General features: G+C 39.8%; 11 protein-coding genes across 20 annotated transcripts; 5 read left to right on the top strand and 6 right to left on the bottom strand.

The window, feature by feature from the left end:
* Positions 1-18986: 18986 nt before the first annotated feature.
* Positions 18987-24811, top strand: LOC102792526 (tumor necrosis factor receptor superfamily member 6-like). Of its 2 annotated transcripts, none has more exons than XM_035904818.2 (9): positions 18987-19096; positions 19438-19532; positions 21058-21195; positions 21632-21743; positions 22159-22229; positions 22323-22403; positions 22555-22592; positions 22787-22808; positions 23130-24811. In XM_035904818.2, the coding sequence occupies exons 1-9, from the start codon at positions 19041-19043 to the stop codon at positions 23435-23437; spliced, it is 921 nt and encodes a 306-aa protein (XP_035760711.2). In that variant the 5' UTR covers positions 18987-19040; the 3' UTR covers positions 23438-24811. The 2 variants fall into 2 exon arrangements, with proteins under 2 accessions (XP_035760711.2, XP_006783823.2); XM_006783760.3 differs by having other exon boundaries at positions 19405-19532.
* Positions 24812-26728: 1917 nt separating this feature from the next.
* On the top strand, positions 26729-33111 carry itprip (inositol 1,4,5-trisphosphate receptor interacting protein). The gene is made up of 2 exons (XM_006783759.3): positions 26729-26858; positions 30438-33111. Exon 2 carries the CDS (start codon positions 30475-30477, stop codon positions 32086-32088), a length of 1614 nt encoding a protein of 537 aa, XP_006783822.2. The 5' UTR covers positions 26729-26858; positions 30438-30474; the 3' UTR covers positions 32089-33111.
* On the bottom strand, positions 33004-35776 carry LOC102782782 (glutathione S-transferase omega-1-like). Its single transcript, XM_006783995.3, has 6 exons — positions 35660-35776; positions 34813-34921; positions 34460-34682; positions 34173-34274; positions 33959-34065; positions 33004-33264 (listed from the first exon to the last, which is right to left on the bottom strand). The coding sequence occupies exons 1-6, from the start codon at positions 35685-35687 to the stop codon at positions 33114-33116; spliced, it is 720 nt and encodes a 239-aa protein (XP_006784058.2). The 5' UTR covers positions 35688-35776; the 3' UTR covers positions 33004-33113.
* Positions 33103-58914, top strand: cfap43 (cilia and flagella associated protein 43). 5 transcript variants are annotated; one of them, XM_087850185.1, is made up of 38 exons: positions 33103-33247; positions 34203-34325; positions 43116-43212; positions 43316-43483; positions 43622-43700; positions 43804-43954; positions 44055-44137; positions 44221-44349; positions 44461-44577; positions 44673-44750; positions 44851-44999; positions 45163-45266; positions 45427-45576; positions 47483-47643; positions 47804-47968; positions 48061-48191; positions 49509-49665; positions 50441-50548; positions 51925-52002; positions 52353-52457; positions 52560-52664; positions 52759-52875; positions 53370-53555; positions 53741-53947; positions 54118-54204; positions 54353-54433; positions 55215-55343; positions 55434-55553; positions 55634-55741; positions 55959-56045; positions 56135-56223; positions 56319-56535; positions 56706-56818; positions 56956-57121; positions 57236-57406; positions 58164-58244; positions 58360-58513; positions 58604-58914. In XM_087850185.1, the coding sequence occupies exons 2-38, from the start codon at positions 34310-34312 to the stop codon at positions 58774-58776; spliced, it is 4617 nt and encodes a 1538-aa protein (XP_087706311.1). In that variant the 5' UTR covers positions 33103-33247; positions 34203-34309; the 3' UTR covers positions 58777-58914. The 5 variants fall into 5 exon arrangements, with proteins under 5 accessions (XP_087706311.1, XP_087706312.1, XP_006783819.2 ...); XM_087850186.1 differs by lacking the exon at positions 33103-33247 and adding an exon at positions 33679-33759; XM_006783756.3 differs by lacking the exons at positions 33103-33247; positions 34203-34325 and adding exons at positions 42554-42696; positions 42764-43017 and having other exon boundaries at positions 43622-43685.
* On the bottom strand, positions 38529-42534 carry LOC102790806 (glutathione S-transferase omega-1-like). Of its 2 annotated transcripts, none has more exons than XM_087850187.1 (6): positions 42350-42534; positions 41745-41853; positions 41438-41660; positions 41242-41343; positions 41044-41150; positions 38529-38835 (listed from the first exon to the last, which is right to left on the bottom strand). In XM_087850187.1, exons 1-6 carry the CDS (start codon positions 42375-42377, stop codon positions 38685-38687), a joined length of 720 nt encoding a protein of 239 aa, XP_087706313.1. In that variant the 5' UTR covers positions 42378-42534; the 3' UTR covers positions 38529-38684. The 2 variants fall into 2 exon arrangements, with proteins under 2 accessions (XP_087706313.1, XP_087706314.1); XM_087850188.1 differs by having other exon boundaries at positions 41745-41849.
* On the bottom strand, positions 58753-60078 carry sfr1 (SWI5-dependent homologous recombination repair protein 1). Its single transcript, XM_006783758.3, has 3 exons — positions 59711-60078; positions 59226-59570; positions 58753-59123 (listed from the first exon to the last, which is right to left on the bottom strand). Exons 1-3 carry the CDS (start codon positions 59801-59803, stop codon positions 58935-58937), a joined length of 627 nt encoding a protein of 208 aa, XP_006783821.2. The 5' UTR covers positions 59804-60078; the 3' UTR covers positions 58753-58934.
* A 3642-nt stretch (positions 60079-63720) lies between these two features.
* Positions 63721-89700, top strand: col17a1b (collagen, type XVII, alpha 1b). Its single transcript, XM_087850184.1, has 55 exons — positions 63721-64253; positions 65444-65497; positions 67529-67579; positions 67725-67835; positions 68878-69174; positions 69282-69338; positions 69423-69458; positions 69589-69639; positions 70690-70836; positions 71374-72066; positions 72647-72730; positions 72812-72874; positions 72966-73121; positions 73364-73456; positions 73552-73596; positions 73685-73828; positions 75239-75751; positions 75838-75888; positions 76135-76161; positions 76627-76689; positions 76785-76889; positions 76983-77045; positions 77628-77663; positions 77798-77851; positions 77947-77982; positions 78058-78093; positions 78197-78259; positions 78526-78561; positions 78738-78809; positions 78895-78921; positions 79030-79065; positions 79155-79190; positions 79274-79357; positions 79466-79501; positions 79585-79680; positions 80112-80183; positions 80455-80505; positions 80590-80652; positions 80756-80815; positions 80895-80921; positions 81050-81109; positions 81274-81351; positions 81451-81489; positions 81645-81761; positions 81830-81949; positions 82046-82156; positions 82313-82447; positions 84414-84533; positions 84686-84865; positions 85823-85963; positions 86056-86265; positions 86854-87018; positions 87126-87206; positions 87295-87378; positions 88557-89700. Exons 2-55 carry the CDS (start codon positions 65455-65457, stop codon positions 88610-88612), a joined length of 5511 nt encoding a protein of 1836 aa, XP_087706310.1. The 5' UTR covers positions 63721-64253; positions 65444-65454; the 3' UTR covers positions 88613-89700.
* Positions 88976-110560, bottom strand: slka (STE20-like kinase a). Of its 3 annotated transcripts, none has more exons than XM_087850183.1 (20): positions 109931-110560; positions 106826-106990; positions 104363-104411; positions 103729-103878; positions 102695-102767; positions 102175-102369; positions 101877-101958; positions 101608-101739; positions 100277-101449; positions 100050-100180; positions 99442-99565; positions 98960-99139; positions 97410-97502; positions 95736-95807; positions 94606-94735; positions 93841-93965; positions 93557-93751; positions 92899-93024; positions 91525-91638; positions 88976-91378 (listed from the first exon to the last, which is right to left on the bottom strand). In XM_087850183.1, the coding sequence occupies exons 1-20, from the start codon at positions 110078-110080 to the stop codon at positions 91232-91234; spliced, it is 3606 nt and encodes a 1201-aa protein (XP_087706309.1). In that variant the 5' UTR covers positions 110081-110560; the 3' UTR covers positions 88976-91231. The 3 variants fall into 3 exon arrangements, with proteins under 3 accessions (XP_087706309.1, XP_006783814.1, XP_006783815.1); XM_006783751.3 differs by lacking the exon at positions 97410-97502 and having other exon boundaries at positions 109931-110319; positions 110425-110560; XM_006783752.3 differs by lacking the exons at positions 95736-95807; positions 97410-97502.
* Positions 110561-112892: 2332 nt separating this feature from the next.
* On the top strand, positions 112893-172129 carry LOC102789660 (SH3 and PX domain-containing protein 2A-like). 2 transcript variants are annotated; one of them, XM_035904707.2, is made up of 14 exons: positions 112893-113244; positions 123158-123238; positions 130212-130287; positions 131376-131452; positions 132198-132289; positions 139764-139795; positions 148008-148136; positions 162005-162118; positions 164532-164615; positions 167234-167351; positions 167435-167763; positions 167913-167962; positions 168909-169028; positions 169186-172129. In XM_035904707.2, exons 1-14 carry the CDS (start codon positions 113173-113175, stop codon positions 171112-171114), a joined length of 3303 nt encoding a protein of 1100 aa, XP_035760600.1. In that variant the 5' UTR covers positions 112893-113172; the 3' UTR covers positions 171115-172129. The 2 variants fall into 2 exon arrangements, with proteins under 2 accessions (XP_035760600.1, XP_006783811.1); XM_006783748.3 differs by lacking the exon at positions 164532-164615.
* LOC102784309 (N-acetyllactosaminide beta-1,3-N-acetylglucosaminyltransferase 3-like) lies at positions 114496-118395 on the bottom strand. Its single transcript, XM_006783919.3, has 2 exons — positions 118289-118395; positions 114496-116333 (listed from the first exon to the last, which is right to left on the bottom strand). Exons 1-2 carry the CDS (start codon positions 118294-118296, stop codon positions 115217-115219), a joined length of 1125 nt encoding a protein of 374 aa, XP_006783982.1. The 5' UTR covers positions 118297-118395; the 3' UTR covers positions 114496-115216.
* Positions 172130-175733: 3604 nt separating the features above from the next.
* LOC102789358 (E3 ubiquitin-protein ligase NEURL1-like) lies at positions 175734-212410 on the bottom strand. Its single transcript, XM_006783747.2, has 6 exons — positions 212154-212410; positions 206293-206534; positions 203617-203938; positions 185512-186231; positions 179657-179836; positions 175734-179041 (listed from the first exon to the last, which is right to left on the bottom strand). The coding sequence occupies exons 1-6, from the start codon at positions 212185-212187 to the stop codon at positions 178797-178799; spliced, it is 1743 nt and encodes a 580-aa protein (XP_006783810.2). The 5' UTR covers positions 212188-212410; the 3' UTR covers positions 175734-178796.
* Between the last annotated feature and the right edge of the window lie 6441 nt (positions 212411-218851).

Here is a 218851-nt window from a genome sequence, read left to right as displayed (position 1 = left end):
CTTCCAGAGACAACACACATAGTACATACTGAGGGCTGTGCACAATGATAAATAAACACACAGGCTTATGCCAGTTCCACTTGCATTCATTTCAGGCTATTAAGCAAGACAGGAAACTGTTGCATATCTATAAGGTCGAGGTAAAAATGACACAACTGCTGGTATGAAGAGAAAGACACACAATGTGGCTTTTCCGTAGACCACAAACACTACCTAAAGTAAGAATGGCACCACTGTGACATTATGCATGCATGTGCAAACTGAGTAGGTCATTTTGGACGTTTGTTACATGCTGACACACACGATTTCTTACTCAATTTCTTTTCAACTTGAGCACCAACCACACAATTAGCTCCCTGGAAGTTAATGACTGGTCTTCTCCATTGCTTTTAAAAACACCAGAAGGCCAAGAAATCAAATTTTCCCTGCATATTTGTCCAAATATTGAACTATTTCAGCTCACAAGATTGGCATGCTCTGTATAATTTACAATATTTTTTCTTCTTAAAAAGCCACCTCATTCATGTTTAATGGGAAATATGCATTATTGAAGTCGTATCTACACTGAACTGGAGGTTAACCTTTGCTAACGAGAGACAGATGCAGCGCAAGTGGGAATGGAGAGAGGGAGAGAGCGAGATACGAGAGAGGAAAAGGACATAAAAGTGGAGTAAATTTGACGGCGGTTCACCACAATACACTGGAGACCTGAGGGATGAGTCAGAGAGAAGATGGCCGTGTCAAAGAAAATTACAAAAACAGAAGAAACAAAGGGGGGATTTTAATGCACAAGTAGCATTCTGTTTGAACTTGGCCCTTGATTTTGAACCCGGAGAACAAAGTTATGACGATGTAATCGTATCTGAGTCAGAGACAGCTTTTTTTCTTTTGCTCAGCGCTTCAGTGGGGCTTAAACTAATTGGTTTGAACCTCTTCCTCTTGTATTTAGTCCATCTGTGTCTTCATGTACACCAGACCTACCAGATTTTTTTTTCACACTTTACAATTGCAAAGCAACCGCTGAAACCACATGATCAAGAATGTCCCCACGCCCTTAAATAACGGTTACATGCCCGTGTATGTGTGTGTGTGTACGTGTGTGTGTGTGAAAGAAAGAGAGAAAGAGGTAAAGAGAGAAAGAGAGTGAGAGCACGCCCTGATGTTTCCTGTCTCCAAATAAAGCTTACACGTTCACATGCATGCATGCATGCAGCAGTATAATGCATGTGTGTGCACAAGCGAACCTATCAGAAAGAGCCTTTTTTTCCACGAGCAAAACAGGCGATATGAAAATCAGCTGCAAGCTGCTGTGCTCATTGTGTTAAACCACCAACATGTTTAATAAATGTCAGTACAATGAAATAGATCAAGGCCGCAGAGTCACCGAGACCATGTATGACACTGCCAATTCCAGGTGGGTGGGTTTAAATCAAGATAAGATGACACATCGTGCAGCCATTTGTTCTGCAACGCGGAAACTTTTTCTCTCTTGTTTCCAAGTTTAATGGAACACACGACACTAGCGATGGCTTACATGACCTGACGCAATGGCGGAGATGTAAACACACAATTTCGGTGTCACAATAAACGCTATACCACGTGCTGGATGAGTTCAACCGTGACAAGAGACTTCCATCAGATAGAAAACTGACAAATTGCTGAGGTTTCATGTCTGTTCACTTCCTCTGTGATTTCTCGAGAGAAAGAGAGAGAGAGAGAGAGAGAAAGATGGTGCGGGGTGGGGTAGGGTGGGAGGGACGGAGGCAAAGAGAAAGTGTGAGTGTTTGTGTGCATGTATGAGTGGGGCCCTATCTGTAGTCGAACACTCACCACTACCACAAATAAGTGAGCGTGATTCATCACTTCCTTCCTATTAAGCATGAATAGTGTGAGAGCAGAGGGTATAAACCAAAAACTACAGTTCAGAGCACTGGTCTCTCCACCTTTTCGCATGCATGCATGCTTGTAAGCGTTGAGCACAGCGCTCTGTGGACAACTGGACTTGTTGTGTTACTGCACGCCTCCACCCACTGCATCACACCTGACTTTTACTCACACTTAAATCCAATCTGAGAACCTGCAGCAAGGCGGCTCTTCTGATCATCAAGTTTAGTTTCTTTCTATGATAAAGTGTGAAGCTTTATGTGTTTGCACGTGTGTGTGTGTGTATCTGTGCGCAGTGTGTGCTGTGTTTGAGATGGCCTCCAAAAAAAGCTCTGCTCTCGACCTCTGGTGCCATCTGCCAGTGACAGGGCAGAAATGCAAATCAGATACAGTCAGATAATACACCAGGCTCACTCCTTCCATTAGAGCAGCCTACAGAAATAAACTAGGTCAGACATACCAGCAGCCAGCTGTGTGTGTGTGTGTGTAATAAGGCACATGCGCCTCTCTTTGTGTGGGGAGACAGCTAAGTGTGTGTGTGTGTGTGTGTGTGTGTGTGTGTGTGTGTGTGTGTGTGTGTGTGTGTGTGTGTGTGTTGGGGGGATGGGTTTTTTTTAGCATTGAGGGTGCATGATATTCTTACTTATGATATTGCACACTTAACAGTCAAACGTAACATACAGACATACAGCATGTCATCCAGTCAGCACTCCTTTTTAAGATTTCAGACTGAGGAGCACTTCTAGGCTGTGTGACAGGGCAAAGGAGCTGGGTGACAAATACAGGCTCTTATCTGAGGCTGAAATTAGACCACAGCCAGAGCGCAACTGATAGGGAGCGTATCAAACTCTCGAAAACGAACCTCCCGGGAGGGTGATGCAACGCAGTGGCAACGCTGGCGTAATGCAGACAGATGCGTCCTCCTCTCTCCTATCGCTGCGACGCCTCTGAATTATGAATGAGGCCCCATGCACCTCTTCGGTGCAAAAGGCTTCGTGTCTTCGTGCTCACAGTTTACTGTTTGTTTTTTCTAATGCCTTATGCTCATGCGCACCGTGTTAGCTGTGCTAAAAAATCTTAAATAAAGGTTAACGCAGTGTTTGAGAGGCGTGTGTTTTTTTAATCCCCTTTGTCTGAGTGTAGTCACACTGTGCACAAAGCAGATGGCTTATATGTGCTGAGCTAAGACAATTAGATTGTCTGGTATTGCATTCGAGGAGCTGAACTGATATATGCTTTAGAAGGATACAGCAATTTTCTTTCCTTCTTTCTTTTTCTTGAAAATACACATTTGTAGCATGAGAAATCCATTTGCTAATAAGGCCAGTTACATGTAAATCTTAGTTTAATTACCCCAAATAGTCGCTTGCTGTAGACGTCTATAAATGCAGCCGATCACAAGTTTTAGATCTGCTACAGTCGAGTTTCTTTTCCTCTTTCTAATATGATAAACATGGAGCAATATGAGCTGAATAATAAATGACTGCATGCCTTTCAGAATCATTTCAAACACGGGCCTTCTATTTATAGATGCTCAAACATTTCCTTCTCCAGCTAACTTTCTCTGTTTTCTTTCTTCCTTCAACTGATTTCAAGCACAGATTGTAAGTTCGGTCACAAGGGAGGGTCAATGATTCTCATTTCCTGCAGTTTGGTCCTCTTTAACAAAATGACTCTCCACTCCCTGAATTCTCTGAAGTTCCTCTGAGATATCTGCAGCTGCCTTTGTGTGTCTCTGTGTTTGTGTACACGAGTCTGCAACTGCTTCCCCTGTAGTTCACAATGTGGATGTGTCAGGGGTCTGTAGGCATGTGAGCGTGGTGCTTGCAAAGGACAAAAAAGGTGACATGAGATGAGGAAGGTTAATATTTTCCAGGATATAGGGTGGGAGGTGATAGACTGGTGTGTTCATGCAGTGTGGGCAGTGTGTGTTTCATAACACATTTATCTGTACTTTCTGCGTGGGTGAAGAAGAAAAGTTTCATGTATGAATATGTTCTCAGAAAGTGGATTATTTTCTCTGAAGTGAATGAGATACATGAGGTTTGTTCGCTGTTTGTATTTATTAAACTATCTGAAAGGGTTGTGAAAGAGCGCACACGTGGGAGAACATCAGGTGAAAGGCCGGGGTCAAAAATGGCTTGGTTGCTGCAATCAATAAAAGATGTCTTATCAGTATAAGAAAAAAACAACAACAACAAAAAACCGATCTCTGTTGCTGTATACAGATTTGATGCATGAACACGACAGGTCACAAAGTTATTTACATCTCCATTTTTTCAGTTACTTGAATGCATGTTCTGTAATGTCTCTGTGTCTGTATTAGGTATACCTCAACCACTCATTAGACAGCCATGAGTATTTCAGAAACTGCTCATCTGCTGGGACTTTCTCACAACCATCTCTGAGGTTTACAGAAAATGGTCCGAAAAATGAATCTGATGCAGAAGCGCTCCAAAGCTGCATTCTATCTGAGGACCACCAGATGGCGATAACTATGATTGCAAAAAGACTTCCGGTCCTGTAAATGTCTGTGGGAAAACAGCTTTCTGACTTGACCTTTGCAAACCCTTTCCTGTTGATCCTATGAGCTTAGTCACTCATTTTGAGTCATACTGAATACAGTGAATAAGTTTTGCAAATCTTGGTCATGTCATCATACTATCATGTTCGTATGTTGCTTATACTCTCCAAGACATGTGGACCAGTCTTCATGAAACATTGCACAAACATTGCCTGTATGGCATAGACGAATATTTTATACAAATCACACAATTGTATATATATTTGTACATTTGGCACTTCAATATAGCCCCAAATGGAATTTCAGATTAGAATGGTGTGTTACAATATCTCGTAGAATTGTACTAGAATGATTATACTATATGTATGTATGTATTTTTGTATGTTCCTTGGAGGTTTGTTGGTGTTTCAAAACAGACGACAAAATCACACATTGGCTAATGAGCAGTCATTAGCTAGTGGGTCTGCGGTTTCACAGTCAGACCCACCCTTCCTCGTCAGATTTTTTTTTCTCTTTTGCACTGTTTATAGCTACAACCAAGGTATGCAGAAGAGCATCTATCAATGCTCAACACACTGAACCTATGTGTCACTCCTGTCAGCTGAGAAGAGAAAAAAAGTATAGATAAAGTATAGATACATCAGGACTTGCAGTTCAGACTATGGGGTTTTCTATGGAGTATTATTAGCGACCATTTCCATCCCTTTATAGTTGTTTCCAACAAGAAGACATACCACGTCACAAAGCTCATCTCAAACTGGTTTCTTGAACGCTGAAACCGAATATGAGCCAAAACCTACACGAATCCTAAATCATAAAGAAGGTCAAAGGGATCCAACGTGGTACTAGTAAGGTGTATGTAGTAATGTGGCCGGTGAGTGCCAGTGTGAGTACAAAACACTTGGTTGAAACATTTGTCCAAACAGTGTTGCAGAAACGTGTGGCACTTTGGTTACTTTGCTTTCTCTCTGCTATCCACTTCATCTCAAAGCATCTCAGTGAGATTTAAGTCTGGAAACTTCCATTATTTGAAGCCAACCACCTAGTTCTCTCCTTCTAATGCTTTTGGTCATTATCTTATAGCTATAGGAGGAAATAAGTTAACCTGGCATTGTTATATTGTTACTCACCTTCCCTCACCTTTCTGAGAATACTACTCCCTGACTTCTTCTCTCAATAATACTTTAAAGGTTCTGGTAACAAGATGTCGCTTTTGCACAAACATTAGGTTTGTAAGTTGAGGCATCTGTATCGATCGTTTGCATTAAATTTCAACGCTTGTTTCTGTTGCCGTGGGAAACCTGTATATTTCTTTTTTTCCCCCTTGGTCTATTACTTACTTTTATGACCTCAACTAAAGATTCTTATATTTTATTGAAGAAATAAAAAAGGAGTCCTTGGTGTGTAGTAAAACATTTGACTGGTTATGCATCCTGTAATTCGATACATACCACTGACTTCTGATTGAAATGCATAAACATCCATGTATTAAAATAATAAAATGAAATGATTGTGCAGCCAGCAGCCGGGATTCTGTTAATGAAAGTCAAATTGTGTAGCTAAACCTCCTAAGACCCAAACTCTTTCACGGCATGCATTTTTAATTTCTCTTTGCAATTTGGGCTGATTGGGACGAGATGAACGTAAAAACAAAGAATTACCAGATTGTTGGGGGTTTTTTAACCTTATTTTTGTTTCTGAGAAAAATGAGATCCACATATGAGGATCTCTTTGATAGAACAGTGGCAGTATAATGTCCTCATAAGGGGATATAAGGCCCTTGTAGAGCAAAATTAAGTATTTTGGTCTAGACGGCCCAAAATGTGATGTCCACACATGTGGACGCCAGGTCCTAGGAGGTTAATATTTCTTCATCTATTTTGTTGTGTACCCAAAGAACCATTAAATAAATGAACTTAAAAACTTCACTTACACCGCCTTCATGTGCCAAATAAGCTTAAACTGAACATCATTGGACACTGTTGTATAGTTTTATTGTGTTTGTGCCTTACATTTGATGTATTATATCCATATTCTATGTGTTCTGTTTTATTCCTGATTAGTTATTAAGTAACTCTTGAGGTCTAGGTATCCTTGATTTGGAGTTTCACAGCAACACTCTGCACACAGACAGAAAAATGTTCGTATATTCTGCATGAGGTCACACGCAGAAATGAGGGAGGGCTTATCCTTGAGGACAGGAAGGGAGGACGCCCTTTCATATAATGGCTCAGACAAAGGATAAATGAGTGGAGTGGACCCACTCTGAGGACAGAGAGGACAGGTAAAGGACAGGATATGCAGGGCTGGCTTCAGTTTGGCCTGGCCTACAGGCTGCTAAGTCCCTAACCGGATTTTTCCAATACCAGCACTCCCAATAAATCCATCTCTATGGGATATTCAACCGGCATTATTCTTGTCTTTCCTCTGGAAACAAGAAATCCAATCTGCAGCCCTCACCATTGTCTTCCCACCAGACAGCCGAGTGAATGAATGCTCCCGGCCAAATCCCCTTTACATTTGCAGATACAGACTCCGTTGCCCACAGATACACTCGGCTCTAATTAGGCAGACCGCTGGACGTGTTGCTGGGGGAAATCTCGCTGCTCAGACTTATCATCTAGTGGCAGCTTTACAGATTTACGTCCTTTCATCTAGTTTGCGTGCATGTGTGTAAGCTGGTGCTGAGGGAGAGAAAGGCAGATCCTGTAGTTGTTTGACAACTAAGTCAAACTTAATTGTATGCCATAGTTTTAACATACAGCACAAGATAGAACTTAAAGAAATAATGCATCTCAATGCGTGAATGTTTGTGTGTGTGTGTGTGTGTGTGTGTGTGTCCATGCTGCAATATGTTGCACAGCTTTGCACAGGCAGCCTTGCACTTACACAGTTTACAGTTTGCTTCACATCTACAGAATTTGCTGAGCTTTCCCCTGAGACCTGCGTCATCGGCACAGAGGGTATTTCCTGTAGTTGAAGAGCAGCATGAATCTCTTCCTGTTCTGTGTGTGAAGAAGCATCAGGGTTGTCCTCCCAGTCCTGATTACTGCTACACTGGGCAAAGTCAAAAGCACATTTTATCTCCACATTGTAGCATCTGAAATCCATTTTCTAATAAGACCAGTTACATGTGAATCTTAGCTTAATTACCCAAAATACTCTAAATACTTGCTGTGGACTTCTCATTCAAAATATGTCCAAACAGCATATTCATACCTGGTTTTACCCCCTAAATATAACTTTAAATTTGTGCATTCCTTCCCCAAAGTTTAAAATAATGTCTCTTTGAGACACAAAAGGAGAAAACTAGCATGGCAGTTATACTTAAATGTCAAAGCTGCTGCAGTATAGCTTCTCTGAATTTAAAAAGCAAAGGATATGGATTTGGTATTCACTCCCAGTGCATTTGTGGATTATGATTATGACACCTGTAGGCCTAAAAGCGCCGGCTCTATAAACAAAAAAGATGCTCTGCAGCTAAATTTAAAGAAGTTCAACTTGAAGGAAGTAAAAAAGAAATAGGAAGCGCTCTGCCACAACATTGCATGAAAATTGAAATGAACAAATGCATAGTGCACTTAAAAGGAGACGTGTCAGCTTCAGAGCAGATTGCAGCACTGACATGCATGCAAACAATTTCTGGAAAAAAAACAACAACAAAAAACCACAAAACAAAACTTGTTGCTTTGCTTGTTATTCTGAGTTTACATTGATGTGACCCAGTTTCTAAAAAAAGACCCAGGGCATTGTGACTAAAGTTAGCTAAATCTATGACATGCACAACATTAATGAACTTCAGCATACGTGAAGCTGCATGAGTGGGAGACGAACTGTTACCTGCTGCCTCCCCTGATTCATCTCCTTACCGTTTCTTCTGTGTCCCTAGGGATGCTTTGCAACACGGCCCCTTCCAGCAGCCTCTTTCAAACAACAAAAACATTGTCTTACTTTATTTTATTTTTGTTCCTTTCATCCATCTCAGTGGAGCTACTACATTGCCTTATTCTGCATATGACCCGGGGGCGATAGGAGGCGGAACACATTGGCTGCGGATGATAATGCTGCTCCACGGAGCAGAAATGTACGAGCAGCAGCTCTCTGGTGGCGGTTTTGCAGCTATTTGGTTTTGTTGTAGTAAAGCAGAACGCAGCAGAGCAATGCTCACAATGTGGCCTGTTGGTAACGGCTTTGTGTGCTATTATTGCATTAAGCATTAAGCCCACACAAGACACAGGACGAAGCACCAAAATTATATGCATCTGTGCCAAGAAGACCGCAACCAGCTCATCCACTTACTTATCCTCCAGGCTCGCAGCCTAGGAAGCCGATTGTTTTCAAATCTAACTTGTGTGACGTCCATATCCTGTCACAGCCCTTCAAGAGTCCCTTTTTAAGGTTTGACTATGCAGCACACATTGCACTGGGTCTGTGTGTGTATATATTTATCACATCTGCAAACAAAGCAAACAAAAAAAGGACTTTTTTGTGCACTTAAATAACAGACATTAACTATGAATTCACAGAAAACAGTTGTTTTTTCTATATAAAAGAAAAAACTGAAAATTAAGTTGTAAATAGTAAAACAAATATAATTTTCTGTTATTAAACTGAATTCTAACAATTGTTAAGACCTATAATGTTTAGCAGGCTGCCTGAAAGTATTTTGTTGTTTTAGCTATAAAAGTGTCCTAAAATCTCCTGTGAGTATGTGCTTGTGTCATTTATTTTCAGGACCACTACTTCTTTCAACATCTGCTAGTAAATTTGCTTTATTGTATGTTATAAGTGTGTAATAAGGGATTAATAACAGAAAACCCATTCATCCTTTCAACTGATGCTTCCATGGACGGCTGGGCGCTGTCTTATCCCAGGTGCCAGCTGCTGAAGAGAGAGTAAGACCTATATCCTTTGCTAGTAAGTATCTCAGCCGCAGCCAGGCCAAATACCCAGCACACAGACTCGAACTTTTGGCTCTGAAGTAGGCTGTGTGCAATAAGTTCAGCCACTGGCTTAAGGGTCATTAGTTCATTGTCTGGACTGATAACAGCCCTCTCACATAAATTCTGACTAAGCCACATCTGGATGCCTGTGAGCAGCTTGTGCCATATTTCTTAGAGATCAAATATGTTCCTGAAAAGCTGAACATTGTGGCAGACACCCTGAGCAGAAAACCATTTGTGAGACCTTTAGCCCAGTGCAACATCCCTCGACAAGAAAAGGTCAAAGAGATCAGGTTCTCAGTTTAGAAAAATAAGAGCAAAAGAAGAGGAGAAACGAGCAAAAGATACAGGCAAGCAGATAATGACAGGTATTATGTATCCTGAAACAAGATAACATTCGTTAGTAGGGAAAACTTCTGTTTACCTTTGTTAGCCACTTGGCTACTATCATAGCCAAGTGGCTAAACATTTGTTCTGCTCGACTGACCTGATATCTTAAATGATTAGATTGAACTTTATTTAATACAAAGAAATATCGTTTCAATTAAGATTTTCCTTTAATTTATAATCATAGTAAGTGTAATATGTTTCTTTATAAATAAATGCACAAACACTTTGTGGGATGCACTTTACCCACGTACACACATGCACAGACACACACAGTACGTTATTGCAGATGTAATGTTTATTAGTTTTGACAGTCCGTCGTCTGGACAGCTCCCGTCTCAGCTGATCCCAGCTTCCCCTCCGCTCCTCTCCCATCTCACTAAAAAGGGGAAGGAAAGACGTCATCAGCCCAAACTCCATCAGCTGTGTTCTCACCTGCCTCTCCAGCACCGCCCCATTGAGCTCACTGCAGCACTCCTCCCCTGCAGCCGCGCCTGGGACCACACCTCCGCCACACACTTACTGTAAAAAAGTATGGCCACTAAATACAGTGTTGGCTCTAAGTTAAAAAATGTCCCAAAACATTTTTTTATTAGTAATCTCAATATGAATTAAAACAAGCTGTTGTATTTTTTTCAGTATATTGCTTGTAATATGAATTTTACTCACATAAATGTACATATTATAGTCCTAAATATATCTTCACTTAAATGTTATTGAAGTTGCAATGTAATATCTATAATTAAATTAAATTAAATTAAATGCAACACAAAGTGCATAGTGCAGTCTAAATCATTCAGATATTAGTTACTATACAAGATACATAATGGTCTTTATACAATGTGTGCCTGAATATTTTGTGTAACTGTACCACTTTTTGGCAATAACTTCAAAAGATACAGAATTACAATAAGAAATGTGCTGTAGTTGCAACTGTTTCCACTTATAAAAGCTCTATAAATTCTCTGTTGATTAACCAACATGTAAAATGTGCCTCTTTTTGTTTTAATTTCCACTGCTTTCATCTAATTTAGAGATGTACTTACAGCATTAAAGTACACTTAAACAGTTTTATCAATTAAATAAACACATCATAGCTATGAAAAAAATATAAGTTCTCAACTGTGCTACAAAATACTACAATTTTTAAAAATTCATGAACATTAATAGTAGACTACAGTATCATATCATATATCATATCATATCAAAATCATATTTACTACATTCCTTTCTTCCTTATGCTGAAGAAGTGGTGTGCGTCAATCAGACTGTATATTTTCTGTTATTTATCCTGTTTATTCTTTGCTGCAGACATTATCCTCACGTGTTTAAATCCTTGGTGTACACTTTGTTTGCCGAATGTTAGAGGGTTAGCCTGTCCAATAAATGAGTGAACGACAAATACATGAGTGGAAGTGGATTCTTTAGATAAGCCATCTGTTCTTATCAGAGAACCCTGTTGAGATTGTGGATGTATAGAGTCAGCATCTTATCATCCTGTCATGCATAGTTCTGGAGGTGAAGTTGATCTCTCTTAAAGATGCTGCAGCCGCATTCTGCCACTAGATGTCGCCATAACACAAGTGTTGGGGGCACACAGAGCAGGCGAGACACAAGAGGCTGCTTCTTCTCTACCCTGGAGGACAGAGAGATGGGCAGAGCCTGCAAATCCTGGATGGGGATTTGCAGGCTCTGAACAGAATTCTCAGAAAATACAAATACGATAGCACCGCTGAGGCAGTGGGGCATTCGTCTGGCTACATATTTAGATCACTGCCTGCTTCCACCATGGTCGGAAGAGGAGGCTTCCACCAAACATCTGTTGTCATGAAACATCTGGCCAACCTGGGCTTCAATATAAACACAGAGAACATTCCTCGGACAGTCCTCTGGACTCGATCTCATTTGCAGCTCGTTTGTCAGTCATCTTTTGATACACTGTCAAGGTGAGTGAGGTCACATCAAAATTGATCAACTGACCTGGTTTCCAAACTGTGGCACACTGAACCTCAGAGTTTTTTAGGACAAGTTTTAAGACAGAGTTTTTTTGTTTTTTTCTTTTCTGCAAGAGTTCTGATCTTGCACCTGAGGAGGTTTTGCCTCACTCAAACCTACAGGCTTCAGAAGCTGTATGACCCCGTCAGGCTGCAGAGAGACTTGGTTGTGTCATCCAAACAGGTAAAAACAGACTGCAGAACATCTCAGAGAATTAGCCTAATTATCGCACTGATGTGATTCTTTATAAAACTAACACTCTTTGGCTTTGTACCTTCTCAGGTTGGAGGCTGTTACAGTATTGTAAGCTTCATTCGTAATTATGGAAGCACAGAGTCAGGTAAAAAAAAAAAAAACTTGTTACAAACAGAGAAGGATTTAATAGAATGTGTTACTTTTCATTGTCAAAATCATTGTATGCTTAAATCAGTGGACCTTCAGAAGTTGGATTCATTTGTCCTACTATGATTTCAGGGCACTACAATGGTAATTCTGTCCATCCTGAGGAGAGTCGAGACTCTACAACAGATCACTGGCTCACCTACAAACAGGTGTTCCACACAACTGGGTCTGTAGTTTGTTTGAAACAACAGTACTTGGCCTAAATCCTGTTTTACAAGAAAAACGTAAGAAGACACAGCATCTCATCCTGAAGTGAGAGAATTTTTAAATGTGCCATCACTTTGTTAATCAGTTTTTTCTTCATCCTCAGTTCTAAAACTGGATGTTGAAGGAGATCATCATGCCGAGAAAGAACAGCAATTGTCCTAGCCCACCATCGCCAACTGGAGGACAAATATTGGTAATTACTGCCTCCTCCCAGAGAGCCTGATTCCTCCTAAGATTTCTTCCTCGAAGAAGGAGTTTTTTTTTTTCTTGCCACTGTCGCCCCACATTCATCTCATCAACAGAGACATTGTTAAAACCCAGGTAGAGTCCATGTCCTGCTGAAGAGACTAGGGGTGCACCGATTTACAGTTCAAAGAGTTTGTGTTACATTGCTACAAAAAGAGAAATTACAACCAACAAAAGACAAAGAGACAGTTCTCCAGCCAAAAACAGGCCATTTTAAAGTAAAACTTACATGAATTAGAGCATGTATTTGACTAGGAAATTGGAAATTCTAAATGTAAAACAATGAAAAATATTTATAGCTATATAATTTATGTCTGATTAGTCTGCATTCAACTTAAAGTAAAACAGCACGCAGCACATTTACAAAGAACTAGAGAACTTATTGATGAAAGAAATTAGTAATATCTGAATCTGTGCACCACTAGTAGAGATGGTCCTTTTCTGGACCAGTGTTTGGTTTGCTCTCTGGGAACATCAAAAAATAAATAAATTTATATTTATAATATTTACCATTTTTCTAGCAGAATGTAATGATATGAAGTAGTGTAAGACTTTTGCACAGTACTGTATTTCTAAAGATACTGGTGTGTGGAAGGTATAATAATCAATTGATAATATATATCAGAAAAGAATATAGCCCATATGGTTTTCACTGCCCTATGCATCGCCAAGAAAACAGTCCTCATGAACTGGAAAAATAAAAACAATCTTAATTCTAACCAATATAGAAATTATCTATTAGATTACATTAGTCTTGATACAGCCTCTGCCACCACATCAGATCAATCGCTCTGGGCTCCTCTGATCAGCTCCATCACCTAGTGGGGGTGGGGGGTCATATTTTGGTCTCGCCTTCACTGTTGTGATTGGTGTGGGGGTAGGGTCAGGCTTAGGGCGTCGGGGGGTTCCTCGGGAGCATCTTCCTTGGGGGGCTCAACCCGGGGTAGCGGTCATGGCCAATTAGGGGCTCTGTTGGCTCTTGGGTGACGGTTTCCTCGTAGCTACGTGCAGCGGGGCTAGGGGAGGGTCTGTGCTGACGGACGGGGGTTACTGACCTGGTAGCCTGGCTGCCCCTGGGTGGGTCCGGGACGGGCGTGAGGTTCTGGGGGCGCTCCGGCTCTGGCCTGGGGCCCTGGCCGGGCCTCGGGGGCCTGGGTCCTGGTTGGTGTGTTGCCGGGGTTGTGGGCCGGTGGGTATATGGGGGCCCGCCACTGGCGCGGGGTGCCGCCAGTGCGCCGAGCCACCTGGGGGGCTCTTCAACTGGTGGGGGGGGGGGGGGGGGGGGGGGGGGGTTGTCACATCTTGCAGGAGCTTTCCTCTCTCAGGAACTCTCTCTGCAAGAGGGGGAGATACAGGAGAGGTGGAGGAAGATCTCAGCCTGGGCGTCTATTGTCTTATGTAGTCTGGAAGATGAGTGGATGATGGGGTGGGTGCAGTTTTCTCTGTGGTGGGGTTGGGTGGACTGCCCCGGGCTCTGTGGGGCCGGGCGGCGCCGCTGCGCTGGGCCCCGGTTCGGATGGGCCTGGGCCCCCCTTCCCTGGCGGGTCGCGGAGTATGGGGGTGCCTACTGGGGTCAGCGGGGGAGCTGGCCCCAGGGAGGGGTCAATTGCCCCTCCCTTCCTTCCCTCCCCATCTCCAGCTGCCTCCCTCTTCCCGCTCCACCACAACCACCCACACATGCAGGGCCTTGGAGTGGGGGTGTGTCACCAGGGTGCAGAGGGGGTAACCCCCCCCTCTGTCCCCTTCTGGCTGCCTCTGCCTCAATTTTATCCCGCAACTTAGACATTCACATTACTCACACTCTCATTACACATACATATAGGATCTTGGGGGTGGGCACGCTACACGGAATCTCAATTACCATCAGGGTGTACACCTCACCCCTGGCGTCGTTGCCCACCTCTCAATTTTAAATACACGTAGACATTGAGGGCTAGCAGGAGGGACTATGCGCTTACCTGCTGCTCTCTGGCAGGTAGCTCCATGCCCTCCTGGGTTTTAAATGCACCTTAGAACACACATACATCAACACTACAATGAGCGGGTGGAGGGAGGTTAGGAGTCTTCTCTCACCCTCGTTCTCTGCGGTCTGCTGGAGCAGGGGGGCTAGGAGGAGGAGTTGGCCGTCCGACTGGGGTCCGGAATGTGGGGCCACCCTGCTGCTGCGGAGTCGGGGCGGTCTGCTTCTCCCCACCGCAGGGAAAAAGGGTAACACAACCTGGGTCTGGGTGCAGTTCCCCCCCCCCAGGGGCAAGGGTACCTAGACCCGGTTTGTAGAGTACGCTTGGGGAGTGTGATTGTGTGTACAGCGTCTCTTTATGTCTGTCTCCACGTTGGTTAAGTGTGGAGTAAGTGCATATGAGAGCATGAGGGTGGGAATGGATGTTTGTATCTGTGTGTGCCTGTATGTCTGTGTCCATATGTCAGGTTGGGTATCAGACGCCACCTCTCTGAGGACAGCTCAGGCCCTCCAAGGTTTGGAGGCCTATCTCCCCCCACCACTTCCCCTGCCGGGGGCGGACTCCCTCAGACATCGGTGCGTTGGTGGTTCTTTGTGTCCGGGGGTGGGCGTCCGGGTGCACACCGGCTCACTCCTTGGCGGCTGCTTATCGGGGCCTGGAGCCTGGGGCTCGCTTGGGCCACTTCGGAGGTGGGGTGCCCCCGGCCTCTCGGCCTGGGGCTCGGTCACTCAGGCACAGCTGGCTGCCGGCGGAGCTCACGGGCACGTCGCTGCAACCCCCCCTGGCTTCTGCTCCGTGGCTGCTGGGTGACCCCTCATCTGGGACTCTCCTCAGCTCTTTCTGGGACAGTGGCACGGCTGCCCCTCTGTTGGTCTTCCTTGGTCTCTTGTGTTCTGGGGGCCTCTGGATGTCTGGGGTTTTGATCTCCTCCATACCTGCTTCATGCCCTGGAGGACGGGGCAGTGGCCCCCCACACCCTCTAGCAGATCATTACATGAGGGAACCTTTTAAGAAAACAAGCGCGTCCATGCTCACAGGTGTACACACGGGTGATCACACACACAAACTACACCCTTTTTGGCTCCTACCTCAATGCACACTGTGCTGTCGATCTTACGTGCTGCACAATAATGTTTAATATTTAGTATTTACTGTCATATTCCCATATATCATTGTGATGTTGTTTATTGTATTACTCTCGTTTTCTTCTGCTTGTTTTCTTTTTTCTTTCTCAACAGGTGATCCAGGTGATCGATACATGTATTTTTTTTTCTTTTTTTTTTTTTTTTTGCTTATTCTGTTTTTTGCCCTTCTCCCCCGTCCCTCTTCTCAACTGTTTTTCTTTCCCTCTTTCTTTCTCCCTTTTCTTTCCCCCAGTCAAGTCTGTCCCGTATTCAGCAAGTGAAAATAAAATAAAGAATAAAAGGTGAATCAAATGGACCATTACGGCAAAGCTGGGATGGTCAATTTGGTAAAGAAAATCCGTTGGGCATCTTTCTTCGCCTTTAGACAATAATTCTGTTGGCAAAAGAGCCAAACGGGACAGGCAAAAAAAACAAAAAAAACAAAAAAACAAAAAACATAAACAAAGTACAGTTTAGACTAATTGGTGATATCATTAAATTTACAGACATTTTATTTATACATTATCTATATAGCAGAAATGATACATGAGAAAAACTCAAATTTATGCCAGGTTAGTGGTTAGAGGGGAAACAGGGAAGGAAGCACATCAGAGCCTTCCTGAAGATTACTGCAGTCATCTGTGGGCATAACGGTACACTAGACACCACCTAATGTAGATCTGGGGCATCAGTGTGGCTAAAAGTAGGTGTGGCTGTGGTTCGGGATCCATCTACCTATTGGAAGTGTGTGTGTGTGTGTGTGTGTGTGTTTGTGTGTGTGTGTGTGTGTGTGTGTGTGAGTGTGTGAGACAAGGAGTTAGGGTATAGAAAAAAGCACTTTTATGAATATGTGTGTGTTTGGTTGACCGAGGCTTGTAGAAAAAAGTGCTTAAAATAGAAAAGTGCTATGCACCATTTAAAAATATTAATTCATGACTGTCCTGCGACACCTATTTGTATGTGTGTTCATTTTGATCTAAAAAATGGGCCATGTGAGCATGCAGTAGACTGGTACAAATCCGACACAGGGACTGAGTGTGACAACAAAGAGCTGAAATTTGATACAGATGAAAAAAAAACAAAAAACAAATCCCACAGGAGTTCTCTTTCAAGTTAAGTTTTTTTTTCTTCTTTTATTCCCTAGTCCAGGGGTCTGCAACCTTTTACACCCAAAGAGCCATTTGGACTCGGTTTCCACGCAAAAGAAAACACTGGGAGCCGCAAATACTTTTTGACATCTAAAATGAAGATAACACTGTATATATTGTTTTTTACCTTTATGCTTTGTGTGAACAACTAAGGTGTGTTGCTTATGAAATCCATGAAGTGCTACAGAGAAAATTACATTTTATTTATGTAATCAACACATTTTGAACTCTTAAAGAAATATAACAAAAGGAAAGACACCCAGCTGAACTAAAATGATCCATGTAGCAAACAAAAACTGTTGTCAGCCACCACCCTTATATTGCCTTTGGGCTGTTGGAGCCTTGACCTGACTTTTAAAAAATAATTGGTAAAAAAAACACTATGCTGCTGAAAAATTAAAAATAGATATTTGCAAAATTCTGCCTAAATATGTATTTTACCAGGTTAATGCGTGCGGCGGGACGTGGTCTGCAGCGCCGCTGCAGGGGAGGCGGACGCACCTGAGCTACACCCGCAATCATGCCTCGCTGCCTTTACGTCTGCGCTATCTGTGCTGTTGTGTTGGTGGTGGTGTATGTCGGGCTGTGAGGTGAAAAGCTACAGCCGGCTGTATGCGTACAGCAACCGTGTGTGAAAAGTGGTCAATAAAGAGATGCTGAAAAGCGTGTTCATGCAAACATCGTCGGTCTGCTGTGATATGTTTACAATGGGACTTCTGCTCCTGAACATCTGCGCACAGCGTCTGCTAATCGGGGCTGTACGAAGTCAGTTTACGCAGGACTGTAAGCTGTCATCTGTCAGGCGTGAGCGGTGTTTGTCTTTAACATAGTTCACGGTGGAGAATAGCTGCTGACATAATGTGGATCCGAAGATCCATAATTGGCCTACCTGGGATTGAAAGTCTCGATAAATGCACGGCGTTTCGGCGGGTATACCGGCTTCCGCGAGTGTGACTCTTATTTTGAGCGATGAAAAAATAATAGAATGTAATTTTATTTTTATATTTCAATATCACAATAATCTTCCAATTTAGAACTACAAGTTAAAAAGAACTAACATAAATAAAATACACTTCAACTAAATACTAACTTATTTTCCCAAACCACGCGGAGCCGCAGTATAAGGACTAAAGAGCCGCAGGTTGCCGACCCCTGCCCTAGTCAAACCCCTTTTTCTAGTTTTGTTCAAAGATACAATTGCTGTTAACTACAGTTGGCAGAGATCAAACAGCATTTTATGGGGGGATGTGGGGTGAAGCATTCATTTCCTACATGAGTGGCACTAGCAGGAAGGATTTCCTGCTACAGAAGTGGCACTGGGAGCTTAATAAGTTCACTCTAAAAGAGACGTCTTCAAATCAAAGACTGTATTTTTTACTTCCTTTAAAACTTTAGTATAACATAGGCGTGAACAAATCTGACTTCCTGCAGAGCTTTCTTTTAGCTTTGATCATCTGCGTAATTTTATTTTTAGGCGGCAAATTTTCTTTTAAGAAACAACAACAAAATGGAGAGAAGTCAATCAGTAACTGGTTGTGAACGTATTGTTTCACATATTTAACTCATTCCATATTTTAACACCCATGTTAAAATATAAGTCGTGCCAGTTGTTTAGAACATTCTGATAAATCAAGTCAGAATCGATAACATATCTTGTTAAATGTTATAAAGAAAATCATTTTGTTAGGTCGAATTAATGGATGTGGTAGGCTCCACCTCAGAAAAGGGTGCAGAGGGAGCAAGAAACAGAGCAATAGCACCACCTAGTGGCAGAAGTTAAAATACGAAACTTTCTTTTTTGTCATGTTCTTCTTTTTCTTTTTATCTGAAATAGATAACAAACAAAAGAATGTCATAATAGCTCAATTTGTATCTTTTGTTTTTGAAAAGAAGAACAACACAGACTAAAGCGATAAAAGATGATGATGATCTGGTATGTGTAACTTTCCTGTTGTACTATTAACGTAATTTTGTTTTTGGTTATAATTGTGTTTGCTTTTGCAACATAGCTCTAGAGATATATGTGATTTTCTGTCATTGCTGACTGCTTGACTAAGCGGTGGTTTCTGGGACTTTCCGTGGGGATTACAGTAGCTTCTCATGAAGACCCGGTGAGAGAAAGCGCAACTAAACCAAACAGGAAACCGCGCCCCATCGTGTTGCAAGCGCGCCTACAAATTTTAGCCTCGACACATTTCAGGCTCTGGACTCACTGCGTGATGGCGACGAAGTTTTCATTGTGGTTTAGTTCCTGTGTTTGGCTCGCTGTGTCACTGTAAGTAATCAGATGTAGACTAGATAGTCCTCTATTATCTGTCTCTACTAGCTTTACTAACTGCTCGGCTCGGTGTAAGGTGGTTACCACAGGGGTGGTTGGGAACGAAGGGTGATACAACTTACCGTAACACCTGAGTTCAGAAGTGTGCGGTAAATGTAATCTTTAATAAAGCAATTAATTCGTCTGTTTGGCGTCTTAACACCACCTATAAACTGCTATTTAACCTAAACGAACGTAATATTCTAAAAGGAAACCAAGCTGCTGCACTTTCAGTTTCGTTTTGCTTCTGTTGTTTTTTTTTATAGATGCGTTTGCTTTGCCTCGTCCCAGCGCCACAGGTCAGTTAATGGGGCATCCCGCATCAGAAGAGAGCCGGCATGTTTGGATGGCACCTACAACTTTACAACATGGAGCTGTTGTAACTGCCCTGTTGGTAAGTGTCAGTGGTTATGTGAACTTAAAGAGCTCAAGCAATGTAGTTTGTAATTTTTAGTCTTTGTAATCTGTAGTGTTTTTGTTCTTCATTTAATCAAAACCAGGGATGTCCAAACTTTTTTCGAGAGTGTCATAAATTGACAATCACCCAGGGGCCAACAATTCTTCTTGCCTTTTTTGAAGCATAAAAAAAAATTCTTTAAATATATATATATATTCAATAATACAATATAATAAGTTATCATCACAGTGATCAGGTTAACAAAATAAAGCAATTGATCATTCACATGTTGCGAGAATATAAGAAAGATCAAGCTGTCTGGAATACCTGAAGCTTCAATAAAGCTGCTGAGTATCAGTGTCTCAGGTTCATTTTGAACAAGACTTACTACTTTGTGAGTGTACAAAACTTTTATACATTCATTGGTTGCACAGCACAGTGCTGCCACCATGTTGTGAAAAGAGAAATTACACTATATTAATTCTGTTTGTGGCCATAAATAATATATTTACAGTAGGAGTGAGGGGCCTGCAAAGGAGAATGACCTGGACTTGCTGGACATGCCTGATCAAAACATTTACTTTTGCCAGCCTGCATGCCAGCAACTCTGCAAGTCGTATGCTTTACGAGGGCTTTCCAGATTATGTTTGCTAGAAATTTTCCGTTCATATTTCCAGTTATTCTGACACCTCATGAGTCACCAATCTTATGACTGAACTTCTCCCTGAATTTCTGTAACAGAGTGAGATAGCACAACCTGTTGAGCCAGAACAGCCAAATAACTGGGAAAATAAGCCTTAATTAAAGATTAAAATAACAACAACAACAACAAAACATCACTAACCTGTCTTCTCTTTTTTTTTCTCCCATTAACTTATGACCCCCTTGCTTATCTCTGGTGGTGCTGTGGAGCAGTCAACTCTTAGGATAGGACCCAATAGAAAGGTCTATGTAGCTTTAAAGGGGCAAAAAAGTTCAAACTTCACCTTTTAATTGTTGCTGTATCTATAGTACCAATTACATAATTAATATATTAGTCACATTCAGCTGTGTAGCTGGGTGATGTTTTTTGATAAACAGTAGTGCTGTGCTGGGTTTTTCCATTATTTTTCATTTCAAAAGTAAGGGTGTTATTCTTTAATTTAAATACAGATCTACTAGTGTTTGTTATTATCAGGGGTGCAATTAAGTGATCCGCAGGTGCGCATTCGCTGTCAAAATAAAAGACGCGCACCAGATTATTAAGTCAAAAGACACGACGTCGTAGTCTCACACCAAGCGCTTTATTGGTTACGCCATGTTCTCCCCCTTTCCGCTCACACACCATAACAACGACTTTTCGCGGGCAACAGTACTCTCGCGATATAACAGAAAACAACAAGTTAACAGAGATAAGAAGTTGCAACGAATGCGCACCTGCGGACCACTTACTTGCACCCCTGGTTATTGTATTCTATTCATGTTTAAACAGTGTAATACCATTAACAGACTTTCTTCTGCATCATCTCTCTCCACTCTGTAGGACAGCGAGTAATACAGCATTGCAGTAATGGCAATAAAAAGGATGGAAAATGTGAAATCTGCGAGAATGGCAAATACAACAGTGAGCCTAGTAACCGGAAGACCTGTCACCCCTGCACCTCCTGCGCACAGGCAAATGGTACAATTATGATAGGACATGGCTGTTCCTTTTATTCACAGCTAAACTAAAGACAAAATATTAGAGAAAAGTTCACCTTTTGCTGCAGAATGTTTGACTCGTCACAGCTCTAACGATGCTTAAGTCCAGTATGAGGACCCTGAAATCAAATCAGCTATCATTAACCATTATCTACTGGATTATACATGTGCTATATTGATTAGCAGTTTCTTAGATGTCATATTTTAATATTTTATTTTTAAATATATAAGGTTAGCAGATAATTAAAATGCAGTACCAGAATTATCCAAGCATTATTTCAATTTATATATGAAAGTTCACATCCCATCTTTTTATACGAAAAAGTAAAGGAAAACCGTCCTTGGTCTATTTCACAATTAAAACAATGCAAGTTTCTTCTCAATAATAACTTGTGTGACTTTTCTCAACTTTTCAGCTAATTTAGAAGTAGAAGAAGAGTGCACTATTGGTAGGGACACCAAGTGTCGATGCAAGACAGATCACTTCTGCAGCAGTGAAAGTTGCACAATCTGCCATCCATGTAAAAAGTAAGTTTGATTTGACTTTGAAATTACATTCAGCATGTAAATCTGTGCATATTCCCTAGCGCTAATGTACTAGACCTGAGTACAGTATTCATATTAATACATTGTACAAAATAATAGGAACACCTATTAATGTAATGTAGCTCAATACATCGCCATCTTAGTAATACACTTAAATAATTGGAACATTTCCAGCATTGTTTGCTGAAACTCATTCATTTTGTAAAAGCAGAAGTGATGGCAGAGCTATTGTAATGGTTTTCATTAGATTGCAAACATGTTTCTAACAAAGAGTTTGTGACATGTGTGTGTAGCTCCTTTAAAAAATCTATTGTCTCTTGACTTGCCCTTTAAGGCTGTCCGCTCCCTTTGTAGTTATTTTTGATTCATTCGTGGTTGTTTGTTGTTTTGGTTCAAGATGTGGATTTGGTGGTGTTAAAGAAGCCTGTACAGCCAACAGTGATGCAGTCTGCAATGAAAATGGTGGAGGTAAGGTGTTCTTAAGTATTATTGGATTTTAATAAATCATTTTGGACACATTTAGCATTGCAAAATATTAATGGTCATATCCTCTCATTTCAGTTATTGCTGGAATTATTATTGCTGTAATTATTATTCTAGTACTTATTCCTGGAGCCGTTGTTGGAATAATCTGGATAGCGAGTGAGTATTTCTGCTAATATATGAGTAAAGCACCACCAGACGACATTGTGTGTTTCCTTGCTCAACACTGAAGGCTTTATTTATATTCAGTTCAATATTTAGTTGTATCTTGATCAATTTTTCTGTGTAATTTCTATTCGTGTTTCATTAGGGAGAAAACAAAAGAAAGAGGATGAAAAGAGCAAAGAAGTAAGTTATTTTCTTTGGACACCTATGACGTGATATTTACTCTTTGATCTCTGGTTCATCCAATTGCCTTTCTGCACACATTCGCACACACGCACGCACGCACACACACACACACATGGACATGAGCAGTTTGTTACTTCACCGCAAACAAAACTGAAAAGAATTAAAACTTTTATTTTGTTTCTGCTTCACAGAAGCTCATCCGCCGTCTTTCAGGTAACAAACATGACTTTATTCAAGCCAATATAAGAGCTTTAATTATTCTCTGTCTTTTGACCTAACCAGTCAGAATCAGATTTTAGAACAAGTTATTGTGCATATCATGCATTTGCATTTTTTCATACGGTTATTTTCTGTAAACTTTTAATTTCTTTGGAACAAAAGTGCATTACCCTCTTTTCTTTCTGATCATGACTTTAACGTTTTCATCCATTAATCAAAAAACATTGCATATTGCATGCTCAGTAAATTATAATATTGTGATTTGTGGTCTTAATACCCATCTTTTAATATTTTTTCTTTTTACATTATTTTCAGATGTTGACATTGATCCTCACCTGTCTGATATTGCAAGGGAGCTTGGATGGAAAAATGCAAGAAACCTAGCTCTCCGCACTGGGATAAGTATGACTACTGCTGAATCTTATGAAATGGAGTATCGAAATGATGCTGAGGAGCGAACGCTGCAGCTGCTACTGACGTGGGTGGAGAAGGAAGGCAGACAGGCCTCAAAGAAACTTATAGAAAACCTTGTGGATATGAAACAAAAGAAAAAAGCGGAACAGATCAGAGACATATTGTTAAAACATAGTTCACCATCAAACAATCCTGCAAGTAACTGCTGACATGTATACACAATGAAATTGAATGACTTTGAATTCTAAAGAAACAATCTTGCAAAGTTACCTCTTGATTTTCAATTCAGGTTGTGAAAGCTGATTTCGAGTTGCAATATATCTAAATTTGATTGTTTTTATTTTTCAGTGTTTTTAATTTCATGATCATAATAATAATAATGCTCATTTTAAAAAAATCCACGTGTCATAAGGGACAGATGAATGTCTTGCTACAGCTTCTATATTATCTGATAATATTTGATGAAACTGGAGTTTGTAAAAGTTTTGTTTCGGTTTTGGTTCCTTCCTTGCTTTTCATGGCTTATTTTTAGGTCTATTACGTAGCTGTTATCTAATGCTAATAAACATTTTTCAAACTTCAAAAGAAAAAACACTTAAAATAAAAACAACTAATAAAAATGTCCTCTTTCATTGGCCCTTTGGCTGGGTTTTGCAAAACAAGATCTTTGTTTAAAGGAAATATATTAAAAACTATCACCACTTCCTAGCTTTTTAACATTATTAAACCCATCCATCCAGTAATTTTTCCTGCCTGAGAAGAACTGGGGTGTTCCCACATGAGATATATAATCTCTCCAGTGACTTCTCGACCAAAGCTATTGCTGTTTACCAAAAACAAACTAAAATCTAAAACTGGAAATGAAAAAAAAGTTAACTAAAAATAAAAACTAGGCTTTTGAAAAATGTACTAAACATAATTTTGCGAACATGGAAAACTAACTAAGATGTTTTTTAGTTTGATTGGATATTTTTTTTCCAAACTTTTATCCTTATGAGACTTTGTTGGGATGTTAACAAGACAGGGAGTCAACTGTTTTCAAAACACTGTAATACCTGTACTGATTTTCCTAAATCTTGCCCTTCATACAATAATGTCACAGTTCTGGGTCTTTCTGACCCAGCTTTTTGTGTTTTTATATTATGGTTTATGTTTTGAGTCCTTTGTTGTACTATGTTTGTTATTTCCCTAGGTTTCAGTTATGGTTATCATAGGTTTAGTTCTTCACTGTGTTCCATGTTGTGTCTACTGTGCCTTTCTGTACCATGTTTCAGGTTACTATGTTCTGTCTCCACATATGCTGTTAAGTTTACATGTCTAGAGTTCAGTCAGTGTGTTTCCTGTTTTACTTTGAAGGTCCATGTCTCATTTCAGTGTTTCTAGTTTGCTTCCCTTGTCTCATCCAGCCTGATTACTCCCAGCTGTGACAAATAATAATTAATAGAGACTAACTAATACAAAAACGGAGTAAAAATACCACCAACAGCTGACTGTGGAATATTTAGAAGTAAGGACATTTCACAACTGGACATGTTGCACAGGTAGCATCCTATCACGGGTATTTACTTGAAACAATTAATATACAGCAGTATTTTGTTTATAATAAAATGGAATGGTTGTATCTTTGTATTTCAGTTATTGCAAAAAAATTGTTGTGGTTGGTGTTGTTGTTATTGGTGTCATCTCTCCAGTGGGTTATGTTGCAATCTGGAGAACGAGCCAAAGTATTTCTGCTAATATATGAATAAAGGACCACCAGAGGGCACAAGACCTATGAAGAGTTCCTCAGTGCAGCACTGAAGGCTATGCAGCACCATATGCAACAAGCTGTGATGTGCTGTGTATTCTGATGCCTCTCTGTCAGAACCAGTTGCAGTAACTTCTCTCTTGGATCTTAACACATAGGACCACTGGGCATCAGAGAAAAGCTTGACAAATGTAAGGCGCTCAGCAGCTGAGGTAAACGTGAAGAGAAAATAAAACTGGGACAAAAATTAACTCTATGATCTCTTAGTCGGTCCCCCAGAACCGGGAGAACTTGCCTCTCTGTGTTTCTCTCCGAGTTTGCTGTTGCTGACAAAGCAAAATGTAATTGCGCTGAGAGTTTTCTGAAAAGATTGCATGATGATGAATCATTACATGACAAACAAAGCATTTCCTGCTTTTTCATATCAAACAGCTTCCAGACTTTGACCGCACTCATTGAACAGAACAATACTCAGAGCAATGGTGAAGTCTAAGGAACTCTGAGGAGGTCTAAGAAGGAGAACTGAAGATTTACACAAGTGGGGAAGATCTCTTGGAGCCATTTCCAAATAATTGCACCTCACCCCCAATCAGTGAGTGGCAGGTGGCTTCCCCTACCAAAGACTCGATCTGCTGGAGATTTCCTCCTGTTAAAAGAGGTTTCCTCAAGTGGTTTCCCTCCCCACTATAACATTCATGCCATGATGTAAGTAAACATCTGACCACAACTTTCAACAAGCTCGGTGCACTTTCCTTTAAAAAAAAAAAGGGTCATATACAGCTTTAATCTATGCTAACTGTAAAGAATAATGGTTTTACTGGGCGAAAACTTCCCAATAATAAAAAACAGAATAGAGAGACAATTTTGGTATCTAATCAGTACTTAAAGTAAATCTGCTTTAAAATGTAATAATTGATCTTGTGCGCCTGTGTGTGATAATAGTTTTTGTCTGTTTCCATTATGAGCTCGATGTAGAAACATTGTAACTATAAATGTCATTTGATGCTACTAAGTAACTATTCATTTACACAGAAGCACGTCACAACTTCCACTAGTGGCCCAATCCAGGAATTCGCTGCCGTTACGTAATGCAATGCTGCTTTCACTTGCATTCGGAAAAAACAGTTGCATTCACTGGAACTGGAACTTCACAGCTTCGGTGAACAACTGCCTATCAGATTCGGGGTGTTCACGTCTGTACCACAGGATTACTACTAATAGGCTTATTACTGTGTATTTTTGTGCCGTTTCCAAGGTAGACTGAGATTTTTATCCACGAACATGAAGCGCAGTTCACTTATTATTTTTTCAAATTGCCCATTATTATGTCTTATGTATTATTATTATTATTATAGATCTTGTTAGTGTGCTCAATGACTGCACACACACCCTTTCACATTTTAAGACTAAATATAATGGACTTAGTATTTGCAACTGTATAACACTTTGTAGCAAAAGCAGAAGAAGCACTAAATAGGAAAAAATAATCAGATTCCTTTACACTAGAGCTGAATTTCACAATATAGCAGTATCTTGCAATGTAACATTGCTACGATTAAATGTTGTGAAGTTGATTTAAATTGCAATATTTGCCCGGTTAGCTGAATATAAAATTTATTTAAGATGTATTTAAAATTCTGGATGACATTAAGAATTGTTGCACGTAATTTATGCTCCTCACATTTCATAAAAGTCCCTGCTGTTCTGGGTGATGAGAGGAAGCAGGGCGGTCCCTCTGTCTATGCATGGGTGGAGCGCGCAGTGAGGAAATGTCAGAAGGAAGCTGAGAAACGGTCCCCGCGCCACTCGCATGAGGCTGCTCTCACCGGATGACCCGAAAGATGAACTTTATCACCATGAACTCACCCAGAAACACCACACGGGTAGGCCTGCTAACTTTTTTACAATCGCATTCGTCTTTACGCGCACGTCTCCAAACTTGTTGATGGGACGACAGGAGCTCCAGGCTGCTAAGCGTGCAGTTATTTTACCAGATTACGCGAGGCACGTTTAAGCTGCTCTTTGTTGCTTTATGAAGCTCCACGCAGGATGAAACGCAGCAGCGTGTGGTAAACGACCGGCCTGTGAAGTGAGTGATGAGTGTGGAATAATATTTTTTTGGTCTGTTTCCCTTTTTTAGTCCCTCTCTATTTTCTTGCTAAGACAACAGAGGAGGTGACCGCTCGTAGGGCTATTAACCACGTCACTGTGTCAGCACGCAGCTACGTCAGCGTGGGAGAGTCGCTGTTTAGTATTTTCCCCCAAAAAACGCCAGGATATAATTGGATGTAGGGTGGTGCAGCAACAGTGGTGGAAACATTTTTCATTCATTCCTGTGCGTATGAATCATTTTAAAGTAGGTTTCGTTTGAACACAGGATATTTCATGTTGCTCCTAAATCAGAATATTTGCAAAAAAACAAAACATATGTATATACGGTTATGTCTTTGCGTCATCATTTATACGCTTCTGTGTCGTATCTATATTTAGATGCTTTGGCATTTCATCTGCTGTTTTTAAAACCACTAAGTTGCCAAAGATAAAAAACAAAACAAAACATGAAGCCTGGGTGATTAAACCTTGCATAAAGTCATGCCTTTGAAAAACTACACCCTTACTCCTCCACAGGAATTAGGAGGGTAAGTAGCAGCCAGCTACTGTTATTCAAATAGGCTTTATTAGTGGATAGTCTGTCAAGTGTCACCACCTTTATAACAGCACAAGTTTGGCAGTTTGCTGGTCTGGAGTGTGTTAACAAAATGTCACAATCTGCCCAGCAGTGGACGTCCCAGCAAATTGAGGCCTCAGTTAGCATGTTAGATGTTAAAAAGAAATAACAGTACAATTTGAAAAAGATGGAAAAATTATGGCTGGGTTTCCAGGAGAAAGCCTTGTCTCTCTTAAAAGAATATGGCGGTATGGCTTTGCAAAGTTACATTTGAACAAGCCAGTTCTGGAACAATATCCTTTGGACAGATGAGACCAAAGTGGAGCTGTTTGGATATAATGTATAGCACCACAGTGTAAGAAAAAGCAAACACAGTATATCAACACAAAAACCCTATCCTAATCTTTCAAGCACGGTGGTGAAGTGGTGATGATTTGGGTCGTTTGGCAGCCACAGAACTCCTCTGGCCTCAAATTAAATCAAATTTGAGGCCATCGGTCTGACAGCTCAAGCTTGGGCCAACCTGGGAGGTGCAATAGGACAATGATCCCAAGTACAGCAGCAACTCTATAACAGAATTGCTGAAAAAGAAAACCTTAACCTGATCAAAACACCATGGTGGGAACTTTAGAGAGCTATGCATAAACAAATGCTCACAAGTGTCATTACACCACATGCTGCTAAAGATGGTTCTACAAGCTACTGAGTCATAGGGTGTACTTAGTTTTTATAGGACTGCATAGAGTCCAATTTGTCTTCCACATGATTTTACATGATGGAAATAACTGCTCATGACCTTTTAAATAAATTAAGCATAAACATAAACTGGGACAAGCTTCCTGTTGCCAGGATGACTAATAAAGGTGCTTAACTTCAGCTATGTCTGTAGAATTTCTTCTTAAATGCATGCGTGGCAGAGAAATATTTTTATAAAGCTGCACTGAGCTCTGATCATTAGTGCAATTATTATTATTATTATTATTATTATTATTATTATTATTATTATTATGAATAATAATAATAATAATAATAATAATAATAATAATAATAATAATAATGGATTGCATTTATATAGCACTTTTCGGGACCCTCAAAGCGCTTTACAATTCCACTATTCATTCACTCTCACATTCACACACTGGTGGAGGCAAGCTACAGCTGTAGCCACAGCTGCCCTGGGGCAGACTGACAGAAGTGAGGCTGCCATATTGCGCGATCGGCCCCTCTGGCCATCACCAGTAGGCGGCAGGTGATGTGTCTTGCCCAAGGACACAACGACCGAGACTTAAGTGCAGGTACTTTGTGAAATCTAATTGTTTGTGAAATCTGTTCCTTTGCTATTTTTTACCAACTTGAACTTGAACTAGAAATCTGAAATAAAGGGAATTAAAACCTTTCTTTTACCCTTCCTAAGATGAAAAAAAACCCCACACACTTAACACTGCTTTGATATTTTCACATGATGGTGTTTCATTGAAGAGTATGGGTACTTGATCCATCTCTCAGTCTGTTCTTCTCTGACTTTCCGTAAACCCTCAGTTGCAAATACTTGAAAAGAGTCAGTCTCCTGTTATGTTTCTGTTATGTAGCAATCGCTACTCCTAAATGATTGAGAAGAGCTACGTCTCGAGGCTCTTGGCTGTCGCAGTGTTTGTTTGGGTGGTCTCATTAATGTAAGTCTTGGAAATCTTCCCAGTGAGTAAGTCATGGGAAGTTTCCCCGGCTCTTTGGCCTCACATACTTCATGACCGCTATCTTTTTAAAATCTTGAGTCTTGCAGAGAACAGTTCATCATCTCACGATGTTACAGTGAGATCACGATGCATGTGTACTTCCCTGTTCTTGTTTCACTTGTGTGCTAGAGGAAACCTCATTTTTGGCACCTTATATGACAAGATTTTATTCATGTCAGAGTTGACAATTTCCGTTTTTCAGTCCGGCCAGCCGAGCACGGATGCTTCTTAAGCTCCTACCCTTTAAACATCTGTAACACAATACTAAATAGTGAGTATAAGCATCACACAGGGGCAAATTCTGGTTTAAACTTGAAGCTTAAGAAAGACATTTATGTAATATCCTCTTTCTCCTTGTATATTGCATGTTGGTTATCTGTTGAAATCTAGGAAAGTAGATATGAAATCAATGGAAACTGTTTTCTGTATTGTTTTACACTGATGCTGAATTGCACAGTGTACAAACTTGGATTTTCTTTCTTTTAAGAAATCCGTATTGTTTTGCTATATCTTCAATAAAAGGATATAAATGTCAACAGGCACAATGTGTGGTAACTAAATATGTTTATCGGAGGAGGGCAAAGTTATTCTCATGGGCTCGGTCTTCCTTCCTCCTGTGTTGCAAAGCCTGATACTGGACAAGTGCGTCACTCAGCGCACTTCTTCTATATTTAGAGGTACAGTCTGTGCTTCCCCTGGTGGGTGGAGAACCTAACCAAAAATAACTAGATTTTGTATACAAATATGTCATGATTTTATATATCACCCCTACACCAGCGGTCCCCAACTTTTTTGTGCCACGGACCAGCCTTTAAGGTGTCACGGATAAATACAACAAAATAAAACCCGCACAGGTACCAAAAAAAGAACATTTATTCATAATACACAGGAAAAGACCCAGGGAAACCGAGTTAATGATAAAAACAATAACAAAATAACGATAAAAACCCTGAAAACCACAAATGTCACACCCGAGACTCAACTCCCGTGGCCCGCAGGTTGGGGACCACTACCCTAAACCATTTGTATCTGCTCTGACTGTATTTATGTTTCTATTTCAGGATCTGCTTGAATGTGCACATTAGAAACGAGCTGAAGATGCAGGGGGCCATTGCACGGCTGTGCGTGGTGGTGGCTGCTGCCATATTAAACCATCCCTTGCTCTTTCCGCATGAAAACACCACACTCCCGGATCAGGATGAGGAGTTGATCGCTCGAATGCGGGAGCATGAGGCAAGACTGGAAATGGAGAAGGCCAAGTTGGAGAAAGAGCTTTCACAGATGGACTCAAAGCAGGAAGAGACCAGCTTGCAGGAAGGTTATAGTTGGTACTTTTGGAGCACGGTGTCTTTTATAATATTCTTCACTATCGAGATGTGCAGGGTGGATCTGGCTGATGGAGAAGTCCGGCAAGTTGAGGAGGAAGAGGTTTTTTCAGAGAGTGGATCCATCAACCCCAGGATGATGGTACTGGATAAGGACACCCTAAGTAACTTCTGTGATAAATGCACCTACACTTCAGCACATGAAAACTGGAGGGTGAGGGAGTTTGTCGAGGGTTTTGCAGATGACTTGCTCGAGTCACTCAGGAGCGTGTGCAACAGGGACACAGACATGGAAGTCGGGGACTTTGTTGGCATTGGAAGCATGTTTGAGTCCTGGAAGGTTTGCAAACCGCTCACATGTGACCTCATCGTGCCTTTCTCACCTCCAGATCCGCACTCCTTTCAGTACCACCTGTGGTGCAGCTCCTCCAGTGACATACCTCCTGATATGCAGGGCTGTGGGAAGATAAAGGTGACCACACCTGGGGAGAATAGTGGGGGCTGTCTCTGTGGCTCTGCTAACCTCGGAGAGGACATGCTTTGTCTGCTGCATGGCAGAAATGACACACCCAAAGTCAGTCTCAGTCCTGATGAACTGCTGTGCTCCAGAGACACAAACTGCTTGGCGAAAGACCAAGTCATGAAGTGGTTTCAGATCTCTGTAACCAAAGCGTGGGGACGCATCTCTCACAAATATGACTTTGATGTTACCTTTCGCAGCCTGGATGCTGCCGGTGCTCTGAAGATCCGATTCCCATCAGGGAAAATCATCGTAATGAACATCATTCCGGTGGTCCAGCTTGAGGATGCAGATGCTTATTTTGTCTCGCACTTTCCATCGGATGTTGACAGCTTCCCAGACCCATACTGGCCCCTATCTGTTGCTGTCTACGAGAGGAATTTGCTGAAACATTTTTCTAAACGCCTACCAAAACATTCCTGTCATTTACACTGCCTCCAGATTGTTACTTTCTTACACAAAAAGCAATCAGGGCTAACTGGAAAAAGTGCCCTTACAAACTATCACTTAAAGACTGCTCTTTTGCACTTGTTGCTGAGTAAAAAGACCATCACGTGGAGCATTGAGAGTATGCAGCACAGGGTCCAGGACTTGCTCAGCTTTGTGCAGAGGAGCCTGCAGGAGAAAAGACTTAACCATGTCATGTTTGGCAACACTAAAGTGCCAGAAGAGGTCCAGGTTCCTGAGATGATTCGCAGAGCACAGCCCATCAACCTGTTCAGGACACTGGTGCTGCAGAGGGAGCTTTATGCAGCAACAGTCAGGCATTTTCAGGAGATGCTGAGAAATGCACCTGTGCTTATACAGGAGTATACACCGTACTTATCAAACGGAGGTTTACATCACAGCCTGGATGAAAGTTTATAGGCACTCAGCAACTGAACTATTTTAGACACATATATCAGACATATCGTTCAGTGATACTATAAGTAATGTTACTAACAAAAGATGCACGCGCATCAGCTGATTTAGCTCTTGCTGGTAACTAAATTTGTAGTGGTTTTGCCGTAGCTGCTACTTTTAAAACCTTTTTAAATAAAATATGGTCTACTGCTAACACCGATGCTAAAGGAGGAACTGGAAAATTTAGTGGAGAAACCCAGAAATATTATTTACAATCTTATTGTAATAAATGTTTAGATTGAAATAAAAACAAAAAACAGCACAGTCATGCTAACACGATTCAGTACCATTAAAAACAGCAGCATCACTGCTCCACCTAGTGGTTGCAGATTGTATTAACCAAAGTAAAGTAGTCACAAATAGAAGGTGCACTACAGTTATTTCAGCTGTGGCTGATATGTAGACTTGTAATGGTTTTATTGCAGCTGCTTTCTTTTAACGTTTTCTTGAGAATACAGCTTACTGCTATCAGACGCTGAGGGAAAAACCTCAACATCTTAGTGGAGATGCCAGCAATACACACACTGTGACACTGGTGTCCCTCGGCTCCTGGATGCTACATTTTAGCAGGAGATCTTAACATAAATACCTCTCATATTATACGGAGCCACACAGGAATCTTTAACAAACCAGTGCACTGTCTGCTTTGTATAACTGTGTTTTATGTATCATTGTTACTGTTGCAGATCTGATGGCAGCTATTAAGGATTGTTATTCTTTACGTATCTTTTATTGCTTGTTAGAGCTTATTTTCTGAATTTTGCTTGTTATATTTTTACTGTGTGTGTCTCTAGGTTATTAAATGAGACTATAAAAGGGAAACAATGTATTGTTTTTATGTGTCTTAAAGCACAAAAAGAAAAATCAAATTTGCTGTCATTTCATTGACAGTATTTTTTATTTTTTATTGAAAAATCAGTCATAGTCACTAATGCAGTAACATTAAATGATGGCTGAAGGTTTTGTTCAGTACTCTAAGTAATAACTTCCTACAGGCCGTAGTCAAAGTCTGGGTTTCCATCAAGGAAGGTCTTGAAGAAGGCCTTGTGGGCGTCTGGGCTGAACATGAGGGCTTTGACAGCCGAGTCCTGCAACATGAGTTCTGTCCACTTCTTCAGCTCAGGTGTGCCATCCAGAAACCTAATAAGACAAAGGGTAGAGCCATTTAAATACAAGTAAATTTGAACACCCTTTTGTTTGCAATAGTTTCAGTAACGGAGTGAAATGTAAATACTTCAGCACACAGGTAATAAATATAGATATATACAGATAGTCAGTGTTAAAAGGGAGGATGTTAAACTGTTACTTTACGTTAATGAAGTTTTAAAAGTCTTAGAATTTTCTTCATACATTAGACCTGAAATTATTTTTTATTTTAATTTAAGTAAAAACAGCCAAACTGAAACGGAATCTGAAAAATCTTTCTGAGGTTGTAAAAACACATATCTGTTTTCCACTACTGTAGAACCAGCTCTGTCTTTTTGCCTTGAAAATCAGTCGACATTTCCATAGTCTTGAGAACCAAAGATAATTTATGTAGCAAATGTTTATGTAGATTATGTAGAAAGCAGCAGACAGAGTCTGCAGGCTGCTTCTGTGAATTGCTGTGTCTTGCATTAGCATCTGCTAAAGCCAGTAAGTACAGTGATCCCAACGTTGCACAGTTATTTTTTGCCTCTTTTGTTTTCTGAGGTGAAAATAGTTAAAGCCTAATCTAGATTGGTTACTGGCACATCTCTAGTTGAGTTAAGGTCCACACAAAAAAGTTAAACTTTCACTGTTTGTCTGTAAGAAACAGCAACATTTGGAAAAGCTATTATTTATTCTAACTTACTGTTTGAACTGATACGCCTCTGCCCTCTCAAACCACGGCCACATCATGTAGTCGATCATTGTTATAGAATCACCACCAAAGAACTTGGTCTTCTTGTTAATGAGGCACTAAAAATTAAATGTTATATTCATTAGAGTTGTATTTAACACTCTGAACCAGGCACAGTAATGAAAGATAATCATCCTAATACTGAATACTCAAAGGTGTGGCCTACCTCATTTAACTTGGCGAACTTTTCTTTCAGATCAGCTTCCAGTCCAGAGACATCCTCTCCATTCTTTCTACCTGTTGGGATCTTGTAGAAGTATGGTATCACCTGTAGAAAACAGCGATGTTAATATTCCTTGATGCATGCTCAATCATTCAGGTAAGTAAATCTCCAAAAGTTGATGCTGTTCATCTGGACGTAGCGTAGATGGAGATGTCAATATTATTATTTGGTGATGGTTGATAAACCCCCCCAAAGCTCAAGATTTACATGCAAGTCTTTGTGTGACCTACTTTGGAAAAGTTCTCCAGCATCATTTTTTGCTGAGCCTTAGCAAAGGGAGAGGAAGGAAGCAGCTTCTTTTCAGGGTAAACTTCATCCAGGTATTCACAGGTGATGGGTGACTCGTATATCACCTCACCAGCAGGTGTCTCAAGCGTTGGGACAAGACCTAATGGATTCTTTTTAAGGTACCACTCTGGTTTTTCTTTCAGGTGGATGTTTATGGTTTCGTACCTGAAACAAACAAACAACAACAACAAAAAACAGAAGGTTATGTGTGCATGTTGAAGTAGACATCTGATAGATTGAAGTACTATCATAATTTTTCATCTGTACAGTAAACTAGAATAAAGAGTAGCCTTACTTGATTCCTTTGGCTTTGAGCACAAGTCTGGCCCTTTGGGCAAAAGGGCAGAACCTCATGCTGTAAACCCTGATGTAGTCTTTAGGGACTGGGCCAGGGGCAGTGCTACCTAAGAGATACGAAAAAGATTCATCCATTAAAAAAAGTAACAAGGAGAGCAGGTGGCAGTATTTAAATGTATGCATTGTGCTTCCCATTGAAAATTAAAGTCATATATGGTTGTAATAATGCATTAAGCATTGCATTAAAATTACTTACAGAATCTACATAAATCACAGGTTGGTAGCGGATTGTGTAAAAACTTTTACCAATTAACCTTCAAGTAGAACAACCGTGGCAGAAAATACTCCACTATTACTGTAAAGCACAGTGAATTTAAAGTAATTTTATACTTGCAAGTTTGGATCAGGTTGTTGTATTGTCAATTCAAGGGTTTGATTGTGTTTGTCTTATTTACACTTTACTTAACATCCTAAACTTTATGGAACCGATCTTAAACCAGCATCACAAATATCTTTGTTTGAATACAGTGAACTTTGCAGTTTTATTTATGCCTGCACTTTAGTGCGAATATTTTTGTGACAATTGTTTGTTTTCAGAGAAGCCACATAAGTCAATGTTTATTAACGTTCATAGAGTTTAGTATTTAGATGTTAATGAAGCAATAATTACAAGGACCATTTGCAGTTACCTGCTTTAAAATCGTAAGGAATAGGTTACTTAGGTCTAAAGAATGACTTGCTCTCGGTATAATAACTCTTCACCATGCGAGCAGAAGGAAACAGCTTTTTGCATTTGAGCTTTATAAGCAGCCTTCAGTTCCTCGAGTAATATTTTAGAGTCTTACCTTTAGCGAGACACTTTTCAGCAGACATGTTGGCACTTGAAGTAATGTGTGAATCAAAAGGCTTGAAACGGACCGAGCTCAGAGTGGTGTCAGTGAACAGCGCTGCTCAACTTTTCATTTATACACTTGTGGGCGTGTCCAATCAGTCCGCCATGTTATTGTTGGAGATAAGAGGCGTTTTCCTGGAAACCAGTCATAACCAGTTCTAACAAACAATGCTTATTCGTTTTTTTCCCTAACTGTACTGTCACGAACTTTAATTCTTTCACTCGAATGTAGCTTATTATCATTACTATGTTGGTTTTTGTCGGTGTAATTTTTATACCCCTTTTTAATATATTTTAGGTCATTTCCTGCAGTACAAAATGTTTGCAAAACTCAATGTTGTGTGTAACACATGTGGGGAAAACGTGTCTCGTGAACCTCCTGAACTTGGAAATTAAGTGTGTTTGTACTAGCTAAGATAACAATCTTGAAGGAATTCCTTGAGTAATCTATTTGAACACAGGACTTTAAATCTCGCGAGTATTTTTATTTATTTATTTTACATTTGATTTATAAAAAAAAAAAAACATTGGTAAGTGAAGCTGCTTAGTAGGCTACTTTCTTAAAAGCATTTCTCATCGTATCTCTTATTAATTTGCAGTAAAGACAAACCGCATCAACTGTCTCCTATCGTCGGAGCATCCACTGTGAGAGGCGGTACCCGCCTGATTCAGGCACATAAAAGTCACTATTTATATGATAAATTGGACTTGTGTTAATAGTTGACTAGCTGGGCTACTTTTACCTTTAAAACCGCCAGGATAGACGTTTGTGTAACGCATATTCACAGTGACTTTGCAGATACTCCACTCCCCGTTTTTGTTTTGTTTTTACATAACCCAGAAAAAAGTAAGACTTGTTATGACTTTGCGAGATTACCGCCCCCTTTGTCTCCTTCTGATATTGTTGCTGTTAGACATGTTTTCACAGAAATGTTGCTCTCGTTATTCTCAGAAGCCAATTCTGGAAGCCATTTCTAAATCCTGGCTTTTACTGAGTCGCAGTGAATAAAGGCTGTGATGACAAATGATGGATCTCCTGCAGGTTAACATGTCATCTTTTGCTTTCTCAGACAGCTATTTGGAATCAACTCAAGATCTTTTGATCTGCTTATTTTGTCATGTTTTAAAGAGGTTACAGGTTTCACCTGCCACAAAACTGCCTCTCAGCAAATCTTACCCCCCCCCCAGAAAAACCCCCCAAACACGTGTGTAGATTCAAATGGCTGTAATTTCTTTAGTTAAAGCAACATGTTTGTTAAAGCCCTTTAATTAAAGCTGAAAGTCTTCCGTTTCAATCACATCTTGACTTTTTAGAATTTAAAATCTACTGTTGTGTAAAGAGGCAAGACTACAAAAAAGTGTCATTATCTAAAAACTGATTGGCTCATTTGTATATAAATGCTTTTTCAAAGATTCCAGGTGGTTAACATCTCTTACCACAGTGGAGGAAATTGTTATTTGACTCCCTGCAGAATTTGTAAGTTGAAATTTATAAGTTGGAAAAATACCACACAAAGAAGGACCCAGCAGAAACATCTGTTTGTCTGTTTTGGTTGATATTCTGTCTCTCACCAATAAAATGAAACTACCATAAAAAAAATTAGAGACTGCTCCTTTTGTTGTAAATGAGCAAACGTAAAAATTTATCAGGGGATCAAATCATTATTTCACCGAATGTAAATTTTTGTCTGGAGCCTTTGGTTAAGTAGACTGCTTTAGCTTTCAGACACAGAGCAAAAAAGCTCTAATAAATGGAGAATTGCAGAGGATCCTCATCAAAAACAGGAATCTCTCTTTGCTGATTATACAGGTGCAAGTTTTTGACCATTGGGATCTGAATCTGACTTTTGTCCTTTTGTTTCACCGGATGTTTCCCATTTTAAATCTCATGTGAGTCTGTTTCCTTTACTCTCTCCACTACTGACCGAGTGTCCGCCCAGAGGGAATATTTCTGCTGGTTCCTTTTGTGGTTTTTGACGAAATGCCGTCCCTTTTTGAAATATGATTAATTCATAGACTGTTATTCAAACTGTAATGTTTGAATAGTTACTCCTACACAGCGCATTGGATTTTAAGTGCAAAGCTTTGTGTGCACCTTCAACAACAACAGCCACACCTGTGCACACATGTACTGACTAACTCTGTCCTCCTTTGTTGACCCGCAGCACCTGCAGCTCCACTGCAATCCAGGAATCCTGGTCATAAATAAGCACAGTTTTCACTATACATAGTTTTCATTGCATTTTCCTTGAGAAATTAAAAGTTCAAACAATGTCTTTTTTCCCTTGCAAATATATAAACAAAAATAATACAGACCAACGTGAATCAGCACTGTTAAAAGCCTGAGCAACACCCATGTCAGTTACATAACACCAGGCTGACTACCTAAGTGCTCCACCTAGTGGTGGCAGATTTTAATCACCAAAACTACACTGGTCAGAGTAATTACTGAAGAGTGGTCACACATTTCAGATGGGACTGATCTCTACATTTTAAAACATTTCAGAAGGCCATTTTAGAGAAATATCTAATACCAATCCACCCTAGAGCCTTTGTCATAACAGTGTATGGTTAAGCATCAAATATTTATGCCAGTAAGACTCCTTCACTTTGTCTGATATTTTTGTTGTACTGTTTTGGTGGAGCTCCAGTTTATCAAATGACCACACCCTGTGGCCTGGAGAAAAGCATGAAATTGTTGTTGGTTTTTTTTGTTGTTGTTTTAAACACAACCCCCCCCCCCCCCCCCCCCCCCCCCCAAAAAAAAAAAAAAAAAAAAAAACAACCAAAACAAAACAAAACAAAAACAAAAAACAAGGATGATCATTTCATGGATATTTAATTGAAAAATTATTCACATTTGTTCTTCAGATGTTTCCCTTTACACGTGCCACATCAGTATTTTGATACAGACCTGACTCATCGGACATATAAAAGGACGGCTGAGGGTTTTGTTCAGTGGTCTCACTGCTAATTTTCTACAGGCCATAGTCATAGTCAGGTTTCCCATCAACATAGGTCTTGTAGAAGGCCTTGTAGGTGTCTGTGCTGTACATGGTGGCTTTAACAGCTGGATCCTCCCACATGTGCTCTGTCCACTTCTTCAGCTCAGGTGTACCATCCAGACAGCTAGAAGACAAAATAAGTCATTTAAAGAAAACTGAATGACAGAACATGAATACACAGATAAATGAAAACGTTAGGCAAATGAGACGTTCTGTTTCAGTAATATAAATATTCAGTTTGATTTAAATAGCACCAAATCACAACAGCAATTGCATCAAGGCACTTTATATTGTAAGGTAAAGACCCTACAATAATCCAATAAAACAATAAGAGCAGGTTCCATTAATAAAGATGAACTGAGATTTAATTTTAACCAATTCAATTCAATTCAATTCAATTTTATTTATATAGCGCCAAATCACAACAAATGTCGCCTCAAGGCGCTTCATAGATACAGAGAAAAGCCCAACAATCATATGACCCCCTATGAGCAAGCACTTTGGCGACAGTGGGAAGGAAAAACTCCCTTTTAACAGGAAGAAACCTCCGGCAGAACCAGGCTCAGGGAGGGGCGGCCATCTGCTGCGACCGGTTGGGGTGTGAGAAGGAAGACAGGATAAAAGACATGCTGTGGAAGAGAGACAGAGGTTAATAACAGATATGATTCAATACAGAGAGGTCTATTAACACATAGTGAGTGAGAAAGGTGACTGGAAAGGAAAAACTCAATGCATCATGGGAATCCCCCGGCAGCCTACATCTATTGCAGCATAACTAAGGGAGGATTCAGGGTCACCTGGTCCAGCCCTAACTATATGCTTTAGCAAAAAGGAAAGTTTTAAGCCTAATCTTAAAAGTAGAGATAGTGTCTGTCTCCCGAATCCAAACTGGAAGCTGGTTCCACAGAAGAGGGGCCTGAAAACTGAAGGCTCTCCCTCCCATTCTACTTTTAAATACTCTAGGAACAACAAGTAGGCCTGCAGAGTGGGAGCGAAGTGCTCTAATAGGGTAATATGGTACTACAAGGTCATTAAGATAAGATGGGGCCTGATTATTTAAGACCTTGTATGTGAGGAGCAGGATTTTGAATTCAATTCTGGATTTAACAGGAAGCCAATGAAGGGAAGCCAAAACAGGAGAAATATGCTCTCTCTTTCTAGTCCCTGTCAGTACTCTTGCTGCAGCATTTTGGATTAACTGAAGGCTTTTCAGTGAGTTTTTTGGACATCCTGATAATAATGAATTGCAGTAGTCCAGCCTGGAAGTAATAAATGCATGAACTAGTTTTTCAGCATCACTCTGAGACAGGATATTTCTAATTTTAGAGATGTTGCGCAAATGGAAGAACGCAGTCTTACATATTTGTTTAATATGTGCGTTGAAGGACATATCCTGGTCAAAAATGACTCCAAGGTTCCTCACAGTGTTACTGGAGGCCAAGGTAATGCCATCCAGAGTAAGAATCTGGTTAGATACCATATTTCTAAGCTACCAACACCACTCTTACTTAAAAAACACAGGCTGAAGCTGTTGGACTCAAACTCAGTGACTCAAATGCTGTTGCGAACATGCTATGTGAACAAGGCAGCTTTCAATGTAAGCACACTCGTCAACTCGTAACTATTATCAAGTGATAATGCATCAGCAAAGTGTGCTAAGCACAAAGTTAGAGTTTTTACTGTCAAGGAGCCCACTCTTCTTTTACCTTATTTGATCAATGTTTGCAAATTATGCTTAACACCATCAACATCTGTAAAGTTCACTTTGCACTTTCAATTTTAAAGAGGCAAAATAAATATAACTTAGGAGTTCTTAAGATCTGCTTTTCCCTGCAGCATTGCTTTACTTGGAGCTCCTTTTGCCATTATATGGATTTTATAGTGATTCTTTATGGATCCCTATCAGCTGTGATAATGTCTATGACTAAAAGGAGGCCGCATTCGATTGATCCACATTGTGTGGTGAAAGAGCGAAATTATGTCATGTGTCCCCCTTTGTGCATTGAGTGCAATGCAGAAAATCTGTCTTTAATCCAACACTGTGAGGCGTGTAGTGTCTCACTGGGTTCTCAAGTTTTGACAAGCCAACAAACACAAAGAAAGCCTGGAAGTATACCACTTGCTTCATAGCATACCCTTCTGATCTCACAAAAGGAACAATGACAAATAGCACTGATCAATGTGCTCCGTCACTGTGGGAATCCCTCTTTTTTCTCTTGTCTAAACCTTTGTATAGTTAGTTTCCCTTCAGATGACCTCAAGTTTCTTTAAATTATTGTATGAGTTAAACATTCATTTTAAACACCCTTTAAACTTAAAGACTGCTACTTACTGTTGCAACTCAAAGGTCTCCAGCCTCTCAAACCAAGGCCACATCATGTAGTCAATCATTGTTATGGAATCACCGCCAAAGAACTTGGTCTTCTTGTTAGCAAGGTCCTATGATTGAACATTTTTGCCTTTACAAGCTGTAATATTACATTTTGAGTTAATGTACAAAGAAAATACGGGATTCAAATACATTACCTACCTTACTTAATTTGGCAAATTTTTCTTTCAGTTCAGCTTCCAGTCCAGAGACATCCTCTCCATTCCTTTTACCCATTGGGATCTTGTAGAAGTATGGTGTCACCTGTAGAAAATAGTGACATTACAATTATTTGGTGATGGTTGAAAAACAAAAACCAAACCCTTAACATTTTTATTAAAGTTTTCATGCAACATACTTTGGAAAAGTGCTCCAGCATCATCTTTTGCTGAGCCTTAGCAAAGGGAGAGGAGGGAAGCAGCTTCTTTTCAAGGTAAACTTCATCCAGGTATTCACAGGTGATGGGTGACTCGTATATCACCTCACCAGCAGGTGTCTCAAGCGTTGGGACAAGACCAAGAGGATTCTTCTCAAGAAACCAGTCTGGTTTGTCTTTCAGGTGGATGTTGACGGTGTCATATCTGAAACAGAAAAGTACCAATGTTATTTTCAGTGAGTTACGGAAGAGATTTGTAAAAATCAATTTTAATAAAATGCAAGTTTACGTGATTCCTTTGGCATTCAACACTAATCTGGTCCTCTGGGCAAAAGGGCAGAACCTCATGCTGTACAGTCTAATGTGGCCTTTGGGCACTGGACCAGGTGCGGCACTACCTGAGAGAAACAAGAAAAGCTTAAAAACTAGAATAAAAAAATACTGAGTTGGAAAGACTTCTGAGGGTCATTCATCAAGTTATTTTTTGATTTCATTAACCACTCCGAGAAGAAACTGTCAAGTATTACTGCTTTAAGTTTTTAGTTTGGGCTATTTTTCTGTTATTTCTGCACAGTTATTTTTCACTAGGGTTAGACCTAGGACACAGCAAATTTATGTTTTAGCATTTCGTCATAGCTGAGACAGAAAATGTGATGCAGTTGTAGACTGGCAGCTGTATGTTCTTAATTTAGTCTTTATTTCACAACACGTTTGATAACACATACTAAAAATGAGTCCATTAAATAGGCTGTTTGCAACTACAGTGTATCTGCGTTTAGCTTTAGTGTTGTATCCCGTTACCTCCTAAATTCTCCCCACTAATCAGTTCAGGGCAGAGGAAAATTCATCAATAGAAAGCCTCCAGTTTTAGCCGAGTAACAGCGTAGGTCTTACCGTTAGCGAAACATTTTTCAGTGGACATGTTGGCACTTGAAGTGGTAGACGAAGAGCCGAAACAGTGACCGACTACACCTGACCGAGGAAGAAAGTCAGAGAGCAAGCAGTATCACCCCCCAGTAGCAGTATGGCTAGTATGGTAGCAGTATGGCTGATTATTAATTTTATATGCTATTTCCGTGGTGGGCGTGTCAAACAGCGCCTCAGCCAATAGTGTGAAAGGCGGGTTACTATGGTTACATAACGCTCTCCCGGTTGAAAATACTTATAAACACTGCGTAGTTTGGGTTTTTTTTTTCCCTTTTTAATCTTAAAATGAACGAGTTTGGAAGTTTAGAGCTCAGGTATGTTGTCGCTGCAATTATGACATTGGTTATTTGTTAACAATTAACTGATATTGGATTGTTACAGGTGGATACAAGGTTTCGCAAACAAAAATACCGAGTTTGTTGACAATAAAACAGTATGCTACACATGTGGGAATCATATATGTTTCCTGAACTTGGAGACAAGGACGCAAAACGCGTTTCCGAGTCCTGGCAGAGGCATTGGTGCATTGACAGCCAACGGAAACAGTGGGATTTTTGCTTTTTCCGAGGAAAAGCTATCCCCGTCGATATATGTGTACAGTTTCCCTAAGCTTCATTTGAAGAATGAACTTAAGGGTAAGGCAGACGTACTTTAACCTGTTAAACTGCCACGTTTTTACTGTAATCCTGCCAAAGATTTGGACTTTTGCTCATTCATTTCTTTCTTTCTTTAGGAGGAGCACAACTGGACTACACATCTCTGGCATTAAGCCACGGTGGTCCATATTTGGGCTCCCTCTCCTCTCTTCCTGACCACATCATTACTGTGTGGTAAGCCACTCAAAGCAGAACACTGCCCTATACTGTGTACCATGTGTTTTCAGTTACTCGGGCTGAGCGGCAGTGTAATAGTAATCATAACCTTCTGATGCAGGAACTGGGAAAATGCTGAGCCACTTTGTTCTCAACCACAAGCTGGACAGGATGTCGTTTCCTTGGCATTCAACCCCATGAATTGGCTTCAGCTTTGTTCCTTGGGCACTGCTTCACTCACTGTCTGGAATATTGCAAAGAGTGACAGCCTTCATGTCCTGCAACCGAGGTAAATGCAATACAGCAAATGCATGTGTTTAAGTTTCTTTCAGCCTTGCTGCAAATGCATGGAAGGTTGAAAGAAAGTGGGGAAACTAAAGAGTCAAATAAGAACATATATGTGCATATCATATTTGTCATATTGCAGTACAATTAAGCTTCCAGCACCTGGTGGGACCTTTAGTGAGAGCCAGGCACCATCCTCTCAAAATGTCAGCAACATTATGGTAACTTTCTAGTTTGTGTGATGTAACTGCAGTTTTTAGAGCTTTAATTTATCCATAAAACAATTATGTTTTCCATGACCCAGCTCTACATGTGTTTGCACAGGCCAAACTCCACCAGAGCACCAGAGCCAGGCTGACTCCTTCTGCCATCTGCTGGACAGCCACTTCAAAGCTCTATGTGGGCTGTGCTGAAGGATTCCTGCTTCTTGTTGACCCAGAGAGCCACTCTTTCTCTGTCCTTTTCAATCCTACAAGTAAACAAACCCACACTTGGATGCGGAAGATATTTTTTACCCAATTCAGAGACTAGAAAATACATTGGACATATTATTTGTTTTTTTTATTTTTGTTCAGGCGCTGAATCTATCCCTGAACTCAGAAGAAACAGCTTTCAGCGTTTAACTCCTAACAACAATGGTTTGATTGCTGTAGGAAAGGTACAAGCCCACTCAATGGTTACTGTATTAATGTATACAAGCACATCAAACATCAGGCAATTTAATATGGTTCTGTGTTGCAGGAGAGCGTGGTACACCTGCAAATCAAAGGGACTCAGATAAACATTGCACAAACATGGCAGTTAGAAAGACCTGTCACAACTGTGATGTACTCTCCTGACTATAAAACATTACTTTTTTCCTCTAATACAGTAAGTACTTAAGCATGCAGGAGCATAAAAACATGATATAGCCTAAAATTTCCAAATAATAATATGTTACATGACAGAAAAGAACAAACTCTGACACCTGCTGCTTTTCAGGGGCAGATATATGTGTTGAACCCAGCCCAGTCAGACAGGATTGTGAAGATCTTTGATGTTCTCAGCGGCAACTTTGTGACAGCAACTCTCTTGCACAATGACAAGAGCATTTGTGTGGTAAAGCATCTGTGTTGCTCAAGAACTGCGGCGTCTTGTAATTTGGCTCTGTGTCTCTTAATGAGCAGTGATGTTTGTGTTTACATTGGTTGCAGTCCTCGAAGGAGTCTGGAGAATTGCAGCTGTGGTCCTCAGATGGCATCTGCATCAGTTCTCTCTCACTCCAAGTGGAGGTCAGATTGCCACCAGGAGAACTTACAGGACAGAGCACTTTAATATAAAATGTGTAAAATTGACATTTTTAAGAAAAAACACAAGTCTTTTTGTCTTTAGGTGACATGTCTGGCCTGCTGTCCTGTTGCACACTATGCAGCTGTAGGAACAACTACAGGAAAAGTTCTCTTCATTGACCTAAACCAGGAGCAGAGGCCTCGCCTGGTGCACGAGGTTCTCCTTTACCACAGTGCTCTTGATCACTTAGTGCAAGTATCTTCCATTTTTGTGATGCTTTCACGGACATTTCAGTTAAAAACTGCACACAAAATTATTCTGTCTTATATTTGTGACATGGAAGCATGAATTAGAGGGTAACTTCTTCTCCACTTCTGCTCAGAAAAGCAAATAAAATTGTGTTTACTTTTACAGTTTTGATCATGACGGGCACTACCTTTTCACCAGTGGCTCAGATTCACATATTTATGTCTTAGAAGCTAGGCCGTCCAAGATGTTTTCAGTCATAGGGTACACAGGTAAATGCTTTTATTCTTACTCCTTTCAAAATATTATAAATCAACATTAAATTACAGCACACATCAGTGTAAATAGATAAGAACTGTCACACACTGTAGCGTTGCAGAAATGTGTGGTCCTACTACTGTAACCAATGCAATGTGTGGGTTTCTTTTCCAGTTCTTCCTGGATGCATTTTGTCTCTTTCCGCTCAGTGCAACAGGGACAAGAACGAGGTGAAAGTTCTTGCACTGTGTGCTGGTGAAGAGGACAGAAAAAAGGACGGTAGCCTGCTTACATTGCTCTCTCTGCCTACCCAGAACCTTGGAGGTACAAAACTAAAGGGGTTGATGAATTCTCTACTTAGACTCTAGATGTTTAAATCATTTTAAAACAGTTTTATGATAGGACAGAGTTGTTCTTTAAAAAAAGAATCTGTAGAACATAAATTACTGTGGTACATTTTTAAGAGTGTGAATCCCTCTTGAAAAAGAGTAGGATTTTTTGGCAGTGTCTCAGAGGCAATGTGAGAATCTCAAGTCTAATAAATGAATCATTAAATCATGGGGTATTAAACTAAGGCAGTTCAAAAAATTGTAAACATTTAGCCAAGGAGGGGCACTGCATACATGAGAGGAGTGAGGTTTGAGAATCTGCAAAAAGTAAAAATTCATTTTGAAACCAAAAGTTGAATCATCTCCTGTGGGCGAGGAGAGGTTTGGAAGGTGATTAATGGAAATAAAGTACAAGCAAAACTTAAGGATCATGTCCTGGTTCCCGTGGTTTCCTTTATATTCCATTTACAGTACTGTGAAAAGTCTTGAGTCACCTATCCATTCTTTATGATTTGTTTCCAGGGAGCAGGGCTTTCTTGTCTTTTCTTAAAGTGGTCTTTAGCAGTAGTTCTCCTGGCTTTCTGAAGGTCTTTTGAGTATTGTGTTGACATATAACAAAAAACTTAGCAACTTCTCACTCTTATTGCTTGTTTATGCCCTGCCCTTATCTTCAACGTCATGCTGCTCTGTTGTATCTTAATTGCCCCTTGGGGATAAATAAAGTCGTTCTGATTCTGAAAGAATCAGTTTTAAATTGTATCTTTAGGACTTTGTTATTAGCAGCTCGTTGCAAAGGCATGAATTTTGCTTCCATTTCTTTAGTCAGATTTTAAAAAGTCCCAAAAAATGCATTTTGAAAGGCATACAATTTTATTTTTTCTTCAACAAGATGATTCCCAAAAGTGATCCCTTTTAGCTAAAAAATTTGGATATCTTGTACAGTGTGTCCTTAAAAAAAAATTGAGGAAACTTGAAAAATGAAGACAAAAGAAGTGGGAGGACTAAAAAAACACACATTGGGACACTATGAGCCATAGATCATCCTCCCCAGAACCCAAACCTAAACATTATGGAAACCACGTGGAATCTTCTTGACAAAAACAAAAAAAGCAGCCAACATCCAGAGAAGAGCTTTAAATTTCCTTCAAAAAACCTGGAAAATTACTCGTGATGATTACTTAATGAAATGACAAGAAGGCTGCCTAAAAGAGTTCATGCTATATTGAAAAATGAAGGTGGGCATACCAAATATTGACTTTAAAGATTTGATAGAACTGTGGAAACTGTTCTTGCCTCATGTACTATATTTCCATTTATGTTTGCACGTTTCACTGCACCTATCTCCCATTGTAGGAGCAAAATATAAAGAACTGGGAGACAGCCTGAGATTTTAAACAGTACTTTACACAGGTTTAATAAACGATGAATGATAGGCTTCTACTTGTCTTCTGTTCTTATTGTTTTAAGCCTGAAAAAATGCATTATTTATCCATTATGTTTTATTTATCCAAGGAAATATCTTGGCAGTGTTCAAAACAAGGAACCGACACTAGACCACATTCCCATAATGGATTAATAGTACTTAACGTGATGTTTCACACAGAAATGTTTAGACATGTTGTTACTGACACAGTTAAAATGAATACAGCGAGTGAACAGTTTACAAAATCACACCCTTTATTTATACAGCAGACTGGAAAACTATGTTGGACAACACACACAAAGACACAAAAAAGAAGCAAACACCAAATTGAGAGTTCTAATACTAACGCTGAGATGCTAGTTTGCTTTAAGGGGCCATCTTTGAGATTAAAGCGCCAGGAAAAAACATGCTTGGCAGTTTGTAATTATCAATTTATCTGTTCTTCATTGCATATTACAACATGTCTGCTGTCCTGCAGGTCCAGATAGTACAGACCGACATGGTTGCCTGTCTTCTCACGTCCTCAAAGTGTTCACATTCACCGTGCCTCGTCCACTTAAAAGCTGTGTTCTGGGATTAAGAGAGATCTTTGCTTACTGCCACAGGAGTAAAACACTTCAGCGATTTGTACTTCCTGAGGTTTGCTGCTGTCTTTTTTGGCTTTTTTCTTCTCAAATCATCTGTTTAACTAAGTTACAGCATAGCATCACTCTGATTTGTTTTTGTAGTTTTACATACGTAATGGTCTCAGGTGTGCATTTTGAATCGTATTATTCTACTCTCTGATCTGTGCTCTCAGGACAAAGGGGATCTCTCCGATCAACAGGGAGTCGAGCTGAAACCAGTGCAGGAAGTAAGGGGTCATCCACTGGGCCCTGCCTCTCTTGCTCTCTCCCCTCACCGCTTATGGTTGGCTTCTGTGGGCCGAGATGGCTTACTACGGATTAGAGAAACTGCGTCCATGGTTAGATCTCATTTAATGTCCTGTTTTTCATTTTTACTGTGAATGTTTTTGAATCCTGCTTTTCATTCCCTGTGGCGCTGCCACACCTCTAGGAGCGGTACATTGAACTGCAGTGTCACTCGTGCCGTCTCGGTGGAGTCCGGAACGTGTCCTTTTCCACAGATGGTTGCACACTCCTCACTGTAGGCCTCAAAGATGGCTCTCTTGTGTGCACTAATATCAGGTAAAACAAGTTGCACCTCACGCTTACATAATGCACAGATGTGAACAGCAGAGGGAACCGTTGCTCACAGTCACCAATAGGCTGATGAGGGTTATGTAAGGCAGGGCTTTTCCTCTATTATAACTGGCAATGAAGGACAAAAGTAAGTAAATATAACTTAGTGTCCAGGGGAATATCAGCAGGAAAACAAAGATCTAATAAAATTCACAGCACAATCTTTCCTCAGAATAACATCCCACTCACATTCCACATCTGACTACAGCGACTCTTCCTGCATGCTTCTGTTTTCAAGTCATTTTTATCTTAAAGGTTTTAGTACTTCAGATATATTTTGTTTTGCATGCACCATTTGCAGGATGAACTTTATTAAAACATGGCAGTATCATTTTATTGGCGAACATAGATCAATGCTTTCGTTTAAAGCAAAAGCTAAGAAAACATCTTTCCTCTCGATTCTGTTGTGTTTTAAATGTTTTCTGACGTTGAGCTGTTTTCATTGTCACTTTGGAATCTGCCTCAGGGTGTTGTAGCGGAAAAATGTCACTACTGTAAGTCTGTTAGCCGTGGTTCGCTGCAAGCAGACCTACTCATAAATTTCCATCTTCTCATCACTGATTTAGAAGTTGGAAATTTACAATAAAATCAAAGCCAGTGATGTTAAAAACGGGTGTGCGTGCATGTTTCTGGGATCACAGATGATGCCACATAACAATCCATCATATTTTCAGTAGGATACTTTCTGTGAGAAACAATAAAAAGTTTAATTGATTCAAATTTTGATTCAAAACCTTTTCATTATGATCCATATAAATATACAGCCTGGGCCATAAACAGACCTCTGAGGTGATAACCCTATTCTAACCCTGTATTTTAGAGAAGGAAAAGAACTAATTTTTTTAAAATACTTTTTTCTTTTGTGCTTCAAGTAAAATTATTATTATTTCTGTTCCCTGACTTACAAAACTTTATAGAACAGTTTAATTGCACAGTCCGATCGCCTAGGGTTAAAGTTACATGCTTAGGCTCTACAAAGATTCATTGCACCGTTAAACCTGAGGGGGTTAAAGGACATGCTTGATGATAACATATATTTTTATTATTAGCAACAAATTCCATGAAAAGATCAAATATTATCTGTGCAACCAATCTGTGTAGTCTGTTCTCAGAGATTCTTTTGTCTAGAAACTCTTAAATGGATTTGTATGCGCTGTTACTTGTGCCTTCATTATGATTAATTCACCGTTGACTGCGGTCTTCTCTTAAAATGACAGCTGATAAATACCATATTTTTGTGTATTTTTGCTTGGGTTCACACAGAGTTAAAGGTGGGGATGTCAGTAAGATGAAAGAAGCTACTCAGTACAGCAAGTCTACGGCTTATTTCTTGAAGAATATCTTTGATACTGAAAATCCCATCCTGATTAACTTCCCTGTGTGGGGTCAAGTGTCTCCGGTTGGCACGGAAACTCCAGAGGTAAGTAAGGTTAAATTGATCCATTGCGTTCTGTTTTACTGTAAAAACATGCTCTATTTGTTCAGGACAATGGGCTAAAACTATTAACTAACTGCAGTCCAGTGCTGTAAAGTTTTTTGTGAACACTGCCCTGCTTCCATGGCCTCCAGTAACTCAGTGCTGTTTCTTAACTTCAGCTGTTAATGATTTTAATGTGGTAGGAAAAAAGTAAATGTTTTTCAATGCCTCACAACTCAGTTCCCAAACTACAGGCTCCAAATCTGAAGGAACGCCTCCCCGACAGAGCTTTAACATAAACAGATTTAAGTTATAATGTTTTGTTATGCACGTGACAAACTTATTTTAAGCATAATGATAATAAATTAAACCTAACTTTTTCCTCTTAAGAAAGGGCCTGATGTTTTTTCGTTACTCCGTTTAATACACTATTTAAATTTTCTTATATTTTTGTTTTTAAAATATGTTTGTTTGGATTTTTCATGTAGGTTTTTTGTTTTTAGCTCATTTCTTTTGTTAATTGTCATATATGTCTTTAATTTTTTTTTAAATCTTTTTTTGCCATATTGTACTTTATTACTAAACTATTCAGCTTTTTAAGCTGGTTTGTTAGAGGCTGTAGTTAAAGTTTTGGCTGTTGTAACATAGGAATTTTCCAGCTCTTATGCTAAATAAAGTATATCTTATCAGTTGTAATAGATATAAACTGCTACTTACTGCTTGTGTGCTATTTACTGTTTACTTATCTAAATCTTTGAGTTATTTTTATGTGTCATAGGTCAGTGGTGGACCATCTGTCGATGTGACAGAGCGAGATGGGGACGATAACAACCTCCTACGTGCTCCACCTTCACAGCCCACCTGGCTGGAAAGCAGGCGAGAGGGGGTCAGTGACTAATATGCTGTGATATTTGTGGTGGTGGAATGACATCTGGATGTTGTCTACTATTTTTAGATACTTATTCTGCTGGGGTTTTTTCTACGCGCTTGCAGATTGGAAGGTTACAAAAGTCCCCTTTGCACCAGTGTGTGGTATCTAGCTGGAAAAACAGCTGTGTGGTTTTTGGCATGCAGTCACTCTGTGCAACAGCTTGATTTATAATTTTTATGGAGTAAGAAAACCACTTAGCTAGAGGTATAGCGCAGTAAAAAACATAAACATGTGTAAGAGCATGTTAGGTACTTTGTCACCTGACAAAGAGTTTTGATAACAATAAATTGATGTTGAAGGTGTGGCAGGTTTTTAAATTTTAGGTTTAGCAAACCTCACTGATTATCACACATCGGAAAGAGGCACTTTCTAGTCTGATTTATGCTACATCTACCATGGCGTTGTGGGTGGGCCTAAGGGGCCTGAACCCACCCACTCCACTAACGGGCCCAACGTGATAAGTGGAGTAAGTGTCTTAGTATTTATTTTCAGTTAATACAAAGTAAATATTTAAATAAATAAAAACTAAATGTGTTTTCCTTTATATATGAGTAAAAGGTGATATTTATGAAGTTATCAAAGGCAAATTCTGACCAGTCACAACAACCCATTTCACATGAACCATTACCTGATAAATCTAAGGGAGCACATCACAGTTCAGAGGTTGTTCAGCAGAGGATGAAGAAACTTCTCTGAATTTTTCTGATACAATCATGAGGTTTTACTCAGTTTGATTCTGGGATTTTGGTCATACTGAACCTTCACGGCTTCTTTGTTTCAAAATATTAGACGAGTCTTAGTGGGGACAAAATAAAATTTGTCCTGAGAACTGTTAAAAAACAGGTGGTCTGTCTGTTTTATATTCTCTTTCAATGTAGAGGCAGTTTCTTTTGGGTTGGTGAATATACAGGGCAGTGCTGTTTTCTCACTGTTGTTATAAGTCAGTGTAGCTCACCCTCTCATCCATAAGAGGATTTATTTGTTTCTTTGATTACACTTTGGATCTCTGTGTTTAAGGGGATGAACATATTGGTCTTCACAATCCACAGCAAGAATAGTAATGATAGATCGAGTATTGTTTTCTTCATTTGCACATGCTTGTGGGTATGCGCATGCACCCACTTGTAATAAATATAAGCGTCAGGATTAAAATCAACTTCTATAATTACTTCGTCCACAATCGGGATCCTGGCACTGCCTCTGTGCTACAGACTGAAGTGTTGGCTAACATTTTCTTTTCTTGTCGGTAATTATTATTTCTAATTTGAATTTTTACATCTTTGAGAGATTCTCGATTCTTGTGAATCTGACAGTCTACATGTTGTCAACAGCTTCTAAAGGAAGATCAAGAGCAATACTCTGAGGTGAAGAAAAACCTGATGGAAACCATCAAAGAGTTACGCGACAGTGTAAGTGAAGTTTATTACAAATGCTGGTATTAAAAAGATTAGGAGAAAATTATAATGCCCATGCATAAAACCTGAAAGAATTTAACACAATTACTGTGTCAATAAACGTTTTTCAATCCACTGAGAATTCTCCGTACTTACAACTATACTTAATACCCGCACAAAACCTACATACACGTAATTAGACTGATCCAAAAACAGATTTCATGTAGCCAAAATACTCCATATCTAAAAGCTAAAAACTTTATGGTAAATACTATACAGCAGATAAAGCATAACATGATATTTGAAAAAATGATAACAGCTCCACAAAGTGTGTGATCCCTGCACTGTATTTCCTGTGATGTTAGATCCAGGAGATGATACGTGACAGTGAGAACCAGCCTGAACACTTTAACCTGGATGTTGAGGAGGAGAGGAGACTCGAGGCCATGGTGGAGCAGGAGGTCACAAGGGTACTGCTGCACACGCGCACACACACACACACACACACACACATACAAACATAATTGGGATGACACTTTAATTCTGATTGTGAATTTGTTTCCCTGTTGTAGGTGAGGACGGAAATTGAATGGGACATTGTAGAAAAATGTTACCTCCGTGATGTCCTAAAGAGAGAATGCTGGGATACCATGAAGGTCATCAGCAGAACCATAAAGGTGAGAAGGGTCAGAAAAAAACAGCGAAACATCACACTGATGACTTTTAACATTTTTTAATCATCACAGTTTCTTTTTCTCTTGTCTGCCGCAGGCCTTTCACTCTGACCTTGAAGTGCTGAACTACCCTCTGAAAGAGCAAACAGCAAAAGAACTTGAGGACCTTTGCAGGGTTCAAAATATGAGGAAGTTAGAAAAAGCTGCCTGCAGCGTAAGAAAAACAGATCCAGAAGCTCAAACAGTTTAGATTCTGAGTAGCACTGCAAAGAAAGGCACATGTGATGAATTTGAACCAGTTAAATCGTGTTGCTGTTTTGAAATGTGACACAGAAATGCAGTAATGCAGCGCTAAGTGGAAGCTGCGACAACGCAGCCTCCTCAGTGTTTTGGGTTTTCCTCTCTGGAAATACATTTTATGGCTGAAGCGTTCAAGTCAAAACAAGTTTACAGCTACAAAATGATTGGATGCCATGAATCTCAGTCCTTCATCTGACCTTTCACTGCAGTAACATTTTGAAATGCTTGAACACATGCCAGTCCACCAGTGTTGAAACTTTTTTAGATTTATAGCTGTGTGGCTAAAAGTGAGTTGTTTCGATAGTTTTATCTTAGTGCAATGTCCTGTGGATGAAGTTTATAATCACATGGCCACAGATTCAGTCCTCACTGTTTATCTCAGCCCTTGTGTCCACCTTTAACCCTTAGCTAGGCAACCTAAAGAAAGATATCAGTGCACAAGAGGAAGAGGAGGAGAAGAAAGTCCAGGACGTAGAGACTGCCACTGTGACGGGGAGTATCTCGGCTCAGTTAGGATATTCAAATCCTTATGTCTACGATCAGTTCAGCCTGAAAACCATAGAGCAGAGGATCAACCAGATTATTTTGTTACAGGTGGGAACCTGTTTCAAAAAGGTGCAATAATTATGTCTTTATATTCAGGGAATATCCAGAACTGTAATCAAAACACTTTCTTAAAAATAATAATTATGGAAATAAAAAGCAACTTCATCATATTGTCATGCTGATCATTAATAGCAGGTTTCCTTTGCTCAATTTCACTAATCTGCACATTGCAGGATGTGATTTATCGCGTCAAGACGGCTTTCAACGCTGACTTTGAGGCATTACACAAGCAGAAGATGAAGGAGCTCAAACGTGTGAGAGACAGGAACAAGCACATCAGAGAAATCATGCTCCAGCTGGACATGCACGAGGAGCTGTGGGAGCCCAGCCTGACCAACAGCGAGTGGCCAGAGAGGCTGCTCACAGTGGAAGACTCTGAGGTTACTGTCCTCTTGAAACATCTAATCAGTTCACAGAGGGTTCAGAGAAAGTTCAGGGGACAAAGCATCTGTACAAGTTGAACTGCTCATTTGTTTGTTTGTTCTTTTACCAAAGTGTGAAATGGTGTGTGGTTTTTGTCTTATGAAATGTCAACTTTGTCCAACTCCAGATAAGAGCTGAACGGTACCTCACAGCGGAGCAGAAAGAGGAGGAGGAGAGGAGAAAGCTGGAGGAGGAACGTCGTTTGGCTGCCCAAGTATGCTGCCGCAAAACAAAAAAAATATGTTTTTGTTTTTTCGGTTTTTACGTGTTAAAATACTTCCATAAAGGATGATTGCTTTGATGGTGAGGATAGCTCAGTTCTGCCATGTTAATGGGTTTGTTGTTTTATTGTTCAATTGCAGGCTGATGATTCTAGAGAAAGGGCTCTTGATGACATGATGGATGGAGTACTTGAAGTGAAAAAAGAGGAAATCTTGAAAATGGTGACCATTAAAACATTTTTTTTAAGACATTAATGTTGAAGTAGACCGGTAGACAGCAGAACACAGTATGAAATATTATCTACTCGCTTCTTTGATCAATCTGTTAATTTTGAGATTGTCTCCAAATGCAGAATACAATTAAATATAAAATAGAGTTTTATGGTAAATGAACTGGTACTTATGAAGTGCCCTTCTCCTCTTAAGCCCGATTCAATCGTTCACACACACACATTCATATAGCACTTTATTCTGTGCCTTCGAAAATCATGTTTCAGCACCTTGACTATTGCCGCTTTGACATGCAGACTAGAAGAGCCAGGAATTGAAACACTGACTTTTTAATTGTTAGATGATCTTCTCTCAAGTGGGAAGATGGGGGTATGGGGGTATATGGTTGAATGAGACATTTGAATGCTGTTGTAGAATTAATTTTAAAAAACAAAAAACCAAACCAAAACAGTCTTTTAAGTGAGAAGATAATATAAATAAATACAGCATGATGTATGATCTATTTATAACTATACTGTTTTTTAATTACTGGTAGTTATAGATAATAATGTATTCCATAATTAGATAATATAACATATTAGAAAGCTGTTCCATATCTCATGTCTTTGTTTCATATTACATACACTCTAGCCAGATGAACCACGTGTGTGTGTTAATGATGTCGCAGGTTTTTTTGTTTTTTTTTAAACTTGAATTCTTTTCTAAGCAGCGTCAGTTAAATTAGACAAATCAGCAAGACAGGCACATAGTTTCTATTGAATTTACTCCACAGGAAATACCTCTGCCTGAGTTTGTTTTGACCAAACCTGACATTCAGTGGAGTGAGGAGGAGAAAAAAGTTTTCAAAGAGTATGAAAAGAAAGCCAAGGAGCTCAGCGAGGAGAAGGAGAAGTACAAAAAGGTATTACATAAGATGCTCTTTTTGCACTGATCTGAATTATAATTCACTCCTGATGTGAATGGTAACCGTCTGTGGCCTGTGTTGTTGCAGCTACTGGAAATTGAAATAAAAAAGCTTCACCAGTCCACCAAGGAAGCGACCGATAGGTTTGATGAAAATCTGGCAAAGCTGTTAGAGAAGAAAGTGAACTGCACAGTAGCTATATACCAGGTAAGCCCTCTCTTCTCATTTGCCCCTTGCGATGTCTTTTATAACATCCTGCTTAAAATTGGTTTCGGTGTATCTTACAGGAAGAGCTCAAGATCACATATCTCGTTGAGTCAGTCCTCAGAGAAGAAGAGATGAGAAGCCAGGAGCTGGAGCTCAAGCTCAAACTTGAAAAAATGTTGGCATACAAGGTCAGAAAACTGGTGCACAGTAATGCTGTAGGAATTTATGAGTGCCAGCTTCACACTCTTTGTGAGAAATGGCAGCAACATCATCCAAAACTGTAGAACAAAACCTTCCCTTCGTTCAGACATGTTTTTTTAAGAGCTAACCTGTGTGGCACACTCATTTTGTAGGCTTCAAGACTGCTTATTACTAATATCCATACATGCTCGTCTCCTCTGACAGGATGAAACTGGGGAGAGGTTGAAGAAGCTGGAAGACGAAGTAGAGTTGTTACAGGAGACGTATGACAATGTTGTCCTTGAAGACAAAGTAAGCCAGCTGATTAAATACTAAAATCATGGCTGAGAGAGATGGCGAACATAACACAATATAGTAACCTAACGTCTGTGTCTCTGAAGTCGCTGGATAAAGACTTCAGGAGGGCATTTTCAGACCTCTCGAGCCATATGGTCGATTGCCTCTATAAGATGTTCAAACGCAGACCCAGGTTTGTTTCCTGATTGATGGCTACACATGAAGAAAATTACATAATTTGAGTTGTAAAATGTTTATCGTTTTTGTGGGCAAATTTTCACCCCACAGGGCTCAGAAGATGAGGGCCCAGATGGACAACAGCAGCAATTCTGACCCGTTTAAAGAGCATCGTCTGTGTGGTTCTCAGGCCCCTGATGCATTCAGCCAAATGCTCAGAGCCATGGACGAACTGGACGCTCCAGCGAACATGCCAGAGGGCTTGAGCACAGTAGCCTGGGAGAAATTCTGTCACGTTCGCAGAGCTAAAGTAGAGAGCGAGCAAAAGGTATGACGACGAGGAGAGGTTAAATATGGAGGAGAGTTGCTGTTCCATTCGGATACGCATAAATGTGCACAATATCTTACTCCGGCTCAGCTTATGAATAGATGTAAAAAACAACTATTTCCATTCTGTGCTTGCAGTTATGCACTCACTGCTGGACACGTCTTTTTCAGGTAAAAACAAAAGCTTTGACTCTCGCTGAGATGCAGGCGTTCCTGCAGAAGAAGAGAAATGAGGATAAAGCTGCTCAAGAGGAAATTGAAAATCTTTCTAAAGCACTTGAAAGGTATAAATCAGATTTTTCACTCTGATTTCAAGCAGTTGTAAAACAAGCCTTAAACTTAATGACTAGTGTAAGTGCATTAAATCTATTTTTTAATGGAAGAATGACCCGTGAGTGCTTTTTCCCCCCTTCTGCTGTAGTCTGCACCGGAATAGGACTGATCTCCTGATGGACACCATGGTCCAGATCATACTTAAACAGGGACAGGTGGAGGTGACTACCACAGACCCAACTGCTGACAACGCAGACACCGACTTCATTCTTTACCACAGGAGCGTCGTGGACAACCTGAGAAATGTCATCAGGGTCAGCCTTTTCCTACTCTCATCACAAAGAATTTGATTTGATTCAAACCAAATTGGTCAAATTCAGGTGGTTATGGTGCCGTTGCCTGCTACTGATTATTATCGCTATGCTCAGACACTTGCAGAGCAGAAAATAGCATCCATGGTGGCGTGCAAAGACGTGCGTAAGGGCATGATCCAGCTGGAATGGGAGAACAAGGTGATGAGGAAGCAAATAGAAGACCTCCACGACAAGGAGAAGAATATCAAGATGCTACGACTCTCAGAGGAGCAGCAGAAAATGACAGTAATGTAGATTCTAAAATATGCTAACACTGCCTCTTTTTAAATGTTTTATTCTAAACTAAACTAGGACAGTGAATAGGCATTACCCTGTATAATTCCAACTTGTGAAAACGTTCAACATCTGCTTAAAATAATAACAAAATGTCTGCGTTTAGGGTTAAACATTAATCCCATTTGCATTTCTGGCCAAACCTCAGGCGGTGATATGAAGGCAGGTATTTGGCAGCATCACATGTTTTGCGGGCAGCAAATTGTTACCATCCTCCAGCACAGATGGATGATCTTTTATTGAAGACACACACCCTATTCACGCCAGCTCCCCACCCTGTTTTTTTCCCCCTTTTTCAGCTCTTAAAACTCTTACTCAATAGGTGGAGACTGGTTGGAAGATTATCCTGTCCTTCCGTTCTTTTTTTAAAAAATACGTTTTACTTTGTTTACAACCTAATTCGCATAGAACACGAGTAATATCACGTGTTAGAGCGCTGCAGTTGAGAAATAAAAAATACAGATCAAATGAGTCATCCGTCATCTTATTTTTAACAAGTCAATGAGCATCACATGTGTTTCCAGGCCTGAATGCCAGCTTCCGTTGGAAAAAAAAACTTCAGGTAGATCTTTGGTGGCCATTTCCTGCCATTGTTCAAGCCCATGAAACCAACCAACTAAATCCAAAGTTTTATGATGAAGGCGTTTTACTTCAACTGTTGTTGGATGCTGATTTTCTGTTCTTTCACTGCACACTCTTTTCTTTTCAGCATCGCAGCAAGTCAGATCAAGAAAGTCACACATCCAAGCAGATTTCCAGTTTGGAGAAAAGTATTGCCTTGATGGAAACGGTAATAAAACAGTAGCTACATGTGTGTAATTTGTGCAGCTGACTGTTCAGATAAAATGTGCATTTTTTTTTTCAATTTTATGCAATTATGCAAATGCAATTATTTTCAATTTCAGACTCATAAAAAGAGTGTGCAGCAACGCTTAAGAAAGATTGAACAGTTAAATAAGCGGGCAGCAGCAAAAACTAAAAAGAGCGCTGATTTAGAACAGCAGCTCCCTGAAATGCAGGTCACCGTGTCAGAGTTGAGACACATCTGCGAAGCAGCAGGTAATGAAAACAGCCATTTCAGCTCTAATTAAACACAATGCAAATGGGAGTTTTCTTCATCTTCTAGTATGTGTCTTGTTTGGTATTTAGCTATGGCAGAAAATGAGGCTGCTGCACAAGAAGAGCGCTACCAGGAAATTGTTAAGAGGAGCAAGTTGAAGGAACTCGCCAGAGCTCAGGCAGAGAACCTGGCTTTCCTTGGGGCAGAAGTTGAGCGTCTCACCATGAAGAACTTTCCTTCGCTTGATCAACTGAAACACTAATGAGCAAAGCTTTCTTCTTCAACAGATTTTTTATGGTTTTATTTAAGCTTCTCTCAGCAGATAAATTGAAAATAAAGTGTACAACTTGAACTGTAGCAGCAACAAATTAAACAATAAACAGGACATCTGAAATGTGATTGTTCCCCTGTAACATTTTATTAGGTAGTGAAGTCGTCCTCTGTGCGGTCAAAGTGCAGAATGCTGTCATCCAGATTGAACAGGTCAATCAGCTCGGACAGGCTGGCTTTTCGTCCTTCAATAGGGACTTCTGATTGCAGTTCATACAGCGCAGCTTGAGTACAATGCCGCCACTTATCAATCAATGTTTGGAGATGAGTCAAATCATTCTGTGGGAGAAAGATGGGAGAACCTGTCGTGAGAAATTGTCAGCTTTGGTTTAAGTAACCAAAAACATATCCCATTATGTTCCATTTAAATGTCGCCAATACCTTGCTTCTGTACATTTTAACCATCTTGAGTCTACGTAGAGTCTCTGTTTTGTCTTTCACCTCCTTCCTGAGACGTTGTGCAAAGTCTCCTGAAGGATATTGTGTTGATTTGGGAGCAGGCCCAGACAACGTTTTACTCCCTTCTCTCTCCCCATTTCTGTTTACATCAACACTGCTTAAAACCACTGGAGGATTATTAATGGGCTGCTGGGAATCTGCTGAAACTTGTTGGCCATTCTCCTCATCATCAACACAAAGGCGTTTGGCCACAGAGAGGGGAGAGATGAATGAGCGCCTGGATCTCTTCAGCCTCTCCCTCAGTGAGGCACTCAGCTTCGGTTGATGCTGTGGGGGTGACAGAAAAGAAAATGACTCACAGGGAAAGTGCATGGGCAAGTTTTGATAGTTAATTACTATAAAGTCAACCATCATGCCAGGTTATATTATGTAAGACAAATGGTGCTTAAGCCCTTCTAGCACCTTACCTTCTCTTTGTAGTCACAGGGGCTTGACTCTACTGAACTACATGGTGAACAGCAGTCCCTCTGTAATTTAGCTGCTTTAGGTGTGATCTCCATCGGTGAAACTTGCTTTGAATCATGTAAACTTCATAGTTTTGAAGGGTAGTTTAAGTTAGCCAAGTGGATATCGTTAGCTAGGCACTTATCCATTTATCACATTTTAACAGACGCCGCTGAAAAAACAAAACTACTTTCAGCACTTACAGTAAATGAAGGGTTTTTAAATGCTGCCACAATAACCACTGAGCAGCCAACAACTTTCACTAAACGCAAACTGAACCAGAAAGCTAGGACCGACGCGAGACTTTTTCCGTATTTTGCGGCTCAAAACCTTCGCAGTCTGTGATTGGATAGAACGTAATGACGTATTACAGAAACGCATCATGGGAGCTGTAGTTAGTAGAACATGTAAGGCACAAAATGTTCTTTGTGCGTTAAATCCGGTGTTTTCATGATATTTCTCAAACTTACAATAAATCCGTATGATTATATTGACTCGCTCTTCTGCTTTGAGAAAATTATACATGCAAAATTAGTTAAGTGTTCCTAAAAATAATTTTTTTGAACTTGAAAATACCTGCTGGAAATACAGGTTACTTACAGTAAAACTAAATAAAGTCAGGTAATTATAAGAAGAAAATTATAAGAAGAATATTAGAGTAAATTATATTTCTCATTAGATTTTAAAGTATAAAGCATAACATTCAAGAAGTAAGGACATCCAGTGAAATTAAACTCAACTATGCTGCTTTACAAAATAAAGTGCTACAGGAAACACAAAGTAAAACTGATTTGTGTGGGCTGTTGACAGGTTTAGTGCTGCTTGTCACCCTTGTTGCTAGGGTTGAGTCACATTGTGATTCAGCTCTTCTCATCAGTTGATTCATCTCCTTTAATGGGCTTTTTTTAAACTCCTCCAGACCGATCCATTCATGGTTTGTTTGGGATGGCGTTCAGATGTTCGCGATCACCTGCTTTTTTTTCTGCTGCCTTGAGGATAAAAAGTGGGAATTAAAACGTGAGGCTGCCTGGACTTGAACTTCAGCACTTGGCAGTCTGATATTACACACCCTAGGGAACTGGGGATTTTTGTCATATTATATGGATGAATGTTGCAGGGCTGAAAGCTGCAGTTAATTACTATGTGTGAGTCAGGAGACAGTTTTTGGTGTTTTTTTTTTTTAACTTTTGAAAACTTGACAAAAACTCTGTGCTCAGTCCGCAGCAATATGGGTAGCAACAGAGCCAATATGAGACAGCGAACGCAGGTGCCATGTCTTTCATCAAATACAGGTGTGCAGGCTGGGCACTCTTAAATATAGACTCTAGCCATGTTTTTGCTATTAAGTCCTGTCCCCCTTACTTAAATTATAAGATATGGTCAGCCTTTTGCTTCCCCTTTTCCAGTGGATCAGACGCTACTGGGCTGTGCACAGACTGTCACTTGACTTTGGCTGAAAGGGTGTTTTGTATTTTGGGTTAGCGGGTTATTTTGATTTCACAATCCGCTGTGTGCTGGTTTCCCTTTAATGTGTTGCCAGTGAGCCTCATCTGTAAAACACTTCCTTATCTCCCCTCCAAGGTTTACATAAACAGCACATAAAGACCAGTAAACTACAGTCTGACACAGGGGTCACAATATGGGGACACACAGGTGATATAAATCACCTGGCTAGCAGCAAACTTGAGGCCTCCTGACATTTGGTGTCACATTTTCCACTCACTTTCCATATTTATCCAAAGAAGGAAAAGGACAGGTGTTATTAATGGCAGCTCCTTTCTGTTTAAGTGTCCCAGTCAGAGTCACAGTGTCTGCAACACTCTCACTGTCACACTGAACGGTATCAGTGCCCTGAAACCCAAGACCTATCAGGACCACAGCCATCAGTAACTTTGATTTACACTTGTTCTTTTCTCCTGCGAGACGGTAAAGTGTCTGCTTGTGAAAAAGGATGCAAAAATAACGTGGTTTCAAAACGTCAATTTGACCTTTAACCTGCAGTAGCTCAGTGATGGCTGTACGAGTTGGATGACTGTGGTTGTTACGAATCCTTCCTGATTATCCCCCTTGAAATAGCGACGTGTCATCTTTCACTGTCAAAGACTGAAGCAATTATGTTGACCACATAGATCAAAACCCACATTCCTTTAAAGAAATAATAGTCTTTTCATTTTGGAAAACAAAATAGTCCCAAGTGTGTCTCCCTGTGTTAAGGTTATGTTCTTTGTGTTGCTTCTTTTATACAATGAGTTTATTGTTCTGTTTTTCTAATGGTGCATATGATTATAGCCTTCATTTAATGTTCAAATATCCATCCATCCATTTTCTCAACCACTTATCCGGTTCAGGAGGACTGGATCCTGCGGTACTTTCAAGTCATCTACGGATTATATTCTCATTTAACTGCCAAATTATTAGGTCTTGGAAAAGAACTAATCAAAGTTTCCTGCAAGCAAATATCAAATCACTTATTTAGTTCAGCAAACTCTCCCAAAACCAAAGAACGGTGCAGGGTATAATCAGAGATGGCACTAGCTGTAGCTGTAGAATATTTGGTGCTTGAAGTATTAATTATAAAAATAAATGGCGGTTATTTTTCTGTAAGTCCGCAGAATCAAAATGTTTACGGCTCAGGAGTTTTACAAGTGAGAAGAAAACCAATAAAAATCAGGAGGTTTATAAATAAACTATTACATGCTCTGTCTCTCTCTCTCTTAAATTTGCATGCACTTTCTCTGAGCCAAGTATCGTCAGACGTTCCCTCTTGGTATTTATTTATTATACTGGAGAGGTTTACTAGCTCAACTTAGAGCAAAGCCTGATGTCTGTACAAAGTTGAACCTCAGCTTTATCTCTTCAAACACCTCAAAATGCCAAGCCAGTCTGTTGAGGTTTCCCTTAAATCATCTTCTATAGTTAAATACAAATTATTCCATCTTTCAGCTCTGTAAGTGCTGACTCCTTTACAAAGAGAACCAATAATACTCCTTCAGAAAACCTAATTTGTACTATTTTGCTGTCAAGAACATTTAATCATTTATGTGTACATGCCCGGTTATCCTAATAAACCCTGAACAAGATTTTTTTCTTTTAATTTTTTTGCTGTGTAAGCATTTTTGAACTCCCTGTCAAATCTTTTGAAGCTGTTTCCCCCTCTCTCCGAAAGAATAATGAGAGCTTATCTGGAACAGCTGTTATCCTCAACACAAACAGGAGTGTGTTTCATAAAAGGCTGCACAGGCCAGTCTGCTGCAGCTCCCCCCCACCATCCTGGAATCTGTTGCTTTCCCTTAAGATTTGGCATTATTCAAACTTGCACATAGATGTGAGCGGAGCAGCAGCTCCTCCTCCATTACACTGTCCTTGGGGCCTTTTCTTTTCCATCCTTTGAGCAGATTAAAGTCATACTCGCTGTGAGTCATGCAGGGTGGGTGGATGTCTGCACAGGGTGTGGTGGGTGAGGGAACCTACTGGCGCTTGCGGCTGCCAGTGTAGAAATAAAACATCTATAATTTAGCTGCAAAATTGCATAAATGTAAATGAATGGATGAAGAACTTTTATTATTATCATGCAGTTAAAAACAGCTCGCGTGTCCTCTCATTTGGTGACTGCACGTGGTGGAAGCTGTTGATTTCTTCTGAAGTCTATCAGCAGTGTCACATGAAAACTATCAGAACTCCTAATCTGAGCAGTAAACAGGAAAGGCACAAACTGATGCTGAAACAGCTGGATTTAAAAAAAAGAAGAAGCTGAGGAGCCTTTTACGCAAACATTGCAGTCGGTTAAAGTCACACCGACTCCAGCCTTGTGCTTTTAATTTTAAAACGTTGTAAAAATACTGCTTGGTTATGTAATAACAGTTGCTGAAGCCATAGGCTATAGATTAAATGCTCTGTTTCTTCTTCCAAAATATGCGCACCAGATGCGTTCCAGATGCAGCAGGATTGATTTGTAGCCCACACTAGATCAGCAGACCCCGAAATGGCTGCACTGCTATCCAACAGCAGGAAAGAGAAGGTGGTGGTGGGAAAAAAAAAATCCTACCTCCCATATCAACCCCTTCCCACCTCCTCTCAAAACTTTACCAGTTTCGAAAAGTAAGACTAAAGCGCTGAGCAGTAGCAGCAGCAGCAGGAGGAGGAGTTCATCACTTTTCCTTTTCACTGTCGAGTATCTGTGCCTGTTAGGCTGAGTCTGACAACTTAATTGGTTCCCTCGGGCGCTCTTTTCTTCTTCTTCTTCTTCTTCTTCAAATTCAGCTTTTCGTGCCGTCTGCCACACCTGCCTGCCAAACTGATGGGCGCGGCTGGGACCGGTGCCAAAATCTCTGTTTTTACTTGCCTGGGAAAGTTGAGCGAAAAGACACAATAGGATCGAGGACTTTAAGAACATCCCCGCACGACGCGTCAGCTTCACATAAACACATTGTTCCTCCGGTGGTGGATCCGTCGCTCTATCCTGCGAGGAATCCGTATTTGATCGGTACTTGTTGGAAGTGGCTGAAGGTATGGATTTTTGTTTTGTTTTGTTACAATGCAGTGCTCTGAAATAACTTGGAGACTTTAAAGGGGGGTGAGGGGAGAAGGGGAAAGTTGTTTAAGGTGGATGTTGCGGATGTTTCTTCCCACCTGGCTGCTGCATCTCTGCACTAACTGCGCTCTGGGAGTTTGCTGATGGGCTGTCAATCTTTTTTTGGGTGTTTATAGGTTGGAATTGTTATAGTCTTCAAAGTTCTCCCCACATACTTCTTGGCTTGTATGTACAATCCATTGGGGGGTTTTGGGGGATCATTTTTTGGTTATAGTCATCTCAGGATAGTTTTACACATTCTCCTTTTGTGCTATTTAGATCCGTCTAAATATACCAGAGGCTCCGGCCTTTCTGGAGCATCACGCTTTAACTGACATGAGCCTATATTTGCTGCTCAGATCAGTTACAGCCTATAATAAGTAACTGTTTTTTTCTTTTTTTTACAAGCTTCAAGCTAAAAGGATAACAAGGAGTGGATTTATTGGGAGAAATATCGTCACTATTAACTTTTCTCACAGCAGTAAAAACAGCACAAATGTGTTACTGGGCACAGGTAGAAGCTGTGGTTTCAGCACCACGTGGTACAGGAGAAAAGTAACAAAAATGGCATATTATGAAGTTTCTCTGCATTGCTGTTTCTAAATAACCTGAGTGTAGATGAAGCACATGCAGTTAAATGCCCTTAGTTGGCTGGCAGGGTGTGGTGAGAGGATGATCTTTCAGAGCTGAGCGGTGATCCACCAGACTCCTTTGTTCCTTTGTGAGTTTGCTCATCACAGAAACAAAAGTAAATAGAAAGTCTGCTGAAATCTATAGATGATGCTTTTCTGTGGTGTCCTCTGTTCACATGAGAGGTAAATGTGTGCTCTTGTTGCATATGTTCTGCCTGTCTGCTGTTAGTGGAAGGGGAAACCATATGGTGGTTTTAAAAAATACAATCAGGAAGACTGGTGTGATGACATTTTGTGTTTCAGCTGGGATGAAGTATCAAATAAATGCAGTAAACAAGCAGCCTGATCTTTAACCCAGATCATTCCTGGGAGAACAATTTTGTGTTTTTTTTCATTAAATGTTAGCTAAAATACCATCTAACCACAGTTAAGAAATAAGCAGACGGCTCTGAATATACATGACTGTGGTCAACATTTTATCATCATCTCACCAGATTAAAATGGGATGGACGAGTTAACAAGGCAGATGGACTTCTCAGAAGAAAAGGGTGAGATTTCTGGATTTCCTCCGAAGTTTTTGGAATGGCAGTACAGATAGACAAAGCCACCATTAAATCCCAAAATAAAGGCTTGATTCACCCAAAATAGACACACATTAAACAAAAACTAACTGCCACAGACAGTTTTTGTTTTATTTGAATTGGATTTCATTCAGAATCTCAGCGTCCTATTTTCACAGACCTCATCAAGTGATTTCTTATTTGAGGGTTTAAAGACAGATTGGTGTAGAGGCTCAAAAATACTTTGTTGCTACACGGTTTTAAATAGCGTCCTCCTTTCCTTGGTGGTGGTTTTGTCTCTCTCTCTCTCTGGGGGGTCTTATTATCACTAACATCACTGCATGCCTTCACTGGTCTCACTTTCCATTGCTCATCACGGTGTAAGTCATCCTCTGGGTTTCCCTTCAGCTAAATGTTAAAGCAGAGCTCATCGCGGCCTAACAGCTTCTGACACAGGACGGAGAGGTCAAGCAGCCCCGGATCATAAGTTTGACCATTGCCGAGAGAATCAGACACGCTGTCCTCTTGTTATATTGATCACTTTTAAAGCAAATCTGCTGAACTTTATTAATTTAACACATTTCATAACCAGTGGTTAGAATGTGTTCGAGGCTTTGCCAGAGTCGAGGAGCATCGGCAGCAGGAGCATAACAGGCCTAAAACAGACATAAACCCCTAAAAGGGAAGGAAAGCAGGAGTGAAGAGGAGGAGATGAAAGGAGGAAGACACGAACGAGAAGCCGGCATGAAATTAAAGGAATTTTTATAATCTATAGCTGATGCCAGCAAAACTCAACAGGCTGCTGCAGGAGAACAACTTGCCTCCTGCTGGAACAGGGGTGTTATTAACATCAAATTTATCTGCATCCATAATTTATGCAATCTTTATTTAATGTTCTTGTAATTCATGCCTACATATATGATGAACATGAAGGCTCGGGCTGACCTGAGGACAGAGTCTTTGATTACAGTCAGAACTTGTCGGAAAGTGTAAATCCAAGTTGGGACTGAAAATTCATAAAGAAAAAGCAGTCACAGGGCGTAGGGTCTGGCTCGTTCCTGGAGGTGATTCAGTTGTTATTCTCCTGTTAAGCGTTGTGATAGCAATCACAGGGTCAGCAATCCGCAAATTAAGACCTCAAGATGCTTGTGAAATTTTTGGTAGGGGCGTTTTTGTCAGTAAGAATCAAAACACCCTGAGAATAAAAACTTGACATGTCAGATGTCCTCTTTTGATACTTTAGCTTTATTTAAATGCAAGACTTGAGTTTGATTTGATTTTACGGGAAACCACCCAACCCGATGACATTAACTTGGCACTTGGTTGTTTTAGAACCAGGTAATTGCAAGTCACCTGTTATTAAAGGCTTCAAGGTTGCAACTAGAACTTTAATAGTGTTTAATAGATCAGTTAATACTCTATTAAAAAACTATGAGGCACTATTAAGACTAGCATTTTGCATTTTTAGATGGTTGTCAAAATCATTAATAGTCAGAGCGAAGTTTTCGTTTGTGTGCCTGTTAATGTTCGTAAGCAATCACATAAAATTCACTATGGTTAGAAATTATTCATTTCATTTCATTTAATAAAATTTAAAAAACAGTTGTAGGAGGACATCGGCCAACCTTGCTCTCCAAAAATTGTTATTAATGTGCTATAACAGTTTTGTAATCCTCTTTCACCCATTAGTCTTTAGCTATAGTATAAAAACTCCTTTAACAATAAGTGTCAAGATGAGTCTACACACAATAACATGTTATTTCTGTTTATTTGTTTACTCTTTTCATATTTATTTTCATTCTGATAATTTATGTTATTTTTCTGTTGTTATGTGATCTGTTTTCTGTTATTCCATTATGTCAGCCTGTCTATTACATAAAAAACAGATAATGTACTGGCAATTCAGTTTTTTAACAGTTAAAAAAAATTGTGTAGTTTGCTGTAATAACTCTCAGTGCTATACCTATATGGACACAAATACAGCGCACACAGTGGTAATTATTGTTTCCTTTTCATCAGTTGTCACAGAAACCATAACCTCCAAAACCAGACTGACATCTCTCCCACCAAGTGAGTCTATTTGGTCTAGCCATGTTTGCCTTAATTGTTGTCAGCAAACTAAAAACAAAAAAAGAAATAAGAGTAATTATAGTTCTAAAGGAAGTTCCCGATGAGTAACTGCTTCTTGTGTTTTGCTGTGTGTCTTCGTTGCTAGAGGGAACCAGCGGATCAAATCACAGGAATATGTCCAGCAGTGCTGGAGGGCTGGGCTTGGAGAAGAATGTCTTAACCCAGAACAGCAGCAGTGGAACTTACTTTTCTTCATGTGAGAGCAACTTTCCACTCAAAATGAGGAAGCTGCAGTTTTGTTTTGAGATGCTGAATGTCACATTTTTAACCCGAATTACAAAAGACAGATTCTAGGTTTTTGCATCCAGGCAGCGGCATTACTATTAAAGGAGGCTGAGGTGGAACTGGTTTACTGAAATGTTATTTTACGAGTGCCATAGGGAAACGGTTACGGTATTTAACTTTTAGCTCCAAACTCAGTAAAGATACTTAGTTAGGTGTTATGGTTTCATGCTACTATATACTTCTGCTCCACAACATGGCATAGGGAAATACTTTACTTCTTTTAGTTTAGCAGGTTTTTAATTGGAAATGACTATTTTTGTGCAATATTGATGGGGAACTTTTTTTATTGATTTGAATGAATAAGTTAAACCAGGATTTAATGTAAAAATGCCAGATCTTTCACACACTAAAACAGGATTTCCTCTTGTTGTAAAGTAACTATCAGTACTCTAATTTAGTTTCTGTACAGTTTGTGGACTATACAGAAAAACCAAATTAAATAACTGAGCCTGTTTCAAGTGTTTCAAGTTTTGCACAACTGGTCAGCTGGACGTGTGGCAATGCGAGTGTTATCTGCAGAATAGGTATAACATTAATCATATTCTGCAGGTAAACATGTTCAGGAGTTTCAGTGGATCTGTTTTAGCTGCTAATGTACACTTGCCACAGGAAAATCATTTACTTTTCTTTTTAGAAACAACAGGTTTTATTAAATAAAAACGATTATCTTATGTAGCATCTTCTGTGGAAGTTTCTCAGGAATATTTTCCAGTAAGTGGGACTTTAAAATGGATCATCACTATATATTTTCTGTGTGCTATGTAGTATTTCCAGTATGTTCAGTTTTTCTGAGATGTGGCGGAGCAGAAGCTGGAAATACTCGTGTAAAATGGCACTATCTTAAATTTACAGCTGAGAAAAGGGATTTAGTTACTACTTCCTGGTCATATTAGTCCAATCATGACTGAAGAGTTCTGTGAAATCATAAATAATTTTGGAAATCATCCTTCCAGCTTCTGTAGGTGTGAACACCGGGAGCTATAGCTCCTCCTCGGGAATCTACCTCGGTGGAGACTCCTCAGGAGGGGGTGAGGGAGGTGGGACCTACATAGATGGAGAAAGCTTTGGAATTGCCACAGGAGGAGGAGGAGGAGGCAGCGGGGGCAGTTATCTCGTGAGCTCCGCGTCCAAGGTCCGGTCCAGCTCGTCGGGCGGTGCCAGGAGGACGCAGACTGCTGGCTCATCAGGAGGCCTGTCGCCAGCTTTCCGGGAGAGGAAGCTCATATCCAGCCGCTCAGGAGGCTATGATGGTGAGATCCTGTTAATAAAACAGTTGGCATCAGAGTGAAGTGAAGGAAACTGGCACAACTCAAGGTTGCTGTTTATACTTCTGCTCAACCATTGTGTTTTCTTCTAGGGAGTTCCAGTGCTAATTCCTCTCCAGAATTTACTCGCAAAGATTATGGAAACTATTGTAAGTGAAAAGGCTTATCAATGTTCTCATTGCACAATATCTCTCCTGTTTTACCCTAAACATGTGTCTCTGTTTTTCTTTCAGGCTCTGGTGCCACAAGAGGGAGAAGCGAAAGCAGAGGTATTTAATAATAGCTTCTCCCCTCATTATTTCTGCACCATCTGACTCTGAATTGTCCCGGGTTATTTATTTATTTTTTTTATTAAATGAGGATTCCATTGTCCATTGTGTGTTGTGATTTTTTTTCCAGAAAGCGAGATCAGAGTCAGATTGCAAAGTGCCTCCCCCACTCCCTGCAGATGTAAGACCTCTCAATACATTTGCTGCTGTTATGCAAGTTCTCAGAACTTTTTCTCATTTTGTCCTGTTCCTGAGTACATTCATTCAAAGAACCACTTGCATAGTGAAAGATTTTTTACTGTGGGGCGTCTCTTTTGAATCATGTGGATCAGATTTATATTACGTTCCACTTCTCACATGCGAGTCTATAAAATTCTAATTTGTAACACATGTTGCAGTTAGTTCCCCAAAACAGAACATATACATCAGCAAAAAGAGACAAGGGGAGGTTTAAACAGTGGGGACTGTGCCTTTGTTTGCACTGTAGCCATGTGGAGAAAAGGTTATGGGGCAGAGTTTTGGTGGTAGCAACGGCACACATGACTCACTGTTTGCACTAAGTCCCATTTTAGACCAAAACGGTGCAGAGTTAGAGCTGAACAGATGATCATCGCTCCCCCTGCTGATTGAAGTCCATAAGTGCTGTTATTTAATCCACATTTTTTAAGAGTTAGTCACTCTGTGCCACCTTTGGCCCCCTCAGCCTGCCACGGTACATTGTGTGTAGTGGTGGAAAAAGCACTTTTACTAAATATAATAAAACAAAAACAACACCGTAACTCTCAGAAGTGGAGTGTAAGTCTCTTCTTTTGTAGGTTTTGCAGCTATTATCACTCCAAGAAATATTACAAATAAAAATACTTTCAAAACACTAAATCATGGCCACTTTTACACTGTGAGATTATTGCATAAGTACTTGTTAGATATTTATATTATTGATTATACCTGTTTTATGACAAAAAGAGATTAACTAATATTTTCAGAGGACACATACCCCCAACTAACCAAACTAAATGAAGAGTAAATATTAAGAAAAAATGTTTAATTTTCTTTAAAAAGTGTTTTTTTGTGTTTGCCTCTTGCAAAATTACAGTCTTCTGTTTTTAGGATTCCTTTTAGCCATAAACTTCTAACAGTTTCTGCTGCTGAGTTTCTAGTTCAAATTCAAGATGAAACAGTATCTGAGATGCGCTGCATTGTTGCATTTGTTTGTGCGTTTGTGGCTCTGCAGGGACAGAGTTGGATGACGTGAAGAAACTGCTGAAGGGACGCTCTAGCAGTGTCAGCCCCACTCGCTCCTCCAGTGCCTCCATCACCCTGCCTGTCCCTAAAAAGGCCAGCGTGGAGCCCAAGACCATCTCAGTGGCCTCTCAGTCAGGTATACTACAGTGCTAAACCCTTTAGCGTTGGAGATTCACGTAGAAGAACATCTTGTCAAAATAGTCAGGGTTTATTAAAAAGTCATTATATATTAGAGAGGTGTCACAGGAAATCTTAATATGGAATAAAGAGGGGAAAATAACATTAATAAAAATGTATATTAATGTATATTAATGTGCATTAAAGTTAGTTGTCAAGTTGTGTCCAATTTATAGATTTAGTCTGACTGTGGAAACAGGTTATAAGGGGTTAAACTGTTTAATAGACTCTTATATATTGGTTTTACTTTTTCTCATGCACATTCATACTATGTCTTTAAGCTCTTTATAAATGTCACACGCACACTCACACTCTGATGGATGCATCGGAGGCCAATTATGGTTCGGTATAACACAGACAGTGGGGGGCTACCGACCTACAAACTACAGGACAACGCACTGCCGCCTGAGCCGCACATCACAGACACAAAATGGAGAAAAGTGAAAACTAGAGACACATTTAAAATGTTTGTCTTTGTGTCTTTTCTCTCCTGCAGTTTCAAGTTCTTTTGGCTCTGGTGTGAGATCACCTGGGTTCAACACCATTGATTTATCAGGACTGTATGATACCGGCTTGACAAATGGAAAGCTTGATAAATCAAGCCAGTATGATATCACAGACAAGTATGATACTGGTGTCAAATCAATTCAGTATGATGGTAGTCTGAAATCAGGACAGTATGATACTGGTGTGAGATCAGGACAGTATGATACTGGTGTGAGATCAGGACAGTATGATACTGGTGTGAGATCAGGACAGTATGATACTGGTGTGAGATCAGGACAGTATGAAATCAGTGTGAAATCAGGACAGTATGATACTGGTGTGAGATCAGGACAGTATGATACTGGTGTGAGATCAGGACAGTATGATACTGGTGTGAGATCAGGACAGTATGATACTGGTGTCAAATCAACTCAGTATGATGGTAGTCTGAAATCGGGGCAATATGATACTGGTGTGAGATCAGTGCAGTATGACACCACTGTAAGATCAGGTCAATATGACACTCTGGACTCCACGGTGTTCCCCGCTTTCTCCTGGTCCACCTCCACTCTGCCGTCCTCCTCCACCGCAGTCATTGCTGGCAACACCAGCAGCTACACATACCAAAGTGGGCAGGTCAGCGCCAACAACATGGCTGCAGGCTTGGCACCAGTCACCCCCACCTCTCCATCATCCCTGTCAGGTGAGACCAAATGTTCCTGGATATACATGGATACGTTGTCACTACACATGCATTTATTATGCTCCATATCTACACATGCTTACATATAAATGGACATATGAACAAGAAAACAGGTACACTATGATAAGTCTTATATTAGAAATCAGCAGATGTCATCATGCCCATCCTGATGGTCCATAGTGTTGAATTTGAATTTTCTATATTCTCTGAAAAACCTTGTTAGTATTTTGCATATTTGATGCATGAGTTTTTGTAAGCTTTTGATACTTTTCCATAGTCAGTGTAATTCTTTTTCTTGAAAAAACAAAATAAATTGCAAAAAATATTTTCAGGTAATACATTGCAAATAAATAAATAAATAAAACATACCAGATGTAGTTTTTAATTTTGTCAGAAGGTCCAGTTAAGAGTCCAGTTAAGTCTTTCTTCCCTATACTGGCTGGTTAGCATAGTCAAATTGTAAAACTACTCTGGGGCCATAAATGGAAATGAAGGATGCTTCCCTTCTCCACTGTGACTTTCCTCCAGTGTGAAATAATTGGTAGTTACTTAATCAAATCTCTGCATCTATATTTTCTAGTTTACGGCTTTCAGAATAACCTGGCACCCACCTCGGCCAGTGTGCTCACCACCAGTGGAGCCAACGTAAATGCTAACCTGGGAGGTAAGAAAACCTTTTTTCTATCCTCTTTTTGCCCAAAATAGTGTCTTTCTTACTTATTCATCTATGCGTTTGTATTTACAGGATATGGTGTTCAGAAGAACGTGACCAACGGTGGCAGCGCCATCAGCACTGGAGTCTCTACGAGTAAGTCTGCAACAGTTTAAATCCCCCTGAATCTGAAAAAAAAAATCAAAGGCTGAACAAAATTAATTCCTGATGGTTTGTCTTTTATCAGCCACTAGATCCCAAACTGATGACGCCTATAAGAAAGACTATAAGTTCGTGGTCTCTGAAAAAGAAAACGTTCCAGCCAAAAGGGAGACAGATATGCTCATTTTGGCAAAAGACACCGGCAAGCAGTTTACCAGCAGCGGCATTCATGTAGGAGGAGGTGAGCCTCACACTCAGCGCCACCTACTGGGCATACAAGTTCCTCAACTTTCCTTAGAGTTTTAATCGGGAATTGGCCTGACATGTATTTAATTGCACTGTTTTTTATTCGTTTTTTGGCTATAATTTAAACTCCTTTAGAAACTGATTGTCTGTTACAGTTTGTCATTGTATGTTTTCAGTTTAGTTCCTTAAGAAAAAAAAAAAAAATACATAAAATGAGTGTTTTTTCTGTTTTCACAGGGTCACTGTCAGGAGACTCGATAAAGAAGGAGAAGCTTATTTCGAGCTACGGTGAAACGGCCCAACTGAAGGCAGAGACTGGCAACTCTTACTGTGAGAGCATCTTAAAAGCATCTCCAATGTGACTGATTTACAAAAAAAAAACAACAATAACAAAAATTGGTGATGTTGGTTTATTTCTTGCACAGATGGTTCATCTGGAGTTGTAATGAAAGACAAAGCCACCTATGCAGGTAAGTTTCATCGACATAAATATTGAGGAGCTAATTGACAGTGTACTGAAAATTTAATGTTGGATTGAACTCGTCACTCTTTCTGCAGAGATTCACAGGGACAGCGGCATCTTCGGAGGTGGAGGACTATGCTGTTGTTCGGACTCCTGTTGCTCCTGGTGGAAGTGGCTGCTGGGCCTTCTCCTTCTCTCCCTGCTCTTGCTGGGACTCCTGTTTGGCCTCATTGCTCTGGGTAAGATTGAACTGTGCAGCCTTATGAGAGTCCCACACCCCAAATGCCACAGATAAGACACCTCAGGAGTCTGAAGGGCCAGTTTCTAAAGCTGCTGTGCTGTGAAGGATCAGAGAGTGACTGTTTTTTAACCAATAAAAAGTGTTTCAGCCTTTACAGACTAGTCTCCATTATTGAGCTGAGAAACAATAAATGTAATTCTCTCGCTGGAAATATGATCTCTTAGTGCCGTCCCACCCCCATAAAGTCTGGCATTCATTCATTGTCTACAGACCAGCTCTGGAAATCGTTGCTGGATGACATCAGAGACTCGAGTTTGCTTTGCCTGTAGCACGAGAGTTGTTCTTGTGGATTTACCCTGATAAAAATGTGATGTCAAGAACCTGAAAATACATTTGCAACTTACACTGAAGCATCCACAGCCTGCTCAGAGTCTGTGAACTGATAAATGTCTGTTTTTCATCATTCAGTTCAATACGTTATATATATATATGTTATAACTTATAGCTTGGTTATATGTTAAGTTAAATATGTTCCGAGGGGAACACAAATGAATTTCCGAGTCTTCACTCTCAGTCTTAGACTGTGAAGCAACAGCAGAGTTTGAGAGGATATACACTTCATTTTTATGTCCATCAACATCAGTCCCTTGAAAACACAGGAAAAATAAAAATCTGACTCTGTATGTCTGGATAAATAATAGCTGTTTTATTGCTTTTAATTGTGCTAGTATTCCATAGTTCATTCATTTCTTTCTAAAAATCTGCATTTCCTCCTTCATCCTGGTATGAAGTTGGAGGGCTAAATAATCAGTTAAATTGTACAAATCATCATAACTGAAGCACAAACTTCTGGGATGGTCTGTACCACCCAGAAAGCCACGTTGAAGATCATACAGCTCCACTAAAACACTTCAAATAGCACCAACACCACAAACATTGTCTAAGACCTCAGTACAGGTAGTATGGAACGGGAAACCGCCAACAGTTACCAAAAATGCTTTTTCTACCAGGCTGTAAACATACTTTAAATGTCGTATAGTTCAACGTTTTAACAGCATCTTAACATGGAAGTCAAAGAGCACTCACATGCGTTTGGAGGCAGCCTCAAGTGGCCTCTAGGGGAACTGCAGTTTTGGGCTCTTATCCACTGGATTTTTTTTCCTCGGGCTTGGAGGCTCCCACAAAGGGAAGCTGCAAGAATCCCGTTCTGTACTTGTGCTCACATTTACTACAAATATGAGCAAGTAAATATGCTACATTTTAGATTTTTAGACCACAGCTAAAACATCATCGTACTTTCATCACGGAGTCATCTGATGTTAAGTGTTTAGTCTACAGAAGAGAAAAAGAAAGATGTAAATATGAATTTTTTACTTACGGTGGAAGCATCTGCTTGTCTTTTTCTCAGCTGAGGATGTGAGAAAGCTGAAGAGTCGAGTGGCGACCCTGGAAGCTGAGTCATCGGTCGCTGGCGCCCACACCAGTCGACTGTCTTCCAATGATATCAACACCTATGTGGATGGTGGAGGTACGGGCACTGACAACACCATAGGCGTGGGTGGAGGAGGTGGAAGTTCAGGATCCAGGACACAAGTTCAGATTTCCACAAGTGATGTCAGCGCAGGTGGTAATGGCATTGGAGGGTCTGCTGGTACTTCTGGTGTTGGAGCTGGTGCCAGTTCCAGTGGGAGCTCCAGCAGCAGTGGAAGCAGCAGCGTCGGGAGTGCTGGTACAAGTCAAAGTGGTAGAGTTGATGTTGCTGGTACCAGTCAACAAGTTGGGGTTACCGGTTCTGCTGGTGGTGCCGGTACTGGCACTGACCTCAGGATCAGCGTGAGTGGAGGACACATAGATTCTGCTGCTCTTCAGCTGGCCATCCAGCACATGTTAAGGGCTGAAATGCGGTCGCAGGCATTCAAAGGTACTACACACACACACACACACACACATACACATACATATCTACATATCATGCACTACATTCATGTAATTGTTTTCCTTTTTCAGCTACTTTAGCATCCTCAGTACAGGGAGAGAGAGGATTGCCTGGGCCTAAAGGTAAAATATAACAAAGTTTATTTAATTACATCTAAAACTATAAAGTTCTTGAGGTAATCAAAATCAGCTGCATGTCATTTTAAATTTTAAAAATGTTTATTTTCCTACTCTTTTTATGCGACCCTGGAACTAAAGGTTTGACAGCAGTATCTCTTACTGACCAAAATATTTTCTTTTTGGAGTATTTAGGGTGAAGTCCTGCTCCATTTTTCTGCTCTTATTTCTCTTGTGTTTTATTTTTTATAGGAGATTCCGGTTTCCCTGGCATCCCAGGTGAGTAATGATGACTTACATTTTCATTTAGTAATCACTACAGCCCACCCAATTTATTTTCAGACCAATATTATCTGTTTGCTGATCTATCAGTATCAGCATTTATAACAGCAGTTAAAACACACTTCAACCATGTTAGGACCGTTAATAGTTTGTCCACCAGAGGGCAGGTTACAATTTTCCTGTTGTCAGCGTGTTTGGCACACAACACAAGCTGATCTGAGTAGATTTGGGCAGGGTGAAAATGGCTCGACAAGTGTTACAGAGATCTGTTTGTGTTTCGTGTGTCTGAAACAAAAAAATATCAGCCGAAACACTGGAAATGTGGATTTAAAATACCTCCAAATGTCAGTGTCAGTATCAGCATTGGTATCGGATGCTAGTCATCACATTATTTTATATTTTTCTTAGAATTACTGTGTGGTATTGTTACGCCATTTTTACTCACTGTGACTGTGACTTCAGGTCCTCCAGGTGCGATGGGACATTCAGGCCCCGAAGGTCCCAAAGGACAAAAAGGAACCCAAGGTACACAAAACATTTCAAGTTAAAATTGAATTCATGATGTAGCTGCTCAGCTGAGTTAGAGCCACTGATCATCTCTGTGCTATATGTGCGATCAGGTGAACATGGAGCCGAGGGGCCACCGGGTCTTAGAGGTCGTGAGGGCCCAGTTGGCCCAAGAGGTGAGCCAGGACCTCCAGGCTTTGGAATTAAAGGCGACAGAGGTATGGTTCATACTCAGAGTAATCAAAGACCTTGTCTAGCTTGACTCGCAAACAGTTTGTCACTACAAGATCTTTTATGTTTGGCTTGTGCAGGTGCTCATGGAGATCCTGGGGTTCCTGGGTCTGTAGGACCTATCGGGCCCCCTGGACCAAAAGGTGAGATCAGTAAAGATGGAGCTTTCAAGTTTAAGTAAACAAACTAACAAAAACATCTATGAATGCCTCGTTATTGAGCCATTTATGAGATGACAAGCATTTAATCCCTCGTGGTGTCTGTGCCGCTTGCAGCAGCAGGTGGCAGTATAGAGTCAGTTTATGAATACAGCCTCAAGATGCAATTTGCAGCTGACATTACTTATCAAAACAAAACAAACAAAGAATGGCCTATCATTGCTTTATTTGTATTCATACTCTCCAGAAATATGTTTTATTTGAGACTTCATGCATAATTAAACTCATATGTCTTTCCTGTTTTTCCAAATAGTGTTACCAAAACGCTTAGAAAGCTTCGGTTTAGAAAACACTGGAAAAAAAGTTGTTTTTTTTCACTACAGTTATTTATTTACTTATTCATTTATTTTACATCTGTGTCACTTTAGAACAATTTTGATTTCTCAGTGTAATGAAAGAAAGAAAGCTCAAGCTTTCCTAAAGTGCTAATGTGAATCAAAACAGTTTTTAAATTCTTATTTTTGTCCAAATGCTGCTATAATTATTAATTACTAATGATTCTTTCAGGTGCACAGGGGCTGTCTGGAAGTTCTGGGCCACCAGGTTAGTGCATTAAATCGAATTCATCTACTTGCTTAGCAGAATTTACCACAAAATGTATTTAGCACCAGCTGAAAATAGCATCATTAGCATTTTAACTTCATTCCTGGCCTTTAACATGAGCTGCTTTGTGATAGGTCAACCAGGTCCTCAAGGTTTCCGTGGCGAATCAGGGCCTCCTGGGGCTAAAGGTGGGTTTCACACTACTCACCTGCTAAATAGTGTGAAATTCATAGTTAAATTATTTATTTTTGATATATTATAACGTCTTTTTCGTACTCTGCAGGTGATAGAGGGCTTGCTGGATTCCAGGGACTTAAAGGTTTGTTGTACATCCTGTCAGGATTTTAAAGGACCCTGTGTTGTTGATCAGAGTTTAATTCATTGTTTATTTCAGGTGACACTGGTGACAAAGGTCCCAGAGGTGCACAAGGTCAGCACAGCTTTGTAATTGAAACTGGATTTGTAGATGCAAAATTAGCATGTTTTAAACGTTCAGTCTCTTAATTTTCTGATCGAGTTGTCTGACTTCTCAGGTGAATCCGGTTTACCAGGTCCGCCCGGGCCAGCTGGAGAAAAAGGCTCCAAAGGATCAGTGGGTGAGTCAGAGGACATCTAACGTTGGATAGTAGATTCTAATAGATTCTCAGACACTCGGATTGTGGTACTGTGCTGGACTGCCTCCCGCTGTTTCATGTGGTTGTTTAGAACCTGCAGGAGCATGAAACAACATTCTCTGTCAAAGAAGAGTCTGCTCATAAGGCTTCCTCTGTCTATAGCTAAGACTTGTTATTAAGTCAGCAGCATATGCGTTTATGTTTTAGATAAATTAAATATAAAATATTTTCTGCTTTTTGCCCATCAGGACTTTCTGGACAAGATGGCGCAAAAGGATCAAGAGGTGAATAACTCATCATATAAGCACTGCATTTGCACTCATTTACATATTATTTAAATAAGAATATAGAACAGATATAGGTAAAATTAATACATTTATTTCACACAAGTTTAAAATAGTATAATTAAAATAAAAATACATGAAAATAAATAAATCCTAATGCTATTCCTTGGGCCCAGGTGACCAAGGAGCAGCTGGTCCTCCTGGACTCAGAGGTTCTGCTGGGTCTCCTGGGGATAATGGACTTCCAGGTAGGGTTGCTGCTCTAACACATTAGCAGATAATAAATCTGCTACATATATTCAGAAATATATTCATAATATTTCCCTTCTGTAGGAACACCTGGACTTCAAGGACCACCAGGTACGACTGTGCCATTAATACCTCTCCTGTTGTAGCATATTATTAATTCTCTGGGAGTGACACTTTGAATGCTGTCCACACTGATGATGTACTTAAATTGTATTTTAGGGATACCAGGAAATCCAGGACAACCCGGCACCAAAGGTACAGCTGCGTATGTCTGCCTGCAAGTTTTTTTGTGCTGTTGATTATGACTTTAATACCTTAACGTGAGATGTGCATGTCTGTTTAAGGTGACACTGGTGCACCAGGACGCATCATCAATGCAGGTAACAGAACATCATGAAACGTATATTTTAACAGACTCCTGATAAAGACTGGAATTTGACATCTGATAATCACATACATTTAGCAGCTGGCTCCACTGCTGTTGGCATCCCAGGAGCACCTGGGCCTGCCGGTCCTCCTGGTCCCCCTGGGGCTCCAGGATTATCAGGTCTGACGCTTGATAGCCCAAAAAAATAGTTGGACATCCATTTCATCGCTGAATTATAGTACCAGCATTAATGTTTTGGTTTTTTTAATCTTTAATTTACCTCCTCAGGTCCCATCGGCCCTGCTGGTCTGCCTGGCCAACCTGGTACGTCATTGTGGTTTTTCTTGTTCTCAACTTGAATTTTCCTTTCAGATTCAGATTAAAACCCTAAATGTTTGCCTTTTCAGGTCCTAAAGGTGACAGAGGAGAAAAGGGAGACCTGGGAGAATCAGAACTATCCTTGAGGAAGAGGAGTGAGACGGTTTCTTCAAGCAGAACAGACAGTGAGTACTTTTGAATGAATTTATTGAGGCGTGCTGTATTCAAGGGCCTGGACTTCTATACATGTATCTATATATATCTACATCTATAGCTACGTCTATCTATCTATGTATATCTATATCTATATCTATCTATCTATCTATCTATCTATATATCTATATCTATATATCTATATCTATATCTATATAGATATAGATATAGATATATAGATATATAGATAGATAGATAGATAGATAGATATAGATGTATTGTATCAGAGTTTGGTGGCCAATGCTAACTTTAGATACAATAGGTTCCATTGTTTTACTACCACTACAGAATCCCATTTTTTACTTTAACCTGTCCCCCACTTGAGTTAGCATTACTTTGATAGTAGCCATTATTCAGTACTTGCCACTTCTCTTTAATAAACTTGTTTTTGTTTGTGCTTCAGGGCTGTATCGTGAAAATGGAGGTTTCGCACAGTCTGGCCCACCGGGTCCACCTGGGCCTCCAGGACGTCCAGGTAGATAACACATTTTATATTTAGTAGAAGTTTCCAGCACATCTTCACATTGTTCTAAGGCGCACAGAGGAGAGGATAAAGTCTAAAGAGCCCAAAGCCCCAGGAACACTTACTGTAGTCTACAGCAACTTTCTTGTCAGACTAGTCAATCAATACAGTTGTTCTATAACATTATAGACATAATAACAGGTAACATCTTTAAAAGTTGTGTGGGATTTGTTTGACACAATGAAAAATACCTACTGAGTCATTTGAAAATGTTATTTATTAGGAGATTCCAGACAAGGACCTCCAGGACCACCTGGGCCCCCAGGCCAGCCAGGCAAGTTTCTGTCTCAGCGCTGTTGTTGCTGCGTGTGAATCTGATCCATTCTTCATGTAAAAACTCTTATTTTGTTCTTTCTAGGTTATGGAAGACCAGGACCTAAAGGAGACAAAGGGGACTCCAGCTTTGTATCCAGCGCTGGTGGTATGATCCACAGTCATAATTCTGTTATATCTAGATTTGGGTTTTACATGTAATTAGTAGTAACAGAGCAATGCCACTGACTTCAGCACTGTTCTTCTTACAGCAGCCTTATATCCAGGACCACCAGGACCTCCTGGGCCTCCCGGGGCTAAAGGATCAACAGGTGATTAGTCTTTGTGAAGTGGTCTGATCTCTGCCTCTCTATTAGCTCTTTATCATACAATTTTTTATCTTTGTTTTAGGTCTTCAAGGGCCCAGGGGATACCAAGGTATGATTTTTATCTTTAATTTTTGTCTATATTTTTGGCTTTTTTTAAAAATCATGCATCCATTTATACCAAGCCTCTCTGCTTGTGATGCTTATATTACTCTTAAATAATTGACATTTGTGTCTCAGGTGAAACCGGTCAGCCAGGTGTGCCCGGCACCCCGGGAACACCAGGAATCAACGAGAGAGGTCAGGACTTCTAAATAATCATATTACAGTTAAATGAAGCCATGTTTACACATGAACTTCAGAGGGGGCAATTGCACAAGCTGACACAACACAATAAAAAAAAAAAAATACATTATGCTCTATCATGTTACTTCAGATGTTTATGTATCAATTCTGACTTACAGTGTCAACATATGGTGGAGGACGTGGGCTCCCAGGACCACCGGGTCCACCAGGGCCTCCAGGGCCTCAAGGATTCAAAGGTAAAGCTAACAGCACTCTTAAATCAGTGGATGAGATGCATTATATTAGCTGTATGAGTTTGTCACACAACAACAATACATTTGTTGTTTATCTTCCAGGGGACACTGGAGCTCCTGGGAGTCCAGGCGCTTCAAGAGGTAGATAAAATCACGAACCGTGTCCTCATTTCTGTTTACACTTATAGACAAAGTCATGAGTGTCTTCTTCTTAAAAACAGAAATAGTTCACAGTGGCTTTAAAGTCCACTTGTACTCCACAGGATTTTAACTGTCAGGTTTTTTTTCTTTCCCAGGCTCAATCTCAGTCACGTCAGGTCCTCCTGGTCCTCCAGGTCCTCCTGGCCCTCAAGGCTTGCCGGGCTCCTTTGCTTCTTCTACTGAGATGCGGCAGTACATCAGTGACTATTTAAGTATGAGACTTTCTAAAGGGAGATCACTTTCAGAGGGCAGAACATGGTATTGACTTGTTCCATTTCAGGTAGAGCCAGGCATTTTGCCATTCCTGGACCTCCAGGTCCACCTGGACCACCAGGACCCCCTGGAACCTACTCAGGCTCTATAGATGACATCTCTCTTCGTGTCATTGCATACCTACGACGTAAGCATTTTTTAATTACGTGAGAGAGATGAATACTTATTTCAGAGACACAGTCAGTAAACTAGAACCACCTCTAAATGTTTTGTGTAATTTCAGGTTCAGACTCAGGATTCAGCTTGGGTGTTCAGGGTCCTCCAGGACCACCTGGTCCTCCTGGACCTGCCTCTGGATCCCTGACAGTCAGCGGTCTCATAGCTATGCTTCAGAGTGAGTACAATATATAGATTTTAGCTGTATCATACCCAGCTTGCGTTCAGCACAGCACCTCTACAGTCTTTTCATCATCATCTATCATGCTTCCTTTTTTGTTTTTTAAGCTTGGATGCACCAAGTTAAACTGTGTCTTTGCTCTGATCTGTCCAGGAGATGACGTGAGGAGATATTTGACAGGACCACCAGGGCCACAAGGGCCACCAGGACCTCCAGGGACATCAGTAGGACTTTCCGACAGTTATAGAGTAGAGGAGATAGCTACATATGTCTTCAATTTCATGACCGGTTAGCAAAGATTCTTTCCTAAAAACTAGGGGTGCAACGATACACAAAATTCACGGTTCGGTTCGGTTCGATACTTTGGTGTCACGGTTCGATATTTTTTCGATACAAAAAAAATGTTCATGCCTTTTTATTAATTTGTCATTTATTAAATTTTCACGGCACATTCTGCACCACATCTCTGTGCGTTCATCATTTGTTTGAAGCCAGCTCACCTCCTGCAACCACTTTTCCGAGAATACGCGCTTCTTTTGTGGTTCGGACTCCTTCTGACATTTCTTTGGAGGTGGAGGAACATCACAGTAATTGCTTAAAGGAGCTTCTTCGACATCTTTAAGAGTTCTAAACAAATGTCTGTCCTCCTCCTGAAAATCGTATGTACGCAAACACGCGTTGCAACTTCTTATCTTGTGCGGGTTTTTATTTTGACAGCGAATGCGCACCTGCGGAACACTCATGTGCAGCCCTGGTTATTTAGCTCGTCATATTGCAGCCACAGAAATTCTTTTGTCCATGAAACCATAAAGCTGCACTTTCTTTTTGCCTTATAGTCTGATTTGTCATAACCTTTCCGTTTTGTGGTAAGCTTTTCTTTGGCTGTCACTTCTTCACCCTGACCTGTCTTATTTGGCTCAGCAGAACTAAAATATACATCCTGCTGCTTTTACACACGCACTCACATAACGCTCAGCGATTCTCTGCGCGATCAACCTCTCACATGTTTAAGCTGCGGGAGATTTCACTTGTCATGTTTGCATAGTAAGCTAACGATTGATAAGACGATGTCAGAGGAATTGGTGCGCAAATTATCATCACTCACCAATCAGTACTGTCGCTCTCTATACACAGTTCACGCGATTGCAAAGTGAAAGCAAAAAACAAGCGCAAATTCAAACGCGATTTCAGTATGTCACATATTGACAGTGGCCGATGCCAATGACATAATTACCCAGCTACATTTCCGAAAGAATGCAAAAGCATTGACATATATTTTTCCTTCCTACGATAGGCCGACGGGCAGGGCAGAGATAGATTTTGGTAGCCCGACTGGAAAAAAGCCCCAGGACGTCGGGCTAGCGATTTTGCGAGCCCTGTATCTGATTGAGGAATCACTCATCTTTGGAAAAGAGAGTTTATTATGGAGAAATGTCTCTTTCCAAAATAAAAGCTATACTATACGCTTCTTCTGGGCTATATTCTCAGCAGCATATTAAACATATCAGGTCCCCATAAGGAGAATCATGTGCTAACGGCTGTCTAAATGACTCGGGTAAAGTTTGTAGCATGCGTGCTTGTTTTTGTCTGCTTCCACTTGTCTTTGCACTAGGATGATGTCGGAGTAAATGTGCAGTCATATTGGTTGTGTTCCCACTAGTGCTGTCAGCCTTAATCTGAAATGACATTAACGTCACAACACGGCAAATCTCCGTTAACGAGCTACCGCGGATCACCTCATGAGTGGGGCTGGAAGACGTCAACACATTAACGAGCTAACTGCGCTAACACACTAGTTCCCACCAATTGAGCATTGCTGGCACATCCAACATACTGTTTTACTTTTGTCCATGACGCGCTTACCTTCAGGGTCATACATCACATGAAAACCAAAATAGTTCCAAACGCCAGATCTGAATGAGGGTGGGGGAGGTTCAATTTGCCATGTTGCAACTAGCCTAGCTTCTGTCTCGCTAGCTTGCCCTGCGCTCAGTGAATCTGTGTTCGACTACTCCGCCTAGGCTGCACTGTCGAGCGCAGATCCACTGAGCGCTCAACACAGACAGCATCGTCAGAAGGAAAGTTGATAAAATAAATTAAAAATGTTGTATCGTTCGATACATATGCGTACCGAACCCAAAGCACTGTATCGAACGGTTCGATATCGATACGAGTATCGTTGCACCCCTACTAAAAACACTAAACATGGATACAGCAACTGGGCTTAAACTAATGGGTTTTATGTTATTTATAGAGAGAGGGCTTGCAAGTGGTGCACCTGGGCCACGTGGTCCTCCTGGGGTTCCAGGGCCTCCTGGTCCAGCAGGGTCTGGCTTCACTACCGCTACTATTGACTATTCTGCACTAATAAAGAGTAAGAGCATTTAATTAGTGTCTGTCTCTCTTTATTAACAGACACTATCATGTTTTATCTGGATAACCAAAATAACCTGCATACAGAATGATCTGGATTCAAAGTTTCTATAAAGTTACTCATCTTCTTCCTCATATCTTCAACTTCTTTAGATTCAGATTTCCGTTCATGGATCGCATCTGCTGTGCAACAAGGCCCTCCTGGTCCTCCGGGTGTTCCAGGGCTACCTGGCCCTACTGGCCCTCAGGGCCCGCCAGGAGTCTCCACTGCTACTGTGTATGGGGCAGGAGGTCGTGGCTACAGCTTGGAAGAAATCCAGCGTTACTTGCAGGGTATGTCTAACAGAGAGAGTGACAATAGTCTTGTGTTTACGAAGCGACGTCTAACCATGAAAAATTACTTGGATACTAACTGTTTAAGGGTCGACTAAATAATTTTACACCAGTGGAAATAAATTTAAAAGTATCAGAAATGTTATCCATCCAAGAATTAAATTTCCATTAGTACTCAAAGAAATGTTATTTGTGAACAAAAATTAGATGTTTGAGCTCCTGTCTCTTTAAGACCATTTTCGCCCGATTGGTTGCCCCTCACCAGGCTTCCGCAAACAGAATTCAGTGCTCCACCGCTTCATCTGAGGCCAAGATAAAGCCAGAGTAATGTGATCTTGGCACAGTAGTAGAAAGAAATCATTTAAAACCAAGTATTTGGCTCACCACGGTTTCTTTTATGTATGCTGACCATATTATTTAGAACATCCAAATTCTATAATACATTCATATTATATATTACTGAAAATTAGGAAAGGTTTAGAGATGCAAAAGAAGAAGAAGAAGCGGTCTTTTGTGGGATGAGTCATAAAGTTCTGGCTTATTATGAAATACATATCAATCATATCTTTTAATCTTGAGTTTAATACAAGATTAATTTTTAATTTGTAAAATTTAATTTGGACGGTTTTTGCTTTTTTCTATTTATCTTCTTATTTAAACATGCAGTTAGTGGGGATAGGTTAATTGGTCAATCTAAATTGCCCATAGGTGTGAATCTGTGAGTGAATGTGAGTGCGAATGGTTGTCTGTGTCTCTATGTGTTAGCCCTGCGACAGACTGGCGACCTGTCCAGGGTGTACCCCGTCTCTCGCCCTGTGACAGCTGGATAGGCTCCAGCGCCCCCCGCGCCCCTGGAAAGGATAAGCGGAAGTGAATGGATGGATGGATGGATCTTCTTATTTAATCCAAAATCAGTTTGTACCAGCTTTGTTCATCTTGGTCTCTGTTCTCTGCCAGGTTCTGGGTTTAGAGGTCTTCCTGGCCCTCCTGGTCCTCCAGGTCCACAGGGTCCACCAGGCACTTACACTGGATCAGTTTCTTACAGTGGGAACTTCCCCAGGGAGAGCATCCACACTGAAATTCAGCAGTATCTAACCAGTAAGCTTTTAACATCCCACACAGATACAAATATGAAAAAACATTCCCAGCAGCACAGATGAGAGCAGATATGACACATTTTCTCTCTCCAGGTGACAGTGTTCGCCGTACCATCATGGGACCTCCAGGGCCTCCCGGTCCAAGGGGTCAGAAAGGAGAGCGTGGAGAGCCAGGCTACATCCAGACCTACGCTCAGGGTGACTCTCACAACAACCCACAGATCAGACAGATAGATGTCAGCAAGCTTGCTGAGACATTGGACTACTCTAATGTCGCCATAAAAGTTACAGACTACATCAAGAGTAAGTAAATTACCAGTTAGTCTACCAGTTTTTGTACCTTTGTGGCAGATGTGCTGTTACAATTACAGTTCCTATAATGCTGAGAATTCTACATGCTAGACCTGACGTTCAATGTTTCTTAAGGCCTGTTTTTTAGCCAGTATGGTTTTTTGTATTTTTTGGCAAAAAAATGGCACCATAACAATTATATTATGATATTAGCAATAGTGCATTGGTTAATGCATTCATCTAACAAGTGTAAGATTCCTGGTTCAAGTCAGAGAGGAGACAAAAAACCCTCACAGGGTTGCATCAGGAAGGGTATTATAACAACTCTGAATTCAGATTCAGTTAGAAGAATTTGAATTGAGTCTCTGTCTCCAAATTAAGCACAACAATCCATTATAAGCAGCCTCTTCTGTGAATGTGAATGCTTGGCAAACCATTGAAAAATGGTAGCGTGTTGCATGTTAATAACAGATACACAGAGCCCGATCCCAGTACGGGAACCTCGAGGATTTGAGTACTTCTCACTTAGGCCGATGAAAGACATGCAAATTAACTTATATGACTACAGTGCCTTCTTTTTTTCAAATAACCTTTCTGCAGGTCAGGGCCTGCTGCAAGGGTATTCAGGTGGGGCTTCTTTGACCACAAATGTTCGAGCTATTCAAGGCCCGCCAGGCCCGCCCGGCCCTGCTGGACCACCTGGTCACAGTCGTGTTTTTGCAGCTTACGGCAATATCACAGCTGATCTCATGGACTTCTTCAGAGGTAAATATACTTATGATTGTCCACCCACTTGAACTGTCTCAACTTCTGAAGTGTTGCTAGACAGTGCAGTTTTACCTCTAACAAATCTGTTTTCTGTCCTTTCACAGTCTATGGCACCATTCCCGGTCCTTCAGGAAGCCCTGGGCCAAAAGGGGAAAGAGGGTACCCAGGACCCAAAGGAGACAAAGGTACACTAAAACAGATTTTATTTACAGTGCGTACAGGTAGAGTAACATTTTAGTGCAGAAACAACAAGAGAGTTTTGTATGGTTACAGGTGATCCTGGACCTCCAGGTTTAGCTGGAATACCCGGGACATATACTGTCCAAATTCCACACAGAGTGCAGAAGAGGGAAGCAGGTAAGCTATTATGATGTCAAACTACAGGGGAAAAACAACCAATTACATGCAATACTGTGCAAAAGTCTTGAATCAACGCTCATTTCTTTACATTTTGCTTTTAAGGAGACAGACTTTCTTGTAATTTTTGTTGAGGAACAGTTCTCTAGGATTTCTGTAGGTTTTTCAAAGGTTTTCTTTCAACATTGGCTGCTTTTTCACTTCTTTTCAGTTCACTCATTGTTCCTGACCATTTTTAGAGGAATATTTATTTTATGTGATAAGCCACTTAACACTGACTTATGAATCAGTCAGGCATAAAAAATGATCAACTGTCATGTTTACACATAGCAGACAACTTATATTTTTAGGCTCTTAGTTATCAGCAGTTAGTTTTTAGACCAACAAGGTGATTCCCAAATAGATCTTAGCCAAAAATATATAAAATATATATCTCAGCATGGTGTGCAGTGTGACCTTTACAAAATTTGAGGAAACTGGATAAGTGGCAGGTCTAAAAACTATGTGCAGTAGATGAACAGTATCTGAAAGTGAATCTGAAGGGAAACTTTGTGCCACACGACACAAGAACAGGAGTGAAAATCAGTGGCGACTGGTCTTATTATCAATATGTGCAGGGGAGTGTAGGGGACAGGTACAACAGTGAGTGTCTATAAGCTATCTAGAAAACACAATGGTTTTGAGGCTATGGAATACCATCTGGATGGTTTTCATCATGACAATGATCCTAAACACACAGTCACTGCAGTAAAAGCATACCTTAATAGAAATAGAATAAAACGGAACACAATGAATCATGGATCTATCTCCTCTGAGTCTAGACCTCAACATTATTTGAGCTTAGTGGGATCATCCTGACAGACTGGAACAAAAGGAAGCCAGTGTCTTTGAATGTCCTTCGGGAACCCTGGAGAACTATTCCTGAAGACTACTTAAAGAAAAAACAAGAAAGCTTTCTCTAGTGTTTAGGTTGTGTTAAAGAGTAAAGGTTGTTGTACTAAATATTGACTTCCAAACATGTTAGAATTTTCCAAATGCTTTTTTTACTGTATTTCCATGTGTTTGCACATATTTTCAATTTTCCTAGCAAAATATAAAGAAATGAGGGGTGCCGATTTTGCACAGTACCGTACATATAAACCGGTGCATTCCTACACACTTTTTTTCATCCCCTGCAGGCAATAAACTGGTTGGTCGTCGTCAGAAGCATCGCCGTCAGGCTGGCAGCGGTTAAAGGGCTAACATACTACTGGATCATAACAGATTTCATTTCATTTTCACTCAGTTTTTTTTTTAGGTCTTTAACTGTACCAATTTAAGTAGCTAAAATGCTTTTCACTGTTTCCAACTGTAGAAAAGTCAGTTTGAGAAAATAAAAGCAGCCAGAAAAATGCATCAGTGTCTTTAAAACAGCTTCAGTAGACATTAAGGGTTTATAGACGCTCGTCAGTGTTTTTCAGGCATATACTTCATTTTGTTTTAATCATGTGGGTGTATAATGTTTACTCTGGTTAATTAGAAGCTTGCAATCGGACATTTTCCTGGGGCAGCTTTGTTTACGAGAATATATTTTTAAGCAACAAGTAGCAGTCGCTGATATTTTTTGCATCTTTTTCCACACTGAGTGCCTGGTGTACCTTTTTTTTTTTTTTTTTAAATTGTCGTCATTTGAGGATTATATTGTATTGAGGACTATATAAGTGTATCCATAAGCATTCACTGCATACAAATTACAACAGCTTACTCTTTAAATGCATACATATATTACTATGTAAACCTGACAGTCTCAGACAGAGGGAGGGTTACAGTTAATGTTGCTGCAGGCACAACTGATAATTGTGGGTTAGAGACACATTGTTGGCGTGGTTGAAAGAGTGACTCGGATGATCACTAAGAAGTGGATTGGATTGTACATTTTTTGTGTGAAAGGGCACTGAATTTGATATATTTTTTCTTTATACCTTTAAGTGTTGCAGAGATTAAGTTATAAAATGTTCCCAGATTATGTTTTTACATGATTATACCTATTGACATTTTGTCAATATAAAAAAAAGAAGGAAAAACAATAGAAAAATAAACCTATTTTTGGAATTGTGAGTTTTGATATTTGTACTACTAAATTTGTCTAAAAATAAATTTCACTTGAGTTGCCAAATAAACAGTCAATATTTTATTTACAAGAAAAAAAATGTCCATATATAAAGACACATTAAATACATTTCATCTGACATAAAAAATGCATATACTAAAGAATATTCATTGTGATAGAATGAAACATTAAAATGCTGTAACATAACAAAATAAAAAAATATTTGAAATCTATTGGTCGAATGGTGTAATTCACATGACAGCCTCCAGAAACTCCAATAAAAATCCAGCATTTATGACAAAAATCAAATCAATGTTTATATATAAGCATACAGAAATTATAACATGCATCGATGCTATATGGTGGCAAATGAAACTACAGTAATTTCTTGTTGTGAACCATCAATACTTTATCGTAAAACGCAGCAGAGGGCATCTCCTCACACACTGAAACTCGTACAGTTACAGGACTGCTCTCAACAAGTGCAAAAGTTCACCATGAAGAGCGATTACAGCATACCAGGAATACAGGCTTAGAAGATTAGGCATGGCTGTAAAATACTAAGGGTGTATTTGAAAAAAAGGAAAAGAAAAAAAAAGAAGCTAAAAGTAATTTTAATAAAAGGAAAACAATATGTTGAAACAATTCAGCTTGGAGTTTGATTAGGCTTTGGTGAGGCAAAATTTTCTACTGCATATTTTTTTCTTTAGCTCATGTGGCAATACAGTGCAAATCAAAAGCTTTACATTCCTTCGGTAATTATTCATTACAAGACGTCATTAGTTTGTGAGATTGCTGCTCAAAGTCAACGGGAGAACTGATTTAGTTAACGTCAAAAAAACCAAAAAACAACCCAAAAACCCCCAACCCAACAGACCACCTCTGTGTTTTGCTGACCGGCACTGAAATCAAATTATGTGCTAAATCAACAGATATATTTTTGTTCATTCATCTCTTAAGATGGTGAAATGCTTCTGGCAAGCACAGTATTTATTTAAACCTCATATCTAGGTAGACACCTACAACACAGTACATTCTTTTTCATCTGAACTTACAGCCTCACGATCCCAACATTTTAACTCCCGTTAGACATCAGACACTGTGCACAGAAGACTACACAGACATAACAAAGTCTTACATCTATACATGGTTGTCTTTTGACTCCGTCGCCCTTCAGCAAGGTCTACTTTACATGCAGCCAAACTAAATCTCAGAGCAGTCTTTGATAACCAGCTTGTGTGAATCGATTACACTGATCTCATGACATCTTGTGATTACGAGCAGAATTGATAACCAGTTTTTTAAGTGCAAAACATTCAGGTGGGAATCTATTTACTGCAAGCTGCAGAAAATGCAGGGAAGGGCCTAAACGCAGAGAAAAAAAGAACACGAGGCACTGGAGATTATTCATATTGTAGCAGAGCTGTGCTTAACAATAATAATCTGAAAAGCATGACTGACCTCAGCTACCAACCGCAGACTTTTAAAAATCTGAACATGCTCAAAACAAGTGCATATCATTCATTTAGAGTCTTCCCAGCAAGCTGAGGAAACCCAATTAAGTAATGGAACGGTGTGTAGGCACGTCATGCTCGCGAATGGTGGAACTTAAGTAGTGAAACGTGTTCACGTTTTCAGTTAGCGGTCAGAGAAATGACGCCTCGGCTCGTCCTTCAAACTCCACTCCTTTTTAAACTCTGGAGGAGTCGAGTTTGAGAGCAGAGTTTGACAGCAGTCTGCTTTGCAGCACGGACGCACATTAGGCTACAAGCCAGAGTTATTCAGGTTTGGGATGGGATAAAATTTAGATACTCGACTCTGAGTGGTTGGATTAAGGCATTCAGATTCACCACTCATCTTGAAGAAGACCTCCTGCTCCTGGAGCTTGCGTGTGAACTCCTCCTCTAACGCCTGCAGGGGGCAGCACATACAAACAGAGTCAACCAATTTGAAGATAATATGAAAAAATCTGTTGAGACAGCCTGCACAGGTGGATCCTGAACATGGCGTCACTAGAAAGAAAATGGAAGAGTCACAAACTTGGATAACGAGCATACCTTCTTCCTTGGTCTTAGCTTCTCTCTCCACTCCTTTATCTCTTGGCTGTGTTCCTCATCCAGCTCCTTCAGCTTTTGGGTCTCATGTTCAATTAGAAGGTGGCATTTCTCATTCTGAAAGAAAATGTGTGTTAACACGGGGCTGTCATGATTAATAGAATCCTGTGTAAGTCCCTACACTGCGACATATCTTGCTTTTTATTCCTTTAAAAATAGATGCTGTCTGACATCTTTAATTTGTCCTCTACTTATTTTCTGATAATCTTCATAAGTCACTGTTCATTTATGAATCTGTTGCAGTCACTTTCAGTCAGCAGAGAAAAAACTTAAAGGATTAAAGATTAAAAACTTAAAATGCACATTAAATATGCAGTATTAAATAAATGATAAAGAACCTTATAAATTAATAATCATGTTAAACTAGAATTACTGCACTGCAGTTTTACTTCATAGCAAACAGGCTGCAGATTCCATTCGAGTTCAGACTTATAACAAATGTAGTTAAGACTGAAAGTATTTAGTAGATTAGAATCAATCTGCTATAGAAGAAAGATTAGTATCTACCTGCTCCAGAGTTATGGTGCTGAATTAAGGGTCGCAAAGTGTTTTTGCAGCGCATTAGCAGTTTCAAAGTGAAACTGACCTTTAACCTTTTGGATAAAAATGAATTAGATTCAACTTTTTTTTTTTTCCAGAATGACATTTTTGTCATAATTAGTATATTAATTGTTTAACTGTTGCCAGAAAGCATTTAATTCAGCTCTGTGATCAGAATAAAATCTATAGTAAGAGTCTGAAGTGACCGGCAACACCTAATAGAAATCGATAGCGCCAGCCTCCAGAAACTCTTTCTACAGGCTGCACATAAACATTTGCAACATGAGCATGGATTAACCGAAGCAATAAAAACAGGATAGATATACGAGGAAGCCATAAATATTAATGGCATTTAGTGAGAATATTTCAAACAACAGTACCAAGTACAATTAATATTGCATGTTTTAAATAGCCTCTGCTACAAATGTAGCCTTGTTAATGTTTACTTTTCATTAGCATTAAAAGAAATATGTAGAAAAACTACTGAATCCTGTTGAATTTGAATGTCACAAATTATTATTTTTTAAACTTGCTATATTCTTGATGTGGTTATACTGCAGCCTACACAAGAAGTACCCAGTCTTTCACCCTATCACAGCTGGAATAAGCTTCCTGTGACCTAAAGTTAGATGAGTTGTTAAGAAGATGGATGGATGGATGGATGACGTGGTTATGTGTGTTTTGCTTAATATTCTGGAGCTCCATAGAAATGTAGTTTAAAACATATACGGTAAACATAAAAAGACAGAGTGTAAATGTGAGCGCATTGAGCTCCACCTGCAGCTGCTGCAGCTCCCTGATGTTTGAGTCACACTGTAGCTGCAAATCTCTCATCTGGTTCTCATGTTTCTGGTGTTGGTGCAGTCTCTCGCCCTTTTGTCTCTTTTCTTCCTGCAAAGCAAACTGGACCATGGAGACAAAAACACAACAGACAGATGTGAGCATGATTTGCGGTTTTCACACAAGGCATAGGAACTGCTAAAAATGATGCATTTTTTTTTCTCTATGCCTTTGGTCATAGTGTCTATTTCAAATAAACTGACCGTGACTACAAAACAACACAAGCATGTTGCGTATTAACATTCAGAATGTCAGCGAATAAACTATTTGCACAAACTAAAATTTAAGATTTCCTCCAAGATCGTTCACTGAGCTTTCATCCACTAAACTAAACTGAAAGTGCAACTTGAGAATGATGGCGTCAGTATGGATTGTGAAATGGTGAGTTGGAAAGTTTCTGGTCTGATATCCAAACAGGCTGGAATAATAAAGGGTACTGTGTTTGTATTGGTCAGAGCCCAGGTGTGAGTCTAAGCCAGTGTAAAGCATTACTGCTGAGAGAAAGAGGAAGAAAACCCCCCCAACAAAAACTGATGTCCAGTCACTTCTTTTAAAATGGTCAAACATCACTACCCCAAGCTCGCAGCGCCTCTACCTGTTTTATCCGCTCTCTCTCCTGCTCTGCGGTGATGGATGCTGTGGCGGTGATGCGGAGACTCTTCTTGAACATAGCCATGCGGGTCTTGGCCTCGCTCCGTTGGATCTTGGGCAGACGCACCCTCTCTTGAGTCTGTTTGTTCTTCAGCTCCTCTATCAGACGCTGGTTGTAGCCCTGCATTTGCTCCATCTCCTATAAAACACATGTATGCCCACAGTTTTGTTTTAGTGGGGTTATTTAAATTTTACAGTTACATTTACAATTCCACTCTGTGCTTGTACCTTTTCATGCCTTTTCAACAGCTGGTGTCTCTGCATGAAGTACTGGTCTTTCAGCTGCTGCTTCAGCAGTTGGTGCTTTTCCTGCAGATGGCGCTCCTCCAGCTCCCACATGGCTGCCTCTCGAGCTACAAAACACATGTGAGCACAAACAAGGCTAAAAAAAACAAAACATGTGCATGCATGTTTGCTGGTTACCAACAGGGGTCTGAAAACCAAACAAAAAGGCAAAATTGGATAGGCAGCAGCACATCCCCTTAAACACAGTGTCTCAGTCGTCTGGATGTCACAGTCAGAATTTACACACTTGGCAAGCAAAGGAGGCATCACTGACATCAACTTCCTCTACACGCTGACTCAAAAATAAAAGTACATCTCAGGCTGTGGTTTCTTTCATGTCTGTGTCTGGCATGAAAATGAGGTTTGAGACACTTGAATCTTGCACAGGATACGTGAGGTAAGTTGTTTGCCTTTTTGTCATGTTTAAAACAGCAGCAGTCTTAAGACAGAGTGGCACAAAATGTGGTATCTCTGACTATGTTCTCAGTGTTCGTGTGAATATAACACTGCAGTGTGATTCGAATCAGTGATCACCAGATTTACAACACAATTACAAGTCAACTGGTAAACATGAGGACCCTGTAAACCTAAAATACCCTGTGATCATTTGTGTTGCTCAATAATCTAACTCTTATGGCATACATTACACAATTACCCTTAAAAAAGATTAACTCCAAAACAGAGCAGTAACAGAGTCGAGTCTTCTACCTCTCATTAACTGCTGTTTGTGGTTAAGGCAGTCTCTCTCAATCGTGGCAATCTCCACTTTATGCTGCTGGATGATTTTCTTTAGAGCTCCATCCAAGTCTTGTTGCTGCTTCTGTAGGAACTCTTGTTCCTGAGGAGAGAAGAGCAGTGAGAAACTGCCTGGGGAAGACATGGAGATCACTCAGAGACAGCAAAAAGTAGAGAGGGGAAGCACAGCAGTGTCACAGTTAGACTGCATCTTAATGATCGAATCTGCCTGAAGCAAAATAATGTAATCTAGCCATTCACTTCAAAATTCAGTACAACACAGAGCACTAAGATGTCACATCATCAACTGGACTCAGCAAAAGAGACACTCAGAGTTCATGGATGGCAACAATCCACAATGAAGTGAAGAAAGAGAGAAAAGTTAACAGTTTAGTAGAGATACTGTGGCACAGTTTTATGTAAGACAACATCTACAGTGACATTCACATTGCCCAGAAACCAGCCTACATTATGCATGACTAATTGCATAAGAAGCCAAATTTTCTATTTATTTTATTTAACTTTATCTAGCTAGTGTTAACTGTAAGTTGTATTTTGATTATAAAACTATTATTAGGTAAAACTGATCATATAACTCATTTGATTATAAGAAAACTAAGGTAACGCTGTTATTATACAGTTGAATCCAAATTAAGATGGTTCAAGTGTGATCTCATAATCCACTTATACACAATATGAGTGACTCATCTGCCCTGAAAGGCAGGCTGTCTATATTGGCTGACAAAGACAAACATGGATCCAGACAGAATTCATCAAGAGCTGCCACACAGCGGTGCAACCCAGATTTAATCTAGTCTTAAGCAAACTGTGTAATACAAGATAAATACCATATAAAATACACAGACTTGATGTATAACATTTGTGAACTGGTGGAGGAAAAATACTGAGCAGGAGAGGAAGAAAGAACCACTGCACAAACACAGTGATGACAACACTCAAAAAGGGAAAAAAAAAAAAATCCCAACGTTGCCCATGCTTACATGTGTTGAACCATCACAAACTATCCTGTCATGTAACTTCACACACATCTAAGTATGGGCCAGAGATGGAGAGATACGGGGCGGGATGGGGGGGCCACTTACATCCTGCATCTGAGCGTTGAAGAGTGCGCATGAGGACAACTGAAAAGACTGTATCATAACCTGGGCCACTGCCTGTGGAGGAGAGCACACAGCGCACTTGCCCTGATCAGGGACAGACAGCACACAGCAGCCTGAGGATCTCTCACGTCAACACTCACTCAACACTCACACAGATCCTTCCTACATTAAGAATGGGTTTTCCACTTTGGGATTGTTGGTGAGTTTAAGGCTCGCGGCGAGGTCTGGATGAATGTTAGGAAGTCAATCAATTAGTTGTCAAAACTCTTTGTCTTGCCATGCTTCAAAGCGGCTCATAATTTTAGCATTTTTGTTAAATCCAGCTGGTAAAAAAAGCAGTTTTGTTACTTTCCATGCTACTGACTTACAGAATATTTTAAACAAAATCAATTAAGGTTTACCTTTCAAAGAAAAGAAGACATTTGTTTGTGTGTCTCAGACTGAGCGCAGGAAAACAACGTTTGAAAAAGTCTTTCAGTAACGATGTTTACTGTGGAGACAAACGCTATGTCTGCAGTCGCTCCTTTGTTAAGAGAGCCTGAATGGTGCCTGAGGTAGCTGGTAAATGGAGATCTGACACTTCTGAATCATCATCACCACCACAGACTGTATGATCACCACTGACAAGTGTAGCATTACATAATTAAATTCCACATATGTAGTGTCAGGAACAAAGATGAAGAATTGCATTGTGGGACATTTTGTACTTGATGGACAGGTGTGGGATGTGCAGTATTGAGTAGCAGACTACATGTTATGGTTATTACATTTTGGACACTTTTGAAAGGAGAAAACCTTACAGTGTATCTAATAATGATTATTTTTTTGTTTTGAGCAGTCATCAGTTAAAATAAAAGATTTTTCCATATCAGTGAAGATGGAGATAAACAAGTATTCAGATTTGAAGCAAATCTAAAACATTAAATTTGTGTTTCTTTTGCTTTGTTGATTCATTTTCTGAGGAAAAATAAGAAATATTCAGAACCCGATTTGATTTTTAACACTGACATGTGTTCAGTGGCCGCACCACAAATTTTACTTCCATAAAGATTCTAATATTCATTTTTTGGTGACAGCTGGAAATCTCAAAGTTCAATTATATTTTTCATTACTGAGGAAAACAGTAAAAGGTGGATGTTGCTTCCTTTTGGGCATTTTAATTTTTTGTTCCTCCTACCTTTATTTAATAAAAGGCTGAATATTGTAAAATCCTTTTAATATAATGCAGTCCAATAAAACACTTCCACTGCTATGTGTGACAAAGTAGGAAAATTAAATCTTTATCATAGAATAGAAATCATGAAAGCAAAAACATTTGTCAGAAACCTTGTATGTAACTTCACTGGTGACTGTATGTTATAATTTATTTCTCCTGAAGAAATCTTCATATATATATATGTGTGTAACATAAAGGGAATTGCTATTTTTTTTAAAGCTTCTACCTGAAGCACAAATTTGTTTTTTCCAAAATTCAGTGAGAGCTAACCATTTAACTGTAGCGTGTACATGGTATTATTAAAATCTTAGAGAAAAAGTTTTATAAAGAAGGAGAATATATTCAAAAGTCAATACAGCTCAGTAGGTAGTAGATAGATAGCAGATAGGGAGCAATTACATACACAGATAATACTCCAGACACAGAAGGTGACGCTTTACCTCTGCAGTGTTGAGGAGTGCGAGGTCCTCCTTTAAGCGTTTCATGAGCTCTTTTTTCTTGTGTTTGGGTGAATGTCCAACTTCCTGTATGGCCTAAAGTGTGTATGTGCAGAATCGGTTTGATCTCTATAGTCAGAAAATCTAACAAAGCTGGCCAACAACAGTAAGAGTCATGCACTGCCCAGTCTGAGAGGAGAGATACTGGATCCAGCCACCAACTGATTTAAAGTCAACATGCTTAATTTCCACCTCCTGCATTTAACGTTTCTTTGAACTGTCGATTTGACCCCCATGAGTTAGAGTCATGTTAAAAGAAAGAATTTGACTTGCGCACGGCAGAAGATGTTAGCCTCAAAAACAGCTCGCCCTACATTACTTTGCATTCGATTAAGTCTCGCAGCCATGAACATGATGATTCGTGGGGGAAAAAAAAGAAAAAGAAAAAAAATAGAATAACTGAGTTGGAATTGTTTTGTAATTACAAATTAGATTTAACAGTGTAATAAAACAGGTTCAACATAATTTTCTTCCAATTTGCCATTTATAGAGGACTTTAATTTATAATTATTATAATTTTGTTAATAATGAATCTGTTGATTATTTATCCATCTTGACCTTAAGATTTCCAAAAAAATACTGCAGCACTATTGAAGACAATTCCATGTCAGTTAGTCAGTCCAAAGGCATTTATTATTTGACCCAAATAAGCCCAACACCACTTGGAAAAACCTTTCAAATCTGGCCATCCCATGACCAAAGCAACCTCACACACTCATACAAGAAACATGGTTAGTTAAATACACAGTAACAGTACATTTCAATAAACAATACAACATGACAAAATGCAAAAAACACATCTTATCCATAGCCTAATTCTTGGATTTTTACATCTAAACACCAAGAAAGCAAATGCAAGCCAACCTGTAAAACAGCATTAAGTACAATAGCAATAACAAGTAGCCTAAGCACCAAACTGGGAGGAGCATGGCAACCACCAAGGCATCATCGTACACAACAGATGGCAATAAGCACTACTGCCCTTAAGAACATAAAAAGGCACACCCAGAGAAGCATTTAAAGGCTACTAAAGAGCACAGAAAGAGCCAGTAAAGACTTATAAAGACCAAGCATGAAAACATCTGCACCATCAAGCACAAGCTTAAGACATCAACATGTCAAGGTACTATCCTGACTTTTTGTAAACAGTTTTCTAAAAATAACAAACACACCCCAGGAGCAAAGTATTTCTTAAGCTGCAACCAGAAGCCTCTGGGCAGATGAATAATGGATACAACAACAAGAATGAGCAGCATCTAGGAGAAGGATAGCACAGCCTGTCTGGGTAACATTTGCACACATACAGCAGGGCGCACCACTCCCATAGGATTAGTATGAGACAGCCAGGTTAGCCACTGGCTAAGTTGTAAACACATGCACCATTAAACGGCTTGTGCAGTACACATCACATGCAGCTGCTCTGGATCACAAGCTCCCAAATTTAAGTACTACTCAGCCCACTTCCACAGAGAAAGACACATGCAGGGTCATACCTCTTTCTTGCGGTTCTTCAGCATGTTTTGGAACTTTGAGAGCTCCTTGTCTTGATCTGCTTTGATCCGTTTGGCTTCGTCTCGGAGCCGGCTGGTGTGATCTTGTTCCAGTCGCTCAATGGTCTGTTTCTGCTTCTTCTCAAGATTCTCCACTTCTTGGTCGTATTGACGCTTTTTAGCCTGAAGAATCGATACGCACTAGGGTCACCCTGACTATTCCAAAACAATATATATTTATATTACATTTTACATAATCTCTGTTTTTTTGTACGTTTTTTCATTTTGCTTTTAATGCAAATTAAAGTTTCCAATATTGTGAAAATTTAGCAGTTAAGGGTCCTCCTTTGATTTAAACACTTGCATTAGATTTAGCCCAGATTTGACATTAAGCTGCTAGTTTTTCAAGGAGCTAGCCAAATGCCAAAAAAAGAAGAAAGAAAAAAAGCCCATCACACTAGTGCAGTACAACCAGAGTGACTCACAGTAGTTTCCTGTTCAAAACGTCTGTAGATCTGCTCTCGCTGCTGCTGCAGCTTGTCGCTCAGCTGCTGCTGGGCCCTTTGCTCCTCTTTCTGGAGGAGGCGAAGCTCTCTCAACTCCTGCCGCCTGCAGTGAACATATCAATATAAGGGCATGATATTTACTTATCAAAAAAAAATCTAATACTTTTTTTCACAAAAACATGGATGGAATTTTATGGTTGCACATCAGTGACTTTAAAAAAAAAAATCTAAATGTTTATTTCAACTTTAGTGACTCATTCATACTCTATGGCTTTTCGTGCTTTGATGAATCTTTTAAAATTTTTTGATACACATTTGTGTCATATATTACTAACAGGAGGGTCGTGCAGTAGTCAGACAGCACTTGTACACACAGTAACAGCAACATGCCTCATGTCTTTACAAGGCAACATGAGAAATGACAGTAATATAATGCGGCATTCATCACGGGAGATAACCCATCTGGCATTTGTAAAAAGCTGTGGGAGTTGTAAAAAGAGCGAGCACTATTTAAGGCAGGCGAGTTAAATGGGTCATGTCACATATTTAGAACAACTGTATGTCAAGCAGATTAGATACAGACATACCTCAGGAACCTCATCTCCTCATTCCTGGTGTCGTTATCAGTCACTATCTTAGATGTTGTCACACTAACCTCCACACCATCCACCATAAACTTGCGTGTCTTTTTAAGAGTCTTCTTCTGTCGTTTTGACTCCTACCAAAAAGCAGGGATGCTTTAGAGGATCAAGTAATCAGGGTAGTGTTGATAATGTAATAACTGATGGTGTAATTGTGGCACAGACTGTATTACCTGCAAGGACACAGAGCCCCCTTCTTTGCTCTTAGACAGGAAGCTGGAGATAGACAGATTGAGGTCGAGGCTGTTGCTATCAGCAGCAGAGCTGCTCCCAGAGTCAGAATCCTTCTCCACATCTGGCCTGATCACAGCAGGGCTTCCTTGCTCCATCTTGGCTTCTGAATCCGTTTCGCTCTCTTGGACAGAGACAGCATCTTGGGAAGTGCTCTCATCTGCGTGGGTTGCTTTCTCTTCTTCTTCGTTCACACAGGAATCTTTAGGTGGGACCACTGAATCCTCAGGGGTGTCTTTAACTTCATCACAGATGCCATTTGTAGACTCAGTTGGTACTTGTTCCTTTAGCTCAGCTTCCTCTGTGATCTGGCTCTCTTGTTCAGGCTGCTGTGACTCCTCATGGGCCTCATCCATAGGCTTCTCTTCTGGTTTTGTTTCTACAGGCTCAGCAGATGACTCATCCACACTTAATTTTGTGTCTTCATTTATAAACGTGTGTCTTCCATCTGATTCCATATTCTTTTCATCTGTGCCATTAGCCATGGCTTCCATTGTGCCCTCTGTTAGTTTGGGTTCAGTCGTTTCCTCCTCGGATTCTTTGCTTTCTTTTTCTACCTCTGGCTCATCTCTTGGAATGGATTCTGTTTTTTCTGCACCTTCAGGTTCTGCTTGTGATTCTCTGGATTCTTCTTTACCAGCTTCTTCTTTTTCTTCCTCCATTACCTGGGTAGTTTCATCACCCATTATCCTTTCTTCTGTCTCCTTCTGTTCCTCCTCTGTTTCTGTGACAAGTTCTTGGTTGTCTGTTGTATTTACAGGTTCTTCTGGCTGTGAAACTACTTGCTCAGCAGAAGTCTCTTCACCTTGACTCTTTTCTGGTTTAGGCTCTGTGGAGTCATGTGAGATGACATCTTTGCTGGGCTCTACTAGTCCAGATGCCAGGTCTTCATTACTGGCATCAGACACCTCATTTAATTTCTCCTCCTCAGTCTTGTCTACCTCACTTGTTCCAAGTCCTTCATCAGATAACTTATCACTAGTCTGGTCCTCAGCAGGCTCAACTTCCATCTTTTCTTTAACAGCCTCAAGAGTGGAAGGAGTTGATGGAACTTTGTCATCTTCGGAACTGGCCACACTGACATCAGAAGGTGCTCGCTTGTGCCCGGGACCAGCCTAAACCAACAGAAATTGCAATATGTCCACAGTGAGCAATAATAAAGCTTACAGCAATGAGTTTAATGAAGCTATCAACATCAAGTGTTCATCTAAATGATAAAAAAATTAAAATACTATAATACTTGTTATACACATACCCCCAAAAAACTACATACCAGAGGTGTATCAGGTTCTTCCTCTTCCTCCTCCTCTTTGCTATCCTCAAGCTCTTCTGTGACTTCGGCTTTGGCTTCAGCTATGAGTTCTCTGAGAGGTCTGCTGTCAGTTACACTGGTGACAAAAGGATGCTACATATATAGACAAAAGATATCAACATTAGATAAAACATTTTTATCCTGCAAAATCATTTAAAGTGTGACACATTAACATCTGACGGACATTTATGCATCACTTAGTTTTATAGTAGTTTGCAACTGCAGCTCACCTGTAGAAGCTGTACTGTACTCCACCTATTGTCCACATTCTTGTCAAGTGCTTTGCGCAGAAAGTCGCTGAATTCTGGTGACCTTTAAATGGTAAAGAAGACCGAATTTGTTGGTCCCAGAACAGAGTAAGTACCCCTGGGTTTTTCTTTATATAATGTAGTAATTCAGTAGTAGTTATCCTTTTAACATTAATATTTTATCATGCTTTCACACATGCAAACCCTCAACATTTCCTCATCTCCTGTTTGGAAACAATCCAGCACCACCTTCCCAGTTATCACCAGCACAGTATCTCACCAGCGAGAGGGATTCATGAGTGTGGGCGGCTCGGACTTGGCTATTTTCAGTAGCACTCTCATGGGATTCATCTCATGGTTGGGCGGTTCAATCTGTGCCAGTTCTATGAGCGTTACGCCAAGGGACCAGATGTCGGCCTTGTAGTCGTATGGACGGTCTTTGGAAGTTTCGCACATTACCACCTCTGGAGCCATCCTGCGAAATTCAATCAGTCAGTAAGAGCCACCAATCAATAACCCACATTTTGGAATGCAGGTAAATGAGGTCATTCAGCATATCTTCTAATTCTTAAGGGTCAATGCTCTTATTTTCCAGGAGGAAAGGAATATAAAATAGAAAGTTTGTTTAATACATAGATTTTTTCAAATGAGTTGTTATCCCACATTTTTGATGATTTAAAACAACAACAACAACAACAACAACAAAACCCCCCACTGTCACCTTAGCTGTGGTACAGTCTGAGACAATTATCAAATACTAAGAGGTGAGTGCCCTCTTGCAAGCAGGCAGTGTGACTCACCAATATGGAGTGCCGATGAAAGAATCTCTTCTCTGTAATGTCTTGGTATTTTTAGCAGACACGCCAAAGTCAGCTGAAAGTAGAAATAAATCATGATTCTTTTCATCAATGAATTAAGCTAAACTGTAAAATGACACCCTGTGAGACTAGAATAGAAAATAGCATTTTCTACCAAAACAAAACACAGTAGAGAGTGCTTTACACTTATAATATTTATCCCCAAAGTGAGCAGAAAAGCCTCACATTCCCTTTCATAATGCTCTTAGGGTCCATCATTGTTGTGTTACCTGTGCAGTTATTTCAGCCTGCTCTCTTTTCTTGCATCACTTACAGTATGCACACATTAGAGGGAAAAGGAGATCTATCATTAAGTCCCTGGTGACTGGCTTGATAATTATTGTTTGCCAGGCTCCGTCATGACCCTCTGCCTACAGAACATGAATCATCAGGCAGCCAGGAGCTATGGATGCTGCAGCAACAACATGAACATGAATACTCTTACTTCTGAAACATTATGCATCACCAAAACGCATACATAGGTAGACTATTAAAAAAAAACAAAAAAAACCCCACACAGCAAGCACATCACTTTGTTCTCCAAGTTTTTGAACCTGATGCCAAATGATGACTCACTAAATTTTTATGTGTAAACAAACCACAGTGCTGCACTGTCACCACCAACCCCAAAGTCAAGCTACAAAGAGATCTACAACATACTTCAACGGCTGTTTTAATACAGAGCCAAGGACAAATCAAAGAATGAATATAATACTAAAGTGAGTTTAGTAGACCCCCCCCCCCCCCCCCCCCCGTTTTGTTACAAATTCATCCCAAGTAAGTAAGTCGTGTACTTAAGATTCAAACCAAACCTATGTACTTCATTAAACATGCTTATTGTAAAAAATACAAAACAAAAAACTGATTCTGCGAGAACATTTAGTTGATTTTAGTATTTTTTAACAGAATAACCTCTCATATTTCATTTTGTTAGTAAATTAGACAGGAAATGGTTAAAAAAACAACAACACAATTACCCAGTTTTACATCTCCATCCAGGGACAGGAGAATATTCCCAGCTTTCAAGTCTCTGTGGATGATCTTGCTCTCATGAAGGTAAGCCAAGGCCTCCAAAGTCTGCTTACACACCACACGAATCTGGGGCTCAGTCAGGGGTCTCTCCAACTCTAAGGACAAACATGCACAGAGAAAATTCCAAAGTCCCAATTTTTCCCAGCGAATATTTTGCTGTAGGCTTTGTTATACACAAATACAAGCACAAAATGGGTCATCTCCACCTTTACATCAGCAAGCACATATGACTAGACAAATCTAGGCGAGTCATAATGAATCAACATTGAATAGTGAAGTGAATTTATTATCATCTTCTTTTGTCATTGCAATTTGCATTTTAAAATGAGTGGTTTTGTGTTTCTTTAGGCTTCAAAACAAGACAGAGGAAGTGCATGAACAAGAAGTACTTTAACTGCTTCTTGAAACCTGAGCTACAATAATTACAGTTGGAATTGCTTTGCCAACTTAGTAGAGGGGGGAAAAATCCTTCAGTACAGGCTTCTGGATGGAATAAAAGAGTTGGCATTAGAGGATGGAGAAAAGCTGCAGAACTTCATAGTGTTACTCTTTTTTTGCTTTAGTGAATGAGGGACTTACCCAGCATGATGGCATCGACAGCACCGCCTGCACAGAACTCTATCAGAATCTGTAATGGTAGAACAAAAGAACATTAAGTAATACACTTATATAATGCAATAAAGTCCCAGTTTAACCTACCCTTGCAGCACACGACTTGATTAAATAAGGAATTTGCGACTTTCAAAAGCTGGAACAACATGATGTTTATTGAAAAGATTGATTATACTGTAGAGATCAAGACGCCAATCAGCCATACTGAGCTATACGTCTTTTGGTTTCCATTCTACATGCGTCTGTCTTTTAGTCTTTCTTGAACTGAAATATCTGTAGAAGTTCAAGCTTTGAACTTGATAGTACAAAATGCAAATTGTTTCTTAAAAGTATAGAAAAATGTTTAGTGCAAAATGCATGTAAATATTTTACACATACTATGTATGTTTCATCACAGATCCTAGTGAAAAACGATTTCCTCATTTTGGTAAACACTGCAGAAGAGTTTGAACATGTAGATTTAGGATGAGCAAGCACGCTTTAAACTAAACCGCTGCATTAATACTGAAGAACTACACAAGAAAATCCCTTTGCACATTTTTATGTACAAGGGGCAATACTTACAGGAAGTGAACATGAGTCTCTCCATACTATGCCAGTTAAGAAGACATGTTATTTAAAATACTTAATAACTTGCATTATGAATGTTATTTTTTAATACAATATTTCTAAAATGTTTAACATTTGCTTATATGTTTATATATAAAGGTTTATAGGTTTTAATAATTAAATGAGGGTTTGTCATTAGTCTAAATATGTACTAATTTATACACTTATACTTTATAGAAACAACAATATTTAAAAACGTTTTCTGTGATGATCCCTTTAAGCCTAAAGCATTTCTTCACAGTACTGTGCTTCTGTCAACAGTAAGAGGAAGACATCCATTATTGCCATCTTTGTAGGGATAAAACTCATTTTTAAAACAGTATGCACATATGTGCATGTTAAAAGCTTTGAAAATACACTTTGAATGAAAATAAATCGTTGGGTGCAAGTCTTCCTTAATTGGACATTTCTAGCTTGGAAGAAATTTCCCCAAGGGAAGAAAAAACAAAGAGGGAAGATGCTTTTAAATATAAAACTGTGTAATTTTATAGGGGATATTTTAACAACAAATATCAACATAAAATAGTGCCAGTTAACTACTTAATTACAAGTTTCAAGCTGATATTTTAAGATGAAATATCAGTGACCTCATCAAATATGCAATAATTTTCATAAAGTGCAGTGATTCTTTGGGTTCCAGAGAGGTAACTAAATAAAACTAATGCACATGACATTACCATGGGAACATTCATTCCCCTATTCTAGGATGTAAAGCTGCACAGGTTCTGACCTCAGTTGTAAGAGCTGATGTAATGTACCCGACCAGTACTTCATCATTATTGGCTTAGCCTGCACGTTGCTTGGCAGCTCATGGTATCAGATGATACAAAAATCAATCAAAGCTACAAACAGAGCACCACCCTCTATTCAGTGATTCAAACAAAAGGAAGAAACAAAGTGGTTCTTCCCGTTTGGCATGCCATCTCTTTTATAGTTTACAGGTGTGTATTAAACTAAAAACTGATTGTAGACACAAGTCAAAGTAAACATCTGTTTTCTAGCAACAGATTTCCTTTGTAGAAAATTAATGAACATATTATACATTAACTCAACACCCGGCACAAGCTAAATGTAGGCAGTTACACATTCATCATGCTATTTGAACTCAAAGGCCAGAGGGACAACCTGCATGCGGCTCTGAATTATTCACAGGCACTTTCTCCAGCCACCAAAACTGCTCCATTATCTTCCCATGGTTGTGGCCAGTCCACAAGGGACAGTCACATGACACCCCCTGCTAGGACCTAATTGCTCTGGGGCCTCTTACTGCACACAATGAGATCTACTGACCATGTATTAAAGCTGCACTCTGTGCTCACAGTAAAACACCAGGATGAAGATGAGGGGCTGTGTTCAGAGATTTATATGTTCTTTCTCATTATAAAAGACACTGTGCACACTGGTTATGATTTGAGGGAGATAGGAATAAGGCCAAATTGAGGAGTATTCCACTAAATACACAAATCCCTCATTATAAATAGGAAGATGTATAAAGTATGATAATGCATTTCTCAGTAGTGGCCTATTACTTCTAAGCAGTCAGGTACTCCAGTGAAGCATGCAGTCCTAGTCGTGTATTAGCCTCTGTTGCTTACTGTCATATGACCCATTCTAACTCTTGAAGAAATAAGAAAAGTTTAGTGTCATGACCCATCAGTCGAATGATCTGAAAGTCCTGTGAGAAACAGCATAATGAATGGTGCCTTATAATGAATTTCTGTCTCTTCATGCTTCACTGCTTCTTTGTCTTGGTGGCTTCTGATCAAACAGCATTACATGAGGAGAAAGACACTCCTCCCAGCACGAAACTGACAAACTTACCCAAAGTTTGCTTTCAAAGTAGAAAGCGTCCAGCAGTTTGACAATGTGATGATGGTTGCAGGAGGCCAGAATGTCAATCTCAACCATGTAATCCTCCAGTTCATCCTCAGTCTTTGTGTCGATAACCTTAGCAGCAGCCAGGGTCCCATTCTGCTTGTTCTGTGCCTGTACGCAACATTGACAAAATGATAAATTGTAGAGTATATCCTTACAGCACACAGTGTATAAAACGGGAAAGGATCATGCTAATTATAAGCAAAATGTTGCTCAGCATAATTTTACAGAGCAACAACTTGTAACTTGTACGGAATTACGGAAGAATATCAACATTAAGAAAAAAGCCATTTGGAGCAATATAAATTACGCAGCTTACAGAAGATTGTATCTCAAGAAGCTCATTTCAGAGACTTAAGACAACTCTTTGTCAAACATTGATAAAAAAAGAAAAAAAAATTACAACACATCCTGTCATTCTGAGCTACTCAAACACAGGCCGATCTTGCAACGCTTGCTCACTTCCTCCACTCCTTTTCCTCCCCTCTTTTTTTTCTTTGATCTCACTCCGTCACACTCATTGCAGTGATTATTATACCAAATATGTATATGATTTAACAGGTTTGTGCCATTTATTGTACAACTCAAACCCTAAATTCTCATTCCTGATAGAGCTGCACCGAGGAGACCAATAAAAATGATCACTGAACCTGTGAAATAAAGCACTGGGAAGTTATTTTAAAGCCAGCCTAGGGCCTAATGTTTATGGATACAGACACAATCTCAGGGAGTTAGGGAAAAAGAAAAGGGAGGGAGTGTAAAGACCAACTGCAGCAGAGTGTGTCAGACCCTATATTTACACTCTTCTGACCTGACACACTCCCTGCCTCTTTTTCCCTTTGTAGTGGCTGATGCCTGTCAGGCGCAGGCCATCGCTTACATGCAGATTCCATATTAGCTTTACAGTGAAGAGAGACGCCATAATTTGTCTGTCACTTGACTCATTCAAGAAGAGCCTGTGGCCTTTGCTCATCATGAACATGACGTTTTAATGTGCTAAATGCTTAATGTTGATCTGTTTTGATGAATTAAATGAGAGCGCAGGAGTGCTAATATCATGTTTAAGAGGGAGGGAGCAAACTTTGTGGTTCTTTGTAAATAATAATCATTGACAGTTCAGCACTGGTTATTCAAATGTTTTTACCTCATTAAATAAATAAATACATTTTTGTCTGTCAGAAAAAATTTATCTGAACTCTGGAGTTTAATTTATGGAAGCTTAAATATATTTGTGTTTGTTAAACAGCCAAAAACAGTAACAGTAAAAGTAACCGCAAAAATGTATGTACCTCTGTTAAATAAGGTAACATAGACTTTTTGTTTGCAGACCATCATGCTTACGTGTATAGTAACACCCTAAAGGCCCATTCTGAGCCAGAAAAAACCCAACCTTGAATGTGAATAAATAGATAAATGATAAATGAAAACTCCCATATCGCACCACCTGTAGAGGTCTATCTTTGAATAGGTAGATCAAATTTTTAAAAAATGACTCATTGCATGGAAAGAATTACATAAGCAGTTTGTTTGCGGTACTAAAAGTGTCTATGAAACACTTAACATGTAATACATTCATCTACTAGTTAAGAATTCTCTCTCTTCCGGTTGACCTCACTTGAACAGCTGATTCACATGTTGCTTGCAAACTCTGCGACCCCACCCAAAGGAGTTAGCTGCCAGACGCCTGTGAAGTAGCAAATGAAAGCACAGTGTGCTTTCATACTAATGTGGCCTGATTAAAGATATCTCCACCTGAGCTCACACAAGTGATAACTGGGAGTCAGGTGTATATTTTGTATACTTTGGTGTGAGACGGCACTCAAGTATTTCTTGGCTCTCATCTCGTGTAGCCAATCAGCTAACAAGACTAGGAAATAAGTGAAGACAAATTAAGATTTATGGGCCATTTGCTGCATTATTTGAACACAAGAGCACCAGGAAGGAACAGCGTTAAGTAGCTCACAATGAGAGAGAGAGAGAGAAAGAAAGCTCTTTAACAGGGATTAGTGCCAAAACAAAAAGAGGCATGAAGGCATGGAAGGTTGTGGAAACTAATTTTCACTAATCTACTAAAACAGTTATATACATTGAAAAATATTTAAAAGAAACTATGTTAAAAAAAAATAAGTTAACCTCTACTTGAGCTACAAGTACACAAACATTAACTTTTTCTAAAGGGTGTTCTCAGCCTAGAGCAAACTCCTGCAGAGATAACCTGGAAAGGTAAGTAAAGTAGCAGAGATTACAGCTGGAGGACACAGCATTGAATATTTTTCCATGTAGCCCAACCATACACCAACAAACTACACAATTGGAAAGCATACCTGACTTTCTAAGTCAGCAGGAAAACAAACCTAAACAAAATAATAAACAGGTACTGTTCTATGTCATTAAATTGTATGATTATACAAGTGTGACATGTACAGTTCCTATATATATATATATATATATGGGTTGGTGAAAACAATAAACCAGATGTGACAAACCACTGCCCTAATTTAAACCCAGCTGTGCACCTGTCACAGTAATTAGCATAAAGTGTGTGTGTGTGTGTGTGTTTTTAAAAGTCTGGCTGCACCTGCTCTGTCATTTTATTAGTTTAAACTATTTATTGTGGTTGTCCTGACATGTCACAGCCCCAAATAATCCAACATGTCACATGTGAGGCCATATTGATTCTGTATGCGGACCACACCTTTATCAGTTTTTAACCAACCCCAAGTGCAACTCACTGGTCAAGTCATGTCTATACTCCGGCAGTGACAGAAAGCCTGTGCTAAACCTCCTAAATAGAAAATATCCAAAAACTAATTGAGTTTAAGATCCCATATTAGCAGTTAGTCAATTCCTGCATGATTTATATGAAACAAATGTTATTTGCTGAGGGTTAGGTGGCCAAGGTTGGAAAATGTCACCCAAACAAGAGCTCTAACCATTGCTGTCAGCTTTACAGCTTATGACCTCTAGACAGCAACATGCGAAACAACTGAAGCTAGTCTATAAAGAAATGTAGAAAACCAAAGGCGGATGTAACGTAACACGTCAACTTACCTTGTACACTTTCCCAAAGGCTCCATCTCCCAGTTCCCCAATAATTTCCCATATCTCCTCAGGATTGGCGTCTCTGTGTACATGCTCATACTGCTTCTTTTTCTTATCCGGCCCTAGTTTGAAGATCTTGCGAAAATTGAAGAAGGACATCTTTTTTTAGGTGTGAACTACAGCACCGCGAGTACGCTCTCTTCGGTTATTTCCGCCAAGAAACTATAGCGGTTCCCTCCGACGCGGAGCTCAAAAGGCTATCGAAATGAGAGCATTCAAGCGTTAAATGAAGCCAGGCAGACCGGTGCTTTAGCCATTCAGCTATGATAATGTCAATTATAACTTCCCTCGACGGCGGATATCACAGTCACATCATAGCTAGCAGCCTTCACAGGACGCTGTAGGAGGAGATGAGGGATACAGAGAAGAGTTAGCTGTTCCGCAAAGGCTCGTGTTTCCGTTTTGAGCGAACAAAATTAAACGAAGCGGAAAAAAATATTTACCGTATCATCACTTTCGACAGAATATTTTATTTAATCGTATAACGTTACCAACACGAAAACGCAGTCAACGGACCTCATGCTTAGGTTGACTGACCACACACAAGTTAGTGGACTAGCATCAAGCTGCTATCGCAGCTCTCGATATTTCCGCTAAAGTCTTTCAAAATAAAACGCAACTGTTACGCAGACCTTTTTATTTACATTATTTCGCTTTCAATTTCGTCAAAAAAAAAAAAAAAATGGTAGCGAGATTTTGTATTAATTATTAAAATTAGAGTTAAAAAACTACAAACTTCTAAACTTGTTTTGTGATACAGTTAGCTGCCAGGTGACAAAGAAAAGCTTAGTTGACTAATACAATAAAGGGTTTTAAAAAACCCGCACATATTAAACTTATGAGACAAAAAGAAAATCTATAATAGACCTTCTACTGCCTACGTCATAACTGTACAAGGGTCTATAGCGTTTGGAGTTAGGTGGTCATGGAGGCCATGGATGTCATAGGTTACAACTGCCTTTCTGAGATAAGATGTATTTTTGCTGTGGCTTTGTACACTATATATTCCGTATCTAAATAAACAACCAATTATAATTTACAGAAATTATTCAAGTTAGATCAAATGTAAGTATATTACGGTAGAATATATATGATTATAATCACATTTTATAGTAATACATTGTGTGACGGTACTGCGTGACAAGACCGAATTTAAACCTCGATGGTTAGGCGTTTCAATGTACGATAGGGGACGTTATTTTACCGAACCGGTCCGCTTCACTGGTTCAGTTTGGAGTACGAGAAACAGACTGGTTTTATTGTCCGACTTGAGCAAAACAACAGAGTGGACGCTTTTACGTCGGAGGATAATATATAGATAAAATAGATTTCCGCTGTCAGCAGGTCTATTTCTAGTTAGCTTGACGCAGCTGGGTAGCGGCTATTTCCTCCCCAGCAGGACGTGCTCTGCTCAGCCGGGCTCAGCCCCCTCGCCTCTACCACGCATGCTAGTTGTGGTCCTCCTGTTGGCATAAAGAGGAGAAAATGGTAGAACCCTCATCCCCCTTTTCTTTCTTTCTTTCTTTCTTTCTTCTTTCTTTCTTTCTTTCTTTCTTTTTCATTTTGTGAATACCTGGTAATATTAGTTTAATTAGTTTATTAGTTTTCACATTTAGCAACAAAACTCAGTGCATCGCAACTCATCTTTGGATTTCACTGTTTTAAATTACTGTAAAATAAAATTGTCTTTCACTTTTTTACTTCTCATTGGTTTTAACAGTTAAACAGTAAAAACTACAGTAAAATTAAAAGTGGACTACTTTTATATTTTTAGAAATAATGCTGTGGTACAGCCTAAAATATAGCAGAGTATTCATCTCTAATCTGAATTTGATAACAGCCAAAAAATTATAATATTTCACTTGCCTACAGTGAGCAAAACATTCAAATAATATACTACAGTCTATTTTGGGAGCCTATTAAGAATACAAATGTCATTATTTATAGAAATTACGTTACACACATCTGATATGTCAACATTAGCAATATTCGCATATGACACAAAACCTTTTTGTTCTAGAGGGAATATAAAGGCGTTACTAAATATGGTCACTTCAGAAATGTGCAAAGTAAAAATAAGTAGTTTAAAAACTGTCATTATTATTATTATTGTTATTGTTTTTAAAGCAGCATATTAGTACGACACAAAAATATCTATCTATGTCTGTGTTTTTTTAATATGTGTATGTTACTATGTTACTAGATGTTATAAACAGTATACCTGTCATAAATTATAAGGAAAGATTTATTATAGGATAGGGCACAAACAGGAAGGAAATTTATCTAGACAGGGAGGCAACGCAAACAGACCACTGATGTTCAGCAGCGCCACAATGTGGGAATAATAATGAATTGTTCTCTTTACCTCCTCCTCGCGCTTTACCTCGTGTCTCCACAAGGAGGGAGCAACGGTATGCTGGCTGCTTTAGGTGCTGTCGGAAATCTAATGTATAACTTGGAAGCGATAGCCAAATTAGACAAGTATATACGCGTCAGCCAACTAGACAAATTGCCTGTTTGTTTGCATGTAGCGAACACGGTCAATGTCCGTGCCTGCTCAGACACACGGACTGTTTTCTTGAAGTTAAGAGACAGCACATGTCGGGGACGTTTATTGTTGCAAAAAAGCGTTTCAAAATCATTAAAAAAAACCTACAGATGTTTCATTTTATACAGCAGTTCAGCCCATCGCCCATTTTATGGAGAGGAAATGTGTCTTTTCACTATTCACATTTCACCCAAACTATCAGTCACTTTAGGGATGACCAACAAATCCAAGAACCTGTTTGAAAACAGTGTGACCTCCCTGGTCCCGTGTGGTGTGTCCAGCCAGCTGAAGCAGGACCGCCCCGTAGCCTACATATTAAATCGCTGTACTGCTCAGACTGCCCCCCGTTTTTTGGCAACAGCAGCGGCGCAGCCCCTCCTGAAGGAGGAGAAGTCTGATCAGACGCCAGTTTTATTGCGTTGTCATGTTTCACAAGGAGTCCAGATGCTCCGAGGCCGTCTGACACTGTAATTTCATGGATGCACCCAAAGCCTGAAAGAGGAAAGTTATTTCTTTTCATTCCTCTCAACTCTTTTTTTCTTCTTCTTGCGCTTCTACTACAACCAACCAAGTTTTCATGGGTGAACATCGTTGGTGCAAACTGTAGTGTTGTGTTTGGTGCAAATCTTGTTCGCTTGTCAAGATGCAGTTCCGCACCGTCCTTGACGTAAATGTTGTGGACGTGCAGAAAAGAAGGAATCCTTCGAAGCACTATGTAAGTTGTATACTCTCTCTCTGTTTTCGTTCTGTTCTTGTTCAAGTAGATCACCAGTGCAGTTATTGTGTATTGTCTCTGTGGAAATTTAACCCATGCTATGCAGCTCTGTGGACGCCAGTGTTGCTCTGAGGGTCCATCACTTTCACCAAACAGCTGTTGAACGGACCTGGTGCTTTTTTCTTTTTTTTTTTTTAAATTTAATTTAATTTTTTAAATAGAGACATTCATGGTACCCAGAAGATGTCTCTTTATGACTTTGGTGATCTGAGGCGTTGTATTTTTGTCACCACATGGCTTTGATTGAAATGTAGATACAACCTATTACATTTGATTTTGTATATACTTGACAACAGTGATTGATTATCAGGTCATTTAAAAAATATCAGATGCTTTGATTTATTTGGGTATTTTAATAAACAAAAGTAATTGTGTTTTAAAAAATGTTTAAAGTAATAGTCTTCTTGCAAGCTTTTGCTTAGTGCTGTACTGTCGTGCCTGAAAAACACCAGCATTTTATTTTTGCCTGTAAAATACAGTGTCACTGTGTCTGACGTCTGACAGAGCCGACAGCACACACGGAGGCTTAAAAACACAAACAAACTGAAATCACATATACGTGACAGCCAGCTGGATGAGGATCCTAAGACCTGGGCTGCACCCTAAGCAGCGAGTAAGGGCAACACCATCGTCTAAATAGACGTAGCAAAAGTAGTAGTCAGGGATTTGCAGCTATATTTTTACACACATATATATTTATTGTTTTAATTGTGTATATGGCAGACTAACTGTGGTGCCCTGTTTCCCAGTGATTTTTTTTGCTTTTCATTGTTCACCTAACAATCTAAAGTGCAGAAAAAGTGTTGTGTTCATGTTTGAATGTTAGATGAGAAAGAGCTAACCCAGGGATTAACTTTATTCAAACTCTGTTAAGCTGGGACCATTGGTAACTGATATGTTTTTTTTCCTCAAAGGAGAGCTCATTTACAAAGCAAATGCATATGCTGTAGATGTCAAACCTGTAATTTAAGCTTTGAGCCTTACTTCTTGTTGAGGCTAGAATGGGTTAATATGGATTTGAACTAACACAACACCAAACTTAGCATACATATCTACACAACAACTACCCAAATTCACTTAAATATATCATCATATTAATGGATGAACAGATCACTCTTTACACTAATGTTTTGGTTGACAAGTCTCTTTTTTATTTTGTGTTTGTTATTCATTAACAAACATTTTGCCCCATTGAAACAAACAAAGCCCTACTTTAAACAAAACAACTATTCAATTCAATTCAATTCAATTTTATTTATATAGCGCCAAATCACAACAAATGTCGCCTCAAGGCGCTTCATAGATACAACTACAAACAAATAACTAAAAAGTATTTCAATTCTACACTGCATTAACGTTACAAACAGATAAAAATCACATGTTGCCTTCAATAAAAGCATTTTTTTCACTCTGACATCAAATGTCATTACTGGTTAAATAATAGTGCATCCCTAGTCACAGTTAAAGCAGGAAAAGTAATTAATTAATACTTCAGATGAATACTTCAAATACTAGTGCCCCCAAGCACCGACCCACTTTCTTGAATTTGGCCTACTTGCAGTGAACATAACTGTATTTGTGGATTACCTGCAACATATGAAAACATGACAAACACTTTTGACCCTTAGACTATATTCAAAAGCTGGACATTACTTCCCAATCTGTAGACTTACCTCAACTCAATTCACATTTATTTACAACGCACATGTTAAAAAAAACAAAAAAAACAAATCAGAAATAAAATCAGTACTGAATCTTTTATGTACTGTTTGTGATTATGTCACTCATGTAACAGTGGCTGTCTGGCTGACTGTCTATATGGGCAAACGTGATATATCAGTTTAAAACTTTTACATGATTCAATGATTGCTGTGACCCAAAGTCATAAAATGCAATATCACTAACCGTAAGTTTAAGTTTGGATCGTCCTAGACGAATTTGTGACACCACATTTCAGATTAGGGTCATTTATTTGATGCCACATAAGGTACATATTATTAGGAAAGAATTGGTGTACCAAGAGGTAATCTCTAAAATAGCAAGGGTCATATTGATCTATTTTTTTGGAGGGAATGTACCATCCGAATGTCTTTATACCGATATGAGGTGCTGGTGCCAGTTTTGCTTTTTCCAGGCACATTCCCATGTAAACGTCATCAATAGGAAAAAGTGGAATAGCATTGGAATAGCTATGTATCATTAAAGCTGTAAAGCTGGACAAAAGAAAGCCCCCACCACCACAATAGTTTGGGTAAACATTTTTTTCATATAATTGAGATGGAACAAAATACTTGCTCCTGTCCCATCTTACAGGAAATCCATTCTGTATCAGAAAACCGGTACACAGATGCTGGCTTCCATTATTGTCACGGCGACCATGGAGGTAGTCCACAATATTGTCCGTATTGGCAAAAACGTCATCATCACCATTTAGCAAAAAATTAACTTGTTGACAGTTCCTTTTCATCCATTTGAGGAATAGAACCTGCTTTAAAGTGAGGTTAAAAAATGTATCTTGAAAGTCCCATTGGAGGATGTCATTGTGTTCCTGGTGCTCTGTTTTGAGGAGTTTGTTCAATCGCTCTTTCTCAAAGTTATTACCCATTGTTCCAAGGATGAAAATCCTTCGAATCCGCAAACCTTTGTATGACCTCTCTTGAGCCCAGGTTTTTCGCAGCACTTCACGTCGTTCATAATGCATGGGGGAGCTTTTAATTACAAGCAGAAGGAAGATGTCTTCAGGTTCTTCGATGCTTCCGCATTTGTCAGGAAGGTCCAGAATCATGGGAAAGTGGCGACAGTGACGATAGTAAAGAAAGTCTTTAAGTATATCAGGGAAGCCATCGAAGCCTGAGATTCTGGCAGCAGCCACGTTTTGTTCACATTTTGGGAATGAGTATTTATAGGAATTGTTATACATTTTTACAAGTTTTGGTGAGCGGAACATTTCAGTGTCGCTATAATATTGAAGAAAAAAAACAACAGAGAGAAGTGATCCTAAGAGCATAACAATTTCGATGTGGCCGGCCCTGGAAACAGTGAAAAAATAAATAAATAGTCAATCAACAGAAATTTCTGGGAGATGAACATCCCATGAAGCATTAAATGTTTCTTCTTCAGTCACCTTTTTCACTCACTATGTGTTTATACACCTCTCTGCATTTAATTATGTGTTATTATTAATCTCTACTGGTAGGGAGTCAGATTAATTTTGAGGTTTTCTGTTTTCTGTGTAACATTGTAAGGTCTTTACATTACAATGTAAAGCACCTTGAGGGAACTTTTGTTGTGATTTGACGCTTTGAAGGTAGGCCTCTGAAAAGCACATCACTGATGTTACCAGTGATGACATACTATCAAACTACCAGGCAACCTTGCTTTTATACAGGAGTTTAACCAGAATTAACCAGCTACTGCCCAGCTGACTCGAGTCCACTATTACAAAGAGATGTATTGCAGAGGAGTTGCACTCACTGGCACAGACTGACTTGGATTGATTGCAGGTTGTTGATAATATTTCTGCCTTTAAATTACACAGCTGTTATTTGCAAAAATGACAAAAATTTGTCCTAGAGGGCTTGGAGTCAATCAGAGTGACTCAATCTTTGATTTCCCCAACTACTTGCAGTCCTCTTTGATAAGGAGGTTAATAAAAAATAATAGCTTAATATTATTGCAAAATGTCCGTATATAACTGATATAGGAACAGTACATTTTGTTGTGTTACATTTTAGGATTGATCTCTTATTGAAACTTCTTTGGAGGAATTCTGATTTTGGAGTCATGGTTTATATCTCATAAAACATTTTTTTAAATTTTATTAGACATTTTTCAAAAAGCTCCGGATATTCTGTAATTATATAATAAAACATTTAAAACTGTGTCTAACTAAGTGTAACCATTCTTAGGTTACACCATAAATGACAGAAGTATATTAAAAAGTAAAAATGTATCAAATCAAAGGTGTTTTTACTAAAATAATATATCATTAAAATTAGTTCGGAATAAACTGAATGTATACCAATCAAGTACATTTAATTTGATCATATTCTAATAAATTTACTTTTGACATTATACTTCTGTAACAAAATTGCATGCAAAATGTTCATATAATCAAATTACTTAAAGTCAGCATTTTGAACATAACCTGAACTCTTGAACAGGTGTGACAATGACTGAAATGGAAATTGGAATGTTGTCTCTAGAAACAATCTTCCAGTTCACTGAAACGCTACAAGAAGTAGATCATCCTGTTTTCTTTACTGTCATTTCCTAAACGTTTGCGAAACAGTAAGCTTTCTAGCGAACTATGAACTCTGATAAAATGCAAATTAAATGAATAATGAATCATAATGCTACAGAACACACCCCCCCCCCCCCCCCCACACACACACACACATATAACATTAGTATTATATCATTCTAGCTTTAATGCTAGAATTGTTTGACTTATAACTTATCTTTATTTCCTCTTATAGTTAACTTGTAAAGGAATAGAGTCTCTCAGTGATAATGTATTTGAAAGCTAAGAATCTTTTTCAGGACTTCTTAGAATGACAGACAAGTTCTCATTCAAACATAATCTCAGCTTATCTTGTCTAAACCAATACAAGTTTTAACAAAATTAACCTCCTAAGACCCGAACTCTTCCACGGCATGCATTTTAAATTTCTCTTTGATATTTGGTCACATTGGGGCCCGATGAATGTAAAAACAAAGAATTACCAATTTTCTTTTTTACTTTATTTTTGTTTTTAAGAAAAATAAGAGCCACATATGAGGATATTTGTTTAAAATTTTGATAGAACAGTAGCAGTATAATGTCCTCATTGGTGGATATCAGGCCCTTGTAGAGCAAAATTCAGTATATTGGTCTAAATAACCCAAAATGTGATGTCCACATATGTGAACGCCAGGTCCTAGGAGGTTAAAGCACATTATTGTCTTTATACAAACGGAATATGACAGAAAAGTCAATGATTACCTGATCATTTTGTCTGACCGAAGTGAGGACCAAGTCTCCTCTGATAGCTGAGTTAGCTGTGTGAAATACGGGTCACTGTGGCACACAAACTTGTTTAACTTCTCAGGTTGTGTTGCTCGTCATCTCTGAGACTTAACCCTCAAGCGACTAAGTTATGCAAATCCCCAGTCAAACAGGCTGAGAAACTGGCTGTGGTCTTTTGTCAACAAGTGGTGACTAGGAAAAAATGCGGGGTTGGCCCATCAAATTAAAATTTGAATTTCCATTTTATTACTGCAGTTCCTGGTAATTTTGGGATTTGCTAGAGGGTCCTGGCTAGCCTGGGCCCATGTGACTGGGGCTTTAAATGACTGATTGGGGGTTATATAACAAACTGTTCTATTTTATGCAGGATATTTTTTTTATTACACTGTTTATGTTTATCATGGATATACTTTTTTAGACTTTCTATTGTCTATGAGAGATATTCGGAAATATCTCTTATAAATTATGGTTTTTTACCTCTCGTTTCACCTCTCATCCGAGAAGCTCGTTCAGCTCTAAGATCAAATGGTGGAGAGTCCCATTTGACCTTAGAACTGAAGAAGAGACCATATTTCTATTTATTTATATTAGCTTCTCTTTATTGGCTCCCCATTAAATGCAGTATCAAATGTAAAATCCTTCTCCTGACAACATTATTTAAAAGTAGACTGGGAGGGAGAGCTTTTAGGTTCCAGGCTTTTCTTATGTGGAACCAGCTCCCCAGTTTAGATTCAGGAGACAGATCCTCTCTCTACTATTAAGACCAGGCTTAAAACTTTCCTTTTTGATAACACTGGTACTGGTATTATGGGTGGATCAGTTAAAAAAATCCCTTAAAACCCTTGTTTAAAATCCCTTTTAACAGGAAGAAATCTTTGGCAGAACTGAAGCATAGTTTAAAATTACATTGCTTATGATTATTCTTGATTCACTAGTAGTAGAAATAGTCTATGAGTTTCACTTTCTCAGAAAAAAGGTTAGGTAAATTACAAGGTCACAATCTTAAGCCTACATTACATCTTAGTGTTAATGGTTTGAGACCATCTGTGACAGCTGAGTTGTCATTCGTGTTATACTTGTTTGCTTGGAGCCTGGCCTCTCGTGATATATGTGGCAGGTATAATATGTTGACCGTCCATGTTGAACATGCTCGCATGCTTATATTCTTGATAGCATAACATGATAAGAGAGAAACTCTGAGAATAGAAGTATAATCGGGCAAGAAATGCCTCAACTGTCCAAAATATCTCTTCACATAATAAAGTCATTAAGATATGGCTTAGAACCATACCTTTCTGAGTACACCTGATCTCATCCGATCTCAGGAGAAAAGAAACTTTGGGCCTAGTTAGGATTTCGATGGGAGACTCCCTGAGAATACCAGGTGTTGTTGGTTTGGACTTGAGTAGTAGCGTGGGTCGCCTACCAATTGGAAAGGATCCCTGGCTCCTCCAAGTATGCATGTTCAAATATCCCTGGGAAACATACTAAACCCGAAGTAGCTTCTGATACTTTCACTCAGTGTCTGCGTGTGAATGTCTGTGGTATGGATATGTTACAAAAAGCAGTTAGGAGTACATAAAAGTGTTGTGTGAAATTATTATTATTATTATTATGAGTTATTATGATTATTTGAATAAATTCCTTTTAACAGGAAGAAACCTTTGCCCAAAATTGGCCCCTCCCCGAGCCTGCCATGTCTCTTTTTAACAGTTGCCAAGTGCTTACTCATCTTTATGTTTGCATTTTAGGATGACAATGTAATTACAGTCTTATCATCAGCAAGTGCAGCATGTTTGTTTTGTCACTGAAAGGTGATCTTTACAGGACATCTTTGTTTATATATATTTTAAATAGCAAATTCACACAAATAACACCGAACCCCAAATTTCCCGTGATACTATTCCGTGAATGTCCACTGTGTGAATGTCTGTTTGAATATTAGTTAAAGTACTTCACAGGTGTGTGAATGTATGTGTGTGTGATTGTGTGACTCTTGTGTGAGTGCCAAAATTGAGTAGAAAGCCACTATATAAGTACCAGTCCACTGACCATATTTGGCAAAAATTATTATGGGTGTAATTAAAAGTGCATAATGCTTAATGATGTTAATAACAATGTTTTTTGGAAATGGACAATTTGCAGATTTTATTTGTATTACTGCAGGGTCTTTACCTCACATTACCGTTGTTATGATTTTGTGCTATATAAATACAATTGCATTGAATAACCAGAAATTTTAGGTATTGACAGTATGGCTGTGAAAAGTGATGAATCCTAGACCTTGATTTTTCAGTCACAAACTCAAAATGTGCATTTTTCCTGTGCTTTTATTTATAGTTAAATACTTGACATTAAAACTAACTGCATACAAGTGCTCCTTTAGAAAATATTAGTATGCTTACATGCTACTGTAATTTTGTCAGGATGTTAATCTCCTTCTGTGCCTGTTAGGATTCTTATAGCCTCTAAGAGCTGCTTTTAAGCTGTGGACTTTCTGGCCTTAATGTTATCTCACTCAAACTGTTGAGCCATAACAGTTGAACCATGTCTCAGTGGGACAGCAAAAAATCAATTAGCCCATCAGGTCCAATTGGATTAATTAACCTGAGAGTTGGGATCAATTGAATCATCCATCTCCTGCTGAGGGAGGGTCCCCAAGGCAGCTAAAGACAGGGCACAGACCTTTTCTCTTGGGATTAAAGCCGGAGGTGAGGTTTGACTGGGAAGTCCCCCAGAGGGAATCTCATTATATATGAGCTAAGCGACTGGAATGCTTATCCGGTATTGAGAGAGGAAAGAAGCAGCCCTTTGTCTTTTGTCTCAACTGTCCAAGTGTGACTTCCTTCCAGGCAGTTGTAGCCGTGGTGCCAAAGAGTACATAGCAACTAAGCCTTGTTTACATATACTTCCAAAGGGTGCTTATGGTAGAGGAGATGTCAAATCCTCTGTTTACTATATTAACACTCCTGGTAACTAGATACTTACACATTTACGTTAAGTACATGCTTGTCAGCTGTGACTACCAATCGAGGTATTTAAACTCTCACAGCTTCGTGAATGTGTGTGAACAACAGAGTTACACAATTGCTCTGAGCTCAGCTAAACACGGAAAGGAGAATGCAAATATCCAATGCATGTGGTCTGGTTTAAGCAGTGTTTTTTCTAGTTAGCTCAACCTCCATGTTGAAAAAGAAGAAACATGAAATGTCTTTAGTTTTAGTCTTTGGTCAAATTAGTCAACCAAGCCTGAGGAGGCTTTGATGCATCTGTTTAGTAAGGCTTGGGAGGTCTGCATGACTGTGAGTCAACAGCCTTCACAAAATGTGATTGTGTTGTAATTTGGTATTACAAATTACTTTGTCAGCTCCTGACAAAGAACACCCTATTATAATGATTAAAAAGGCTAAAACACTGAAACTGATTAAAACAAAGCTAAGCTGAAATGAACAAACCCACTCTGGAAACAATTGAAAACTGATGGAAAATTACAAAACTAGCTAGTGTCAAGTCTGTGTGCCATCTGACTGTGCCAAAGTGTGAATACCTCAGTAAATAGCATGTTGCATTCAGTTAGCGAGTGTCATGTGTGGTTTCTTGTGTAAGTTCCCTTTCCTAAACTACACAGGTGCTATACAATTCTCCTGAAATCATGTGTGTAAGTAATTATACATGAAACAGAAGAAAAATATTATTATTATTATTATTATTTTTTTAAATCAGAATAACATAACATAACAATAAACATAAATAAATAAATACAACTGAAACATGACATTTAAAGTGTCACACATTATATCACTACTGCGTAGAGATCACCTTAAATTACCAAAAGTGACATCAAATATTATCTTGGCAGCAGCCTAAGCTTTAGAGTACCCATCTGTTAATTGCAAGGTTAGTGGTTTAATTCCCAGTCCCGGCTTCTCCAGATGGCAAATTAATATTCTGATAATATTCTGCAGCCCCTCCGCTTCTGAAGTGAACTGCGCTTTTGCCTAATATGAGAGAGTTTGGTTAGGCTGTCTGTGTCTAATTAGCAAGCTGCTGGAAAACTATTTTGTAATAAGCAGTTTGCAGAAAGAAGACTTCATTTCAAACTAGTAACTGATGTCCTTGCAGCTTGCCACCATATGTGTAAATGATGCTTTTATAAACACTCTAGGCCATGGGTTTAGATGAAAATGTATTATTTGTAGCCATCTGTTTCCGAACCTCAGGGTGAGCGCAGTTGTTTTGGGGCTCTTTATTGTTGAGGTAAATAAAACATTTATTTTGGGAGTATTTTGTAAATGACCTATTTGTGCCAAGGAAAGGATACTCCTGTTTGCGCTTTAGTATGAGTCAGCACTTCCTTTCCTTGTTATCTTTTGTGGTGGTAGAACTGCCAGAACTTGACACAACGGAAGCAAATTTTCCCCTTCAAACGGTGGACTCATGTGACACTGGTAATGTAAAACTCAAAAATGAAAACTTATGAGAGTCTCATATTCATGTACAGCAAAGAAAATAACAGGCTTACAGCGTTTATTAAACCGCCGCATTCAATATTTGTACTTGTGAAATATTTGAATCAGCTGCATTCAATCGGCTGCACTTAAATACACAAGAGTAATTCAATATGCATGTTTTTAATGAGACACAATGCTCCAAATCTATTGGCCCTCTCATTGACCCCCTGATGGCTTTCCAATGTGTGACTGACAAAGAGAAACATAATGAATTTATTTGACCATTGATGATCCTTTGAAGTAAAGTCAGAAAGGGGTAAAGCGTTGCCATGATGTCTCTGACAAAGTGATATTGTTCCTAATGGGCTTCTTTTGTTTGTTCTTTTCTCTGCAGGTGTACCTTATCAATGTTACTTACTCAGACTCCACTTCCCATGTCATCTACAGAAGGTACAGCAAATTCTTTGACCTACAGGTACGTTACACTGCAACGACTACAAAATAATTTTACAGATTTAATTCATAGTTGCACAGGCAGTTGCCCCAAAGCTCAATGTTTTGTATTAAGAATGGTTCTAATATGTCTTATGTGTTGTTGTATTGCTATATTAAACTCCGCAAAGCCAGTTTGACCTTTCAGTCAATGTCTTTCTGTTCAGCTCCGGTTTAGTGAAAGGTCTTATTTAAGGCAACTGCATGGAAATAGGAAAATAGGGGAAATCCAGTCACCAGATGCAGGAAAAAACATGACCTCAGAATGCAGAATGCAGTATGGGGCAAACTTCTTAGGCTCTTCTACAGGATCCTGTAGCAGTAAAATACAAACCCAATTCCAAAAATGTTGGGAGGCTGTGTAAAATGTAAATAAAAAAATAAAATCCAGTGATTTACAAATCTTATAAACTGGTATTTTTCTCAAAGTCTGTAAATGTTTGGGGACTGAGAACTGGTGTGCCTTTCCAATTGTGCAAGGTCCCAATTTCTTAGGCATTAATGCACCCCCAAAACATTCTTTTAATGAAATTGTAAAATGTCTTAGTTTAAAATGTTTATATGTTTTCTATGCCCTGTTGTAAATAAAATAAGGGTTTATGAGTTTTGTGACGTAAGTTTAGAAATCCTTGCACTCTGTTTTCATTTAGATTCTACACAGCATCAACATTTTGTTTTGGAAATGAGTGTTGTATCTGCCTTTTTGTATACTATAGTTTGTTTCCTAGAAAGAAAGTTAGAGTTAAACCCTAAATGAGTGCATTAAGTCCTTTTCTTGTAAAAGGCTGTCTGTGGACCTTCTCCAATGGCCCTCTCAAAGTGCAGTAAAGCACTTTGGCTCTGGTGGGCTGGCTGTAGGAAACCCTTTGTTCTCTTGTCTCTTGCTAATAGCCAGGAAAAGTCTGCCCTGGTCTGTTTGACTGAAACAGACCTCCTCTCCTGTCTTTGTAAACATTAGTCTTGTGCATGGATCTCTGCTGCCAGGGTATGTTTGTCTGGTTGTGGTAATCATGAAGAACAACAGTCTGCAGCTGTCAATACAGAATGATTAGGTTTAGGGCATTTGTCTGTATATATGTTGCATATAGTATGGATTGCTTAATACATTTTTAGAATTGAAGTCAGCAAGAATACTAAAGGACTATGCAGCTTAAGTAATGCAGTAAGGCCAGTCCCAAAATGCATTCGATTCAAAAGGGAGGCTCTTGTAGGTTGGGGGTTGTGGTAAAGAACAATTTTGTCACCCTGACTTTAAAGATATAAGACAATAAGATAAGACAGCTATTGGATGCCTCAGAAGCAATAATTTGGAACAATAAAGGTTTCGTTGTCGTCTGAATTTTCAAATACTCAATTCTCAAATGAGTTTGAGCTTGTTTGTGTGTCTGCCAACTGACACCTACAATCTTTTCCAAACTCTTCACAGTTGCTCTCTTTTCGTAGCACAATTGCGTGTTTTGTGTTCGCAAGAAGCTGAAAAGAGGGGGGCCAAATGTGACCATGATCTCATCAGATAACCATGAATTCAAGTTGAAAAGCTAAATAAGGTCACAGAACAAGAAACGCCTTTTTAATCAATTTTTCATACCGTGTCTAAAATCATTTTAGTAATTTAAAGCTGGCTATATACAAATCATTGTCATCAACAAGCTGTTTGGCTGATTGTCTTTTAAAGATGAAGTATTCTCTTTTACTGCCAATTTGACATCCAAAAATGCACTCACTGCTGAAGTTTCAAACCTCTCCAGCACACTTAAGATAGTTCATAACTGCTCCTTTGGGAAGCAGTTATCATAAATTACCAGGATCCCGTCTCCTTTTTTATCTGATTCCTCCCCCTTTTGTCTTTTCTGCTGACGTAAAGTGAAGCGCACTCTTTGTAATGCATGTGCAGGGTTAAGCACATTGATTTCTTGGTTTAGAGACATTTGTTTCTATGCTAGAAGATTGCTGAGCCTGAATTTCATCAAGCACTGTTTCTGCTGTCAAAGGGAAATGTTTTTGACCTGCACATGTTTGACGTGAGCAGATTTGGTCAGTGTGTCAAGCGAGTGTGGTCTCCCCCTCCACACACACCCTTAAACCACAGCGTATAGGTCGCATGGGTCACAGCATTCCACAGGGGGGATTGTGGCGTGTGCAAGCTGGCCTGGTTTCCTTTTGGACAGAAACCTCTCCAAAATCCCTTAGTTGTCATTATTTTGGGATTGAGTGACTAGGCCAGCAGTGAGCTCTACCCTGTCTACATTATAATTTCTCTGTCCTACATTCCTGACATGAATCAGGACTTTAAAAGCTTTGAAGGGTTATTTTTCTCCAACATTGGCATCACACGTTCAGAATGGCCTTTATTTAAAGGTTATTTAAAATGATGCAGCAACAATTTAGCATTGTAATAGTGTAGCATAATGACAAGAGTTAGATCTTTTTACCTTGGTTTTACCCCCCCCCCCCCCCCCCCCCCCCCCCGTAACCTACATAACCAAGATTTGTCCTTGAAATGAGACTTGGAAGTGTAGCAGCTGTTAATGTAGCCCTAATTTCTTTAAAAATGCTCCAAAAGACACCAACACCATAGAACAGTCCAATGGTTCTATTCAGTGACTGTAGCTGTCTGAAGGCTTCACTTCTGGTGAACTAAAGCCTTCAGACAGCTACAGGCTACCATTACTGTTGCTGACACTCAAAGCAACGACACCTTTAGTAGTTTTGTATTTAACGATAGGCCATAATACAATAAAAACAACTTTGTTCAAATGGTTGTCATGAATGGCGGATTACTAAAGGAATGAGGAAGAAACCAAAACTTTTTTGGCAATGTACATTACCGAGTCTTTGGAAACCGACTGCCTTTCGGCATGAGCCTAGTTTACAACAGTGCAATTTAAACAGGAATGCATATGAACAAGTTTGGCTTGTTCCAAAGAACTGTCAGGAGAAAGAATCTTCTGCTTTAAAGAATGTGAGCGCTTTGGTTTTGTCATGGAAATGTGCATCTGAACAAACAGAAAGTCTTGTTGAACACTGTCTTGTGGACAGATGAGATTGTGATAACAAAACAAAGCATATCCGCACCTTAAACGACTGTCAAGCACGGTGGGGGAAGGGTGATTTTTTGGGCTTGTTTTGAAGCCACAAGACCAGGGTACATTGTTACACAGAGGAGTTCATTGATGACTCAGTGACTGCAAAGTATTTCAAAGTCCGATGTGAGATGATCTGTCCAATAGCTAAAGCTTTATTGAAACTGGGTCCCACAATAGCACAATAATGCCAAGCAGCAAGAGAATGGTTGGAAAAGAAAAGAATCAAGGTGTTGCAATGGTTCAGAAAAAGTCCAGACCTCAACCTTAAAATGTTGTGGCAGGACCTTAAGAGAACTAGGCATGAACTGAAGCAACGTTGTAAAGCAGTACGGGCCATTCCTCCAGAATCTTGTGAGAGACTGTCACATAGAAAATGATTTCTTTAAGTCATTGCTGCTTAATCATGGGGTGTTTCATAGGAATTCATAGATTTCTTTGAAATATTTAATATGACTGTAGTAAATTGTTATTCTCTTAAGTTACTCTATCCAAAAGGGTGTTGCACCATGATCTCGCTGCAGTAGCCAACTGCAAAGAAGATGTCAAAACACACCCCAGCAATGAAATCTGAATGTTTTCCCACTCAGACATTCCTATCTCAGACCAGTTTCTTTGTCTTCTGTTACAGCTCAGTGTCTGTGTCGGTTTCTTCTCCCTTTCGCCTGTGAGCTCAGTTATTTTTAAATGGCTCAAGAAATTATCATTACAGTTTACAGAAGCTATTTCTGTTTTTTTCCAGTCACCATAATTCACATCATTGTGACAAAATAAAGATATGTTTGATGATTGACGTTTTATTGCAGTTCCTTCCCCTGGTATTTATTCACAACACTGATTACCAAACAGTGTGGAAAAAGACAGGACATGTCATTACATCATAGCACCTGTTGCCTGATAGACATTCCCCAGTGTTAACGCTACAACTTAAATACACTGCAGTTTCCTGGGCAGAGCGTAGGATAGAAATATAGATTAATTACACCATCTCTGCTCCCCAAAGCCTCTGAATTAAAGGTAAACAAAATATGAGGAGTGTTTTCAATCAGATTTTTGTTCCAAATTGTCCCATGGAGCTGTGAGTGTAGCCACGTAGATCTCCAGTAGTGATGTCATCCTCACTCCCAAATGAAAAGCTGAGGCAGTTTCTTACAAATGTTGAGTGAACACTCCTGTATTAGAGGGAGTACACAGCTACATCCAGCTGTAAGCCTGATAACATAATGAGCGTGTAGCTTTGTGTATCAAATAAACAATATGGTTGTTATAACTACTGGGATTTGGAGGAATTACAGCCTAGCCTGTAAAGTTATGTTATTGCCATAGCATCCTAAAGAACACAGTCTGGTTTACATACATATTTGACGTCGTGCCTTCTCGGCATTAGACTGTAATCACCGTAAGTTCAGAAATTTTACCATGGCTATGTGCAGGTGTGGTTAACCAGGACGATTCTTTATACTCTGCACTTTGCTTTGCCCTTAAAACACAATAATGATGACTGTCCATTTCAAAGGAAAACATTTCTTGTTAGCAGTCTGTAGTTTGGGGGAGAGGGGGGAACATGCTATGCCCTGGGAGAAATTTTTAGATTCAGCATAGACAGCAGATTAAAGTGGAAACGAAAGAACCACAACATCAAACCAAACCACTTCTTGCTGCACAAGTCCTACAAACAACTCCCACAGACCCAGACAGACTGGATCCAACTTTAACCTCCAAGCCTGATTCTGTTTGTCCACCTGGTTTCTTTTTGGCTCAGTTTAAACTGAGACTTTTCCTTCTCCTCCCAGTTGAGTGTGCTTCAGCTTGATACTCACAGAATTTGCTGGTAAAGCACATCTGGAACAAGGCAAGGGAGGGAAAAATAAGGCGTGGTTACATCTACATCTTAAACCTGTTACTGTAAGATGCTCTCATGTGAATACAAAGACGATACTACAGTTAGGGTCCATTATTTGTTCGACAAAGACATATTTTCTTTTTGAAAGTACCACATCACAATGGATTTTTAAAATCAGGCAGTCAGTATGTGATGAAAGTTCAGACAGTCAGCTTTTATTCAAGGGTTTTTACATACATTTTGCATTAACTGTTTAGAACTGTTAAGGTTAGTACACCCATTTTATACCCAGAGGCTCAAACGCAATTGGACAGTTGACTGACCAGTAGTTTCCTGGCCAAGTGAGGCCTGTTCCATTGTTTTTTGGGTGCAAAGGGATTTATGGGCTTTGTATTTATGGCTTTCCATTGTAATTTTAAATATGAGGTCCGTGCAAGTGAAGGAGCCCATGGTTTGGCTGAAAAACAAAAATAAACCTTTCAGAAAGATGGCAAAAACTTTGAGTGGCCAAGTCAACAGTCTGGTGCATTATTTAAAGAATGAATCGAGCTGCCAACTCAGCAGCACCAAAAGGCCTGAAAGACCACAGAAGACAGCTAAAGTGCATGTTGACAGAATTATTTCCATGGTTTAGAAAAACAACTTTAGAACATGTAACCAAGTCAAGATATCAAGATGGTAGGTGTATCATTCTCTGAAAAGTCTGCAATCGAGAGACACCTTCATGAATGTTTACAATAAGGTGCAAACAACTGGTTACACTCAAGAACAAGAGGGCCAGATTAGACGTTGCCAGAAAATGAACATAAAAGAGCCTGCACTGCTTTGGACCCATGAAACCAAGGTTAACTTGTACCAAAGTGAATGATGGCAAGACAAAAGTATGGAGAAGGAAAGAAACAGCTCATGATGTGAAGCATACGACATCATCTGTCAAAAACGGTGGAGAAATAAGACATTGACATATATGGTTCCCACTGCGTTCACTGATGATGTGACTGCCAATAGAAGCAGCAGGGTGAATTCTGAAGTGTACAGGGATATACTCTTTGCGCAGTTTCAGCCATAAGGTGCAAAAGCAAAAGCAGCCCAAAAGTGACCAGATTCAGCCAGTAATGCGATCTCAACCCAGATGAACATGTTTTTCAGTAAATGCATAACTAAAGGCAAACATCCACAAACAGAAACTGCAGGTGGCTGGAGAAATAAAGAAGAACCCACATTTACTAGGGTTAGACTGGGGTAGACTTCAGGCAGGAGATTTTCATCCAGGCTTTAAAAACAATCCTTCTTTTGTGCCTCTGGAGATTTGGGACTGGGTTTAAGAAGCGTTGCAGTTTTTTAAATATTTAATGTAAACTTCTTATTGAAACCCTTTGAATTAAAGCCAAATGCCTGCACTCCAATCACATACTGACTGGTTAATTTAAAATTCACACAGCTACCCTTAGAAGGAAATTTTCATTGTAAAAGAGTTTTTTTCATTGTTTAGCTCTGTTTCACTCCCTGCTTAATCTTTCGAGAGATTGATGCTGTAAATAGACACATGTATCAAGTGTCAATATCAAAGTGCCTGTTATGCACCCTGATGGCTTTTTAAGCTGCTTAAGTGGCTTCCTTGTGAGGGTTTTCTTCAAATAAGAGGATGATGTAACCTTGCCTGCTGCCCCAGCTATCAAAGTGAAATGGTTTGCACTTTAAATGGTTTTTCAAATGACATATAATTATACTCTGTGTTGAACTCATGAACTGTTACAAAATGGTCAGTTGTTGCTGGAGAATTTTCAGACCCCCTTTTCCTGTATCTCATCACAGATTACTCCACTTAAAACTCTGATTCACTCACGATAGATAATTGACAGTTTGTTTGATTTTTTTTTTGCCATCAAGTATTTACATGATTATAATTGCTTGCCTTTCATGTCTTTATTGTATTAGAAAGGGGGATTTTTTTTTAAACGTTTTCCTCCACAATTAATGTTCGTGTTACATTTTCATTTTTATTTCTTAATTTGTTTTCTCTTTTGCAGATGCGAATCCTTGACAAATTTCCAATTGACGGAGGACAAAAAGACCCCAAAAAGAGAATAATTCCTTTTTTGCCAGGTGATTAAACTCAGTGTGCACACACTCAGCACTGTCAGTTACGGAAGCGTAGAGCTGCCACCCAGGCAAAAGAAAAATACAAGTGTATCACGTTATAACGTGAAAAGTTTATTGTTCTAACAAGATACTTTTCCTGTTTGTACAATATACTATCATGTTTGTACAATATACTTTTCACGTTTGAACAACATAATATCACGTTATTACAATATACATAAATATCACGTTCGTACAATATAATTATCACGTTCGTACGATATAAATATTATATTGTACAAACGTAATAATTATGTATATTGTAATAACGTGATATTATGTTGTTCAAACGTGAAAAGTATATTGCACAAACATGATAGTATATTGTACAAACAGGAAAAGTATCTTGTTAGAACAATAAACTTTTCACGTTATAACGTGATACACTTGTATTTTTCTTTTGCCTGGGTGGCAGCTCTACGCTTCCGTAGTCAGTGTTGTCTTATTAGACATTTTGTTGTTCCTCCTACACACTCCATAGCATCGCCTACCACATTGCTTTGTTTTATTGGCTTCCATTCTCCATCCGGGACAAATCATTTTGTGGTCAGCCATCTCAGTAGGAGGCTAGCAGAAAGGGATTTGTCTAATCTGATAAACTCATTGTGGGCCAGAGCAGAGGAGAGCAGTGAAGAGATCCTTTGTTAGACAAGCTGTGCTGCTCAAGTCTGCCCAGTGCCGTTCTGATCTCTGTAAGCCCACCATGGTTTGAACTGTATTCCTTTAAACCCCCAAATGGTTTGCATTATTTTTCTATTTAGTAGGCTTCATGCTCTCAGTCTCATAAGAGTTAGAAATTAGGAAATGGGAAAAAGCGGAAAAGTGGATCCAATTGCCTCACATTAGTCCCACTAGTTGAGAGCAATCAGCTCCAGAGAAGTTCTCCATATGTTGGTTGGAATTTTATATCTCAGTGTCAGTACCAGCTGAGCTGGAAAGGGATCGTGCTGGGCTTTTATAAATGTCTAAGCCTAAATCATAGCATGATTTTTAAGCATTTAATCATAATATTTTTTGTTATATACACCTGACAGTGCTCTGCTTTTCCTCAGGTAAAGTCTTATTTCGCCGCAGTCACATAAGAGATGTAGCCGTCAGAAGGCTGAAGCACCTGGATAATTACTGCAAAGTAAGACAAAAGCTGCATGCCTCACTGTTTCTCAACTTGTGTGCAGCACAATGCATCTCTTATTGAAGAGACTACTCATTTTTAATTTATATGTTGTTTGGAAGAGTGCTTTATCTCTGTCAGTGCTCTACCCTCTGAACATTTACCACAGTTTTTTTCATGGCCTCAACATTTATCTCCCCTCCACCAGCCTCAACAGGAAAGCAACTGCTCTCTGTGCTTGTCATTTCCTGTCACCAATGTAAATAGGCAGCATATGAAGGAAACGAGGGAAACGGGGGCACGCAGGGGTAAAAACAAAAGAGAGACTAAGAATGAATCAGCAGACTTTAATTGTAGCAATGAGTGCAGATAGCTACCTGATCCTCTTATGCTTATTAGCCCACAGATGGGAATGTGGGGCAGGTGTGTTGCCAAGTGTGGCAGCAGTTTCTCATTTATTGGACCTGAAATGAATGAATGAAAGCACAAAGCTTAGTTGAAAATACAGATTACATGAGGGTGTCTTTTTAATTTCAATCAAACTGAGGTCTGTGTTTTTCTCTTTGTTTTAACCCTCTCTCTCTGCTCAGAGCCTTCTTCCTTCTCTTGCACACCCTCCACATCTCTGCCTGGTTTTCTCATCTGACTGGGTAGTGACTAAGTGTTATAAACCAGTTACTCAGTCCAAACTGACACACATTAGTGTGACCTTTTATTGTTTTTATTGCAATCAGTAGCTTTCTCCCACCCTTCTCTCTCCTAGGCTCTGATGAAACTTCCCACCCACATTTCCCAAAGTGAGGAGGTCCTTCAGTTCTTTGAGACTAAGTCAGAAGACCTCAACCCTCCCACAGAGTGAGTAACTATAACTATGTGCTAGAAATCACAAGTTGTTATTGAGCATTGGCATTTTATGCATGAACTGTTAGACGCCAAACATTGCCCTCTGGTGGGATGTGAACATTGGACATGGAAGCAAACTGAATGTGTGTGGCTCAGCAGCTGCCTTTAATTCGTGCTGACCCATCCTGATCCGGAGGCTTTGCTTTGTCAGGGATGACTGATTGATCTGGCTCTGAGAAGCCCTGCTTTTTATTAATAATGATTTCTTGGAGGTGACACCTGATGCCAGAACAAATGGGGAAGGATCAGCAGTGTAACGACAGCGCGTCGGAGTTCAAGTCTCAGGGCAGATAAGGCTCTCAGGCGAGCCATTTATCATACTCAGTTCAAAGTCAGAGTGGGAGTAAATCCGGCCTGGCTGCAATATCACTCATTGTCTACATTTTGTTCTTTCCGTTAGATTTATGTTCAGTCATATGTCTGGGATATTAATTTTTATCAGCAATGTGGGCCCATCACCTCTAACCTCTAATACCCCTGCATGTTAATCTCACTTCAAAGTGAGAGCCTCCCTTAATCTTAGAGACAGTCCAGCGTAGCTCAAATTGATATCTTAAAGTATAATACCCGCCGCCCAAGTTGTTTTTTTACTCCTGGGGTGGTCTGGGCAATTCACAGAAAATATGTTCTTTTTATGCTCTAAAATTATGATATTTAACACCCAGCTGTGAAACAAATAGTTTTTCTAAATATTTAATATTTTAAAAATGTAAAAGAACCATTCCGCTGTCCTGTTCGGCTAATTTATTTAAGTACAAATAATGGTTATAGAAGTGTTTATTTGTGAAACGAAAAACCTTGCCTGTAGATTTAATAGAGCTTCACTCACACTCACTGAAACACAATGAAATAGATGAAAGAGGTCATGAAAGCAATTAAAAATGCGTCCAATCAACCTAGAAAATTGGTCCTGTCATGACATTTCCTTCCACAGGGTTCAAACATGCCCTGCAAACAGCCTCGATAGAGATGCACTGTTGCTTATGTCCAAGCCTGTTGATGCTACTGCCATCTAACGTTCAACAGTGGTCACTGCACAGGAAAAAAAAATAAACAGGTACGGTTTTGCTTGTCACAAGAGGGAGCCACATGATTGGCTAAAAATTACAAGACATTTCTATAGAATTTGGGTGAATGAAAGATGGTGCCTCATCCATCATAAATGCATGCCTCAGTCTGCGTTCAGTTTTTGATTGGGTTATTAGATTTATATTGATAATTAAATGTGTAGTATATTGGTGAAGTAAGCCTTGCAATCTTTTTAATAAAGACACTAAAAGACACTACATATCTCTATCTATCGCTCTATCTATAAAGCTGTGTTTGGCTATATGGAAAGTTAGAAAAAAGGCAGATTTAATGAGAAAAAAACTCATCTCACCTGTGTTTATGCCTTCGGTTTATTAACAATGCCATCGAAAAAGATTAACTAATATGTAGATACTTCTTAGACATCTGAATATTTCTTATTGTTAGGAAATCACTAAAAATGATTTTTCAGTGAGTGGTTGAAATGCAATTAAACAAAAGGGATTCTTACAGTGCTTTCGCCCAATTCGTTCAAATTATGATATCCTCATTTAAAATATTTCCAGACGGTTAATGGCCGAGAGCCACTGTATATTTCACAAGAAAGGGGAACTTTCAGAGAAGCTTTGAGACAAATTTGGAGAGACAGATGTTATACATTTGTATAATAAAAAACATGTTGTTGTTTTTTTTAGTGGTCTTACAAATCATCTTACATCCTGGAGTCCAATTTAGGTTGTGATAAGAAACATGCAGAAGACGTTTTGACGTTAGAGTTCCTTTTTGAGAATGAATGCCAGTGACTAAATATAAAATTAAAATTCAGAGTTTTAGTCATCAGTCTTTGAACACTTCGGTGTTTTACAGTGATGCAGAGTTGAAAGTGGATGTTTCTGCTGTTTGAAACACAGCAATTTAACTCATTTTGACATCAGTTAGCTTTAAGGTGTTTTGCTGGAGATAATACATTCTCCGCCAGCCTCTGTATTATTGTTGTTTAGTGAAAACTATCCATGGGCTGTATCCGCAGTGTGACTGCAGTAAGTTCCAGTTTATTAACCTCCGAGGGGAAATGTTTTCAGGACTCCCACCTCTGAGGCCAGCATCTACGGGAGTGTTGTGAAGTATAATTAAATCTAGTTAACAGACACATATGCCCATATTGTCAATTTAAAATAACATTTTACCTTTCATACAGACAAATTAAGTTTACACCACACCATCTCATTTTTCTTTTCTTTTTTCTTTTTGTTAACCAAAGAGCTTGGAAACTGTCCTGATTCAATCAAGAGGGAAAAAAACAAAAAGGAGACGAGATACACCACCTGTTCTGTTGTATTTGTTCTTTCATTTATATAAAAGAATCACATAAATTTAAAATATTAACAAAACAAATGTTAATAAAAAATAAAGAGAGAGTGATATTTGATTTTAAATTTCTCTTTTTGAACCAAGTGGTCCTGTTCTAATATAAGAAGTCACCAAGAGGACATAATCACAGTGTTAATGTATGGGATGCAATATAATAGCAGCCTGCAGTAGTGATGTTACACATACACACTATATTTTAGCTTATATTATGCATAAGCTCTAAACAAATTCGGATTAAGATGTTATGATTCAGATCAGTCAGATAATCCAAGTATTACTCGTACGAGAATTTTGGAACATTTGCAAATTTCGATCATATCCAAGAGAAATTAGTATCAGAAGTTACAAAATCATTAAAATCAAGATGACGCTAATGATCCACAATCATTCAGAGCAAAAGGTCTGTTGGCAAAGGAAAAGAAAATCTAACAGCGATGCAAGAAAAAAAATTGCCTCCATAAGGTGTGACTTTGAAGGTCAGTCCTCCATCTTAACTTTAACTTCATTTAGTCACTTCTATGCATATGGCAGATGAAGGAGGTTAATCATTTTCAACAGTGAAATAGTTGAATTTTGTTTAAATTCTTATCACTTTAGCAGCATCAGTTCAAAACACATGTTTTTGTAGAAAATCGGTGGCCCCTTTTCTTCCTGATATATGTATGTGGATGTAAACACAAGCAATTTGGGAAGAAAATGTCCTGACTAACCTCCTTTACCTTAATTATAGTTGTTACATGCCAAACCCTAACCTTAATCTCAGCCAAAACACACGTGACAGCTTGCTTTTTGTACTTAACTGGAGGGTGAGCCCTCACATTGGGATTGCATATACAGAACATGATTAATACAACAAAAGGCAAAGGATTTTAAAAAGATATGAAACGCAGTTGTTCTTTACAGCTTAAGTCTTAATTCGACATCATTGTTTCACCACAAGGAGAGTTATTAGTGGTTGATACACAGTCAAACTAACATTCTTTTAACCTGACATCAGTGTGTGATCATAGCCAAGCTTTGCTGGAGATTGGGGCCAGTACGCATGAGGTTGACTGCAGCAGTGTGTGTGCCTTTGTGAGGATTTGAGTCAACCTCACCACCTTTTTTTTTTTTTTTTTCGTTACAGGATATGCACAGAAACGGTGTAGTAAGAGATTATGTGCAAATCACAACCCTATCGTAATGGATTGCTGTTCAATGATGTCGACCCATTGACTCTGGAGCTCGAGTTTACTCCTGCAGAGGTTAATCTGAGGTCGTGCAGAAGTGTCTGTGTGCTGAAGAAAGGCAGATACCTCAGTCCTCTGGCTTGGATGAAAAATGCGAGAAAAAAGCACTAATATCTTACACATTCCTTTTTTGTAATAGGCCCACCTACAAAGAGTTTGCAGTTATGTGCAAACAGATGGTCACTCCCAACTCAAGCTTCAGATGGATTCTCACGGGTTTGAATTTTTAATGACGTGTTCAGTGCTAGTGCGTGTGTCCTGTACTGTATGTGCGTCCTGGTCTGAATGATGAAACTAAAGCTTTATGGCTTGAAAAGACTATTTTTCAGCTTCTTGTGTATTTAGAGGTTGAAATTTACCTCTAAATACACAAGCACAGTCTTAAACATTTAATAGTGTTTGGACATATTTTCGCTCCCCTTGCCTTCCTCTCACCTATTAGATTTTACTGGTGATAAGAGGAAAGTACACAAAGCCAGGACTGTGTGCTCAGTCTCCTCTTGGGAGAGATATTACTCCACCTCTGTGCTACAGGTCACAAGCAAGCAGGGCATGTCAAGAGTCTCCTTTATCTCCATTTTTCTTCCCCGCCTTACTTCAGTTTCATCTCTGCCCAAGCAGATTTTGGCAAAATAAAAACAAATGAAGACATCTTTAAAATAATTAAGAAATATTTAACATCTATAACAATTTTACACATAGGAAAATCTGAAACCAATGGAATAACACACACTTTCCACATCTCCCTAGTACTGGGTTGGAGCCCCTTTTGCCTTCAGAATTGCCTCAGTTGTTTGTGGCACAGGATCAACAAGGCGATGGAAAGATGGAAGATTTTGGCCATCCTTGAAATGATAGCATCACACAGTTGCTGCAGATTTGTTGGCTACACAACTACACAGTTGTGAACCTCCTATTCCACCACATGCCAAAGGTGTTCTGCTGGATTGAGATCTGGAGTTTGAGTGCAGTGAACTCATTGTCAGGTTCAAGAGTCAGTTTGGGATAATTTGAGCTTTGTGTTATTCTGCTTGAAGCAGCCATCAGAAGATCGGTAGATTGTATAGATGAACGTGGTCAGCATGCTGAGATAGAGCATTTAAAGGATTCTCAACTGCAACTAAGGCACCCAAAGTGTGCAAAGAAAATGGACCTACATCACTATGAGCAGTGTGAATCGCTGATACATGCTTTTTACGTGCTATTTACATTAAATTCTGACCCTACTATCTGAATGTTGCAGCAGAAATTGAGACTCATCAGACCAGGCGACATGTTTCTCATTTCTATTGTACAATTTCTGTGAGAATTGTAGCCTCCGTCTAGAATTCTTAGCAGACAGTAGTTGCACACGGTGTAGTTTTCTGCTCCTGTTCTTCTTCAAGGTTTTGCATTTACAGATGCTCTTCTGCATAGACTGGTGGCGACGAGTGATTACTTGAGTGACTGTTGTCATTCTATGAGCTCAAAGCAGCCTGCCCATTCTCCTCTGACCTCTGACCCTTGTTAAACCCTAGATGTGTTTTCCTTATAAAGTTGGGGTTTTAAAGGTTTCCATTGTTAGTTGGACTATGCATTTTTAAATTAATCCACAGCTTTGTTTATGTGGCTTGGCACAAAAGTTGAACTTTGTTTTTTGTTCTGTTCATCAATCTTATCGAAAGGTATGAAATTTATATTGCTGCTCATCATGAACGATTGATGATTTTTCTTACGCCATCGAAATTCAGTTCATGGCCTTTTTGTTTCAGTGTCAGTTTAGTCAGTCTATTATTTAATCTTTTAATCAATCTATTAAAAGCACGGTGGCACAGTGGTTAGCATTGTTGCCGCACAGCAAGAAGGTCCTGAGTTCAATTCCAACATCAGGCCGGGGTCTTTCTGTGTGGAGTTTGCATGTTCTCCCCGTGTTTGCGTGGGTTCTCTCCGGGTACTCCGGCTTCCTCCCACCGTCCAAAGACATGCAGCTTGTGGGGATAGGTTAATTGGAAAATCCAAATTGTCACTAGGTGTGAATGTGCGAGTGAATGTGAGTGCGAATGGTTGTCTGTCTCTGTGTGTTGGCCCTGCGACAGACTGGCGACCTGTCCAGGGTGTACCCCGCCTCTCGCCCTATGACAGCTGGGATAGGCTCCAGCGCCCCCCGCGACCCTGAAAAGGATAAGCGGAAGCGAATGGATGGATGGATCAATCTATAAGCAATTCATTATTATAATTGTCTCATAAATTATCTGTGTTTACTTTGCTCATTCATCGGGGAAAAATTGTGCCGATATTATTTTATCGCGAATAAATTTTTTTTAACATTATTTCATTATATAGATGTAAAACAAATGTGAAATAGCTTATTTGTACAGCAGTGTCAAATAATCTACTTTGAAAATTGCAGGATTTTTTTGGTAACTTGGTTCAATGAAACACAGAGTATTGATGAACAGACTGTAACCTGGCAAACGTTGGACAGGGTTTATCCAAACATGTGCTCATATCCATAACTGGCTGTGGCTCCAGTCCTGTTGCTGGCCCTCCATAGAGCCAGGTGTCTGCTCCCATCTGTGTCAAAACTCAACTTCTCCTCGGTGTTTTCTCTCTGCAAGTTAACTAAACGAGGACATAACACTCAGCCCAAACTTCCTAAAATGGTCTGGCCTGAAATGTTTATGCATTTCCACTTAATAAACAAATTCCCATCAAACTAAATGGCGTAATTATGTGAAGTACCATCACTTGCGTGCCTGCATGCAATTAATGAAGCATGAGCGCTCCAATTGAATCAACAACACTATAATGAATTAATTAAAAACTATTCATCATTTATTTATTGCCTGTCTCTAAATGACAAATTTCCATCAGTGTGAAAGAGGCTGAATCGAACAACGGTGACAATTGGAAATTAGGCTAATGACCTGTTCTGTTGTAATACGAGGTGGCTGTCACAAATCAACGCTCATTTTTTTGAGAGAACGCGTAAAGTAAACCACAAACAGTTCAGGAAAGCATTTTAACAAATTCAACAGCGCATGCACTGCATTTAAAAAAATAGAGAAAAAAACGCTTTACTTGAGTAAATTAAACACATAAATTTTCTATTGCTGTTACCTGCAGCTTGGTACTCTGTTTGGTAGACTTTGCATCTGTTTTCACAAGTTGCAGTACACTGAGTGGGAAAAGTGCATATAGTATTTTGACAAAGTAAACATAAATATCTCATCTCTGCTGATTAAGCTCAGCGTTTTGAGCAGAGCAGTAAGCGTGGGTGCAGTGAAGGGATAGTCGCTGCTCTGTGACCTTCATGAGTGTCAAAGCACAGAGCAGGTTCATTGACACTAACTCGCTTCCTTTCAGTGTTTTTTTCTACAGTTCATAGTTCAGAACAGAAAGATGCTTTCACATCTTAAGATGAATGGGACTTAAAGGGGGATATGATACTGTTGTAAAGTCAATAAATGCTGTTCTGTTAAATAGAGGCAGCTGCATCCCCCTCATGTACAACATATCTGGCTTTTTAACAGAAATATACACACATTGGCTAAAAGGGCCGATGGGTTCTTTGTTGCTGTCCTTGACACACTTAATGTGCGACTCACTCATACGTATCCCACCCTGTCTCCCTCCCACTGGTAGTGGGTCAAGTTCTTCGTGCATTCTCAGCGAGGGTTTGGCTGGTACTTGTGTGCCAACTGTACTTGGATGGTCCCGGGCAAAGATTCAGCTGTAACCAGTCATATAAATGCTCTGGCCTTTCTTGCTTACACACTCATTCTGACCATGTTGCTCTGGTGTTGTTTCTTTTGCAGAGACTGTGGAGGCTCTGGCAAACGTAAATCGGGTAAGAAAATATCCTTATTTTAATTTTCATGGGTTTTAAAAGAGTTGTACCGCTTTAAATTTAAAAGAAAAGGCAACTCCTGCGATTCTAGCTGTCAAAGTCTTAAGGAGTCTTAGGCAGAACTGAAAATGAGATCAGTGTTTGTTGATAATGGAAAAAAAAATGATATCTCTTGTGGGGGCTTAAGAAGATAGATGACCTCAGTAAGACGATGAAGATTTAAATGTATCAGCAAATATATGATATTAATATTTTCAGCTTCGATAGCAATGCTAAATGTTTTTTTCTGTTTCTTTAATTGCAGAATTTGCTTCCTTTCATTGCCCCATGTGACAGTAAATTGATTATATTTGGTTTTAGGCCTCTCTGGAGACTAAACAATCGGAATCTCTCAATTAATCAAGTTGCAGATTAGATGGTTATGAAGATAACTGTTTGGGGCAGTTTAGAAATAAAACTATTAAATAAATAACATGTACATTTCTGGTTGTGCTGCTGTGAATTATGTGTTGTTTTCTTTTTTCCAAACTGTCCGCCATGAGTGTGACTCTGGTGCCATAAACAATCCTGTGGTATTATTAAATGGTCAGGAAAACAGTGTAATGTGGGCGAGACCACCTGTCTGTGCCTCTGCATTTGCATTGCCAGAATAGGCCGTTGCATTAATATTTTGTGTGTTAGAGTGCTGAGTGACTCAGCTGAGCATGGGGATACGAGCGTAGGAGGTGGCAAGAAAAGCATGAGAGGAGTTTTAGTGAACAGCTGTCCAGTTCTTGTGCATGCATCCACTTGCGTGCTCGAAGTCTCAGAATACCCGCACGCGTTACAAATTACACGTTCGTCCTGCAATCAGATGTAAAGTTGCTTTGGCAATCCCTTCCTGCAGTCTGCCGCAGTTACGTACGGCATAGCTGGGCTATAAAAGCTCCTAGGAAGTTAATTTTCTGTGGGTGATCCACTCTGAGGAAAAGCTGCACTGGAATTGTCACCAAACGAAATAAGACCCCAGCCTAATTTCATTATGCGTTCCACGGTATTGAGGCTTTATGTAACAGTGAATTCCAGCTACATACTGGAATGGAAAAAATTGTCTTATTTCAGCTGTGTGTGTGTGTGTGTCTGTGCGTGTTGCCTGCATTCAGTCTGTGCAAGATATTAGATTGGCTTCCAGTTATATTCATATCAGTTGCCTGGAAAGTTTTATCATATAGTAGCTGTCCTTTTTATTTTGAATAATTTAGTTTGATCTAAAATTGATCTGTTTTGCAGACTTTATTATATGCATGTATTTGTTCTTATTTTAAGCATTTTTTTTGGTTCAAGTCTTATTAATCAAAGCACAATAATACACTTTATATCTGGTACGTATGCTGGTTTGTTATTCATACTGTTTTAAGCTCCCCATACTTGATCTTGAAGCCCCCACTATAGTCCCCATGCTGGACATTAGTGGTTAAAGATGGATATTTCTCTTTCAAAGCAGGACAGCAGATAAGTGAGTCTGTGGTGAATTTCTGCTGTAGCTGCAGCTTATGTATTCCATAATTACACGTTGCAGGTTTCCCTTAAGAGTTTACTGATCCCCTGCCTAAAACAGAGAATGTAACCCCTCACCACCAAACTTTGAGCGATTAGAGGTTTGATTTGGAACGCTGTTTACCTGGGAAGAGAAGAAAACAGGAACAGCACACTCACAGATGATCATTCACTTTTGTTTTGTTATCATCTTTGGCTTCGTGACGGTTCTGTCATCATTTGCTGTGTTGGGATTTAAAAAATGTTCTTCTTCTCTTTTTGTGTTTTTTGGTAGAGCTGATACTAGATGGAGGGTAGTGAAAAGAAGTGTAGCGAAAGGAAATTGTGTTATATAAACTGGGGATCTCATTTGTCATGTGTTTTCAGTAAAATTCAGACCCACATCTCATTTCTTGTTTGTGACTCACGCTTCTGGAGCCCTGCAAGATCGAAGCAGTGATTGATTCCGCATCACAGCCTTGCAACAATCTACACGAGATTCAAAGAAAGCCATGCCATTTTTTTTTTTTAGCGTATAATGGATTTGTCAGGGCTGACTGCAGATACTCAGCTGGCCAGCATGAATCACTGTTAGGTGAAGAGACACACTGTCAGAAGCGAACCTCTAAAGGAAACAGGATCAACTGCTGCTTACTGTGCTCATAGGATGCCGAAGTTCAGGAGCTTAAAAGATTTAGTATTTATGTGCGTTCAGAAAGAGAGCTGGCTGACCAGAAGACAGATAGAAATTGAGTAGGAAAGAAAGAAATGGAGCGCTCGAGGGTGTAGTGCATGTGAAAAGCAGCTGGAGAGGAGAGGAGGTTTACGTGGCAAGTGGAAACCATGTCAGTGCTGCGCAAAGGCCCAGTGAGTGTGTTTATGTGTGCAGACTTGCTGTCTTTATTTGAGCTGCAGGTCTCTCAGGACCTACGGGGGTGCATATGTGTGGACGAGGTTGTGTCTGTGAGGGAGTTTACATACTACATGTAGTATGCACGGGTGTACGCATGCGCGTGTTGGAAGGAATCTGGTAACATGTCAGATGGTGGGTGGGTCAAGAGGGCCGTGTGTTTGTTTGTGTTTGCAGATGGATGTGATTTTTTAAACTGGCATAGGAAATCATTAAGGCAAATGAGGACTTCCAAACCACTTTAACAGCTGTACACTGCTTCAGCAAGCTTCCCTGTCAATGACAAGCTTTTGAATACTGGGCCTTTTCGTTCAGTCGTACATAATTATGAGTCAAGCAGTACATGAAATGTGCTAAGGTTTAAATCAAATGTTGATCAAACAGATGTTTTTTTATTAGTTGTTTTCATATAACAGCTCATTTCATGCACAGATTTCTAGGTTTGGTGTAGAATTTTTTTCCGTTTCTCCTGAACTCTGGCCCCTGCAGCACAGAACAGATACAGTACAGGATGCACGGTTTCTGATAAGTGATCACTAGTGACAGTTCTTCAAAGACTATACTGTTGAGGAAAAAAATTGCAAATGCATATTTTTTATTAGGATTTTGTGTAAGTAAAACCGAGGATCCTTTATGTTTCTTTTTCCTTACGTTCTGGTTGTTCGGTGGTGCAGGCGTCAGATTTTCTGCTGGAAAACCTGATGAAGTGGAGGAGTCTCGCTCATTAAATTAGCGGTTTGAATCTGATTCCAGTCTCTTTTTTTTCATATCAGCAACATCCAGTGAAGTTAAAGGTGCACTGTGGGTTGTTTTACACTGCCTCTAGTAGTGCTGTAGAGCAGTGTTTTTATGAGTAGGTCCCTGTTCTGTTGTTATCATGCGTATGTGGACAAAGATGCGGCTCACATGATACACAGCCTGGCAGTGATTTCATATTTTCCAGTGATCAGCACTTGTTTTTGTGCACTTGTTTTTCAAGAAATGTAGCTTTGTGCCAAAAAAGGCAACAACACATAGTGAAGAAACCCCTCCAAAAAATATGTTTGATTCCTCCGGATCATCAGCTCTGTAGTTTTCATTCAATTTTTTTCAAAAGCAGAAACCCGTGTAGCAAATATAAACATACCGTGACTTTCAGTGTTTACCAAGTGGATCATGAGATATTTGGAACTCCAATAGTTTTATACTGCAGAGCTACGCTTTACTGCGAGAATCAGCAGACAAAAGTGAGGATGATGAAGCTATTCAGCAGTTACTAACTGAAATGTGAAGGCTGTCTAACTGAGATGATTTGGGTGAATGTTTCTGTACTATTTATTTGTGGTCTGCCTCTTTCCCCTTAGGGCCACATACTGATTCAATGACATGAGTACATCTGTACTACATTGAACAGCAGTTCTGTGTCCCTTTCTAATCCAGCTGCACATCTGCTGCTGATGAGCCAAACAAAGGCACTGCACTTTGCCAAATCTTCTCAACACGGTTCTGCTCTTACAAAGATACCCCAGGGTTAGAAATGTGGCACTAAAATGTAACGACCTGTGCCAACCATGTTACCAAGCAAAAAGCTTGAAAAGCCTGAAAACCGTTTTTTAGGGGAAAAAAAGAATGAGTAGACTAGACTCTCTGGCTTCCTCCTGTTGGTGATGAATTATTGCAAAGTTCCAAACTGTCATCATTCCTGGATGGAGCTGATGACGGAAGAATGGGGGTGGAGTTGGGGGTTGGATGGAGTTGGGACATTTGGGAGTGGAAGGGTGGGAGCAGGAAGCACGTGTATAAATAGGAGAGAGGAGAGATAAACACCGAGTGGTTAATATCTGATGGAAGCCGAGAAGAAATACTTTTCAAAGCTCATAAATGCTTTTGGTTGTCACTGTTCATGCAGGGTACACAAGAAAATACATATACACACACCTCCCAACTGTAACACCTGAATGAGTTAACTAAACTAAAAATATAGGACTGGGAGTTAGCTTACTTTATTTAAACAAATAAATGTCAATAAAAATTAAATATATTTCCAGTTTAATTCCTCTTAGTTTATATAAATTGGCATTCATTTGCCTCCCTTTCCTTGGAATTAAACTGATGTAACTTAAAAATATTCAGTAAAAGAACGATTTTATGTCAAACTTGGCCTAATGTAAAAAGCATTTACAGTATAAAAGATGCCTCAAGATTGACGTTTCGGGTTGTGACGAGCAGCAGTAGGTCTGACAGGGAAATCGCACAGTGTGCACACTGTACCAGACATAATCCTCAGTTTTAAAACACTATATGAACCAAGTTTACAAAATAGACTTATTTTGTAAATGATGTCTCGCCCATAAAAATAAAACGTGTACAGAGGTCGAGCCAACTGTTTATTTCATAAACTTATAGAATACCAGAAATCCTTTTTTTCAACTACAACTATCGCCATCTGGTGGCTTTCGGATAGAAGGTGGGTTTAACAAACTTCATGCTAGCTTCATTTTTCTGATCTGGATGCTACGTCCATGTTTTGTACTGTCTATGGTAACAAGACAGTTTTCACACTTGTAGCTCTTCTGACGCACTAACCAATCAATTAAGTTCACTCACAGTGTCACTTCTAATTTAACACAATAGAAAATAAAACACATTCTGGGCAACTTAACAGTAATGTGACAATCATTAACAAGTTAATATGGCATAACATGCATAACGTCTTAGATAATGTTTCTGCACGTAGACACACATTTTAAAAAGACTAAAATAAATACAGTGAAATGATACTTTTTAAATGTAGCCTATTTATTGTGCAAAATAGTTCAGCCTAATGAAAAATAGTTAGTTATGCTGTAGTGTGTTGGTTCTGGGGTTGGTTATGCTTTTTGTTTAGAGGAACAAGTTTGTTCTTTCTGGTTTCCTCCACTTATACATACACATTCACAAAGATATAAACCTGATCAGGTGAGCTCTCAGGATATTACAGATACTACAGGGGCAGGATTACTTTTAGCTATTGATTAAAACATTTAAATATATTTTCTTTTTCAGCAGTGTTTGTTGTGAGTGGTGTTCATACACTCTGCAGCTGCCTTTCTTTTGCATATACTATGTGTATATTTTAGTTGTTATGATCACTATGTTTCACTGTGTTGTCTGAAACATTGTTTTGTACACAGTTTGTATGATTCACATTTCGTACACTGTTTCGAAATTAGGCTTATCCTGTTCAAGTCTGCTTTTTTTCCCCACACACATGTTCTTCTTGCTCTGTCTTCCTGCTGTTGCAAAACATTTCATTTCCTGAAAGAGGATGAAATATTAGCTTTTGTTTTTCAGGCCTGTTGACTTTACTGACAGAGTCTTTAGTCACTCAGGTCACAGATTTACGGTTTTCTCGCAGCAGCTGCTAATTGTGTGCTAAAGAAGGTTACATTTACGTCTTTTGAAACAGAGTTTTATGAGCTCATGACCTGAGTATTATTTTCATCTGTCTTGAAAATGCATTGTTGACAAATGAGCCCTCTGTTTTCTTTTTCTAATAAAACAATGTCCAACTTTGAAGATATTTGGAGGTGGGTTCCACAGAGGTCAGTGTTTTATTTCACAACCAGCATTGAGTAGCTAAATCAACAGAATGAGTCTATGGCATTGCTGTTTATAAAAGCTATTTTAAATTACACTTGGTAAAAGTTATGCATGCTAATACATTTTAAAATCTGGACAGACTGAGCACAGGGGTGATGCCTGGAAACATTTAAATTGTCCTCATGTTTTAACATTTTCTCCAGTCTACAAAATTTGTGATATTTGACAGATATGAAACATGATAGAAAACATATATAGTCGGAGATATTCCATAAATACAGGCGAAATTATAGACTTGAAATTACTCAGTTACCCAGTACGCAGTAATTGCTCACATGTCCTCATTGAGAGTTAATTGACCTGTGAGTTAAAACAAACCATTTAACAACACATTTCTATTAATAGTGTCAAAATAAATAACTCTGCCTGCTGTAACAAAGTAACTACTGTCATATTATACAGTGAAGACTAAAAAAGGCAATATTTATATAATATTCCTTCCATTGTTTCTGCACCCAATTTTGTGGTCTGAGAAAACATCTTGCATAAATAACGTGAAGCTTCATAAACCGCAGCCCGACCACAGTAATCCAGTGTCAGACTCTTTGGCAGTTTCATCATATGAGATGCTAATGGTGCTGAGTTCATCTATGTGAGTTATTAGCTCCTTGACATTTCAAGTGCAGTCCCTGAATTGAATGTGAAATATTATCCAGATTTAGAGAAATGTTAATCTCTAGTCTGCGGGACTGTAGCCAGGTGAGCTCTTTAGAGAAATGGCAGCTTAATCCAAACCTTCTCAATCATTCCTTATCTAAGGCTCAAATCTTCCATTTATCACACTGAACTTTTCTTATTTTCCATCATCAGGATCAAACCGAGTTGATCTTTCCAGGAACTGTGATTACCCCATAAAAAGGCTTTTATTTGTATGTGCTTGGCTGTTTCTGTTAAACTAACTCTACTGATGGCAGTTAGAAGTTGGACCAGTGTGCCCACGAAGAGATGAGGATCTCCAGGAAGTTTGTTGGTATTTTGCTGATATTAAACCACCATTAAAGTAAACATCTGTTGCAACTGCAGTAATAGAGTAAACAGATATAATCTAAAGTGTGCACACAGAAGCTTCTCCTGTGTCCACACAGCTTTGAACTCGGTGATCAACAGAAGGTCTTGTTAATGTTTGAGCTCAGTGTCGCTGGCTTGTGACTAGATTTCAGCTGACACTTGTTAGATCTGCTTTAGTCCATTTAGGGATGCTTGTTTCAGGGATTTTTCACAATTAAGGCTTCAGCTGGACTCAGTTATGTAAAGCGGGAACCAAAAAATGTTGCGGGTTGTCAGTTATGTACGATGCCTTCTTTAAATACCTTCACAAATGAAAACACGTTTGCTACTTGAGAAAGCTGTGCTGGTGTTAGTTAATGAACCAAAATCTGGTGAGATGTTGACCCAGTTAGGAGACGAGTGCAAACCAAATCAACAAATCTAAGTCACTGCTGGCGCTTATATGGTTAACTCAGTTAAGTACACAGAGGAAGATTTCCATTGGCTGGGTTGCACGCTGTAGTCAGAGCTCTAGTGTTTCAAGGAGACAGAGGGCCATCCCTCTGAGCACAGCTCCAGCCCCTTCATCTGGTTCTATTTAAGGCCCCTTATGCCGACTCTTATGATTGGCGTACACAACCCCCCTACTCTTCCCCCAGTTCCAGCCCCAACTGAAGAGAAGGAGGCTTTTTAGCAGATGGTTTATTTTCCAAGGGAAACCATTTCTTTCTCCCACTCTACTGTCCTGTCCTCAGCTGGCTTTAGCTCACTTTTCTGTCACTTCTACACCTCCTTTTGCTTTCCCGTTGCTGCGAGCCTTTCCACTGTGTTCATGTGTCTATGTGTATCTACTGACTGGGAGTCAGCTTTGTTGGAGAAAACGGATAAAGTCCCTTTAGTAAAACAGAATGGATTTTCTGCACTTGAATGTCTGATCCTTTACTTCTTGGTGGGAGGTTCTTTTTTTCTAGACTGTCTCCTTTGCCCCTGATGTTGGGCTGGAGGGACATGCAGCTCTATGGCTAGACTTTGGGGAAGATGCACTGAACCTTGTGAATATTGTGATTGGCTAAGCTCTACAAACAAAGTGGCCTATGGCACAACGAGTGCCCAACAGTCGTTCTCGTGGACCTATGGCTGGCAGCTGGCTGACAGCATGTTTTTTTCCATCAACCCCAGGTCTGGATGCTTCGGACCCCATGCTTCTGGAACAGTATGTGGTGGTGGCCAATTACGAAAAACAAGAGCCTGCAGAAATCAGTCTTCAAGCAGGCGAGGTGGTCGACGTCATTGAAAAGAGTGAGAGCGGTGAGTAATCAAAACAGATGCACAACAGTATTGAGCAAGAAAAAACAGCACGCATGCTATGTGTATGTAAAACACAAACATACTCATTCAGTATTCAGTCATATAGTTCCTCGAACACTCTGCCCTTTTCTGTATCTCGACTCTTTCACCTTCTTTGTCCGAAGCCTGCTAGCTGTTGCTCAGCCCCCATCTGGAGGCTCGCTTTGGCCTGCAGTCAGCCCTGTTTTTTCCCACTGTTGGTTTAGGCTGAGGGCCAGAATGTTGCCTCTAGCAAGAGGAATGTCTTCCAGACTCATATTAATTATTCCACCTCACTTTAATGGAAAGCCAGCAAGACATGCTGGATTTACAAATGCCAGCTGCAGAGAGTCCTTAGTCAGCTGTTTAACCTCTTGGAAGAGCTAGCAGACAGGGCCAAGATTACAAATTTAGGGTATATGTAATTTAGTTTGACAATACTGAATCTTTAATGCCAACATAAAGCACAGTCTCACGTTAGTCAGTGATTATTCTGTAGTACTCCCAGGACTGTTTTATTGTAGGTGGAAGAAGACAGTAGGGCCTAATGAAGTATATAATTTATACATATGAAATGGATTAAAAAGAATATATCACAAATTTAAACATGTGTCCTAAATATGCTAAAATATCAACGACACCAGGTCTAAGCACGTGTCTGAATTTGCCACATGAAGCAGAGGAGGGACTGGAGAGAAATAAACCTGGTAACAGTGTCTGACGTCCAGCTTTAATGGTGTGCTGAGACAGTAAAACAGTAATCAGACTCATGTGTTCTTCAGCGGGAGGATGGCAAAAGAGAGATGGAGGAGGAAACAGTGAAGGGAAGGCAACTGGATTTAGGTTCCACTGTGGGTGTGATTGCCACAGTGGCCTTAAGGAAAAAGGTCCACAGAAGTAGGATCACTTTGAAGTGTCATGTGTCCTGCCTTTGGGTTCATGTATTTGTTTTCACTCTCTGCTCCGGTAGGATTTCATCCCAATGGGGAGCCACTGTGAGGCGGATATTCCAACACCTTGAAGTCCTTTTATTGGGGGCCTTATACGAGTGCTTTCCTCCATGAATTTCAAGTGCATGGTCCTGTTTTTATTATGGGCCCCTTCACTTTTGTCTTTCAGCTGACCACTGTGCACTGTTGATCCATGTGAAACTCATGCACATCTCATTGCAGATTTATGATTTCCAGGTTTCCGTGTTATTGCTCTAACTTTGTTTCATGTTATTATTGCTTTGCTTGCCTCTCATCTCTGAAGCAGGCTATATTTTGCTGCCACTTTCACTTCAGCTCATTCATTCATCTCTGGTTAGATGGATTTCTTATGAGTTTCTAGAAAGCAAAATAGTAGACGGCAGGCTTTTGAAAACACATCTGAAGGCTATTTGACAGTTTTATTATACACTGACACTTCCACAGAGATCACAGAAGTAAGTATAACCCACGTTCCTTACAATTTGCTGTGGAGACTGTTTCCAGCAGCACTGCTAGCGTTTAAGCTGAAATCTCAACACCTTTCCAGTGGAAGCTGGCTAAATCTGCTCCATTTGGCTGGGTGACATCACTCCGTGTCCCCCTGCCAGCACTAACAAGACCAGGTGTGTGCTAAGAAGATTTCAGAGTTCATTTGATTTAGCATCCATTCCCTCGCAGTATAAGTACAAACCCTTTAATAGCTTCTGACAGATTGATCTGTGTATTACAGCTCTATGTAGTGAATTTGCTGAGTTAGAGGTACTAAAAGTGTCTGGTGTATTTGTTATGATAAAAGGGCTGTATGGATTTTCAATCTGGGCAGATTTAAAGCCCCCTGTAGAGTCTTGGATGCAGTGAGTAGAAAACTTTGCCATCTAATTTTATATCAGCATCTAAAGGTGCAACAGCATGAGCTTATAATAGAGCCAGATCTAGAAATGGAAAAGTGCAGCTTTGTATTGTTTCTGCCATTCACCCAGTAACGTCAACCAATGTCCTGCTGTTAAAGCTACTGCACCATAGACATTGGCTGTGACTCCTGCCCAGTGCAGTTATCGACTTTCCCTTACCTTGGATTAGATAATGTATGCCTCTGACGGGGCACTGAATCTAGGTCAGCCCTATAAGTGAGCTCCGCTTTCTCCACTTTTCCAGCCTGCTGTCCCAAGCCGAGCAAGTATTTTCCGTCGCCCTAGCTTGATGATATAGTTTGTGTTGTGGTCGTTGTTTCAGTTGGTACAGTAGTTTATACTGCCGGCTGTTTTTTGGGGTGTTTGAAGTGGGTGCAGTGTGTGGTAAATCAGCAAGGTAGCCCACTGATTCGGTTCTCTTGAATAATACTATTTACTAACACAGATGCAGGAAAACAAAAGCTTTCTTAGAAAATGATTGTTAAAGTTTAATAATTTTTTGTCCTCACTCTTTGTGCAGCTATTTTATTTGTCTTTTTTATGAGAGTTTGCCAGGGGGAGATGCTGGCTCAGGAGAAGAGAATAGTGCAGGGAGAAACTCGGAGAGAAAATGGAAAAAGCAATTTCCTGCCAAAGTTAGTGGTTCAGAGAGGTTGGTTCATTATAATGGCTTAATGGATCCTCCAGGATGCCTCCTCAGTTTACACTATATTGGAGAGATGTTAACCAAAGCTAAGCTAGCAGGCTTGTTGGTCAGTTCAGTTGCTCTGTATTCAGCGGTTTAAACTTTGCCTTTTAAAGGGCGACGTAGGAAAGGAAAAATAATTTGCAGACGCTTCTGGAAATATCATAATTATTGTGCTAAGCGTGTTGCCCTCAGTTCTGTGTTGACAATTTCTCTATGTGGATACCATCAGCTTTTAACGTCTCTCTTCTCAGGGTAGATTAGCATTTGTGAATTACGGTTTGCCACATAAACTCCAGGAATGTCTGTCTGCTGTGAAAAGATCGACTTACAACATCCCTCCATCTCCCCAAAGACCCCCTGGCACCACCTATGTACAGTATGTTTTGTGTCTCTGCTGCTTCACCGGGCTTATATAGGCAGGGTGGGGTTAGTGGAATTTCAGACAAAACCAAGTCACTTGTTGGCAAGAATGATTCAAAGTTTGACAAAGCTTCACAGAGAGACTGGAAGGTGACAGGGGTATTCCTGCAGGTGATGTTTGATGGCTTCACTGAAAGCCCACAAAGGCTGAACACACAGATTAAACAGGTCTGGCCCTCAGCGTGGCATGATAGATGGGCAGGATGTCTGCTCAACCTTCACATGGAAAAAATGTATTAATACAATACTGTTCGTCCTTCCTGTCTTTAGGCTGGAAGTAAGCTGATCTCAGGGTAAACCTCAGCAGGGACTCAGTGTTCAGATCAGCTAAATCTCCTTTATCTGGAGTTGACTCAAGAAACAGAAAGCAATCTGCAAAATTATCCAAGGCCAACCCTCCAGGTTCACATTAATAATTCACCTTACACCTGTCCATTACCAGCCATTTCATTTTCTACAAATTCACTTTTCCAAGTTTGTGTGTTTTTCTGTCTGAGCAGATGCAGCTTTCTGTACCATCTTTACAATGTCACTATACTATTTCACTACACTGTGTTTATGTGCTAAAAGAGAAATCATATCCTTGATTTTACTAACCCAGAGTATAGCAACCATGGCCATTTGTCTTGAAAAAAACAACTGTAATCTCCACATGTAGACGTTCTTTTCATCACTTTTTGTTTAACTAACTCTCTTAGCATTGGTCACTGAGCTGATCAGTTCTGAAAGTCATTATTAGTTAATATAGGATATCATCTAGTCTACAGTTCAGGGCCACTTTTCTTTGTTTCATAATGCTGTAAATTCTTTCACTGAAAACGATCTCCTGTGCTTTCTCTCTGTCTTTGGAGTTTTCCAGTTTTAATACTATAAATAGCAAATGTGTTTTGTATTTCCTTTTTGCTTAAATAAGCAAGTTCTTCCATAAAAAAACACCAAAAGAAAAAAAAAAGAAATCTGGCGAGCAGCATTTGTTGTCTTGTAAAATAACATGGATGCTTACTTACCTCAGTCCGTTTTAAAAAAAATCCTGAAAAGCCAGCAGCTGTTCCGTATCCTTTTTTAAAAAATGTGGTTTTCTTTGCACAGTAGAGTTTTTACTTTTACAGTTTTTGTTTTTGGATGCAGGGAGGAAATGTGTTTCTGCAGCCATCATGCAGTCAGAATTAGTTTCCACAACTATGTCAGTCTGCTGTCGCCTAAAACCCTCAGAACTAGTTTTCAGCCTTATCTCCTTACCTCCTTTAAATGACATTTTATGCCTGTTAAATAATTCTGTTAATTTGTTGTAATTTAACATAGAGTAATACACTAATTCATGATTTTTCCACTTAACTGAATTAGATGTGAAAGCTAACACCAGTTTAGTTTAGTATTACACAATATCTTCAGACGTTTGTTTCCTCTATCCCAACTTTCTTGGAAGGTCAGTGTTGACCTGCTGCTAATCCTCAAACTCCAAGTTTCCCAATTTGGTATGTGCAGTTTCAGCAGGAACATGTTTCCTTGTGCAAGAGAGGAAAAACACTATAATTCATGTCAATGAACCACCAAAGACATTATACAGAAAACTCGCCAACTGTTAAATGTCTTTTTTAAGCCGAAGTTGCAGCAGCAGATGGAAGACACATTATGCACTCAGAGCAATCCTCATCCTTCACATTCTTTCAGCCCAGTGTAGGAAGTAAAAATGACCATCTTTAGAAATTAACCTTAGCCTATATTTTCAGATAGCATTATTTCCTTGCATCTTGTCACAGAGGCATATGGGGATAAAAAACAGGCATGATGATGGTATTTAAGTTACGGTAATGGCTCTAATAATAGTGTACAGAAATCTATGTCTGGAGCCAAAAAGGTATGTCTCCCTCTCACTTAAGAATTGACCATTGAGTTAAACCAGCATTTTAAGGGGTGGGTTCAGGCACTCAAGGACTGCTGTGTCTCCCAACTCGGTGGAGAATAGAGAGCACACAAGCTGTGGGTTACAGCTTCGTTCAGACCATGAGGGGATCCTTTCAGAGACTGGGAGGGAGTGAAGGTTGTTCCCTAGGTCAGCATTAGCTCTTAAAAGTCGTTTTGTGCCATTTCTTGCCCCTCACCCCTCCTTGTACCAGAGCCACCGAGGTAATTGAAATCCAGTGTTTTATGAAAACTGGAAGTGTGTGTATTGGGCTGGATGCCTTTCCCTTGTGCTTTGATACATGATCTACTGTTAATAAATACAGAAGCTGGAAATGAATGGGGTTTTCTCCTGCTTTACTCAACAGTGGTGTCGAGTATCTGCAGGACTGCTGAGCTCCTGCATTCCTCATCATTTCGGGCCATGAAAAAAAAAAAAAAAACGACTCATGCTGCTGAGTCTGTGTTTCACATGTTCATGGAAGATGTGGTCGAACTCTTTTGTGAGGAGTTATTTCACTGCGCAAAACAGTGTGGATTTCAACTTTAATCAAGTCGAGCCTGCTTAAGTTAATGATACATTTTTGGGGATATCTGGTCATTAACAAGTGTGTCAGTCACACTGTATTAAACATGCCAATGCTAAGGAATCAAACTTGATTGATCGCATTCATAGATTGTAGCGTTGTTTTATGGGTTTTTCCTGTACCTTAGGAAAAGAGCAAAGTTCCATAAATCTAGTTACTTTGTTGCAGCTGCGAATCTGTTGTTGATTACAGTAAAAATGAAGCATGGCTCTTAAAACTGATAGAGTTTCCAGATGGTAGATACTGTATGAGAGAGAAAGAGCTTAGAAATACTGTCTGTGCTTATTGTGTGTCTGAATTGTGCATCTGCTCTTGAAGGGGTATAATATATACTGTAGGTTAAGTGAGACTATGAAGACAGCCTGGAAGGAGCATCTGTTTACATAAATAATATAGAAATGTGTCTCTCTGTAGCTATTTTCATCTTGAATTTCTGTATTTATATAAAATAATCTAACTTAAATTAATGAGACATCATCTTTATCTTACATTTTTTAATATATTGTTTAAAGTTAAAAGAATGTGCCCCCTTTAAAAAATGTTTATTTAGTTATTGTTGGCGATGAGGAAGTTGATACCACTCTCATCCATGTCTGTTCAGCATTAATCTACAATGAGTACCAGGTTAGCTTATGTTAGCACAGTGACTGGAAATGGAAAAACAGATAGCTGGTTTTGTCCAGCTGTAAGAAAAAGTCCACCTACCAGCACCTGTATATTTAACGTTAGTCCTACTGTGTTCAATCCTTACCAAAACGAAAATGTAAACATAAAAAAGTACCAAATGCATAGAAATGCAGATTCCAGGAAATGAAAAGATTTTTTGCTAGGTCTTTACTGCTACCGCTTTTAGTTGCTAGCTGTTTTGGGGTCTTTCAGTTTTGTCTTCAGTAACTGCTGTGCTGGGTTGAGATCAGATGACTGACGGGCATTGAAAAAGATCAAGTTTCTTTGCCTTGCGAAACTCGTTGGTTGCTTTTGCAGTATAGTTTTGGGTCATTAACCATTTGAGTAGCATGTGTACCCACTGTAGTATATCAGCGGTCACATCTTCAGTCAATAATAGTGACGCGGTTCCACTGGGGGCTGCAAAGTGCCCATGCCGTAACCTTGCCTCCACCATGTTTAATAGGGGATGCGTCATGCTTTGGATCGTGAGCTGTTTCAAGCCTTCAGCTTACATTTCTCTTCCAATCATTCTATTACGTTAAACATGGTTCCATCAGTCCAGAGATGTTTTCTGGCAATGTCTGATCTGGCCGACTTGTTCTTGAGGGTAACTGTGGTTTGCACCTTGTTGTGAACACTGTAGTTACACTTGCAGTTACATTCATGAAATGTCTCTTGATTGAGTATTCTTGACTTGGTTTGATGTTGTGACGTTGCTTTTATTAACCATGAAAATGTGATCATGCACTTTGTTGGCCAGTGTTGCTGAGTTTTTTAAGGAATGTATCAGATTGTTGATTTAACCACCACTACATTTTTTGCCATTTTTCTTGTAGACTTTTTTTTAGCCTAATGATGGTCTCCCTCACTTGCACACACATCTCCTTGGCACTCATTTGTTATGAAATAGCAATGGAGTTGGGCTTGCCTGCTTGGGGGGACAGCGGTCCTAGTATGATAGTGAAAAAAGGCAAAACTACAAAAACTCTCTTTGTCCAAAAAAAATATTAAGCTAACTGTAGGTAGGTTTCAGTGCAGCTTGTCAGGATTTGTCAACCAGCACAAACCAACTGTTGTCTTTAGCTTTATATGTGAAAGACAGAATTTGGGTATTTTAGACTGTCTAAATTAGATCATTGTTTTTGTTCAAACAAGGCCATTATTGGCACCAAGCAGACATTTAACTTGATATGAGCAGTCTTATTTATACCTCAGCAGGCTGCTGCGGGAAAAATTTATTACAACTTGTTCTCTCTGTAACATTCAGTTTTTCTTGGTCCTTGTAGTAAAATACAACACTGTTGTTAAGACAAACCGTTCAGTTTCCATCTTTCCGAGGCTGTGACATTTGAGGTTGATGTCTGTGGTCACAATCCTATGGTGCGATGATGTTATATGAGATTCCCACTAGAGTCTTGTGGTTTTAGCTATTGTCTTATGTAAACGCTGACCCTAAAATGGTGGTGGTGGTGGGGGGGTTACAGAACTCAAATCTGCTCAAACGCTTTAAAACCTTTTTGATTTACTCTGGATGTTGACTAAATTGCTATAATCGTATTATTGAATAATGTTTAGCAAAGTGTATTGCAAGTCAGCATTTGGACATATTTGGGTTTTTTTTGTTTGTGGTTGAAACTTTGCAGTAGCTTTCCAGGGTTTTTAGCTTTTTATAGCAAGGCATAGAGACATGGAGGAAAGCAGGTTGTTATGCAGACCGATCAAAAAAACCCCCAAGAGATAATGATACACAAGATGCACAGATGAAAACAAAGGTGTTGCTTTGTAATGTAAGTCTGAGCTCTGTGCCGTGGCAGCCTAACAGTGGGTGGATCAGAATCTGACACATGCACATGCACATACAAGTGTACCCATCCAAACCCTCACACAGAAGTTTCCAGACATAAGAGGTATGCTTCTTTCATGTATTTCTTCCACATCTGTACAGATAATTAGAAGTGAAGAAGACACTGCGTGTTACTCTGTTATGAATCTTATTTCTGTTATCTGCAATTTCACTTTTAAACAATTAAATCTTATCCTTAACTTTCTCATTGTTCAACTTCACAGTCTGTAATTAAAATCACTGTAGTCTGAGAATTTAGTTCCCGAGGGTTCTAGGTCATACAGGGGTAAAATGAAGGTCAACATATTCAGAAAACCACGTAAACTTACCAGTATGATTTCATCGAAATCTTAGTCACCATGTAATTCTGCAAGATTGCTGTCTTGGCAGCGGGAGACTCACAAAACAGCTGCTTCTTTTGTAATGACCTCAGTAAAAGGTTTATGTCACCGGGAAGAGTGTACAAATTATAACCCTGTCAAATATGATGTTGATATTATCCAAAATCTAAGAATCAAATTCACCTCCCAGCCCTATAGAAAAAAAATAGTCCAGAGGAATTATCATAAGATGACACACATGTATCAATTATAGGTGGGTTTCATTTTTAAATCTAATAGAGTTTTTTCACCACATGGTTCCTGACAGCTGTATTTTTGTAATTTCGTGTTGCCTATACACAAATGCTATGGAGCAGTGAATGAGTGCATGCGATGAAAGACGTAGAGCAGTTTTTTCTTTCCCCACATTTCGTATAATTGCAAGCTCTGTGATATAAACCTGCCACGGCCAGGAAATCAGCACTTACGTAATGTGTGTTTTCATTTTAAGGTTACTTTTATTGCTGCCTTTGAGGTTCAGTGAACTCAGCCTAAGCACCTGCCATGTAAAGGGATGGTTGAAAAATACAGACAAAGCCACCCAAGCCATCAGTAACAATGTGTATTCACTTAGGTCGTTTAAACTGACGTCGTGTCTTTGCACCATATTTAGATTCAGACTTGCAGCCCACCGGTCACATTTAAAGTACATTCAAACACTTTATCCTTGTAGGTGCTTTTGTTGCTGTCAGTTGTCACTTCCCTAAAGTGAACCTGATATTTCCCCCCAGCTGCAAAGTAAGTGTGAACATGGCAGTTTGCAAATGTAAAGATTTTTTTCGTCCTTTGCGTAGATTATAGAGATTTTTCTACTGCCAAGCTGACCTTTCTGTATAATGGTTGATTTAGGGTAATGTGCAATTCATGTAATTGATCTTGCCCTTCCCTGTTCATTAAACTCGGCACATCAGACTTATTTAAATGCTTTCAGTGACTTAACGAAGTATTGCAACATTTTCCTGTCATTATTTTGACACTAATTACAGTGAAATCCGCAGTTATGTTTAAAATACGGTAGAAATTTGTGATCTTCTAACAAGCTTTCAACTCCACAACATAGGATCAACATATTAAGTCCATCTCAATGTTGTAGATGCCATTTTGTGCTTTTTTGTGGTTTGCTTTCTCAGCCTGATTTATTGACATGGGGTTTTTGCTCAAGCCAAAGCTTTGGTGAGCACATTACATGGATTGTTACATCCCTGAGCACAGGCCAGCTCAGTGTTCAGAGCCAACCAATATCCGCCTATCTAGACCCACCCTTACTTTATGCAGAACAGGCCCATAGCCCATCATGTTTTTGTTGTATAGCTAGGCAAGTTAAGCAATTAAATAAATCACCCTTGATATGAATCACAGAGATTGCACGTGTAAGTGACCAAGAGGCTTGGAAAGATTTTCTCTGTTATTGCTTCCGCAGAGAAAGCCAGTGGAAGTATTAGTCTGTCAGCAGGACATCTGTTGTTTTTCTAAATTCCAGTTTAATTTAGTGGACAAAGTCATATGGCTAGGGAGTCAATCCGATTCACTTTATGTAAGTCATCAGAGTTTGCAGTTGCCAGCATCAAGCAGATATTGATTATGTAATCATAACAACTAGGGATGCACCAACATAGGTGATCAATGTCAGAGGCCCATATTTATTTATTTATCTGTGTCATATTAATGTTTAAATGGCATTGAATGAAGAGTGAAACACTTTCTTTAAGTTTTCATGACATAGAATTAAGAACAAACAACAAAACAAACAGTATTAGTATCGGCGTGACTCACTGCTACTTCATTATGTACACCTGTCACCCCTTCAGTCAAATGGCAGCAGCTTAGTGCACTTTGGTATGTAGACATTAAGATTAAGTTCAAACTGTGCATCAGAATGGAGAAGAAAGGTGATATAAGTGGTTTTGAATGTGCCAGATGGGCTGTTCTGAGTATTTCATAAACTACAGATCTACTGGGATCTTCCCACACAACTATTTCTAGGATTTACAGAGAATATATCCAGTGAGCAGCAGTTATCTGGTCAAAAACATCTTACCTAAAATCAGAAGTCAGAGGAGAATGGCCAAATTGCTTTGAGCTGATAGGAAGACAACAGTGACTCAAATAATCACTTGGTAGAACCAAGCTTTGCAGAAGAGCTTCTCTGATGCCCAGCATGTTGAGTCTTGAAGCAGATCGACTACAACAGCCTCGCCATGGACTCACCAAAATTGAATAATAGAAGACTGAAACAACATTGCCTGAGCCATGAGTTATGAGTCCAGTTGGATCGTACGGTCAGAATTTGATGTAAACAACACGAAAGCATGGATCCATCTGTATAAAAAAAATGTATAGGAGAGGTTTGAACCAGCTGTGAAATGGAACAGTGCCATTGTCTATATGGGTTGTCCAGACACCTGTCAGCCATATTGGGTTCCTGTTACCACAACAAAGTGTGTGTGACAGTTTTTTTCCATCCTTGTCAATCAAGTCTCTTATTGAGAAGCGAGACAGCCTCTCAAGTGCAGAGTCCTGATATATAAATATACATATGTATTTTTAATGTTTTAATATGCAGAGAGGAAACGTTTGATTTAGCAAAGATTTCAAATGATCTCTTTAGTGTATGAGGGGAGATGATAAATAAAAATCACGTTTACTTTTTTCTTAAAAGCATAAAACTTGATACAGCTGTGTAACAGAAATTGAGCCTTAAAAACACAATTACTTGGCATGGCATTCATTTTAGTTTCTAGCATAATAAAATGTGTTTTGCATTCTTGAGGAGTTCATTTCCACTGCAGAGTGCTTCACAGGTCTCCTCTGTGATTGCAGCAACACCAAACTTAACTTCAGTCAATCTGGTGTGGAATAATTTACAAAGGCAGAATAATAGGTGGAACAAATAACCCACCTAAGAAACACTGGTGCAGCACCTTAAAAGAGCCCTGCATCAAAAAGGACAATGATGGATTCAAACACTTGAAGTGACATCAAATACGCAGTCCCCAAAGATTGGGGCTGGATTTGCTCAAGCATTTGGAGACCAGTATGGTCAGCTCTGTTTGAATGTAATTTTACATTGCACCATTTCCCAACAACAGCCATCTGAGAATCCTGCAACATTCTTGAGATAAACCCACCAGTCCAGCAATCTCTGCGACAATTGCAGGCAAAAGAAACTCAGTTTAAAAGGGAGAAATTTCAAGTCGAAACAGGCACAGAGAAAAAAGAAGAAAGAAAAGAAAAGCAAGCCGGACCAACTTTGAACTCTTGGGGGAAGTATGCATAAAAGGCTGCTGTGAAGGCTTTGGATATGCAAGGTTTCCTCTTTGGGTGACACAGGGATGCAAAATTCACGGTTTGGTTCGATACTTTGGTGTCATGGTTCGATATTTTGGTGTCATGGTTCGATATTTTTCCGATACAAAAAATATTCATACCTTTTTAATTTGTCATTTATTAAAATTATAAATATATATTTTAACTCAAAAGTACAGTTTTTAAATTTAATGTTGCTGAAACAACAAAATAATAAATAAATAATAAATAAATCTATCCGATCGAGAAATCACTCATCTTTGGAAAAGAGAGTTTATTACAGAGAAATGGCTCTTTCCAAAATAAAAGCTATACTATACGCTTCTTCTGGGCTATATTCTCAGCAGCATATTAAACATATCAGGTCCCCATAAGGAGAATCATGTGCTAACGGCTGTCTAAATGACTCGGGTAAAGTTTGTAGCATGCGTGCTTGTTGTTTTTGTCTGCTTCCACTTGGGTTTGCACTAGGATGATGTCGGCATAAATGTGCAGTCATATTCGTTGTGTTCCTACTAGTGCTGTCAACGTTAATCTCGTAAAAATGACTTTAACTTCATAACGCGGCAAATCTCTGTTAACGAGTTACCGCGGATCGCCCCGTGCGTGGGGCTGGATAGCGTCAACACGTTAACAAGCTAACTGCGCTAACGCACTAGTTCCCACCAATTGAGCATTGCGTGGCACATCCGACATACTGTTTTATTTTTGTCCATGATGCGCTTACCATCAGGGTCATGCTCACATGAAAACCAAGATAGTTCCAAATGCCAGATCGGAATGAGGGTGGGGGAGGTTCAATTTTGGGTAGCGTTGAGGCAGTTGCCATGTTACAACGAGCTTAGCTTCTCTCTTGCTAGCTTGCACTGCGCTCAGTGGATCTGAGCTCGACAGTGCAGCCTAGACGGAGTGGTCGAACGCAGATCCACTGAGCTCTCAACACAGACAGCATCATCAGGAGAAAAGTTGATAAAATAAATAAAAAAATTTGTATTGTTCGATACATATGCGTACCGAACCGAAAGCACTGTATCGAACGGTTCAATATCGATACGAGTATTGTTGCACCCCTAGTATATATGTATGTATCCTACACACCTTGCATGCATAGAAATCCTATGATTACAGCATCTCGGACTGTAATGCATCTGTTTTCTGAACTGCTTCTGTCTAGGGAATAGACCTTTTCCCAACTTACATTAGATGAGTGGCAGGGTAAACCCTTACATCACAGGACTAACAGACAACCACACACATTCGCACCTACAGCTAATCTAGCATGCATGTCTTTGAACTGTGGAACATTGTTGAAAGTAGCCAAAGTAAGCCCACATTGTCACAGGAATAACTATTAAATAAAAATGACCAAGGAAATGACCAAGATTATCATCAGGTTCGGTGAGGTGAGGTGGAAGTGCTGATCATTAACAACCTCCCATTGTGCCACCCTGACTGTAATCACTGACTTTCAAAACACAGCTTTGGCTAGGAGATATGATGCAAACCTGGAGTTTATAGCATGCCACTGCTAGTTTTAGGGTCCATTTTTAAAATGAGCATTATTTTGTACTTGCTTCTCTCCAACTGAGGCATCTGTCATAAAGATGTAATAGCAATGCTGTCATACCCAGGAGAATGAAGTCAAATCAGCTGCAACCCTGCAAATGGATATCTTGGCTTGTAGGATCACTTCAGCAGTTTCCTGCCCACTGATTTCATGACTGATCCCAATGGAACGCAGGTCAAACAAGACCTCGTCATGGGTTGAGCCACAGCCAAGCAGTGTGTCCTCTGATGTTCTTGGTCCTGCCCTTAGTGATAGAATTCTGTTGGCAACACAGTAAAATTCATCATATTCATGTTCATTTGTAGCTGTGATTGGAGATATTTTATCCAGCTAAGGTTTAATGAGTAAAACAAAGAGGAAGTGATTAACAGGAATGTACAAATGTCATCTGTCTTCTTCTTTCATCTCTCTTTCTGGGGGCTTATTCTGTCTACTTTTTCTGGTGCAAGTCTTATCATAGGCTCAACTTCATGAGGAAAGTTCAAGAGCAATTGCAGACCTCTGAAAACTGTTGAATTCCTTAAAGTTAACTTTAGGCTACGCTGATTTCTTGCTATCCAATTCATTGTTTGAAATGCAATTTACAGCCTCTGTATGTTTCCATAGGTTGGTGGTTTGTCAGCACTGCAGAGGAGCAGGGCTGGGTCCCTGCTACCTATCTCAACTCTCACAGTGGCACACGGGATGACTTGGAGCTGGGTGCCTCTAAAGTTGGGGAAGGTAAGTAACTGCAAACGCTTCAGTCTTTGCCCACCCACACACGTTTGCACATGTAAACACAACCTCACCCACTCCACTGTACCCACACACAGAAACCACTTTTGCCCTCAATCCTCAGTCTTTGATCCGTGACAAAATAAAAAAAAAAAACCTCACCGCTGCTGGTCTACGCTAACAACTGAGGCTGGGCCGGGTGAGCATGTTACTCTGTCTGCTTGCCATCATAAGCACATCAGAACAGAGTGTAGATTCAGACCTGGGTAAACATCAAGGAGGAGAGCCAAGAGAGACCAGACCTCAGTGTTTCAAAGGATGTGCTGTAAAGCGCGGCACTGTACAGGAAAGATACAGTGCAGTATTAAGTGATACGCCCGCCGTGTAGTGTAGCTCATGAAAGAGGCATGTGTTTTCATTGAATAAAAATGAATATTTCTGGAGTCATGCTCTTTAAATCATGGTTATCGTTAAAGAAAGAAAGCTCTGACATGACTCACGCTATTTCATGTCCGCTTACCATTGAAGATGATGGATGTTACGTTTCGTGAGCTTACTGGAGCCAGAGAGGGATCCAAAACAGTCGTAACATACACACCTATGAAGAGTTTGGTTTGCCAGAAATGCGAAACTGACGTGTGAAGCTGCAGACAGCATCCAACTGCCTTGATGGCCCTTTCAGATACAGTTATCAAGCCATCTATGAGCGACTAATGCTGTCTCATTCCCCAAGCATTTTCAACATTAGTAGAGAGAGAACTTTAATCGTAGGCCAGAAGGGCTCAATTAGTGTCAGATGCACAAACTTTGATCATTTTGGCAGGTATTGCAGCAACTGCAGGATATTTGTTAAGATATATACAACATTGTGTTAGAGAAAACCCAAAAAACCGGAGGTACGGAAATAATTAAGTTGCATATTACACTTCCAAACAAACATCAAGATTTTCCAGCACTCTGGCCAAACATATTTTTGCTGCACAACTGGTGTAACAATGGGACTCAGAATCCCTGCGGTGTTGTATATCTTATGACTCAGTGGTGGAAGAAAAGAGTGAACACACAAGGCTAGTCAGTATTAATGCTTTGCATTATGTTAAATAAGTTAAAATGCCCTTTTCTCCTCTCAGAATACAACAAATGGATGACACACAGGCGCATGGCTATATGCAAACCATGCACTCCTATCTCCTTTTTTGGAGTTATCTGATATCTCTTTACTGAGTTAACCAGTAGGGGGGTTTAGGAAGGACAGTCTGTCAGTGTAATTAATGTTTGTGTCTCATGAGTCTTGGAAATGGCATGAACCTCTTAAAACAACTCTTTATCAGTTCTGCGGTCTTCAGCCGACTGTGCACAACCACATAGTCACTTTGACCCCTCCCCAAGAAAACAACAACATATTTTTCAAAAATTGGTTTTCTGATTCTGATAATGATAGTTGTTGAAAGCTCAGACATCTTCTGATTTGAGTTTACCCACTGGTGGTAACAGAACCCTCATCCTCCTTGTTTTGGTAGTGGAAAATAAGAGGAAAATAATGATACTGCCAGCACTGACACAAATGATAGTCATGTATTTCTGGGAGTGCAGCTATTTACCTTAGTCCAATATATCTGCCTACCAGTATCACTAAACACCTTATTTTTTGCTTTGTTTAGTATGTGCAAACAGTAAGGTGTGGAACAATAATGTGTGACTTTATGAAGGCGTTTTGTGCTGAATTATTTCTTTCCTCTGAGGAAACTGGTGGGGAAAATCGACTGGCATATAGCCACCAGTAAAATGGCAAACTGATGTACTTATACTTTGTTTTTTGTGAACATTAAAGAAGCAAAATAAAATGTATTAACTGGTAAGATGCTGAGTCTTTGTGTAAAGTTTAGCTACTTTGTGTGTATGATTCAGACTTGAAATCTTTTATAACCAAATGTTATTACTGTCTCTTTAAAATTTCTATATAAAAAGGATCTTGTTTAATGTCTGAACTGTTGGAATCATTTCTATTTTAGCCATTTTATATTTAAAATACAAGGAAATATGGACCCTTCTAGGTACACATCTCTAACCAGCTCCTTTAAGGCAATATGCGTCCCACATGTTCAAACCTAACGGGGGGGGGGGGGGGGTAGAGAGCGCCTCTGTGATAATAACATGTAACAACATGCTAATTACAAGCCACAGAGAAGATGTCTTGGTTTTTAACATTTCTTTTGTAACCTCCATCCACTCATGCTAACTGTCCACCATGTTTTGCGTTGTGGTCGTGTTTTAGTGTCCTCCATGTAGCTAATAATGGATCCATGTCATTTGTGTGTTGTGTGTTCGTGTAACATTTGTGCTTGCTCTTCATGTCTCCATGTTTGTTTGATTGTTCCTTGTCATCTGGTCGCCGCGTGTGTGTGTGTGTGTCTGTCAGTTACTAAGCGACACAAGGCTCATCTGAAGAGGCTGGACCGGAGATGGACGTTGGGGGGTGTCATCAGCAGGCAGCAGAGCCGAGGTGAACTGAGAAACATGCTGCATCGCCTCCCTCCTTCCTTCCCTCCCTTCTCTTTTTGTTACTGTTGTCCTCACCCCATCTCATTTATTGTCTCTTATCACATGACTCAACTTTTATCACATGCACATATTTGTTCAGGCTTGCATTCTGCATTGTCCTCCAGCAAATGCATTTATCACGAGCCACAATCCACAACTAACCACTAACTGACGTTAATATGAAACGGGCCTGGAAAGCAAAGGTGAAATCAGCAACTTTATATACACTAATTATTGATGCTAAGCTCAAATTATGCTACAAAATTGCTCCGCGTAAGCGTTTTTATTAAAATTATACTCCGCATGCCAAAGCCAATCGTCTCCAAATCACAGAGGAAAAAAAACCAAAAAACTACCCACTCATCTGAAAGTAGTTGCGTAATAGACTTAGGAATGCCTTATGCTGCAGTTTAGAGCCATATTTTACGTTTTATGAGCAAATGAAGTGTGTATGCAGATCTGTAATAAGTGTGTGTTCTGTCAAAGTGTGGTACAAACAGACATTTCTCTCCTGGTTTGGTGCAGATAGCAACCAGTATTGACTGATAAACAAAGAGTCTTATTAATCTTCCACTTAGTTTGCGAGCAAACTTGCACGTTTTTCTTACCGCAGCCAGGGGTTTTCTTCACAAGAGATGCATTTGGATGGCTGACAGAGGAGCAAGGATAGGCTATTGAGTTCAGCCCAAACTTTGCACTTGGCAGTGCATGCTGCTCTCTAGAGTGGAGAGAGAGTAGTTTCCACCCCATGACTGAAATTCAGCTTTGTGTTTTGTTTTGTTTTTTTGCTGACTCCACATGAAGACTTTATAACACCGATGCATGTTGTGGTTACTATAACATCTGATTCAGAATTTCCCTTCATTGGATATTGATTGAAAGAAGTTGGTAAGAGGCAAATGATTTAGCAGCCCCAGCACAAAGTGGAACCAGGGAAAAGAAAAATAAAGCATTCAGAAAATATCCTGTACCCAACGAGTTTGAAAGGACTTACTATCCCACAGCCATTTAAGCTGCCTACACAACCTTGGAAATGGGTGGAGAAAAGGAAAACAGAATAATTTGTTACCACAGTGTTGATTCCTGTGAACCAGCTGGGAAGACGGCATACAGAACAGCACTTTTTTATGTGTTCCTCTCCTTTTTTATGAGCACACCTCTTCTCCTTGTGTTCCCTGTGTTTAGACAGGAATTGCCATAATGACAGGAAATGATGACTTGGCTCTGGCCCTCGGCCTCATGGGAATGCATAAATCAGCGTGGTGCCTCTGCTTTCTGTTATGTGCTGAGTTAGGAGATACTCCCTGTCGAAAGGACAAGGACACTTTTAAGACACTAGTTTGACCCATGTGCTGTAGTTTCCCATGGTCATGTTATAGAACTAATTACATTCTGTCAGTGGAGCTGAAAATGACCACAAGGTTTTTATTCTTGGCTCTACTTGAGTGGCGCTGCATGATTCACAGTTCATAATTATGCTTATGTGTTTTGTACTGCACTTTTGTGCAGCCCCTTCAGTTCTTCCACTGCCTGAAACATTTCATCTCACTTTGGGCAAAAACTTTCTTCTGATTGGCTGTCCCTCTAAAACAGAAGGTTTGAAAGAGGAGGCTTCTGTGCTGAGATGGCCTTGTTTAGTGTATCTGCTTTCACTTATTTTCATACAGAACCAAGACTAAAATATACTTTCACATGCCAATAAAGCATTTTAGAATATTATTTTGTCAACACTGGCTGCAAGCAGAACATTTCTTCAAGGGCTTTGCAATAAATAAATAAAAACTATATTCTTAGATTTAGCTGGGAGCTAATAGGAGCTTCATGCAATCTGAGGGGTTAAATCAAGCAGGTCAGTTGTTTTTTTGTTTTGTTTTTTTTAAGTTGGCCTTTCTGTGTGCCTCATTTTCTCTTTCCACAAACTGTTTCTCTGCATTGCTATTAGGATTTGTTTTGTCTGAACTTGGGCATTATTCTTCTTACAGAGATATATTCCTTACATGAAAGCACTGCTATCACGTGTGCATAATCACTGTGTATATTTAGTGTTATTTTAAGCAATGCGGACCTATTCTGCACCACCAGGGTGCCCCACTGCTCCTTATTTGTGCTGGGAATCAGACTGGAACTCATAATCCATTACCAGTGATAATAATGCAAACATTCCAAGTTACAATGGGTTTTATTGCTGTGTGAGACATTGCTAAACAGTTGCTAACACTGCAGCACATCTGTGTACGTTAACGACATGAATTAATTATGTCCTGTAGTTATTTCTTAGGTTGATAAAGAAAAATTTATAGACAAATCTCATGTGCCATTTGAGCCATACTCACACATCTGCTTGAAAGCACATCCAGTCTGTTTCATCTCACAGGTCTGGTGTATCTCAGGGTAATCTATCATTATATATTGCTTCATAATTGAATGTGGCATCTCATTACTGAAGTGTAGTCATAAAAATACGAGTCTATAAAAAGGCTTATAGATTATACAGTTTTCTGTCTTGTTTTTTTGTTTCCAGTAAATATTTTGTTTTCGGAGATCGTTGCTGTCAAAATCTGAACTCATTCTCTTTTGCAGAAGAGAAGTACATAACAGTGCAGCCCTACTCGAGCCAAGGGAAAGATGAAATTGCTTTTGAGAAAGGTGTCACCGTGGAGGTGATTCAGAAGAATCTGGAAGGCTGGTGGTTTATCAGGTACAGTACAGCTCTCCTTACTTGCTTCTGACATTTTTCATTCTACACAATTTTATCATTTTCTCCTCCAACTTACTTCACAGGTACCAAGATAAAGAGGGCTGGGCTCCAGCGTCTTACCTCAAAAAGATGAAGGATGACTTCTCTCCCCGTAAGAAGACTGTGACAGGCCCAGTGGAGATCATAGGAAACATCATGGAGATCAGCAACCTCCTTAACAAGAAAGCTTTAAGTGAGAAGGATGTGCAGACTGAAGGTGTCCCAGAGAGTCCACAGGTCGCCAGGAGGGAGATAAGCTTGCCAATCCCCTGCGCTGACTCCAGCCCTGTTAATGCCCCACAGGATGGAAACAGCAAAGCAGAGCCTGCTTCACCCGCTATAGCCAGAATTGCCCCACATCGGGTAGAAATTGGTTAGTCATGCCCCTAACATTTTTTGTCATAGTGACTTGAATATCATCAAATGTGGCCAGATATCTGTTGAATCTATGATATATTGACGTGAAGCAAATTCATTAAATCTAAGCAAACCATGTGTGATTTTTCTGTTATTTTCTTACAGGTTCTCCCATTCTCAGGCAAAAACCTCCTCCTCGGAGAGATGCAACCCTGGTAAGAGTGATGATATTTCAGTCATCCATCTATCCCTCTATACATGTAATTATTATTTTTGGTTGATAAAGGTCAGAAAGCGTGAAAAATGGTGTTAATAATAAATGTATACAACTTGTAAGCAATTATGAATGATTTTGATCATTGTTGAAGAACAAACCGGTAAATCTTTACTTAAAAAGACACATCACAGGGAAAATGTTACCGCATTCATCTCAAGGTAATGAGTGTGCACGGGACTTTGTTACTCGTGACTTTTCCTTCATACAGACATTTACCAACATACAACAATGTGTAATTGAAGAAGTATTCACATTGTTTAATTTAATGTCCTCTTCATCTACCAGCACATTTTAATTTTTAAAGATAAAAGTACCCATTCTGATAAAAACAAACAAACAAACAAACAAACAAACAAACAAACAAAAAAACTCCAACCCTTATGAAAGTGACACTGATTCAATATGTAAGCACTCTGTAGAGCAGCGGCCCCTGACCTTTTTTGCGCCATCGACCAGCCTTTAAGGTGTCACGGATAAATACAACAAAATAAAACAGTCCCAGTACCAAGAAAAGGAGATTTATTCATAACACACGGGAAAAGACCCAGGAAAACCATGTTAACGATAAAAACAATAAAAACAATACTGATATAAAACCCTGAAAACCATAAATTTCACACACGAGCCTCAACTCTTGCGGCCTGTTACCAAACGACTCACGGACCGGTACCAGTCCGTGGCCCTGGGGTTGGGGAATGCTGCTGTCGAGGATAATGTGTACTGCTGGAAACACTGTATTATTTATTATTATTATACATTTAAATAAAGTGGAGAAAAAAAATTACTATTAGCGTCTTAAATGTAGGGGTTTGAACATAAAATAGAAATGAAATTTTTTAATCACTGACAATAAATCTAATAGAGCCCATTTTGTATTCATGTAGGGATTTCAGTTGCCCTCTCCTCCAGAGCCCCCTACAGTTGAAGCAGAGTATTACACCATTGCAGATTTCCAGTCCTGTATATCTGATGGCATCAGTTTCAACGGAGGACAAAAAGCTGAAGTAAGCGCTCTTTATTTTAAGGCACAAGATTACCACAAACATCAGTCGCATATCTCTTGCTCAATAGCTCAATAACACCTCTGAAATTAAAATGTGTAAAATGGCTTCAAATAAAGACAAAAGTATACTTTTTTTTTTCTTTGGAAATGTGTTTTAGGTCATTGAGAAGAACTCTGGTGGCTGGTGGTATGTCCAGATAGGAGAAAAGGAGGGGTGGGCTCCCTGTTCCTATATTGACAAACGTAAAAAACCCAACCTGAATCGTAGAACAAGCACTTTGTGCCGCCCAAAAATTCCACCTCCAGCTCCACCTGTCAAGAAACAGGACTCGGTGGAGACTGCACCCCCCAGCAGCCCTGGGTCTGAGGCCCCAGAGTCTCCTGTGTCTCCTGGTAAGCCTGTCTATGAAGAGCCAGAATATGATGTCCCTGCCATTGGCGATCTGGATCTGGAGTCTGAGTTTGAGTTTCTGAGGGGAGATAGTTCCTTGGTTGATGGAAAGAATGAGGACACTTCCTCAGAGAAGGGCTCTCACATGTCCTCAAAGCCTTCACCAGCCTCATCACTCCACAGTGCCTCCTTCAAGATGGGTGAGTCATTTGAAGATGGCCACGAGGCAGAGGGAGAGGCAGAAGGTGAGGAAGAATGTATCTATGAGAATGATGGCTTTCGACCATTCAGGGAGACCCCAGAGAGGCAGTGCAGCAGGGACTCCAATTCCTCCAAGACAAATGTCTTGTCAGAAACTGGCAAGACTGCACACCCAACATCCGGTGGACGGAAACCTGCAGGTAATAAGCTCAAGATCGACTTGAATGGGAGCTCATTTTCAACCAAAACTGATGAGGCATCCAGTCCAAAATCTGCCTCCACTGAGTCCACTCCAGATCTATCTAGACCTAAGAAAGACCAGGAGGAAAGCAAGCCATCCTCATCCACCAAATCTTCTTCTAAGCTAAGGCCAGTGGTGAGGCCCAAACCACAGCTAGCAAAGAGTTCCAGTGCAGAGAAGATGGACATCAGCACATTAAGAAGGCAATTACGGCCAACAGGACAGCTGAAGAATGGTACCAAAGCTAAAGGTGAGGACTTGGAGACCGCTTCAGTTATCTCCTCTGAGGACTCCTTCTCATCTCAGAGCACATCAGATCTCTCCTCCATCTATTCTAAAGGCAGCCGAGGAGACTCTGACCTGGAAGGTTGTAGCCTGTACCGCACCACAGACCCTTACGAGAAAGTCCAAGAGTCTGAGCTTAGCTTTCCTGGTGGAGTGGAGGTGGAGGTGCTGGAGAAGCAGGAAAGTGGCTGGTGGTATATTCGCTGGGGAGATGCAGAGGGTTGGGCTCCAACTTATTACCTGGAACCTGTCAGGCCACAAGATGACACAGCAGGATCCGAATCCGATGGCACTCCGACTAAACCTGGAAGCCTTAGCAAGTCCAACAGTCTGGAGAAGAATGAACAAAGGGTGCGTGCATTGAATAATATTAACCAAAACCTAAAGAAGGTCACTCCACCCATCCCCTCCAAGCCTCCAGGTGGTCTCTCCAAACCTACGGGTTTGTTTGGCGCGTTCAAGCAGAACAGCACCAAGCAGCAGCAGGTTGTCAGACCGCAATCTGTCTTCATCTCAGCCCCCATCAGAGACGGTCCCAGCCCTGTTGGCTCTCTCAGGAGAAATGAGTCTCTCAACTCAACAGATCACCCACGCGCCAGCCCCACAGTGCGGCGCAATGCCTCCTTTGGCACTGTACCACGCAGTTTGGCACCAAATAACATAGCACTGCCAAGCAGGAACCGATCTGGTACTGGCAGCTCTGAATCCCTTGGTGTCAGCTCTCAGAAGAATGCCCTTCCTGTATCTACAGTGAAACCCAAGCCCCACATCATCCATAACAACCTCAGAGAGGTTTACATCTCCATAGCAGACTACCCCGGTGATGAGGAGACGATGGGATTTCCTGAGGGGACGAGTCTGGAGGTTCTTGAAAAAAACCCCAATGGGTGGTGGTACTGCAAAGTTCTGGACAATGGCAGACCAAGGAAAGGATGGGTGCCCTCAAATTACCTCGAGAAAAAGCACTAGCACTCGTGTATGGAGCTGGCAGAACTCTGGACATGCGTGTAAAGACTACTCTAACAGACTTATTTTGTAAAAAAGAAGAAGAAAAAAAAAAGCTAACTCCCGGACATTAAATCAGGATTGAATTCCGGTACCTTTGCCAAAGCGAGCATCCCCATCAAATTTTAACTTTGTAATGAAACAAGGCATCTGGTAATATGAATCTACATGATAGAGTGCCTAAAACTTTGCATCAGGAACAATATATCGGGACTTAACAACAACCAAAGACAACACCAGAGAGTGGAAGAGTGAGTTAACGATATTCTCCAGTGGTTACCTTTAACTTGAAATAAGACGTCATTTTGTGTCTGCTCCTCGAACCCCTTTCTGTTAGTTTTTAACATAATTTTATTAAACACATTTTAAGAATTTAAAGCTTACTGCATGTTTGAAATGATTCATTATACTGACAATGCCTTGAGCTGTTGAAATTAAACCTTTTTTTAATTGTTATTTTTTACAGTATTTCCTAAAGAAAATCTCTGTTGTTGCCAAAGCTGCTTTGTGTTAGTAAAATTTTGGTGCTGCATGTTTTTTTATATCTCTTTATACTGTATGTCACCTTCATGTGAAATATTTTATCCATTTAATTATGTAATTTTGTCCTCATGAAATAATTTGCAAGCATTTTCTTTCCCTTAAAGTTCAAAACAGTTACAGCAGAGCTCCCTTAACTTTTTTTTTTTTAATTTCAGAGGCAAAAGCTCAGTGAAAATGTTGTAAATTCATTACTTAATAATTATGTTAATACATGTTTTATTATTGCAAAGGCAAAAGTCATTTAAACCTTTCTAAAATGAACTGCTCTATTAATTATAATAACATTTTGAATTTCTGCTGGGCAGTAAATTTGACAGTATTCTTTTTTTGGGGGGACGCTCACCTTCTCACTTTTGTTTGATGTTAACTGTTTGATCAGTGATGATAACTGAAGTGCCAAAAGAATTACTTTAATAAATGCACTTTTAAACATTCATTTGTTCTTTCATCTGTTTTTATTTTATTTTATTTTTATTTTATTGTATTTTAAAATTTAACCTGTACTTGCTGTTTTCCTACTTCCATGGTTCCCAACATACATATAAAAAGAACATGGCAGCATGGAACTATTTTCTTTGGACGGATGAAACTAAAGTGGAGATACACAACATACCAACACAAACACCTCATACCAATTGCCAATTATGGTGGTGGAGGGTAAATGAGTCGGTTTATTTTGCTGCCATAGGACCCGGGCACCTGATCCCAGAGTCTATTGAACTTCCCTGAATACCAAAGTATTCTAGAGTCAAATGTTATGCCAAGCTTGGCCAAAATTGAGTCATAAACAGGACAGTTTACTTTTTTACTTTTTTTTCAAATTATATGCTGGGACATATATAAATGTTTCACAGAACTAAAGAAGGGTGGGCCAAATTTGTTCATTAGCACTTTGAAAGATTGCTAAAGTCATACATAAAAAGGATCCCTTCAAGTTATTGATGCTAAAAACTGTTCTAAAGTTCTTTGAAAACGGTCTTTTTCACATAACTGCATTATTGAACAGCATTAATTATGTAAAATGGGATGTACATATAGAATTCTGATACTCCTTAAATGCTTCTAAAATGCTTCATTTTTAATATTTTCTGTCTCATTTTTTTAGGACCTATCAAGGAAGAAAAAATAACGACTCATCTTTCACACATTTAAAAAACTGTTATTGTTGTAAAAGTGATAAACCAAAACGAGATTATTCCTGTCTGCGTTGCAGGTGTGTTTAGGGGCACATCTTTATTGTGAGTGAATGTGATCATTATCATCTGAGCAGATTGAGAGCTAGAAGGGCACACTGAGAGGACATCCTCTCCCAAGGCCAATACCTTGTTTCACAAAAGCATTTTGATTCGGCACCCACCCACAAAAGGTTTTTTCTCTAAATACAGCTCTCCACCAAGTTTCATTAAATTTCGGTGGGTAGTTTTTTTTGTATAATCCTGTTAACAGTTGACAGAAAGTATGATGAAATTCATTACCAGCCATAATCACTGGTAATAGGATACCCCTCAGTTCTCTTTCCACCTTTAACTTTGTAAAAGATCTCAGTATTGGATGTGTTTATATCTAGTTTCATTCCACATCTGTATATATATATATATATATATATATATATATATATATATATATATATATATATATAGCTGTAATACAGCTCAAGTGTTTTACCAGCCAGATGATTTCATTCAAATAAATTAGATCATCCTGGGCTGCTTAGGATTCCATTCGTTTCTAATTGACAGCAGTACTGCTTTAGGAGAACCTGCACGTTTGACATTGGCTCTCATTCTGCGGTTGCTGAGCGACTTAATTTAGCATCAACTCGCAAAGCAAAAGTTTAAGTTACCAGTCTGGAGATATATAATATGATCGCCTTCAGCTGCAATCAGAAAAACACCAAATTAAAACACTGGAGTGGTTTTCCTTGTCAGACTCTGCATATTGCTGATATATTGGATTTGATTCCGGAATTGTAATAAGATTTACCGCCCACAGGAATTTAATGTGGAATATGTCCATCCCACTGTTGAGACTCGTGCAGTCATTGGCTTGGAACTAATTGTGGATGTCCATTCATCATCTTTATAGCAAGTTAAATGTGCACAATTGCATGCATGTTTATTTACATGCATGCAATCGTGGCTCAAGAGTTGGGAGGTCGCCTTGTAATCGGAAGGTTGCCGGTTCGAGCCCCGGCTTGGACAGTCTCGGTCGTTGTGTCCTTGGGCAAGACACTTCACCCGTTGCCTATTGGTGGTGGTCAGAGGGCCCAGTGGCGCCAGTGTCCGGCAACCTCGCCTCTGTCAGTGCGCCCCAGGGTGGCTGTGGCTACAATGTAGCTTGCCATCACCAGTGTGTGAATGGGTGGATGACTGGATGTGTAAAGCGCTTTGGGGTCCTTAGGGACTAGCAAAGCGCTATACAAATACAGGCCATTTACTTGTGAATGCAAATGATGAATCACATGGGTAAGACGGGGAGAAGAAGGGAATGCATTACTTACATTACTGCAGGACTTCAAATTTAAAAGCATTGTGTCACCACAAGTATCTGAAAACTAGCTGATAGTTTATGATGATGAAATATGGAAAATATGATTTATAGCACCTGGAAAGAAAATATTTGATTAACTATATATATGTTATGATTAAAGAATGGTAGTAGAATCTATATTTATGGCTAATGGTCAAAATTGATTCTATAAAATGAGATTCTTGTCAACCTACTGCCATTACTATTTATAAAAAATGGACTTGCCATGTATTGACTGAGTTTTTGAATGAAATATTTGTTTTTTCAAAATGCACTGATGCACTTTTTAAATCATACTGTCTGTGTTTTCTGCCCGGTGCATAAGATGCTGGACATGTTTCTGGCCACTGGATGGCAGCAGCACTCAGCATCTTGGTGCAGACAAAGCGCTGCATCACTGTGACGTTCACCTGTGCCTTCATCAGCTCAATAATTACTGTAAGGCTGAAAGTACTCATTTGATATCAGGGACTTTAAAACAAAAAATTGCAGTTTTTATATAACACTTTTCAGAGTCTGTCCCTCGATGCCACCAATCTGACTGAGCAAAAGACTTACATCACACTGAATACCGAAAGCTGCTTAGTGCCTCGGCTACAGCAGAGGAACAAACCCAAACTCAGACTGTCTGATGTGTAGTTAAAATTCAAAATCGATAGTGCCTTGCCTTCTTGGAATACAAATTTAATACATTAATACAAGTTGATAGTTTGCGCGTTCGACCAAACAGCTGTCTAGCAGAGATACCATAACACAGCTCAAACACGTCTGGCAAGCCCTTAAGCCTTCACAAGGCCCACAGCCAGGTTCACTGAGAGGTCTGAGTGGAAAGTCTGTGTGTACACAGACACCAGCGAGATGTACTGTATTCATGTCACTTTCCCAGTCCCTGGTTGTGTATTTCCCTCTCACCTCTGAACACACTGCTGCCTGTTTCATGTCCGAACGTCGCAGGCTGTATTTGTGCCGATTGGAGTGCAGCTTAAAACCTTGCTGCATTAGAGCCAGGCCTGCAGGGTAGTAAATAACAGATGATGTTCACTCTGTCCAGGTCTACATACCACAACTCTAAACAGTTTCCCTGTGAGTTATAGCCGTTTACTAAAAGCCATTGCCTTTGTTATTCATATAGTATATGGTGGGATGTTAGTCAAGTATACTGCTGCAGAGAATGTTTGTGTTGGGCGCCTTTTAGTTCTCGAGCTATTGCCTAATTTGAATTTTCATGTACAAGAGGTAAATCTCCCACAAATGAAACATTTGTGTAATGTATATTTTGGGAAAAGGTAATGGCGCTAATGCACTTTCATTCCCCGTCTGTGCAAGATTGACTTCTTTTTTCCTGCTGTGCATAAAACAGAGAAAGCACCCCGGCAGTTAAATGGAAATGGTCAGTTTTCACTCTTTATTGTATCGAAAGAATTGCTCTGTGTGCTCTTTTCTTTTCCTTTTTTTTTTTTTTTGTCATGTTATACAGTCATCGGAAATAACAGACAAAGAGGAAAGCCAGTGATTTAAATTTTATTTAACAAACAGAACATAATTAGCGAATTCAGAAACCACAAAGTAGCCCAGAAAACCAAAATAAAGAGCCAATTTTCTTGTCCAAAAAATACACAATGCCCATCTTCACGCACTGCCTCATTCGGATTAGTTTGGTCACGTTTGGGGGGGAAAAAAAAGAAGCTCTCAACTGAACTACTCACAGGCCACAACACAGTTTAAATGCGCTCAATTAGGAAAAATATAATTTACCAAAAGGTAAAGCTAAACAATTCCAACTTTACATTTGATTTTCTCTTATTTGGCCTTTTGGGAAACTGATGAATAGATTGATACCACTCTCTTATTTGTCTGGAGATGCAGCTCACCCGACTCTGTAGAAAGGCAACAAGTACCTCCAAAAATATCACACGGCTGCAATCAAAGTGTACAAATTACACCATTCACCACTTTTCCAGAGGATGTGTGACAGATTTGGCTGCACTATTATTTGGCGGGGACGAGTTGGCAGGCAAACAGTGAAGCCTTCGGGGTATTTGTTCAGGTAGGCCACGGTTTGACGTGGTGTGGCAAACTTGTAAGCAAACAGTTGCTTATTTAAATATCCATCAGTCGTGAAGTAGCATTATCATCTGGTTCTCAGTTTCTCTAATTTTTAAAGTAATATTTGATTTTCTAGCTCCATGAAGAGCAACAGACTGAGGTGGCATCCCCAAAAGGCAAATGTTTCTCTCTGAAATCCTGGAAATGCTCAAGCGAAATACAAATACCTCAAATTTGTAGTTAAATAGAGTGCTTGACTTAATGTACGTACCATGCAACCACTGGAGAGCGGTACGGATCATCTCGTCTGAATCTTCACCGCAAAATGAATAAGCATTTCCCAAAATGTCAAACTATTTCTTTCAGTGAAAATCAGCTGACACAACCGCAGGGGCCTTTCAGGGAAATAAAAGTTTCCTTTAGTCTTTGTCTGCTAACCATAAAATAAACAATGTTCTTACTTTTTGGACACTACACCCACACATACGAAAGAAACAGTGATAATTTCTTATTGTAGCACTGAAAAATAAATAAACCTCATAATGTACAGTTAATATTACACTCATCAATACCGTTTCATCCATTTCAAATGTTCAGCAATGCTGGATTTCTGCTAGGTAATATTTGGTCAGGAAGGAAAACAAACCCAGGTAGAAATGTACACGGTGAGCATCTCTCAACGCTCACAACTAATTTCCAGTATTGTACACTGTAGTGACACAAACATTTCATTAGTAGCAGTGAATAAAAAGCACACGCTGATATTAAGCACATTGATGCGTTTGCTTCCAATCTTTTCGTGCTTCCACCTGTGGAAGAAAGATAAAAAAGGACCTCGGCATCCCTCTAGGTTTTCACAGTGAGGAGCCTAAATTTGTCCAAGCTTCTCTTTTTTTAAAAGGCACACTAGAAAACTTAGCTGTCCTTCAAATGATCCACACAGTAACTGCCAATTTTTCCCCACAAGACGACAAGCTCAAAAAGAAATCAGCACTTACTACTTTAAAGATGAGCAATGCTTCAGCGAGGCCAGAGTAACACCTGAACATATCTTGTTTTTCTTAACATTTCTAAGCAGTACATAATGCAAGAGATTAGTCAAGTGAAAGTGTCCTTGGAGTTTGCTTTTACCGATGGAGAGCAGCACTCAGAAACTGATATGCAAATAACATTTTTTACACAAATGTCCCACAATAACAAGCTACATCCTTGCCGCTGATGACAAACTTGCGATTTTCTTTTAAATTTCCAATCCGCTCAAGGACACATAAATATGTCATAACTGAAAGCAATTATTCACGTTCAGATTCGATACATGAAAGAGACGGGCGTAACCTGAAGTAAGAGGAGCCATCTGTAACTTCTGTGGGATTTCGTATTCCCTGATTCTTTCAGGGACAAAGAGGTTGATTCATCATCTTCATGTGCTCTTTCAGCATTTTAAAATGCTTCCCTGCCCACCACTGTTTATTTGGATGACGTTTGTGCAATTATAGCATCCAGCAGGCTTTAGCAACCAGCCAGAGATGGTGTGAACGGCTGCCAAGAAGCAGGACATGCAATCCACGCAAGTCCCTCATTTTACAGGCTTTCTAAAGTTGTATCTGGTACGTCTGCACGAACATTTTCTTTACCCTGACATGCAGCAAAGACGCTTCTTTCTTCCCTGTCTCCATCCCAAACGTACAACATCCTCTCGCCTCCTTCCTCCTCCTCCTCACCGATTTACATGCTCATTCACCGCCAGCGTGACCTTCTGCGGTGACAACGTTCACACTTTTTTTTACCCTTTGCGCAATCTTGCTTTGCCTGACATTCACAGAAGCACAGCAGGTGCTGAGATATTCAGCAGAACACTTCATTTATAACCCAACAGAGCTCCCTTTCAGGCTTTTCTTCAGCCTGTAGGGTCAGACATTTCTTTGTGTTTTATTGCTAGAGTAGCACTTTCACCACAAACACACCACACTCGCCACATTCTTTCTCTGTCTTTCTACTCATTCCTAACAGCGATCTGATCTTGCCATGAGCTTCTACTTAAAATAAAACAAAAAAACTATTTAACCAAGGCGGCCTGAAAAATTGCGATGGAGCAGCTGGTGAAACCACAGATTTATTTCTCCACTCCTCTGGACAATTTTAATTCTCATAAAACTAGCCAGCAGCGATGCTATCACCAGCAGACTGATGAGCTACTGTGGCAAAGTAGGACAGATGCCTCTTCAGATTACTTCTTCTCTTCAGTGGAAGTAGGTCAAGGTGTGTTGTTGTTGTGCTGTTACTACACAAAAATCTCCGTTGATCACACTGTACGTTTGGATTGATCTCTGATGAATCTCAGTGGACCAACTGTTAGCTTGCCAAGGATGTGCATTAGACATGATATAATTAAAAAAGCTTTAATGGTGGAGTTTAAAGTACCTGAGCCAGACTGCACACGCAAACGATCAAGGCTTGTGCCGTGTCTTTACAAAGTCTCACATGGCTTTGACAATGTGCCGAGCTGAACCTGACATCGCCTATCGAGCCTACGTGCTCCGGTAGGTCTTGATGATATCTTTGATTGTCCTCCTGCAAATGGGGCAGCACGCGTTGGCCATCTTCTTGAGTTTGAGACCGCAGGCGTAGCAGAGACACATGTGCCCACAGGCGTAGAGGACCGTGTCCACTGCATTCTCATAGCAGATGGTGCATTCATCACTCCATGAGCTGGAACAGGATGGGAAGGTGGGGGACTCTGGATGGTTAGAGAATGGAGAGCTTGGGGTTGTACCTGGGGTGACAAAAGAAAGCCATTAGAGACATGTGAGTCTGAAGGTGAGACAGAAAAACGGAAGAAACCTTCCAGGTAGTTTACCCAGACAGATTCAGCTCTGCTCAATGCGACGTACCCTACATCCAACGCATCTTTTATTTTACCTGTCAGCACTATTCCCCTATTTTTCCTGCTAATGAAGCTTCAGGACAACTTTATGCAAGAATAACTGAGTGCGCACTCCAATCATCACTCCTGTTTTGCTGTCATACTGCCGGCAGCTTGGGACGGTAGTGATGTCAAGGATTGCTGCTTCACATCACCAAGGTAAATATTGCTTCATGCACTGACGTGCTTATCGTGACTTGACGTCTTGGTGCTGTTCAGTCAGCGTTTGCGTGCTGCTGGCTGTTTCACTGCTCTGTTGCACCTCTGCATTTTAATAAATTTAAATTTCATAAACATTTTTTTTTATAAACACAAATGGAAAAATCTGGAAAAAACAAGGCATGTGGAAATACTTGAATCGGAGACCATGACCTGGCTTGTAACGATGTCACGAGAAAAGCAAACTTCTCCAAAAAGGTACGCAAAGAAAGGAAAGAAAAAAAACCCAAAAACGCTTGGACAAACCTGTTGAGGAGGAAAAAAGCGTGTGGTAGTTGGAGTTGAGACTTGAATTGAGGTTGATATTCAAAGGAGTGTTGAGGTTGGACTCAGAGTTGCCACTGCAAAGCATTGTGGGTGTGTTTGGTGTACATGATGGAGAGCTGGGCACCGATGGGCCTCGCAGGTCTGGGTGCTGAGATGAGCCTGGGGATAGAGAGGAAACAATACCTTTATAGAAGTATTCAAAAGTGCCAAAGTTTCACATGCAAAGATTAAACATTTCACTTTGCAATCGTCCACATCTTTGAGAGTCAGAGCTGATAATTAGCTAATGTAGGAGGTTTGATGTCTTGTTACATCTCTGTCGCTATCTCAGCCTGTCATTCTCTCCCTTACACGTACGTCAAATATTCTCTATCACCAAGCAGATGACTTATGAGTCTACAGTATGTGTGTGGGCGTGTGAGTGAGTCAGGAGCCTATGAGTTGATGTAATCTCCCCTCACCCCACTTTTCCTTCTTCCTTCACGAGCCCACAATACCTCTGGGTAGGGTACAAAAAAAAAAAAACCCTCTCAACAGACGCTCTCTTGTGCGTCCCATGTGATGTGTCCCCATCCGCACCCCATAACTACAGGCTCTGGCGTCATACTGGCACTTCATCTCTCCTCACAGAAGAGCGTACCGACCCCGATTTCACAGAAAGACCAAATCTGATCAAGTCTGCCTGGCAGTCATGTAGCATTGTTGTTTGCACATTGAAATACTGCTACACAGTTGGTTCGGTCACTTACTTGGCGCCACCATGCTTCCATGTGTCAAATTATCTAATGTCAGTGGTTTTCATTCAATTCCACTATTTGCTTATCCAAATTTTCTTACAATACAATGTGGAGTGGAGAACAAGAAAAAAAAGAAGAACCACAGATGGTGGGAAAATGCAGGAAAAAAGCAAAACGCTGTAAATTCACAAAAAAAAGGAAGGGAAAACGTTAATAGGGTTTGTAAAATGTATACAGTTTGTTGCGTAACTGTAGCTACGTGCCCCGATTCGCTGCCTTGAACTCTGATGCCTTTTCCTTGGACCACTTGAACCGCTTGCAGTTCAGTTTCAGCCTATGTAAACAAGTCATAGTAGCTTTTTAATCATGCAACCACCAGTGTGTTTGTGTGAAAGAAAGAAAAAAAAAATCAGTAGATGGCGCAAAGTCTGCATGAACACATTGCTTCTGGTTATCCGTGCTTAAACGTTCCCTAATTTACTTGCATTTAAGGTCAGCGCTGGGACTGATGATCGCAGCACTTTGCTGAGACACACTCTTCTCAGAGTCATCTGTTTATTTATTCATAAAGTTATTATATATTTTAAAGTGAAAGGACGTATGCATACAGTAGCATTTAAACGGCACTCCATTAAGAGCTTATGTGGCAGCTCTGAGTTAATGTGTTGGTGAACTCCAATAAGGCCGAATGGATAACCTTCTTGTCTATTCATGTACCCTTCTATCTTCTCTTGTATTATGCATTCATGGCTGGCTGTGAGATCGTGAGTATGTGTGTCTTTGGTTGTGCTGGCAGTGCAGGAGACTTATTTGTGGTTGAGCATGTGTATAGTGGCTTTCAACACTTGTTTATTTACACATCAAGCAATTATGGATGAACATTAGCATTCCTCCACCAAACCCAAGTTCGATATTCGCTCTCCTTTTAGCCCCGTTTTACCCCACACTTAACTCCTCCATTCATCCAGTACTGCATATTTTCTTTTAGCAACTAGCTTATGTGCTAGTACAGTGAACTCACTGCCATGCTAAACGTGTTTTCCTGGTGTCAGGTGTGAGGGAAACTCCTTTTTTAACTGTGTTTTTGTCCTCATAAATTTTGCTAAAGGTTGACTAAATATTATTCTTTTTTACCACCATACTCCAAAATCCAAACAATTATGAGTCGGCTCTAGTTACTGCAGTGCAGCCATGGGTTTTATATTAATGATGGATGTCATACCAGCATTTAAAACAAAAGAAACAAGCCAGATCATAAAACATACCCTGCTTTGTCTTCTATTTTACTCTAAATGGGACCATAATTTAGAAAATGAACATCATGTAGTATTAAAGAAGACCTGAATCTAGTGATTGAGACCACAGACTCACTGGAAAAGTATTTGATGAGATCATGAAATTAGTAGTAGGGTCATTTTCTCGTCCTATCAGATTTCATTTGGGAACCAAAGAAGCGGGCTTTTGCTGGCCATCTGAAAGACTGTTAGACTTTGATATTCTGTTTTGACAGCAAATAGAAAAATGCTGCAAAAGCACACAAAAAACCCAATAGAAGTGGAACATAACTCACAAAACAAAATAGGAATTATTTTGGGGCGACAATAACGTGAAGCAACAGCTGCAGAAGTGACGAACTAGCAGTAAACGGCTAATAGCAACATGCATCTACAGGATTATATGAATAATGCACTTGCATCTACTTCTCCATCATAACACTGATGAACCGTTCGCTTCCTTTAAGCGTGTCTCAATGCAGTCCTTCACTTGCTTTGGTTTCTTTCACTTCTGCAGCTGTTCTATCACGTTAGTGTCTCCATGTTTTGTGAAATTCTTTTTCTTTTCTAACCAAGAAAACGTTAATAGGGTTTGTAAAATGTATACAGTTTGTTGCGTAATTGTAGCTACGTGCCCCGATTCGCTGCCCTGAACTCTGATGCCTTTTCCTTGGACCACTTGAACCGCTTGCAGTTCAGTTTCAGCCTATGTAAACAAGTCATAGTAGCTTTTTAATCATGCAACCACCAGTGTGTTTGTGTGAAAGAAAGAAAAAAAAAATCAGTAGATGGCGCAAAGTCTGCATGAACACATTGCTTCTGGTTATCCGTGCTTAAACGTTCCCTAATTTACTTGCATTTAAGGTCAGCGCTGGGACTGATGATCGCAGCACTTTGCTGAGACACACTCTTCTCAGAGTCATCTGTTTATTTATTCATAAAGTTATTATATATTTTAAAGTGAAAGGACGTATGCATACAGTAGCATTTAAACGGCACTCCATTAAGAGCTTATGTGGCAGCTCTGAGTTAATGTGTTGGTGAACTTCTGGTGTGTGTTGCCCAGAGACAGTGTTCCTGACTGGACAGTTTTTTTTGTGAACACTAGAGTCCATCTGGGACAAACATCTATATAACATTAAGTCACTTAAATCATCTTTTCTCTCAATTCTGACGCTCAGTTTGAATTTCAGCAGGTTATCTCAACCATGTCTATATGTCTGAATGCGTTTGGTTGCCGATGTGTGATTGGCTGATACACAAGCAGCTGAACAGGTGTACTTAACAAAGTGGCCGGTGACTGTACAGTCTATTCATAGCCAACGCATTAAGCTCCAGTGGCATGATACAAGCTGTCCTGTCCTACTGGTGAAGGATTTTGGAGCTGTCTGCAAGAATACCTGCAGAGTTTTCTTGCATCAACTACATTTTTTGATATTTTCATTGATCAAAATTAACATAAATATGTAAGGCACAATTTTTAAAAGATGCCAGTTCAGCAGCTAATTCTGAGTAACTGCCAGGCATCTAAAACAGAGTGCTAAAAAATAAGTAGCATTAGAATAATTTTTTTAATACTAATACTATTACTTTAACCTCCTGAGACCCTGCTTTATAACAAATGGTTCATTTAAACCCTAATTTAAGAAGAGGTTACTTGCTGTGGGGAGCACAACCACAAAAATGAACTGAAAGAAGCTGGAAGCTCTGTGGTCAGAGTTAGGTGATAATTCTCTGCCGAATCTTTCTTGAAAATATTAATAAATTACAGCTCATATATGTATTAATCACATTTACAACTGAAATTAGCATGTAATTACACGAGTAGACCCTTAGACCGACCCATGAAAAGATCAAATCGCTGTTTCTGAGATAACATGGACAAAATGACCACGTGAGAGCAACAGTCTCCCATCTGTTCCGCTTCACGGGCTTGACAACACCCAGCCATGATAAACTGTCACTTTCCTCACTGGCTAGATGTTTCCATGGCAACTCATGGCGTGCGGGATGCTGCGAGTGGGTGAGCAGAGACGTCACAAATGCACTCCCCACAGCTGGAGTGGGTAATGACTCGAAGAATGCTCATACCCCCAAAGAATCAGGACGGGGGGGAGAAAGAGGAAGAAAAAGGCAGAAGGAAAAGAGAAAGTACAGAGACGACTCGAGGACCAGTGTGACAGGAACTAGCTGTGGGTGGAAAACCCAGCATTGCAATTCTCCATGCAATTACATTTTAATAATGCATATGGAGGGCATCGTGAGGAGCGATCACAGGCACCCTCCTGATACATAATGCTGACTGCTGGGAGCCCACGCAAGACAGAAATAACCTCTTCAGTTCCTGGTCTGACTGACTACATGAAAGGAGAGAGAGCAGAGAATCCACAGATGAATTATTATAGAAAAAAAAACTAACCAACCAGAGTATTTTGACCCTCTTTTTCATCTCAAATGTTAGATTTTCTATGAAAAGATGTCTACCCTGTAATTCTGAGCTGTAAGAAAACTGTTCTCTAAAAAATTACTCCAGGAATTTATCAAGACTTAATCTGCGATGAAGATAAACCGATCACAAGCACTCACTCATGATTCCTGCCTGTTGTGATATTTTACCGATACAGGCAAATAAACTATGTCCAAGCTCCAGCTTAGAAAAATCCTTAAATCCTTAAAGTGCAGGAGACTTACCACTGAGGAAATCAAAATAAATATTTCAATCTTAACCTCGTTCTGCACAAAATGAGGGCAGATGCTGAATGTCAAATGACCTAGAAAAATAACCTTTTACTGATACGAGGGCCTTCGATTTTTCACCTACAGTAAACCCTGTTTTGAAACTCTCCCAAAGAGATTCAAATATGTACAGAGTAGACTGATTACATGCTCTGAAGAGTTGAACAATCAAGTGATCTGTAGCTCTTGGACAGAGCCTGAAGGCAAATCAATTTCCTCAAAGCTCCCTGGAAAAAAAAATCTGTTTTTACTCAGTCATAATCACTACAGCATTTACATATAACCCATATCATTTCATTTCCAACCAAGAAATTATTTTGGAGAGCGCAATTATGTGTTCCTACTTTTTTCATTCTGAGTCCTGAACTGTGTATGCACACCTACACTTTTAGTTCAGAGTACCTTGAGGTAACGTCACGTTACCACTGTGTGAAATCTGCTGGAATCAAACCCAGCTGATACGAGGTCTGTACATCTGACGGAACAAAGTTAACATTCACGGGCAAATCGTGGGGGTTGGATGTAAATTCCAAAAGCGATATATGAGTTGATAAAAAGGCAGAGAGCAGCCCCAGACAACAGAGGAGGGAGAAACTATTTCATGACTTGACTGAGTGGGAATTCAGCTTCCAAAGGTCATTCCACGATCACACACTCAGTTAAGAACGGAAAGTTACAACTGACACCCTGCAAAGATCTGTGAGCACATCTGATTTCCTTGAACGAAGATTTAATTATTCAGGAGGAAAAAGGAACAAAAATCTTGAAAAACTGAAATCTAATAAAAGACTGAAATCTAATTACCAAAAACTCATTTTCTAAAAGGGCTGTGACTCGACAGTTAAACATGGCTTCAATGCAAGCAGCTCTTAGACACACACACAGTAAAAAACTCTTAGTGTTTTCTGAGGGAGTAATAACAGTGATGGAGTCCATTCTTGTGATAGCTTAGGTTTTTCCTGAATTTGTTCTAATCCAAATTTGATTTAAGAACATAAAAATAGATATTTAGGTATCTCACACACTCACACACACACGCACACACACAATGAAAAGATAAAAACATGAAGAGATCAACTGAATCTACCTAAAATCCTGAGTTGTGTGATGGTGCTGTGCAGACCGAAGAACATCCAGAGAGGCCTGGAGTTATCGACGCACAGCTGCATCCCTGCACTGACGCCATTATGGCTCATCATAACCTCCCCCTCTGCGTTCACCACAAAGCCCAAGATATCGCCGCTGTGGAGTGGCATCGCTACGCGACGCACAGCCCAGAATTCCTTGCGGTCAACCAGGGACTCTGGGTTAGACGGCAGATCAATGGGCCTCAGGGTGGCGGGGTCACAGGATGTCACGCCATAAGAAAGCGACCCGGGCCGCGAGACACCTGCTTTCACCTTCACAAATACAGTCTCTGAGCAGCGCATTGGTCGGCTGGTGAACACCAATGTCCTTTCATCACCGCGGTGATCCAGCCGAGCCACCGTGTGCTTATCCAGCACGGTTACGTGGATGCCGTGCACCGAGTGAAAGTGCAGATCATTGTCCAAATGGCTGGGCAGAAGCGAGCACTGCTGTGAGTTCTGTGAGTTTTGGGGCACATGGCAGGAGGAGGAGGAGCTCAGGGGCTGTAGCTGCTCCTCATCCTCATCATCTTCCTCCAGATGCATCTCTTGCTGCTGCAGGCTCAGGTCACACAGGCTGACGGAGAGGCGAGGGTCACCACTGCTTCGCTGAATGGCGGTCCGGTGGGCGGAAGCAAGAGAACGAGGACGCAGGCAATCCAGTGGGACCATCTCGCTGTCTGTGGAAAAAAAAAAGAAAGAAAAAAAAGAACACACACACAGCGATGTTATGTAATCACTTGTTTGTGGTGTTTTTTTTTTGTTTTTTTTTTACAGAGCAGATTCAAATCTAAATTCATGCACACTGCCTTTATTTGTTCTCTAATCATTTTTATTAGCACTGGGGGTTTACAGCTGCAAAAAAATGAATCAATTTACAGTCTTTGCAAGTGGAAAACAGAGTCAGGAGGACTAAATGAAATTAATGTAGCCACTTAGTATTCTGCATATTTCCTTGTATAACACTATTTTGTTTTATATCCTCAGTCTGTACACTGTTTATTCATCACACCTGCCACTCTAAACAAGTGGTGGCTTCCGGCTTCTCTGTTTTATAACATATTCATTCTAAAGCTCGCTCTGCACTAAGGCTTCAAAAGTATGAACAAAATTTTTCAATGTTTATATGTTCCCGAAACATATCAGCACTCTAAGTGGGGGAAAGCTATAGCTGCAGGCCCAGTGGCTCCATCACAGTAGGACATAACAGCTTTATGTAACACTGAAGGAAAAAGAGGTCCTGTGTTTGAGGCCCTGTCTCGCTGTCTTTAGCTCAGGGTCCTGTGGTTTCTTTTGCTTGTTTCTTACAGTCATGGTAAAAAGAAAGTACACCCTCTTTCAGTTCTGAGGTTTTATGCATCACAACATGATGAAAATACACTGGTCTCTTGCACGTCTTAAAATTAAGTAAATGCAACCTCTGCTGAACCACATGACATGAGATTTGCACTGTGCCATTACTTATTCAACAAAAAACTACAGACATTTTTACTGCTTCAAGTAGGAATTAGGAGAGTAAGTAAGAGCCAGGTGCTGCTCATTAAATGCACTTGATTAACTGATCATCAGCAAGTGTGAGCATCTCTATAAAAGCAGAAGATTTAGCAGTTGGCTGCTCTAGTATATTCAGGTATATGTTAACACAATGCCAAGGATGAAAACTTATCTTAGAAAGTCAATTACTGCTGCCCATCAATTCTCCTAGGACATCCCAGCTAATTCTGCTAAAGGTCAGATTGTACAGTGCAACAAACCTAAAAGCTACGTCTTAGACCCTAAAGGCCTTAGTTAGCAAGTTACATGTTGAAGTTTATGACCTGTCCAACAGCTAAAGCTTGCCAAATTAGGCCATGCAACAGAAAAATGATCTCAAGGACAGCAGCAAATCTGCAACAGAATAGTTGAAAAAGAAAAGCGATTTCCCAGGCAAAGTCTTGAATTCAACCCGAATGAAACTGTAGGTGGACCTTAAGAGAACTGCGCATAAAACAAATACCTGCAAACCTCAATGAACTGAAGCAACGTAAAGAAGACCGGGCCAAAAATTCTCCGCAATGATGTGAGAGACTGATAAGGTCATTCAGAAAACAATTACTTCAAGCTGTTACTGCTAAAAGTTGTACAAGCTACTGAATCACGGGGTGTATTTAATATTTCACACACTGCTTCTGCATTTGGGCTTAGTTTTTGTTAAATAAATGATGGAACAGTGGAAACTGCTGGGTGTCATTTTACACTTAAGGCTAGATTTAAATAATTTTAATAGCTGCTAAAGAAAGATGATTTTCTTAAACTATGTCCTGATATGTTAAAGCTTAGAACTGATAAAGGGTGCCCTATTTTTTTCTACCATAACTCTAAGTGTGCAAGTGAGACTTACCACAGCTCCAGTCCTCCGAGCCTTTAAGTGCAAAGATTATATTTCCAAAAATTTACTGAAGCCAGTTTATATATAGTATTTGTCAGAGAGTAAAACCACATGTATACATCCAAATAGCTACCACAAGTGTTTACAAAACAAACTGCCTCAGCACCAGCAACTTAATATACCTCTGTCTACTGGTGACATTTTCAGCTATGTGTCTGGATGCTAAAATCAGCTTTTTTCCAATCGTTGAAAGGTAAAGGGACTCCTAAAAACGGCATTACATGTCTCTCCCCACCTCACAAATAGGCCTTCCTGTGCTAAATCTGCTCACTGTAAAATAGAAACCACACGGGAGCATCATTAAAAAAAAAAGAAAAGAAAACAACGTGAGTGTGCTTTCCATGCACACAGTCACTGCAAACAGATCATCTGCATCATGGCACGCTTGGGGACACAGAGACATATTTAACACGGCCATCTAAAACAAGCTAAAATTAGGCTGATTGGACATCTGAGGAGAGCAAGCAGAGGGCAGGCTGAGAGATGAGTGACATGACGGCTCCCAGCCTCGATCTGCTTTGGGCTTTCCCTTTGAGAAGTGGATGAAGAAGGAGAGCGCAGCAGGGGACGACCTGACCAAAAAAAAAAAAAAAAAAAAAAAAAAAAAAGGGTAGGCACTTGAATGAAAGGGCAGACCTCAACATCTCTCCTTTATCAAACAAAGATGGCACATCTCCGGCTAGCCTCTGATAAAGTGCTTGACATTCATTACTACCTCAGCCAAGAGCGTGCACGATCAGGCACGAGAGTCTTATTATTAGCCGCCTTATCATCTTCAAGGCAAAGTTAGCCGACTTACAGGAGATAATTTCTATTCTTGCTATTAAAGCTTCCTGCGGTTCACAGTTTTGGTTTCTGAGATTGGCGCAGCACTCAAGCCAAGCTGTGAGGGGAATAGCTAGTAACATTCAAAGACATTTCAAGGGATTGCGATAAAAAAGATATACAAAAGATAAAAGAAGACCAAACAAAGAAAGACAAAGACGTGAGGCAACTAAATATGTATGACCTCTTCCTGGGTTTAGCCTGAAAAGAGTCTGGGAAAGAACTTTACTCATGAAACTTTTGACAAAATATGAAAATCTTTGGGTAATACATGGTGAAGCTTGAAACACCTAATACACCACATTTATCTTCTGTCTGATAAAATGTTCTTATGTATGTCTATCAAACTGGTTAAAACTACCACAGGGGGTACTAGGACTGAGTGTGAGCAAAAGTAAGACAGAGATATGATTACAAGCATGAGACCCACATACAGGAGGCAAGAGACACCACGTTTCAGAATTTAGAGTAAAAGTAATGAATGATGTGCTGAAATCCTTAGAAACAAATAATGGATTAATGGCTCAAATGCACTCACTGGCCACCTCACTGGGTACACCTGTTCAACTGGTTGCTAGTCCAGATATTTAATCAGCCAATCACACAGAACGAAACAAATGCATTTAGTCACGTACACATGGTCAAAACAATGTCTAAAATTCAAACCAAGTATCAAAATGGGGAAGTAAGGTGATTTAACTGTCTGTGAATGTAGCATGGCTGTTGGTGCCAGACGAACTGGTCTGAATATTTCAGAAACTGCAGATCTACTGGGATCGTCTCATAAAACCATCCCCAGGGTTTGCAGAGACTGTTCCAAAAAAGAGAAAATACCCAGTGAGCTCAGTCCTGATGGAGAAAATGCCTTGTTGATGCCAGAGGTCAGAAGAGAATGGCCAGAATGCTTGAAGCTGCTAGGAAGACGGGAAGGAGGATTGAGAAAATGTTGCCTGGACTGATGTGTCTCAGTTTCTGCTCTGAGGGTAAGAATTTGGCATGGACTATCCTTCCTTGAATGTGTGGGTGATTCTTGGCATGCTTTGGATCCCTTAGTACCAAATGAGCATCGTTTCAAGTATTAGTGCTGACCATCGCCATCCCTTTATGGCCTGAGTGTACCCATCTTCTGAAGTCTGCTTCCAGCAGGATAACAAAGGATAACAAAGCTTAAATTATCTCAAACTGATTTCTTGAACATGACAATGAGTTCACTCAATTCAAATGGCCTCCATAGTCTCCAAGCCACCAAATAAAGCAGCTTTGCGATTGCGCAGGTTCAGACCACGGATGTGCAGCAACTGTGTGATGCCATCATGTCAGCATAGAGCAAAATCTCTGAAAAAAAATGTTTCCGGCACTTTGTAAGTCTACGTCACAAACATTTAGGGCAGCAAAAGGGTTTCAACTCAGTACTAGCAAGGACGATATGTTAAAAGTGTTAGCTAAAAGTATTGGATACAAATGAAAACTGTTCTAACAAAGCAAATTCATAAACCAGTGAGTTTCCGGACACACACCTTTTTGTAACTATAAACCCTTTGGTTGATGAAGAACCAACTCTTCCTTACAATCTGCACTCTCATTAAAATGTCGCACACATACACACACACACAGTCTTCTGAATTACGTGAGAAAATGAAGCGCGGTACCAACAGAAATTCATTGCAGCTCAGAGTAACAATTGTTTGAGTCGTAACAGCTGGCAGTGCTCCAGTGGTTTCTTTAATAACATGTCCTAAACATAATGGTAATTATGTTCTACTTCGAAGTTCATGTCCTTAAAGCTTTTGAATAGTCTGAATTCAGATTTTTTCTTCTTGAACCTGGGACAAAAAACAATACTGAAATGATTAAGTGCATGGCTGCAATTGGCCCAGTAGCATTAAGAGGCCTTTTAACAGCTCCAGCTTCCTGGTCCCAGGAGAAGGAAAAAAAACACTATTTGAAATGAGGAACACATACCAGACTGATACTGCAGGGTCAGCGGCTGACCGCTTTGACTCTGGCTCTTTATACCATCATTGTAGCTGTGAGAAAACATCAGTAATCACTGTAGCACAACTCCTGCTACACATTATGGGGACATTTCTTGGCTTTGAGAGAGCAAGAACACATCCATGCCAAAATATACACCTGTAGGAAAAAAATAAAAAATAAAAAGTAGTCCACAGATAGATAAACATCCCTCTGCCTCTTTCGTTGTTACCAGTGTTGGGACTAATGCGTTATTAAGTAACGCGTTACAGTAACTACGTTATTATTGTGGTAACGAACACAGTAACTAGTTATTATGCCAAAATCAGGAACGCGTTAATCGTTACTGGGATTTAGATAGGCTCGTTATTCGTTACTCCGTGTGGTGGCTATCGCGGAGCTTCCACAGATTCAGTAACATTAGCAAGTGGTGGAGGCCAGCAGGTGGATGAGGGAAAGGGGAGGCAAGAGGAGAGACCTGAGGCGGCCGCCGGTCCGAGTGTCAGGTGAACTGAACTTCAGGTAAGAAGTTATGACCTGCAGCCTATCTGGGTCAGATATAAACCAAGTTTAGGTGGAGTTTATTTTCGTTGTGCTGACTTTTTACAGTCAGTTACAATAACTCGTACTGCGTACTAGCTAGCATGACTGAGTGTCTATACAGCTGGGTGGGTGCTATTATGATGTTACTGATGTTGAACTTTATTTTGTTCATAAGGTTTATTATTAGAGTTGCCAACCATCCCCTAAAAAACGGAATCGTCTGGTACTCAGAGAAAATATCACGCGTTTCGTATTGAGGTGAAAAGGAACACAGTTTGTCCCGGACTTCAGCTAGAATGAAAAAGACAAAAAGCTGGATTTATTCTGTGTCTTTGCTGCACAGCTGCTTCTTCTTCTCTCATTCTCCCCCCTCCCTCTCCCGTTTCTACTTCAATCATGAAACTGATCAATGATCAGCTGATCGGCTTTTCTCTCTTGTTTGTATATCGCCCACTTCGCACCAGAAAGAGGAAACCAGCAGATGTCGCGCTAAACAACAGCAGCACGTTTAAGCTTGATCAGCTGTTGTTAGAATTTATTTAATATTAATTTCTCGTATCAGCTGATGTTTGCTGGAGCCACAGCTGTAAAAGCTGTTGGTCATGATATCGGTTTGGATATGTGGTGAGAGGAAACATGAAGATGAAACCAGGAGATGTCCTTACTGAATCATCAGAGCTGAACAGGTGATGGAGAAACAGGTTTACCTTTTAGGTGACATGAATGAGTTGAAGGGAAGTTATGAACTGTTTCTGAGAGACAAATAACACCAGGATCCTTTTCTATGTAGGTGACAGGTGGTAACTGTGCAGGGGCGGGTCTAGCAAAGTTTTGCCAGGGGGGCCAGGTAAGGCATTAACAGGGAAAGGGGGTCACAAAGAAATACTTTTCTTTCTTATTCTCATTTAAAATGTCTCACTTTTAATAAATAATTATCTGAAGCTTACAACAAATGATTGATAGATTGATACATATATACCATCAGAAGAGTGTACATCACTGTCACAACAGCGTTTGTTTTCATTCAAAGGCTTTATGATTTTTCCTATAATGGTGGGCCGGTCTCTAGTCAAAACGCCTGGGCCGATTTTTTGTCCCAGTCCAGCCCTGTATGCAGCTCATCTGCAGTCTGGTGTTACCTACATCTTCCTATTCCGAAGGCAGCACCACGACTGCAGTTTTTGTGTTGGATGTAAAAAGCGCACATGACGCTGTGACGTAGGCTAGAATCATGGCGGCGATCAACGACGGTCCAGGCGTGGGATTTCTCTCGTGGAAATATGCACATTATCTTTTCCTTTCTATTGGTAGGTGGCACAGTGCACTTGTGGCAAGTAAGCAAGCTAGAAGACTGGCACTCTTGCTGGGTATCCAGTTACGGAAGCAACACATTAACAATAGAATTCTGAGTAAAACCAAAGTTACTTTCCCTAGTAACTAGTTACTTTGAAAGTAATGAGTAACTTGAAGTAACTGAGTTACTTTTGATAGAAGTAACTAGTAATGCAACTAAGTTACTAATTTAAAGTAACTTACCCAACACTGACCCAACATTCACAGGCATAAATGTCTTCACACCGCCTGGAAAAACCTGTTTCTGGAGACGATATTTCATTTGCAAGGATGGAGGCTGTAACTGAAACCGAAATCCTGTTTTACTGTAAACACAAGCCAGTTTAACAACAAACAAACTGCAGACAGACAAACACACACACACACACACACACACAGTCTAAACAAACAGTATGCTTTATATTAAGAGCTAACTGCATCCTGTGTAACTCATAAGAAATGCACATATTGCAATAGAGCTGTTTTTTATGTACATTCTCCTTTTTGGGGAATGCTGTGCCTCTTTTAGTAATGGACACCTCTCAGTCAGACAGTGGCATGGCACTATATAGACGAGGGAGTTATCTTCCTCTTCCTTGCACTGGTAGAACAAGATTAAGAGGCATTTTGGTCTTTTTATGAAGCTGCAACCTCTATACAAGGTCAGCAGCACCGACTGTGTGCGTGTGCATATGTGTGTGCGTTTGGGGATTTGCCGTAAGTATGCATGCATTGCAGAGCTATCCAGGGCTCTGTCTGCAATGACTGAGTGAAGTCATCCGTCATAAGAGAGGTGTTTGGCGAGGGTTATGCGCCTGTCCCAAAAAGGAAAGGGATGGGCTTCCGCTTATCAAAGAAAGGAAAAAAACCCCAGACTGAGCTCACTAAGGAAAGTGTACGTGAAGCAAGAGGATCTAAAAGCTATAACAGTGATACATGGTAGGACCCCATGTGCAACAAAAGCCACATATGTTGAGAGACCAAGTTAAGCAATTGGTTTTTAGAATTTATGATTGTGATAGTGAAAAGTAAAGGGCGCACACTGAAGGGAGAAATGGCAGCAGATGAAGATGCTGCTGAGCACTTCAAGGGCACAGTTTCCTCTAGGTCACCCTTCTGAAACTGCCTGTAATGCAGTGCTTCTACACAGCCTTACTCATCTTAGGTAATTCCACATTGGACAACCGTCCACTGCTTGATGAGGTGTCTCAATCTGAAACACATTTCTCCAATTATTGATTCATCTCATTGTTTTTGGTGAAAGTAATATCAAGCGAACATCTGTGCACACATCGACACACAGGAAAGAGAGCACGCTTTCACATCTTCACCGGGTCATCTGAAAGTGATTAGCCTCCTCTCCAAAGGCTTCCCCCGGTACAGTCCAGCTTCCTGGATCCAAACCTGACAGGCTCCATTACGATTTCTATTTTGATTTCCTGAAAATCTGTTCGATTCCATCTGCACCGATTAAATCCCAGCTGAAGCATAATAGCCTGGCCAGCGGCATTTATTTTGGTTCAACAAATCAAATGAATTCCAAGCCCTGAGATCACCAGAAACAGAGCTCTCATAAATAAGTGGACTCTAATCCCAGTGTGTACACTCTGGCAGATGTTAGGTCAAAGGACAGCCCTTTAGTTTATATCAAGCCCCTTATTTAATTGTAGCTGACTGTCTGGCAGATTTAATTTACTTAGTTATAATCCAAGTAAAAACACTCAAAAGTGACTTAGAGAATACAGTGCTATAGGGAGCTGTACACTTCTGTCCTCCACTCACACCTCACCGGCCTGTAGGAGAGGATGTGCGATTAAAATACAAAACAAAAAGCTGAACATGCCATTTCTGGGTGTATGTGCAGCATTAACAAAATAACTACTTGGAGATGAATGGACACTTAACAGTGGCTTTAAAAGAGTGGAAATATAAGCGACCAAAAACTGTCATGAGAAATGGGAAGCGCTAATGGGCCATAATGTTGCGTAACACTCATGCACTGTGTGTCTTGGGGACGGTGAAACCAGCTTGTGTCTCTGTTCTGACTCCTGAATGCAGCTATAGAAGCTGAAAGGCTCTTCAAGGCCCCTCGGCATGCACCCAATCACTTCACTATAATTATACCAAATACCAGCAACTGTTCAAACGCTTTCAGTGGTAGCTTTAGATTTTTTTTTTTTTCAGTCAGCATGCTAAAATAAACGAACAGTAAGGCAATTCTTCCTTTGAATTTGCAGATTCTGTTTGCTAGTCATTTATCAGGTCTTTCCTTGTGCTGATTGACGCTACTGTACTATAAACTCTTTATTTACATACCATCCAAAACATGCAGTCATATGAAAGAGAAAGTTTTCACAAGTACATACACCTCATGACTCAATAAACCATAGAAAAACATTTAGCTGCAATAAACTGAAGTAACGGTTTCCTTAAGGACTATCATTCTGTCACATCATTATAGAGGAATTATGGCCAGCTCTTCTTCACAACATTGCTTCAGTTTACTGGATTTGCGGCCATTACTTTATACGCAGCTCTCTTAAGGTCCCACTACAGCATTTCATCTAACTACAACATCTAGATGAGGTCATGTTTCTATGTTGTTGTTGTTGTTTTTTTTTTTAAAGAGAAGAGGCTTCCTCCTGTCTCAGCCATACTTATTCATATGTTAGTCTTTTTCTGGTTGTACTTGCATGAACTTTAATATTTAACATGCTAACTGAGGCCTGTAGAGTCTGAGCTGAAGGTTTTAGATTTTTTGCAATTCCTCAGAGCATTGCACATGCTGACCTTTGGTGAATTTGCTGGGACTTTAACACACTGCAACAATCCTCTAAAGAGTGAACACACACACATGAATGCTCCAGACCGGCAACCTGTCAAAACGTTTGCTTTTACGGAGTTTGTCACACTTGCATTTAGTGAATCAAGTGTATTTGAACTGGCTGCTACTTAACCTCTTAATTTAGATAGAAGGACTAAAGGTTGTCCTTTTGACATGACCAAGAGTCTTGTTTTCTCCAAACTGACGTTGTATCTCCACACTGTATCTCAAAAATGCTTTTTAAGTTAATAAATAGTTTTGCAAGGTTGGCTGCAAACATGCATGCAAATGGGAATTGTTTGGCAGCTATGAAATAAAAGGGTGACTCAAGTACAAAGATCTGTACTATCAAGTTACACTACAGCTATACTCTGAGACTGTTATGTTTAGCAGTTTAATAATTTGTATTTTAAATATAGCAATTTCTGCTATTGTTATGACCTTTATGACCACAAATTTTGATTTATTTATTCTTTTTTTTTCTTTTTTTTTTAAACTTAAAGGACGGATGGATTATGAATAGGTTGCCCGAGAGCTAGCAGCCTCAGTATCAAACTGGTTATGACATAGAAGCAAAGACAATGTACCTAGTTAGGAATGAGTAAGGTTACCTCAGATCTTGCACAGGCCTCTCTAGCCTTGCATCGTTTTACCCAAAAAGGTATTAACATGGGCCTAAATGTCCTCTTGACCGGAACGTAAGTTTCAAGCTTCAGCAATTTCCATAACAGGAAAACTTGGGAAGGCGTCCACAGCCTTGCGAAATCATAATGCGACTGTAATCAGGTTTAAATGTCCAGTCCCTTGAAAAAAGGATCACTTTTCGTGCAATTTGTTCAGGTTTTCATCACACAGACAGCAACTGCTGAAGAAAACAGAAAGAAAAGTGCGACAAGCTGAAGTATGATTCATGATTTCAGTCTAATTCTGCCAAAAGAATTCACCTCAAGGAACTTACCGAATGTTTATAATATGGAGACATTTAGCATTTCTTTTTGCTTTCCTCTCTCACTGTTTGCCTTTTGCCTTTGGCTGCAAACTGACTTCTGACAGATGACTTTGCATATTGTTATTATCATGCTGAATTTCAAGTTTATTGTTTTTGGAGGATTTGGCTGTAAGCAGCAGACCAGAAACCCAATGTATTAGCACAACATCCATTTGCAGTACTTCAGGGTAATAAGAACCCTCAGGCCTATCGCGTGTCTTCATCAATCAAAATTAACAAAGAGTTTAGTTCTGCTCCCTTATGAAGCCCCTTTGAAAAAGGTAGGACCACATAATAACTGGATACAGTATAAAAACTGAATTAAAAGTTTTACTTGTATGCTATTACAGCAACCACTTTGTGCATCCTTTTATGATACGGAATCTTTTTTTAAATCAGCCCCACTGACCCAATCCTGCGTGCACTTGTTTCCGACTGCACTTATCAGATCTGCCTCTATATTTATAACATATTAATCCACAAATCAAACCTTGTGAAAGGCCACATAATCTGTGTTGACAAGAGAAACAATACGTGAGATCTGTAGCAAGTGAACATAAGCATGTGGCATACAGAGCGAGCACAGACAAAAATAGACACAAAGAAAGGAAAGTACAGCACAATCAGGTTTCGTCAAACATGTTTGTGCAGCACTGAGCTTTTCATCGTGTGCAGTTTATCTCTCTTGATAAAACAGGTATGAGTCAAAGGCAACTGCAAACTGTTTCGCTTTTATTTGAGTAACATGAAAGTAACACAATAACAAGAGTAAAGAATTGCTATGGACACATAATGAAATACTGTAAATCTGTTCAGCGACGACTTTGAAATGGGACTAAGAGTCTCTGCGGCCCTTGGGGCAAATTTGATAAAGTGATCATTTAAAGAATCTGGGTTGTAGTCTCACAGGCAATTGCTCAATTATTTTGTAGATATTGTTTCATATAATCAAATTCTCAGTAATCTGTCCACCGTTTTATTAAGAAGAAGAGAGCTACCTCGATAGCCTTCCAGGGTTGATCCGTGGAAAACATGGAGATGTTTTGATAACACTCCATGTTTTCACAGCACTGCCAAAAATAACAGACACTACTATGTTTAGTGTCCTTAATGTTTACATTTACTGAATGTTTATCTTCTCCAAACTAACTGACAGAGTGACGCTGGTGTAAACTTTAAGCTTAGGCCTCAATTACACAGATGTAGAGACTAGTCTGTGACTCCCTTGCAACAAAAATGTGTATTCTCAGACTGATTGAAGAGTCGTTGTTCCAGCCTGCTGGCTGTCACTAGTTAAATTTGGTGGCTGCACTAAGACATCCTGGTGATCGCTTTTGCCACTAGCGAACTGGTTGCTTGCAGTTTGCATGAAACTTGTCTGCAAACACTTGCCAACTAAAGTAACTAAAGTAAAAGTTGCTCCTTTGGAAAAGTGTAGGATTCAGCAACATGATACATTTTCTACTAAGGTGACGTTTCTCTGAGCTGCAGATAAGCTGGCATCTTCCATGCAAACTAAAGGCAACTGTGGCATTCTGCTAGGAAACAGAAACAATTGCAACAGGGTTTTTAATGCCACACTTATAGAAACCACTTTCAGCTAGCAACTGTCAGCAACATCCAGAAACCGCTTGTTAACCAGTTGGAGAATACACATTGTTCCTTAGTAACCAGTGTGCTAGGGGTTGCTAACTGGTCTCTAGGCCTGCGTGACTAGAGGCAACCACTTGCCAATGATTTGAGGAATACACATTTTTCCATGGACCATGGTAGGGTCACCCTCCATTCTTTAGGTGTGTGTGACTAAGAATTTAGCAGTCATCTATCATCTAAACCCTGTAAGCTAACTTGTCTAAGTTAGACTGTTCTGACAACTGTTTAGTGCTTGATGTTTTGATTCCATATTTGATTTGGCATATTTCAGTATGTGTGGTCCAATTCAGCCACAGCTTCACCAGCTCCAGCAGCAGCCAACAGCAGCAGCTGCACCCAGACAAGCTGGATGTGAAACCTCTTCCATCATTAAAATGGAAAAATATGATGATGAGAGCTGTGGAGTTTATTGCTTTGGACTTGAGGCCCGTCAGTGTTAATCTACAATATTTCTCGAGTAGGGATAAATTATACGATTACAGGGAGGTGCATGCTTGTCAGCTCCGAGTCACTTTATAATAAAATAACTAGCTTAAAAATTGTTTAAACATACAGCCAATGCTAACTTTGTGTTCTTTATGCTTATTAATATTAGCTCTTTTGGCAAATAGCCGGTTTGATGGCGCTGATTTAAAGGATAGTGATGTCTAATTTCTCATTTTATAGACTGAAACAATTAGGAATTAAAATAGTTGAAAGACGAATCATAATAAAGATAACCAACATTTCGACTCAAGCAGTAGCAGCAGCCATAAGGTAAATGAAGATTGCAGTTGTTGTCAGATTTGCACTCCAAACTAATCTGGACTGGCAGGTTAAAGAGAGTGCAAACTGGGTAAGCTTTTAATTATGCAGTAGGAGAGTGACTTGTGCTAATTTTAAGTGACCACAATTCCCAGTCCACAATAAAATAGTTCAGATCTCTGTATAATACACAGTCTACCAGGTGAAAACACAAGAAAGGACTAAAGCAATACAGATTTATCCTTATTGTGGACAATTTTAAAAAAACATTCTCTCCACTGTTAAGTGAAGCTGACAAAGCCATGCATTTCCATGCACTTGCAACTACTACGGATATTCTATGCAGCACGCATTTTAAAGAAAGGAACCTTTCCTGTGTTTCATCAGGTGTAAATGTTAGGGACGTCCCTGAAGACGCTAGTAAGCATGAAAAGCAAATAAGCAGGAGTTTCCCCACCATGAAGCTCTACAGTCTAATGCGTCGCAATGCCGTGTATGGAAATGATTGATGTCAACAGTTCCCTCTTAATCACCTGAGAGGTACGCAGCCTCTTGACAGTCTGGCAGTCATTTTGGATTCTTCTCTAATGACTAGAGGACAGGTTGCAGATGATGTTAGCTGATGCCGGCCTCACGGATCACTACCATTCTGTCAGTGATTAAGTGACTCATCTACCTCTAGTAAACAAACCCCCAGTAAAGCATCTTGCATCTATCAAAAGATGCCTTTGACTCTGTCGGCTTATCTAACTTGGAAAAAATCCATCATACCTGTACAAAACCGAGGATGCTGTGTGGTCTCTTGGGATACGTCCCATAAACAAACAGATTCTGCTAAGACTGCAGCTATGTAGGTGTAAAGGGAGCATTTGGATCCCCCATTACATTTTTTACCACAAAACGGCATACCATTTCCCTGTGTGTTTCTTTTCAGATATTTATGACCTGGTTTCTGTAGCTTGACAAGTTGCCTATAAGTTAGCAAGTAAGAAAAGAAAACTAACACTTTTTGATTTCATATTAGGGGGGGAGGAGGGGTATTAAAAAGGTTTACGTAAAGCCAGGCTTTTGGTTATACTGCTAGGGGAAACATAGTAAACAGAGACCTTTTTATGAACACACAGCTGAGAAAACTGAGCTTTAAAACCAGTTATATTGCTTGGGACATATTATACACTTGAGGAAATCTTTTGTCAATCTTACTAAGGGCTAAAGTGGTAGTGTCGTGCATCCTCAATAGTACAGTCTGTTCTGTACAAAGCCCAAGCAATGCACTTTAGTCTTTATTGATAGTTGTGTGAGTAGGACAAGTGTGGTGATGTAACAGATCTTTCTTAAATTGCATGGGCAGCATTGTTGGTCTGGACAACCCCCGAGGCTCAGTTTGATTTCAGCAGATTAATTTAGGTTCCTCTCTTACGTAACGCCATCTCAGCTTTCAAGCAGTCTCACTGATCTCAGGATCACCTTTGGCTTCTTGCATGGGTGGCTAGCTACTGAACTGCACTCCCATGATAAGAGTGGAAACAACACTGCACTGGAAAAGATCCTTGAACATCAGAATAAGACCTGAGAGCAGTTAAGCTGTTTGACGGCAGACCGCATTAAGAGGCAGTGCAAGTGAAACGGTGATGATGGATAGCAGCTTGGTTGAATCCCTTAATATAGCATGTTTTGGTTGTAAAAGATCAAATGGACACAAAGGTATGAGAACGATGCAGAGCATGCGTTTGATGCGGATAAGCCACTGGCTAAAGAAAACAAGAACGTTTTGAGTGTGTCTTCTCAGGGGAGGTCGCAGCCACTGAATGAAAAACATCTACTGAAAAATGACTCGGATAATTATAAAACTTCATCATGCATTCAGAATAAATTCAGATTTTTAAGAAATATTCACCCTGGAAGGGATCACAGAAAGTATTTGTGCAGGAAAAGACAATCAAACCATCACCTTTTAACAGGGTAGTAATACTCAGGTGGCACTTTGCAGAAGTGACAGTTGTGATGCTGATGTGTGCAGGAACATTATTATGATTAATCCATTAAATATTAAAGACATGGATTCTTTTTACATAAAGGATGAGATCGGATCACAGCGAGCTCACTATGTGTGTCTCAAAGTGAATGGAGGGCAGTGTCTGCCGTGTCAGCTGAGGAATGAGGTAATAAGACAAGACTGGTTCGGCTTACAGGAATAGACATAAAATGTTACGAGAAGTGAAATCTGTTATCATACCATAGATTTTCTTAAGCTGAAAGTGAAACAAAGAAGACATGTTTAAAAATGGACTAAAACAGACTTCTGATATGCTGAATCTCATATATCTATTAATGTAAATAAATACCAACTAAATACCAAAAGCTGACATTTTTCCAAACGAATCAACCTCTGGTCCCTAATGTGGCCTTCGGTTTTTAAACATAAAAGTCTGTTTACAGTGCTTAGGAAATGCATTTGGGAGAAAATCTTGATGAAATTATCTGCGGCTCTGAGGGAGGTGCATGAAATCTGATAAATTGCTTCCAAAGATGTCACTTGAATCAGGGATTGGTTGGATATGGAGACTCTCAGCTTATAATGTAAATGAAATCTCATGTTCGGGAAGAAGTGAACATAACAGCCGTCATCAGTGCTGGAGATTAGCATCTTGAGGCCACATCAGGCACCTGCAGTGAAACCTCTGACTGAAATGTCTTGGACTGAGTTGTTTGACTGAGTAGAAACGATTTTGCAACGTCCTAAATTTGAGTGGAGTGGAGTACTCCCTCTGTACTACAGTAGTCCTATGTAAACTTAGTGGTGAAGCCCTTTAACACTCCTGAAGCACATTATCTAATCAGTGATGCATATCATTATTATTATTATTAATATTATCATGAGTAAACAATTGATCGCATCTTATTCTGCCTTTTTTTCTTTTTTTTTTAACTGTCCTGCACATTTATCTCAAAAGCCAAATCAAGGTCACCCAACCAAGCCCTTCTCCACACTCCATGGAGCCTATTCACAGCTCCTCGTACAATTTGTCTTGTGTTAAAAAAACAAAAAACAAAAACACAAAAAACTGCTGGCGATCTATAATTCCCACCTGGGCAGATTGTGTAAGCCCACAACAGGTGAAATTTGGCTCAGCTTTTAAGCATCATTAAGAATCAAAAAGCAGCCTTCTGTTAAAGGAAATTGCATGCCAGTTTGCAACACCAGACTTTGATGTGTCTGCCCATATTTCAGGCTAAGTGTTTGCTGAACTGCAGCCAACCCCTGAGACAATACTGGCCTTTTGAGATATACCATGCTCTTGAGCAGTGACGTTCTCAGGCTATAGAGGAAAGCTGATAGCCAAGTGATCCTTTAGCTGACTGAGGGCTGAGGCTTTTCGGTTTAAGCCATCAATGTGAGGATAAAAGTGATCAATATGGAAAAACTAGAGTAGAAACTGTGGGATTTATGGCTGCTGGCCTCATTCACATTATACACAGGCATAGATTGCGTAAAGTATGATCTCACATTCCAGAAAACCCCGTAATTGTAAAACGGAAAAATTCTCTTATTATACCAATGGGACTTTCATTTAAACATATGAATCCGAGTTTGGGTTGAAGGCAAGGTGACTGCATGTCAAACGAAGTCAAACTCAGACTTGGATCCACAGAGTGAGACATTCCACTGATTTGATTGTCTTGGAAAAACACCCCAAACATCTCATTACCTGACATCATCCCTACTGTCGTCTATCCTGTTGGGATGAACACCACACCACATTGCTCTTGTGAAAGAACAAGAGCAATGTGCTGGTCAGCACCATGAGGCCAGTGAACCCCAGATAGCTACACTCTGGCGCTGGATACCAAACAGCCCATCACGAGATAGCACGCTTCTCGCTGTCAACCACACCACAAGAAATAAGGTTAAATGGCACTATCTACACAATATGGGAGCCTCTTCTATTTTTATTACTGGTGCTGACAGCCTCTTTTGTTTAGAGGGAGAGGCAGTGTGGTTCTTGGAAATGGTTATAAATAACTACTGAGGCAACCACAAGGATTCCTATTTGTCCGTTTGCATTGTTTTCAAAAGCTGGCTTGGTTATGATGTGTTTCATAAATACAACACAATCACCAATCCAAACACACTTGAGATGGTTTAGATTGATGAAACACTGCTGTTAATAATTGGGACGGACCGGTTTGCTTCACATTTCTTTGATATAATGACCCTTTAAACAGCACGGTGGAATTGTAAGAAAAGATTTCAGACATTTTGAAATTCTCCCTTTAGGGAAATTTCTTTGATACTAACAGCCATGCTAACTATACAATCTGCCTAATCTCCCACCATCTTTTTCCACTGAGCCATTTGGCCGGTGTGGGAAAAGCAGTGCAGCTGTATGTAACATCACCTTTTAATCACTTGATGAAAAAGCAGCAGATGCAGAGTGTTTTTCCAGTGGCAAAGCATTACACCAAGAACACAAAGAGTCTGCAGCAATGCTATCAACTCTGTAAGGCTCTACCCAGGCAGAGAGGTGCTGTGAGATAACTTCTAGCTGATGTTTAACATTATAATGTTTACTATTTCAGCTTAGCCTCCTTAATGAGTCTCATGAGCTAATGCAATATCATTACAACAGCTGAAAATAGAGCACAAATCAAACTTAGAACTGGCAGGAATAGGAGTAGTTTTAAAGGTTTTTGGGAATAAATAAAATTTGGAGATAATAAAACGTAGACCTGCCTCTGAATGCATGACTCACCTAGCAGTTGGACCCCCCTAGTGAGGCCATAGACATCTATGAGAGCCCAAAGGGGTTCTGAGACATGTACCCCACTGAAGAACAGTATGGGGCTGGAGTCGTTGATTCGATAGAACACCCGGCCCTTCTTATCCACCCAAAACGAGATGACGTTTCCCTCATTGGAGAGCTCCTCCGGAAGTGCTTTTGCCCAGAAGCCACTTTGGGAGACCAGGTCAGGGCAGGCATACTTGGGCAGGGTGTCTGGATTGATCCTTGATGGGTCTTTGGATGTAAAACCAAGACGTAGAGCACCACTCCAGCAGCACTGCTTTTTAGTGATCTGGAGAAAACACATTTTAAATCAATGAAGATAATTTAATTAAGATAAATATGCAAGATACAATATGAGCTAAAAATAATAAAGCCAAATTTGGGCCGGCATCGTTTCTGCTGAGTTGCAGTGATACTACCTGCACTGCACTGTGATTAATTCATCCCATCCAAATCTTGCATTTGGGTAATTTTTTACCTCCACCCAGTCATAATTATAGCTGCAATTACCTTTAAAGTGGTATGACTGTGTTTTGTCAGTGCCAAGAGCAGCAAGTCCTAGATTATTGTGAAATGTGACTTCTTTATGAAAATGGATACAATCCAAAATGTTTTGCCTGATAGATCGGAGCATGTTAGCACCATGACAAATGGCCTATGGGAACCATTAGAATGGCAGAAACATGTACTGGACATTAAAGGCACATACTATAAGAGCATTAAGATTAAAATATTGTTCAAAAATATCTAGAGTCTACAGACACATATGCACTTGTTGTGCAGTGTCACTTTGAGTTTAAGAATGTCACCATGGTAAAAAAATGTTTAACTGATGATAATCATGTCCAACAGCTTATCTTCTAGCATGCCAACAGCTGATGATTACACCACTGTACCAATTGCAAGCCAGTATACCAAAGAAAACTGGTAAGGCTTAAATTAGCCACTATGGCTGTTAATGTGTTTGAAAGATGGATATAACAACGTTGACATCACCCATTGTTTTGTGAAGTCTCATGGTGAAGCCTCAGCAGCACGCGGAGGACATTACAGGGAAAGTGAGTGATACCATGCTACTCAATACTCACATGTGACTGGCAAGTCATTGGCCCATAAGTGTACTAATAATTTACAAAATTTACTTCAGGTTTTATTCTGTTTGTTCTGAAACTAGCAATTGTTCCAATACAATCATCCGGAAAGTGTTTACTATGGTCAGAAATCCAGGCAGTGGAGGCTGTTTACTACAGGAATAATTTGAAGTGCCTCTGGTATAACTACCAGAGGCACTTCCACCTTGGCTTCACTTTTCAGAACAACAAGAAGCAACATCCATGTCTTGTCTATTCCTCAAGCCATCAAATTTCTAAACATGGGCAACACATGGCCTGCCCAGGTGGTTTAGCCAAAACAACCTCAAGGTGCAATAAAAGTGTCCCTACGTATTGAAAAAGATGTGTTTGCTTCATGTTGGTGTATGGTAATGTGATCGCAAAAGAATTCCCCTGTGCGGGCAAATAAACCTTATTAACGTTATCGCTCACATGTGGTCCACAATGCTGACATAGAGGGAGCTGTAGCCGATGGTTGTGTGCTTGAACTCTCCTGCACTAATTCAATTCACTGAAGTGGACCTCTCAACCATGTTTGTGCTGTTTGTGCCTCTTGGAGCATTTTGAAAGAAACTATCTGCGAAATAATATGGCCTGCTGCATGGCGAAGCCTGTCTAAGCAAAGCTAACATCGAGGCTTTGAAATGTGGCTACATCAATCATTTACATAGAGTTACTGAGGTTATTTTTACTTATCTTGAGGAATTTAATTTGGTTTGGCTGGATGAGTGCTTAAGAAAATAGATGGACGGATGGGCTTCTATGTCTGTACCAAGTTTCATGCCAATTTATCCAATAGTTGAGATATTTCAGTCTGAACAAACAGACAGCACAACATTCCCATCATAGTGCCAAACCACTAGCAGGGCTTAAAAAACAACTTATCACTTTCAAGATTGGTTACCTCGGTATGCTTATCACCTGCAAACGATTTTTGTCTTATTTCGAAGCACTATTTACTTTGCATTTACTGTGCCAGATAACAGTGTTCCTCACATGGCAGTGCTTGCCCTACTCTCTCACATTCGAGACATAGATGGCCTGATAGGTGAAGTGGAAACTTGTTCTAAGCTGCTGCCGCTTTGGCCCACACAAGAGCACAGAGAGGAAAGAGAGAAAATGAAAACAGGAGAGTGAAGAGCCGGGATGAAGAAAGGGAGACAGACAGGCAGGGAGAAGAAAATGAAAACATGCTAACAGAATTAGAGGGACAGAGATATAAGAGGACTACTTTTCATCACACTCACAATTTGGATCTTCTCAGAAATTGACTGTGTGTAATAATATCAGAAAGTACAAGATGTGCTAATTTATGGTTTTGTAAAGTAACTTTTTTGTTACAGGAAATTAAATGACAGCCAGTTGTGCTCTAGTTGTGGTGTCGGAATAATTATTGTTGCTTATTGGACTTTGGACTCATTGTGCAATAGGTCAATTTTTAACCCAGTCATTTTCTGTGTGTAGCATACCGGGGCTGCAATAGTAATCATCCCTGTGAATATATATGGCATTCAAATAGTGCATCGTTTACCTTCAGTCGAACCTGCTCATATACAGCGATAGGTCTGTTGCTGAAGGTGATGGCATTGCAGAAGCTGGCCTGTCTCTTGACAGTTCTCTGAGACATGTCCATGACGATCTGCGAGCCCTTGGTGCTTGGGTGGAAGAGCAGAGGGAAGGAGGACAAATTTCCACATGGCTGGATGGGAAGGCAGCGCTTGGGCTTGTGGTGATATCGGTGAGGTCCTGCTGGAAACGGTCCATTTAGGGAATCTATGTGAAGAATGAGAAGCGTAAGAGTTGGTTATTTTGGTCAAGGGTTGAGGGGGAGTTAATTTTCTTGGGGTGGAATTTACAGTAAAATACCCAAATATTAGATTACATTTGACTGCAGTATTGAATCAGGCTGTCTGTACCACTACAGGACCACACTGGCTGGTTCATTCTCCTGAATTATCCAATTTGGTAACAAAAGCAGTCAGAGAACCCAACTTTCCCCAAAAGGACAAGGGCTATAGTTGTATTGAGAAAATAAAAAGCGTGTTGTATAGCTCTCTCCATGCCCTTTTTCTATGCCCATATATATGATATATGATATTTTGCAAGGTCAACTTGCAACAATGACGGTCAAGTCAAATGCTTATCCAATTTTGTTACTCCAAGGCCTAGTATATAGTTTAAAGATGATCCATAAAAAAAATCATGGGTAACATAAAGTTTGGACTATTTGGTGTGACCTTGACCCAATTTTCGCAAAAACTAAATCAGCTTGAGCTCTTGTTGGTACCTACCGTCACGAAAAATTTGAAAATGAAATCTTAAAAACTTTGGATGCTAGACTGTTTCCATCTTCTCACGGTAGCACAGTAATAACACCTGTATTGTAAATTATAAGGTAAATGTCCTTGGATGAAAAAAAACAACACAAACCCAACAGCACAAAGACAGACCTGCTCTCCTGGCACCGTAATTTAGGAGAACAATGCAACTGTGAGAAGTCTGTGCAAAACACTCTCATTTCAGTAAATGGTCATTTCCAGTAACACCGAAATCTCACTTTTGTTATTCTACATCTTTCAAGATAATCATCTGATTTGTGTTGCATTTGGGTTTTTTTCTTTCTGTGGAAAACTTTCTGTTTGATAATCAGCAGAAAGCGGTAAAGGAAGCAGAAGGAGGCGGAGGACAAAGAAAAAAAAAAGATGAACTTACACACAAATAAGACCACAATTAGCCAAGCAGAAAATGACCTTTGGGATCTTACGGGAGTACTTGATGCGTGTATGTTCAGCTGGCGAATACAGTATATTCAAAGCTACACCAATAACAGTGAGGAATGGCTGTTAACATGTTATTTCCAGTTACGGCTCGTGTTTTAATGAGCATATATCAATCTTATTATAAGTCTTTATGTCTGAAAGTCACGTACACCTTACGCTACAAAATCAGTAGTGCAAAATGTGAGGCATTTATTGTGATTTGTAAGTCAGAGGAAGTGGTAAAAAAAAACCCCACAGGTACACAGTGAGTCACACCATGCACCCGGGTTTCTAGATTTTTTCCCATGTGAAAATGTGAATAACTTGCCCCAGTTACAGTAACTCATAAAAGAGAACCAGCTTTTTCCCCCCCTTTTTTTTTCCTCTAAACGTCCAATCTCAAAGCCTTCATAATCATGATTCACACGGACTCCCTCTCATTTGGATCTACTCTCCCCATTCTCATTTCCTACATTCCTCTTCAAAAGGACCACACCAAGGTCACTGTGGTTTTAATAGAGGAGGTGTTTTCTCACAAACTTTGGCTCACGCAAAAACTTTTTATCCTACTGATAACACAAATAACTTTTATCTCACGACGCGGTTTGATACAGATTTTATTCCATAAAACGTCGACCTCGTCTACAGCAGCATTTCAGGGTTTTAAAATACCATCGAGCACGAAGTGTGAACAAAATAAATAATTTAAGCCTCATTAACGCTTTTTCATCCTCGGGAACTGGTTGCATTTTCGCACCTAAACTTGGAAGACTGCGTATGAGCAGCTTGTGTTTGTCTGCAAGAGGAGAATGTGAGCCACTGCTGAAAGACAGCTATTTTTGCTCTCCTTTAATTGACCTTGGAAGGTCAAGAGGTATATAATGCACCACAGAGACAAATCAGTTAGGACTGCCAGGATTGGAAACGAGTCGCCATGTGACTTCTGAGGCCAGGTTTAGTATAACATCCCAGCGTTCTAATTTTAGGGCAGAGACAGAGATTTGAGCAGTAGATGAAGACATGATTTATATTAAAAAAAAATCTAAAAAACTTGTCATAGTCAACCCTAAAAAATTATTACAAATGCTGTCAAATGGGAATCTTTGTCACATATTTCTGTCCAGTCCTGCTCTTCAAATCACAATCAGAGAGCCTCTGCCAAGTGTTCTGTACTCAGCACAGTGTATTTAGTAAGCTTTTTGCATGCTCTTGTCAATGCTGAACAATGCTTAATTGTGCTCTGTGCACAACAGTGGTCTTAAATGAAGTCATAACAAACCCTTCAACCATATTGCATCCATGACGTCGTGTCAGACGTGATGTCTTGGGGAAAACAAAACAGCACTGCATTGTACTCCATCAAAGACCAGGCTTGAGAATAGAATAGAATATTTCCTGTTAGGGTTGAAAACAGAAGCAACACCTCACCTCACTGGCCCTGCAGACCGTGGCGTCTCTTATCCTCCACCATCTAACCAGAGAATCCAATATATTCTTTCAATTTTGCTATATTACTACCATTTCTGCTGCTGTGAAATTGAATTCTACAGACTTTCTTTTTTTTTTTTAAATCAGCTGAAGGTTTATTTCCACAACCCAGACATCCTGTCATGGGTTTACAGCTTTCAAAGGACTATATAAACTATGAAAGTCAAAAAAGTAAATAAAAGGATAAATAAAAATACCACATTTGATTTACTGTAGATGACAACTGATTAGAGCCAAAAGTGCTGATGATACAATCGTTGCTGAAGTGTATTTAAAAAGTCATGCAACCCGACGGTGACGTCAGGGTAACCACCGACCAGAGCCCTGCCAAGTTAAAAGAGAGGTGCCATGACAAACGTCAGATGAGCAACTTAAGGATAATGTTACTTAATGCACCACCGCACACAATGTGACTGCCTCTGCTGTCATTAATTGGAAAAGACAAACAGTGCAGAGACAATGAGTGGCCCTGGCCAGTGTCACCTGGCCTCCTACGCTCCTCTGTGTTTTATCCTGAGGCTTGGTCTTACTAAGACGCCTCAGCAGAGGCCCTAATGTGGTGTGACGTTAGTATCAAGGCATGGTGGCCCCTCAAATGCATTCTAAAGAGCTGCAGGGCACATTTAGCTTTTTCCACATATGTCATAGCTGACGTTGTTTCAATAAGAGATAAACATTTGTGATTTAAAAGTTTTTAAACGTCTTACCAGAGAAGATGCTTTGTATGAGGCCTCTGTAAAAGGGCTGCGCCTAGTTCAGGTTTGACAGGACCATTAGCCATTAGCGTCATCCCTTGAATCTGTTTAAGTGGGTTTTTTTTCCAATGTTAGATCAATTCATTGTTTTTGAACTGCTTTATTTAAAAAACCTAAAGGAAAGACTATTTTATTTGTCATGAGCCAACAGGTATACATGCACAGTGTTAAAGATGTATACTGGAATGTAACATGATGTAAACTTTGGGCTGGATTAGTTGTTTGCTCTAGAAAATTATGAAAACATACTCAGCTCAAGGTGATACCTTGAAATGTCTTGTTTTCTCAGCAACAGCCAAAAACTGTCCAAAAATGCAACAAGTATTCATATTTGAAAACATAAAACTACAGAATTTTTAAGTAAGAACAATGGATGCCAGAGTCGTCATGAAGGTTTACCAAACGGGGAGGAGTGAAGGTTGAATGATTCATGAGCCCTTAAGCTGGAGGTGGGCCCTGCAACACGACAGGGATTATTAATGTTTACATTTTTAGGGCCCCGACTGAACACATGGCTGACAGCCAAGAACTTCTAGCTGTGCCCCTGTCTGCACCTGTATTGTGTCACACCAGTGGACCCTACAACTGAAACTGGAAAAGGGATCACATGAACTGGTTCATCTGTTCATCTGGGTGTGCTAGAAAGCACTTGGTATATCAAAAAGTACCAAACTGAAATTGTAAACTAAAGCAAGATAATACCAATATGGAAGAGAGATGAAACCAAAAAAATTATAATATGGATATGGAACGTAAAAGTTAGAAAAATAGGATGGGCAGGTTGGTGCTGATAGACAGCGTTGGAGACCTGAATAAAAAGTGAAAAGGAAGACTGCAAACTCTATAGTTACTGTAAACTCTCAAGTTATCACCTTCATTCTACCACCTGAACAGAAAAATGAACCCAAAAACTGTTGCTGTCCTAAAAACATTTATAGCCAGAGACATTTGTGCTGGAATAAAATTATTTCTATCCAATTTAGTTAATCTGACTTGAGTTCACTGAAATATAATGGTCACAAATTATCAGAAATACAAGAGAATGCCAGGTTTCTATCAAATGAGGCCACACAGACTCGTGGCATTTACTGTATGTGGACTGTTTACAATAACTAGGAACCAAAAACCACAGAACATTCAATCATCTGGCAAATCTTTGCTGATGTAAAGCCACTGAAAGCTAATCAAAAACTACACCCCACAAAAGACTTAGTGTAACACTAGAACTGCATCAGTTAGGCCCCCAACAAGACGCTATTAATGTGATTCTTATAATTCAATTTACCTGATGGTTATATTTCTTTATTAGTCACTTCATGTTCTTCCATAAAATGACAGAAAAGAGCATAAACTCATCAAAATGCCCTGCCCGTCAACCACCAGTTCATACTCAAGGTCATTAAATTTAAAATGAGTAAGCCACAGAAAATCTGCAAACCATCACATGTCAGAGGCCGGAGCCAGAGAACTTTCTACTTGTTTTACTTGGGAATTAACTGAAACAATCACATATCCAAAAGCATTATGTTTCTGGAGACTGAATAATCGATTTAAAGTATTGCTTCAGCTCTACCCTAATGTCTGATACATGAACTTTTACTGTGCCAACTTTAAATTTAAATGCTTAATTTTAATAAACAGCACTAACGAGTTAAACGCTTAAAAAAAACAAAACACCACAGTCATCTTAAATTCATTTAGTGCTCAGCATAGTTTAATAACAGGTTTAAGAAACTTTATTAAATGCATGTTGTGTGTACTTATATCAGTGTCAGACTCCCAATAATAATTCAAAACTAAACGGGGTTCTATATGACTTTTACCACTGAACGTACACCTAAAAAGTGAAACAGAAAACAAGCAAAAAGCAGAAGAAACAACATACCCTGTACCTGCTCACTATTATAATTTCAGACACGCAGGTTCATTAAAAAGAGGCAAAAGGCTCTAAAAGTGTTTAGGCATCAACTAAAGGCAGAGATAAACAAATAAATAAAAATAACAAGCAGGTGGGTAAAAAAAAAAAAAGTTGAAGGCTATTTAATCCTCTAACCAGCTCAGTTCAGTTTGTCCTGTTTGGTTTCTTTTGTTGGAAGTCGGTTAATATAAAGTCGCAGAGGATTTTCACACTTAAAAAACACCAGTGTCTTTAATCCTAAACCAGTCGTGACTTATAAATGGTTCTTAAACTTGGCCAAAGCGGCTGTAATTTCACTTCTCCTTTATTTTAGGCTCCCAGGACGCCTACAGTTTTCATGCACACTGGCTTGAAGCTGCACAAGCCAAGCCTACAACTCGTTTCTATCGTCTCCTCTTATAATATTACAGTTGTGGCGCATAATAAACAATCGGCACACGCTCTCCTGTCCGGTGACGCCAGATGCCCTTACCGTAAAAGGTATTCCTGGTGATCTGACCTCCCATGGCTGGATGCAAGGTGCGTTCACCTCTCCCTCTAACTGCGACCTGGATCCACAGTATTCACATTCAGCCTCGCGTCCTCAGCAGCGACATTATATGGACACGACACTGTTCACACACGCACAGGGGGGGGGGAAAGGAGTCCCGACAGTGAATCGGCGTCAGGTTGTGTCTATCCAAAGATTCATCGACATCAAACAGCAGCACACAGCAACTAACAGATCCAGCACGCAGTGGCTCACTTCAGTCAGCGCGGAAATTAACATAAAAGGTGGTAGTGGAGGTGGAGCTTCACAGGACTATTGACGCTGTAGTCACCAGAGCAGACTTCAAGAGCGTTAACTAGCAAGAAATAGTTATTATATTCCCAGATTATATAGACACTTAAAGCACAGTTATCTCCAGTACAGTGTTCTGTACACATTGTACCACTGCGAGGAATCACTCATCCAACAAAGAGCTTGTTTTGTCTTTTTCAATACTTTTTATTAAACTGTAAAATTTCTAATCATTTTCATAACCATGCTGTGTCCTCGTGTTCCACAGTTCGTGTAGTGGCTGTTGCTGGTGCACCACAGTATATCAAGCACGTGGCGCTCGGTTTTCCACCCCACTTGTTGCCCACCATGTGTGCTGTCCCTACTATCCTTTCATCTTTCTTCTCTCTCCCCCCCCCCATGGAGAAACTCACTGAATTCAATAGATGGTAAAATAAAAAATGCAAGGAAGAATATTTTCTGACAGTATCTGATTTTTGTAGTTGTTTTGGCATAAAAACCCAGTTGTAACCTCAAGCATCCCTCTAGAAGATTAATCCACTTGATCAGCAATAAAGATATGTCACACAGCTGGAAGAAGTTCCTTCCAACAACAGGTTAAGGAGTTTAAGTTCCTCTAATGCCAACATCTGTACTCAGAGCAGCATTTCAACATTTACTTGGCAGTGTGTATGAAGATAAATACAGACACTTTCTGATGGGTCTTGGCAGAGGAGTTGCCATGATGACCAGAGCAAGACACTCCTGGCTTGAGGCTTAATGCGATACTGGTGCTGTGAAACAGGGAGGCCATGTAGTATATTAGGCTTATTTGAGAGCTTTGATTGATCTTTGAGCTGGAAATGTTTTTTTATGCATGCAAGCAGATCTCAGAACAACTTTCATTCAGTGCAACATTTTCAAATTTCCAGATCATGACTGGACTTTCCACCAGTTAAATCAAAGGGGGTGATCTCACATTGAAAATGTTAATATAACTGACCTTTTTCAAATTAAAGCAAAGGAAGAGCTTGTTGCACACACATCTCCAAAGCGTCTGGCTCTAGACATTCAGAGTTGGCATGCTGGCCATGTTTCCCAGCGGGCACCTCTCAGGATCTGCCTTATTGTCGCTTTAGCATTTATATAACTTGTATCAGCAGCCAGGCCTGTGAGACACTGTATTGGCTCAGTAGCACGGGCTATATTCTTGTGTTGTTTATACAAACTGATTGCGGTTTACTTGACTGTCTGTAAGCAATTTCCAACGGGGGTAAAGCCATATGACTTGGGGTTTTTCATGCAGCATTTTACATCGTCATTTTCTATGAAAAGCGGTCAAAACAATTTTATTTGTCAAAGAAAGCCGAGATAAACTAAAAGTATCAAAACAAAATGTGTGAACAGAACACTTAGGAATTTATAGCATGGGCCCCGTAGCGATCGCAGTCATGCTTAATGGTGTATGACATGCCACCTGATCACTGTGCTGTCAAAAAAACTGACTGGCTGTTCTGTAATACAAGAAGAAGTGCAGTTCACTGTGAAATGATAAAACGTGATGGTTTGTGTCCTACGGTAATAGTTCAAAACTGCATCATGGAAAGTTGCCAAAATACCTAGTAATTGCAAAAGATCACTTAGAAAATACAACCCCCCCCCCCCCCCCCCCCCCCCCCACACACACACACACACCCCCGAAATGTGTGTTATTTGTGTAAGCTCTAAGTAGCACCCCATACCTAACCTGTTACGGTGCCGTGATGTGTGAGTCATCTCATATAAATGTAATGGCACAACCTTATATAAATAAACAGACTGACATATAGCTATGATATTTTTGCATATGTCTTTGTTGCAGCTTTGCATGGCTAGAATACACCTTTGTTTTACATACCTATATTTGTTGTTGTTGGGTATTTCTATTTGTAGTCTTTGCATCTCTTTGTAATAGTTTTGCACCTGTTTATGCCACTAGTACACTTTTCCTTTCTAATAATAGTGTATAGAGACATATTGCCCTTATATTCTTATGTGTCTATATTCTAGTTTTAAATTTTATTTTGATGTGCACTAACTGTTGTATGGCCTGTATTTGTATAGCGCTTTACTTAGTCCCTATGGACGCCAAAGCACTTTACACTACATTCCCAAATGTCAGTAAAGTTGCCTTTCTCTTCTATTGTATTCTTTTCTTCTCCAAGTCTTTGTAATTCTGTTGTCCACTTTTATAATTTGGTAGTTGTTTTGCATCTTTAATAAGCCATCATGCATAATTTTAAAGTCATTCTGCAATAGTTTCTTTTGGCTCTTTGTATTCATTTTTCTAACTATTTTGTAGACACTTGCTTCCCTTGCAGTCATTTCTTCTTGCAACTCTTTGTAGTTGTTTTGGATCATGGTGTAGTTGTTTTGTATTTCTTTGCAGTCACAATACACAGGGTTGTTGTTTTTTTGCATCACTGTTCATTATTTTTGCAGACATTTTGCATATTTTTGTAGTTGTTTCGCGTCTTTTATTAGTTATCCTAGATGTTTTAAATGTAATTTTACTCCTATTATGGAGATATGGTTCTTTGCACCTCAACTCTTGTAGCCCTTTTGCATCTCTTTGTGGTTGTGTTACAACATTTCACATCTGTAGAAATGCACATTGCATCCATTTTCTTAGTTATCTTGTGTCTCTTTGTGGTTTCATGTCTCTTTTTTGCAATTACTTTGCACCCATTCTGGTAGTTGTGTGTTTATTTATAGCTGTTTGTTACATTTGTAGTTGTGTAACTGCTGTGGTTTGCTCTATGTCTCTTTGTAGTCATTTTCAAAAGAAAAAAAAAAGAACACTGTTTTGCTTCTCTTTCTTGGACCCTGGAGCAAGTCCCTGCTAGGTTCAGTAATCCCTACATGGAAGTCACAGAATGTGGCTTACATTTCAGAACTGGCTCAGTTTGCTTAAATACAAACACTATTGAGATTTTTATTATTACATAGTTCTTTGTGCAATAGCTTTGAACCATTCACTCAGAATTGGATACACACTGTATACCCTGACAGAACAGACTGACACCTCCTCCCACAGTAGATTATTTGTAGATGGGCGCCTGGCAGGCAGCAGCTGCCTGGTGGGGTGTGCTGGCGTTGGGCCTCCATGGACATCTTGACAGGCTTGTTTGAGGGAGCCGTGTGCACTCTTGCTCTCTTCTGGGATGATCCATGTTGAACAAAAACACCATTCAACTCAGAGTTTGGATCCTCGCCCGGGAGCCATATGCAAAACATTACAAAGCAACACAAGAGCATCATATGATCCTCAACAGGGGGGTGTCGGCAGAAAAGGAACCCCACCCGGCAGGCACGTATCAGAGGTGAAATATAGGTTGTCACATAACATTGCAAAGTGACACTGACATAGGAAAGATGCCAGCTGACTTTTTTAAAACTAAAGTGTAGCTAGAAGGCAATCACAGCATTCATTTAATCGCACCAGAATCCCTTTCTCGGTTGGCAAAGAAGTTCTGCAGAAAGATTTATTAGAATTACAATCACAGTTTGTAAGAAGTTGTCAGTGTACCTACAGGCGCTGCCAAAATGTGCAGATAAACAGAGATTCAGCTGTTCTGCAAAGAAAATAGGTACACAAAAGATCCTAGTTTCTCTTCCATAGTTCATTGCCTCACTTTACGGCATTACTCAACTGTGTTTCAGTGATATTTATCATATCATGTGGTCCTTTTTACTTTTCCAACACACTTTTTTTTTGTTTGTTATCATTTTTTTTTAGCTAAGGACTGCTGTTGTAACAAGAAGAATATCACAGCATTATGTGTTCTTTATTTTAAATGTTTTTTTTTAGCCTGGCATTCAGTGGTGTTAAGTCATCCAAAGACGGAGGGACTGAAGGATCATCTATGAGATGATGACCAGTGAGACTACGGATCAACTCACTGAGAAGCAAGCGTCTCAATATATGTGACGCTTGCTGGATAACAATCCACACTAATCATCTAAAAGCTACTCTAAACAGCAGCCCAAGAGCATCTTTAGCCCGTTTTACACAGCATCATAGGCTTTCAAAGTGTAATTGCTGTTTACATGTGACCAGTCTATGGATAATAAAATAAGTGTCCAATAGCACAACTTTAATCAAACTTCTGGGTCAAATGTCTGTGTAGGTTCTCGGTTCTGCAGGTCATGGTAGTCTTAAGAGCTTGAAAAGAACGGAAGTCCTGGGTTAAATTCTTTCCATGTCACTAATAGGCAGGATGAGGATAGATGCAAGGAGTTGCCTCAAATCAATTAGAGTGAATTTTGCTGGATTTACTGGTTCAGATGTTAAATAATATTATTATTCTTAATGCTTTGCATAACTGGCCAGATGAGATTATTAAATATATTATATTTGGAAATAAATACCACGTGACTGTATTACTCCTACTGATTATAAGGGAGCGGCTCTCATGTGTGGTGCTCTGCATGGCAACATATAAATACAGAATTTCCACATCAATATTTGCTCATGTAAGCCTGCATTATACACTTAAATCAAACGGACAGGGTGTTATTGTTTCTTCTCTCAGTTGTTTTCCCCTCTTTTTCTGGAAGACGATTTTTAACTCAGTGGCCTGAGTTCAGCCAATGCAACAGAAGTAACAATAGGTCATTTGTACAAAACAGCTGAAAAAAGTCAGTAGTTGGATGAAATTTTTAATTGTACTCAACTCTAGAGATCATCTGTGGTGTCATAAAACATTTAGCAGGAGTCATTTGCTTGCTGTCTGCACAAGTTATTATTTCTTTTAAAGAAAGAAGCAGCTGCAGTCACCGGGAACAAACTTGACATAAAACACCTGCTAGGTTGTCAAATGAGGTGTTTTAAGCTTCATGAGTGTGTTATTGAGTCAGGAAGGTGCCTGGACACGAATGCGATCTCAAGCAATAATCTTGACATGACTGCGTAAGGGTTCCTCTAGACACACCGGTAAAATTGGGCTGCCTCGAGTGAGCAAATACAGCAGTCCACAGTGACAGCTCTTCACATTACGAATGTGGAAATGAGCAGCAACAGCAAGTTTGGAGAGTAGAAGCACTCAGTCGGATTACCATATGTACAAACCTGTACAAAAATTTAGGATGTTGCATAAACTGCAAGTTAAAGTGATGTAAAAGCACATCATTCAAACGCTATACAGTACAGTGCAAAAGTCTTGAGCCACCCCTCATTTCTTCATATTTTGTTTCCAGGGAGCCAGACTTTCTTTTTCCTTTTTTCATGACCATTTACAGACTAATTTCACCAAATTCAAAGGATGAGCCCGTGTTGTGTCTATATACATAATAGTGAATGAGCAGTATCAGGAGAAAAAATCCAGGAAAGCTCTCACACGTGACCTGAGAGATGCATCTAGACCTTCAGTTGCTCTGTCTACTGTTCACAAAAACACAATGGGCTCAGTAGAAGGGTGGCTGTGAAATACCATACTTAAGGAAATAAGAAAAGGCTGAAGTATCACACAAGAACTGGACTGAAAATCAGTGGCAGCCAGTCTTGAGGAGGTGATGAATCCAAATTGGAATTTTTTTTGGTTCAAATCATCTTCAGTATGCACAGAGGAGGCCAGGAGAGAGGTATGACTGTGAGTGACTACCATCTGTAAAACATGATGGAGGCGCTGTCATGGCTGCATTTCAGCCAGTGGTCAAAATGGAGAAAAATTATGAACATGATAAATTACTGTCAGATTTTAATCCATCATGCAATTCCATCTGGAAATCATCTGACTGGCAATGTCTTCATTTTTCAGATTGACAATGATCCCAAACATGCTGCCAATGTAAAAACATACCTGGAGCTAACAAACGCACAATGGAACACTATCAGTCATGGATTGCCTGTACCTCAACATTATTCAAGCAGTGTGGGATCATCTTGACAGAGAACAGAACAAACGGGATCCAACATCTAAAGAAGAGCTTAGAATGTCCTTTTGAAAGTTCCTTGAAGAAAATACAAGAAAGCTTGCCTAAGAGAATTCAGGCTGTGTTGAAGAATAAAGATTGACCTTCGAGTGTTTTTAGAGTTGTACAAACTCTGTGTTTCTGTACTGTATTTGCAGATATATTTGCACATGCTTCCATAATTTGTTTCACTTATGTACCATTTTCCATGCAAAATGTAAAAGAAAATGGGACTTTTGAACAGTACTGTATCTAAAAAGAAAACATATCATACATGGAAAGTGACAAATATTGTTTTGTTTTTTTTAATCACTTTAAAGCTCTTGTTTGTTCTAAATTTCACCACAAAAAACAAACTAACAAAAAGAAAAAGAAAAAAAATCAGCTAGAGCTTCTTAGCTGTTCTAAACATTGGCAGTTTCTCTGTCTGCTGTACAGAAAAGTTGCTGAAAAAGGCT

Source organism: Neolamprologus brichardi, chromosome 13 (genome assembly GCF_056152115.1).
Source record: "Neolamprologus brichardi isolate AB-2024 chromosome 13, ASM5615211v1, whole genome shotgun sequence".
Classification (NCBI taxonomy): Eukaryota; Metazoa; Chordata; class Actinopteri; order Cichliformes; family Cichlidae; genus Neolamprologus; species Neolamprologus brichardi.
Note: the sequence above shows the minus strand (reverse complement) of the source record. Positions and strands in the feature narration are given on the sequence as shown.

What these genes read in the sequence shown, in the direction of transcription:
- LOC102792526 (XM_006783760.3), top strand. Translation starts at nt 19,041, where the DNA reads ATGGCGACGAAGTTTTCATTGTGGTTTAGTTCCTGTGTTTGGCTCGCT. An exon ending in GTTTGGCTCGCTGTGTCACT is followed by an intron (nt 19,097 to 19,404) that starts GTAAGTAATCAG and finishes TTTTTTTTATAG; the next exon opens with ATGCGTTTGCTTTGCCTCGT. An exon ending in GCTCATCCGCCGTCTTTCAG is followed by an intron (nt 22,809 to 23,129) that starts GTAACAAACATG and finishes CATTATTTTCAG; the next exon opens with ATGTTGACATTGATCCTCAC.
- itprip (XM_006783759.3), top strand. Translation starts at nt 30,475, where the DNA reads ATGCAGGGGGCCATTGCACGGCTGTGCGTGGTGGTGGCTGCTGCCATA.
- LOC102782782 (XM_006783995.3), bottom strand. Translation starts at nt 35,687, where the DNA reads ATGTCTGCTGAAAAGTGTCTCGCTAAAG. An exon ending in CTCAAAGCCAAAGGAATCAA is followed by an intron (nt 34,683 to 34,812) that starts GTAAGGCTACTC and finishes TGTTTGTTTCAG; the next exon opens with GTACGAAACCATAAACATCC. An exon ending in AGTTCGCCAAGTTAAATGAG is followed by an intron (nt 34,066 to 34,172) that starts GTAGGCCACACC and finishes TTTAATTTTTAG; the next exon opens with TGCCTCATTAACAAGAAGAC.
- LOC102790806 (XM_087850187.1), bottom strand. Translation starts at nt 42,377, where the DNA reads ATGTCCACTGAAAAATGTTTCGCTAACG. An exon ending in TGAAAAATGTTTCGCTAACG is followed by an intron (nt 41,854 to 42,349) that starts GTAAGACCTACG and finishes TGTTTCTCTCAG; the next exon opens with GTAGTGCCGCACCTGGTCCA. An exon ending in AATTTGCCAAATTAAGTAAG is followed by an intron (nt 41,151 to 41,241) that starts GTAGGTAATGTA and finishes GTTCAATCATAG; the next exon opens with GACCTTGCTAACAAGAAGAC.
- cfap43 (XM_006783755.3), top strand. Translation starts at nt 42,668, where the DNA reads ATGAACGAGTTTGGAAGTTTAGAGCTCAG. An exon ending in TTTGGAAGTTTAGAGCTCAG is followed by an intron (nt 42,697 to 42,763) that starts GTATGTTGTCGC and finishes GGATTGTTACAG; the next exon opens with GTGGATACAAGGTTTCGCAA. An exon ending in ATGTTGTCCTTGAAGACAAA is followed by an intron (nt 56,046 to 56,134) that starts GTAAGCCAGCTG and finishes GTGTCTCTGAAG; the next exon opens with TCGCTGGATAAAGACTTCAG.
- sfr1 (XM_006783758.3), bottom strand. Translation starts at nt 59,803, where the DNA reads ATGGAGATCACACCTAAAGCAGCTAAATTACAGAGGGACTGCTGTTCA. An exon ending in CCTGTGACTACAAAGAGAAG is followed by an intron (nt 59,571 to 59,710) that starts GTAAGGTGCTAG and finishes TCACCCCCACAG; the next exon opens with CATCAACCGAAGCTGAGTGC. An exon ending in TTAAAATGTACAGAAGCAAG is followed by an intron (nt 59,124 to 59,225) that starts GTATTGGCGACA and finishes TTTCTCCCACAG; the next exon opens with AATGATTTGACTCATCTCCA.
- col17a1b (XM_087850184.1), top strand. Translation starts at nt 65,455, where the DNA reads ATGGACGAGTTAACAAGGCAGATGGACTTCTCAGAAGAAAAGG. An exon ending in ACTGACATCTCTCCCACCAA is followed by an intron (nt 67,580 to 67,724) that starts GTGAGTCTATTT and finishes CTTCGTTGCTAG; the next exon opens with AGGGAACCAGCGGATCAAAT. An exon ending in AGGGAGAAGCGAAAGCAGAG is followed by an intron (nt 69,459 to 69,588) that starts GTATTTAATAAT and finishes TTTTTTTTCCAG; the next exon opens with AAAGCGAGATCAGAGTCAGA.
- slka (XM_087850183.1), bottom strand. Translation starts at nt 110,080, where the DNA reads ATGTCCTTCTTCAATTTTCGCAAGATCTTCAAACTAGGGCCGGATAAG. An exon ending in GTTTTGAACAGGAAACTACT is followed by an intron (nt 99,140 to 99,441) that starts GTGAGTCACTCT and finishes TCGATTCTTCAG; the next exon opens with GCTAAAAAGCGTCAATACGA. An exon ending in GGGAGCTGCAGCAGCTGCAG is followed by an intron (nt 91,639 to 92,898) that starts GTGGAGCTCAAT and finishes ATTTTCTTTCAG; the next exon opens with AATGAGAAATGCCACCTTCT.
- LOC102789660 (XM_035904707.2), top strand. Translation starts at nt 113,173, where the DNA reads ATGCAGTTCCGCACCGTCCTTGACGTAAATGTTGTGGACGTGCAGAAA. An exon ending in GACCTCAACCCTCCCACAGA is followed by an intron (nt 132,290 to 139,763) that starts GTGAGTAACTAT and finishes TTTCTTTTGCAG; the next exon opens with AGACTGTGGAGGCTCTGGCA. An exon ending in ACGGAGGACAAAAAGCTGAA is followed by an intron (nt 169,029 to 169,185) that starts GTAAGCGCTCTT and finishes AATGTGTTTTAG; the next exon opens with GTCATTGAGAAGAACTCTGG.
- LOC102789358 (XM_006783747.2), bottom strand. Translation starts at nt 212,187, where the DNA reads ATGGGAGGTCAGATCACCAGGAATACCTTTTACG. An exon ending in CACCAGGAATACCTTTTACG is followed by an intron (nt 206,535 to 212,153) that starts GTAAGGGCATCT and finishes TTCTTCACATAG; the next exon opens with ATTCCCTAAATGGACCGTTT. An exon ending in ATGAGCAGGTTCGACTGAAG is followed by an intron (nt 203,939 to 206,292) that starts GTAAACGATGCA and finishes TGTTTTCTCCAG; the next exon opens with ATCACTAAAAAGCAGTGCTG.